General features: G+C 37.0%; 2 protein-coding genes and 1 long non-coding RNA gene across 7 annotated transcripts in view; 2 read left to right on the forward strand and 1 right to left on the reverse strand.

Annotated features, from left to right (window-relative positions):
• Positions 1 to 2324: 2324 nt before the first annotated feature.
• cntn5 (contactin 5) lies at positions 2325 to 151033 on the forward strand. Of its 2 annotated transcripts, none has more exons than XM_027999310.1 (24): positions 2325 to 2695; positions 43397 to 43515; positions 58311 to 58520; positions 62360 to 62483; positions 62578 to 62753; positions 79846 to 79941; positions 83817 to 84020; positions 93932 to 94034; positions 106079 to 106260; positions 109554 to 109690; positions 109805 to 109934; positions 114669 to 114813; positions 123919 to 124046; positions 124414 to 124601; positions 128181 to 128301; positions 132349 to 132507; positions 136253 to 136402; positions 136948 to 137018; positions 145147 to 145381; positions 147726 to 147835; positions 147984 to 148170; positions 148310 to 148422; positions 149518 to 149686; positions 150121 to 151033. In XM_027999310.1, exons 2-24 carry the CDS (start codon positions 43461 to 43463, stop codon positions 150222 to 150224), a joined length of 3297 nt encoding a protein of 1098 aa, XP_027855111.1. In that variant the 5' UTR covers positions 2325 to 2695; positions 43397 to 43460; the 3' UTR covers positions 150225 to 151033. The 2 variants fall into 2 exon arrangements, with proteins under 2 accessions (XP_027855111.1, XP_027855112.1); XM_027999311.1 differs by lacking the exon at positions 2325 to 2695 and adding an exon at positions 24955 to 24967.
• Positions 9578 to 25910, reverse strand: LOC114133421 (uncharacterized). Its single transcript, XR_003593179.1, has 4 exons — positions 25240 to 25910; positions 23318 to 23321; positions 19560 to 19565; positions 9578 to 9589 (listed from the first exon to the last, which is right to left on the reverse strand). It is a non-coding gene; the product is annotated as an uncharacterized LOC114133421 (long non-coding RNA).
• Positions 151034 to 179341: 28308 nt separating the features above from the next.
• The window catches only part of arhgap42b (Rho GTPase activating protein 42b), a 109531-nt gene continuing 514 nt past the window's right edge, over positions 179342 to 288358 (forward strand). The window contains exons 1-25 of one of the 4 annotated variants that reach the window (XM_027999062.1): positions 179342 to 179680; positions 213830 to 213925; positions 219427 to 219488; positions 240705 to 240776; positions 254108 to 254209; positions 254453 to 254563; positions 255646 to 255750; positions 257744 to 257873; positions 258226 to 258326; positions 265040 to 265149; positions 265624 to 265680; positions 268802 to 268880; positions 269146 to 269185; positions 269512 to 269574; positions 271422 to 271496; positions 271938 to 272022; positions 272220 to 272278; positions 273308 to 273413; positions 273515 to 273674; positions 275539 to 275689; positions 275942 to 276346; positions 277598 to 277754; positions 280874 to 280936; positions 281015 to 281094; positions 285580 to 288358. The exon at positions 285580 to 288358 is cut by the window's right edge and continues 514 nt beyond it. In XM_027999062.1, coding sequence (XP_027854863.1) covers positions 179527 to 179680; positions 213830 to 213925; positions 219427 to 219488; positions 240705 to 240776; positions 254108 to 254209; positions 254453 to 254563; positions 255646 to 255750; positions 257744 to 257873; positions 258226 to 258326; positions 265040 to 265149; positions 265624 to 265680; positions 268802 to 268880; positions 269146 to 269185; positions 269512 to 269574; positions 271422 to 271496; positions 271938 to 272022; positions 272220 to 272278; positions 273308 to 273413; positions 273515 to 273674; positions 275539 to 275689; positions 275942 to 276346; positions 277598 to 277754; positions 280874 to 280936; positions 281015 to 281094; positions 285580 to 285668 — 2712 coding nt within the window. In that variant the 5' untranslated portion in view covers positions 179342 to 179526 and the 3' untranslated portion in view covers positions 285669 to 288358. The remainder of the gene's footprint in view (positions 179681 to 213829; positions 213926 to 219426; positions 219489 to 240704; positions 240777 to 254107; positions 254210 to 254452; positions 254564 to 255645; positions 255751 to 257743; positions 257874 to 258225; positions 258327 to 265039; positions 265150 to 265623; positions 265681 to 268801; positions 268881 to 269145; positions 269186 to 269511; positions 269575 to 271421; positions 271497 to 271937; positions 272023 to 272219; positions 272279 to 273307; positions 273414 to 273514; positions 273675 to 275538; positions 275690 to 275941; positions 276347 to 277597; positions 277755 to 280873; positions 280937 to 281014; positions 281095 to 285579) is intronic. The other 3 variants (XM_027999063.1, XM_027999064.1, XM_027999065.1) reach the window with 3 other exon arrangements.

Consider the following 288358-nt stretch of genomic DNA (forward strand, 5'->3'; position numbering starts at 1 on the left):
AGCCAATTTTGAGCTCATTAATCAAATAAATGTAGTAGAACCATAATTAAGCACCTTCATTTTTTTTCTTTTATGATGTTATCTGGTTTTGCCTGAGTGTGAAAAATAAATATTTTCTCTGTAGTAGAGGAGCCAGTTGAGGTGGCTGGGCCGTCTGGTTGGGATCCTGGATGTTGTCCTGGTGAGGCGATCCGGACACATCCCAGAGGAACACCCAAAGCAGATCTCCCAAATGGCTGGGGAGAGGAAACCAGAGATAACGGATGAATAGTATGCATGTTACTGTAACAATAATAGGTTTCTATATGAACATATCAGTGTCATTCATTCAATATTGTCTCCAGTAAATTTCTAATCTAAAAATGTTGGTATAATTTCAAAACAAGATGAAGAAAAACACTTTGAAATAAACCTGTACCTAAACCTTTTGAGTTGACCATTAAAAAACAAAAGTTGACAGCACTCTTTCCTACTTTGTAGACATAAGGTGTATATTATGCAGCAACTATGCTAGTTTGTTCATTTTTTTGTTTCTGATGCAAAAACCTATTGCCAGTCTTGCACAGTCTGTTTGTTTCAGTAATAGGATTTTCTCTGGAGAAACGAGCAATTAAAGACATAAACTAAAAAGATATTTTTCTTATTTAAAACATTTAACTTAGAAACAAGCTATTTTGTTTCTGACAAAAGCGTAGCAAACAATTAAATTGGTTTTCATCTTCTTTCCAGAATTAAAATAAAAAAACAGAGAAAACCTGGCCTGTTCTTACAGCATCTGGTCTCTAGGGGCTCTGTTTGTGAGCGCTCTTTGTCCTGTGTTGTTGCTGGTGTGTCTGACCTGAACAGGCCACAGCTGAAAGATGTTGCAGCTCATCAGTCTCTGCATTAAAATGCCCCCACCAAGCACCACACCCTTTTCCCAGCAGGTCTGGATCAGCACTGATGTTGTTAGTGATTCTGTGAGTTTACTTTCTTTAGTTCGCCTGTAGCATCAGATCAGAAAGGGTTTTCGTCTGAGATATTTAAGATCAAAATGTAAGCTTTATGGTTCCTCCTTTACTCCTGTTTTATGTGTAGCCAGGGAGCTTGCTCATGATCTTTTTTTGTCTTTTATTTCCAGTTAGATAGTGGTTGTTTCCTTTATTGTTTTGTACTCGGAGATCATGTTTGTCCTCATTTTCCCTTAGTTCAGTGGTTCCCAAAGATTTTCTTCTGGTCTCCCCTATGGATTGCAATAAAATCAACTGGGCACACACATCGTTCAACCAGACATAAACCTAAACACATATTTGGTTTTCAAACTCCACTGTAGTTTATTTCACACTTCAGGTTGCAACAAAACAAACTACAAACCATCTTTACAGCGAAACACTTTTGTGTAACTGTTTTTTTCCCCATCCATGTCGCTTCCTGAGCCGCCCCTGCAATGGCACTGCTACAATCCAAAAATAAAATTTCAAGAGAATCTGAAACAAAGTATTGCTCTTATCATGCAAGTATTGATCCAATACTAATAACCTACTTGGTATTGATATTTCAAATTGATCCACTCATTCCTACCAATTATCATTCACTGACTAGGATTAATTTAAACAGCTACCAAAATTCATTTTTGCAGTGTAGAAAATAGAGGTTGGTACAAATATTGGATCAATACTAGTGTGGTTAGATTGATACTTTTTATCTTGACATGTTCACATTCCCTCTTGAAATGTTATTTCATTTTTGTACGTTTCTCAGCTCTTCCTCAAAGACATTTTGTTTAATCTTTTCATGCATTTTTAGGAAACATTTACATGCAAGCCATGATATTATTAAAGTATTTTGTAGATGCCTGCAAGCTTTTAATTCTGTCAATGTTTGAACAAAATAATTCAAAGGGAAAAAAAACTCCTGATGGTCAGACGTTTGATGCATCAATCTTAAAAAGTATTGGAATTGGCGACACTATCCCTGTTTTATGGGACGATACACAAAATGCAGTATTGCACACCTCTAGTCAAATTTAAATTAATTAAAATTTAATTTCTCATAAAATAAGGAACAACTTGTGACAATACAACTGTGAAAGTGAGTATTTTTGGATTCCAGTCACCCCGCAGTGGTTCTCTTTAAGCATTAATAATCGCTTAAGTTTTTCCTACAACCTTGTTTAATATCAAGGTCGGTGAACTTTTGCAATTTTAAATTTTCTGGAAGCATTCACGCCGTTCTGAAAACCACCCACACCAGAAATGTGAATGGGAGCAAACCCGAGGCAATGCCACTCCTTACAACTAACTGAGGGGCCACCTTTCTTTTTTCTCTCTCTCTATCTCTCTCTCTCCTCGGCAGCACCAGCGAGCTGGGATGCTGCGCTGCAGAGAGAGCCTCAGCTGGCTGCAGCGGTGGAGGCAGTCTGTGCGGACACCAAAACGAACCTCCGTCCGACTCCGCGCTCCGTCAAGCCAAACTGCTCCCTGAAGCGGAGGAAGGAAAGACGGGCTCAGAAATAGAAATAAACGGCCCGGTTACTTCGGTTACTCGAAGAGATGCGCCGCCTGCGGTGGCGAGCCCGATAGAGGAGCACCCGGACTTCAGTGGATATCGGTACTACAGCTGCCATTCCGCCTCTTAGGGTCGGGAGAGATCATCTGTCATCTTTTAACAGAAAGGAAAACGCCCACCAAAGGAGGACTTTTTTTTTTGCATATTTGTGAGTACATGTCCTGCTTTACTTTGCTTCTATTTTTATTTGTTGTTTTTCCCCCCCTCCCCTCTCTCCAACAAACACTGTGTGAACTCACGTTGCTTAAATAAAGCAGACAAGTTCTGCTGACGATGATCTCGAAAACAGTCAAATATGAGGAGTTTTTCCACAGCTCTTCTTTCTGCCTAAAATCAAGCCGGGAGACATTGTGGCAACAATGAATTAAGTGTGAGTATTCGCCGCATGCTGTTTCAGTAACTTCCCTCTTTTCAGTGAGAGTGAAGGAAGAAACAAGCATGTGGGCGAGGGGGCTGCTGAGTGTGACAAGATGCACCCACTGCAAAGTGTCCAAATTAAACATCTCTGCTGTTCATCAAGCTTCCAGCGAGTTCATTACATCTTTTTTATTTTTATTTTTATCCAGTTTTAAGTCAAAGGTGTCCTACTCTATAAAACGTCCCAGGGATAAAAGAGGAGGGGGCTTTTGAAATCTACTTTGAACAGAAGTGTGTTTGAGGTCCAGCTGCTTTTGAAAACAGCTCAAAGGGATTTATGAAAATATTTTTTGGGAAAGCGAAGAAAGCTGGGCTCTGCTGTACGAGGGCAGATCCAGGTCCTTCTGGCGTCTTTTTGTCAGGCTGAGCAGGCGGCTTTTAACACACCACTTACCACACAAGTGGACCCACAGGAATCATCTAATCAGAGATATGCAAATTGAAGAAATCCAGATTTCTTATTTATTTTTTTGTTGGCTTTGTTGTGGTTGGATATGATATCATCTGATGGTGCCGGTATCTGCTGGGTTCTGCATTGTGGCTCAGAGGCTCGGTCTCCCTTTTGATCTTATTGATTAGGTTTCTTTTCTCTACGTTGCACAGAGACTGGGGTCTTATTTTGCCATTAGTTGATGACAATATTATTCTCTTTATTTTCCTGAGGTGTGAAATTTTTTTCCCCCTTTCTTTTTCTCTTCACAGCGATAGCAATTATTAAAGGGATGGCAGCCAGAATTAAGTTTGCAGGAGGAAAAGACAGCCTTTAAAAGATCTGTCTGCTGTCAGCAAATCCCTCTGCTGCCATGGGGACTCTTCATTTTTAATGTAGGTCCACTCAGAGGCATTAGGACAGAGTATCGGACTATTTTAAGCCATCCCTCTAAATTAAAGTAACTAAGGGTGTTACGCGGCTTGATATCCAGATGATCAACCTATGGGCCAGTTTTCTTTGCTTGCGCTCTGCATTTTCCAGAAACCTCATAAATTAAAATTTATGCAATTTTTCTGATTATGTCTTACTTTGAAGCCCCGCTGATATACACATTACCCATTCAAATATTGTCGGGGAAAAGGGAAGATAAAAATAAATGTGCTGTTAAATTCCAATACCCAGGAGATAAATTGAAGTTTTACAATGTAATACAGGATATTTCAAGAATAGGGACATACAAGTACAATTTTCTGGCTAAAGGAAATGGTTTTTGTTAGTCTAATAATTGCTTTGATCAAAACTGTTTCAACAGTTGGCTGGCTGTATTGGTCTATAGTGGCTGAATGATTTGAATGTGAATCTTTGATTTGCAAAGAGGAAATAAGTCTTTAGTGCTTTTTTTGTCTTTCATTTTCAGAGTATATATAATTTGATGTACTTATCCGACCCTCTGTTGCATTTCTGTGGAACAGATTGAAGTCGATACAGAGTTCTAATTACCTTTTTCAGGAAATATTTGCCAGCTAAGTGAAACCTTTAGATTTTTTTCTCTTCTTTCAAACATTGCTGTCTTTACTTTCATATTTTTACACCTAAATAATCTGTAACCTTGATAAAATTAGTGACATAATCAAAATATAGCCTGAAGTGTGCAGCAATAACTTTGTAATTGCTTGCTTTTGCAGCAAAACAACAAAGCAATGGTTATTCCTGCTGCTGCTAAAAACTAAGATACTGGAATTCAGATTGTTTAGTTACTGCTACCTTGATGCTGACAAAGTTTATGGAATAGTTCAAGGTTTTTGAAGTGAATCGCTGTCTGGTTATTTTACGAATGTTTAAAATATCTTCTGGTTTGCATTTGCAGTTATTTACGCAGAAAAAGAAAAGTTAGTTATTCAGGAAAGTTAGGTAGGAGGTAGGAGTCAGATTACACTATGAATGTAACAAGTACTTCCAGTCAAAGTAACAAGATGACATATATCAAAAGCAAATATATTACAGGGGTTTATTCAAATGCTTTGTGTTTCTTTGTCCGTATGGAGAAACAGGAAGATCTTTGGTTTTGCACAACCTTCTACCTCCATTTCCCCCTTTGAGTAGTCACCAGCTTTTCAGTAAATATCAATTCAGTGCAAAATGACACCTGTTTGGGGCTTCATTGATGACACTTTAACAAACTATTGTAATGTTCTTTGAGAGTCCAGTTAATTTAAGATGATAGAAGTTTGTTTTAACTCCCTCTCTCTTGGACTAGCTGTTAGTTTCAGCCTTCATAAATAATTATTCTGGATTTATACTCAATTTTTATTGAGACGTATTTATATAGGTAGGATTTTTGATAGTCATTGATTTTTGCCATAAAAACTAGAGAACAAAAAGCATCACTGGGCTGAAGCATCACTTATTTTAGCTACCCAAGAACAAACGAATATAAAACAAACTTTAATACACTTAATATAGACTTCAGTCTCTATTGTTTTACATTTTCATCATCAAAGGGATTCCACAAACTAACTTCTATAATTGTAAGAAATTTTCATAAAATTATCTTTACAACCTAAACATTTTTTGGTTTTATATACATACAACATTCTACTAATTTCATACTTTTCATAATCTAAAACAATCTTTGGACGGAATATGGAAATAAACAGTTTTCAGCCTTAAACATTATTTGAAAATCTACCAATCCAGCAAACCTAAATGCACTTATATTAATAAATAACGTGGTAATGGAAGCATGATTGTCAACTTTTCTTTTACTATTTCTTTTCATCCATTAAGCAGGTAATGAAAGCTTACCCTTTATGTTAGAACATCATTTAAAAATTCTGACTTTTCCTTTAACCACTTAGTAAACCCACTTAACTTAGAGTAGTTTTCAGCCATTTGAGCATGGAGTCATCCTTGCTCCCTAAATTAGCAAGGATTTAAACTGTAGATTTAAAAAAATGCTATAGCTGGCAACAGCTGCAAAACAGAAACAGCACAAAAAATTGATCATTCCTTGTTTTTGCAAGCTGAAACACAACCAACCAGACACATTTATCAGCCATATTTAACAGCCAACTCATTCGTGGCGTGTAGCAAGTGGGTGAGGGTCATCCTTCTACTACTTTTTGCTACACATAAAAAAATAAAAAATAAAACTCTGGCCACCATGTCAGATTTTAACTCATAAAAAGGTGTAACTTTTCATGCCTAGTTTGATCCCCAGCAGTGAAAAATTTACCCATATTTTCTGTCATTAGGTTGTAATACTTTCATTGTTCACTGTTAATGTTACACGTCAATCAACGCCTAACAATGGAAGTAAAGCTTTATTGTGAGCTTGTAATTTAAACAGCCAAATGATTTTCATGCCATTAATATATACAGCCGAGTTTCATTTCCTAAGGTAATCTGAGCGTAGCTTCTTTCACCCAGAGATATAAGGTTTAAGTCACCAGACGGAGCAATCCTAAGAAGATTCACCTGCGCATCAGGGGAGTCGCTGGAGGAAATGCACAGCTGCGCCAATTTCACTCCGCATGTATTTGCGTTTACCCCTGTCCTTTATTGGATGTTAATCAGTCATTTGCTTGCAGAAGACGCTCTAAAAAGGTTTGAAAGTCCATGAGAGGACAGGTGTGAGGTGATCTGCTCACCTTCATTTAAATGAAATAAATCGTATATTTACAGCTGCCTCATCCTCATAAATGAATTTTTTTATTGATATGAGCCCACAGACAGTCATTTAGAGTATGGCTAATTGAAAACGACATCTTTGATAGAGGAAACCCTTTGGGACACTTGGAGGAAAAAACAAGAAGAAAGTGAGACCAGCTCCAGATAGAAACAGATTCACAAAGATAATGGTTCCTGAGGGAATTCTATTTTACTGACAAATACCCAAGAGTTATAATAAAGTGAGAACAGACAAAAATGCCTCGCTGACATGTTTGTACTCAACTGGTCCCCAAAGATTGTTGAAAGGCGGGAAAATGATATCGCACCACGCAGCTGTACAGCATCCTGTTGGTATTTCTTTTATGGCGACTCGACTGACGGAAATAAATAAAAGGAAATTGCTGGGCACTGTGGAATATGTAAATAACATGTTTTGTGTGACCAGAGGATGCTGGGGTGTAATTCTGCTCTCGAAAACACAACAGTGACTAAGAGCGTTTCCCTTGGGAATCGTTTCCCACTAAGATGCGAGATGACATGCATTTGCTCAGATTAAAGAAATTTCCTATAAGCAGCGTTGGTGAGCTTGACAGAAGCGAAAACCCTTTTCTCTGCTTTCTCATCAAGCACTTAGTTTGTGAGGGAGGGAGGCCCACTGGTCTATCCGAGCCTGGAAGACAAACGTCCCTCACGACCCATCTGACAGCTTAATTTATATAATTGCCTTGAAACATCTGCCTAAGAAAGACCGACTTTCCGCACCCCCCGTCCCTCTGCTTGTCACTGTTATGAATGACTTCGGTTTGATGTCCAATGAGTCAAACGTGCGTGCTGACGTCCCGCCGCCGTGCCACTCTGAAAGCATGTGTAAACAGAATAAAAAGCGGTTAATTGGCCACCGGGTTTTGCATCCTTCTTCCACGGAACGTGTTCAGCGAGGCGTCTTCATTTAGCATCGTTTGTCAGGGTTCTGATCTCGTCCTTGTCGGATTGTTGGCCAGTTAATCCCCGCACCATGCCAAATGTGTGCATCTGTAAGGCAGAAATGCAATTAGCACAAGTGGTGTGGCGGAATCATCGTCTGGGCTTCCGCTCCTCCGTTTGCAGATTTTTACAGAATCGGCTCTAAATTGCTGAAATAATTTGGTGTGGTGAGCTAACACGTGCCTCCGCCTCGGGTTGGCTAATTATGCAGCCCCTCTAACTATTTGCCTTTGTGCTGTCCTCATTGTGTTAACTTTGAACAAGTCATCTGTAGCTAGCCGCGGGGCTCCCCTGGGTTGCTGTTTAAATGGCTGGTTTCAAAGTGTGAACGTGTTAGCTGAATGCATGAAATTGAGTAGAGAGATTTGAGAAGCGTTTTAGCAACAAAACCAATTCAATAAAACCATAATTTGCAATTCCTTACTTCATTGAAAAGTAGGCCATTGAAAGAGTATTCACTATATTTTTACATGGAAACCACAAACTTTGTTGTATTTTATTCCAATATTATGCAACAGACCAACACATAATATCACACTTTTTTTTTTTTTTACAAATAAAAATCTGAAGAGTGTGGCTTGCTTATGTATTCAGCCTTTTGAATCCAGTTTAATCACCTTCCTCCAGAAGTAATCTAATTAGTAATGGAAGTCCAGTATTTCCATGAAGGTCTCATAAAGAGAAGACCAGTAAATAATACAATAATGTTTTTTTTACACATTTGTTACTGTTGATATGAGATGTATATAGTCTGTGACAAAAAGAATCAAGCTTCTCTTAGTATTAATTTTAATTTTATTTTTAAGCAGTTATTTGGCATGGTGACAAAACCTGAAACTGACTCGGTTCGAGTTACTCAATAGGTTGTTGAGTGAATGAATTAGTGGATGTCACCAACCTTTCTTAGCTAGCCGTGAGAGGTTGATCCTTTCCCCTGCCTACATCCCCCAGAATCCTATGCAGTTCTGGATCAGAGTTCAGTTAAATGATTGGATATTCTATCTGATGTATTTTCTATTGATATTGGTGGTGTGTCTATCGCAATATTATATTGCTATTGATCGATTGCCCAGCGGTAATGATAGTAAACGTTCACACAGAGCATCATGAAGACCAAGAAACACAACTGATTGGTCCATATTAAAGCTGTGGAGAAGTTTTAAAAGCAAGACTAGGTTGTAAAACATCCCAAGCGATAAACATCTCGTGGACTCTTTCCCAATACATCATCCGAAAATGGAAAATGGCTCCTGCAAAACTTTGGGCAAGGACAGCATAAATTAGAGAACCTCACATCCACAACTCGTATGGGAGAACCTGATGACAGGACTGCCTATAAGTGAACAGCCAGAGAAATTGGCCTGACAAAGAGAAAGTTTTGTTTAAAGACAGGTGGAAGATTTCTTGTCTACAGTTTGCCACAAGTCACAAGTTAAGGGAGACGGCAAACATGTGGAGTAAGTTTCTGTGGTTGGATTAGACCACTACTGGATTTTCTGACCTACATGCACAATGCTTTGTGTGGTGGAAAGGTAAAAAATACCCACATTGAGAAAGCAGCATCATGCTGTGGGGATGCTTTCTTTGAGGGTCAAGGCTGTTCAGATTTGATGTGAAAAAGGAGCTAAATAAAGGAATCCATGAAGGCATGCAGCAGAAAAATGTGATCCATATCCAGCTTATTCACAGCATTTTGATCTTTTCACCGCCAAAAATTCGGACTTGTGCCTCTTCCATAAATGGTTTTAAATCTGATTTGTCTCTAATGGTTTTCAAAGCCTCTGTCGTCTCAATCTTGAAAATAATTTTCTCCGATTTTCATGTCACTGACTTAAGCCATCCGTCAAAATTCTGCACCTGAAGAAACCAGATGTGGTATGTCCAGATGTAAGCAATGGCCAAAAATCATAATTCTGAAATTTATGACAGAAGTCTGAGAGTGAAACGCATCACATCACAATCCCACCACTCCTGGTTCTGACTACGCAGTCAGACAGACAGTACTGCTCAAAATGCTATCACTATTAGTTTTGCTTTCTTTTGATCAGTTTTCTTCATTTTGTTATGATCTTGTGACAATGCTGTCGGCTCCATTGCTGAACTATATTATCCAAAAGGAGGTGCTGTGGTGTCGCAGGGGCGAAGCACAACCCACGTATTGAGGCCTTAATCCTCATGGCGGTGGTCGCAGGTTCGATTCCCGGCCTGGTGACATTTGCTCCATGTCTTCCCCCTCTCTCATTACCCTGTTTCCTGTCAAACTACTTTCAAATAAAGGCCACTAGAGCCAACAAAACCTTAAAAAAAAAATAGATCCAAAGATGGCGGCATCTGTTATCATTTCCATAAACAGTGTGATTCTGTGTGATGCCTACGTTCTTATTCTGCACATGCGGATTGCTTTGGGATCATAAAACGTTCACACAGAAGTCTGATTGCGATCGCATCAATCAGTAGTATGAACGACCATTCAAATAAATGAGCATTTTAGCTGTGTAAAGTAGTATTTGCTAAAGACGTGAGATAGGCCTGGAGATCCGTAATACAATACAACCATAAAAAACCAGCATCCTCATAGATTCTGATTTCTCTTGAGCTATTTTGTAAATAAATGGAGGCATAAATCTCTGCATCTAGAAACCTGAAAGAATAATATCCCAAAATACTTGGAGCTGACAGCAAAAAGTAGTTCCACAAAGTGTTGATTTGGGAATCTGAGGATGACAGACTTTAAACTTTTTAAAGTCTGATATGGTAAAAGTTTTAAATACTATTTCAGAATTGTTTGGGAGTTTATTGTAGTTGTATGTGAAAAAGGGTTCAGTTCTTGCAGAGATGTTGTGGAGGGAGTTGAGTTGATGGTGGGAGATTGCCTTAGGATGGAGTGTTTTTTTTTCCCCCCCAGAAGGAAGCTCCTGATTTTATGTGACAAGAAAGAGGCCTTATCTACCATGGGCATGATGAAGTAGAAGACTCTTTGATTTGTTATCTCTCAAAAGTAACAATCTCATGCCCAAGAAAGATTAGTGAGATGAAGGTGTAAAATCAGGCTACGCCATTTTAAGAGTCTCATATAAGATCCAAAGGCTATATCTGCATCACGCTGATAGTACAAATTTAAAGAGGAGCAGAATTTAGTGACATATATTTGACCTTCAGATTTAAAACATTCAGAAAGTAGGATTCATCCTAATACTATCTGACAACTCTTGAGATAGAAAAACAAAGTTGTAACTGGGCTTAGAAGAGGATGACTTGTAAGGTTTTTGTACAATTTCTAGCTGGATCGAGATGAGAATATCTTCTTATCTCTTCATTCAAATCCCTGTAACTGCATTTTGATCCCAGGTGTTGGTAAATAATTTTTATTTCACACCCTCTCAGATAATCCAAACCTTTGTTCACATTAGCATCCATTTACTTCTGTTTTTGTTGTGTTTGAATTTTTCAAACTCCTAAAAGGCAAAGCGAGAAACCGGCAGCAATGTTGGCGAAAAAAAAACCAAATTCCTCAAAAAATGTGAAGCTTTTTTTTTTATGCCAAATCAGATTTTTATACTTTTCATCTTTTATCTTACTGAAAAGGCCACAGAGGCCTGGTGTGTTTAGTCGTCAACATCTACCTTGCTTGTTGATGCGATGTGGCATTGTGGCCTGAAGTCACTAGAGTGACCCTAAAAAAGCAATATGTGAAAAACTATTGATGAAAACAGGTGAACTCTATATGCTGCTTGTGTCTAACTCATATTGCAGTCATGTATTGAAGGTGAACTATGCATGAATCAGTACAAGATTCTCACATTATAATAAATATTGAGTAAAATACATTTTTTTATTTACTTGCATAGCTTAAAACAAGGCAATTTTATCAGAAGCAATTGCCCCGAGTGAAACTAAAATAACAGATTTCCACATTTTATTACTTAATACTACACCTTTTTAACACACTGATTTTTATACAGTACAACAAATTAATGTTAGCTTGTCAGCCAGCATTTCACTGCTTAATACATGCTACTCATAGCTCAACAGATTTTAAAATGTTATTTAGATAAGAGTGAAGGTTGGCACTCCTGTCTGGAAATGGTCACATTTCATGAATATTTTGATCCTAAATGTCATGTTTTCATTATTTATAAGTGAAAGATCATAATTAACACAGGCAAAGCCTTAAAAACATTGATTTGTGTGTAGTTAATTAGTCAAATGAATTTCACTTGAGTTACTGAAATGAACAAACTTTCAAACATATTCTTTTTTGAATATGACAGTTTTTCATGAGAGAATAGTATCTTACTTCCAGCCAGCCAACCTACAGGATGCAGCAACAGATGAAGGGGAATGTTTTATGTTTCAATCAGATAGTTTTTTGTCTCTCTAGGACTTTAGATCTGTGACAGAAAATGTAAGCTTATGAAATTGCAGTATAACTTGTACTGGTAACCAGTCCATGTCTTGTGATAATGCTATTATTCTTCATGTATTTTAGGGTTAATTTACACCAGCCTTGTTTAGTCCGGTTTAATTGAATTCTGGTTTGTTTGTGTGAATGTGGAATCGTACGCTGATGCAGACCAACAAAGAAAACTCTGGTCTGTCTAAAAACTTAGTTCTCTGTTTGGTTGAAGTGAATCTGGTGAGGTTTGAATGTCTATGTAAACGCCTAGTGGACCAGAGACTGCCCTAAAAGCAGAAACCGAATGATAGGGCAGGGCATTCTGGGTAAATACAACCAAAACAAACGCCCGAGTCTGGCGCTAGAGTGAGAAATGGCTTGTAGTCTTTTGACAAACACAAAAGAGAAATCCTACAACTACTAAAATCTGACCGCACTCCATTTTTTATTTACATTGTGCGAAAAAGGAAGTTGTGTTCAACACATAAACCTTCTTCAGAGTTTGTCATTTCCTTCAGCAGTTCTTGGTGCAGCGCCACCACAGGTGAGGAAGGGAACAAATTTTTTAAAGAGTTTGGTTTGTTTGACACAGTCCAGTTTGAAGGTGAACCAAACCAGCTGAAAATGTAAAAAATGTTGCAATTCTGGTCCCCAATCAAACCGAGTCCACTGGACCTTCAGATGTGGAAACACCCTTAATTTCAGTCTATCATTCAAAAATGCTTCAGTAGTTCAGCTTAAGTTTTAAGAGTTTCTGATTAAAAATGCACTGATTAATTTTACTTACATAAAGTTAACAGGAAAGAACAAACTAATATTCATTTAGAGAACTTTTTTGGTAATTATTAAATATGTTTTTATTATTTGTTGTTCCTCAGACTGAAACAATATCCTGTTTATTGGGCGCTTATTGAACATTTTATTTCTCCACTGCTGCTGGCTAACCTACCTGCTTGGCTACCCACCGGTATGAAGTGCTTCCACTCTTTCTCCGCCATGGTTGTCAGGCAATCCTTCAGTCTGCTCTGGTTCTTGCCTTCTGCACTCAACCATTGCATTTAAACTTTGCAACGACTGCTCTGCCGCAGCACTATGGACCACTGATTGCGCACTATGCTTTTATGGACTCCACATGCTGTAAAGTTGCTAATGTATGGTCTCCCACTTCCTCTTTTTGCTGCTGCCTAGCAACCGGCATTGCTTTTCCTTGTCATTTAATTGCTTATTTGCTGCATTATCCAGTGATGCTATAAAATCTTTTGTGCCTGTTCCTTCCACTGTGAAAGTGTTGGATCATTTTTAGTTGACATTTACTAATCAAAAGGGAGATAACTTTAATTAATGTTAAAAATTGGACTAACTACTGTTAATTTCGTGGCGTTTTCAGTGTTTTAGACTGAACCCCTTCTCTGCTAAATCCTATTTTTAACTGGAAGTGTCAAATAAAGTTGGAAAGTCAAATATTTTTCATTTCTGACACTGTCACGGATATTAGCCAGTTAATCTTCTGTGGGGTTTTTCTGGCTCCCAACTACTGTTGCTGTTCAAGCCGTCTTCCATCATGTCAACCCACTTCATGCATTTAAAAAATGACTCATTCCAAAATGCAAACATTTTTTTGTTGCCCTGAAAGTAACCCTTCAGGCCAGTTCAGATGATTATTTTCTGTCAAGGACCTTCTGTTGTCGGGATCCATAAGTTATTTGGAACCCTTGCATACCATATTTACCAGCACCGAGTCTGGCAAAAAGAAAGGCACACAGAGTTTTAGGATCACCTTTTGCTAAGCATATCCAAGTCATGCATCCTGCCGGCTCCTGATGATTTTCTACCTTCTACTCTCACACCTGCTTCCCCCGAGAAATGAAAAGTGTATGAAGAAATCTATAAACCGAGAGGGTTGCTGTGCTTAGCTCTGTTTGCGTAGTCCCTCTTTATTTGCTCTTGCGTGACAAACCTTAGATTCATTCAGCACAGGGGAGGCAGTTGAATATGCTTTAAGTTTTTTTTATACCATGAAGTGATGGAAAAATAACCACATTAGTTGAAAAATAATTGAAGAGTCTCAGTTCAAACGCTAATTGATACATATCTGATAGAGTTAAATGACCTGATCTGAAATCAGTGCTACAACAAATATTTGACCCAGTATCAACAACTTGTCCCCCAGTTATTTGGACAGAAGTGAGGCTTCATTAGGCTCTGGGATAATGCTGTAGCGATGATGCATCGCTCTGGAAGTAAAAGCCAGAAAGCTGTTCTTTGAAGCTTTCACTCAGTGCTGCTGTTGCGTGGTGAATGCTGAAGTGTGGAGGTTTACACCGTTTCATGATGTCAGCTGTCAGCTTGCTGTGGGTTGCATTGTGGCTACAGCGATGGTCCAGAAATAACCAAACAAAAGACGAATTGTACTCCAAATAACGCAGTAAAGACACTTTCTTTGTTATGGTTGTTGTTTTTGGTCAAAATTTACTCTTCCTTTTAACTGACGTTTGAGCCCCTCATAAAGGTGTGGAATAAACCTCACCTGACTGAGAAAAAGCTGCTGAATTGTCTCATTTCCCAGCAGTCCAGTTGATCAATAGATGTGATATTTATGGGACATTAATAAGAAGGGGTGACAGCAAGGGTTGACAGAGCGTAATAATTTGCAAATACATAAATTAAACTGTAGTGGAGGCTACTGGAATCGGAGAAACCAACAGGAGCCGCGGTTTGTTTTGAAAAAGTTCCAAATAATCACTTAACAATACAGCTGTAAAACCACTGAGCTGAATTCTCATCTGACCAGTTGATAAGCACTTTCAAATTGCCCAGCAACTGGAGGTTTGTAATTAATCAGCTACGTAAAACATCTGCTGCACTGGAGAGCCGGGCGTTCAGCAGTCTGATTACATATACTGTACATTCATCTAGGTAATTTAATTAGTCCAGCTTCAAAGGGAGAGCATTTATGGAAAAGCTTGAAACGATTTAGAAGATGTATTTTTTTCTTTGCGCTTTCCGCTAACTACAAACTGTCCATCATTTATCAGCCATCTCAAATCAAATCCATATGTTGGTTCGCGTATATGCTAAATATTGACATATAAGCTCTTCTTTTATTAATAAGGGAACCAACCTGTATGACTAAGAGTAGATACTATCCTAACTTAAGAGTTGTAGGAGGTGTTCATGCACAATACTATATCTAATGCAAAATGTCCAAAAGTTTGAACTGAATTATTTCTTGAACTGCAGCAAACAGATGACATTCTAATTCTGTAACAGAAAATAGCTTAATGTCTAGTATATTACTGTCTGGCTCAATTTGAGCAACATCACAGCTGAAGCGGTTCGTTCTTTAAATTTATTTTGGAATCTGAAAAAGAGAGATAAGGAGAAATGGAAAACGGCTGAATATCTGAGCCAATAAAATTAGAATAGTAATGCAAGTGGTTTGTTTTTAATCAATCCCAGTTCCACGCTTGCAGACCTAAATGTTGTTTTGCAAATAAAGTATACAGTGTGTTTACTCTTGGTGTAAGGATTATCTATATCCTGTCTGAATAATGGTAGAAAATGTCATATTCCTGCAGAGCTATGGTTTTATTTGCACTTATACTTTGTTATTGATGTTGACAGCAAGTTTATAAATGAACATAAAATGGTTATATAGCAGGTCAATTATGGTAAGTATGTTTATAGCTGTAAAGCACAGAAAGCTTTAGAACTTATATCAGTTTTAGCGTTTAATATTTCCCAATTAAAATGGTTTTTGAGACAGAAAAGTTCAAGATGATCAATTTTACCTTTTTAATTAAGCACCTCTACAATCTTTGTGCATCATATATCAATAGTACCATGCAGAATACTATTTTGTCTACATATTTTTTTATTTTCAAATTCAACTGGTATTCAAAAATATTTTATTGATCTAAAAGTTTGACACAAATTTCAAAGAATGCTACTTAGATTTTGTGGCACAACTGAAATGAAAGGTGCTTTATTGTTCAAATTCAAACACTAAAGCACTAAAATGTAGTTTATCCCCATTTTTCAGATCCCTGTAAATTAAATCATGTTTATTAAATGGATTTCCATCAATATAAAGTTTAAAAGACTATCGTTTTATAAAATTTTATCCCAAACTTTGAACCTCTTGCAGGAAAACGTCTTTAGGTATCTGAAAACAGAGTAGAGCACAAGGCAAACCGACCAATATGTCCATTCACCTAAATCGGGGGTCTGCAATGTTTTGGTTTTTCAAATTAGTTTAAAAAGTTTTCTACATGCAGGAACACACCAGATTACGTTGTGCCGTTGAGAGAAACAAAAGAACTGAGAGAAAACATAAAGTTTACAGTTGGAATAACAGCAAACTGGAAAGGAATAAAAGAAGAAGGTGAGGAAACGTGGTCAGTTTGTCACTAGGAATCCCCCTAACAACCTATTAAATATTGTGAAAAAGTACAAGTGTTGTGAATATTTTAGGAAAGCGGTGTATGCCATCCATCTTTTTATGCACTTGTCAAGAACAAATGGCTTTGGGGGTTGCTGATGTTTTCAACCACGTCAAGTCAAATGATGAACTAAAATTTGAATCCGTATTGATCATTTATTTTAATAATGTTGCGCTGTTGTCATAATTACATTTGGATTTGCTGTCATTTGCAATTAATCCAGGTTAATTTCTTTGGATTAATGGTTATAGATTCAACAAATGACAGCAAATTATAATCCCTGTTTTAATTGGCAATAAATAAGTAGCAAGCAGCATCTACATTGCAGAAACCGAAGCATTTTATCACCTCAGACGGCAGACTCGGGGGGTGTTTCTCCGAAATGAACTGGTGATTAATCAGATGCGTGCATCATTGCGACAAACATGTCGCGGGACGGTACAAACTTCCACTGGGGAGGTTTTCCTTTCAGCACAGTGGATCTCATGCTCCACTTTCCAGCTGTGAAATCTTCTGCTAACTGTTTACTGATAACCGTCATTGCTGCTTGCTGCAAACACATCGCAGGTTTCCTCAAATGCACCTTTTTTTTTTAATGGCATTTTCCATTCTATACGCCACAGTATGGTTACCATAGCAACATATGCCACATAATTTCAGCAGGGGAATCAGGTCACAATTTTGCTATGTTGGATATGACCTTTAGTTCACTTTCCAGCTGTAATAGTTGGTTTCCTCTTTCCACCATAATGTGTGTGTTTTCGTGGCCTTGCCTCGGCCCGGTGTGTCTGCGTACGTCTGCAGCTCCGTTCAAGCAGTGTGAACAGGGCAGATGTTCGCCCAGCCTCAGCCTGGTTCTGCTGGAGGTTTCCACCTGTTTAAAAAGGGAGTTTTTCTTTTCCTTTGTTAGCCACTGCCCACATATCTTCTCAGAATGGGGAACTCTATTGGAGTAGATATTCTATGAAATTTTCCAATACCAGCCACTTTTCCCCTTTTGTATGTCTTAGATGTTCCGTTAGATTGTTCCTGCTTCTTTTCTGCACTGATTTTCTAGTGTTTAAGGCATTCAGTTAGTAGTTCATAGCTTGAGGCCATCTTCCTGATGTACTTCTGGATTTTGTTTCTTTCCTGGATAGTGGCTCTGAAGTATACCAGCTCACGTCCGTCATTCCTTCAATTCTGTATTCTTTGTAATTAAATATAAGATTTTTCAAATGCAGTGCTTAGTAGGGCTATGGGACATGGACTTAAAGTTTTATCACGATATGTTGTGGTACCATTGTGATTACAATAAGAGTGATAAGTGACTATATGGCTGTAACTGTGTGTCACAGCATTTAAAAACTTCTCATCTTTAATGCACGTCTTTAGGACACCAGTCACATGAAGAAGTGTGGTTTGTGTCACTGAGCTGCACACGGTTACCGTATTTTCAAATGTATTGCTATTTATTGAAGCTTTTGGTAAAACTATCAAACCCAATAATTAAGACAGTTTTAAGCATATTTAATTGGAATTGATTGTGATAACAATAAGTCTAACTTATTATCATTACAAGAGAGTTGTCACCAAAAACGATGCAATAATTAAGCTGCTTAGTTCTGGAAAATGTTGCTTTATTCTTCTATTGTCAACAAGATGCAATTTATGTCTTTAGCTCGTATTTTCCTAAACTTGTTGCTGAGACCTGATTGCGCATAATTTCTGTTATCTCCACTCCTTTAAAAAATTACCATCGGTTCCCTGGACTGAACCTCGTTGCCAGTATTTCTGCTTTCTACTGAATTTGTGGCTAAAATTGTTCAAATTCTGTTTGACGTTTTATTAGTGGTTGTTGTACAGGCATTGACTGTTAAAATGAGCAACTAACAAAGCGCAGCCTATCTTGGTATTCTGTTTAAATGTTCATCAATGTAGCGGTGGTAGCCACTATTGATGTTGCTGAAGAAGTTAATTTCTGGGTCAATGTCCTGCTCCATGTCTTTGTGTTCAGGGTATTGAGTGGATTAAAGCTGTAGATTCTCGTGCTCAGCAGTTTTTTGTTGTTCCAGTTTGCTGCCTGTGCCTGAAGTTGTTTTCTCTAACTTTTCTTGTTGTGTAGTTTGGCTTCTTTTTGCTTCTCCAGCTCCTTAATTTCTCTTCTTTTCTTATTTCTTCTTTTGAAGTTTGATGAAATTTTTGCGGTTTGCAGTTTTCCCTTTGGCTTTTCTTGAATTGTTTTTCTTTGTTATTTTAGCTAAGTCTGCATTCTGTTTTGTGATGCGAGTTCAGATAAGGTAAGTGTCTGAACCTTTTATTTTTATTTTTCTGTATAAGTTTTCAGTTTTTTTCTTAGTTGAAAATGCTCTCAGAATAGTTTGTAAATCCCCTTTTCCATAGCAGAGTTCAGCTTCAATGCTTTTTCTGTTCACTTTAAATCTCCCACATATTGGAAAAAAAACAATGACAGGTTACTCCATGTAGTTTTTGTTTAACTTGCTGGGTTTCACCCTTTTTATTTGGCACAGCTGGAGCGTATGACCAACGCATCATTTTCAAATGAGTAACAATATCATTTGCTCTAGTTTGCTGCTCCACCAGGTTTTCCTGGAACACAATCCTCTTATGTTTTTGGCATTTTGTAGCCGCACGGCTTTAGCTTCCCTCAGTAGGTATCGGATCGATTCCTATTTTACTTTTGCCTCAGACATGTACCAGAAAGTTGCACAACTTTTTCATTTAGCTTGTATCATTAGTATTTGGATTTTGCTTCTATCCTATCAATATTTTGCTCAATTTATGCTGCGACTCAGATCAGATTCAGTCTAGTTGTTTTGTGATGAGCTGAATCTCTTAAGCAGCATCAAAGTTTTCAAAGTTTAGTTAAGACATCTGTTGTTGTTGGAGATTAAATCACCTTGGTTGCCACACTTTCAACCCACTGTGGGGCAATAAAGCCTATTTCTGCTCTACTTTTTGATATTCTACTTGTCTTTTTAACATCTTAGTATCTAATATTTAAGTATATATTGTTATGGTTGACACAGATTCTTTATTTTCCTACCTTTGATATACCACTGCTTGTGGCCCAGTTGTTTGAGAAACTAATTCCTTTTGTAAAAGCCACTTTATCATTTATGAAGCAGATGGATGTTATTTGTGTTGACCAGAGCAGTAGAGATCCAACAGTGAGCTGAGAGAAAGTCCCCAGATCACACACTCATTAAATTTCAATTTGTAGCACAGCTCATTTGAAGCATAAATGTGGGACACATTGAAAATGGTGATCTGCCCGGAAAGCGTAAGGTATTTAAATTTAATATGTGGACGAGAACTTCCACAAATACCTTTGTGAAGACCAGATTAAGGTTGAGAGCAACAATGTCCAAACCTTTGGTCACATGGACCAAAATCGTCAAGTCAAAATTACTTGACAGCCAAAAACATTGCAACACTTGACTTAAACATATAAAATATTTATATTTGTTGTTAAAATGGGATGTGTGAATTATTATAGATGTAAAACTTAAAAAGGGTTTTGCAGAAATCAGAATAAGAAATTTAGCAAATTTTCTAGGTATCAATTGGGAAAAACAAACAAAAGTTTTAAGTCAATACGGAGTAATAAAATCAGGATTTGGGTCACTCTGTCTTAGAAAATGCTTTGGCCATGTTTGATAGGTTAATTAAAAGCAGATTTGGATGCAGCAAAGTTGGCCAACATTTTCTATTGTAAGAAGATTTTACTTAATAATTTTGCACTAATTAAAAATAGAAAATCTTCTTTTTTTAGACTTGGATGTTGTTGTGCACATATGTGTAATTATGATTCTTCACTGATATATTAAAGTTTTACTAAATATAGTGTTTCTCTTAACTAGCTAGATGTCAGAGTAATGTGGGTTATGACTTATTCAGTGTAAATCAGCAGATGCCTTTTATGGAGTATTGTGTTGTCATTGTTTTTTATACCAAATGAAGCGTTTAAAATGCTATTTCTGTATATTATCTAGAAAAAATGAGCATGATAAATTTATGTAGTTAGAAGGTTTTCAGAATTGTGCTCTTTGTCAAACTGAGACATTGGACTTCATGTTTAATTTATGATGAGAGAAAAAAATTTAATTATGGTACAACAATTAAGCAAAAAATTAATGTGATTTATTAAAAGCTTATCCAGCATATTCTACAAAACCTGCTTAAATCCACTGTTGCTACATGTTGCCTTCTCATAGTTGGAGCAAAGCTGTTTAATTCAGTAAAAATCAAACAAAATATGACACGTTTCTCAGATATATCAAGAAGGTCTGGGGAAAGTTTTTAAATATGTAGTGCAATCTTGTTTAAGAGTTTAACACAAATGTCTGTTGTGACCTTTTGAAACATGTTGTTCAAAACAGTTCGTTGTGTTTTGTTTGGCCCTCAATTTTGTTAGTGTATAAAGTTTTTTGGGGACAAAGTTGTGTATGTTGTCTTATCCAAGGATTCTTTAATATATGTTTATGACGGAACGGCTGAGCTTCTGCTTTGAAAATGGCCTCCATTTCTCAATTTTTTGACTACAGTAGATTATTTTTGTGTTTCTTTAAGGATTGTAGGGTTTGGGCATATTGCAAAATCACCATTTTATTTGAACCATAATTCATTAATTTAATAAGTACCTATTTTAGACTTAAAATCTAATATCTGGGTACATAATAGTATGAACATTTTTAATTATGATCATTGTGAGCAATTTAATCACATTTCCCAGTTTGACTTGAACATAAGTGCTATTATTAAAACTATTATTGTTATTATGACTATTATCTTTAGTCATGGTAGTAAGGTGCACCTAGCTATGTAGCTAGTATTAGATATAGCTTTAGCTAATATTATTTGAAGTTCAGGTCACAGACTGCTGAAGACTTTTATTGTGAGTGAATTTCCTGTGTTGATGCTATGGAGTCTGTCTTCTTCAAAAATAAGAAAAAAGAGGTCTCGTGTTATTGTAGTCTTTGGCTGCCCAGGCAAGCAATAAACAGCCTCAGCCAGTGTGTTGGTAGTTTCAGGTTGTTGGGGAGTTTAGCAGACACACCAGACCCACACTGAAGATCGCAATCATCTGGATTAAGGTTAACTAACTGGAGACACACTATACCATTTCTTTTTGCCAGGTTTTATCTCTGATTTCCAGTACCGAGTCTGCATCAGTCTGCTGCAGCTCAGGTCAGCTGGCAGGACGAGTCGGCACAAAAATCTTGGTAGAGGGTGAAGAGACTGGAAACTGTGAGGGGAGAGGAGCGGTCAAATGTTTGAATTTCTTTAGCCACAAGATCAGCTGCAGTGGATTATTTTTTTTCTTCAAGACTTTCCTTGTAACAATAAATCAGTTATAATGGCAGTTATAACTTGTTTTTCATTTTCAGAAGCTTTTCTGTTACCTCCACCTACTGGTGTTTTGCCGGTTAAATTTTCGCTGTTTTTAGTGTTTCTATGAAAGTTTGATGTGTTCAGTTGACTTGAGCTGGTTTGAGAAAGCCTGTAGTGTGTCATCCCTTCACAAATTCAGTTGTTGAATCTGTAGTCTTAAAAATCCATAAAGTCAATGAAAGCCATGTAGACTGTCTTCAGCTTTTCTGAGCATTAATTGCTCGGCCAGAGGACTAAAAGAAAATGGGAAATCCTTTCTTGTAGAGTCATAAAGCTGAAAATATAAATATTACATTTGTTTACTTTAATTAAGAAAATGAAATGGCATGTCTAATGGCACACTACATGTTTCCTACTAAATGAAGAAAATTCTCTTTTTTTGTTTACTGTCTTTGTTGCACTCAACAATATGATGCAACGGTTCCAGGTTGTGTTGAAATTCTGAGAAAACTTGAATCCCTTTCAGAGTTTAATGTCCTCTCAAAACTTAGTTAAATATTAAGTTTGCACTGAGACATTTTCAATATAATATACTTTTATTGGTAAACCAAAAACAACCTCTTATAACGTCTCTTCATGAATAATTCATCTATACTTGTAAATATGGTGGCCAATAATTCTCCATTTAACATTTCGAGAAGAGGGAAAATATATCCATAAAAGAGCAAACATTGGTGACTGCAGTCTTACTCCTGGAGAACATAATTAGTTCTACATGACTAATCGGTGAATGCAGACGGGCATTATGGATCTTTTAGAAAACTGAAAACAAATGCAGATCAATATCAATATGACCTGTTTTTATGTTTTTCAATTAAACTATGGTTGGTTTACAATACTGATTTGAAATGCTTATTCACACCAAGCTCTGTCTTAGGCTCAAACTGATTCGTAATGCTGGATGTTGTCTTAGCATGATAATACTAATGTAATATAGAAAAACAAAATTTTGTTTACAACTAAGCATTTAAAATCAATAAGTTTCAAAGCTGACTGGCAGTAACCTTCAGAGGGCAATCAAGTGAAAAAAACAAAATTTTTAAAAAGGCATTTATTATAAACTACATGAGCAGTTTTGAAGATAAAGAATGTCTGATCATCATATAATAAACTGTATTTAATTCAAGGACATTTCATGGAATAGTTTATAGTCTAGTCAAAAAAAATCATTTAGGAACCTTAAGTGGGCTTAAGAATTATAAATAATTATCTGCATAAGTGTCATATTTGCTGTTGATAGTTTAGAAAAAAACAGAAGAATGTTATTTACACAAAAAGCCTATAAATAAGCCCCACAGTGTTGCCTTGTAGTGAATCTGAATCCCGAGCTGAGGTCCGTCTTCACAGTTTCAATGTTCTCCCTCTGAATGTGTGGTTCTTACCAGGTACTCCAGCTTCCTCCCACAATCCATAAACATGACTGTTAGCTTAACTGAGCTCTCTAAATTGTCCTTGGGTGTGAGTGTGTGCGTGCAAGGGTGTTTGTCTTGTGTGTCTCTGCGTCCTTCGATGGACTGGTGACCCATCTAGGACGTACCTCATCCCAGATCTGGTGAATGTAAAGGCCACTGCACTACAGTGCATGGTAATGTTAGGGAAACTAGCTGGAGAGCATTTGAGCTTTGTGACATGGTGCATTAAAAGTAGGCATTGACAGATGGCGGTCATACGGGATGGACTTGGTCATCAAAGATGCTCAGGTCACAACTGTCACCACCTGCCTAAATCATTGACACAAGCCAGGATGGATCCATGCTTTAATGTTTAGGTCAGATTCAAACTTCCCATCTAAATGCTGCAGCTGAAATCTACTCATCTGGCCAGGAAACTTTTTTTTTATCTGTTATTGTCCAAGTTTGAGGATTCCATTTGTAGTTTTGCACCAGTTAACTGTTAGCTGACAGGAGTGGTACAGTAGCACGTCTGCTAAAGATTTCATTGTTTTGGGCATTCATAGATGGTATCCATGGCTGAAGCATTGCATTAGCCATATCTACAATTTGAGTAATTTGTTGCTTCAACAGACACTTGCGTGATTTTAATTGCATTTTTGACATTAGCAAAATATTGAAAAAGTTCCATGCAAAAATGCTTTTTTTTTAATCAAAGGTGAGTAGTTAATTCAGAGGACTGTTCCTTTACTTGTAATCTTTCCACTGAAGATAATACCTGCATGGGGTTCAATCAATTCAAGCCGTCCATCATAAAAGTGAAATAAATCTGATGCGTCCCAAATGTGAAAATGTTAAAGGCTTAAGGTATGCTATTTAAAACAGGCATCAGATCAGCATAATATGGGACTTCCTTTGAATTGTAATTTAATGTTTGGATAATTAGATGTCAACATAGCCATCTGCGACTCTGCAAATGTAGCCTGTAGCACGGTGTGGCAAAATAAAACACCGAGAGGTGTGAATGCCGTGCGTTGACCCTCAAGCAGCAGCCTTAAAACTCACACCTGAGCTTAGTCAAGCAGACAACTTTAGTCTGCTTCGCTGGATCAAACGAGCATCTGGTGATTTGTTGGGATTGCTTTTTCTTTTATGTGTTCAAATCTCATTCCAGTGATTCTATTGTTTCCCATGACTCCCTTTTGCACCTCTATTAGCTGTCAAACATTCCTCTGCCCTTCCTTCCTCTTCACAGAGGGCCCTCTCTGAACGGTGCATCCTTCATCTCATATACTGGATTATTTTTGCAGCGGATGGTGCACGTTCATTGGTTTCCATGATGGTCATGAGGGGATAGTGAGCAGAGCTGTGTTAATGCAAGCATCCCTTCAGATGGAACTTGCTCTGTTTACTAGGGCCTCAGTTTTCATCCTCAGCTCAGTGGATGCAGCTGTCATGGCTGGTGGCAGGGTATCATGTTCTCTAACGCTGCTCAGCATCGGGGCCAACTCAGCATGTCCATGGTGTTCAGCGGCGCTCGCATTCTGTGACAGGATTTGGATTTGTACTGACTTTTTGGATAGGTTTCAGCAGGAAATGGAAGAAACGTTCATAAATATAAATGAAACAAAAAATACAAATATTCAATTAAATAGTCTATTTCTTGCTATTGTATTGTGAAATGCATTAGCTAGGAGGATCTCATTTACATGTTTAGAAGCTTTTGATAAACAACGGTTTCAATTAAGGTCAACATTGAATTACAAGCTTCTATTTTGGTTTTTGTATATTTGTAGATCCGACTTTAGAGGAGTCAAAGCTTCACAAGCCATAAACCTAACTGCATGTCACTGGTATACAGTTGCATGTGATTTAAAGTGGATGTAAAAAATAAATTTTATCTGGAGTTTATGTGTGTGTGGGGAGGGATACAACAAGTACATAAAAAGTCAACCAAAAAAGACATTATCAGCAACATTTAGGCAATGGCTAAAATTGATCAAATCACATCACAACATAGAGGTGATTGCTACGTTTCAGGATCTCTCTTGAATGTATTAATACAGTTAGGGCCAGAAATATTTGGACAGTGACACAAGTTTTGTTATTTTAGCTGTTTACAAAAACATGTTCAGAAATACAATTATATATATAATATGGGCTGAAAGTGCACACTCCCAGCTGCAATATGAGAGTTTCCACATCCAAATCGGAGAAAGGGTTTAGGAATCATAGCTCTGTAATGCATAGCCTCCTCTTTTTCAAGGGACCAAAAGTAATTGGACAATGGACTCTAAGGGCTGCAATTAACTCAGAAGGCGTCTCCCTCGTTAACCTGTAATCAATTAAGTAGTTAAAAGGTCTGGGGTTGATTCGAGGTGTGTGGTTTTGCATTTGGAAGCTGTTGCTGTGACCAGACAACATGCGGTCAAAGGAACTCTCAATTGAGGTGAAGCAGAACATCCTGAGGCTGAAAAGAAAGAAAAAATCCATCAGAGAGATAGCAGACATGCTTGGAGTAGCAAAATCAACAGTCGGGTACATTCTGAGAAAAAAGGAATTCACTGGTGAGCTTGGGAACTCAAAAAGGCCTGGGCGTCCACGGAAGACAACGGTGGTGGATGATCGCCGCATACTTTCTTTGGTGAAGAAGAACCCGTTCACAACATCAACTGAAGTCCAGAACACTGTCAGGGAAGTAGGTGTATCTGTCTCTAAGTCAACAGTAAAGAGAAGACTCCATGATAGTAAATACAAAGGGTTCACATCTAGATGCAAACCATTCATCAATTCCAAAAATAGACAGGCCAGAGTTAAATTTGCCGAAAAACACCTCAAGAAGCCAGCCCAGTTCTGGAAAAGTATTCTATGGACAGATGAGACAAAGATCAACCTGTACCAGAATGATGGAAAGAAAAAAGTTTGGAGAAGAAAGGGAACGGCACATGATCCAAAGCACACCACATCCTCTGTAAAACATGGTGGAGGCAACGTGATGGCATGGGCATGCATGGCTTTCAATGGCACTGGGTCACTTGTGTTTATTGATGACATAACAGCAGACAAGAGTAGCCGGATGAATTCTGAAGTGTACCGGGATATACTTTCAGCCCAGATTCAGCCAAATGCTGCAAAGTTGATCGGACGGCGCTTCACAGTACAGATGGACAATGACCCCAAGCATACAGCCAAAGCTACCCAGGAGTTCATGAGTGCAAAAAAGTGGAACATTCTGCAATGGCCAAGTCAATCACCAGATCTTAACCCAATTGAGCATGCATTTCACTTGCTCAAATCCAGACTTCGGACGGAAAGACCCACAAACAAGCAAGACCTGAAGACTGCGGCTGTAAAGGCCTGGCAAAGCATTAAGAAGGAGGAAACCCAGCGTTTGGTGATGTCCATGGGTTCCAGACTTAAGGCAGTGATTGCCTCCAAAGGATTCGCAACAAAATATTGAAAAAAAACTATTTTGTTTGGGTTATGTTTATTTGTCCAATTACTTTTGAGCTCCTAAAATGTGGAGTGTTTGTAAAGAAATGTGTACAATTCCTACATTTTCTATCAGATATTTTTGTTCAACCCTTTAAATTAAACGTTACAATCTGCACTTGAATTCTGTTGTAGAGGTTTCATTTCAAATTCAATGCGGTGGCATGCAGAGCCCAACTCGCGAAAATTGTGTTACTGTCCAAATATTTCTGGCCCTAACTGTATGTTCAGAAATGCTCAGGAGACGAAGCAAAGCAACAAGCAGGTATCATTTCTGATATGGCATCTGAGGGAATATTATGTCAAAGCTTGTCATTTCTGCTGAAACTGCAAAAGCAGCACCGACCTGTTAGGTCACAACACCTCTGATGATGTCCTGTGATATGTGCAACCTGCCACAAGGACAAGGGGAAAACGAGGTGGAACATCTGTTCTTGTGGTGCAACAATGATTAGCAGAAATCAAAAACAAGTTCTCTGCTCGGTGGATTTGTCATTGATGCCATAAGAAAGACGGTGTACAATTATGTGTAAATAATACAATAATGCAGTCTAAAGAGAGACAAACTACCTGCATCCTTCAGTGTGTGTGACACAGCTCATCTGCCTTACCTCGCCCTGCATTTAAAGAGAAAATGTGAAAATTCAGCAATTTTCAACATTGTGACCATGACCTTGACCTATGACCATTTTTACAATGAAATCTAAATAACAGTGATATTAGGCTACCAACTGTCTTGATTTTTGACTGTTTCCAGGAATTGATGTGCTCATAGGTTGTTTTGATGTCCATCATGGCAGCGTGAGATGCTTTCTGGAAAACGTGACATCGCATGCAAAAGGTCAATAGACAAGATGGATGGATGGATATGTGTGTTACTGGGATCTATAGTTTAAAATATTAAGCTTTAAAAAGATTTAATAAAAGCAAATTATTTTTCTGTTAGACTGTTTCCAATTTTTCCCATCATATTTGATATAATATAGTTCTGCAATATGGATTTCTTTATTATTTCAGTAACAAAAGGCTTAATAAATGTTTATTTACATTTTTGTTTTGCAATAAATAAAATAAAATAGTGTTTGTTTAATAAAATCATTTTTAAATGAGAAAAGTTGCCAGTGACAGACCTAGTTTGCGCACTATATTTGCTTTCTTGATTTTCACTGTATTTTGGTTGGGTTGCTCATGTCCTCATAAATATACAAAATTACTCTCCGCCCTCCCCTTGATCCTCAGAAACTGCAGACATGATTTTCATTTTCATGGTTCAATAAATGACTGTCATTTCTCCACCCTCAATGATATACTGACTCTCAGGAGGGCTCCATAAGTTGAAGGTTTGATGACCCACAGCAAGGACAAAAGGAAGTTGGTTCAAATCTAAACTTTATCATGACAGAAAGACAATAACTCTAAATACATTTTAACATAGCGATAATGAGGAAACATCCAGAGAATCTGGCAGAGAGGGAAAAAAAGCATTTAATAATCAGGACTGGGAAGCTGGAATGAATGGCAGATGTTCAGAGTGCTAATGAACTACTGGTGTGGTAAGCTGGAAACTGGGACAAATGAATGAATCCCATAGGTGGGAATTACTAGACAAAAAAAGCAATAAATTCAAATAAAGAAGAAAATCACCAAATGACAGTGATTTCTTTTACATTGTAAGACAGTCCATTAAGCAGAGTTCGACATTACTATAATTATTACACAGCAACATTTTTGGAAGTTCAGTCCATATGTTCATATCTGGCTATGAGTTTCTCCACATAGCTTCATAAATGAGCGACACCTTTAAAGTATCGTCTTCTTAAATTTAGCGGAGACACTGAAGGATTTCAGGGACACTCTTAAAGCTCACTTTGTCATCATGAGAGCCTGGCAGCACATGTAATTTTACCACTGTGGAAGGCGGTAGCGCTATTCAGGTGTGCTCAGTCTCATAGTGGAGACAATAACTGCCTGTGCTGTTCTTTCCTTTGGTAATTGTCTGTTGATTGAGGTCATTGGGACAATTAAAACCATTGAGGGATGAAAAGTGGTAGTGGGAGACTTTAGACAGCTATGCCAGGTGGTGCTGGAGATGAACAAAGCACACGCAGGAGATAATTGGGTGTGGGAAAAGCCGATGAAGTAGAGAGAGGACAATGTACAGAAAGTTGTGTACTGTTGTATGGCAGTTTATTAAATGTGTGAATTTTTTTTTTCCTTTTTTAAGGGTGCATTCACACCAGCCCCTGTTTGGTCCGCTTTGAGTGAGCTATGCTTCATTTGTCTTGAAAGATTGGTTTATTTGGGGAGGTTTGAATGCAGAGTTGAAATCTGATGCAGACCAGAAAAAGCTAACTTTGATCCACCTAAAAACTTAGGACTCAGGTTCGGTTGAAGTGAACTGTGGCACAGTTTGAAAGCATATGTGAATAGCAAGTGGACCATAGACCACTCCCAGAATAGAAACCAAACTTTAGTGCAGAAGATTCTGGGTAAATACCACCAGAACAAACATGTGAGTTTAGTTCTAGCTGGAAAAATATCTTGTGGCCTTTTGCCAATGACAAAAATAAATCCTACAACTACTAAAATCTGATGCTACTCCATATTTGTTCACATTTCGTGATGAAGGACGTTGTTGTTTGTCTCTTCATTAGAAATTTTTGCGTCATTTACTTCAGCAGTTCTTTGTGCAGGTGAAGGAAGGGGTAAAGACGTTCTTCAAAGGGTTTGGTTGGTTTGTCACAGTGCAGCTGAAAATTCAATAAATGTTGCAATTTTGGCTCCAGAGTATCTGGCATGAAAAACACCCTTAAAGTGTTTAAGTTAGCCAGAGAGTGTAATTGGTGATTATGAGGTTCTCTGTGTTTTGGAAGATTTAGATTAAAATCATAATCCTTTCTTCTAGGTTTCATATCTAGCTGCTGTGTTGTGGTTTTATATCCATGTAACAAATGCTAAGTAGTAAAACATCTTCAAATTAAAAAAATGTCTCACAATGATAAAGGTAAGGTTCAACTTTACATAGGAGGGAAAAACATGAGGCCTAAAGGGCAGTATGTGGTTTCATTTAGTTTTTTAGGTTCAGATGAAAACAGATCCTGCCCCTATCAGGAGATTCCTGCTCATAGCACAGCAGACAGCCATGATTACAAATAGTGTAGCTGAATCCATAATATACTTGGAAACACTAGCTATTATAGTCCAAGTGTCAGAAGTTGAATTGCATTATTCATAATGTCAGAAACATGTTAAAAAAAAAAATATGACCTGTCAACAGTTCAGAGCCGAGGTTTTGCTTGTTGCATGATGACTCACTGTAAATCTGAAATAGTTGTTGATGAAAACAAAATGCATCACTCAGCCAAGCCGTGTCAAAAGCAGGTCAGTGGTTTTCCAGGCTGTCGTTTGTGACAACAAAAACTTGATCAACTATTCAAAGTGGGGAAAGGAAATGGTTTCTGGGCATGTAAACGTTGTTTGCCTCAGCTGTGATAGTCGTCTGAATGACGGTTATGAGGCCAGAGTTATAAAATAAATATTCATCTCTCAATATTCTCTGTTATTTATCTACTCTGGCTATTTTATTTTATATTCTTTTTAATGTTCAGGATGTGTTGAAAGTTCTAAACTGTCCTGTCTGTCTTTGCAGATGATGTGGAATTGAAATCTGTTTCAATCTTTGTCTTTTGTGCATGTCTGAGGGAGATTTAAACCAGAAAAGTGGCTGTGATTACATTTAGATTTGTGTCAAAGATTTGTTGTGTACATCAATTGCTTGCAGCTGCTAGCAGCTCACTAAGGCTTTATGGGGTTGACACATATCCTGATTTATTAATGGACCAGCAGCTCCCCCAAAAATGTCAAATTTTAAAGTTGGAGGTAAGGAATAAACAGTCATTTTGTTTTTTTGACTTTCTGTTTTGACCCAGACCTGCTAAATGGTACAAGGAGCACTCATGGCTCTGGCAAACTGGACACACAGTGTGTCTGTAAAAAAACAAACAAAATACATTGGAGAGTCAGTGTCCATGTTTTAAATTGTGTTACGTTGCCTCACTTGCTTTTTCAAAGTTCCAGTGATGTGCAGTGAAAAGTGGAGAGCCTTGCATTCACTGAGGGGAGCAAGTGTTGTGTTGGTAGAAATTAGTACAGCCTCTGAATATAAAGTACTTTAAGACAAGTCAATAGTTGCCTTCTGTTGAAACACTTAGCATTACATGACCTGGATTATTGATCTGCACCAGCATATGGTCTGTAAGTTCTCGGTGGAATTATTTTGTTTTCAGAAACACATTTGTAAAGAGTTCAGGATTGCGCCATATTATTTTCTTTTATTTTACACTTCGACCAGGCACAGCAAGAATTAACGAAGCCCCACCGTCACAAGATGGAAAACAGTTCTTCTTTTTTCCTCTGTTGGGACTGATCTTACTGGTCTGCTTATGCCGTGTTTAATGTCAGTGGAGACATGGGCCGATTTTAAATTCTCATTATGATATCCTTGAGAAAATATTTTTTTTGGGGGGATTGTAGTCTGCCTATGGTTGTAGTTTGGCATTGGCAGCGGAGGAAGTGAATAAAGCCATTCACCTCTGTTGGCCACGCTTCCAAATATTGAGCAATTAGAGTGGATAAAAATGTAGAAGTAAATGTTTTAGACATGTTGTTGCTGGCGAAGATGTCGTTCAGCTCGGCACTTCTCTCTCTGCAGTGGGCGATGGTTGCTCATCAGGCTATAGCAGTAGTCGTTTCAACTTTTAATTCAGTTTGTTTACATTGTGCCAATTCCCAGCATGGCTTAGTTATGATTTTAACTATGACATTTACTTATTAGTTAAGTTTTAAAACTTACAGTAATTTTATCAGAGTCCATTTTTTTGGCGTTCTCTTTATAAAATAAAAACATTGACAGCATTGTTGGCAGCTCTTAGCTTGTTAATTAGTCTCCAGCTTCTCACCTTAAGATGTTTCAGTAAGTGTATTTTATCTGAATGACACCAATTTACAGCAAATATAATCTCAAAGCACTTTACAAAAACAACAGAACTAAAGATTGTGATTTAATTTTGACACAAAGATCTCATTTGAAATGTTCCTACTTGAAAACTATGGTAGCCCACTTAGACAAATCAAACTGAAATGTTTTACTCTTATTACAAATTCTTTCAATCACAGATTTTTGAAACCTTTGTGTTTTGAAATCAGACAACAAAAAACAACATAAAAGCTAGTTCTTAGTTTTCTTAAAATCTTGTCACTCTTAACTTCTTGAACCCTGTATCCTCTCTCATCCTGTGAGATCAATGTGTCATTACTCCCATGCTAACCCTGATTTTTAAATAAATAATTTAATTATTGGGTGAACTAATTATCTTCGAGTTGCACAAAATATGGATTGCATTGCATTGATGAAAAAGAATTGAATTTTATAATTGATCTGTTTATTTTTCATGGTCTTCTCTTCCTAAGCATCAAAAACAAACACGTAAGATTAGCAAAACCCATTTTGGTTTGTTAGATTTAAGGATGCTGATTTTCCATTAGTTTTAAGCAACAAATAGTCAACAAGGGGTATAAAAATAAGCAGACATTTCTTACCATTCAGAAAAACAAATAAAGTGAATGATGAGAATTACCCTCTTAGCAAAGGCAGTGTTACATCAGATTATTTTGAACAACAAATTGGATATCAGCACACTAACACTTTGCCTCCCGACGGTGTGAAGCTGAGCATCAGGACTTAAATCACGATGTTATCTGGTGACCTTTTTGGAGCTGATCCAGCGAGACTGAAATAATGAGTTATGCTCTGGGCTCAGATGATTTCACTTTCAGACATTCAATAAATGTCCCCCTGTCTTTGTCAAATCACCATGGGTGCTGCTGCTCTCAGGAGTTGTCTTTCCAGTGCCTGGTATCAGACTGACTTTCTACTCCTCAGTAAGGAAGAGAACAGGAAAATATGCGTTTACTCGATAACATGAAAATATGATCCAATTAAACTGTTAGACAAATGACCAGTTAGTTTGTTTTCTTTTGCAATACCCCTATTTATGGTCTGACGTCTCATCAGATAATTATAGTGTTGCTGTTTTCAGTTATTTTTACTTAATTCACAATACAAGCGGAATCTTTATGTGACTCTTTATGGGGTCAGAAGTCAGTTTATACTGTAGCACATGTCTCATAAGTGTCAGCTTGTTTATGGTTTTGCTTTTGTCTCTTGCATTATGTGCAGTTTTTTTATTAGACAATATAAAATTTTACTGTCTGTATGCACAGCTGTGCAGGAGTCCTCCTTAGAGTCACGGCAGGCGGGTTGGAATAAAAATGATTAAAAATGCAGAGGGCTGCACCTCTTTCATGTAATTAACAGTGGAAAATCACTGACAGGGAATACAGTTTCTGTTTTTTGTCGCTGCTGTTATTTTTAATTTTCTTGTCATGGTGACTGTCAGCATTAGGCCCTCGGAACAAAATCCATATTCACAATCTCAGATGTCTGGCATGTTTTTGTGGCGTAGGGATGTGAAGATTAACACATTTGTTTTGATTCACAGACATTTGCACACAGGGTGTAAGTACAGCAGGACAATAACGACTGCAAAATCATACCGGTGATTACACTGCTGCTAAATCTAATCAGTTTTTGTTAAAATAAACAACTAAAAATTAAATACCTAAAAATAAATACATTATAGAAATAATGTATCACATTTTGTTAAATTTTCAACAAACCTGGTGTCAAACCGCCTGGGGAAAATCCCTGGGTCTTTACTGTCTGTCACGGCTCAGAATGATTGACAAGCGTCTAGTCACGCCCCCTCGGTTTGCGGGTCATTGAGGCTAATTTTGGTCAAAAGTAATAATAAGTAAAATGCAAAAGTAATGAGCGTTGTTGACATTGAGATTGTGTTATAATTATTTGATAGGTGGGACACCATGCATTGGCCCTCAGCAGAGTCTTGACAGAAAACTGAAAAACAGTGATATAAAATAATAACAGTCTTTATTTATGTACCGCTTACTTTCATGAAGTGCTTTACAAAGGCAGCAAAGAAAACATTTGGTCTTCTGATTTTGAGAGGTGGACAGCTGAAAACAGTGGATAAATGAATATCAGGCTGAACTGAAACTTGAGTAGGAGATTGTTGATAAAAGTGTATCTATATAAGGCATTTAAATGAGGTCACTGATCTAGTTGACCTCCTTTCCGGAGGCATGGTATTCTAGCGCCTCAGGGCTCTGATTTCAAATGATCTGTCCTCTTTGAAAAAGACCAAAGGACCCTAACTGAGAACGTCAAAGCACTGTAAGGTCAGAAATTTGTATAGCAGCTGGGAGAAAGTCCTTGTGAGTAAAAGCTGTCATTTTTTGATACACAGTCAGCACAGAATCCGTCTACAATAATTTAATGAACAATTCTAAAAGGCACACAATGGCATATTGTGTGTAAATGTGCCACAGTTTGGCGCTACTATAAATCAGAAGTGACATTGCTTAGATGTTGATAGCAATGCGTGCATCCACCAGTTGGTTCACTTACTTCAGTGGCTTTGTAGGTTTCCCTCGGCTCCAGCCTGAGGCTAACGCCATTTCTGAGCGAAAGTATCCTGGTGGAAGTGGGAACTTAACAGTGGAGGTGAGAAGTTTACTAGCTGAGGTGTTGGAAAGTTTTCTGCGACCTTTCTTAAAGCAAAACAAGTAGTTTTCAAATTCAACTCATTATTTTGTAAAAACAAGTACCTGCTCTGTTTTTTTTATTTCAGCCAAATTATAGTCCCCTAGTTTAAGGCTTACCTGCTGGTTGGTATATGTAGTTTCACTGAAAATTTGGAGCAAGAAGAAGGCAAGCTTAGAGTTAAAAGCTAAACAGAAGAAGAGGTCTCAGCTGCATGGTAGCTTGATCATGCAAGTGACAAAATGAGCTCATGTCTTTAACATTCACCATTAAATCCTTTTTATCATGTTTTTTGTGACTTGATGGTATAACAGGCTTAAAGTTGACTTAATGGTGGACTAATCTGAAAAAAAAACAATAACAATGTGACTTTACCAAACATCTCTCCTTTTTTAAATGAGTGAATTTGTATGTGGATTAATCATGCTATTAACAAGTTTTAAGTTCAGCCTTAGTAGTCTAATTGAATCCTCTAGTGTATGAAAACACTTATTTAGAGCTTATTGGCAGCAGGCGTGGCTGGGATGTAAACACATCTCAAGGCAGTGCTTTTGTCTTCTTTTAAATCCACTTTTAAAACTTGACAGCAGATTCATGCAGTTTTTTAAGGAATATTTGCAGCCAGTATTTACATAACATAATACACAATTTCATAATCTGTTTTCCTTAGTTTGGAAACCGTATCTGTTGATATATAACTGGTATTTTATTTCTGAAATATATTTTCTCCTAAATATTAAAACACAGAAGAAAATGTATCCAACCTTTTTTTTTTTGCAGAGGTTGGATGTCTTTTTCTGTTTAAAACAATCTAACAGAATTTTGTCTTCTTTTTTTTTTTTTTTTTACAAAAGGACATTTAACATTAGTGGCTGTAAAAATGGCTCGTTTGATCATGGTTTTTGGAGACCCTTTCCTTTCTCCATTCCATATCCTATTTTTTCTGTGCTTGAGTTTTTTTTTTTCTTCATTTTTCTGTGATGCCTCTCATCAGTGACTGTCTGCTCATTGACCCTTGTCTCTTCAACACAGGGTGTTGTCACATGCCGGCTGATGTTTTTATTTGGCAAATTAATCAACATAAATTAGAGACAAATCAAGAATTACTTCCTTTAATGCTTCAAAATAAGAGTCTTAAATGAAGAAAGTAGTTTTAACAAGCATCCGTCCTTTTTAAATTGTATTTATTTAAAAGGGCTCACAAACATAGCTGAAATTACATCAGAGTCATCAAATAAATGCCACTGTTCAAAAGATTTCATTTTGATAAGAAACATTATACTTTTCAAACAGTGAATCTGTCCTTAATTTCTGTTTTCAACAGCTGAGCAAAAATATAAATATAAAAACTTAAACTTACTGGAGGTAAAACGTATTCCATCTACACATAAAAAGGACTGTCGTAAATATGTGGAAGCAGCACTAACAACTTTGACATAACTCAAACTGAATATATGTGAGTTTGTGCTTTTTATTACAAATGTTTTTACTTCTTTGGTCACAGGCCGCATATTTACAGTTTGTGATTATGTGTCGTGTTTGTTGCAGGACAAGAATAATTGCTAATTTATCTTATTGTTTGCCTGATGAAGCAATTGTTGTGATATGGAGAATATATGCCCATGGTTTCCAATGTCACAATGTGCACAAATCACTGAACAAGCATGACGGGGGATTAGCATCACATCACACCGTAGTGGCCTTCAGTTGCTGTGGCTTACACATATATTTAGCATAATTATTATGAAATGCTTACTAATGAGCAGAGGTGTAAGTGCTGCTGCAGTATTTACTGATTTTAATGTTTTTATCACTGAAAATACAACCAGCAGAGCCATTACTGGAATTCAGACGTTCATTATCATTCCTGTTTATCATCAGCTCTTCCTATACAGAGTTTAAATTTTAATTACCCAGACAACAGTTTTTACGTTGTCCTCATGTCAATATTTTATTTAAATCTTGTGCTTTATGACTCTTTCTGATTATTGTGATGTTTCAACAAGAAGGCACCGAAGCTGCTGAATAAAAAAATAACACCTCATAAATTTTCCAGAGTGATGCACAGAATGTCAGAGCTGACAAACCTGTACAATGCTGAACATGAAAATACAAGAAGTGTCTCTCTGCCATGTAGATCCAAATATCATTCATACAGCTTGTGGAACACCAACAGAACCACATTATGACAGCCTGTAATGATATCGCCCTAAAATACACAATATCTCACAGCAAGTGGCTAATGAGAACATAGCTGCTGTGGGCGATGTGTTCAGGAGATATTTATGGCCTGGTGATTTATGTCTACTTTGCTTCATGTGGAACACTTCACGTGAAAATACAGCAAAGAGAAACGTTGGAAGCATCACATTATGAACTGTGTGGACCTTGTCGTTCTCTTTGCTCTGCCTCACTAATAATGGTGTGGCTGAGCTGGGATGAGAGAAGTTGTGTAACTCGGCCCTACAGCCTCCTAAGGTACATACTTGGAGATATAACGGAGAGCTGCACAGTTATAAACTTTGTTCTCTTGTTTTTGCTAATATCAAGTTAAAAGTACACATAGTTTGTAAATCATAATCTCCAGAATTCCCTTTGCTGTTTCCAAATGATGTTTGTGTCCAATCAGAAAATCAAGCTGCTTTCAAAAAAGAAGAGGAGAAAAAAATACCAATGCCAATTAGGCATGGACTGGTTGCCATCGAAAATACGCTTTCAGTACTGCTAAAATTTTCTACTATACAATTCCTGCATGCAACTATTTCACATTGTGTTTGAAGATGTAATCAAAAATCCTGAGTTCCAGTTTTCTCCACTAGTATAGAGCATGGAGTAGTACTGCATTGCAACAAAATGGAGACAAATATTGACTATAAATATTGGTCAATATTTTTAATTGTTTTATTTATCGGACTGGTACCAAATCATTAAAACATGACTAATCGGCTAATACCGATAATAGTTCTGCATTCCTACCTGCGAATATTAATAACCTACCGTTCACAAGTATACTGGCTACAGGAGCAGACATCTTGACTAATTACCCAGCTTTTATCAGCTGGTTGTTCTTCTAGTGCTACTCTGTTAAGGAGCAGACTGTCAAACAAATTATGTGGTAGAAGCACTTAAAATGCTTCAAAGTGTTTGTTGGTGAGTTTATTCTGTCTTTGTTTGAGTCTTATAGTGTTATTCACAAGATTTTACTGTAATTATCAGCATGTTAGCAGCAGTAACTGTAAGTGCTGGTTTTCTAGATTGTATTACACAATTTTGTTTAAAAACAAACATTTGTTATACTGTGAGAATATCACACTTCCATATGTCTATTGCCAAATATTGTTTGCCTATTTGTCATTTGTACATTTTCAGAATTGTAAAGATTATAAAAACAAATCAATATCACTTTCTGGAAACAAGATTGCAAACTGTAATCATTTCAAAACGTGTTTAAAATAAAAAAGTGTAAGCTTCTCCTGGCTGTGCCAGGAGAGCCAGGAGAAGGCTCTTCTAGCAGAAGCCTCTGCTACTTTGCATATTGTTTCTTTGTTTTAAAGAAAAAAAAATGCTTTCTTTAAAACAAAGAGCACAGCAGCTGGAGATCAAACAATATTGCAGACCAAGAACAAAGAAATCTGAAGTGTTGTGTTAAATTTTAAGTTCATCCCTGGTATATTTCTTTTTTTTCCATTTCATTTCCCCACCTCTTGTCAGCTGGTGTCTAAGGATTATTGCTACCAACTCATCAGCATGACTGAAGCTGCCTTAGTAAAGGTGCATGAGATTTTGAAAAATATATCACCTCAAGATTTCATTGAAGTTATGCCAAACTTGCAACACAAAGCACATTCATCTTGTGGAGTTGTAAAATAATGCATTAACGTCTACGTCTTGATGCGCTGTCAGTGTGTGACCCCAACTTGTTAAGTAAGTTTGAGCGACAGACGGGAAACAAATGATTTCTAAGGACTGTAAGAATACCTTAACTGGCTGCTAACAAAGCTAATGTTAGCATTTACTGCAAAGTTTGTACATCTATTATCCTTACATACACTATTTTCCTCTTATATCAGCTGTCATACTTTTATCAAATTCTTAACTTTGCAGCAATCCCTGATACCCAGCGTGCATGTGACAGTGGAAAGGTGGACATCTTCATCTTAACAGGAGTGGAACATAGTTGTGTGCAGATGGCCACATATTGCAGAGTGGCCATCTGCAAGAGCAGAAACTATCTGGGAGAGAAACACAGCAAAAAACATGAACTGATATTAGTATAGTCCATGAAATAAAAAAAATATAATTGAATTTAGCAACAACAATCGCTTATTCATTTTTTTTGTGTAGGATAGAGAAACAGAAAGACGGAGTCAAGTTATCATCCACAGAACGAACATGAGGTTATGAGAAGGAACAGCTCAGCTTTCTGAAAGGACAACGAAACATCTGACAATGAAATAGTCAGATGTTGTTTCTACAAGAGAAAACCTACAAACAGAACATAAAATAGGAAGAGCTGCAGATGATTTCCTATTGGTCCTAAACTAATAGGCTTTTTTTCTACATTTTAAATAAAAGTCTGGTTTGATAATGTCTTGTTCAAAATCCAAAACATTTAAACGGATGATAATTGATCTGGATGGTTCTACACAAAACAGAGATCCTTTAAAACACAATTTGAGATATATGAAATTTTATTCTGCTCATGAAAACACAAAAGGAATATTTTTGATACATCTTGGCAATAAGACCATCTACAAATTAGGCAACCATCTCCCTAAAAACATGATATTTTAAAACAGACGGCAATTTGTCAAACCTTTGCTCTAAGAAAGCAAATGAAAGAGGTTGATCTAAAATTGTTGTGAAACTATTTTGAAGTGTTGTGTATCATCTTCTCCCGGGACTGGATGTATTCCTATACCTCTATTATTAGTACTTCTAGTAAAACAACAGAAAACTTTAAAGAAAAAACAACTTTCTTTGTTGTGCTGAGAACATCAACTGGGAGCTGATGTTGCTGATATTGAAACCTCCGCGTTTCCTGAAGTCTGTGTGCAATCCAGGGACGTAACCACCAATTCAGTTAAATTAGTCATACTTTGGGTTAGCTGCAAATTTCTTCATTGATTTTTTGTTTCTTTTTGGCTCTGTGTTGTGATGCTCAAGACACATTGTTCACACCTCCTTTGTCCCTGGAGAAAACATTTCAAAACCAATGCACCCTAGAAAAAAAAGCAGTGGCTGCAATTTTCCAGGAAGGAACCATGGCCACACAGAGAAAAAGGGAGGCATCTATCTATTCCACTCAGTTTTATAAAGAATAAATATTAGAATATTTTCATCAAATCTATCTTTAGTTCATATTGATTCTACATTTTGCTTTTCTAAGTATTCTGTAATTTAGTAGCATGCCCAGATGTTTTACTCGTTACAAGATAAATTATTTGTTTGACTAAAAAGGCTTCAATTATCACACAAAAATGAATAATTCTTGTCATCCATTCAATTTAATCAGTGTGTTTAGACTAAATATAGTCTAAAAAATAGACTATTTTTTAATCTAAATCCCTGTGCTTTCCAAAGAGCCTGCAGTGGATAGACATGCAGGCAGACCATGATGGTGCATTTAGGACTTTTCCTTAACTGCATTCCTCATGCTAATTTGTCTTAAAAAACATTAATCCCTAGTGGTCATCAGAAAACATCATTAGAGTTTTGCCCAACAACTCTTAAGCACACATGGGTTTGTTTCATAATTTTGTGAACTCATAGAGAAAATGAGCCAATTAAAGACCACTAGTGGCTTCTTACACACATCTAAACAATATTTCAAAGCTGTTTGCAACATTGTTGTTGGCTGTTGAATGAAATGCATTGACTTTTACTGTTGTTAAAGGAGCAGTATTATGTAAAATCCATATTTTTTAAGCTTTCTATCATGTTATGATTTTTTTCTCATAAAAAATATACCTGGAGTTTTGCGTTGATTCGTTCATGCATGTTTCAGAAATCCTTGAAGAAGTGTTTGGTCTTACAAAGCTCTGCCTATTTCTGCAAAGCTCCTCCTTCTATCTGCAGTCTCCAACTCAGCTTCTGCATTTATTGAACTACAGAAAACAGATAGTTACTTAATTTTGCTATAAAATGGGAGTATGTGCCTGGAAAATACATAATACCCCCTCTTTAAAGGTTTCTGTTTCAAAATGGATCAAGGATAAAGCCAGACTGTATTTTTAAAAATGTATAGTAATCAATCAGATTTATTTGGATAGCAGAGTTTAGCAACATGCCAGTTCAAAGTACTTTACATCATTAAAACATAGAAAAAAAAACTTTATAAACACACATAGTCAACAACTGTTGACTAGTCTTAGTAGACTAGTTGTCATACAACTGACAGGAAACTGGTCATTTCAGTCATTAAGGACTTAGAGTAAAATGACCTGTGAAGTTCTCTGTTTCTTTTCTAGAAAAAAAAAAAATTATGGTTTTTTGTAAGATGAGAAATTATGTCTGATAAAAAAAAACACATGAAATAACAGAGTGAATACATATAATGCAGAATAACTACTACAGCCCAGCTGACCCTTATTCTCTCAAAGAGAAGTTATAAAGAATGCCTGTCATGCTCCTGCCCCTGCTCTGCCTCTGAATATGCATGTCTTTTTTTTCACACGCCTGTTTGCTAGTGAGATGATAAAGAAGTCACGGTGGAGCGAAAGTGTGAGCACCTTTTCCAAAAAGGAGACCGCTGTCAGACAGCGGTCTAGACAGATGACCTTCAGCTGTTTAATTGTTTACATCAGTGAGCAAAGAGAATAAAAACCGAGATCGTGTAAAAAATACAACGCTGCCCATAATTTTTTCTCTTTAATTGAAAATGATTACATTTACAGAGAAGTTAATTAACTGTGGCAAACAGAAATGGAACAAGCGAGTAATCATCTATTTGCTTTATGTCTTGCTGTATATGTGTTATTTCTATATACGTTATGTGTTGATTTCATCAAGATTTAATACTACTGTGTTTTGTAATGCAAAACACATATGATTGTTTAGTCACTTTTTGGACATGGACATTCTTCTGTCCAACATTACAGCTTTTGGTGCCACTTTATGTAGGACCTAAATAGTGCTTTGAAACAATTACAGCTGCTATTTCTATTATTAAAAAGAAAAGGGAGCAAATTGAAGGTTCTAATGAAAGTTTTTTTTGTTTTTTTCAGATGAATGGGAAAACAGTTTTTTCTATGGAAACAAAATTAGAGCGTCTGCAGAATACGCAATAATGTTGAAATAATGTCTTTTAACACTTCACATTTGAATTGCTTTGCAGCACTCATTTTTGGGGTTTTTTGGCAATCAATTCAACCAAACACTGGGAAGTTATTCCAAAACTTTTTAAATTGGCTGCGACAAGCCATTTAAAAGTAAGAAATGTCAAATGCCACAGATTATTGTGCAAAGGGCAGACTGTTAATACTCTTAGCAGATGATTAGATGGAGCATCTGTCAATCCCGCTCTGTCGTGAGCCAAATTCAGCCGTCAGATCAACAAGACATTTCCCGCGGATCTTGTCAGTGAATAGGAGTTAGCCCTAATTCCCTCCCCTTTCCTACATGCAAGCACAAGACACAGAAACAAAAACTTTTTTGTGTTTGAAACTTGTGTTTTTCTAAATCTGAGCAAAGTCCGGAAACGAATAAATGAAACCGACAAGCAGAAGAACGTCTTGGTTTGGAAAATGATAAACAACTGTGGAGAGTCTTGTCATTTGAAAATCAGTGTTGTCAGTGGAAAAAACTCACAACAGTTTTAAATTCACTGAAAAATAGAACGTTTTAAATTCACTGAAAAATAGAAGGCCTTAGAAAAAGGTGTTCTTAGCCGATGAACTATTTGACATTTTGTCTCTTTCTAACTATATGATTTTATGTATTTTATAACAATTTTATATGGGTTGTATTAAACAGTTGACAAAATCCCCATTTACTTTGATACCGTAAATAGAATCCAGTACAACCAGTTCCCATCAGATAGGATTTTATTAGTAAGACGTCCTTTGTGTAATGTTCTTAAGAACGTTATTGAAGAAATTGCTTAATGAAGGCTAAAGATGAAGTTTTTGGAAAGTAACAAATAAGTAAAGTGGGCTTAGGCTATTAAACAATAACCCAAGCTTTAGATCTAATGGATCACTTTTAAATCCAGAATTGGAAAGAGAACATGGCACAATGTACATAGTATTTTGTGTTGCTCTATCACACATGATTTAAAGGAAATACATCCAGGTTTTTGGTTGCAACAAAACAATAGATGTTTCCACATCTGACAGTCTGGTAGACTTGGTCCGATTTGGGACCAAAACTGCAACATTTGCTACATTTTCAGCTGCTGTGGTTCCTTTTCACACTGCACTGTGTAAAACGAACCAAACCCTCAGAAAAAACTGTCAACACTGTCGCCTGTGGTGGCGCTGCACCAAGAAGCACTGAAGAAAATGACACAAAAATCTCTAAATAGGTCACTGAGCGTAACGTCCTCCATCACAAAATGTTAGCAGAATTGGAGTAGCGTGAGATTTTAGCGGTTGGAGGATTTCTCTTTTGTCATTTTTAAGAGACCACAAGCCATTTCTCCCATGATTCTACCAAGTCATAGTCACCATCATTATCATATGTAAAAGAGCATGTACTTATTCAGTGAGTCCATCATAATATTCCTCATTCTGCCATACAAAATATTTTCCTGTCACAAGCTATTCATGCTGTGTACTTGGCACATACATGCTTCTATCCCATAGTCGTGTTAATATGACTATAGAATGAGTGCCAATCGCAGTCTGACAAAACTCAAAACATTTGATTTTCCTCAGCACAGAACTTGCTAAAAGAGGCAAAGTGATGAGACTGAATATAAAAAGGAAACACTTCAGGGATGTAAAACCTTGTTGTTTAAAATAAAACTGGAAAGTGGGAGCTGTCCTTCTATGCATAAGTGATTTACGTCCTCTCACCTACAGTTTTTTCCTTCTCACTCTTTTACAGGCGTGGCTTTCATGAAGAAGCTGACCTGCTAACATTCTAGCAGAAGGGACCCTCATCCACAAGTATGGGGTCACCATGGAAACCATTTCTCATCCTGTCTGTCATCAGTGGCCTTTCAGGTAAGGAATTCAAAAGATAGCGTCAGAGATAATAGGAAATAAATGTAGTGAATAATCTCTTTAAGCACTGGCATTACAGCTGTGTAGTATTCATTGAACTGTTCAGATGATGACAGGGGAGTTGCACTCAGTGAAGGTGACTCAGTTGAGAGAATTGTCCTTGTGGATGAATGGATGAAGGAGGAAACTTTTAATTCTTGGACAGAAGGAATCTACATCATTTCAATCATGAGTTTAGCTTATCTGGGAGGAAATTGAGATAGTTTAACATTCCAACTGCGTTTTTTTCTTTTGGTCTCTGACAATTTGACAACTCCTGACTAAAAATTCCTTCCTTCTCTGTTCAAAAAAATGGAAAATGTCATTCAGTTTCATTGACAAACTACCTTCCCGGCCTTTGGGTGCCGGTAGCAATTAAAACTGCAACATGACAGTGCTAATGTTCCATCTTTAATGCTTTGCCTTCTCATTTTCTCAGCGTGATTCAGAGTGAGTGCAGAATTTAAAGCTCAATTGCCTTTTCTCGGTCAGTTCAGAGGCATGTGTTTGCCACTCTAATGGATTTTGCCCTTTAAATGGTTCTTTTAGGCCACCAGAGGAGGGTTATGCACTCCGTGGCTCTCTCCGAGCTTCGTTTATGGGACTCATACAAACAGCTCTGACCTCTCTTTTCCCCTTGTTAAACCATACTATTAAATGGCAACAACAGTTTCTTAACTTTTGAGCCTTGTCCTTCGAGACTGTTGCATTCTGAGTAAATAGTTTTTGTTTTTAGAAGAGAGAGAACAGATTGTTTCTTGTTTGTGTTTTTCAAATGCCAATTGCCAGTTATGATGTTGGCCTACTAACCGGTGGCAATTGGAACACTTCCTGGTAATTTCTAGTTAACCAATTTGTGCAGCTCAGATTATTACATGTAATGAGCCACCTGCACAAACGGCAAAAACTACTGTCCCTTTTTGTTTTCTGTTCTTTTTTTTTTCAGTCAAGATGGTAACAAGCTCGTTGTCTTTTGCTGCTGTTTTATAATTAGTTGCTGATTATTCTGAGAATTGTTCAGCTGGATGAGGTCATTGTTTGATTGAGTGATATTACAATCAATTTGACAAGAGAAAATTAATAAGCCTGTCTTCATGTAGCGCATAGTCGTGCTCTCAGCAATCCAAAAATAGAAAAGAAAACTTATCACCCTCTAATACTGCTGTATAGTTGAATGAGCAAAAATGTCTTTCTTTGAGCAAATATTAAGTGTAATAGGATCAGACTGAAGAGATTTTGTAAAATTCAACTGCTGTGCTCTAAAGACTACTGATTTAAAATCAACTCTGTTTATTTTTTGCCAACTCAGTCCTGGTACAGAAATGGACAGATTTAGGCTCTGGTAGATTTGACACAGAAGTGTTTGGAAGTGGTTTTGTTTTGCTTTTCAGCCAAATATCAGAATCAGCGTCAGCTTTGTTTCATTCAAGATTGTGTGCATAAATGAGGAGTGAGGAGTATAGAGTATGAATAGAAAAACTTCAGAGGAAATAAAATAAGTACAAAGAAACTAGTTATCCATGTATTTACTGCCATGTTTTTAATAAGAAAGGAAACCCAAAGTTTGATGTGTGCAAAAATGCTTATTTGGTTTCATAGTGGAGTAGCTGACTACTGTGGCTGTAAGGTGTTCATTGTGTAATAAGAGAGAAATAAACTGTCTCTGTGGCACAAAACTGCCTACTTTGGAAGCTCAAACACACTAAATATACACCAATATGTACAGCGGAAACTGTCTGGGCAATACCACGCTAACTACAGTTTCCCATATCTCCGGTCTTGGGGCTACAGCCAAAGAAAATGAATGTTCCTCCTGGCTTGGTCGCTTTGCAAACACCAGTCATAAGCGTATCGAGTAACATTGTGTCTAGGTATTTCAGCTGCATCGTCTTTTGAATATTTTAGATATGCTCTTTGGAAAACAACAAATAGGCAAATTTTATGTGAATAATTGAGTTATGTTCCACAGAAAAATATGCAAAGAGGTGAATCTGTGAATAGGCTGTAGCTCAAAATGGAAATGTGTGAAGAATGATTAAGCTCTTTCTAGTTTCCTTACAAACCCAACAAATTGTGACACCTTTGATTAATATTGGGTTAAAATTAAAACTACCCAGCTTCTGTCTGAAGAACTCAACCCAGTTTTATGTATGAAAAACACTGAATGAAACGTTGCCTGTCTAGGTTGACTTTATGACCACATATTTGGTCAAAGCTTGAATTCTGAACATAACATGTGATAGCTAGCTTCCGCCAGCAAATGCAAGATTAAGATTGGCTCAAATGAAGAAGCTCATGTGCTGTGAACTAGGGGCATAAAGTAACCCCCTGGTATTATTATCACACAACATAATTTACTATCTTGCTATTTCTTTTTGAATCTTGTTGAAGAGGTTTAGTAAAGTCTGAACAAATTGTGTTATTCAAAATGGCGGTCACGTTTTGGCCCAATGCTTCATTAAAAATACCCAACTTTTATCCCAGAAGCAGAAGCACAGTATTTGTCTTTGATGAATCACCAATTAGGTTATCTGGGTGTAAGATCATATCTGTTATTTTTAATTCAAGATTAATCAATAACTCAGCCTTAGGACATTAAATTGTAAGCAACAACAGACAAACTTGTTACACCTAGAGATGTAAGAGGTATAAATTTGCATAGTCAGTGTTGGGTACATACCAAATCAGCTTGACACCATTAGGGTACCTTTTAAGTCTGTATTAGGTTTTTTTCCTCAATTCTCATGAAAAAGAGAAGAATAATTCACAACAATAACAAATAGATGGATTTAAACTACCTGTAAGTCCATCTAACCATAGATGGATTTTTATCTGGGTCAACCTTTCCTGTACAGCTAGCACTCAGATTTACATAGATAGGAGAGAAAGCAAAATGACTTAAATAGAGTAAAGCCCACAGAGTCCCACAGTGCTTTAAGGCCACCACCATTAGCCCCGCTCCAAAAAAGGGACACAGCTTCAGAGCTCATTGACTGCTTACCCCAACTATATGAAGTGCTTTTAGTGGCTTGTTCTGAACCAGCTCCCTCTTACAGTGGACCCGCTGCAGTTTGCATACCACACAAATTGGTCAACAGTTGAAGGGATCTCACTCCCTGTCACAACTGGAGCACCTCAACTCCCATGTGAGAATATTGTTTTATAGACTTCAGCTCAGCATTCGATACCATAATTCCCTTGCAGCTCAAGTTACATCTGCCTGGACTGAACACCTCCTCCTGAAACTTTTTCCTGGACTTCCTTTCTGGACGATTTCAAAGTCCAGATTGGCTGCACAAGCTCCAACACATTGAGCACAGGAGCCCCCCATAGTTCCAAACTACCAGGATAAGATCACTCAACATTAAGAAATAATTTAACGTATTTTCATATATTTGTTTCAAGATCATCAACATTGTATGTCTCAGGAAATCACATCTTTATCTTAACATAATGTCGAGATAAGGACCCATTTATTCTCAGTCAAAAGTGTGATGTGTGTGCATACATTTGCTTTTGTGTATGGATTTGTACACAAAAAGTTTGATGTCTGAGGGTTGATATCACTGCAGCTATTAAATGCCGTATTTCAGTAAGGGAGCCGCACTCCAAACTGGTTTCAAATATTATCAGCAACTGAAGCTATGAGTAGCTATCCCCACTGATATGATGGTGTCTTTGTCCATTAAAATACTTTGACACGATGGTTTGTGTAATGGATTATTGACCTACTGTTCACTCTGAATACTCTGAAAACGCTTGCTTTGAAGACAGTAGATTCTGTGTTCAATTTTTTTCCACTTGTACTGTCTCCCCTGTCAAGTTCTTTTCATTCCGCAGATATTTAAATCATGCGGAGGCAGAGAGGGCAGCACAATTAGATTTCTCTTATGTATAAAAGTGGGTTGGGCTGGCATGATGTCTGAGGCCATTTTTTTTCTCCCCCATAGTCAGCCACTGATTGAAATAAAATGTTGCTCCGAGTGTTAAGTGCGGAATGGTAATTCACCTTTTCCTCTGCTAACTCCGAGCTATCTAAATATTAAAAGTGGGTTGCAGGAAATATAGAAGTATAGTGCCATATAAGTAATGCATGAAGTCATTTTCGCGAAGGGCAAAAGAGTCACACACCAGGGTTATGATTGTGTGGGGAAACAAATGAATATTTACATTTGCTACACAGAGACTCTGTTATTAATATATTGCAGTGATTGGAAACCACAGAAAATGTGTGTTAAAAAATGGTGGTAAGCAATGTAGATAATTCCAATCACCAGTTATTTTAGTAACTTTGAGAACAAGGTTGGTACTAGCAATGGGACAGTACTGTATAACAACAACTCTTATGACTTGTACTTAGTTCAGACAAACTGAGATATGCAAAATCTATTTCCAGTCCTACCATCTGAGACTAGTGGATCTTCTCCAGCTGGCAGGAGAGTCTGACTTGTGACTGCTTTCTTATATGAGCAACTGGAGTCTGGGAAAGAGAGGAAAAAAATATATTTTTGATTGAACATTACAATTAGAGCTCTGGCATTCAATCAGCAGGCAAAGGATATAAATTCGGCATTTCAGAGTGCATAAATTTGTGTTCTTATACCAATAATTTTTAAACTGCTGTGTTGGGTTGAACAATGATAGCTTCCTTTTTTTATTTCTGGTGGATTTCAATAGTTTTTGTACTTGGTTATGAAAAATGGAAATGCACTATGTATAAAAGTTTCTGAAATCTGAATTTATTCAACATAAACTAAGGTTAAAACTAAAGTTTCTAATATAAAGTGTGAAAGGCAGTGAAATCAGAGGTGTCTGGTGTGATTGAGTGGGGAATGTGTGTGGAAGTGCTGTAATGTGCAATCAAAATAATCTACAAATCAAAAGGAGGAAGCATGTCTGCCTGTGGAGGAGAGACATTAGCTGCTAGTCAGGCTTTAAATCATACGGCCTCTTCACTTCCTCAGATATTCCAAATCAGTAATCAGTGTTGAGAAGAAAAGGCAAATGCTCGACCTAACCACAAGGTCTGTAACATCACCATTTACATTTTTTCCATTACCAACTTCAGTGCATTTTTGTGAATTTTATAAGAGAAAAGCAGACTTTAACTTCAGCCCTCGAGGTCCGGTGTCCTGTAACTTTAAGATTCACACCTGAGTTAAATAATCAGGCCATTAGCAAGACTCTGGAGACTTTGACTTGCATACAGAGGATTACAACCATTTGAATTAGAATGGCTTTGATTCAGCCATTTGACATTTTATATTAGTTGATGACAATTGTTACTGAAACATCCAAAATTCTCTCAAACTGATAGAATGACTTTTTCTCTTTTTTCCAACTTTCCTTTTGAACTGTTGTACAATTTTTTTCCCCCTTCCAGTCCAGCCTATATTTTTAAGTGTATGTTGGGCGCATATTGTGTCTATTCTTTCAATTATGTGTACCCTGTATACGTTGTCCATGGGCGATTGAGATTCATTGTTCAGTGCACTGATTGACTACATTTCCCTTTATAACACTCTCAACATTATGAATGGTGTCACATAGAAAACAATTTGATGTGACCACTGTTTCCTGATCAGCAGTTTTCTGTGCGAGTCAGTTCATCACAAAGTTCGCGTAACTGCTCGTAAAAATTGTCCTTTGGGCGTACGGATCCGGTGGATGTACGCTTTGAATCTGTATGGAGTCTGCCATGAGCACGAACCTCCAAGGAATGAAATGTGTCCTAGAAAGCAATATGAAACTGCTGCTGCAGAAGTTGTTAGCTTAAGAAAGTGAGTTAGTTGATGCCATCAACCTTGCTCAGCTGCCCTTAAGAAGATTCAACAGCTAAAACCTTTTCTCTGGCTACATCCCAGAGAATGCCATGTGGGTCTGGGTTGAACTTTGGTGAAATTAATACTCTCTTCTGAAGATATTGATCATGTGTCTATTGTGATACAAATCAGTATTATTTTATACTAGTGATTCTGGAAGAAAACCTCCTGTAAAAGAAAATCTCCAAGAGCTATAATTTAGAGATGCACCGATATGAAAATTTGGGCTCATATTGATATCCGATATTAATGTTGCTGTTATGGCCGATAACCAATATTTAATATTAAATACATTTCTCTAATGTTTTGACACCTTTTGGGAAAAAATACCAGAAACAGACAGCAACAAGATGGGAATAAATATTGGTTGTTAATATCAGCCCAGTTTTGATGGTTGGGCCAAAACCAATATGTTAAAAAATGACTTTCGGCCAATGATGGTGCCGATATACCATGCATTCCTTGCATGAATACTTTAAGTAAAATAAGATGCTGCAAAACCTGTCTATAGCCTCAAAGTTTTCATGTGTTATAGAAACCCACAACAAAAACGTGCATCGATAAAGCAGAGTATGGAGAAGATGTTCATATTTTCCATTAAAGCCTGCATTATACAGCGTCAGTGCCGGTTCATACCCCAGCAAGGTTGATTCAGCTCATTTGATCCCCTTAGTACACCAAGAGTAATGAAAAAAAGAATAGGGCTTAGTGAGTAGTATATTGTGATAGGAGGTAAGGCGAGGTTGCATATGATGTATGGATTGTTCCATCTGTAATGATATTCAGCTGAATAAATGGTCTCAAGCATAATCAGCTTGAGTCAATATAATCTCCCTCTGAAGGTCTTCGTTAATCTTACAGGCGATAGCCAATCATGTCCATCTACTTGAGTCCCCACGAATGCCTCGCCTTCTTACTGTACATTATTCGACAGATTTTTGCAGGAGACAGACAAATTCTCACAAGGCTCACATATTCTCCCATGTGTCAATGCTTTGACATCATATAAGTTTACAGGTTTTCTATTCTACTAGCTTTGTGTTTCCTCTGTTTTCCAGACCATTGTTACCTTTAAGTTCACTCGCTCCCTCTGTTCATGATTTGCTTGCATATTAATCCTTTTGTCTTAGAGGTGAATAACTGTCCCAAGTAGGTGTCACTTCCCCAGTAATGTAACCTTCATTAAAACAAAGGCTCTAATAGCTGAACACTCATATGATAATAAGGACAAGTAACAGCAGTGTTTGGCTTTTTGTTCCCTGTTCAGGTATCAGATGGCATTTGCCACCTTTGGAGATGTTATCATAATGCTGGTGTTACGACCTCAAACAATAACTGATGGCATTGGGCTGGAGCTCTCGGAAATGGAGCACACAGTATTTTCAACAAGGAGTGTTTCTGGTTTTGTGCCCTCTGAAAGATAGGGATCAGTGGGATCTGCAAGGGTCATTGCTTTTATCAGATGAAGGTGAAAGCTGACAGGAGAAAGTGCCGGGTGGCTTCAGTAGTCAAACAAACAAAAGGGATGTTTTTTCTTTGTACTGAGTGTTTAGGATTTTGCTTCAGTATGAAATTTTGACAAAATATTCCAGCAATGTTGCTGTGATACATAGTAGATGTGATGTTGTATGTTTATGTGGGAAACACATCAGTAACACTCTGCTGTAATACTCTTTCATGTTTTTAACAACTCAAATAGAATTCAATGTACTTTTAAGTATTATTTGTTGAACATTTGCAGAGATTTGTCAGTCTTTTCAGTTTTTCAGCAAGAAATGTTATGCATCTTTCCACTCTGCTGAGTCTTTGGTCACTTTATTTATGTATTGTAAGTTGCTTTGAAACAGCATGTGTTGTGAATTGGTGCCACATAAATATTGTATAATTGTGTATTGTATAATGACTTGCAAAAGCATTCATTTCCCTCATACCTTTCATATCTTTTCCAAATGATCATAGTGCATTTACAACCATTAATGTATTTTATTGAGATTTTGTAACAGAAAAACACAAAATAGTTGTATTTGTAACTTAAGTTGTAGTTGTAATAGTTGTAGTTTGGTTGCATGTAAAAGATCTGGGGACTAAAGGATTTGGCTTGTGTGCTCAGGATCGTGCCTTGAGTGCGGGGCAGCTATAATATGGAAGTAGACCAAAATGTACATTTTTGGTCTACATGCAAGAAATTTCTCCAGAAATAACTGACACATCATTCTTCATAATAAAGCATGGTGGTGGCAGTATCATGCTTTGTTCAAAGATGAATGGAGCAATTTATGAGGCAGTTGTAGAAGAAAACCAATTGGAGAAAAGATTTTTGTTTCCAGCAAAAGAGTCCAACCTACAATGGAAAGGTTTAGGTCAAACCATTTTCATGTGTTAGAATGACCAAGTCAAAGTCCAGACAACTAATTTGCCTGAAAATCTGTAGTAAGATTCAAAGAATGTTGTCCACATGCAGTTTGTTCCATCTGTAGCTTTTGCTATTTTCCAGAAGAAAAAACAACAGTCTGTGTATGTGTGAAACTTGTAGAAACAAACCAAAGAAGAATTAAGGCTGTCACTGCAGTAGCATTTTATTCTACAAAGTATTGGTTCAGAGGGACTCAGTACAAATTCTTGTCTTTCGTTTTGAGTTTTTATTTTGAAGAAAAAGTATTTTTCTTTCCACATCACAATTATACACTGTTTTTGTTGGTCCAAAAAAGAGGCTCTTACTAAAATAAATATATAGAAGTTTGTGGTTATTGTGTGCCAGAAATCCCCAAAGAGCTGCCGCTTGAGAAACCACAGGTTCAGATCAAACCCAATTGATATGCGTTACCCAGCAAAAGTGTCCAAACATGGTTATTTGTGAATCTAGCAGGTAGAGGCTCTGAGAATTCACAGCAAGTGACCGTGCATGAGAATAGTGTTTGCTTCTGCATGTTTTTGCCAAATGGGTCTGTATATTATTCTTTGAGCAAATATCTGATGGGATGTGATGGCCTCTGTGGTCGACAAATCCCTTCCTCAAAGACTCTGCTCTACAATCCACAGGACCCAACAGATCCATGGGTAACATCCTGGTTTATTATGCAACCAAAAATCTTCTTCAATATCTTTTAGTTGAGATTTTTAAAATAGTTGATTTCACATAAATATCAGCTTAATAGAGAGAAATACATATTCAGTCTTACCGAATATAACACTCACATTCGCACAGCTCTTATTTTTCTGTCAAGAAAATATTGCATCATGTTTCAGCATTTCAAAAGTTTGACTGCTCGACTGGAGGAATATGTTATAAAATATAACGAATGATATGCATTCGTCTTGTGTAATTTATACTTTAAAATTATTAGTCTGTGACTTTTTGACTCTGTTGCACCAATATCCCCAACTGTGTTTGATCAAGGGATGATACGGATATAAGCATATATTTGTTCTTCCTAATTGCGCGGAACATCACAGCTGTCCTGTAGCTGAATGAACACATCATCAGTCGCTCACCGATAGCTCTGTGGCAGAAAGCAGATAGATTGCAAGTAAAGTAAATAAATGCAATCTATGTAAGTGTCAGCTTACAGGTCTGGGGGATATTTAATTTTAAATCCTTTATCAACTACAATGAATAATATACCTGACTCTGTGAATGCTAAATTTTCAACAGCTGAAAGGGAATGACACTCTGAGCTGAAGCTCTTTTGTGATATTCCTCATGGCTTTGGCAGAAGAATCAGGAGATGAACAGTTTTATTTCTTTTAATGGAATATTCAAATACAAAAAGCAAAACTTAAACAGCATTTCTAAATTATTATGGCAACATTAAGAATAGTGCCTTGCAAAAGTATCAGTGTGTTGATATTTTGCTTGTTTAAGATTTAGTGACATAATTTTAAAATGATTGTAATGATTTTACAAGTTATTGACTGGAGGATTAAATACAAATTAATGCTGTAGTTTTTGGATTTTTAATTAATTGCACAAAAAAGTTGTGTTTGTCTGCTTGCTTCACAATTATGTTTTATTTTGTGTTAGTGTGCTACGTCTCAAAGATGTGGCTGTTTGAGGTTGTGCATGACAAGATTATAAAAAAGTTCTAAGTTCAGTTAGAATATGTTTGCAAAGTACCGTACATGTCAGTGTAATAACACAACAAGCTGTCATGTATTTTTAATGCATATATTCCTTCTGTGTGAGTAAAAAAGTAGTTGAGAATCTTTAAACTTTGGTTGAATGAAGACAGTGCAGCTGTCTTCTTTAAACTGTGTCAAGCTACTGTATAATAAGCTGTTTCTTTGTCATCACCCAGCTTCGATCAAACACACTGCAACTGTCACATCACAGCTGTCATTCATACATATATGGATGCAACAAATAGGAGCTATTTCTATACAGAAATGCAATTTGAGCAAAAACTGTCTGGGTTGAATTAATTTATTTAAATGAAAAAAAAAAGAGTACAACAGGATTCAGAGGCAGGAAACCTTTATGGTGTAAAGAATAGAGAGAAAAAAGTTTATTTTAAACCTGCACTACATAAATGTTTTGTTTTACAAAAAGGTCCATGTAAAAGCACAAAAAAGGACAGGAATACATTCATGTATGTTACTATTAAAGAAATAATGCAACTGTGATTCAAATACTGGAGCAATGACCCAATAATACCTATTATCGAATTACACCATGGCACTCACTCTGGCAATCTGGATCCTTTAAATTGAAAGTGAAATTGACAACACCACATCAGATATGCTTTGTATTTGTTTAAGTACTTACAATATATACAAAAAAAGTTATATCTGGATGGCCATTTGAAAAAATAAAAATGGGTGAATCAAACTAGATTCTGACATAACCAAAACTTTACATTACTGGTCAATAACAGTGCAACTCTGTAAATTCCACAACACTGATCCCAGTATACATGCACAATTTAAAGTGAAATGAAAACATGTCATAGATGACAAAATAATCAGAGGCGTGACTGTGTCTTTCACAAAACCCACTTCATTTCAGCTGCCTTTATGAACCTCTTCTCATCCTTATATGACAGCCACTTGGACCCCAAAGACAAGCACATTCATACAAAAGACAGAGTTCTACATACAACATAAATATATTTGCTCATCCCAAAATAAGAGAATTGTCAACTCATGACTTCTAGGATGTCACTTTAGCATTCATAACATTGATGGCTCTGCCACTCTGCATCCCCAGATTCAAACATTTGTGTTTTGGTTATGCAACTCAGTGAAAAGGTTTTACAGCAATTAAACTTTTTTAAAACTTATCACTTTGTAAGCACAAATTTCAGTGGATTGTGTTGAGAGTTTTTGTGACAGACCAAGCCACAACCAGAATAGAGAATAGTCTACAGTTAGTCACACAAAAAATGTAAATTCATTCTTCTGCATGAAGGTTTTATTTTCTTTTCACTCATTTTTCTAAGCCATGAATGCTTTTCTTATCCATTAAAAATTCAACAAGAACACACATTTATACTTTTTAGAGTTTGGGTGCACAATAACTAAGTGTGGTAGTTATATATTCTGTAAAAAAATCTATCTTTCTTATAGCTGTTAAAGCAAACTTTTCTGCAGTAATGATAGGTTCATTGTTTTATGTGCAGCAGGGAGCCTGTGTACACCTCAGCTGAACTGATTCATGACATGATAAACCGACTGCCAAGATGACATCCAACTACCAATTGCTTTGCTTTGCAATATTCAAACTCACAATGCTTTTAATTTCAGTGTTCCATATCTTGCTGTACCCAAGAATATGTTATACAGTAATTGCCTGCTCTCCATTTTTAGATAGTAGTGTTTTTGTGCTGACAAGTCCCTAAGGATACATAATTATTTCTCTGTTTTATTCAGTTCTTCCATAGCACTTTATCATGTAGCGCAAAACACCCCCACCCTCTTTTGTAGAACTCTGATTAGACTCTTGCTGTGCTTTAAGGTTCTTGTCTTTTGCATTTTAGTAGGAGCACTGCGTCTGCTATCTGGCTTGCTATGTTTTATTTGCTGTCTATACCTACAGCAGTTTTGTACAGTTACTCCCAAAGTTATATATTCACCAATCTGTGGGGAAAGCATTTAGTTTTGATATTTTTAGCTTAATAAAAGCACAGCACAATGTCTCATTAGCCTACATGGAAAAAAAGCAGACTATTGAATTCTTCAAAAGTAAAGGAAATATTACAACTCTTTGAAAGCAACGAAGAATAACCATATCATAATACCCCTTTTTGGGGGGTTTCTTATTCACTTTGTAATGTTACGGATAAGGAACAGAATATAATAAAATAATCCTTAATGAAAGACGATGGAGTGTATTAATTTTTCTTTTTAGAAAATTCATGTCTTTACCAGCAAGGCATGAAAAGTGAATTTGGAGGATGTATGAGATGACACCTAGACAGAAATTGCATACGTAACATTGTCAGGCTGTATTAGAACTAAATGAGAAGTTTTTCCTTTTTTCTGTCATCTGTAATAACATTTGTATGAAGACTGGAAACCCCCAGACATTTCTAAAACTTGTGAGGGAAACACCGTCAGGGAACACCTTCGGTGAAGGTGGCGACGGTGGTAGGGGCTCGTTTTGTAGAGTAAACACTTTGTGGTCCTCGGGATTTGATAAAGCATTATACAGTACAGGCCATTTATCAAATACCTCCCATTGCGCTATTGTCTATCTGTCATGTTTGCAAATGAGCTTTTGGCTAGAAAACCATTGTCCGAAACAACTGTTGCTTTGTTATCATGGCTCGTGTGACGCCCTTGATAAAATAGAATAAAACATGAGAACAGTTCATACTGCTCTTATTTGCATTTCAACAGCATATGAAAGTATGTGGCTTTAAGTACTATAACTAATGTCCCTGCAGTCCCTTTCCACAAGTTGATCTCCAGTCAGACTGCCAGATATTTTTGGATGAAGTTACAAAGCATGAGTTTTCAAATACACACAGTTTTACATACATTCATAAAAAGACATGCATTTTTTTTGCACTGTTTGATGTAAAATCAGAATGAACTTCTTCTGTTTTAGGTGAGTTAGGATTATCAGTGATTTTTTTTCCATTTGCTAAATGCCAGAATAATTGGAGAACTTTTTTAATTTACACTTTGCAAATGCTATTTTTGCACATTTGAAAGTGTTACAGTGGTTCAGATCTACTCTGCATCCCCAGAATGATAACCAAACACAGAATCATCATTCAGCTCTTATGCTCCACTAATCTGGAACAAACTTCCAGAAAACTGCAAAGATGCTGAAACACTGAGTCCTTTTAAACCGCATTCCTCAAGGGCAGGTGTCCTGCATCTTTTAGATGCCTCTCTGCTTCAGCACACCTGGCTCCAGTATTCGCTCATTAGCAGAGCTATGTGGAGCTTGACTGCATGCAGGCAGTTTAACCATTTAATTCAAGTGTGTAGGACAAGGTACACATCTAAAAGTTGCAAGACTCTGACTCTGTTTGTAACTGCTATTTTAAAGCAAGACAACTTGTTTAGAATTGCTTTTGATTAATAACAACAGACTCATTGACTAAAACATTACATGAATATTTAATGATAATTATTCTCAATGAATTTAATGTTGTCGTTTGGTGAAATGTGCTTGTTTATACTTTTCAATGTAATTGGTTATTGTGTTTTTAACATGTAAAATACTTTAAGCTGCTTTGTTGCTAAAATGTCCTATACAAATAAACTTGACTTGATTTGACGGATTATAATTTTTGACCATTTCTTAGCACGCAAAGTTTATAAGGCATCAAACTTTAATCCCAAGAAGGGTCATTGAGTATGGACTAAGAAAATAAGCTGGGGAGGTTGAAGCAAGAAGCTACCTAAAGTAGCACGCTGTAACTTTTATGCCTGCCATCCCACTACATCTGCACTATAAAACAAATGACAGAGGCGCATCATAAACCACACCGTTTATAGGTGTGAGATGATTTGATGTTTCACAAAATGTGCCCAGTTTCAACACATTTACTCACTTAAAATACAGTTTTAGATACGATGCCAAACTGGGCAATATGAGAACAAAATGCAACATCAGCTCAAATTGCACTTGGTTGCTCTTTGAAATATTAAGTTGACTTTTACCATTATAGCCTCATGCTATAGTCTGACTGTTCTGTATTTTAAAATTGTAATATTTTATCAGATTATTTCATTACTTTGATACACTGTTTTCATTAACATATTACATTAATTTTTTCTACACTAAAGGAATAGATTATACACGTTAAACAATAAAAAAATCCACACTGTGCTGACAACTATCACAGTTGATACACCACATATTTTCAATAAAACACATATTATTAAGACTGTAGTAAAGACATTTTGTAAAAATAGTTGAATTTTAATTTTTTTATTGTAACCAGTTCAAAATATGAAAACTGTAATCTTCCACAACAGGCCAGAAGACAAGTATAGGATTTGATTGAGCACCAGAAAGTACCAACTTTAATAAAGAGCTAGAGGTTTCAGAATCATACTTCTCAACAATATGCTTTGCATACCTGTCAGAAAAGTGTTTTTAAGTCTTCCTCTAGGCTTCAAATATAATCTTGTGTTTTATTTCAGGAATTTCCCTTGCAGTTCCTTCACTGTAGGACATTTTTCCATTTATTTAATTTACAGCTCTATCTGAAGAGGGGTACATTTTATTAAGCTTTCTGTTTTTTTCAGTTCTTGCATTTTAAAATGTATTTTATTGCACAGTGGTTAGATGGTTTCATAGCAAAAAAAGGTTGCGAATCAAAATGGTTACATTGCACTACTAGTAGTCTTGCATTGCTACTCATTCTTAAACTACCTAATATATCCATTTCTTTTCTTCTTAATCCCACTGAAACGTACCAAGAAATATAACTCTGGACTGTTCATGTTCTATCGCTTCTTTTTTTTTTCTTCCCCCAGAGTTTGCGAGAGCTGTTGCGGCGCGGCCGATGTCATACGCAGCAGTGTTACGAATGAGACAAGACAGCCCTTCGTCAGTGCTCAACTCGCGCAGCAGACCTCGACAGCAGCACAGTGGTGGGCTGGTGACTCCTGACTGGCCTGTTTTCTCCAGTCACCCTCTGTCAGCCCTCAGCCTGCTTGGCTCTCAGGAGGACCTCAGCAGTGAAGGTGAAATTAATGTTGCAGTGAAGCTCATGCTTTATTTGGCTTCATCTGTAACTAAATGTACAAGTTCTGTTTTCTATTTGTGTAAAATTCTTCTTTATCGCAAAAAAATAAAAATAAAAAATTGCGGAATTATAAATGCACTAAAACAGTTTTTTTTTTTTTTAAGTTTCCTTATGCAGTTTTTTCCGTAACTTTCACAAAAGATGATGAATTGGAAAACACACACTGTGATGTTTTCTAGTTGAGATAATTATAGCTAGAAGAGAAGTCAGACAGAATACACAAATTTTGCCATATATTCAAAAAAAGCTCACTTGCCTATTTACAGTAGCTCTTAAAACTAACCCTTTGACCTCAAGAATGTTATTTACTACCTTTTGTCCAGGATTAGATTTTCAGGTCTTACAAAATGTCAGTCAAGATTCTGAATTTTTTCATTATTTCAATTGTCTTAGGTCCTGCAGCAAACAAAAACCAGATATGTAGTCCAGGAGTTTGACTGAACTCCTAGAAACTTGATTGCTGTGAATAGACTCTTTCTCAGCACTCTGCCAACTCTCTGCCCTCAGGTTTCACGCATGTCTTGTCTGTCTGGATTTGATCTTGAAATGTATCTTGCCCATCTATTATCACAGTGCATCGCCTGCGCTGACTAGGTCGTGGCCTTTGTGAAATTGAAGTAGGCTCATGCCTGTATTCAACTCCTTTTGTGTTCTTGTCAAGATAGAAATGATATCTTTGCCCAAGAGAAAGTTGTGGTTTCCCCTCACACAGCAGATAACCTCGACATAGGAGTGTTATATAATTTAAATGAATTTCTTTGTGCTCTGATTTTCAGTGCCATGTAAAAGTTCCCCCCCCTTTTTTTTGTATTTTCTTACAAACTTCAATGTTTCCTATTGAGATTTTCTGAGCTACACCGAAACAAACAAGTGTTCAATTCAGAAGTTTTGGGATAATGACACACAGTTTTTTAAAATACAGAAAACACATCTGAAATTGCGGCAGGCATTTGAATTTAACCCCCCTCTGTCAATGTTTTGTACAATTATGAGCAGCAAATTTCAAGTATTGACCCTTCAACTCTGGGCTGTAACACATGAACATGCTTTAATCTAAATATGTCCCTTGTTGCTCTTGCTGCAAAGCTCTGTATTAACTCTGAAATTTGTTCTTAATTGGTTGACAGCACTGAATGAATGTATTAAAGTAAGGTTTATTACAAAATACCTTTCGGACCTCAACAACCACAACCAACTAACTAACCAATCACCTGAAAGTCAGAAAAATAGAGGATAAATATGAAATTCGTATGTGATTTTCTCAGTATTACTCACCTAATTTTTGTATTTATTTGCTGCAATGCACTTGGAACTAATTCAAGTTATCCTTGTCTCTTAATGTTAAGACTGCACAGCGCAGTCACCAGTTTCAAATGATTAGCAACATAACGAAGAAATGCTCTATACATTTGTTGAATTGTGGCCCTTTTTGTTGTATGTAGGACCAGAATCTCTTAGTAGCTACATCTGTATTTGAATGTCTCATGTTTCCTTGGACTCGTATATTGACCAAGCATCGATAGAGTTGTTGTCAGTATATTATTCTTTATTCTTTTTGTGGGGCAGCACTTAACAGTGGAGACACGCAGCATAACTCACGAGCAATTATTCTGTTTTAAGTGTATTATAACTGTTTAATCCATATGATTTTGTTTGTAATAACACTTATTGTCAAGCTGCACAAGCCACTCAGAGCTAAGTTGGATAGATGCAACAAATCAATACTGTTGAGTCTGTTTTACTTAGAAGACAGTTAAGCTCGGTGGAAATGGTGTGAAAGCAGAGAAGTCAGCTTTTTCATTTCTTTTTAACACCACCAGTGCGTCAGTCTGTGGGTTGTAACACAGCATGCTTTGCAACTTAATACTGATGAATTTTCCTCCAATGATTGGGATATTACTTGAAAAGCTTTTCATTTCCCTGCAGAGCAATGAAATGGTGACAAATGCCTGGTGCAATTGTATACACAGTGAGAGGAAAACCTTGACTCTAATCCTGACATCAGATCCTTTCTAAATGGTAGCAGAAGGCAAGATTGAGTGGCTTTGATGTTTACGTTGAGAGTCCTCCAGATCAACCTCAAAGGCAGACAATGTTATGTTTCAACAGAAAGGGACGTGTATTACTCAGATAAATCTTCACACAGAGACAGTTTGTCTGCTGGACTTAATGTCTTTATAAATTCTTTACTTTGCAGGAAAAAGATTCTTCTGAAAAATGCAAGATTCATCGGCCTTTTGTACATTTTAAAATTCGGAGAAGCAAAACACAGAACAACATACTGTATGTGAAAAGCTGTGTAGTCTATGATTCAGTCGAAGCTGAAGGCTCAACAGAGCAGAATAAACTGGAGAAGTAGTAGTGATTACTAACAGGATCTGTCAGACACTCCAACTAGACCTACATAAATATGCTGGAGATTATATAATTTGAACAGTATATTCTTGCTTTAGATGCCTTTTGAGTATTCAATTATTTGATTAACATTTTTATCAACTGCAATACAGATTTTAATGGATGACAAAAACAGAAAACTGCCAAATTAATAATTAAATTTTTGTATTTGATCTATATTAAAACTGATAAAAAATGTTATTAAACAAATGGAATAACTTCTTTTTTTCCAATCTTTTCAAAGAAAATGTGTTCACTCATGAGAGCCACAAAACTAATACTGAAATATTTAACTAGAGCACATAGCATGATATTCACAACAGAAAAACAGTATTTCTTTTTATGGTTACTAAAATAATGCACTAAATACTGTATACTATTGTTATATATTACATTATATGTTTAACTTGGGGAGGAGAAACGGCCAGGACTTCAACTTGTTAATTTTGATTAATGAATTACATAGATTTTAACATTTTATTATACATTATAACATTAATAGCTCTTATTTTTGGACATACATTTCTTAGCCAGATCCCTTGACTTTTGTTTCTGGTACGCCCGTAAATCCGGGGGACGGTATCACACTTCTCTATGCTTCATACAGCCAAACTGATGTCATAACATTTTGACTCTTTCTTCTAGCATTTGCAAACGAAGTGATTTCGCACTTTGAAAGGGTTACGATGAAAAATGTTCACAGCACTGAGACCGGGACCTTTTAAAATCCTGTAATACTTGGAAACTCATAACAACATGGAAGACGAGTTTCGGGAAGAAATGATACATGGCAGTCTCATTTCTACATGGCACTTCTTTACTTTTTAAATATTTTCTCCATCAATGTTGGAACATAAAATTAAAAAGTCCAGCCAAGGTGGGAATGAAGCCAGGGAGATGACTGATGTTCATTTTGTATTCTGCTCTCCCGATCTATTTCTACGAAGCTCAATCCTCACTTATCTCACTTAGGCTTTTAGGCAAACTGCACTGGGGCTAAAGGTGTAAATGTAATTTGGCAGTAGCTTACATGAACCAGAAAAAAAGTGGTATTATAGTTCTCATTTTCAGTTAATCATACAGCATTAACAGGAAGGTTTCAGATGCTCACTTCACACATATATGTAGTTTGTTATCTCTCATTTGGGCTTTTTTCAGGCTTGTTTCCTTGTGTCTTTCTAATAGTCTGAAAAACATATGCTGCCTGCATCCTGATGCCATTTAGCTGTTTCCAATTCAGTCACAGCATGGTGTTGTACATCTTTCCTTTCTGTTCGTAATTGTGAGGTAATTGGACTGTAAAACTGATTGGCACTCCTGGTGTGAACCGCGCAATTATCGTCATCTCTTTCTGTTTTCCTCTTTTTTTATTCATCTTCACAGAAAGTGAAGAGTTTGGGCCTGTGTTCATCCAGGAGCCAGATGATGTTATTTTTCCATTGGATTCTGATGAAAAGAAAGTGATGATGCACTGTGAGGCGCGGGGGAATCCACTGCCCACATACAGGTGTGTGCTTCTTTTTTGTCTCTGCTTCTGATTTCACACCTCATTAGTATGCATTTCATTGCAAACATATTAACGTTCCCTGTTTGTTTTTCAGTTGGTACATTAATGGGACAGAAGTAGATTCAAAGACAGACTTCCGCTACAGCTTCATTGATGGAGATCTTATTATAACGAATGCAAGCGAGATCACTGACTATGGGAAGTATCAGTGTCTAGTTGAGAACAGCTATGGAATCATCCTCAGTCGAGAGGCTCTACTACAGTTTGCATGTGAGTATTTTTTTAAAATCCCTCCAGCAGGTGTAACAATGTAAAATGTTGTCTATAAAAGTGGGGTATTATGTTTTTTTTTCAGAGTGCCATTTTACTGCACTATCAAGTAAAGATGTTTCCTTCAGTTCATATGAAAATGCTTTAGGTTAGGTGCTCAGCAGACATGCAGTTCCACCAGGTGTTTACTAATTGCTACTGCTGCTAGTCTGGAGGAGCTGAGTGGGGGAAACACAGGAAAAGGGTATTTTGTGAGGCGGGAACTCGGCTGGGGACTGAAGCTTTAAGGCGGAGCTTTGAGTAAATAGCCGGAGTTTTGTATAAGCAGGTGTCAAGAAACCCGCGAATGGCTGCTCTGTTCAACGTTTTTTCAGAAATTTATTGCATTTACCTATATTATAACAGCTTTCTAGTTTAAAATGTGTTGAAAATCTTAAAATATTTTAATCAAAATCAAGCTTCAAGTCTGCAATGATTGAAAATATCCTTTTGTTATCATCTGCATGGGATCTAATCTGCTGCAGGTCATGAGTTTAAATCTGTATCCTTAAACCTAATTTTAGTTATCAGCATTCAACATCTTCATCATTATCTTGATTAAGACTTGATTTAACCTGTAAAAACTGCTAATAAAATATGCATAAAATATACATATACATAATAATTCATGGTTATGCTTTTACATGAAAACATACAAAGTAGTACAAATGGCAAACATCTTAATGAATCAAACTGAAATGGCTTTTACTTTGAAGACTCAGTAGTGTCCTTTCATTGACATAATTAACACCTGTTTAAGCCCCATGCTCACATTGTCCTCTCCTTTATTACAAAGCACAATATCTAGGATTTAAAAGGCTTTTCTTCTGCTTAACTCGAGTCAGGAGATTTGCAAGGTCATTAGGAAACCACCTTCTATATCTGCTTTTCAGATCTTTGCAAAAATAAATAGAGAAACAATATGTAGTGAGTGCATGAATATGAAAAATATTCCAAATCAATTTAAACGGATTTTGTTTATTTGAAGAACCATAAATATCTTGATTCTAGCTTACAGTGAGCGAATAAGATGTTATGAATTATTAATACCCAACGGTCCTCTGGTTAATAAATCAAATGCACGTTAAATTGTTCCTTGATGGCAAAGTTGAGTAAAAAAAAAAAAACAATAGAACTTTAAAGCTGCCCTTCATTCAGTATGAAACATTACCATAAAAAAACACTCACTTATATGGTGGCTCAGGTGGGACAACAATAATTTTATACGGTAAAAGTATTTTTTTAAATCTTTTAATTATCAACAATTTATTTTTTCTTTTTTTAAGTTGGTGTTTGTTATTCATGTGAAATAACCATAAGACTACAAAAAGAGATATGAGCAAAAGATTTTGTTTTCATTATTGGAAATATTTACAAGGAGTAAAACAGCTGTGGTCTTTAGATGTGTAGTTTTATTTGCCGTTTGTTTAAGTGGTGCATCAGCCAGACAATACTACTGTATAGCCATCTGGGTGCAATTTAGCTTTCTTTGCAGTAGCCGGTAGCTAGCTGGAGGCAGAGGACTACTCCTGTTTTTTTTTTCTTTCTCCAGCTTATAATGAAGACAAAAATATCCTGAAAAAATCTTGCTGGCTTAGTTATTAAGTCCAAAAGTCCAGATGAATTTGACATTTATTAATGTTGTGATACTCTGTGATTTTTGCTTCTGTATACAGTGAAGCATCTGACATGCTACATTTACGAGATCATCAAAATACAGAGTCAAGAAACTGTTCTCATGTGCAGTTTTAGTGGTATTTTTTTAATTTTAAATCAATGATTAAAATCAGAAGTTTTATGAAAGTAATAGTTTGAAACTGTGTGCATTTGTTTTAGAATTTTATTATGTTTTTTCTGCCTCAAATGTAAAATTCAATCAATAGTCTGATACACAGAAATAAAGTTCTACTTTTTCAGGCTTACATCGTCAAACTGACTTTGTTTTGATGAAGCACTTAGTATGCTCCCAGTATTCTCCCCTATCGAAGTGAAATTGCACCATCTTGGCTCCAGAGGTGAATAAACACAAAAAGGTATGCAGTACGATTTAGATTGTGGATGCAGTTCCCACAGGCTCTGTCTGATGCTGTATAGTTACGCTGCTAACTGGGTGCATGCCCTTAAATGTGGTGTCTCGGTGGTAAATGAGAGCCAAAAGTACATTTTTTCCATCCAGTAAACCCCCTTGGCCCACCTCCAAAGCATCATCATGCGCTAAGGCAGCACATAACAAAAGAGCAGGGCTACTGAGCCCAGAGGAAAAGCCGTTGCTGGTGCACTCAGTGTTTTCCTTGGAGCAGTGACCGTAACAGCCTTATTGGTAACTTACTGGAAACGCACTACTTTCAGCCACTGACCTGTAAGTTAAAAGAAAAGTACATGGTTTTCTTTGTTTTTCTAGGCTCTAATATCTGCTACGCTTAGAAGGGATCTTATAAAATTTCCTTTTTCTATTTTCAAACTTGCACCCTTATGTTTTAACCATGCTTATTGCTACTTGGTGAATAAGAGTGGAAATATAAAGAAAAGTAAAGGACTATTGTAAGAAGATGTCAAATAGTGAGGTGAAAATGACTGGATTAAGTGATGTTAGAAAAGAAAAGACCTTCAACAAGCCTTGGAAAATGTGTTAGACTGTTTCAAAAATTACATAATAAGGGTTAGGGTTGGAAGGACAACATGAATTGATAAAGCTTTCAAAACTTCACAGTTCTATGTACTGAGACAAAAGTGATTTTAGTGAAACACAAACAAGAAAATGACAAAATTACAGGTCTTAATATAGCAAAGTTTTTCCAAACCATGACATATTAATCTCTGTTCAGTATGGTGGTATAAGATATTTTTCCTGAAGCGCAATGATTTAATTTGATGATCCAAAGTATGTTATCTGGTGTCCAAATAAATTAGCTTTAGACTCATCAGTCCAAACATTAATCCAGAAGTCCTGGGTCGTTAGCTGCATTTTCATTACAAATGTGCACAAAACCTTTTAGGTATTAAAATAGAAACAAGTAGGGAACCAAGAACACCACAAGAGTAATCTAGAACTAGAACAGCGGTCTTCAAATTCAGACCTAGCTGGTCGCTATCCTGCAACTTTTAGATGTGTCCACAGTGCAACACACCTAAATAAAGTGGCTAAATCACCTCCAGAGTACACAGTCAAGTTCTCCAGAGTCCTGAGAATGATTTCATTATTTCTCTCAGGTGTGACATAACAGAGATGCATCTAAAAGTTGCAGGACACCAAACCTCGAAGACTGGATCTGAGGACCCCTGCTCTAGAACTTCTGTAGTTGACTGATTGACAAATACTAATATTTCTTCAGTAGCATTGACATTAAAGTCTCTGGATGTTTTTGTGTTGTTAGAAGAACTGTAGTAACAAGTAAGCAATTTTTTTAGTGCCAATGTATGTATTCCATTTTTCCTCACCATCTAAAAATATATCATTTTGGTTACTGTGTTAATTCTTGACTCCAAATGTACATACACTATGTGAGTGTATAAAGTAGGTTTGTGAGGTGAATGTATGAATGAACTGATCTCACTTTAAATATAAGACAGACTGTATTGGCAGACGGAAATGCCCAGATGGTAAAGCGCAGACACAAGTTTGGTTTTTTGTTTTTTTCCCCTTTTTTTTTAAAGAGTGCTGCTACGTTAGGAGCAACACATGCTGCATTTCAACCAATACCAGAGCCTTCATCTGTCTAGATCTTTTCCTCCTCCTCACTTTGGTCAAGGGTCATATTTATGTGTTGAAGGCTGTGCTTGAGAAATGCAACTTGCCTGAAAATGAGCTGTGTAACATTTAGATGCTCATTTATTTGCCTCGTGTTGAGACAGGGACAGCTGTTTACACTTTTTCATAAATGCTATTCGCCGGCTTGGATTATCCATCAAAATCATTATTAAGGTATTATTTTACCCTTTTTTGCTTACATTCTGATTTTTTTTTTTTTTGCATGGCAGTAGATCTTTCCAGCCACCCTTGAGTTTTAAAAAAAAATTTTATCCAGAATTTCAAAGAAAGAGTTTAAGCTTTTACCATCCAAATTTTCATCTTTCAGACTAAAATGATTGTGGCTGTGATGATTAAAGCTCAAACCTAATTTGACTGCCACAGCATAGAAGGGTTTTATGATCTGTGTCAGTAATTGCTTGCTTTTATAACAGCCAGCAAGATGGGCTAGTTTATGAAACCCCAGTGCAATTGCTCCGAGTACTTTGAATATATTGAGGTAAATAAGCTGTTCTTCAAATTCAAGTCATGCACTTTTTCATTTAATCCAGTGATTCCTAAAGATTTGATTGCTTATTAAGACCCCCATTGAAAAACTTTTCCTAATTGAACTGGCTCATTGTAGTTAGTAAATTCATGCATAATATCATAGGTCTCCTATAATACAACATACCAGTGAAATTTTTGAAGCTCAGCCTCTAGTTTGTATTTTTCACCCCTGAACTTTAGGGGCTATAAGTCTCTAGCAGACATTTAATATTAAATTCTCTGAGCAGATAAGGCAGATCGATTTATTTCTCCCCCGAGGCTTAACAAAAATAAAAGTTCATTCACTTTTTTATTTTTCCAAAACCTCCTGCTCCCCCAGCCACACAGCAGTTTTTCTATGATGGCTTTTCCAACTGACCTCTGAGTGAAAGTGCTGAGTTGTCCACTAAAATCAATAACTTTAGCTTACAGTGCTCGCATTTGTGGCAGAACTGAACTGAATTGTAGTTGCCATGCAACTAGTAGCTTTCTTCAGGATGTCATTTCTAATCTGACATACAAATGTTACATGGGAGCAGTCTGAGACAGCAGACAAGCAGCATCAAACTTTAAGTATGTCTTCACAGCAACATTTTGTTTTCTGTCCACTGGACTGTCACTCCTGGATGTTGTTCAATTCCCAATGTAAGCTGTGCATCTTCAGAGATGCACAAAAATGTTTGCGTTTTTCATTAAATTTATCATCATATATTTTTTTCTACTTCTGTCCAAATTCGGCATGTCTTTATAGAGCTGCATTATGAAGTGCTAGGTTAACTCAAGCGTTCTCACTCTGTTTTGGGTTAGCCTACAGATAGCTGAAACCCATTCTAAAACTGCCTATTTTAATAGTTCAAACTTGAAACATATCATAATTTGCACTGATATGCCCAGCAGAAATTGTCTTGGCGCTACAATACAAGCTAACACTAACAGTCTTCCTCCTCTTCATTTTTGAGTTTCTAGTCAACTAGCACCAGGGAAAATGAATCATTTCGGTCCTTGATTGTCTCCTTTGCAAACGTCAGCCAATAATGTGCCAAGTAACATCACACCCAGGTGTTTCAGCTTCAGTTTCTTTCAAATTTATGATATGCTTTGTGAGAAAGTTTGTGAATAGGTGATTTCTTCATATGAAAAATTTGGAATTACTTTCTCAGAAAAAATTGCAAAAAAAAAACTGTCATCTGCCAACCAAAATGCTCATTGATTATTTGGTTTCCAACATGTTTCAATGTTTCCAGTGAGCCTTGTCCAGACAAGAGAACAAAAGTTTTTTCTCCTGCTTCATGAACATTGACTAATGTTGATTATGTTTGAGATGCTCTCCGTACAAATTTCCCAGACAGCTGAGAACTGGCAGTGCAGGGTACGTGACATAAGAAGGCTTACACAGTCTCTATATGTGAATCTAATAAGGCCAAAAAAAACCCAAATACTTGTTTTTGATTGATAGGTTAAAATCCAGACCTTTTTTGAACAACAGAGTTTATGAGCACCTATAAAGCACTTGTGCTGGAAATGCTCATGATGAAAGGTTCTGACTGTTAAAAGCTGGTTGTACAAATCAGCCTACACAGTTCATTTAGGAGTGAGACAGATGTAATCACAGATGGTGGATTAACAATAGATATTGGGAGGGAAGTCTCCTGCTACTGATCATTTAAAAATAACCATTTCCTTATCATCCTGGTACTTTGGATAGAACAAGATTGGGACAATACTAGAGTTAATGCCTTATTGTAACATTATTGCAGCATTATATACGGTAAACTTAGATAAAGGCAAAATCCTGGGTTTTTACAGAGTCTGCACCCTAGTTCACTGAATAGTTCCAGAGATCAACACATGCTTTGAGGGAACATTAATAATCATACCCGAGTTTCTACCTGTAGTTTAAAATATTCCATCCATGTAGCAACTGCAACCCCCGAAGCAACTTTAGAGACAGCAATGGATATTAGATTAGATCATGTTAGATGACTTAAACTACCGCAAAATCAAGAAGAGCAGTCATTCCGACAGAATACACTGCAAGAACTGTACAGATATTTCTACAAATGTAATGATGCTCTGAGAAAGTCAACAGAGATGTTTTCCAAAGTAGTATTTTGATCAATGCACAAAGCATAACAGCTTCTCGTAAAAGGTTTTTTATCAAAATATTCTCGTCATTTCCACTGAAATATGCACCCAGGATAAAATGTCAAGTTGACTTGAGAACAGATTATATATACAGTATATATTCATTCAAGTTCCTGCTGGATGTTGTCACTTTTTATCCTGGATGTTGCTCCTTGGTGGGAGTCTGAAATTAATTCTTCAAACATATTCTGAGATTATATGCTTTGGGTCACGCATGGTTGACTGGCAGGAGTGTCAGCTGATATGATGACTGCTTGTCACACATCAGCTTCACCTAAACCACCTCTACAAAATGTTGGATTTTCTAGCAGACAGGTCATTTTCTGGCAGACAGATGAGTCAGTATCCTGTTGTTAGAGGCTTGACAGGGAGTAATCTGAAGAGATGGAGTAATGACAGACTGTGCCAGGTTTAAAAGTGCTGCTGCAAAAGATTTGCCTACATTTGCCTTAAAGTTCCACGGCAAAATTCATGTGTTTTTCTACAATGTCACTGTTTACTTATGCTGTACGGTGAGCTCTTCAACCTTGAAGAGTTGCTCACTGAATAAACATGTGACTCAGCTGCACAGTTGAGTCAGCAACAAATCCCACAGCTCACCTGTTACAAACTGTGGTTTTGGTGCCAACTGCCAAACCAACAAGGTTTTATGTTTTGATTCTGAGTGCGTTAGTACCAAAACAATTAACAGTACTTTTAAATTAACATATTACATTTCCATTCCAATGTCTTCTGCTGGGATAGTATGTGATCGGCCAACACAAACTGGTGCATCCTTGGGAAGTGGAAAGGAAACGATGAACGGTTTTCAAAGGTTCTGAAAAATAAAAACAAGAAATGTCATTGTGTATTTTTATGTGCATATTTCTATGATACACTGCATTACAGTAACCGTTTAGGTGTTTTGGATGCCACAATTTGTGTCACACTTAGAGACCTTAGTAAAATAGCTTTTACAAAGGTCTTGTAAAATAATAGATACAATATTATTGTAATACAATAAAATTGTACAATAATTGTATTATTGTAATACAATAGATACAATAGATTGGATGGAAAGTGTTGAACTTCTTTTTAAGTCTTACTACTGATACTAAATTGTCTGGACTTTGAGCCTTTCTAACATGGTTGATTTTCCAGCCAGAGAAACCAGCTTTCCAACGATTCAAATGGATAGTTTGAAGGAATAATTGTAAGAGACTGTGAGGAAGTACGAACTGTTGGACCTAAACACTGACCTGTCCCTGCTCAGTTCTGCTCTGATGCAGCAGACAAAAGTCCCACTAACCTTCCTTCTGTTATTTTTTTTATTTTGGCATGGAAAATAAAATAAAAATAAAATTATTTTCTGCTCTTCCAAAGTTTTGAACTTGTAATAGTCGTTTCTCTCTGCCATGATCACTGTGTTTTCTAAGCTGTAATAAGCCGCCACACATGACATGCAGTGCAGATTGACTTCTGTCTGACCATGTTAGACTCTTAACATCTTAACAGTCCTGTCAACTGATACATGCTTCAGAAATGTGGATCTGTGCTGGCCTTTATCTTGCTGAATGTCTTGAATTGTCCGGTATCAGAATAGAGGGGAAGAAAAATTGCACAACATACGTTTTAGATTTGGATCTTAAAAAAACAAAAACTAAATGCACATCATAAATTGTTTTCTGTTCTGCTACCAGGATAAGCAAGTATGGATAAAGAATGGACAGATTTTCACTTGACTTTACTAATAGTCAAACAACACAAACTCTGTGTTTGTATTATGTGTGTGCTGTGTGTGTCTTTCATTGATGAATATATGCAGAAAACAGTAGAGAACACGGCACTCTTGATTTTGTTAAATAAATATTAGTCTCCAAAATCCTTGAACTGCACAGTCTAAACAATTTTTGCATAAAAGTAACTAAAACAGCTCTGTTCCTGCTGTTCATCCTTGTTACTCTCCTATTACTGCTGAAATAGAAAGAAACCTAACTCTGCAGGTACGGTTCATGCATGGAATACATAAAGTTCATTCAGCTCAGCCATGTCATTGCTGTTTCTTGTAGCTTATTCATATTTATGTATAAAACCTTGTGGTTGTGAATACTAAGGGGGGAAATGGGTTGAGTGCACAAGGAGCATCTTCTTTCTGCAGGTTTATATTCTGCATTTTCAGAGGTTGTTTGATAAATTGCAGCTGCTGTCTTTTTTCTGTTGGCTGTTTTTATTTTTTTTTATTTTTTTTTACTCGGTGATAACGAGCAATCTCTGCTTCAGCACAAATGATACACCCTTGAGAAACAGCCTTGAGTCCATTTTGCTTCCTCTTTTGAGTGTCCTGCTCTCCGGTATTGAGGAACTTCACCCTTGTGAGTCGACAACGACTGAGAGTGCAAAGGAGGCCGAGAGATAAAAGAATCAAAGCTCTACACAGATTTTAGATGCAGAAATTCAAACTGTTTTCTTCTTTATTACAAGATATAATTACAGACTATAATCCAATTATTGGAAAAGCAGCATTATTCAATGTTCTTGTTTATCTGCCAGTAATACATCATGTCGTGATAAGCAGAGTAAAAATGATTGAATACAATTATATTTTCCGTAAACGGATAAAATCTTAATGTGGTGAGATAATTATGAGTACGGAAATATGTTATTGGGTGCTTTGTATAAAATCACAGGAAATTAGTCTGACTGAAAAACACGTAATAGACATTTTAGGGTTTTTTTTATATAAAAAAAAAATGTGTGATTAGAAGTGCTAAACTGAATTGTTTTACTGAAATACTCATTTAGTTAATCATTTTTTAATCTCATCAAAAATCCAATTGTCTAATGGATGAGCTTTTAAATTAACTTTAAGCTAATTCCATCACATATTTGAAGGATTAAAGAGATTTTGGTGCTTTATTTGTGTTTGTTTGGAGAGTTTGGTTGAGGAAAGAAAGGGAGAAAGTCAAAGAGCTGGATCACCTGGCCATGTTTGTTACCATCTTATGAATTATATCAAAGTAGACATCAATGCATGCTGCTTACAGATATTTTATGTCAACCATTTTCTTGATAAAGTTTTCCTTTAAAGAAAAGGTGCATGTCCAATAAAGCAGGTCACCAAGGTATGTAAGCCTCTTCAGTGCTAAAATAAATGAGTAGTTGCTTTTTGTCTTTCCAGCGCCGGCCTCTGAGACAAGAAAGTAGCCACCACTGGGTACGCAGTAGTCTTAATTTTGGCCTTAACACCACACCATAATCAAAATTATTTTTAGGGAATTTTGTAGAAAATATCAGATCTGGTGTTGAAACATGTTTAAATCTATGATCAGAGTTAATTCCTCTTTTAGTTTAATAATGACCTGTACCCAAAGTTTTTTATTTATGTTTCATCGGCTTCCAAATATAGACTATATTTCTTTGAAATAGGATTTGTCTGAATGTTCTGCAGGAAGTAATAAAGGTGCTCTGCTGCCCATATTTGAATGCAAAACCTTCCCTCGCTCTTTCCACATATCAAACCGTGTGTATTTATCTCTCTGCGTGAAGCCTTACTTCTTCCCTTTTTTATGGTCACTCTGCTCATTTTCATGCAGCGGTTCAGTTGATTGCTTTACCTGCTTCAGGATTTTTTTTTCTCCTGATAATGTAAAGCAGTAATGGTCTAGATTGCTTAGACATGGAATAACTCATTCATCATTTGACTTGTGCTGTGCAGTTTACTGGCATATTAAAATGTTGAACTTCAGCTTTTTATGATGAAAAGAACCATAGAAACACCAACCGAATGGGATGAAATAATTTCACTCTGGTTGGTTTGAGAGAATTTGTTGATTCAGAAATCAGCTGAAAATAATTGTGCAACCCTCTGCTACAGCATCTCATCCAGAGGGTTTGCAGTTTCGATGAAGATTGTAAAGAGAAAAGTCTGGTCAAGCCTCTTTATATTACATCCTCTGGTCATGCACTCCATTGCCTACATGGTCTAGTAGGATTCTTATTTATTGCTATTTTTGTTTTGAAATTCTGAGCCACCGAACTCGCTCTTGAGCTGCTTTTTAGCCACAACTTTGAAGGCAGCCGGCAGGTTGGAGGGCCTCTGATCTTTTTCCCCAAAGACGACTTCTCTCTCCTTCTGCAGACGCGAGGCTCAGGTATCGAGCCTCTCAAAGCAGAGCTGTGGTAATGACATTAAAGTGTTGCTCCGAGTCGAGCATTGAAAGATCGACACAAACACGGGACTCAGACTTATTCTGCAATACCATTTGTTCATGTCCATGGATTGATTTCCCGCTGACCTTCAAACGTGTGATTTACATTGAGCACGTTTTTAGAATGCTTGCTGCAAATTTCATCAGTAGTAGAAACATTCACGCAGGTACATGCTTTCAAAAAAGCCCTAATGATTATGCTTCTTTACATTATTATAAATGCATTCATAATGTATCAGTTGCTTTCCTTTAATTTGCAAAAGGAAACCTTTGGCAAGCCAGGAATTGTATTTAAACTTTTAATCTCCTCTTGTGATAGAACAACATCATCTTTGATTAATCTTTGTTCTTTCTGAATTTTAACCTGCATCACAAATTCATTTCTCTTAAACATTTGACATGCTAAGCGACCACAGTGTCTAGATTCGGCTTCTCAAATGTCAGTGTGATATTAGTGTAGGTTTATGTTGGTGTCACTGATTTCCCACTGATAACCAAACTATTTCCTGCTTCAGTTGTTAAATGTCTTATTTTCCAGTTGCCTGAAAACATTTCCCAAAGAAAACAGCAATTACTGAGTGTTATAATGAGAGGCTTAAACTGGATATGCTCAAGTCTGAATTTCTGTGCCGTTACAACAGGTGTATCTGACTAGAAATACAATAAGAATATCTTTTGTTTTCATCAATTGAGGTAATTTGTCTTGGATTTTTTTTTTTTTTTGATGTGCAGAATATATAAATAAGGAGCATATCTAAAGTATTAGATATGCACAAGTACAAGTATAAATCATTTTGTGTTTGCCTTGATTAAAATGTACCAAATGATAACTTTAAAACCAAGGATGTACCAAATCTTGATTTTAGTACCATTACAGCCCTTCCATATTTTGCTTCTTGTAGCTGCAGCGCTGCTAAGTCAGAACTAAAAATGTTGAGAGGGAGGGATTGGCAGCCAAAAGGACTTCAGACGCCACATTAGTTTTAAAAAATACATCGCTGATGACTCAAAAGTGTTTTTTAGAAAGGTGTGAGAAGCTGCTATGTTTGCAACAAAATTACTCACTGAAGGTGTGTAATTTACTGAGCATTTCTGCCTTGAATGGTTGTTAATTATTAATCAAAATGATGATGATGCTCTTGTGTGTATATGACAAATTGAGAGAACACACACAAACCTCTCAGTGTAGTAGAAGTTTGACAGTAACTAAGCCAAAATATATAATAGTGTTGTTAAATTGCCTCTAACTTTAATCATTAGCTTAATTGGGGTCTTTCTTTCTATCCTTTAGGTTATAAATTACTACCTTGTATCAACGTTTTTCAATAAGCTAATTACATCATTAGATAATTAATGCTCCATGGCTCAGAAGAGTAAAATAAGTACTCTGGACTTAGGGAGTCCAAATAGCCTGGAGTCCCTGCATTCCAGTCTGTCTTCCTGCTGCTACTGAAGGACCTTGTGAATTGACAGTCAAGCCCAGGAGTTACCTTCTGTATTATTACTTAACATTTCTTCCATCTCTCTAAATATGTGGAGAGAACACATACTGGACATCTTTCCTGCATTATTCTTCTTTCTCTCCAGTGATGCTGAGCATTATAAAGCTCACTTTGCCAACAGAAAGTCCACTGGCAGTGGACTTTTGCAACAAGCTCTACTCATATGGTTAAACTTTAGGTAACATGGTAATAAAAAAAAACCCTGACAACTGTAAATTTGTGTTTTTTTGACAGTAAGCTTTAACTCAAAGTAAAATCAGCCAAAATATGACATTCATTGGCAGCGGACCATGACATATGAACCAGGAAATGAATCAGGGGTCTCTCTCCAATCATTTATCCAAGGACGACAGAATATCATGTTTGGTTTCTATTTTGGTTTAGAATGGAAAACAGCATGTCACAAATTACTTCCATCCTTCTTAAAAACTAATGGAAGAATCTTTATTGGTTTTTGATCAAACCCATTTTATAGATGCTGACTAACTTGTTTTGCTTGTTTCTACTGGCCTTTTTATAATATGTCTTGAGGTTCATGTTTTTGAGGTTGGAAAACTTCCTGTAGTTCCCTCCATAGATTTATAATTTTTTTTATGTTAAATTTATTTTAGCAGTATGTTGATTGAAAACAAATTCTTGTGTTCAACAACAACCTGTTCAAAGTTCAAAATTTATTCAGATTCAAGTCTGGGCTTTGAATCAAGAACATGTTGGTGAAACTCCAGGTTACTTTAAACCTAAATGTGCCATTGGTATGAATTATTTTGGGCGTAACTGTAATACAATATGTTTGTCTTATTGCCATCTCTCATTGCTTTTTTTGCAAACATTCATTTCAGAACAGTGCTTCTGTAAAATGAGGATGAGTTGCACTCCCCTGGCAGACAGGCCATGACAGTCTTTGCATTTTGCTACCAGCAAAATCTCCAAATACCTCCCTCTCTTTCCAAGGGGAAAAGTTCATGAGGTTTCCCCTTCTTTCACCATCAGACTCAAAAGGGTGAATGAGAGCATTACTCAGCACTCCACATCACCGGAGAAAACTGCATGGTCTGTAGTATTTCATTAAAAAGAATTTAAACAGCAGGGACTGAAAAAAATGGTTTTGACGCAGGGATTTTGAAATCGCTATACCTTAAAACTGGAAACTAATTTTGTGCCATCTGCTGATTTAACAGCTTCATTTTTGTACATCTGAAATGGCCTTAAAACATTTCACAAGTTTTAAGCCATTAATGGCAATGACTGATGTGTTAGAATTTAAAAGTTTAGAAATAAAGCAGTAGAAAGTTGCACTGAGTTGTTTGCTGTCAAATCAATATTGAACAAAGTAAACAATCATTTGCTTTTCATCCATGCATTAGCAGTACGTTTGTCAACAAGAAAGATTCGTTGAATTCCAAATGATCTGTGATGACGGGTCTTTCTGTTGGGTGGCAATCTGAAAAACTGCAGAACAAAACCGCTTAAGGCAGCCATCACAGAAACATGGACCCGCAACGTGGCTCTACTTCAAACTGAACACCTGTGCTTGAATTGGCTGTCATCTAAGGGGATTCCAGGCTCAGTTATTATTGGACTTAACAGCTGACTTTGATAATGTGGATCATAAGATCCCACTCTCTCGGCTGGAATAGTAGACTGCTATCACGACCTCAGCTGGTTTAGGTCCTGCCTTTCAGATAGAAGTTGTTGTGTCAACACCAATTATGCTATCTCGGCAACAGCTGATTGGCTTCTTTTCTCTTTGGCGTACCTGCTGCCATTTTTGTGCTATTTTTAATAATTATTTATAGCTATACTTTATTTTATACAGATGACTGACCAATTTATTTTCTCCTAACTCATATTATGCTCTGTCTCGCTTGCTGTCGACTGTCGTAACTGAGTGTTCTTAATTGTAATTTGCAACAAATCTCGAATTATGTTGCTTCGACCCAAGTGCACCAGTATGATCCATGGTGTTTCTTTCCTTCCTGCCCCATTAAGATAACACTTTATTGCAATCTACAAAACAGTGGAAGTGTTTCGATTGTATTATTGTTTTTATAGTGCTGTGATGTATCCAGGTCTGTCTTGTAAATGAGAGTCTCAAGAGATTTTTCCTGTATAAATAAAGTATTATATAGTACAATTATCAAATTTTTAAGTGTAATTTGAAGTGTTTAAAATGGATCATAGGCATAAACATGTTTTGCTTAATTTTTATATATTTGCGCCTGTAGTCTTTCTCTCTTTCCTTCTCTTTCTCTCTCTTTCTCATGAAATTTAATCATTTTTTAGTTCTTTTAATAAAGGTAAAACTAAGGTACATGGTTCTAGTAAAGAGGAGGCTTCATAATTTCCTTTGGCGAGAGTAAAATAATGACCCAGGGACTTACATCCAAGTCACTAAATTTAATCTAGCCGGTTCCAAGAGCAAGTTATATTTTAGAAAGCGAGCTACCGTTAACAGGAGTGGTTATTGGAATTACGCAGCTGTGAGGGCTACTCAGCTGACTGTTTCTTAACTGAAAAGGGTCGTAACTTCTGGATTGGAGGTAGTTAGAGCTAGACGAATCGCTTTCGACACCAGTTTAAATAGATTATCTCTTATAGATCTCTTTTAAGGTAATACCCAGGTCTTAGAGATTTTCCGGACCTGTTAGACAGAGAACTGGTCAGTAGTCAGCCCCGGAGGGTTGTGATGAAGTGGGCGGGGCTAGCTATTGCAGGATAACGGACACGGTATACAAGCTACTCTAACTTTTTGCCATGCAGATTCAGCGGGGAGAGCTTCTAATAATGCATAATATTTACTCTTTGGCCTCCTTGTTTTATTTGTTTTTATGCTCCCTTATTAAGTTTAAAGCATGTGTGTATACATTTATTCTTGAATGAATGCACTGAATCCATCCACTAGCTGCTAGATGCTCTGTGTGGGTTGTTTTTAGCACACAAAGTCAAGGGCATGGCAGAGTGTCTTCTGGTAATTTTAATATTTAAAGTTATAAAATATAATATGATATAGGAGTAATAGTAACACCAATTTTTTGATATGGTAATGTCCAATCAGAAGTACGACCATGGAATGTAAAATGTGAGATCTGAATAGTTGCTCTGAGCTGCTTGTGTGTGAAATATTGCATCAATACTGTTTTAAAGGAGCCCCCAGGTCTAAAGTTATCAGACTGTTTTTTATTGACTTTAGACCAAATGAAACATAATGGAGCAACACCAGCAGCTGTGAATGTTCCACAAACCATCTATGGCTGTGATATCATATAAGACATGTAAACTGTGAAATAAATCAACTTTCTCTGCCTTTTTCTTGTGGTTCTACAGCCACCTGCAGAAATAAACCACTCCCTGTCAGAAACAACCAATCAGAACCGGAAGGAAGAGCTTAGCAGTGTCAAGCACACTGGTATACATGCTGCTCACACCCTCCCTGTTGCTCTCTGCTCCACTGCAGCTCCTTACCCATAGCAGATCCTGTGCAGGCTTGTTAGCATGGCCACCGATGGTGACGGATAACCAGTTTTCTTCTCATGTTAGGTCATGAGTGTGACTGACAGTGCTAAGACCTTCCTTATGGCTCTGATTGGTTGTTTCTTACCAGATGGAGTATTTCTCCTAGTGGCAATAGGACTACAGGAAAAAGGCAGAGTAGCTATTTTTTACAGATTTTCAGTGTTATATTGTACTGTCTGGCCATTGTAATGATTTTAACAAATATGTAAAAAACATAATGTTGTACAAGTTACTTACTGCAGCTGTAAGGCTGCTGGCATCAAATGTTGGTAGTGCAGCTCATTTTGACTGCCATTATACTTTATACTGATATGAATACAACACCCTGAACAGCTAACTTCTTTAACAATGGCCTTTTGTGGTTTATAATTGTGTAAGCTAATATGTGGCCATGCATATTGCATAAACGTTTCTGCTTTCTAAAGAAGTTTTATTGGTCTTATTTAAACATTCCCCAGAAATTACGGTTTCATTAGTGAAAGTAAAATATAGAAAAGTGTGTAATAAATCAGTGTGAGTTTAAATTTTTGCTTTAGATTCTTGAAATGAATGTATTTTTCAATATCATTTATTGACATGCACCTGCCTAAACCCTTTTATTTTATTGTTTCTCATGGCTAATCTTGCTTTCATGACACTACTATACATTTTTGCAGTCAACATTAACGCTGTTTTTCTGTTTGCATCTTCTTGCTTTATTCTTTGCATCCACTCTGTGGGATGACATTCATTGTGAGCACAGGTTGAGCTGAAGCATTAAAAAAAAGCTACTTGTGAGACGAGAACATCAAATTACACTCTGTGCATTGCTGTGTGGCACACTTTAAAATGAAGTCAATGAACCATTATTACTAAATCTGCAGGAAATGCAGCTTTCACAAGTCATTGAGGAATAATTGCCCAACAGCTCAGCAGTAATGTGCAAAGTTATGGAACAGAAGTGGTTTGGACATAAAGACCAAACATGGATCATGAGCTTATTCATTTATTTCTATCACTCTGCGATCATCTGAAATTGTTCTGACATCAATTGTTTGTCTACCTGCAGTATGATGCTGAAATCAGGTGCATGTGGTGGGGAGGTATGCTGTAGAACGTCCATGAAGCTGCTAAAGTTGGACGCTGAAGGGGAATTAACAAACTGACTGTAGCTGCTGAAAGAATTTAACATGATCAGAGTTTTTACCACCTTTTACCTCAGTGCCTGCATTTGCTGAAGCCCTGTTTAAGCAGTTCTTGTTGAGATTCATCACTGAGTTGAATCCAACCAGAAAAAAAACAGGGATTTGAAACAAGCTTTACTAATCCCTTGTATTAACTCATTTGGCTTCTTGAGGAGATAAGAAATATTTTGCTTTTGCTTGCAATCACATGAAAACATATCAAAGTTTGGTTTTGCTAATGATGCTTTTCGTTTTGTATCATTTTAGACCTTGGTGCTTTCAGTACGAGGACCCGGGGCGGCGTGTCGGTGCGTGAAGGCCAAGGCGTGGTGCTCATGTGTACTCCTCCTCCTCATTCGCCAGGTAACCGGAGCTTTTCTTTCACTAAGCTCCAACATAAATCAATGTCTCTATTTTATAAGAAGTCTCATCATCATGTCTTTCAGATGATGAGCAGTCAGCACAAAACTGGGACACACATTCTCAGAGTTTATGTTTTTTTGGATCATGAGAAATTGAGTGAGATGTCAGTAGCCAATTATTTACGATAGACAAATCGCACAAGATCTCTGCCCACAGCTGTCATCTGTTTTAAATTATGCAAACCCAGACACTTACAGGTTTCCTGTTCATCAGCATGTCAAGCTTTCCTAGTGATGGGAAGGTTTGCTGAGGGTTTCTGCCATTTGCAAAAGAAAAAAAAATCTAAAATTTGCAGCTCATTCTAATTGGAATCTGGGTAAGGAATTTTGTCTCTCACATCTTGCATTTTGTGCTTTTAATTTGAAAAATAATTATCATATACATGTGCGTATTTTTCTGTCCACAGTTATAACTGTGATTGACATTTAATAAAAATCAAACATGGTGCACAGTGTTATGAGGGGATAGGAGGATGATGGAAATATAGATTTTCTGCCGTCTTTAGTTTGTTGCAGCCTTGCTCCTGTAAACTGTAATTGATCCAGGTATCAGTCACAGTGACATAGTTTAAAACATTCATGCTGTGCTGCATTAAGTTGACCCATGGAGCAAAACACTCATCCAGGAACTTGCACCTTGAAGCAGTATTTTCAGAGATGCAAACAAACTCAGCAGGGCACAGTGGCAGATCTGTCATGTCCTTTCTTTCAGCTCAAAAAGCTAAAAACTCTTCTTAATATCAGAGAATTACCCATCCTGCCCTCCAGCTGACACTGCTATGCAAAAGGTTTTGCACGCAAAAGCTGTTATTTTATATTTCCCAATAGCATGTGGCATAATTGTCATGCATACACAAATTAAAATTGATCAGTGTGAGATTAGTTTTTTAATACGTTTTCACATATTGCCACAACAAACTTTAAGATCTTAATTCATTTTTTTACTGGAAGACCAAGTCTGTAAGAAGATAGAAAAATACTTAAAACTTTAGAAAGAGATAAAGGGGTTACTTGACAGCAGGTCAGTGATCTCAAACGTACAACTAGAGCTTTGGTGAAATTGTTTAGTTTAGAGCATACCCATGTTAGAATGACCTTCAGCTAAATATAATCTGTGGCAGAACTTCAAAATTTCACAGGCAACCAATTTGACTGAGATTAAACTATTTTGTAAGGAAAGAATTGTAGATGTGAAACATCAGACTACATTTTTTATGGACTTGGAGAAGGCACTCGACCGTGTCCGGTAGGGGGAACTCGGGTAGGATGGGGTAGCAGGCTTTGACATGGGTTGTTGGGCCGCTGTACAGCTGGTGTTGGAGCTGGCTCTGCATTGCTGGCAGTAAGTCGGATTTGTTTCCGGTGAGATCATTGTACTCCACCAATGTTCCCCTTTGTCATTGATTCTGTTCAGAACATTTGTGTACAGAATTTTTCGGTGCAGCCAAGGTGTTGAGGGTATTTGTTCTGGTGGGGTTAGGATTGCCTCTCTGCTTTTTGCAGATGATGTGGTTCTGTTGGCTTCATCACATGTATAGCTTTTGCTGAAGCAGTTCACAACTGAGCCGAAAAAGAGTAGAGTCCCTTCTCCGGATTGGGGAAGAGATCCTGCCCCAAGTGGAAAAGTCAAAGTATCTCTGTCTTCACGAATGAGGGAACAATGGAGCAGGAGATTGAGATTACAGATGCAACTGGCGAAAATGAGTTTGCTCCACATTGAGAGGAGCCGGTTGGGGTGGCTCAGGCATCTGGTTAGGATACCCTCAGGGAGCCTTTCTAGTGAGATGCTCTGGACACGTCCCACTGGGAGGAGACCCTGACGAAGACCCAGGACACCCTAGAGGGGCTGTGTTTCTTGCCTGGACTGGGAACGCTTTGGGATACCCCCAGAGCAGCTGGTTCAAGTGGCTGGGGAGAGAGAAGTCTGGGCTTCCCTAGTTAGGCTGCTGACCCCACAACCCAACCCAGGATGAGCGGAAGACAGTAGATGGATGAGATGTGCAAAGCTGGTAGACACATATCCCAGAAGACTGGATACAAATGCACAGGATTAATATTTAAACTAATTACTCTTGTTTGAGGAAAATAGATTTTATTACTTGGATACTCATCCATGATTAGGTTTTATGTAAATAATTCACACAAAATGTTTCTCTTCTAGAAATCTTTGTCTTAATTTGTTGAAAAAAAGACAAATCTGCCACTCTGAGCAGTTGATGTTTTATATTAATATCATCTGTTTATAGATTTCATTTCTAGTGAGAATTACATTAACAAAATAAAGAATATTCAAACAAAAAAGCTATATTTTGATTGGACAGAAGCATTGAATGTGCCACTTTGATGAATGTTCTTGTGAGTCGGAGTGTGCCACAAGTGAAATTCGTAATAGACTTTAAACCGTGTTTGGGTTAAATTGGTTGTGGGAGGATTTAAAGACATTCAAATCCACTCAAATTTAAATAGGTCTCCATTGGCAATCATTGAGCTGTGAAAAGTTTATTTCCCTTTTCTTGGCTCAGAACAGTTTCGATGTTTCTCTTTGGCAAATATTGCTCCATGTTGATAGAGAGGAAACATGACACTTTAAAGACAAATTACCAGAGCTGCGATCTTTGTTTTTCTGGCAAAGATTATGTTGTAATTAAAAGTAGTCTTAGTAAAGGTGGTAAATGATTAGAACTCTCCTCCTTACTGCATTTTCTGACTTCTTCATCTTTGATTGTTGAGCTGAGTCTGAGAATGTGCAGAAGGATCAGCATATATTTGATAAGAGATTAACATAAAGTCATTTATCCCCTGTAAAATTCACATTAACACATTAATAACAGCTAAACTTTAACAGAATAGATTTAAATAATATTAATAGAAACTGTTGATTATACAGAAAATATAGAAAGCATACAAACTACTGGACTTGAATACTAGGAAATCCTGATCAAACCCTTTAGAGGCAGTAGAGGATTTGAGTAGAGCTTCTCCTTCCATCTGGGCCCTAAACCTACAGACAGAGATGAAATGGTTTAGATCAATTCATGTGTTGGAATGGCCCAGTCAAAATCCAGACCTAAATCCAATAGAAAATCTGTAGGAATACCTGAAAATTACTGTTTAGATGCTCTTCATTCAATCTGAGTTTGAACGAATCTGCAAAAATGGGGAAATAAATTGAGTTTTTGGTGGTGCAAGGCTTGTAGGCATATCCCAAAGAACTTGCATCTGTTATTGCAGCGAAATGCGATTCCACAAATTGATTCGGGACCTTTGAGAACCCTTTATGCTTTCCTTTTCCTTTCACTTCACAAATGTACTCAACTGTGTGTGGTTCTGTCACACGAAATCTACATATATAAAAAATAACATTGCTATTTTTGGTTTTATTGCAACAATATGTGAAGTTCAAATAGGTCTACAAGACTCTGCATGTACTCAGGAATGATTAGGTCTTATAATCCTTTGCTTGATCTCTTCCTGTTTATTTTGCTGTAACTGCACCTGTTTGTGAGCCTAAACAATGATGACACACATGCTTTTTGGAATCAGTCCATCAAACTGAATCCCAGTTCCAGATATCGTCCGAGGATTCAAATGAGCTCCATATGAACAATAAACCCCCCAAAATATCTTTGGCTGTATTCTATAAAGAGAATCCTGGATATTTTTTTTAAAAGATACAGTATATTATGCCGTAGATTTTCAGTTTCACACCATTATTCTTCTATGTAGCAAAGGGTTGAACTTTCTCATGCATACTGAGTAGGTCAGCCTTGGAAACGAATGTAAGACATAAATGGACTCTCTTTTTTTCTTCCACAGCGATAATCTACAGCTGGGTGTTTAATGAGTTCCCCTCATTTGTCGCCGAGGACAGTCGCCGCTTCATCTCCCAGGTCACAGGGAACCTGTACATCTCTAAAGTTCAGCCCTCAGATGTCGGAAGCTACATCTGTCTGGTGAAGAACGCGGAGACGAGCACCAGGGTTCTGAGCCCGCCGACTCCCCTGACACTGAAAACGGACGGTGAGGATTTTTAGCTCTTAAATGATATGCAGACTGTTGTTGAGTCTTCTCTTTGCTCGGCTGATCAGATTGCAGCGCTGGCTTTTCTGAAATCTATCTATTGGCTTCTGCCGCTGGATTGCTTTTGCTCCGATAAAAATCTGGGATGGATTTTACATCAAGATATTGCACTATATCATACCGTAATGTGTTTGGAGGAAGTTTTACACCGGAAGCCTCAAGGTGTTTTGAACAGGATCCACAATTTATGGAGATAGTGAGCAGTGCTCGAACGTTAGTGTTGGGGGGAGCCCGCTTTGCTCACAATGTGCTTTCGTGAAAATGGCCATTGGGGAAATCATTTCCCTGCATAAAATTATCTAAATCAATGGCCCTTGCCATGGATGGCGCTTTTGTCTTTTATTTTTGCTGCTCAGGAGCCAGGCTCCCGAACTGTTTGTTGGATTCTGGTGAGAATACCACCTGGAGGCATGTCACCTCTGACTTGACGCAAAGCAAAATGTCCGTTACATCAATCAGGTGCCTTTTGTTGTCAAAGTTTATACAAACCAGTGTGATTACACACCCAGTGAAGCTGTGAAATACCATTTGTATTCTGAATTCTTTCCCTAATGTTGCAGGAGGATTACATTCCTCCCAGCAAGTTTGTTGCTCTTAAATTGCATAAGTGTTTGAAGTTGCCCTGTGAGACATGCATAATGCCTTGCACACAACCATGCTAAATTAGTTTGTGTCTCTTGCTAAACGAAAAGCAAAATGCAGTCAGAGGGGCACGCGGTCAGCCTTCTATCAGCTCTTTATTGTAGAGGAATAAAAGATCTGTCTTTTTTTTCCATCAATGAGTGATGGGAAGGGAAATTAATTTGGCAGCATCAGTCACATACATTTGTGCAAAACGCCTATCACTTCATTTTTAATGGATCATTCATATGTAATGGATCATTTTTCTTTTTTTTATACGTTTGAAAAAACATTTGATCCCTTTGCAAACAGTATCCTGCACTACAGCTAGACACTCAAAGAAGTTGCATATAAATTTGACATTTTGCAAGCACTTGTATTTTTAATTAGATAACAGATTAATCTGTCTTAGTGAAAATAATGAACTTTTATTGAATATAAAAGCATTAAGCTTGCTTGCAGTTATGTTACGTAAAGTCTTCTTTAGGAATGAAACAGATTAAATCTGCCATTTTCTAACAATTAATGTTTATTACATGATTTTGTTGCTTTTGTGTATGTAGTGGTTGCAAATCCATGTAAAAAATATATTTCTATAATGCTTCATGTTTATGTATGTTTTATAAAAAAAATCACAATGTAACTTTTTTTATTCAGGAACTGCTATTTCTGTAAATTCATTCTTAGACTAGATGTTTATGCCCAGACGTCATAGTTTCCCAAAAGATCTAAAATAATCTATTCAGCTCATCAAATTCAGATAATAAAGTTCCGACCTGCTGATACTGAATTTAACCAGTGGTCATTTATCTTAAAGAAGTATAAATTACTATAATATTGTTTATGTTTATTCAGCATAGAAGGGCACTGTACTTCAATGCAGAAAATTATTTCTGCTAGACTTTTTCAAAATAAGCTGTTGTTTTATTTAAATCAGAAGCAAGGGGAGGATGACACTGTGTGTGAGAAAGTACAGTCAGTGTTACACAGCTCTGTTAAATGTGATTTCACAACTAAATTTTAAAAGAGGAAAATCAAAGTTTTAATTTTTAAACTTTACTGGCACTTTATATTAGAGATTAGCATGGTTAGAGGATCACCACAGTTAACATTACTACCACCAGCAGCATTTACTGCATACATCTGCCTATTTCTAATTAGCAAATGCTTGAGACTCTGCCTAACAAATCTTAGAGCAGCATATTTTAAAAGTTCAAACACCTAATATATCATGATATTCATTAAAATATACCGTCTATGTGCTGCTAAGCTAACATCTATGGTCTTTCTTATCTCCACTTTCGGGGGTACAGCACATCAGCTCAAAAAAGAAAGGGGAAAAAAAGAATAGCACACCTGAATTGGTCTGCTTGAAAATGGCAGTCAATGACATGTCAGGTAGCATTGCATGTCAACACTTTCTTACATTGTTTGCAAAGTGATCTTGTCTTTCCCTTATCACCTTTTCTCTTTTTTCTGCCAGAAAAGCACAAGTCATTTGAAAGTAATGGAGACGTCTTCTGTGCTTCTGAAGCCATCCATTCTTAAAAAAACACAAACATTTATGACCAAAAAAATATCAACAAAGAAGTATAAAGGTTCCAATTATAAGGTTTGAGGTTGTCTCAGTGGGTTACTCCCATGGATTCAGCCTTGAACTCTGTGCAGTTTCTACAACTCCTTAATGGCGATATTATTCCACCTACTGTATATGCCAATTACATTTTTACCCAAAGCCTGAGCTTTTAATGTAATAATGATCTCAAGAACTCTAGCAGACCTGGCAACAAAAGGCTAAAGATGCAGAATGGCTGTCATAGGGTGAAGTTAAAGCTTTCGTTTGAATTACTGTACATAGAAACTTGTGTGTGTATATGAAACAAACAGCAAAGGGGAGAGCTCCATCTTGAAACTAAAGAAATAATGCATGGAAGAGTACTCAGAAACATCACCATGATCTTGTCAGAGGCCACTAGAAAACTATTCAAAGGAACCAAAGGAAGAATTTATGCTTATGGAACCTTCTGAAGCAGTTTGCTGTAGTAGCTCTGATGGGCACACATCATTGAATAGATTATGAATTTATGGCTGTGCTGTTTACTGTAGCAGCTCTGACACTGTAATATCTACAAGTGCAAAACTCATTCAGATATTGAGAAGCTCAACTCAAACATGTACAGCCTGAGCTATTTTTGTGCTCGCTTTGAGAACTGCTTTCAAAACGATCACTCATTGAGGTTCTTATAAAATACAACAAAACACAGTAGAAAAGCACAACTGGATCTATGTTTTTCATAGTTTTGAAAGTTAAACTAACACCAATTCTGAAAAAGACCAAATAGACTAGACACAGTGTTAATTTACTGTATCTCTGCCAGATTTGGGTACAAAACTACAGTAACAGTTGTCTTGCTGGCAGGTTCTGTAAATTTATAAAGAGAACCATTTTATACTCAGACTGAAACGTTGCTTCATATCTGAAAATCTTAAAGCTTTCCAGAACTTTATCCCTGACCTGTCTGGTGTGTTTCTTAGTCTTCATGAATCTGTTACGGTGTTCTCAACGAAATCTCAGGAGCCTTTACAGACCAGCTGTATTTGTACTGAGATGAAATTAAGCCCAGTTAGACACGATTCTCAAAATAAATGACTTTTGGAAGCAGCTGGTTGCACTGGATTTTAATTACGAAGGTCAGGCTAAAGGGACGTGAATAAAAACAGCTTGACTTTTCAGATTTTTATTTGCATTTTAAAAAATCTTTTTCTTCCACTTCACAATACTACTTTGTATGGCTTAATTACATAAAATCTCCCTGAAAACCTTTTGAAGTTCAAGGTCATCTTAAAATGTGAAAAACTTCCATGTTTTTTCAAGGCACTGTAAAACAAGTAATCTGAAAGAAAGAAACAATCACGATACACCATGTTATGGGGTTCACTGCGGATTAAAGGATGAATGTAAGAATAAAATATAGTCTTATTGTGAGTCAGGCTCTGAATGAATCTCCCACCAATATGACCTAAGAGCATTTAAACAGCTCACATTCTTTTGTTGTGTTGAAAGCACTCCTGTAGATTAAAAAATATATACTATACTTCTAAATATACAGTTGCAATCGCCTCAAAGTAAAACGTGCGTTTTTATTTTTTTCTTTGGAAAAATAAAAGCACCTAAATAGTCTCTAGTCTTTTCACTGTTCAAAGTTAGAGTAGGTGACTTTTATTTTAAAAAATCAATATAAAATGATATATATAATGTATATATATTATTATATATATATATATTTTTTTATTTTTGTTAAAACTGTCCTGACAGTATGTAATATGAGACAGATAATCTGTGAAAAAATTAAGTTCCTCAGAATTTCTACCGCCATCTTGAGAAATACACAGCTCAGTCAGAGAGACCAATAAGAGCCAGGAGGAGGTTCTTAGTGCTGTCAATCAAGTTTGGGTACTCTCTGCTCACACCCTACCCTGTACTCTCTGATAGGCTACAGCTAGTTCCACCCAATGGTGCCTACAAAGAATGCGCTGGCTAGTTAGCATAGATCACTGTCAATGAACAAATTTTCTGTAATGGTATGTTGCTTCCCTGCCAGTTGCACATTTGCAGCATATACATGAGTTGATTGACAGTGCTGAGACCTTCCTTCTGATTGACCAAGAGTGGTGTGTTTCTGCAAATGGCAGTAAGATCGTAGGGAAGAATCAGAGGAGCTCAATTGTTTTCACTGATGATCTGTATCATGTTGTACGACAATCAATGTATAAAAGTTACCTAATGAAAATGTAATATTCCTAAATAGACTTGTTTGATATCTAGCATCTTCTTGTTGCTTTTGCCTGTTAGAAAATGTTGCATTTAAGTTCCTTTTATACCCCCAAGACTTTGCATTCTCAAATTAACGCAATCAAATCTCTGCACTTTTACCTCTGCTGTGCTGCAGGAATGTCTGACACTTTCGCTGTTTATGTCTTGTGATTCTTGGCAGTCTTCTGAATTGTGAATTTGAATGTAAAATCCAGCACACTGCACTGGCACATCATCCCAAATGTTATCAGGTTGTTTGCTACCCCCCTTCAGTCATTGGACTCTGACCAATTAGACTGTGCAATCTGTGCCTCAGTAAAAGTTGGTGATCAACACACGGCAGACACTTTACGCTGGATCTGTGTGTGATTCGCGTATTTTCAGCTCCAGCCCTGAGTGTCTTAATCAAAGCAAGCATCTGGGCACCGTTATCCACTACTAGAGGCCATTAATAGTGCTGCTGCCACCCGCCTCTGCCCATGGAAAAGGGGCTAAAGATGAACTTTTATTATACTTCACTGCTGAAATATCTTGTATAAATATCATATTTCAATGTAGTTTTAAAAAAAAAAACTACAAAAATATTCTTACATCTTTTGTCCTTAGAACATCTATCTTCCACCATTCTGATGACAGGCTTTTGTTGAAATCAACACAGATTTAGAGCTGTACTTATGTGATTCACCATGCAAAAGTGTTGGCATATGCTTTGTTTATTCTAAGATATTGCTTGCTTTTGTGTTATCTGTCTTTGAAATGGGGCATTGCATCTGTTCTTGCAGATATGTTCATCTGCTCTAAAGAGGCATTTTCTTTAAAAATGGTTTTCTTTTTTTGCGTGTTGAATTTTTATTGAAACAATGGACAGCAGCAACCAGAGATTATGGAAATTGATCCTGAATATTTACCGCACACGTACTAGAATGGACCCTGAATTAATGTTATGTTTTGCTTCCAGATAAATAGTACAGCTATTGGTTTGGCACTACGGTTGTTGCTACAAGACATTTTTTCTCTCTGTGCTGGCTGTAATATCAGAGAAACTTAATGTTTTCAGGATGGTGTCATCTCCATACAGGCACATTTTCTGTGTTCTGTGCAATCATTCATTATTGAAGTCTCCGAGGCATTGAAAATGATGTTGAAGAGTTTTTACGTTTTATGTCATAAATATGCAGCTATTCATAGCTAGCGCATCAATGGCAAAAGAATCTTGCTTTGTGTGTATCCTTAATGGTGTTTTAAAGTTTCTTTCCTGGAAATCTATTTAGAAAGATTGATGACTTACTGGGGCACTTAGAGATGCATATTCATTTGATTCCAATGGGACCATCTTGTGAATTTTACGTTTGGACAAAGAGTTAGCCAGTTACAGCAGACTAGGCTTTGCAAGAGATGGCAAACTCTCTCCAGCTTTTATTTTTCAAAAGACAATTCTAAATATGTCAAGGGATATTGCATTCCACCTGCCTGGAGCTCTGAAGAGACGGTGTAAAGTTTTCTTTTTGCCCCCACACTTGTGGTACACAACATAAAATTTGTAAAAGCTAATCTATAAAATATGTGAATTTTAGTTTTTTTTTTTTTTTCTGTAAATAGACCTTCAAAGAAGTACACAGAAACTACCTGAAAATACTACATGACAAGATGGATTGTGTGAAGGGACCTTCCCCAGCCTAATTATGATTTAATATTTGCAGAGTAGTCTGTTTGGAGATGTTTTTATGAATTTGTGACTCCAAAAGAGTCTGAAAGAAAATGCAGCCTGGGAAGCTGAAATATCTGGGTGCAATGCTATTGGCTGGCATTTGTAAACCAGATAATTCATTTATTTTTCTTGGCTTTGATTGGCTGTACCCCCATGAGCAAGGATAAGGAACAGTGGAAATGTTAGCTTCTGCGGAAGTGCTAAGACAGTTTCTACTCTGTGCATTAATGCACACTGAGATATATTTGGCTTTTGAACTATTTAATCAAGCATTTATTAGTTTTTATGGAACGACTCAAGTATTTACAGATTTGAGCTATTTAGGGCTGGATGTGGTCCTGATGTATACAGTTGACGCCAGTTAACTGTGTATATAATTTATGGATCACCCACAATATTCCTCAAAATACATAGATACGTTCGAAGTTTTTTGCAAAACAAATTATGTTTCTGGATTTATGCCATGAATAAAGACAATCCACAGACAATCTAATATCTAATACATACATTGTGCCAGTCAGAAGTTGGTTAGCAGTCATCATGAGGCTTTTAATGACCCATTTGAACAAGTCTTTTTACTGGGTCAAAATACAACACCAAACTTTAATATTTTGGAACAGTAACCATTTAATTAAATTCTACATGAGATTTGATCATTATTTATAACTATACTTCTGATTCACAGATTTACTTAAATGCAAAAACAGCACCCACATACAGTTTAAGTACATTGACACCAAAGCATGAAGGGTAATTTATCCTTCTCCTGTTTAAAGAACATTCTCAGATGTGCACAGCTTATGTCTGTCAGCCATCAAAATGAGTCACAAGACAAGTCGACACTTTCTCTGGTTGTACTTTAAGCTCAGTTTCACTATTTACTTATTTGAAACTTTGCTTTGGTTTTTATCGGTTTCAATATATTAAAAAAGCTATTAGAAAAGCACTAATTTGCAATAATCTAGCTTAATTTACTTTTGCGTTACTGTTTATTAAATAGCAACATGACAGCTACATTTCATTTGTTTGATGTTTGTCAAAAAAAATATTCCTTTTCGTGAGATCAGTTTGTGGCTCTTTTTCTATATCCAAAATGGAACTATAATATTAAAGAAAATAGTTAAAGTAATTCAGTTAAAGCAAATTTGCCAAGCTCTTGTTTCTACCACAGCTATGAAACTGATGCAGGTCCAGTTTTGAACCGTCTATGATTGTTTTGAATTAAATACTATACAGGGCAGTCTGGCTGTAAAAGATTTTGACATTAAATCAAATTAATTACTCAAATTAGTGTATTGTAAATGCATAATGTCTTTATCTTTAGTGTTTTTTATTCTTATCTATATCTCAAACTTCTACTTTAGGGTCGTCTAACCACAGAAGAACCTTTTTTCATTGTTATTATCTTGAGGGCTCAGTCTTATTACTTTTAAATTGGTTTGAAGGAAACTATAGCGTAACAGAAAAAATATAATTTTCCTATGATTAATAAATGAAACAGAAACCAAATTTATGGCCATGCTGCAAGAGGCGGGCCAAGAATGTTTTAGGGCACCCACTTTAAACTTTGTTTTTTACAGTTCTATCAAGGCCAACCACAGAGACTGAATATGATATTGAATATACTATAACCAGAGCTGGTGAAATATTGCAAATTCATTATATGTGAAGGGCTGCTTTGGAGCCATAAATGTTGGGAATGAGATTGAAATTGAAAAGTTCTTTGAGACAAATATCATAAAACTCTTTTTTTCCATACATATCGAGCCACAATTCAATAACGCTGTTCCTCTGCTGAATTCATTTTATTACATAAAAAATGTCACCTGCACGTAAAAATTGTAATTATGGTTTCTGAAATGTCATGTCAGTCATTTGTCTTACTGATCATATACTCCTTAATGCATGTGAAGCAGCACTCCCTGCAGTGTCATGATATGTTTTGAAACGTATTCCTGCAGGAAGTGGAGTCGCCAGTGGTTCACACTTGGACTGTTTTTGTTGAGATTCACACTTTTTGGGCAAAGAAAAGAGAAATGCTCATGTAATATTCATATTATAAACTCCCATTTAGCAAAAATGATAATAGTAATTAGATCCCAGATGACAGTGTTTGCCTTTGTTACTCTGCATTTGCTCAATGCCATCTGACACATCATCCCGGTAAATGGAAATAGATGGTCGGCTTAACATACAGATGAACAAACAAGTGTGTCCTCTAGCTATGACTTAGAGTGAAGGTGTTAGGCATTGCGGCACTTAGCAGGACTGATAACACACTATCACTTTTGTCCTTCACAATGTGTTTGCGAATTGTGGAGTGGATTACTAATTCTGGAGGACAATGGATCACTGTTCTGTTCCCTGTTGTCACTGGAGAATATTTGCTGGTACATCATCCTTCTTTGTCTTTTTTTGGGGCTTTTTGTTAGATTTTTTTTTTTTCTTTCTTTGTCCTGACAGATTTTGGGTTTCTCTGCCATTCCATTTTCAGCACATTCTGCAATATGCGGCCTGGCACCTGCTCTCTTTCTCAATGATTCCAACATTTTTAAATAATTAAAATTGTCACCACCTGCTGGTTTAGCAAGAAGGATTTCAGCAACCTCAGCAGCTCAATATTATCACATCCTATATTATATAGATTATTTTAGAGATATTATCCACAATGACATTTTAAAGATTTAGATTTTGATGATTGTGGCTCAGAGCTAATTGAAACCCAAATTTAAACTTCTTAGATAATTGGAGTATTGCAGTAGATCAATTAAAGTATTTATTTTAATAATAAATACTTTTCAGTATGGTGCCCATAACCTTAACTGTGGGAGCTTTTTTGAAAAGCCACAGAAGGAGAGTTGCTAAATAAGTGTGCCATTCACAGAGAGCTCTGTGGAAAATTCTGTGGATGGAAAAACTGTGGTAGAAAAAAAAAACTTCTTAAACAATATGGATGATTGCAACCTTCAGAGCAGAAGTGTCAAATTTATTTTCACATCAATATCATGATCAATATTGTCCTCAAAGAATCAGTTTTAGTAGAATGTATTGATAAAACTATCCATTAGCAAACTGTTAAATTATTAACAAATAGTTGTCTCTGTACTTCTTGAAATTAAATTGTATTTAAACATTTTTCACATTGATGTAATTTAGTAGCATAAGAACAAAAACTGCTTAAATAAATGTAATTAATCTATGAGTTTCAATTATTGCATTGAGTAAAATAACTTCACTTTTAATTTATATTTTAACCTGACATAGCTGTAAAACTAAGATTAAAATTGACTAAATGACATTAAATTGGCACTTCTTTATGCTGCTGGGTTGAAGTTTGGTTATTTTACATAAATTGTACCTGTTTGTTTTGCCAACAGGTACATAAAGATGACATAATTTACTATAAACGTGTAATTATGCTTACTCTTGAACATTTTGTAACTAAAAGTTGTATTCTTACATTCATTAGTAAGATGTTTTCAGATAGATTTGAGTTCCAGCTGCCTTTAAGTATGTTTGTTTCACAACTACTCCTTAAATAAGTTATGATTGGAATCCACTGTCACTGCTAAACAATGCTTGTACATTTCTTTATAGCAAACAGTGAAGAATGGAAGAGAATAACTGAAAGTGGAAGAAAAGATGATGCCTGTAGCTGTATCTGCTGGGTTCTAATGTCTCCAATTCTTCTTTCTTAACCTTTTCTAGGTGTCATGGGTGAATACGAGCCCAAAATTGAAGTGCACTTCCCCACATCTGTACTGGCTGCCAAAGGAGTGACTGTCAGGCTGGAGTGCTTTGCTCTGGGGAAGTAAGTAAGCACAGACAAAGTGCACAAAAATAGATAATTGTTTATTAATCACCAAGATGAGTGAACTGCAGCCTCTCATCACTAGAGCTGGGAGATCCTTTAGATAGCGCTGCCCTGTGCTCTTCTCTCCTCTTTTGTTAAATTTCATTATTCCATTATCTGGAAGGGAACGGAGGCATATCTTGACTGCAGGCGATATGTTAAGTGAGTGTTGAGAAGTGCAGCATCATGGCTCTGCTGTTAGATGGCATGTTAGTGCAGTAGCAGGGTGGCGGGGGGCCTGAATGGGGAATTTAGCCCTGGGGATCCGTGTGCTCTTATAATTGAGAGCCCTAATGTATCCATTTTTCCTGGTTGCTTTCGGGGTCTTTTGTAAAGAAAGCCAAGGTTATGTGGGTTTTGGGAAAAAAAAAAAAAAGAAATTGATAAAAGGCTTCTGTCAGAGAAGAGAAGACTCTTTTTATCCTTAGAGAATAAATCCACTCACACTAGGGGGGAGTTGCTGAGTGATTTACTATTTATTGCCTTTTTATATCAAAACATTATTAATTTGTCACTATTGTCTTAAAAAAACTGTCGTGATGTATAGAATACACACATGATGTGGTAACATTTTCAAATCAATTCCCATTACAACCACAAACATTTGATCTATAACAACGTTTTATTGGGATAAAAATAACACAACACAACATGGTTACACTTCTTTCTCAGTCAATATAGAAAGGACTTTTTATACAGCCTAATGTAACACTTGCGGTGCATTCACATCAGCCCTGACAGCTTTAATCGAACTCTAATTTTTCTATCTAGAAAGTCCGGTATGTTTAGGAAATTGTGAATATGCAATCAAACTCTGATGCAGATCAGAGTTCGAAGCGAACTCTGGTCCTCTTAAAAGCCTCTCAGTTCAGTTGTAGTGAATTCTGGTGCGGTTCAAATGCGTATATAAAAGCACTACAGCGCTGGGCATTCTGGGTAAATACAACCAAAACAAATGTGCAAGTTTAGCGCTAGCGGGAGAAATGGTTCATGGTCTTTTACCAAAGACAAAAGAGAAATCCTACAAATGCTAAAATCTGACCCCACTCCATTTTTGTTTACGTTTTGTGAAGAAGGAAGTTGTGCTCAGTATCTTCTTTATACATTTTTGTGTTGTTTCATGGTGTAGCACCACCAGAGGCGAGGGAGCGATCAGGTTTTTCACACATTTGACACAAACTGCACCAACAGACAAGTGTGGCCATTTTGGTTCCCATTTAAACCAACTCCACTATCAGGTGTGAAAACTCCTTCAGTATTTGGTTTAAAACAGACTTACAGACATCAGACTATTAGAGACGTACTAATGAAAAAGGATCACACTTTTGTCTAGTTGTCTTCGCAAAATAGCTCAAACTTTACCAGATTATATATAGAACTCAATAAGCTTCAAATAATGATAATTAACTGTTAGGGTAGAAAAAATGTCATAAAATGGCGTGAATTGTATCTGGGTTCTGTTTTAAGAGGTCATGGTAAGCATCCTGCTTATCAGAGACACACACATCTTATATGGGTCAAACACACTCACTTAAAGTGTAGGGAGCCCTAATCTCGGTGCATTTCTCAGAAAGTGTCCGCCTCACATGTCAGTAATTATCTGAAGTGATAACATAATTGTGTCAGTGGTTATCTGACAGGGGTAGAGACAGGGTTCCATATGTTCCAACCAATTGTCGTAATTTTTTTCACACATCACTGTATTGTATAAAACCGTGGGCTTGTGTAACCAAGAAAACTATTCCAGGATCAGAAAAAATGCTTAAATAAATTAGGAACAGGGAGAAACATTTTTGTTGTCCTCTTTCTTACAAAGTTTTTACATCTTTGCATAACTGTGGATGTTGACTGAAGCAGTCTAATACATGAATACATGTTGATGTAAACTACTCCAATGCAGCGCTGAGTGTATGTTTGTTGTTCTGCCGAGATGGAAACCCATCCCAGTCTAAAGTGTTTTGCATGGTGTAATCAGGGTTTTCTGCCACATGGTACGTTTTGCATTTGGCCCAAAAAATTATATTTGGTTTCACGTGACCCGAGCTCCTTCTTCCACATCTTTGCTGGGTAACTTTGACAAACCTTAAACTTATTAAGGGTTCCATAAAGGATTAATAGTTGTTATGTTGACCGTTCTGAATTCTAGTATGTCCTCCAGACTTACCACGGATCTCTTCAATGCTGCTCTGGTTAATCATCTTCTGGATTGTCTGTTGGGAAGGATAGTCATGTTTTGGTGGATTTGCATTTGCATCACAAATTTTCCATTTTTGAACAAACTAAATAAAATATGCTTTTCCACAACATACTCCTTACATCCCTTAGTGTGAATGAAGCCGTTTGTTCACTAATGCTCGTTAATGAACCCCTGTAGCTTTCACAGAACAGCTGTGTTGAAAATAAGATTAAATTGCACACATATAAACTCTTATTTTGTTTAAACATCTGAGTAAAGAGAACAGCGTATAAATGTATGCTACACTTTGATGACCATGTAAATGGACTCAATTTGACCATATATGAATAAGCAAGTGAATACATTTTTGTACTTTGAAAGCAAGAAATAAATGTATTCAGAGATTTGTGTTTATTTGGACAGATCAGACACACAAACCTTTTATCAAAGCAACTGAATTAAGTTTTCTTTGATACAGTTTGTATATCTTAAGTATAAAAAGCCTATAAATCACAGATGACCAAAAATCACATACTACGTAAATTTATTTAAATAAAAACCCTGAGTAAATATAAATTAATTATCAGTTTATTTTGTAAATAAACAGACTGAATTATAATCTCCCATCGCTTAGTGTTACTTATTAAGCTAAGCAGTGGTTTCTGACTTCCTGCTGAACAGCCAAACAGCTTCTGCTCCTGCCTGGTGCTTCCCTTATTGTAGTAATTTGTGTGCAATGGCTTTCAGTCTGACAGTGATCTAACGGAGTCCCCCTTGTACGCAGAGATGAATGATTCATCAATTCACCAAATTAAGACATGCCAGTCTTTATATAGTGCTGAAAATGAAGTTAAAATTGGTTTTGTACCACTGTTGATCAATATGTATGATGGCACTACTACCCTGCTAGGGCATGAAAGGCTCTTTGTTTATTACTGCCAAAGCTCCTTAATGATATTGCCTATTTGATATTTACCAGTGGCTGCGCCTTGGGAGGCCACTTTCAAGGGCAAAGAGAATGGGAGGAGGATTGAAGTAAAACAGCAGAGCAAAAACGATTCTTTTTTAACCTGAGAGTTTAGTGAACTCATGGCGTCAAAAGCTGCTTTTCTTTCAAAGTTGCTGGTATCATGAAGAAACTCTGGAGAACTGGGATAATTTGGGATTTTTTTCCTGATGGGAATGTGGCTACAGTATTAAATTCAAAATGGAAAAGCCTGAAAATTTCATCTTGAAATAGTTGGATAAAAACTAAGCAAAACTGAGTGTGGGAGCAGAATTTATCATGGCAAAAAGTCGAACATATAAATATTCAACTTTGCATTGATTTTTTAAAAGTTTTTAATTCACAACTATGTCTGCTTTTATTCTACCTGTGAGGTGCTACCATATCAAAATAATGTATTTTAAACTTTTTAACCGATCTTTAACGAGGATGTCAAGACTTGGTAAAGGGAGCCGTAGAATTGTGCATATAAAATTGCAGGTTACTCTTTGTATTCTTTGTCCAGACAATTCTCTACTACCAGAAACATCAAGTTATTTGTTTCTCTACCATCTCCACCTCTTCTCTTGTAATGGAAATAAAGTTTGACCTAACCGTGGCTCTCTTGAAATCTATAATCATATCTTTGGTTTTGTCTTAATTCAAGATTTATTTTCAAACTTTAACACATCATGCGTCATGTAAAGTATCGGTTAGCTGCTCATCTCTGTGTAAGAAACACAATTTCATTTCAAGAGAAATTTGTAACTTTTGTGTTACATGAACTGCTGATTTTCTTATGTCTAAATGTAATTAAACTATTGACACATCCATAATACACCTTAAGTTTACAGTGTGCATTATTTGTCCTCCACGATAAATAATGCAGGTAAACAGGTTTGACAAAAAAACTGGAAGTAAATTCAGGCTGAACATCAGGAACAATGCTACTTCCTTGACAATCAGACTATGCTCAGTTTCTGGTTTATACAGAAGCAACATGGTGACTTTATAGGATACACACTCAAAAAAGGACTGGCCTTATTGGCTTTACTGATAAATATTAGGCTTTTGTGGCTTTATGACTATAAAGCCACAAAAGAGAAGGCTGAAATAAAAATGTTGTTAAACTACATGGCTGACATGGCCTTGATAGCTTTCCATAGGAGGACTATGTAACTTTGGAGTGGTTATTCAGCCTGATAAATCGTAGTTAGTAAATGTAAATGTCATTTTTATATCCATAAATTAGATTTTGAAACAGACTAACCACCCTTATTCACAGAAAGATTATGTCTCCATGGTCTTCTAAAAGGAGTTTAAAAGTGAAATATTGTTGGCCGCCTTCGTTGTTAACACATACTGAAGTGTGAAGTTCATTGTGGTTCAAAAAGCCTTGTATATGTGAGGAGTTACACATTCAACCCACTCATATCCTCTTAAAGGATGATACATGGGATGTACTGGGTGCTTTTATCCAAATAGCCGTGGAGTAGTTGTTATACTTTTAGTTTCAGTGACCCCAGTGGGAATCAAGCTCTTAAATTCCTCCAGTTGCTGTCCTCTGTTGGGCGATACAGCACCACATTATCAGCAGCATCAGAGAGTGGCTCTTAACGCAACCCATTTTATACACTTTGTGCTGTGGTTAATGTTAATAACTTGATGTTTCTGGTAGTTGTTTGGGTTGATATCGCACAGGTAAAATGTGTATTTGTTTAATCACTTTACTCATTTCAGGATGGCTTAAACTTCCCCAAAGGGACCTGGATATTTGGAGCTTAGAAAATGAGCTAAATTGTAGGGTATTGTCTAGATTTTAATGGTGCGAAAGAATCTAATTCTCAATTATATTTTCGTCTTAGACTCCATTTTTAACCTTTTATTATGAAAGAAGTCCAGATGAGGGCAAAGCAATTGTGTGAAACGCTAATTAAGATGCAATCTACACAGCCCGCCTATAGGCACAGACCTAAATTGAAAACTCCAACACCTTACATACTCTCCGGTGTGTAACCCTTTCCCAGTGTCATGTATGCGAAGCTTGAACAGTTTGAATGAGCAGAAGGACCAGAGTTTTGGATTTTCTGCCAACAGCTTTAGTGGGTACTGACATGAAGGGTTTCTTGCTTTTAAAATGAGTGGGCCCATTTTCTCTCTGCGCCGCTCCCAGGGGCCGTGAGCTTGTACAGTCCCGGCACTCATTACTCAGCCTCCAAAGAGAAATCCTGCCTCGGACTCTCAAAGATTCACCGTTATGTTCCAACCCCTCAAGGTCTCTATAGATTTCCTCTGTTCTCGCGCTTGTTGAGAGTTTAGTCAGAGCAAAAGTCTCCAGGGTTGTCCATTAGGAAGTATAATTTGCGTCACTACTCAATCCTCAATTCCTGTATAGTGCTTAAATCTTCATTACACCAGACAGCTTTTGTTTAGTCAGACATACAGAACTCTAGTTTTACAACAGTCCAGTCCAAAATGAAAGTGAACTGTTGCTGTTACATAAAACTTTGTCTGAATTCTAATTCAAGGCCATGCCAGACAAGGGCAATTCACCGTCCTTGCAAAAAAGGTAAAAAACGTTTCCATCAAGACTAAATGATTGATGGATTCGGCGAAGGTTTTCCGTGTGGTGTCATGTTTCCATCTTTCAGGGACCTGTCAAATCCACTTGTCATACCTAAAATGACTGATACTGCACACATTATAGGGCTTTCTTCCTCCACATGTGGAAGTAATCTGTCATGTCAATCTACATGGACATTCTTGACCAAAAAAGAAAAGATGTATGTGGATTGTTTCAACACTAAACTTGTCACATTTGTATGGTATGTGCCCTTCAGTTAACTTTAAAAGATGTTAGGTTTGGGGTCAAATAATCAATGCTTGACATTGACAGTGCCTGAAAATGTATTTACCTCCTAGTTTGTTCACTTATATTTCCAGATCCTTGCACAATTGTTTATTTTTAAAAAATTCTAAAGGAAAAAGTTATTTAAATTAAACTTCCTGCGTTTCCCATGTTAACCACATTTTATTGGTTCAGTTTCAACAGGTCTTGTTACCTGTAGAATGAAGAAATCGCCTCAATAAATCGTGTCTGACAACATGAAGTATTCGAACAGATTTTACAAAGCAACATAGCCTGCCCCAATCTGAAGAACTTTAAGAATAAAAGACATAGTCACAAACATCCATCAGTTTGGAAAAGGTTACAAGGCATTGGAACTCCAGCAAACCTCTGTAAGAGCTATCAAGTAGAGAAAGGTGAATTCTCCCAGGAGTGGCCAGCCTACCAAATTTACTCGCACTTCAACAACTCCCAGACGGGGAAAGAACAAAGCAATATCTAAAACACTCAATGCCTTACTTGCCTCAGTAATGGTAGGTTTTTAAGATTTAATAATACTGGACACAAATACCCCCACAGGTGAAAGCAACTGCTGACCAAAGAGGTCATCTTACATTGGCAAAAAACAAAAATTAAATTCCGATGTTCCTACTGACAAAACAGTACGACTTTTTGCAAGGTGTGTTTCCTGTTAGGTTCGATGTAAAAATAACAGCATTTCATAAAAAGAACATCAACTGTGGCAGTGGTAGTTTTTTAGTTTAGTCTGAGGCTGTTAAACGACCACCATTTTCCTCTCTGACTAAAAATCCTGAAGGATAATCTTTTGGCAAACGTTTGTAAGCTTAACCTCACCTGTGAAGCAAAACCAGTGATCCAGAGTCCACCAAAATCAAAGTGCTGAAGCAGATCTTAAAAAGCATCCAATGGTGCTTGATTGCATTTCTGCACTGGAGAGAGGATGAAACTATACTGTCACTGCACTGCATAGCATTTATATTGTAACTCTGCTATAAAAAATGGCAGACTTCGGATTGATATTGCCCTAGCAGGAAATTTTACTGTGTTGAATTTAAGTCACAACAGAGCTGGGTTTGACAATATACAATATACCGTAGTTTTTCGCAGGAGTTACGTACCAAAAAGAACCCGTGATAGGCAAAATCCGTAAAGTAGTAACCTTAGTTTTTTTTACAATTATTATACAATGAAATACTCCATAATACATTGAAACCAAAGAACAAAACCTTTTAACAGGCCCAAGCATTTGTTTAACAAATAAAAGTACTGTATAAACTTTTTTTTTTTTACAAATAACTACTGTACTGTAAAATAATAATTTTAATCATCAATATGAACTGAAGGCTTCAAATTGCGGAGATCAGCACCGCCCCACCGCAACCCGAGTCATTGATAATGAACGGGAGAAAATGAAAAATGATTATGAAAAAAAATTCAAAGTACAGCAGGACAAATAGTGACTCACATGTATTTCACTGCTCTTCTGACTGAGCGGCTGCATCCTGGCTCTGCCCTGTAGCGATTTTTTCTTCTAAAGCCCGCGGTGCAGGTGTGTTTGTTCGAGAGAAGAACATAGTTATCAGTAGTTGTTGTTGCTCTTTTTAGCATCTTCCTCTGCCTTTTGGGCCCGACTGCAAGTGCCTTTGTTGGTGCAGAACGTTTTGTCAACATTATGGGTTTTAGAGAAACTTGAAATTGCAAGAGAATTTGCAAACTTAAATTTGGCAAGCTGTTTTACGTACGTGTACATATTAAGCTGCAACGTTATTGACACACAGGTAGAGAAGAAGCGGAGAGACTGTTTAGACAATCAGAATGCAGAACACAATGTACGATGCAAATCCGTGAAGCAGCGAGACCATGAAAGGTGAACCGCGTTATAGCGAGGGTTCACTGTAACGTTGTAGTTTAGAAGTCAGAATTTCAACATGGCAACGCCCATAAACATGTTTACAAACATAATTTTAAGCTTTACTTTCTATAAGCAAACACCACTTTTAATTTGCTCAGTTTAGATCTGAGAAGCTACATGTAACATAGATTTTTAGATACACACTTACATGTGTGTCTTGTAAAATAAACAGGTTTCCAGCACATCAAACTCCTGCTGAGGGGAGGAGCGGCCATATTGAAAGGCGACGTCAGCCTTACAAGTCATAACGGGGTAGTCGGAGCTGCTTCCAGTTTCCCAGTGGGAAATCCGTCTTCGAAGGGTGGTCCAGTTTAGGGCTGTTGTAAACGACTATTTTAGTAATTGAGTAATCTATCGATTATTCTTACGATTAATCGAGTAATCGGATAAAAAAAAATTTATAAAATAAACTATTGGCAAATCTGCAATAACACCAGTTAGTCCAGATCAGTCCAATATCTCCTTTTTGAGCATCCCTAACAGTTAAATGTTTGTAGTTTAGAAAGTTTACTTGTAACAGTAGTTTGCTTTAACCTGAAGAAAAGTTATACTAAGATATTAAATTATATTCAAATAATAAAGTGGCAGGCTCACAAATATGCTTATAAAAATGTCTATACTCCAGCTTTTAGTTTATGTATTTATCTTCAGTGAGTAATACACATACACGTAAAAGAACTAAGTAAACAACTCATTTAACTCTAACATTTTATTGATAATAACGCAATAACATTAAACCTCCAGTAAAGTTTCAAATCAGTAGTACAGCAAATCTCTTGCTTTTTTGTTCTAAAGTTCAAACAGAAAAGATAAATAAAGAAAATACTTGATTTAAAAATAAAACAAGTTTAGACAAAATAGTAAATACTGCATTTTATACAATATATTTTAAGTCTAAGGTGCAACAAATTCCTTGCTTTTTTCAGTGCTAACACAAAAGAGTAAAAAAATATTCATTAGCTTTAAATAGAAAAGTTAAGGCAAACCAGAGAATACAGCGGTCGCATGTCTGTGATGATCATATTTAAAATGCTGTTTGTGAACTCAGCTGCTTGAACAACCGAACATCCTGGAACCCTTTGAACAAAGCTGTCCAACGTATGACTCTTCGGTTCACTGAAAAGAAGCACAATGTAATGATTATTTGTTTATTCCTTGTTATGAATTAAATATATTTCAAGTGCACTAATTTGGATATTATAACATTTCATATTAAGTTGGAATCTGCACTGACAGCTCATCTGCCATGATAGCAGCTTTAGTTTCAGTTTTATTTTATTTATGGATTTAAGGCTTTCATTTATGTGTGAGTTTTGAGGATGCTTTAATTAAAAGCATTATTTTTAACCATCACAGAAAAATCTAAATGCAGTGAAATGTTTTTTTATGTATTGGAAAACAGAATGTAATCTATATGTTAGGAAAAAAATAAACTTACTCAAAATGTAAAGGTTTGAGTTTGTACAGAGTTCTGCAGCCTTAACTAGTCATGATAAAATGCAAAAATGTTGCTATTTTTATTAAAACGATGCTATTATTTATTCTTGATTGCTTAGGTATAAACAAATATAGAATTACTACAAAAAATATTAACCAAAAATTTCTAATTCATACATAACAGTAGCGAGAAGAAAAGACTGTAACTTTTCAGGATGGAAAGACACCAATAAATAAATGCTTTTCAGCTTATGCCTGTAATCTGTTGCTGCGTATATTTATTAACAAACGTACATTAAGTCCTGCATAATTTCTCTCAGTTCCACCCTCACATACAATTTACACTACACCCGGTTAAGTAACCGCTATGTTTAGATGTAACGTTAGCAAAATAATGTGCCTCAATTTACATCTATAACAGATTATCACACAACGTAGTTAGCAAAGAGAACATAAACGTTACCAGTTGGCAACCGTGTACGAGTTGGATGCATGTAGCGGGTGTTTTCTCTTCAGATGCTGCAACATTGATGTCGTGCTGTTGTGGTACGCCAATTCTGCTTTGCAGTGGATGCATTGCGCTGTGTTGTCCTTTCTGTTTAGCCTAAAATGTTCCCAAACTTTTGACATTTTTTGTCGCTTTCGGGGTTCTCCTTCTGAGCATTCTCCGGTTCCCTCCATAGCTACAAACGTAGCACATGTGCTCCAGGCGCTAACGGAAGTGGTAGCGTTGTGCAACACAAAAACCCTCCGACTAGACCAGTGTGCTGCGTATTTAACAGCATTGCTTATTACAATACAATAAATTTAGCGAAGCTTCGAGGCAGATAAATTTCCTCGAGGATTTTTTGTAATCGAGTTACTCGAGTTACTCGATGAATCGTTTCAGCCCTAGTCCAGTTGATTTTTCTGTTTCGAGTACAACATCATTCTTCTGTGACTCAAGTCAAAGACAAAAATGCTGATTAGGAAATTCCTAGTTTATCCTTCATAAAAAATGTTCACAGATATGCAAAGAATGTTCTTTGTCAAGTCATTTTAAAAAGTGAGAAAAATAATTTAGAATTCACTGCTCTTTGGATTTGTTCGCCTGGCCTGCTGCACCCCCTCAGTATTGAGTAACCACACTGACTCTTGAATACAGTGTGTGCTTTCAATTTCTGGTGTTTATTGTGTATAAGAGCAGGAAGTGATAAAGAGCACAGCCCAGGGATAAATGCTTCTCCTCACTGTGCGTGCTGGATTTTATTGTCCTGCACAATTTCCCAGATGGAAGCATTTCAGTTGGTGGGTTTGCCGGGTGCGTGAAAAGCTATTTGCATCTGCCACTCTGTCTGAAGTCTCTGTCTGCCCATATAATCTCAGAGTGCTGGAGTATGGAAGATACTTCTGCAGTCCCTCCCTGATGAAACACATTATGCTGCAATCCTGATATTCCTGCTGAGTCCATGTCAGCACTCCTTTCTCATCTATTTTGTTTGCTGGCCTTGTCACATTCACCCATGAAGGAAAGAAATGTTTTAAACTCCCTTCTTAAAGGATTCTGCTTTGCTAGGATCTCTACATCTTCTACAGAAGTGTGTGGATTAAGCTAGTTTTTATTTCAGACACTAACTTCGCTTTGCAGCAGCAGCTCAGTTAGCGACTCAATCAGCTGCTTCTTCATATAACTAACATATTGTGACTTATTATAACCAAAAAATGGTTTAAGTACCAACAGATATCATTCAGGCATCTAAATTAGCATGGGAAAACTCTCCAAAAACAACTGATAAAAAAAAATCTGGTTTTAATTAGTGATAGCTCAAAACCAAACTGCATTCAACTAGAAAACTTAATGTACAGTCTGCTTACACCCCCCACCATTAATATTTGCTAAATTTCACAATGACAGAGAGAATAGGAGAGAGATTTATTCATTAATGTCTTTCAAATCATAAGTTTACATATAGAATGGTTACTGTCTCTTTAAAACAATGAGGGAAAGCCAAGAGGATGATGTTATGTCTTTGGAAAACTCTTATAGGTTAACTGACACAAACTAACCTGACCCAGTAAAACCGGTTCTGTGAGGAGGAATGGGTCAGAACTCCAATAAAATTGCAGAGAAACTTACGGAAGGAAAGCCAAAACATTTGACCTAAGTCATACAATTTAAAAGACAATTAGCCCTGATACTAAGCAGATTATCCTTGATACTGACCAAATGTGAATTTGAAGATCGTTTCAAATAAATCTCTACTGAATGTTCTTGTTAAGCTTTCTAGCCTTTAGCAAATAGAAATATTTTTGGTCAATCTAACAGACCTTAAACAAGAGAAGTTTGGTCTGATTTGACTTCAGACAGAGAGAGAGAAAAAATGTGTCTCTTTATTTGCTGTATTAAAATATATTGATTCGATTCTTTGCGCAGTCACTTAGTATGAAATTCCAAAACACCCACATTTTTAAAGTGTGTTTGATAGATGGTGAAATTCAATGTAATATTTCTAACGAAACCTGACGGTTTGTAATAGAAAGTTGCATCATTCCCATTCGAACCTTTTATTGACCTTAGATAAAGCTAATGCTGCTTTTACAATGTATTGTATTACATACTGTAAAAGTTATTGTCTTTCCACAGTCCGGTGCCAACAATCACATGGAGGAAGATAAATGGCATCTTCCCCAAAAAGGCAAGACTCCGAAAGTCCCAGGCTGTACTAGAGATTCCCAATATTCAGCTGGAAGACTCTGGAACTTATGAATGCAAGGCTGAGAATACAAGAGGAGGAACCGCTTTCAAAGGGCATCTGCTGGTCTATAGTAAGTCTGAGTGCACCACTTTTACATATTTTTTTGCACTTTATTGCTGGTAAAAATTCTAACTTTTTAACGTGAGAATGTGGTATGCATGCAGTCTTACTGTTTGGTTATTCAGGCATCCATGCTGCTATCCCCTGTTGGTCTGTTTAGATCATTTTTGCTTCTGCTCAGCCATCATGCATTATCCAAGAGCAAGCATACATTATCACAATTGTTGATATATGTATTCCCGGAATAGCATGACTACACTATTGCTCTACTTTTAGCTTCCAAGCAATTTTTAAATTGTTGCTTGTCTTTTTCAAATTCAAGGCAAGAAACTGTAGAGAAAGGGTTTTGTTCTGCATATATCCTAGAAAATCTGAGACATTACTGACATGCTTGGTTTGCTGTTTTGTTCAGGCCGGGAAAGAAGTGGGACGTTCCGACAAGAATTTAAGAAACAATTGTTTTTTTTCTCCTTCTCAACATAATCTGATGGTTTTCTGTGTGGCTTGAAACGACTTCAAAAATATTGTTTTTGATGTTTTTAAAGAGCATATGTTATGATTTTTACTGATTTCATTTTTCAGTTTTAACTTGCAGCTCATTAAAATGTTTGAAATATTTGTGCAGATGTGTCACAAAATGCTTTTTGTTATCTAAAAGACAATGGAAAGACTTATTTATGCTTCATACATTTAATGTGTGCAGTTTTATGGCTCCAAAATATATTTGCTTGTTAAAGGAACACAAAATTCTTCAAATAACAAATTATTTGTAGCCAGAGATTTTGTTGTCAATATTTGCATGCTCTGGTATTGAATTATGAAGCTTCAAATGTGAATCCGTTTTTTTTGGAATGCAGTAAAGTACTGCTTTTAGCTTCCCGACAATAAGAGGCACAAATAATGGAGCAGAGTTGCTGGCTGTACTTGTGATCATAAACTTATCTAAGCTGGTACATGTCTCCCATTTCTCTTTGTCTGTGCCTTGTGCACAGGACCAAGATAATGGACTACCTCAACCTTGGTAGAACACATTTCCAAGTCCCCACAGTTCTTGGCAACTTCCATTCTGTTGACATCACAAGGAGAATAGGGAGCTAATTTGTAGCAGCCCTGCACTAAATGTAATTTACACAGGTCACCTGGCAGCTTGAACTTTCATTGTGCGGGAGACCTTGCTGACCATAATCATTCAATCAAAGCACACCAAACGCATTCTGCTGAAGGTGGCATATGCATGGAAAAGAAAAGAGTCTGCTGGCCGTGGAAGAAACAACTCAATACTCAGGGTGTCTACACACTGAGGAGGTGAAGAGGAAATACGCAAAGAATGTTGCTTGATTCCGTGCTCTGTCTGAATCTACACTTTTCAATTTTCCTGTGCAATAGAAATTGAAATAAATCAAGCAAAACATGTGTATGTACATTTCAAAGCTCATTAATAAGGGTTGTAAAATGTATGTCTTTTAAGTGCTCTACCAATTAAAAGGGTTTGGAGGGAAAAATTATTATTTAAAATCTTTTTTTTATATATATATATTTTTATTTCATACTATGCTGTTATTCCCTCATTAAAATATACCTGCAGTGTAGAAGTGGACATTTATCATTTGTCATTTATTGCAATACATTTCTTATATATTCCAGTTAACTTTTAAAATCCTCCAAAACTCTGTGTTGTTGAGATAGTAGTTTTACTTTTTTCTCCACTTTGTTGAACGAGAATTGTACTTCTTTACCCGTATGTTTCTTAATTGTCGAAGTACAATTTTTAGTGAAAAAACTAAAGAACTAATTATTATAATGTCATTGCAAAAAAAGACGATGTTCTTTTACAATTATATGTTGTATAATTTTGCTACTGTACAACATATAAGGGTGAGCAAAAGAAAGAGTCTTCTAGATTAAGAAAAAAAACAGAGCTTTCATTGTTTTTAGAACACAAGCTAAGGGACTTTAATGCAGGATGTTGTGTCGAGCAGGAATATGAAGCCTTAAAAACAGAAAAGGTTGGAAAAAAGAATTCCCAAGGAAAGACAGTTGACTTGTTTGCAGAGCTTATAGAGCTTTTTTGGAGTAGGAAGAAAAAAAATCATTCTCATAAAGAAGAGACAAAAACTATTTGTGTGGATTTGGTTGAGAATTTTGTGTTAATTTTCTCCAGTTCTAATTGCCTCCTGGCATTTTCAGCATGCAAATTACACAATGGTACACACATTAATTTAAGAGTTGTGCAGTTAGACGTTAAAAGAGGCTTCCCTCTTTTTAATGCAGCTCGTGGTCCCAGAAACGCCTCGCTCTTGTTTTTTGCCCGAGTTGCTTCTTTATTAACAACTAGTTCAGATTTATGGGCTCAGTTTATTCTGCAAGGCAGACACGGTTGCCTAGCATTGGAATGTTTACTGGTTTAACATGCATCAATCTAAATGTTTATTTAATGTACTCTATACACTAATTAGATGATTTCTGGAACCAATTTGTTACTATAGAGTTTCTATTGAGAACATCAGGGTAAAGATTTGTATTTGTAATAATTGTGATGACCTACTCTTTGTTGATCTAGCTGACATTATCACAATGAAATTCATGAAGATTTGTGACCTCAGTGAGGCCTAGATTTACCTGATTTAAACTGATGTTGATGAACTTTCTCTATTCAATCGGACCAAAAATCGTACCAGTGTTGGCTGGCGTTGCAGCTGCCATTAAAGGTGGAGTAAAGTAGAATTGCGGCTGCATATATCAGGTTCCCAAGCTGCATTTTAAAAAAATATATATTTTAGATTTTCCACAAAAAACATGTGCAAACAGGTGCTTAAATTCCACAGTTAAAGAATCCGCAAATCTGTGAATACTGAAGCGTAAATAGACTGTAGTCCACTGTATTTTAGTTTGCTGATGTTTCAAGCTGAGAGTCATACCCCGAAAAGACCTGCAGCGGTAATTGCTGTGATAGATGGTTTCTCAAAGTATTTATCTTAAGGGACCTAATATGCTTTTCCATTTTTTTTAAATATCTGAAAATCTTTCATTATTTTCAGGGCCTATTTTGCAAAGCTGTAAATGCGTCATATACTGATCTGGAGAGTTGTTAGGTTTTATGCCTTAATAATGCCAAGACCTTTTTGGAACACAAAATGTGTGGTTTGGACTTTTGCCTAATATTCTAAAAGTTTGCAACACATTTCTTTGGATGTCTTTTTCCTTGATGCCTGTTTATAATTACAGAAAAACATACTTGTGGCTTCTGTATATTTTAAGGATTTATTACTCATTTTTATGTCTCTTTTTTTCTCTATTTTTCAGCTCTCCCTCAATGGATCAGAATGATTAACGACACTCAGATGGATAGTGGAGAGGAGCTCCAGTGGGAGTGCAAGGCCATCGGGAGGCCCCGGCCCACCTATCGCTGGATTCGTAACGGTTTGCCCTTGACATCCCAGGTACTGTAAATACACACAGAACCCCTCCTCTTCGTTAATTGCACACTTCATCCAGAGGTAAAAAATGTCCACATTCAAGGCCTCATTTTCCTCTGTGCTTTTGCCTCGTTTCAGGGTCGAGTTGAAATAGCGAATGGGGAACTGACCATTAACAAAGTGCAACAGACGGACTCAGGAATGTACCAGTGTGTGGCTGAGAATAAATACGGAGCCATCTTCTCCAATGCAGAGCTGAAGATTTTAGGTATTTTATCACCTGGTTTATTAATGTAGACCAAACGGCTACTTTTTAGACAAATGTCACTTTCCTTTAGAATACATTTCTTAATCTAATACCAGCTGAACCATTGGTGTCTGATTAAGGTACTGGCTGATAGGCGGAGAGACTGAAATGCAAGAGGAGAACGCTGAACTGTGAGATATGGTGATTGCCAATCAATGGCCCCTGATTTAACCCAGACTCTGGACAGATGAACAAACTAATGACTCTCCTGGTTGTATTCACTGAGGAGTGTGTGCACATCAAGTTGATGAGGGTCCAGAACATTTTGGCACTACTCTGAGGAGGATGTAAACCAGTAGCTTGTAGGTATGGATTTCAGCTAATGGAACCAAACGCTGGCAGTGGTGTGTTTGGTGGATTTTAATGACTTCATTAGGCTCTCATCAGAGCTCTGTTTGCTATCACAAGAAAATCCCCGCTTCCAAGAAAAACAAACTTTCACTTCTTAACTTTCATCACTTCTTTTTCAGTGGAATCTGTGTTTTTCAAGCCAGACCTCATTAAATACTCCTGAAACAAGATGTTTAAATACACTGAAAGTAAACGCACTTAACCTTAGTTTTAGTTTGCTCTCACTAATTTCTCCGTGTTTAGCTCAGTTTAGATTACTAAAATTGTTTGTTTGCTAAATACCAGAAAATTGAGAAATTTGTTAAAATAATTATTTTATTCAAAATTAGAACTTTAAGAAACATAGATGATTCCATGGGTGTGTGGGTTTCTAATATGTCAATTCTCAATATCTGAGTTATTTGGAGGCACATCTAGGATTATCTGAAACACAACTTTCTTCTAAAAACTGAGCCATGACATGAAACTGGCAGATTACAGTTTGCTAAAGAATTCAGATGCAAAGATCTTACTTTGTGGGACTATATCACGTGTGGTTCATGAAATAGATGGCATTGCACCAGGTTTTATATTAAGACATTATTTTTTTCTTTTAACAGATAACAGCAAAATTATGTAAGTGGATCTCAATGTATCAGAATATTATTAAAAAGTTTCTTCACTTCAGTAATTCAGTTCCCTATGTAAAACACATATCAGTTACATACAGACTGTTTTCAAGCCTTTATTTCTGTTATTTATGATAATAATCCACATAAAACTAATACAAATATGGCATATATATTTTTTAGATTAGAGTACTTTAATATATTCTGTGTTAGAATGTATTCATATTTATCAAAATGTAAAAAATACAGAAATTTTAGCTTAGTGAAACATTTCATTTCAGGTTCTTAATTTTTTAAAAGATAAATTAAAATGCGGCAAATGAGTCTCATTAGAGCACATAGTCTATTTTACTGAGATGTATTTGTACAAGTAACAGCAGTGTTATCTTATAAGAGTGATAGATGAAGTTCTGTTATTTCCATAGCATGACTTTGCAAACAGCCAACGTTGTCTTTTTTTCTTTAAACTAACTTGATTCTGCCAGACAGTCAGTGCCTTGTCAGGGATTGCCATAATTGTCTAATCACCTGCAATTGTTGACAATTGCCTACTTACGAATAACTTTGTGTCATTATTGTTTTCTCTTTCTGCCAAACCAGCATTGTGTGCACTTGGAAATCTTTTTAGACATTAAAAGGCAAAGAAAAAGTGCTTCTATGCCTTAAGGCTGCAGGCTAAAACATAAGAGTCGTGCTGAAATAGCTGTCCACTGTTCTGTGCTGATGCACTATTTTCTCCTTGTCATCTTCGATACTGGGACACATCTGGTGATACCCATTCCCCTTTCATTTTTCCCTCAGGGATGACTTGATTTACTGTCTTTTATGGCTTGCCCTTTTCTGAAGGGGAATCTGTGGCATTTTGAAAATCTTACTGCAAATGGATAAAGTGTTTTGTGTACGTTCTGGGATGTCTGTGTAGAACAACACTGCTTGGTGAGCTTTATATTCAAGATTCAAGGTGTTTGTCTGCAAGATTTAAAAGTTGTAGGGCTTTTAAAAGGCTTTATCCAAGCCGACGACCAGATACTCGTGGCTTCCTCGGAGTCACAGTCACGTTGGATGAGATTTGGAAGCCGTTGATGAATGTTTTCATAACTTTACCCTACGGGCACGTCTTCCCAGTGACCTGCGCTCTGTCTCAATGTCCAGAAGCGAACACTATCAGGACAGATTACATGACTAATAACAGCCTGCAGATGAGCGATCACCAGAGGCTGCACGGGGTCAACAGCTGCCCTCACGTCTGCGATCTTGTCCCAGATCCAGCTCTTCTGGGAGTGTGGTAGCATGGAGGCATGTGAGCAGTGGTGCCACCAGCTTTGATTAAAGCAAATACACACAGCAACTGCTTCGGTTTCTGCTCCTTTTTGTGTCTACAGGGACCTCTGCCACTCAGACAACTACTCAGGCTCAAAGACACAAGTGTTACAGGGAGAAGGGTTGGCCTGTAGCTACAGATGAGATTGAATTGTCATTGTGTATAACGTCACCTATGAGGCATCATTCAAGATTTGAATAACCACTGTTGACAAAGCCCTAGAGCCTGTGAATGGCCAGTGCATGTTTCTCTCAACAGATACATGATTGTTTACTATTTGTATCGTATGTACTTATTACTCTCTCGGGCAGTCTGGTTAAATTAATGCCAATAACAAAATAAATGATAATGAAAAAAAAAACAAAGCATCCAACTATGTCATCTTCAAGTTGGCACTTTGTCTCACCAAACAATATCTAGTTACATAACACACTCAAATAATTCAGTTAAATGGCACTTTGGAACATTTTACAATGTTTTGTATTGTCTTTTGGCAAATATCAGCTTTATTATGCTGCTAATGAGAGACGTTTGTATTCGGGTCCTGGAAGTTCACATAAATAATCTACACTGTCACTAACAGGCTTGAGGCTACAATTCCCCATATCTTCACTTGTATTTATAGTTACAAGATTGATGCTTGATTATGATCATCAGAGTCAAGTCAAGTTTATTTTTATAGCATATTTCAGGAACAAGGCATTTCAAAGTGCTTTACATGATAAAAACATAACACAATAACTAATTATGTTGAGAACAGCAAACAAGCAACAAACGTCACATTTTCTCAAATGCTATCATCAGAGTCATCGAGAATAATTATCATCAAACACTGGGATGAAAACTAGAACTAATCAATGTTCCAGTTATTATTAATCAAAACCAACTCTAAACAAGTGAAATGGGAATTTAGCTTTAAAGGAAGTCAGTGTTTTTGCTGTTTTGCAGTTTTTTTAGAGGCTTGTTCCAGATTAGTGGAGCATAATAACTGAATGCTGATTTTCCATGTTTGGATGTGGAGATTCAAAGCATATTTGAATCAAGAAACCTGAGTGGTCTGTGAGGTTGATATAAGATAAGATTTATTTGTCATTGTCATCAACAGATTACAACGAGATTGAGATTTGCTCGACTCGAGTTAAGATGCAGGTTATGTGTATATACGTAATATACCAAGATAAAGAAATGAATAGTACAAAATGAGAAATAAACTTAGACATCAGAAGATGGTTGCAGCGCCTGGAGGTGTCGCAACAGAATTTAACAACAACATGTCTTTAATGGTGCTAAGCCATTAAGGAATTAACTGACGAAAGTATTTTTAACATAATGTGTAATGGTCAGTGGTTCAGTGATAGACCAAATACACCATACAAAGTTTACCGTCCCAGGTTTGATTCCCGATTCTGGGTCATTCATTGCATGTCCTCCCCTTCTTTTTCTGCTCTTCTTCCTGTGAATCTATTAATGAATGAAGGGCACTAATGCCAATAAAAACCTCCAAAAAAGATTTGGTGGCCCAAAGATGCAAATATTTAAGCAGATGTTTATGAGGAAAATTTTTCTGCCATAATCCAAGAGCACACATTTTCAGTCTGAAAGCAGGATTTCATGACTTTATTCTCAAAAGTTTTAATACTTTTGTTTACATTTTTATTTTGAAAGCAGGAGCAAAAGTATTAAAGGTTTTGAGAACAAAAGACGTGAAATCCTGCTTTCAGACTCTTGGATTATTACAGAAAAATTCCAACAAGTGAGCAGAGAATTAGCAAGTGAAGATTTGCACCGAGCAGAGACGAAGTGTGAGCGTGAGGAGAGGTTTTGAGTACAATCATTGCAAATTTTGAGAAGAAAGATATGAAGTCCTGCTTTCAAAATAAAAATGTAAGCAAAATGTTTTAAAACTTTGAGAACAAAAGACATGAAATCGTGCTTTCAGACTGAAAATGTGTGCTCTTGGATTATGGCAGAAAAATTCCCCCATAGATGTTCACTTCTCATCCTGCTGATTGTGCAGGGTGGCATGATAAATATGGAACCTTGTGTAGCTCACTGACCAGTGGCTAATTTAAATGAACCTCTGTGTCATGTCATATTTATACTCCAGGAAAACATGAAGTCATACATTAGTAATTAGAAATTCCCTGGAAGTATGCAGCCCAGTAACTGTGGCACTGATTTAGTAAAAAAAAAAAAAGATTTTGTTTTTTAATACTATCTAAAATATTTAATTGAATAAATTAAATATTTTAATTGAAAATTAAATCAATTCTGATTGATTTAATTTTAATAAATTAAAATTAAACATTTTAATTTATTCAATGATCATGTTGATTTATGAAGTGAGCCATGCCATTATAAACATATTTTTAAATCCACAGTTAAAAAAAAACGTTGATTGTCTGTCCCACACAGCGTCTCCACCTGTCTTCGTCCCCAATCCGATACGGGTCATAGCCACACTCGGAAAAGACGTGTCCCTGGAATGCAAGCCGAAAGCATCGCCCAAACCCCGCATAACATGGAAAAGAGGAGACAGGAGGATACAGCCAAACAAAAGGTAAAACACTCTATTGATTTATTTAAATAACACAAACACTCTCACGCTGAAGCAGAACAAGACCTGAAATAGGTGAGATGTTTGCTTTCACAAAAGCCTGGCTCTAGTTTGAACATGCAATAACTGTGAGCTGCCTGATGCATGTTGTGGTTTCAGTTTCTATGTTATAAAAAGAATGTTAAAGACAAAAATTGGACAGGTTACTCAAAAAACCTGTCTGCTAAATCTTTATTATATATATATATATATATATATATATATATATATATATATATATATATATACAGTGTATATACAGTACTGTATATATAATGTCATATATAGTTCAATTCACAGAAAATTTTAATAAACTAGTTAATATTCTGCTATAATCCCCTTATTGCACACTAAAAGTAATAGGCTAGATGGTTTAAAGACGAATTTATTTCAATTTCATTAAAAAAAAAAAAAAAATAGTATTAAATTTTTATTGTCCTTTATCCTGGAATATTTAAAGATTTTATAGCCCTTTACAATTAGATTGGCTTATAAAAGTTTTTTTTTTTTTTGCTCCCGTATATTTATTTCTTATAGTATTGTAACAAAAATCCAACTGTTATCATTCTGGCCCAGGCCTCTGAGGGTTGGTAGGCACGTCTTGTTCCAACACGTCCAATTTTTATTACAGTTTCTGAAATTAAGTGTCACTGTTGGAATAAAACACTATAGGTACCGGCAGAGCTTTGGGGGCTCATACTTAACCCCCTCCACTCCTCTAAAATGCTGACAATTTAGTCCCTATATTTTCATTTTTAATTCACAGGCAGTTTGCTGCTTCATCTTTTATGAAAAGCATCTCCTGCGTGCACCCAGTGGGGGCCACATAAGCGTAAGAACCCATCAATCAAAGTGAGCGCCGCAGCTGAAATTATCACTTACCACTGAGAATCCAAAGTTCTGACTGAGGGAAGGGAACGTTTGTTTATCAGCCAAGATTTAGTAGTCTGTTCAACAGCCTCATGGCAAGGGCAGAGGGTTGATAATCAGATCCTCAGTGTGTGTGGCTCCTTCAAACAGACAGCTACAAATCTTTACAACTCCAACAGGTGAACTGAAGAGGATTTTGGTATGAGTTTGATGCTGTTCTGTGACTGGAGGGTGAAATTTGGCCTTTGTTTTGAACTACACTGGTACATTTTTGGATTACCTTGTTTTTGTTTATTACCTTGTTTAAAATTCTGTTCTGAAAAAGATTGCCTTTGTGAATTAGGAATGTCATTAAATAAATTGTTAAATTACAACAGGAATGTCTGTTTTATTGAAATGTTGGGTGATTGATCACAAAGTAACATAATTGTGAAAAGGAAGGAAGGGTTAAAAAAGATCTCTTGTTGTATGAATTTTTATTCATTTTCCCTGGTTTGTAGAACTATCTTTGGCTGCTGGTCCAGCTGCAGATCTTTTGGGGTGTGTTTCCATTAGTTTTGCACATTTGGACTCTGAATTGTTGCCAGTTTTTCTTTGCAAATTAGCTCAAAGTTTTACAGCAAAGTTCCAATTAGAATTAGGTGTGACTGGGCTACTAATGAATAGGAATACGCTTTATTTACTCTTAGTCTCATTATCCTGCTGGGCCTCTGCCCAAGCCGTAAGTCTTTTGAAGCATCTAATTTGTTTCTATGACCTTTATTTAATTACATCCATCTCCCCATCAATACTGACCACCTACCATGTTGCTGTTGAAAAATGTATCAGGTTTTCAGGCTCAGTGCTTGGTTCCCACATACAGTGGTTTGCCAAAAAGTTCACTTTTAGTGTTATCCAACCTTCTTGTTTGTTGTGCTTGTAGCGAACTACAAGTGTAACTTAATATGGCTTTCTTTAAGTAATTACTTTCTTCCTGGCTCTCTTCCAAACAAGCCATATCGGTGGGTTAGATTGTAGTTGATAATGGATTGCATGGAGCTCTGAGTTGTTCAAAGCTAGAAATAGTGCTTCATTGTCCAACCTTTTGTTAAATTTCTCCACAATTTGCTCTTGGGCTTGATGGCCATAGCTGTTTGTTCACTAATGTACTCAACAGAAGTTGTAGTTAGTGTCACTCTTTTGTAGTACTCTACAGAACAGAAGGGAATTACAGAACTCTTGAAGTTATAAAGCAGCTAAAGTTGTATTAAGATTAAATTGGTGGAATCCACTTACTAATTAGGTGACTTAGGTGAGGGGTATGAATACATTTTCAAGGCTGTGTTATCTTTTATCTTAGTGGGGTGCAAACTTTCTCTTGGGTGCTAACAGCAGAGCAAATTTTTCACTTGGCGCTTTTGCTAACTTTGACAATGTTTAGGACACTTAGCTCCTCCAATTTTGTTTTTTCCTGACAAACTACAAAGCGCTAATTTACTGGGGTGTTTTGTAAATTTTCAGTTGAATAAACTTCTTCATTGAAGTTTTGGTTATCTTCTGTTAATTTTTCAGTTAGTTAGGCATTTTAAACATGCTCTTATTCTGAAGGGTGTGAACATACAGCAATTCCAATTCTTGTCACATTATCAATCTTTTTTTTTTTTTTTTACCTCAATAACTATATTTAGAACAAGAAACATGCAGGAACAAAATAAAAAAATGGACACTACAGAAAAATATATGAACACAGGCAATATCTGTCAAAATAAAATTGATATTGGGGTTTGTAGTCTTTCAATTTGAATTGAAGTTAGCACTTCGGCATTAGCTTCTGCTACATACCATGTTGGTGAAGCGCTTTAGGATTGGCAGAACAAATGTTTATGATTAGAGCTGCAGAGTTGACGCAACTAACATTTTATTTAACAGTGCCCACCACTGGCTTTCACTATTGAAATTTGATATTACAGATGAGTATGGTTCATCTTCCTATAATCTCTCTTTCAGTAAAGCTAGGATGCAACAGAAAGTGGCTTTATTTTCTGAGACCGGAACCTCGTTGCAGTTTGACTCCCTTAATAGCATGTCTTTTGCAACTTAAATGTCCCAAAGTGAGTTAATGAAGTGGATGACACCGTGTTTAGGAGAGTCACTGTTTAAATCACGATCAACCTTGTGAAGGGCTGATTGCAATCTCAAACGGCTAAAACAAAGCGGGAGAAGCCGTGCATTGTAAGGTCTGGGTCAGGGTGACTCCTGCAAGGATTTTCTGACACCATCTATAGTAAAGAGTGTATGGATGGAGAGACGCTGCGTTCTTGAAGGAAGCGGGGAAGAATCGAAGCCGCCTCACGTTTATCTGGCATTGACAGCTGTGTTGACTTAATGAAGGTTTGTAATTAACATAGATTTCCGGTAATGTTCAGGGCTTTTGTGTCTTAAACAGAAGGTATTAATCCCATTAGCTTGAAAACACGTGGCAGATTCATTTGAAATACACAGACTTACTGTCAGACTGTAAGTGAGTAATTTGGGAATTTCTATTCTCATTGCCAAACTTTTTAAAGAATCTGCTTGAATTTAATGATTTAGCATTTAAGCAATGATCTGTTTGTATTCTACCACCCTTTAAATCAACAGATTTGCTACAAAATGTTAAAGGTTTTCTGTGATATTTTGCTGTTTCCTCTAGGTTCTTTTTAAGGTTGGCTTCATTTGCATATTCTGTATACCCAGTAGTCTATATCTTGTCCTTTCTGCCTCAGTGTCCTTGTCGGATGTGAATATCCTCCCTAATTTGAAAAATGTCTCCTGGCTGTGGTTGGTTGCCTAACTGTCTATGTGTAGGTAGATTTTGTTTCACCCCCCATGAGTCTTTCGTTGCCATTTATAATCACCTTGGTGGTGTTAAAAGTGCTCTGTGTTGCAAGGATAAATGCCAAACAGTAGAGAAATTATCCTGAAAACTTTCAATGCCTTTTGCTTGATGTTGAATAAAACCATTTTTTTTAACTCGCCAAACTCCATTCTAGTGCATCGGGTATCTTAATACTGAAGTCTGTTTATTTTACAATCAGATTGTGTACATGCTTGGATAAATGTATTGGCATTCTTTTTAAACCTGGAAAGAATATTAAAATTAAAGGGCCAAATTCCCACATGCATTTTTTTGACAACAAAGACCAGAATTCAGTGATTGTGAAATTGGACAGGCTAGCTTTAGATTTATTGACCTTGGCCTGTCGCCAGGCAACCATGACCACATACGCTGGTAAAAATAACTTTTAATTTTTTTTTTCTTTTTTTAATCAAAATATATTTTAAAATATATTGCCTGTGTAAATAACAAAAGCCACAAAACACAACTACTTTTACGTTTTAATTTTTTATATCTCCAGATTTTAATGTATATAAAACTGAACTCCTCTCCTACTTCATCCGGCATTGATAAAAAAAAAAATCTCCTGTTTAGCCCACAACATTGGGATAGGGTGGACTACACTTAACGACAGATTTTAATGTATATTAAAATTGTGGCATTGTGTGCCAAATTGTGGCACATGATGCCACAATTTGCTGCTTTAGAGATTTTTTTTACTACCTTACCAACCAAATCCCTAGATAAAAAGACAAAAATTACATTTTCATTCGGGGTCGTGGCCAGTGGTGACCATTGTAATCTCCTATTCTCCTGTTCCTAGACACTAATCATCCTATAAAGTGTAAAATAATGATAATACGAAAACTGGTATATTTATTTTAATGAGTTCTTGGGGGTATTTGTGCTACAGGATGTTGTTCAGAATAATTATTTCTCAGCGTGGGATTTTTTCTGTTGATTTAATAAGTTTAAAGTTTAAGGTTGGGTTTATTAAAATATTTCAATGTGAGCAATATGTTCCCTCTAAAAAAACAAAAACACCAAAAATATACCAGCGACTTCATTAACTTTCTTTCTTAAAATCAAATCCGAAATAAATCTTATGTAATTCAAATAAATATTTTTATTTGATTCTTTGGGGATAAAAACCAACAACATGATAACAAAACAAGATCCTGACATGATTTCTGCCCTTCAGCCAAATCCACACGTAGCTGCAAGCAGCCTCGTTGGATATAAGTCCTATACGATCTTATGTCAAGCATTTAATTCCCCAGCTGTTACAAGTCAAATCAAAATGTTTGCACCGACTTGTTTGTGTCCTTCAGCTGAATGAGGGCCTACTTATGAATGCAGGAGTGATGTTTGCAGGTTTGTTTTCCTCTATGTTACACTTGGGCTTTCTTTGAGAACCGCCTGGTGATATACACATCAGAGTTTGACAGTTTTTTTCTCAATTCACTTAATGCAGTAACATTTAGGTTGCATCACATGGAGCCCCAATCCTACACAAGATGAAAGCACTACTTATTTAGATTTATGGAAATAGTGATGCAGGGGAACAAAGAACCCTAGATGTACATTATTTCCCATTGTGTAACATTCTCTGCAAACATTGTACTAGAAATTTTCCTTTGATGAGTTTTAAATTATACTGTAATTATTCAAATGGCAGCCTACTGTGATCCCTGAAAGCCACAAGATCTGATATAAAGCTGCTTTGTACTTTGTACACACAAAAAACATAGAAATTAATGTTTGTGTGGCATCAAAACATTGGTGAGACATTTCTTTACCCACTGAATCGGTCCTCATTACATTAGTGTTTCCTTTAATGCATACCATGTTTATCCCTGCTGGATATGGAGCTTTTTCTTGGTCACAAGTGTATACATTGTTGGAGTTGCTTTGATGCCATTGCCTATTGTTTTTGTATTTTTCTGCAATTGGTTGAAAGTTTAATCTTTATACACAGGCTATGGCTGCCTCAATTAGTCCAAAAATATTTAGTTAAATTGGTCAAAAAAAGGGAGGACTACACAGCAGTTGGATACATTTCAAGCTTCCAGCATGTTGAGGTGAGTCAGTTTTCATCAGGGCACAGAACGTCTCCTTAGCATAGCATGGCATGAAGAAATGTTATAATTGTGCTGACATTTCTAGCATCTCTAACCTGCTATGCATTGAGCATTTTTTATTTGAAAATATCTATGAACAATGTCTAAATTGTCCATAAAATTAATGGATGGCAATGGCTCAGGTGATAGAGTAGACCTAGAGATTCCTATTTTAAGTCCTGCTCCCTCACTTTCCAGGGATAATCGCAGTTGTAAAATATCTGCCAAGTACGTGAGCATGCAGCTGTGGGATACAGGAGGGTGCTGTGCTGTGGCAAACTTGGTGGGTGGTCTCCAAAAGGGAAACATTTTTGACAAAAAAGTAAACATTTTTAACCACTGCATTTGTTGGGATTTTTTTAGACAACAAATTGGCACTTTTTTATTTCTTTGTACACAAAAAAACCTACCGGTGGTGATAAAAAAAAAAAGGGCCAATTTCATTTCATAAACAAAAAATGATGTATAAATTGGGCACAATTTCAGATCCTCTTTTTTTCACCAACGCAACAACTGATTTGCAAATAATTAATGCTGGAAGTCCTAAGGCAGAAGCTTTATATTTCATGTTTCTGGTTTGCATGTAAATCTGACGTCCAGAAGCTACAGTGACGGACAACAGAACTGTTTCTTTTGGCTCACTGGGTATTAATTTTTTCTTCAAAAATATGATTTGATGGGATGCTGAAAAAGACTAGTGTTTTGTGTAAGTCATGCAAAAAGGAGTTGGCCCATTACTGAAGCAGTTCAAGCCTAAAATGCCATCTCAATGGTGTAGCAAGCACAGACGCCCCCAGCGATTATGTCAGCATAATGTCAGTTCACATTTCTAAATAAAAAGTTTCTTTCAAAGAAGTTAGATAAATGATCACAGGTTCCTGAAAAACCTAAAAGCTGAATGCCATAATTGCATCTTTGCACCAATCTGATGGTTGAATATCGTAAATAATAGATTTGTTCTTGAGCTCATATGTCTTTTGTTTTGGAGTTTAATTTAATTTAAATTGCTAGTACTTACTATTAATTAATTGCAGAATTTGCAATTCACTCAAATATAAATTAAAATTGAGTGCAATCACTACAAATCTTGTATAACTGCAGGACATTTTATTTATGCCAGTTATGGTTTTATTGATTTTGCTAGAAATTAACTGTGATAAACTTATAGATTTTATTTTTACAAGTACAAATAAAACCTCAGCAGCAACACAGTGAAGAGGCTGGTGCTGATGTATCGGGTAACGTTTCTAGTTGGAAATTACAGTTTGTGCCAAACAGTTCTGTTTTTTTTTTTTTTGTTTATGGGAAAAAAAACAACAAAACTGAACATCAGCTCTGGTAATATGAGCCACTTCAGCTCGAATGTTTACCAACACCATAGATTGTTTCCATCATCCAATTCAATCCAAGTTTGTAAATGTGACATCATATTTACTTATCTTTATCACATTTTCTACAGGTGAAGACATACAAGAAGGGCCATGCACAGAAAGCTATACGCACTTGTGTATAAATGCATTTCTCCTGCTGAAAATAGAAAATTTTCTCTTTGTTTCCATGTGAAGTCATGTGCAGTGAACAGAAACAAAAATTGCACAGCATGACATCTTTGAAATGAAAGAGAAGAAAAATGCTACAATGACAACAAACCTGTTTTAGTTCAGGGGGAAAGAAATATCTCTGCACAGCATGTAACAGCTCTTATCTGCTTGTTGGACTTCCTGTTGCTCTTGTTCCCTTGACCAGAGATTATCATCAACATCAGAATGATGCTTGACTTTAGAACACCTCATGGAAAACCAAATACACATTTTTAGCTGCTGCAAAAAGCCTAAAATAATTTCCTGTAATCTTCTGAAAAGCAGCGTCCTGGATGCATGTCACAGATGTTTGTTTTTGAAGCTGATGGCCATATGTTTTCACCTCCAAACAGAATACACCATGTTGGTGAAGGGCACTCTGCTGATACCATTTTGTGCACAAAATCATTTCTTAACAGTATTGGCTTGTTGGAATCTGACACCATCCCCCAAAACAATGGTTTGGCAAATTGGGTGTCTGTAAAGTGTATTTAGGAGAGCTGGGAGATGTTGGGAGTTATAGAATCCAATTTGTGCAATATTTGTGCCCATACAGTAATCAAAAATGACACCTCAGACTGTAATATCGTCACCCTCTTCTGTCTTGTGTACCAGCTGTGGCTCTTTTTAGCGTGTCATCTCCCTCATTTGTTCCAGTTAAACCCAATTCAAAAGTCACCTGAGAGGGATTTGCCAAATCAGTAGGCGTCATTAACTCTCCAGTTTGAAGATATTTATGGACCCGACATAAATGTCGGAAACAGTTTGATATGAAGCGGATCCTTTTTCATGTGAACGGGAATGAGCTGAAAGGATATGTAAAGAGGAAGACGCTTTCACTGGGAATCAGCAAATCAATTTTGATCAGGAAGGCATATGGAAGTGATTATTATGCAAATTATGAGTATTTGCAGTTAGCAATCTCCAAACATGTTCCCAACATTCCTTTATTTAGCTCCAGTGAATGGGAAAATCTCATCTGTTCTGAGCAACATCACCAGACATAAACCTACTGAATAATTCTCAGATGATAAAACAATAAATACTATACCTGACTTTAATTGAAAAGGTTTTACAGCAGTGATCTTGAATGACATCACTTAATTCAGTTCAAGTGGTATATTTCAGATGTTTATTTCTGTCGATTCTGAAGAAAAGTAGGGCAAGTTTACTTTTAAAAAGACCAATAAAGTTATTTAAATGTCAGCCTTCTGAAAACATATTTATGCACATATTTATTACCGTGTCCAGGGTTCACGTTCTGGTCTTCAGCCTTTTGTTGCACACCTTCTCCTTTTCTCTCAACCCTATTTCCTGTCTAAGTACAATTAAGTAAAGGCCATGAGTACCTAAATATAACTTCATATGTTTTTCTTTTTGAATTGAACTGCTGAAACAAATTAACCTTTCAATGACACTGAAGTTTACTGGGATTCTCTTGTATTTTGCTCTTCTCCTTTTTAAATTATTCATTTTTAAGTTATCTTTCAAATGCTTATTTTAATTCTAAGTACTCCAGCTGGATTTTTCTACCAAAATACCCCAGCAGGGTGAACATTTCTATACTTTTAACTCTGTACAGCTAACAGATGACTTCATATGTTATATGTTCAGCTGGTGATTTCAGCCTCCTTTTTGATAGGATTATGGTGTTGCGGAACAACACTTTGAAAATTGTTAACTCCAGCCGAGCGGATGAAGGGAACTATGTATGCCGGGCAGAGAATCAGCTGGGCTCTGCAGAGATGACTGCCATACTGTGGGTAAAAGGTAAGTGATGCCCCAGAGGCCTTTATTTTCTGCCAAATTAGCACAAGTCAGCCTTCAGTAAACAGTCCCCAATGTCATTTTGCTCCCCACCATTGCAGGGGTGCCAGGAAATTTATTGTGCTTGATCAGCCATGAAGAAGGGCTTTAACATTCAAGAATCATATTACAGAAGCAGGTTTTAACAGCGTAACCGTCTCTCTTATAGATGCACTAGTCTAGATGAGTCAAGTAGGATATTTTATCCCTCCAGAAGTTACTTTTAGGGGTTCTGAACTTTTTTTTTTTGGCACTGATGTGAAAAAAAAAAATGCAACGGTTTGACTTTGGGTTAGCCTGCGGTGACAGTGCAGCAGTTTTCTGCTTCCAGAGGCCATGCGTGTGGTGCTGAGCCCGAGCAGAGTGGAGGTGACCGTAGGGGAGAGCGTCGTACTGAGCTGCAAAGCAACACACGACACGTCATTAGATGTGGCTTTTCAGTGGTTCTTCAACCAGAACCCGATCGACTTTCAGCAAGATGGCAGCCACTTTGAGTACATCCAGACAGTAAGAGCAAAAGTAAGAAGAGAAGTTAAGTCTAAGCCTAATTTTATCGTATTGAATATCCTTCTGTTTTCCTGTTATCTTATTTTCTCACTTATCCTTTCTAGATTGTTGATATTCTATAATTTTAGGTTTACTACTTTTAGGGTTTTTTGCACTATTTTATAAAATTATTAATTTTGTTGTTTTTATTCAAATTGTTTTTCAACCTCTTAATGTAATTTTGTGGTAAATTGTCAGTGATATAATTCAAAGGCAATCTTAAAATTTATAATTATTTCAACAAGTTAATATAGAAAGTGATACCTACTGTATGTATCATGTTATGTTACTTGTTTATTTCTGTTTTTTAAGATTATGACCTTAAGCTAATAAAAACCAACATTTGCTGTTTATCCCAAAAATGTAATACTACATACATTCTTAAAAATTATATTTTTAATACAGAAGTTATATCCAATAGCCTACACAATCATGGAGAAGACTGTTCACTGTTGCAGAGTAAATTACAGAAAGAAGTTAACAAAGACGCGTCTTCACACAGTGCTATTTAATAGCATAATAGAAAATTGAGTGGAAAGGAAAAGGGTGGTAGAAAATTGCACAACTAAATTTTTTTTTGCCGTCAATAATATACACTGCTCAAAAAAATAAAGGGAACAGTTGCAATAACACATCCTAGATCTGAATGAAAGAAATATTCTCATTGAATACTTTGTTCTGTACAAAATTCCATTTGCAAAACAGCAGGTGAAATTGATTGTCAATCAGTGTTGCTTCCTAAGTGGACAGTTTGATTTCACAGAAGTTTGATGTACTTGGAGTTATATTGTGTTCTTTAAGTGTTCCCTTTAAGTGGAACACTTTAAGTGTTTTTTTGAGCAGTATAATAAATCTAAAAAAAATAGTTATTAAAAAAACATTTTGCTGCTTTTATCCTTAAATTTGACACCTGTTTTTTTTCAGTGAATGAATACACCCTCTTGTGATTAATGATTTAATTTAACAGAGTCAAAGCAAGGCAAGTTTATTCGTATAGCTTATTTAGGAAACCTAGGATGAAGGAAAAAATAAAGTTCTTTTAAAGTAAGTATAGTTCAGTATACCTTATTTGTTATCTATAAAGTATTTCAAAAACAGGGTTATGCTTTTACGTTGCACGTCCATAAACAGCTTTATTTATTTTTATTTTTTTGCTCTGTGTGGGAAAATAACAAATATCAGAACAAATGAAAATCAGAGGAAACATAAGAGGAACAGCTGTAATCAAAACGCAAATATCAAGCCATAATACTGCTAATCAGTACTGCTTTAGCAATCTAGGTATCAAAACACATCAGTGAATGCTTCACTTTGGCATGTGGGTTATTAGAAATCAAGGTTTCTGCAAAGTTCTGACACTGCTAAATGCCAACATGTATAAAAAACAACGTAAAGAAAATGACTCATAGTTTTAGGCCAGTTAACAAACAAAATGTTAATGCAAATTAATCAAAATGAATATTGAGAATAAGAGTATCCTTTCCAGACACTGAATCAGGTTGAAGGAGTGTGACAAAGTGGTGAAAGAATTGCTGAGGTGATGTCATTCACAACAACATGGCAGCTGCTGGAATAATCAGAATACTCATTAAAATATTCACAGTTGCTGGTACAGTGGTTAGAGGGCTGTTTTAATGATACTCGACATACGGCGAGAATAAGGCTGGAGTCTTAAAAAAGCATCTAAAGAAAGCTGCTACTTGTAAAACTGCAGTGTCATCTTCACTTAGTTGTGTGATATTTTATCTTTCCAAATGTGAATCTCTTATTCTTCAGATATAAAAAGATAGTGTTTCCTCAACTTAAAATATAAACATATTGGGTGTTAAACATTCTTAAATCTTGGTAGTGAAGCACAAATTGACATATAGTTGTGCATATGTTCCAGTAGTTCATATGGTAATATACAAACCTTGATTAACATTGTCTTTAGATTGCGCATTTCATGGCTACAGTGTAATGCAAAAGTATTCCTACCTCTTCAGTTTTTACACATTTTGTCCCTGTTACAGCCTCAAACTTAAAATATCTTACTGTGATTTTATCCGATAGCCCAACATCCATTCTCCTTAATGATGAAGTGGAAGGAAAAGGATACACAGCTTAAAAAAAAATCATAAATAAAATCTGAATAGCATGGCTTTAGGTTATATTCTGTCTTGTAATTTCAACTCATTGTTCTTTGCAGAATACCCCAAAGTGTGTCAGATCAGATTAAGCAAGCATCTGTAACTTTTTGTGTCAAACTAGCAGTATTTAAGTAGATTAAAGGTTGGAATTTGACTTGGTCATTCTAACACATGTATATGGCTTGATTTAATCCATTACAACGTACGTATGTTAGAAAGGGTAGCGCTGAAGTATTGCGGTTTTATTAAGCTTCATACCTGACCTCACAATGTGAAGCTGTCACTGCTTTTATTCATGGAGGCAATGGTGTGTTCAGGGTAAAAGGCAGAGTTGGTGGTTCATCACACATAAGGTTTTGTAATTAGGCCAAACGTTCAAATTTAGTCTTAGACCGCAACATCTCCCTCCACATGTTTGCCGTGTGACCTGGCCTGTGGCAAACTGCTTAAAAGAACTTCCTGAGATTTTCCTTCCACAATAGCTTCCTTCTAACCTCTCTGCCATAAACGCAACTTATGAAGAGTTTCACTTAGGAGTCACAAAAACGGAGGATAAATCAAATAAAATACTAGCATCTTTTAAAGAACCACGCATAGTTCTTCATTTCCTTTGCGTTTACATGCTGATGATTGTTAGTTTATGACTGTGACAAAACGGTTTCAAAGTTTTGTAACTTCTGCAAAAGAATTTTTACAAGCTGAAGTTTCTTTAGAAAGGTCGATCTGAGTATGAGAAATGCAAAGATGATCAAATCAAAATACTGACTCAAAAACATGTTTCATGTATAAATATGTATAAACTTTTGCTTCCTTTATATAATTTTTGAGCTTTTCATTCTCCAATGATTCTCAGCATTTCAATAGTTAGAATACAGGTTAGTGTTGGCTAATATTTTAAAAGTCATTCCACTTTTCTTCTTTTTTCTACTTTTTTTCCAAACATAGTGAAATGTAATTACCAAGAAATTAACTAATAAAACAAAGCACAAAAGCAAATTGCCATGGTTACGTCACTGTTTCTTTATCAACAGTGAGCACAAAAAAAATGACCTATATCTTGCGGTGCTCTCGGCCACAACTGTGCTCAAGAGAGAAAGTATTTGCAGTGACAGTCCTTCACAAGGCACAACAGAGGCTGTGCTGGAGCATGGTTTGTAATTTTAATCAGGTTTCGTGCTAAACAGCTGCCTGTAGACCTTGGATTATTCCCAGTCTTGCCTCAGGCTTTTCTCATTTCAGTAGCAAGAAAATACTAGTAGCTGAAGAATGTAGCGCCAAGCAAGCAGCTGAATTAAACAGGAATCTCTCAAGCCACATGAGCCTCTACAAGATGTAATGAAATCACACGTCTTGTGTCACACACATTTAGGGTTGCCTCATGCCTGAATTTTTTTTTTTTATGCTTTCCTTTTCCCAATTGCAGCAGACTTCAACGGTGGATCTGATGATTAGGAGCATTTTGCTGAAGCATGCTGGGAAGTATGGATGCAGAGCCCAGACCAGTGCCGACACAGTATTTGCAGAGGCAGAACTTCTGGTGCGAGGTAAGCTTGTTTTATTTTGATGGAGCAGTGAACTATGATGCTATTCCCTGGAAAGCTAATGATATAATAGAAATCCCTTTATTGTCCCAACAGGGACATTATGTAATGTATTGTCCCCATGATGCAATGTGTTTTTATGACGTAAAGCACTTCGAACTGCCTTATTGCTGAAATGTGTTGCACAAATAAACTTGATTGATTGATTTCTGAAAAGATACAGAAATACACATTTTCACTATGAAACTCCATCGCTATAAATATGAATATAGAATATAAAATATATGAAGGTAGACATGTGGAGTGTCTGTCACTTGGCAACCGTGACAGCAGAATTGTTCCAGAGCGGATCAGAAGGTCCTTCGCAAGTTCTGCCACAACAATTTTGCCAGCCTTAGCATTACTTGTAATTTATTGTGTTCATTATTTTTACATTTAGAAACAATGTGTGGATGACAGATGTGTGTAATGGACATATATAAAAATACAGAACAAATTGTGTGCCTTTTTGAACTGATACAGGACACAACCAAATACATTTTACAGGACGAGTGGCAACTCTACCCACCATAAATTCATTAGAGGCACTAATAGACTTCATTCATTCTGGGTTTTTATTGTTTAAAGATTTAGAAAACTATTAATCATTTCAATCCACTTCACAGTGATACATTTGTATGTGTTAAAACATGGACATTGTAATGTAAGAAAATGTGAAAAAGTTGTATGTATATACTAAATCAAATCATTGTACATGTGTCTTAGAAATCTTGTAAACTGTGCTACATAGTACTTCTATCCAGTGAAGCTCATTAATGCAGGTGCAGAACATGTAGAGGGTTGGTTAATTTTATTGAACATTTGAGATTTCACTCCTTATGGGGACGATTGCACATTAACACATTTAGGGCACCAATTTTGCCTGCCTAGGTTAATTTAATATTATTAATTTGAGAGTGCCTAACAGATTGCCTGACTGCTTGAACAAGTTTAATATGCTGTGGTAAATATTTAGCTTTTATTGTCTGGTAATAAAACTTGTTTTTGGAAAATGTTGTGGAAAAGCATTCAGTTATTTTACATGCAGGGATTTTTTACCATCTTGTTGTGAGACAATTATGAGTTTTCAGGTTAATTACCTCTAAGTGAGCAATGGAGGACCTATGTCTCATAACTTTAAGATTGCCTCGCATGAAATATCAAAAACTGTTCACCCAGAATTCTTGGTTGTCATTTAAAGTTCTCCTCAGAAGTTTACATAAGCTCAAGATCAGAATGGATGCAAGATTAATTTTCTGATTATAATCGTTTTCTGAACTGCTGTATGAACTCTGACCTGTCAAATAAATGTTAAAAAGCAACATTTAGTATTTATCTCTCAGGTTTTGGTTTCTTTGATCTAAAAGTAGGAATATGTTCAAATATGTACATACGTCCTTACTAATATTTGAATTTGTAGAGCATATTTATATTATGTTATTTTTTATTTTTTTCCTGGCACAGATTGTACTTTTGAGCCCAGTCCATAAATCAAAAATCTTGATTCTGGCTTATTTATTATCCTTTTCAAACAAACAAACAAAGACAGTTTTGATATGATTGAGATCACTGTCAATAAACAGTGCTTTCCAGAACTCAGCCATCAAGCTGGAAGCTAAAGAATTTGAAAGTAGTCTTCTTCCTTCATTGTTTCACAGTAAACCAGTATCTTCAACATCATGCTGCCTCTGCCATGTTTGTCAGTTGCAACAATATTAGTTGGTTTGAAAGCCTCACATTAACTTTGAGAATGTGTTTTTGAAACATATTCTTCTTAAGGAGTTGTCAATTATTCAGCCTGCAGACGGTTAAGATTTCATAGTTGAGCGAACAGATTGCATACTTCTCGTGATAAATTACTTCATTTCCTACAATCAGAATAGATACTAGCAAGTTTGATGGCCGCTCAGCCCCATTTCTTCTCTACCAGAGAAGCCACCGCTCACCTGTTAGTGTGGTACAAAGTGGCAGTCTAGCAGCTACACATCCATGCAACTGTTTATGCTAACTCCCAACCTAATATGCGTTGCAAACAACAGTTTGAGTTTGCATGGGTGTCGGAAGAGTGAAGTATGCCAGCGTATGTGGGGCCATTAAAACTTTCCCCAGAAGTTTATCCGTTTTGACATCAACAAATTTCAGTTGAGCTTGAGGATAACAAACATAGGGCAGATGCTTCTTTCTTGGTCAAGACCTTTTCAGTCCTTGGAAATGCAAAATGAATGCCTGGTGTTCCTCTATGATAGAGTATGGTAGACATTGGCCTTGGTGGCTTCTTGGTCATCCTTAAACATGCTAATTTCCTTTGCTCAGAGGGTGAGAGATTGGGTCAACTGGTGAAAACTCAGATGTAACTGGATCTTCAAACAGGACAAATGTCCTAAATACAAACCAGAGATAAGTGAAATGATAGAACAGACTTTTATTAACCTGCTGTTTAAAGATTTCTGCACTATTCTTAAAAAAAAAGAACAGCTCTGAGTCTGGAACCCACCCAATTAAATCGAGCTCAACCATACACTGCAAAGATAAGTTGTCAATTATTCAGCCAGAAACATGCCCAAGGCTATCTACAAAAGGGCATTTGGTCATGGTACAAATTGCTAAGGGACTCATTGTCAGACATTAGTGTCGATATGTGTACAGTGTACCTTCAAGGTTGTATGTATAGTTTTTATACTGTCACAGATGAAGTTCCACTTTCTTGTTCTTGTTTTAAGTTGTTTGTTGCATATAGATAAGGCCACAAAAAAGGAACATAAGGTAAAAGTCAAAATATTGCGACATTCATATCCACTGGGAGTGTATGTAAACTTCAGATTGTAGCTGTGTTTATGATCCAGAGTGGCACCAGTGTATTTATATCCTTTGGCCTTTAAAAACAGAGAAAACATAACAAGACAGGATATGAAAGAAGAGAGACTGTCATTCATTCAGAGTTCTGGCAGCCAGGATCCGAACAAAAAACCCTGATGATTACAACAATCGTACAGTGCATGCACTGAAACTACCCAGCTGTCAGGTCACATATTGATGTTTTGTGTATCCATTCAGAGGCCTTGATCCACTTTAGAGGGAAGAGTCAGTATGAAGACTTGTTTTAGACAGCAGTTGAAATCAGGGAGAAAGTCAGAGAGGAGCCGTTTGAGTGGAAACAAGCTCAGACCAGCAGAACATATCTGATTTGTAAAAATCAATACTAAGGCTTGACTGGTCTAAATCCATTTCTTGGTATTATAATGGTAAGCAAGGTCCTTCAGTTTTACCACATCAGGTCTGTTAATCTCCAATGGATTTTTTTCCTACAAGTTTCTCATAGTTTTCATAATTTTTTATTTTATGTTTTGCTGTGTCTGAATTTAATAAAAAGCTAAAAACTAAACAATAAATGAGATATCTGGAAAATGATACATAGCATGTCCGTCACATGAAGTAAACTTTAGACATAAGTATTTTTTCAAATGTTAAAACCAACAAGTTGTTTTACCAATGTCGGCTCAAAACAAGTTATACAATCCCAAAGCATTTACAATATATTGTAACCTGCTTTCTTAAATGTTTGTTTCTGCAGCCAAGAGACAGTCATACTACTCCTACATCAGCAGTTGTGTTTAACTCTTACGACCAAATTGCAAGTACATCTTTTATTGCAGCCCTCTTACAGGAACTGGTAAAGTGCACATTACACTGATTTTTACTGAGGATGTCACCTGCCAGCTTGTCTTTTACATCTGTTCACCCTGAAGTCCTTAGATGTTCAGAGCACTTACAGATTGCGTTTACCTCAGAGGGCTCAAAGGAACATATGTTCAGCTGAATTGAAATGCAGAGTTTCCTATCGCTGTCTTATTCAGCGCAATGCCGTCAGGTCCCCTTAAACACTTTTCGAACAGCGGCTGATTGATTTTTTTGTTCTTTGTCCTTATGTCCTGACATTTTGGAGATGTTTGTTTAGAGGCTGAGATGTTTACAGCTATAATTTAATCTGGTTCCTAATTATTCCCCTACCAGGTCCTCCTGGACCCCCTGGAGTGGTGATAGTGGAGGAGATCACAGATACGACAGCCACCTTGTCCTGGACTCGTGGCCTCGACAACCACAGCCCTATCAGCACCTATAATTTACAAGCCCGGAGCCCCTTTTCGTTGGGGTGGCAAACTGTCAAAACAGGTAATCGATAAGGAGCAAATAGCTGCCTCTAGATTTTAAAACTGAATGTGGTGCAATAAACTTAGATCTTAATCCTGACCCAAGTCATAAACAGAGATGGGGAAAAGGCTTAACTAAAGCAAATGTAGTTTTAATACCCTCATTATTATAGCATTGTGTATTTTAATTTAGTTTTAGATTAATCCATTCTTTAATTAAGTAATAACTTTGAAAGAAAATGTATTTACTACATTATTTTTGCACAGCATTGTTTGTGTTACAGCATTCCTACAACAAAATAAACTGATAATCACATATAGGAGCATCTCAATGAATTTGAACATAATCAAAAACGTTGATGTATTTCAGTAATTCAATATAAAAAGTTATATTCACATTGAATTCATCAAACATAGAGTGGTTACATAGAAATATAAAAAATGGTCATGTCATCTTTGGATCCCCCAAAATAGCCTCGGTCCCCTGACAAATAAAGTCTAGCTCCGCCATTGTGTTGATGACATTCAGACGTGTCACCCTGCTGAAAAGCATACCCATGTACTATACAGCACAAGCACTTAATACTTCAGAGCTCTTTTTCCAAGAATTACAGCCTCAACTGGGGATGACATGTTTCCTATGTCTGTTTCTACCAGGCTTTTTCTTTCCACTCAATTTTTCATTAATACGCTCATGAGCCTGAATGCACCCTTTGAATCTCTGTTGCTCCTAAAAACACCAACCACTTAATGAGAACACCGAACTGTCTTCTGGCAATAAGATAATGTTTTTTTGGTGTCTGGAAAACAAGCCATTTCACAAACCTCCCCATTATTAAGTCACAATCGGCGGGCACTACTCCTTTACCTAGCATCCTTAGCTGAGCCCAGTTACTCATCTAACAACTCGAACTGAGCTTCAGCCAGGCTCCAGCCATTTTACAGTGGCTTTTACTGCTGTACAATGGCTGCTGGAAAAGACAGGTGTTTTATTGTTGACTTACTATTAGAAACTGCTGCTTCGTCCTTTATTATTTCCCAGGAGACTCAATGGCTCATCATCAAATATGTATTTTTGTATTTTGATGTATTCTACTAATTTTTCACAGCTATTTTCACATTTATAAGGAGTAATCGTTAACTTGGGTGTTGTGGCCAGCATCAGCTTATGTGGGTTTAAAGTGACAAGAGGCCCTTAAACAGCTCATTCTGAAAGATGCTCAAAATAGGCAGAACTGAGCAGGTGAAATCTCATTGAGAATGATTTTGGGCCAAAAATGTAATGAACATGTTTTATGTAGCCCGTAGTCCAAACATTTTCAAGGAAACATAATTGGTTCACTTTAAGTTCCTGTTCAGATTAAATCGTTTCAGAAAGGCATATGAGATCTGGATCATTTCACCAAGACTTTTATTCTGTATCTTTCAGGGGAATTGTGTAAAAAGTAAAGAATCTTGTTGAAATGTCAGTGGTGGGTGGAAATTGTACTGTGTATCAGATCAGCACTTATGGGAAAATTAACCTTTTGGACTTGAATTACCAGACTTCTCCATTCATCTAGTGTAGCACTTTCAGATCTTTGAAACAAATTAAATTCCCTTTTCTGTAACTTTCCAGGATAACCATGAGTTATTATTGTTTGACATAATAGATGAAAGCTCGCTAAGCGTTGTGTGTAATCTGTCATAATATACCGTGTGATAATAGTGGAGACCAAGGTGTGATAATGATATGTCCCTGAAGATATATTAGTCATACTTTGTATACACTCCTCTCACGTTATAGCTATTCAACTATATTTAATTCAATGAAGCACAATTAGGAGGCAGTGATATATTTTCAGTGTTTAACTTGTTCAGATTAGCGTAACAGGGATTGCATTTTAGCCCTCACTCCTTGCACATAAAGCTATCAGCTTATGTTTGAGGAGCAGCGTGCTTGACAGAGGGGTCTCATTGTCGGCTGCTTTGGGCGATAAGAACATAAGCTGCACTGCTTCAGAGACCTTTAGTTCATTTGTGACATGGATAAGCTTTTTGGTAATGTTTGTTACTGCAAGATCAGTGTTGACATAGCTTTATCATAGAATTTTGGAGGGGAAAAAAACTTGATTGGTGGTTAATTTTCTTTTCAGTTTATTCATTCTTTTCAGTAACAGATTGCGATTTATTATGTAGTTTAGTTTTGCAGGAAGTCTGAGAATTGGTTGAATGCATAATGCCTTCTACTTCTTTATGTGCTCTGATGCTGCAATTAAGCAGTTGTTCATGCATCAAAATGTCAAATTCCAAGTGCTAAGTAAATTCTGTATCAACACCACCTGGTGTGAAAATATGGCAAGTCACAGTGAATCTGCAGAGGCAATGAAAAACTGTGCAGCGAGTTAGAACAAAGACAATAAATGTGATTTTAGCTCTGGACTCCTATCCAGACTTCAAATGACATAATGCCTATGAGGTTAAGGAATTATGCTGTCGTTAAAAACATATGATGTATTAGACCCAGAAATTGTAAACCTGTTTTTACATACAATTTCAGGACTTTTAGAGAAGAAATAGGGCATCATTATTATTGTCATAAAAAACTTAATAAGATTTTTGGCTTATTTCAGCATTTTCTGGAATGCATTTGAGCATAAAAGTTCAATTCAATTTAGTTTATTTATGTAGTACCATACCATCTCAAGCCACTTCACAAAATAAAGTTTATTCCATGCCATCATACATCCAATCCAGTTGATTCTAGTTAGTTAGCACACTTCTACTGATCTGCTAGTTTGTTAAAACTGGAGCAAATTTTTTGTTAGCTCTTCTGCTGACTTTGAAAATATTTGGCGCACTTAGATCCCCCTAAATTAATATTTTCGGATACATTTTAAATCCCTAAATTACTTGGCTGTTTTGTAAACTTTGAGTTGTTGTCAAGGAATCTTGAAATAGATGGATGTTTATGTTCAGGCTCTTATTTTGAAATGTGTGAAGACTGCTTAAGCAGCAGTTCTGTTTCCTCTCATGATGTTGTCCACCTGTGATGTGGTGAAGCAAATGAAGTTTATTCTGTACCCAGAATGCAGTTCTATAGTAAGCTGATATCCTATGTCTGAAGCTACCGTGGTCTATTAGGCAAAATTAGAAACATAGTCAACAACTAACTACAAATTGAACCATAAATGAAATGTCTGTTCCTAAGCGCACACATATAATACTTGTTGCTTCATTGACACATGGTGAACATGGTTGAATTTAGCTCTTTTGCACTTTAGGAGTATCTTCTACTGATTAATATAATTTTATAGAACATTAGTGTTTATCGAAGTAATATTTATTTTTGTTTTTTAGGGCACTGTCAGGTTGTTTCATTTTATCTTCCAACTGGGTTTAAACAACATTCTTTTCTTTTAAAATGGCAGGACGCAGCCATTGTTTTTTCTCTTGAGGGCATGGATGTCAGCTAAATAAAATGATTTTCTATTTTGGATACAAAATTTAATCAGTGCTTTTACGCAATGAGAGTCATAAGTTAATGAAAAATATTTTTAGAGCAAAAACGTACAACTTTTTCTTCAAGTCTCAAATCACTACTTAATCATTTTAGGGCAATAAAGGGAACAGATAGAAATTATAGCTAAGTTGGGGATAGAAACTTTCGAACTGTAACACTAGATACGGTTTGTCCACATTTGACCTCATGTTAGACATCCTCTTGTATAATCTATAAACTTCTATTTTTCTTAACTGAACAAACTCGTTTCCTACTTTATTTGCAGACCCAGACCCAGTGACGGGGGACATGGAGTCATCCATGGCTGTGGAGCTCAGCCCCTGGGTGGAATATGAGTTCAGAGTGGTGGCCAGCAATGCCATTGGGACAGGTGATCCCAGCACACCCTCTAGAAAAGTTAGGACTAAAGAAGCAGGTAAGGTCTCTGCCTTACCACTACCCATATTTTGACAGACATAAGCACGAAGGGTCAAGTAAATACAAAGTTGACTTTTTCTGCTAAAGCAGAGAGTCATTTCATGCCTTCAGGCAACAATGACCATATAGCATTTATAGTGTGCATAAATTCATTGTGCCGCTTCAATGGCTGGTCATTTGTTCTCTATAAAATGTAATAATTACAAAGGTCAGTGGTTATTTCAGAGAAGTTTTCAGTCCCATCTTTTCAGAGTAATTAACAAACTAATAACAGTATTTCCATACAATTAATCCATCTATAATGCTGCAGCATGTGAGCCAAATGTCAACAGTAAGGTTTAATATTACTACATTCAGTTTTTTTCCAGTGGTTGTTTAGCAGTAATGCAATAGTCCAAGTTCTAGTAAATATAAATGATCATATGTTACCATATTACATGTGAAGTGATAAAATTTATTACCTTCAGTTTTTCGAAGAAAGTTGAACTTTTTACAGTTTCTTTGGTGCATGTTAAGTGATGCAGTGTTAACCTTTCCACACAGTTCCAGCCGTGGCACCATCGAACGTCAGCGGAGGGAACGGCCGTAGGCACGAACTGGTCATCTCGTGGGAGGTAGGTCCTCTGCCAAACTCCCTCTGTTGAACAAGTGTGACAGCATTTGCAAAAAAAAAAAAAGAGGAGAAAAAACAAATGTCACATTGGTGTGTCTGTTTCATTTGGGAAAACTCACATTTTGGAGAAAAATAACTCTTTAACAGACCTCATTTAAATAGACTTCTTCTACAATATGTCTATATATATATATATATATAAGTAGAATCTGCTGCCCTCAGTTAAAATAATCACCTTTTCAAATAAGTTTTAAGTTATCAGCATTGATTTTACAAACCTTTATAGAACTTTCAGTGTTCCCGATTGCCTGTTTCAGAATTTAATGATCACTAAATAATAAATTTTGAATGTAAATGTGACTTAATAGTGATGTAGGGATTGCTGCTACATGTGCTTTTCATCAAAAACTTTCATTTTTGTTGTCTGGGAATACTTGTCATGCATTATTAAGTGGAATAGAGCACGGTTGATGAATGACGCCGATCCTCGTGGTTCTGCTTGAAAGAAGCGGATTGATGATTTTCCATTGCACAGATGATTGCATTAGTTTTACAGTGAGTTTTATTCACTCTAGGTAAAATACAGTAAGATGAAAAGCTGCACTTCATCTTCATGTGTGCTGGGGACCTGTCGTCCTATTCCCTGAGCCATCAAAGTTGGATCCAATTAAAATGTAGCAAGAAGTCTCAAAGCAGATTTTGAAGAGTCCAGACGTGCTTTTAAATTGGAATACAGTATAGGAGTGAATGTGTTGAGGGATTTGTGAGAGTATTTAAAATGTAGACTTGAGCATAGGTGGCTGGGAAAATTTGAAATTATACAATCTCCTCTTTGACAATAAAATATTTTATAAATCCCAATGACACTGACAGGATTTCTCTCAGGGTCATTCAGTGGACAGATTTCCATTATTACCACTGTTCTCACATTTATTTAAGAAACTATGATACAGAAAGTTATTTTGTATGCAGTCTGGCAAGCAAAGACATCAACTAACTCCTGAATACAGTTTAGCAACAAAGGTTAGCAATAATAAATTTTGAAACATCAAACTTACAAAGTAGTTCCCTTTATCTCCCGATCAAGTTAGATAAATGTAGATCTAGGATGTTTCAAAGCTGCAGTCCCTGTGTCCCTTGTACTGTAGTTGAAATTAGTTTCTTTTTTGGCTCCCCTCTAAGTCCTGAGGATCTGTTTTACTCCAAGCAAAGGGTGTACAATCTATTTGGATAATAGTAAACTGCTCTTTTTACCCCAGCAAAGTTTAGTTATCAGGTGTGTAAGACCTTTGGCATCATGCCAAGCATCCTAGCTGGAGAAGAGTTGCAGTCACGTTGCAATGGAAATGCTAGGCATCAGTATTAAAATGTTTCATATTTTGTTGTATTAAACCTTTTTGGCAAACACACGTCAAGTCTTTTGGGGTTAAATATGACAGCCCAAGATATTGTAGTCCATAGTTGTAAAAAGGAAAAAGAAATCATACATGTTTTTATTCTGCCAAATAAAAATCTGAAAAGTTTGTGTATCTTTGCTTTGATATAAAGAAAATCCAACACAACAAAGTAGGAACTCAACTAATTATTAAAAGGGTCAGAATATGTATAGTTTAACCTCTTTATAAATCCAGATGTGTTGTGTAGCATATCTGTGTAACTAGTATACTATATTTTTAGATAATTAAAAATAGATCATGACCAACAAAGTCAATGGGCTAGTTCTCAGAAGTCTAGATACGGCTCAGGAAAGAGTAGACAGACTAGAAGTTGCAGATATGAGTGCCTTGTATTCACAGTGATTAATTATTTACATTACAATAGGAAAGGGAAAAAAAACATTTAAATGGCCATATTAAAATAAAAAGAAATAATACACAAAGAAAACAAATTAAATTAACAAAGGAAAACAAATCAGTTCCACAGTTCCAGTAACAAGCCACACCATTCAGTTCATAAAACTCCTGAAAACTGAACTGAGGCGGTTCAACAGGGTCAGGTGAATTTAGAGTGCCTGTTACAGTTCATATGCTGACAAAAGTCAGAGTGGAAACAATTTTGTTCATGGGCTGCAGGAAGCCTCCCACCAGCCTGGTGGGGAAACCAAATCTTAACACCACAGGTGAAATCCTTTAGGCTCTTGGACCTGATTCTTCAGGTCGCCATCGAACCTGGCCTGTACAATAAAGCAGGACCAGTCTCAAATATATATATATAATAAACATTCCAGTGTGCACACAAAAAATATAATCGGCACTCATTGCACTATGAATAATCCTAATCAATGCATTTCCAAGTACAAATTTTCTAGATAAACCTTATTCATAAAAAGTCAATAAATATGCTCCATACAAACAACAAACAATGCAAAAATCATCTAGATAAGCAAATACTTTTAATATTTAAGGCATCTCATTGTTCTTCAATTTGTTTGTTCAGAGTCACAATAAAGCATCCGAATTGATATCAATTAACGCCAAGTCTTCATGAAATGACTCACCAATTCCGCAGTTCATAAGGCATACAAGCGGTTTTGTGTTTCCCTTATCCCTCAGCTTACGACCGGAGACTCCTAAAGTTAGTACAATTTTATCAGCATCATACAAGATTAAAGAAAAACAGAATGTTGTGCTTAACCGACCTGCAGCTCTGCTTTCCCAAACTTGTTCTAATCCTCCATGCTTTTTGCTCCAGCTAATATACCCAACAAATGAGCTGACGGTGGTACATGTGACTCAGACGCACAACAATGATTGGCTGTTTAGTAAATCTCGCGAGAATTGCAACTACCGCGAGATTTTGGAGGGCAATAGTAGTGAACCAAAAAATGGAACTCAACATTTCACTTGGGTTACAGTTGTAAACACCTCAGAGGTCTGTTAGAGAATATTGACAAACATCATGAAGATAGTCAGAAATGCAGATCAGAATGCAGGTCAGAAATTAAGTTGGGGAAAATTTTAAGGCAAGGTTAGCTTGTTTTATAATTCACATTATCGAACAAAATGTAAACTTTTGAACATTTCACGATGCAGCCCTCTAGCTGTCATCTGAAAACAGAAAGACATGACTAGCCACCTAATCTGCCTGTTCAGTCATGGAGAGTATTTATCAGAGAAGCAGCCAGGAGGCTGCTCAAGATTTCTTATTAAGCTGAACATTTTAGCCACATGGAAAATGCCTCATGTTTTGGAAAACTAACACTGCTTTTCACCCTGAAAAAAAAAGACCATCCCCATGGTTATTAACGTTTTCTCCTGCATTATGCTATTATGCTCAGTGAGTCTTTTTTAGCAAACCCAGGGAAGCTGCTGGGAGTGGATGGATGGAGCTAAATACATGACATGATGGCAAACCTGGGGAGGAGATTCGCTTTCCAGCAGGATAACAACCCTTAACGCACAGCCGAAGCTCCCAGAGCTGTGTTGTTTTCCTTCCATTTGCAGTCATGTTTGATTTTGAGTTGCACATTCACAGAAAGCCGCAATAAAATTCAATGAAGACCTTTAATGCGACAAAAACTCTGTGTTAACTTTCACAGAACTGTGTAGCCTGATAAATGGATGAGTGATTCATCATATGTTTTGTGTTTAAATCTCTGTCCTTCCAAACTCTAATGAAATATTTATATGCGATGACACACAGACCACGATGTGACGTGACAGAGAATCTGCTTACATAAATAAACAAATCTCATCAGATGACATTGTCAGTTTGTCACACTCTGTTCAGCTGGGAGTTATATTTTCCAGCTCAGAAACACAAAGGCACTGTTGTGGTATTTTTAAAGTATTCTATTCTCAAAGTTTTTACAAACTTTGATTTTATTTAAAAATTCTTTTTAATTCTTTATTGCTGCAGCTTTATAATGACTAGTCTCCATTGTATTGTACAGGAAATCCCACAGAAGTACAGATTACTTAGTAATGCAAAACTCCCAGGAATCCTTAACCTTTTTTAAAGAAAAAATAAAAGTGAGATGCACATCATAACCAGAAAGATTTCACAAAAGGTTGGGGTTCTCTTGTGAGGCTCTAGTAAGCATTATCATAGGGCAAAGTGACCTTTTCATATTTCAGACCCATCTCCTGTATTGTGAATCATATTTCCGACTTACTTTTATTGAATTTGTTCTCCAACTGCTATTCCACAAAATAATAAACATTGCAGCCTTGGAATAAAAAGCTTTTCCACAAGAGAAGAGGTGAATGAAGTTATCGTGCAAGAGAAACCATAGGATATAAACAGATATGATGTAATATGGAATAAAATTGTGTTGTCTTCTAAAGACAACCTTATGAAAACAGTGAGTATTTTTAAATAAAACATGTTACTCTGACTAACGTTTTGTTCACAGTATTTTTGTGCAGCATGAAAAAGTTTGTTCTCATTAGTTACAGGTCTGGATAAATTAGGGAACAGAAAGTATGGAAAATATTTGTATTTCCGATTTTCAAAATTTTCCTTCTTTCATTCTTTCCTTCCTTACCATGTGTTTTTTCTGTATTTCCTTTCTTCCTTTTCCCCATCTTGTCTTCTTTCATATTAACCCTCCTTTTGTCTGTGTACTTCCCCTTGACGTTCCTTCCTTCTGTCCTTCCATCCTACCTCTGTCGTATCCTTTATTTATTCCTTCTTTTCTTCTGTTCTATGCTGGTGTTCTACCTTTCTTTTTTCTTTTCTGCCTTTCTTCCTTCCATTTTTCCTTCTCATAATCCTACGTCTCTTTCTTCCTTTAGTGCACCCTTCGCTACTGTATTCTGCCCTTCCTTCCTTGGCTGTCTTCTTTCATCCCTTTGTTGCTTGTTTCTCTTCTTCCTTTGTGTTCATTCTTCATAAAAACAGATATAATAGGTTTCACATTTAAACCCAGAATGACAGGAATCATAAAGGTTAGTATTTCACATTTTAAAATAACACAAATAACCAAGAAATCCACAAGATTTAACCTGGAAGGTCTTGCATTCTTGCCTAAAAAATATGTAGAAACCGTGTTTCTGTCCAAAACAACCATGTTTGCATTATTTTTCAAAAATATTAGATTTATTGTTTGTTTATGTATACTTTCCTGTTGTTAAAATTGCTGTTATTGGCACCGTGCTGAGAGATTAAAGGAGCATTTTTTCGGTAATGCAAACGGCGGAGCTGTTTCCAGCAGAGTAAAACTCCTGCTTTATTAATAACTGTGCATCAGTAGCTCAGGATCATAGCTCATTGCATTTTAAACACAGCTCCTAATTTATTCTGTTGAAATGTGTTTAACTTTCCAAGATTTTAAAGACTAAGGGTGAGGGTATGAGGGGGGCAACTTGGTCGCAATTGCAAAAACCTGCTGATGAAGCTAGAAGAGGGCCAGCTGGGCTGAGGGCTACACAGAGCTGCATCAGCGGCACAAGTGATTAAGATGTAGAGAATTTCAAATTTGGTCCCACCAGAGAGGCCCAGCGATGATTAACCTTGACTCTTCCAGTCGTTCCCACTAAATCCAGGGTTGTTTATGAATATTCGCTTGTAATCTCTCGCTATAGTGTTTGTGGAAAATGTAATAAACCTCACACCAAGTTATGAGGATATTAATGTGGACCAGATCAGGGTGGACAGCTTGGCTCGGAGCCAGAGTCAGGGCGGTGCATATGCAGAATTGTTATGAGAATTGACGATCATTTGCAATTGAGATTGGTGGAAAGATATATTAGCAGGGGAGCAGTGAACAGATGTGGAGAGTTATTGTTGTAGTTTTTGAGCATAGAACCCGATAGGCATTACGAAGGTAACCTTCACATCACGAGACGTGTCCCTCAGTGCGACATTATTGGAGATGATGCCCATTCCAGATGGAACAGTGGTTGCTGGTTTATCATGCCCTGTTTATATCTCATAAGCATGATTACCTTGCTGGTGTAACTCATTTACAGCCTCCATATAAAAACTTGGGCCACCAGATGAAAGAAAATGATGATCGTATACCAAAAATAGCCCTATCTAAACAAGGATTGGTCCCTTGTCCTTCCAGTCTTTGGACTGATTTGAGTTAATTAGTAAAGTAATTAATAGTAAGACAATTTCTGCATATACTTTCTGTGGTTCAACACAATAAAGGTTGTTTTTAAAGGGGTATTATGTATTTTTCAGGCACAGAGTACAATTTTATAGCAAAATCAAGTTGCTATGCTATCTCCAGTTGTTATAAAATGCTGCGTATATCAAACATAACTTAAAAGAAATTTGACTTCATAGTTTGAAATTGGCCTCTGTGTCTTTAAGAAACTCCTACTCTTTCTGACACTTTTCCTACAGTACATTATCATAACAGTGTTTCTCAATTATGCCGTTGTTCTTAGAACTGTTGGACTGAGAAGTATGACCAACTAAGCAAACTCACAGTTCCACTAGATGTTTGCAAAATGCCGCTAGTCTGGAGGAGCCAAACTCCTCCAGACTAGCAGGACTCCTCCCCAGCACCTTCTCATCTCCTCCGCTGGTTTTTTGTGTTAATTATTGCACTTACAGTTTCATGAGATTACTGGGATTTCTTTCTGTTTTGGCGTTTGCTGTTGTGCGAGAACTTTCCTCCCTCTTCAGTATTGTGTGCTACTTCTGTCAGATAAAATCTCTTTAAAATAAATCAATGTTTGTGGCTGTAATGGAACAAAATGTTTGAAATAGCATACAGTAAAGTTGCTTTTTGTGATATAACTTTTCACTCCTTCTTGGTGTTTTTTTCTTTGTTGGGGTCCAAGAACTTGTTTAAAGGGAACTCTGCCACTAAGGTGCAGTCACCTTATGTTGGCTAGTAGCATTTTAATTGCTTCTGCCTTGCGCTGTTATTCTTGTTTTTGCTGAACACTTTCTGAAATAAATCAGGACTCTGTCAGTGACCAATGAAGATGGATATGAAAGCAGGCGGTGCAGGAGAGTTTGCCCTTTTTGGCAGTCGAGGGATGTGAGCACGCTTCAGTCCTGCCTTTGCACTCATCTGCGGAGAGTTATCAGCGCCTCGACAGCCATGGTGGGCAAGGTTATTAAGCAGGATGAATGACTAAACAGTCTCCCCAGCTTCATTGAGCCATCTCATTAGAGTAGACTGTTTGACTGCTTTTTCTCAAGGAGCCATAGGGAGGACTATTAGTGATGCCCCCGTAGTTACCATCGACGAGCCCAGCAGGTCCAATGATTTCATCCAGAAGACTTACCTTGCAGTGCTCCCACACTGTTTCTGCACATATCTCTGAATATCTTTCCTCCCCAAACCCAAAAGTGTTTCTAAGCTCAGCTTGCTCATTTTTTCATGCTGCTTTCAAACCACCCTTACTCCTCCCTATCTCCTCAAAAGCAATGCCAGATCTGAGAATATCTTTGAAAGCTAATTTATTTCCACTCATCATCCTTGTAATTAGCCAGTCATGGTGACTGGTCTTTGTTGAATGAAATGTGAACAAGATCTCCATCCACCCGCTATTCCCTCTGTAGACTCGATGTCTAATGTGGTTGATGCCTTCGGGGGGCAGTGTAACTCTGTAGCTTATGCAAATCAACACATTACAGAGTTAGGTGCGAAGCCTTTGCCAGAAACAGGTGTACAGGTGTTTGTCATTTATTACATGTAGCCAAAGATTTAATCCCTGCAGCTCGTATTTTAATTAGATTTTAGCTCACTTAATAAATTGGCATTTGATTTGATTAAGTTCAGAGCAGCTGTGGAAGAAAGCTCCCAGTTTCACCACTTCAGGAAAAAACACGGATAATCACCGAAGCCGGCACACAAAACCTGGTGTCGCAAGAATCCTCCTGTCAGACACAGAAAGATAAATAGCTACATAATGCATACAGCTGAGCCAAATATGATTTGTTTCCATTACTCAAGGCTGACTGCATCTTTATTAACAGTGGCAGGCAGTTACAGTAAATGGTTAGAAAAGTGAAAGCTGGCTATATGGTGTCATCACTGAAAAAAGAAAAGCCTTTTCTTTGTTTCAGTTTATGTTTAGTAAGTTGCTTGCTTTCTCTGCAGTGACTGTCCAGGCATAAAATGTGGAAATGATTTACGTTTCAGTCTCCAACCTTAAGTCCCGGGAAACACGTGTGCCATCAAACTAATAAAACAACTAAATGTTTATTTGTTCTTCCTTCAGCCTGTGTCTGAGGAGTTCCAAAATGGCGAGGGCTTTGGATATATTGTTGCATTTCGTGCCAACGGCACTAGAGGCTGGAAGGAGAAGATGGTGACCTCTGCGGATGCTACGATGTACAAATACAGGGATGAGACGTTTCCTCCTCTCACTCCATTTGAAGTGAAAGTCGGTGTTTACAACAATAAGGGAGACGGGCCTTTCAGCAAAGTTGTCATCATCCATTCTGCAGAGGGAGGTATGCTAATATCAATTTGCATAAATCTGGCACTGGCATGAACTTCATAATAATATTAGGCTTTTAATGTTTTGATTAAACTGTTAAATAAATGCAATTTTAATTATTTTTTTAAAACCAAAAGTGGATAAAACTCTTATAAATACAAGGTCAAATGTATACATACACCCCTGCTAATGTTTGTAGAAATGTTCCATTGCAATTTGCCGATAAACTACACACTGTAAAACCTTCAATATGGTACCGACACCACTACTATCAGATATTTGATTACTTTCTTTCCACTTTCTGCACAGTGGAGCAGTTGATAGAACTGTTGCCTTGCAGCAAGAAGGTCCTGGGTTCGATTCCCGGCCTGGGGTCTTTCTGCACTGAGTTTGCATGTTCTCCCTGTGCATACGTGGGTTCTCTCCTGATACTCCAGCTTCCTCCCACAGTCCAAAAACATGACTGTTAGGTTAACTGGGCTCTCTAAATTCTCCCTAATTACTCACATTAGGTGTGAGTTTGTCCTGTCTGTCTCTGTGTTGCCCCGCGACAGACTGGCGGCCTGTCCAGGGTGTACCCTGCCTCTCACCCGGAACGTTAGCTGGAAATAGGCACCCTCACCTCCCGACCCCACTAGGGACAAGGGTGTACAGAAAATGGGTGGATTTCTTTTCAGAAACAGTAGAGCTCATTTAAATTCTTGGTAAGTGTCAGACCTGTATTTTATTAAGCACAGACAGCAAAAATTTACTCGTCTTAAAAACAATCAGGAGAATAACTTATTTGGAGAAACCATTGGGAAAAAGTATATGCTAAAAACAGGAAATTTACTCTTTTTCTCAAGAAAACTATCGGGAAATGAATTTATCTCCAGAAAATTATCTGGAAGAAAGGTATGGAGAAAATGTCCTCCATAGGGCCTGGACTAAGGGAAGGTTTTTTCCGGATGCTTAACATTGGCGGATTTAATACTTTCTAAACCAATTTTGATATTCTCCAAAATCATTCTTGTTATTCTGTAAACGTTTTTCAAAAACATTTGATTTGTGACACTGTTCACAATGAAGCACGTTTTGCAGAAAAAAAGGAAGAAAAAGCACTTCAAGCCCAATTGCCACAAAGACAAACCAAATGTTTTTGAAAAAAGTTTACAGAATAACAAGATTTTGGAGAATATCAAAATTGATTTGCACCTTAATGGTTCATTGGCTATTCTTAAACATCCTAACCTAATTTTCTTTTTATTTAAAAGAGAAATATTTGGATCAAATATTTGGCACTTGACACACCTGACAATGGTTTTGGGATGGAATGAGTAGTGACATTAAGCTTTTAATTTAATTACTTTAGTTTATTTATATAGTGCCAATTCACAACAAATATCGTCTCAAAGAACTTTTAAAAAAAAGACATTTCAATTCAATTACACATGCTTTTCAACTATTTCTAGTTATATGGCAGTGCATTGAGCTCAGTTATACAGATATAATGAATGTTGCGAAAGTGGAGAGGAAAAACTCTATTTTAACAGGAAGAAACCTCCAGCAGAACCAGGACCTGGCTCAGTTTGAGCTGCCATCTGCCACAACCGGCAGGGGGTTTGAGAAGACAGAGCAAAAAAACGAGGAACTGATCCAGGAGTACTTTCTATGTTAATGAAAAGTAAAAAGTTATAAGTAGCAGAGGGACACATTTAATTGCTGGCAGCATTATTTTTGCTGATATCCTCCTCCAGGAAGACATGAGAGCCAAACAGAACGCCACATCAGATGCAGCTTCTATGGAGAGAAAAAGTTGCTTTATTCCATCTCCAATAAGGTTTTACTCCGATATGATCATAGTTATCTGTACATGATCTCCACTGTGTATAGTAAAAGTGATCTTTTCTCTCATATTTCAAAGACTTTTTGGATTAGTAAATGAATGGTGTTACTTTTCTAACCAAATAATAGAGATGGAGTAAACAGGGACCTCAAAAATATTTGAATTTAATTGTTTTTGTGATTTTATTTCACTGATATTTTAGTAAATGTGTTTCTAAAAGTTGTGTTACTAATACAGTACAATTGTTAATTACTCTTAAAATAAGTTACTACTGCATCAACAACAAGAGGAACAGTTTAATATTCAACCAGACTTACTACAAATACAATTATTACCTGGGTTGTATGTTTATATTTGAGCACTATTGTATTTTTTTTTGTGTGTGTATTAGAAAAAATACTGAAATTCAAATTTTTATATATGTGTATATGTGAAAAACAGTTTAAAAGACCCAATTTAGTAGCTTAGAAGCATGTAAAATTCTGACCAGGACTGTACCCACAGTATGTTCACCATGTGCTTTGCTACACAGAGCCAAGGGAAGCACCATCTGATGTAAAAGCATACAGTATTTCTTCCTCGGAAATTAAGGTGACCTGGAAACCACCCAATCCTGGCCCAGGAAAACCAAGAGGATATGAGGTTATTTTATAGATTTGCTGTGCCACTTTCTGTGTACAGTCACACATATAGATTATACCTCTCTGGCATTTTGCTGGAGCTTTAGTTCCTTTGTGCATTAGCTGGAGCTTATGACTGTAATTTTTCAGTCTTTACTTGCTGTTCACAGGTCAGCTACTGGAAAGAAGCAGAGGAGGAGGAGTCCGGAGAGAAACGACGCACGGTTAAAAATGAAACATCTATGGTGCTGACAGGCCTGGAAGGGAACAGTGTCTACCTTATCACAGTGAAAGGCTTCAACAGCATTGGCCAGGGTCCTGCCAGTGCTGCTGTCACAGCCAAGACCAGGAAGTCCCGTGAGTTCAATGCTGATGCTAATCATGAAACACTGCTTACAGAACACATACTGCCTGCAAGGTTTGCTTGAAATTGACCTAGTTGGATGAAACTATCCATTAGCACTTTGGAACATGAGCTATTGTGTTCCTTACACAGCTCCTGCTCAGCCACCGTCCAACCTCATGTGGATTCAAGAAGGCAATAACATCTCATTAAGCTGGGATCCAGTTAAGGCAAAAGACAATGAGTCTGACGTCATTGGATACATGGTAAGGACTTTATATAATGAAATTGAAAGCAATTTTCTAATATATGTTTGGTAGTACCCATACTTGATTTCCCTCAACATACAGCAGCTCAATTAGTTTGGTTTAATTGGTTTATTTATCTGGGAATAATGCTCAGTGATTTCATCTGACAAGACAAAGACAATAAATGAAATGTTCACGGCAGGGTAAACTTAAAACCTGGGGGAATTGTGCCAGGTAAAAATATTCAGACCCCTTGAACTTTTCTACTGTATTTGTCTTTTTAACACAAACTTCAAAATATTTTGCAGGCCAATTCTAACACATAAAGATGCTGAGATCTAAACGAATCTGGGGTAGCACTGGTTGGATTTTTAGGGTTGTTTCAGTTAGGTTTTCACTATGTTATGTTTAATCTATCTATTTTTCCTGCTTAGTCCATGCTATGTACAGAAATATTCATACAGCAAGATACTAGCAGCCCGATATTCAAAATGTTATATTCAAGATGATGTTTAGGGTATAGGCTCTCCCATACATGCAGAGTTACAACTGGCCTCTTCAGTTTTGGTGGCCAGACAGTCTTAAGAGATTCACAGTTGTGAGAAACTCTTTGCCTTTTCAGGTGATGAATTTGAATCATTTTCATGTTCATGGGATTTTCAATGCTGGGATATTTTTATACCCTAAACTGGATTTAATCTCTTCCACGACTTTGTCCTTATTCTGTCTGGTTTATCTTTTTGTCTTTCTAATGATGCTTCCTAATATTCCCTGCTGAACCCGAAAGGATTTATGTTAAAGCTAGTTTTATGTGATTACAGTATAATTTTTTCAATAGGGGTGAATACAGACACTCTTTTCAGATTTTAAATTATAAAGAAAGAATTCTGTCCACATCACAGGTTTGTACCACATTGATAGTACATTGAATTTGTTGTAATTTGAGAAAAAGTGAAAAAGTTCCAAGGACATGAATGCTTTTGCCAGGTGCCATATTGCACAGCAGGTCTCTTTTTACAACTGACGGCTCTGCTTTTCGTCACAGTCTATCATAATGTTGTGAAACGTACATACGGTGTAGACCTGAAGTGACTATATGCACATCCCCTGCAGGTGTTACTCAAACAGGAGGGCCGAGGCCACATCCAGGTGACAAGAACCATTAACCCTTCTACTATGCTCTCACTGCCAGAGGGGGGCACTTACAGCATTGAGGTGCATGCACTCAGTGAAGGCGGAGAGGGAGCCTTCAGCTCCCAAGTTCGAGTTGTGACCTCCTCTGGTAAGCTCAAAGCTCGTTAGCGCTCTTGCCACTCACTCACACACAAACGTGAATGACCTCCGAAATTACATCTCCGCACAAGCTGTTTCTGTTTTGTGCCTACCTTATGTCTTGACTTTAATCCTGTCAACAAGTTTATTTTAGTGAGCTGAGTTGCCTTTGTTTAATTCTGTTTTAATTAAATTGCCCACATGAACCTTCCTACTCATGCGCAGCCAATTAAATCCCAAGCAGCAGGATCCTGTTCTGTAAATGATAAAGAATCTTTTTAGGACATGTGGTTTCTGTTTTCCATTCTTTTATGTCTTTAAGAAAAATGAATATCATACCAATGCCAGACACCATTGGATCAATGGTCTTACTTAGCATCCAAAACGAATGCTTCTTTGTGCTGCTGTGTATTGACGTACCTTGCCTGCTTTCCTCTTTCTTAGGCGTTCGAGCAAAAAGCAGCCAGTGCTCGGTGCATCGCCCAACAAGGTGCCTAACATGGACAGTGCTGATTCTGGTTCTCCTGGTGCCTTCGGCTTCTTGGTGAGGAAACCCTGACGTCCTCACGTTTCTGAAGGGGGCTACCAGTCATCTGCTCCCTAACTCTTCTGACTGCCTGATTGCTTTGGCCTTAGCCATCTTAAAGGGCCCGAGGCATGCCGACGGGGGTTGAGTGAGCCGGTTTCCACGCAACGCCACCCAGCTCATACTTTTTCAGTTTCATCTGAGGCCCTGGCTGTTTGATTTGCACAATTCTTTCCGAACATCACAGTAACGTGGTGCTGTAATGTAACTTTGTGTAGAAAGATTTGTTACATGGTTTATTTTAGCGTTCTGCGTCCTTCTCAGTGGCCGGCGCCTAACCAGTTCCAGCTGGCTCCCACAGCTCCAGGGATCCACGGAGCATGAACTATTTCTTGAAAGCTGCTGTGGTAGTACTACAGGGATCAGCCAACGTGTATCTTTTCATTACTTATCTGCATCAATTTACCCCTTGGCTGCCTAACAGCAATGCAGCAGAAGCTCTGTAGAGATAAGTGCATTGTTTTCTTATTCACACACCAAGAAGGGATAAAAAAAAAAAAACTTTTATATGAAACCAAGAATCTTACTATTTCCAGATTTGCTTTTTGTACATTGTGTTACCTTTAGGAAAAATAACAGTGGTGTGTGTCAGCTCTGTCCAACTGTTTTTTAGTAGCGACTCAGCAATGCTTGTTGATACAGTTTGTTCACTGTTGGATGTCTGGAAGTAGGAAACAGGTACCTTTAGTGCCCAAACTCATGATTAGACAAAGACAACTCTGTACGGACTTCTGGTGTCGGTACAAATAAATGTGATGTATATTTTTTAAACTCTTGTTGTCTGCAATTTATAATGTTGAACACACACGTCTGCAGTAGCCTTTTGCTCCAGGGCAAGTACATTGATTTTGGGCTTCATGTGCTTCATTGCAGAGGGGTTTGTTCAGTTTTCAATGGAGATAAGGACAACGTTCAATTATTTACAGAAAATAATGGATGGTTTGTCATGAAGGAGGATTAGACAGAAGTAGGCATGCTAGAAGACGGACAGCCAGCAACAGATCCAAGTAGGGCACAGCTAGAGCTGACCTGCTATGAACAACTACCTCTGACATCTCTCAGTAACGAGAAATTGACAGGAGGGATTATTTACACTTGCAAGTACATCAATAAGAAACAGCTGTTAAAACCAAAGCGGTAATGAAAGCGCTGAAGATGACTACCTACCACCGACCAGCAGAAGAGTTGGTTACAATGGTAACTGAATGCATGCTAGAGAAGAGACAATGCTGATCAAGAAATTATGCTAATATTTTAAGACATTTCATCTGCTGGTTGTGTGTAAAAAAAAATCTTGTTTCCCTCTGAAGTGCAAATTTGGCTCCTTCATTATAAGGAAGACAGTTCATAGACATCCTCCAGACAAGAGAAATGATCATGTCCAGCTTTCCAGTCTCACCTGCTACCCACCTTTGTGTGAAAACTGACACCAGTGTTCCTGCCCCCCACCAGGAAGGTGCCCCAGTTTCTCAATAAAAGGTTTACCTATGACTAAGGTCTGCCATTCATCAACATTGTTGAGGAATGGCTTCCTATGCCTCCTTCACATAAACCTCCATTTGGAGGTTTTAAGTCTGTTCCACCAGGAAACCCTGAGGTTGACCCAGGGCCTGCTAAAGATAATTTACACTCTCAGGGCTGGAGAGAGGAATATCTGTATTTTTCTATGGTAACAAGTTTACAATCTAATCTGGATACCTGGAAAAAAGTAAACAAATGATGAGTTTGCCATTATGCATGAATATGTGAAGTCCATTGAATTACTTGCTATTAGATAGCTAGTAGTTTAAAATGGGTTTATTTGGAAAAATATCAACTTCTCCCTCTGTTAGACTTTTTTCCAGCAAAGATGTTCTACACATGTCTGCAGGTCAGTTATTCCAACTGAAACTTTTATCACCTGACGCCATAAGCTGGATTTGTTAGATGTCATTGGAATTGACATTACGTTGGCCAGTTTCCAGCAGCCTGCACAAGTGATTCACTTTGTGTTTTATTTTTGTAGCAGGTGGTGTGGTGAGCTGTTGTGGGTAACAAGGAAAACCCATAGTGGAGTTTTTGCATTGAGCGTTTTCTCCTACCTATCAAGTGGAATGGATTCTTTCTTGAAGCAATAGAAACAACTTGAGGAAGTAAAGTTTTATTGCAAATACATTTTTTCATATGAGGGGGAAGTGCCCCTTTCACAGGTAATTATTTTGATGGTCATGCCTTTAGATATGAGTGAGTGTCCATGATTCCTTTAGGATAAATGGGATTAGACAATGGATGCATGTATTAAAAATGTTTATGGTGATCTAAATTGATTATAAAATAATAAATTCTACTGCAGTGCAGAAGAAACCAGAAAACTTTTAAACCTTAAGAATGTCATTAACATTAGCTGTACATTTCAAATACTTTTAAAACATGCCTAAAAGTGTCCTTGAAATATTTTCCCTTTAGCTATAGTAAGTAATATAGTAAAGACATATTTGTGAGTTTGTATAAAAATGAAGAAATAATGTGGTTATGGGCTAACAGCTAGTCAGACGGACAATTTACAGCCTCTTGACCTGGTAATGTTTAAATCTGTGGGGTACAACCCTCCACAAGCTAATAACTATTGTATATTGTTGCACATGATCATCTGATCAGCTCAGTAATTTCCAAACTAATACAAAATTGCATCATACAAATATGAACATTTACATGTTTTAAGACTCTTAGTTGCTCTTAGTCTTCCACCTCTATGAGGATTTTATTTACTTTTCTACAAGCCACACTCTCTTAACTGTTTCTTACAGGTAAGAACTACTATTAGTAGTAGTTCCCCTACTGCTACTAATAACTCTAAAGAAACTCTCCCCACTGAAGATCTGGACCATCCCTTTAAAAAAAAAACAATCCCAAGAAGTTCCCAAAAGAAGCAAATGAGGTCACACAACTTTTTTATGATAAAATAACTTCTACAGAGTCAAGAAAGGGCGGAATCAAGAGCATCTCTCCTTCCGTCCGAGCTCCTCTCGTCCTATCAGCAGCACAAGCTTATCTCTCACTGGGTGGAATTTGAAATGAATTTGCCTGAAGTGTAATTAATGTTAGTATGGAAATCTGCAGACCGAAAGCCTTCTTACTTCTGCAGACCTTTCGCTCGCTCTGCCTGCAGCTTTAAAGGCTCCATTACAGAGTCAGAGTAACCCATCTACCTTGCGATAGGTTCAAAGAAGGGGACCAGCTAACCCTGGAGAGATAAGAGCAGACAGCAGAAGATGGGGACAAACAGTGCTCGAAGCAATGTCTATCCCACCGTTTCTTCCTTTCAGACCTTTCTGTTTTGGTAACACTTTGAGGAAGTGCGCAGACGGTCAGGGGGAGTCTCCTTTTCCCCAACTTGGAGATTGTTTCTGTGTTCGGAGCAGAACATCGAGCTGTTTAATGCGGAGGGAGAGATTCTGCGGTGCTTTTAGTCTGTTCAGTGACGTTGGCTCAAACACACGCGTTCACACAAGTGCTAATGTACCGACCTTTAATTATTCATGCAGCACCTGTCTGTGTTGGCGCATCTGATTTATGATAATGGATTATGTATCCAGCAAGGAAACCTATTTGGTTCAGAGAACCCAGAGCTATGGTGTCAGCAATTAAAGCATGAACTATCCCCCAGGTTAATGTCAGTGTGTGTCTCTGCATGTTCATCTTTGTCACAGTGTACTTTACTTTTCTCTTTATACACTGTTCTTGATCATTTATGTACTATAACTGGTTTTGTTGGCACTTAAAATTAGCTTAGCTTAATTATTCTCAGCATAATTCTAATAAATGTTAAATGTTTGTTTGTTTTACCAAGTTTGGAATTCAATCTGGTCCTTGGTAACTGAACGCATTTTTTTCTGGCATTTCAGCAGCTTACTCTAATTATGTAAATTATATTTCTTGAAAAGTTCATGTTAAAGTGTTTTACCTTAAAACCGTTTATGTGTCTCCATGTTTATAATCATTTTCACTTAAAAACTGTGTGTCAATCTTGATGCGTCTTTACCAATCTGTAGCATTAATATTTTATTCCTGTCATTCTGGTATAAGAAAAGTTGAGAACATTGTACCACAACAACTCTAAAATATTCTTTAGATATTTGTTTGGGTCATACTTTTTCTTTGTTCTTATAGTTATAGTATATAGCTCTCTCATCATAAATCTCCTAAATGGTTTTTCTGTTTCAAGCCCTTTCAGTTTCCCTTTTAAAGTCTGTGTTGCTTTATAGAAGAGTTGCAGAACCACGTGTTTACCCCCTAGCAAGTGTTCTTCAGATGTGGTGCAGTGGTTTATCTTTCTGCTGAATAGGATGCTGAAAAGAATCTGCTGGTCTTTTATTTGGACATCACAGCCTGTTCATGTTGCCAAAGCTCAATACTTTTTCTTTTTTCATTTTTTTTTTGCAGTCTGTTTGCCATTGTAGATTAAAATTCTTTGTCTACTAATTTGATGAAGGTATTTGCATAATTATTACAGAAAAGTCTGTCAATGGAAATGTTGTTGAACTATGTTTCCTGAATGGTAGTCATACATGGGAAATTTGTCTCATTATGCTGTGTAGGACATTATTTTGTAATGTAAAAACATTTATAAATATTAAAAATGTTCATAATATTTAAAAAAAAGTGACTTTACATATGAAAACTGGGCCACAAAATTATAGTTGGCTGGTACTACAGATGCTTCCATAACCTGTAACGTCACTGACAGGTTATTTATCTTAGCTATTTCCAAAAGTGATATATTACAACATTTTTATTTGGTCAGATTTGATTAATAAAGATTTCAGTAAATGAAAACCTAAAATTTAGCTTTTGAGCAATTTTAAAATATAAAACCTGCAAAAAGAGTTTGGGGCTTTTTTGTTCCAAATGTTATGTTATGGTCTACACAATCATTAGGGAAACTGCTGAGTTGTCCTCCAGTTTACGACTGAGGCCCTCCACAAGATGGTATTCCTAGATAATCATTTTATTTTCAGAGCATTTCTAAACATGCAAATCAAAAGTTGAATGCAACAAAAACATGTGGTTGCAAAAGGTTCTCAAGCAACAGTGATCCCTGCAGCCTTTAGGAGATTAAGGAGTAAAGCCAATTCAGAAGCTTAGAGATTTGATAAGGCATTAACATGTGGCTGGAGTCAGAGACGTATTCCGCACATGTTCTGTTACATTGTTGTACGTGGATCGTCACTTGGTGTTCCAGAGAAAAAATGTTTTGTTTTTCTGTATGTAAATTTTGCATTTCAATTGCAACAGATCAACACAGTGTCTGTACTGTGAAGCATGGTGGTGGCAGCATCATGTTGATTGGATGCTTCTCATCAGCAAACCTGGATGGCTTGTAAAGGTTAAAGGTAAAATGAATGCATCAAAATTAAGAGAAATCCAACTTGTTTTCATCTGGACGAACTGGAGCTTCAATAGATAATTATTTATTAATTTATTTTCCATCAAGTCAACAATTTTGTAACACATTTATTACATTAAATAAATGTAATTTATTTACATTCAATAATTTGTTGAATTGTTGAAATAAATAACTTTCTTCATAAGATTGTAAATTACTTAGACACACCTGGGTATTGTGCAGTATCTTTTTATGCTTTTTTAAGTTTTTGATTTGACAATTGCTTTGAGCCCCAAACAAGCAAGGTCATAATTGGACGTAATCAGATATGATTTATGAATTCCAAAATTTGTCATTTTAAACTTTCGAAAAAAAAAAAAAAAAGAAGCTCTGATTTCAAACTACAGTAATATGCTGTATCTTTTAAAGCCTACATACAGACACTGAGGGCGGTTTTCTCTCACTGCAATATTCCAGCAAATAGCAGTTGATGCTGCTTCTGTCTTCATCCATTCTCAGGAATCCTTTAGCCTTCTAAAACGTACAAAGTCAAGTATTAAATTGTCTCTGCAGGGATTCACGCTGTGATTTAGAGCTGAGCTGTGAGTTAGCTTCTCATGCGGGTCACAGTTTAACACTCACCCTGGAGTTGCAAGGAAAGTACGGCCCTCCAACAGATGCTGCCTTTACACTAAGAGCCAAACTGCAATATCAAACAGTCAGACATTTTTTTATGCTTCATGCAATTTTCAGTCCTACATTTAGTTTAGTTTTCCCCCTCAGAAACTAAGCTAAATTTCATAAAAAGTGCTTATTTAAGGGTGCATGATTTTTGATCATTTAGGGAGTGCCCTTTTCAGCTCCGCAGATATAAGCCTTGTAATTAAAAAGAATCTGGGGAGGTTTTAATTAAATGTCGGACTGTGTTCCATTTTGTTCCTACCAGTGTGGTTTGACTGATTCTATATCAGCGCACATTTAAGGGCTTGTGGAAATTACACATTCTTGTGATAAAAATTATTCCGAAGCGGCTGAGTCTCTGCTGCTGTGTGTGGCATTCACTCTGTTCTGGTATCTAAATGAAAAAGTAATAACGTTGGGAATTCTGATACAGCGAGCTAATTTGTGCCTGCTGTTTGGACCATTCGTTTCCAACATATCAGTAGCTATGAGATCACACAGTGAGGATTAGGGAGGAGTGCCACATTTTGTCAAACAATGAGAACCACGATTGAAAGGAACAGCTTTGTAAAGCATCCGTACGTAGCACTGCAGACTTCAGTTTAGCAATTAGTGAAGATAAGAAGCTTTTTTTTACATTCTAAAAGGGTTAGAAAGCAAAGAAGTAGATGCATAGTGTTATCCTTTTCATAAAACTGATCATTTGAGCAATATATCTTACTCAAATATTTTAACACAAACCAAAAGTACCACCTTTATCTTAGATTAGACATGCTAACCTCATGCTACACAACTGTAGAAATGGTCAATTACCTGTGGCTCAAGACATGGGAGCACACAAGCACAGGTTTTGGGAAAACTTGCAGCACTTTTTACATTACCAATTAATGGCACAAGGGTTTATTCTCTAAAAATAGTGGTCAGTTCAAAGTTGAAACCCTTTGAAAATTTGTTTCTCCCCGTCTCTTGTGGTGGCGCTGCATCAAGAACCTCTGAAGGAAGCAACACCGAAACCTCTGAAGAAGATATTGGGCACACAATCCTTCTTCACCAAATGCAAATAAAAAAGGAGCACCTTCAGAGTTTAGGGGTTTTAGGATTTCTCTTTTCTTTGGCAAAAGACCATGAGCCATTTCTCCCCCTGGTGCTAGACTCACATTTGTTTTGGTTTTATTTACCCAGAATGCCCTGGGTATTTTCCCGTTTCCTGCTTTTAGAGCAGTCTCTGGTCCACTTGCCATTCATATACACATTCAAACCGCACATAAGTTCACTTCAACCGAACCGGGACATAGGTTTGTCGGCGGACCAGCGTTTGCTTCTTTGGTCTGCATCAGAGTTTGATTGCTTGTCTTGTTCACACTTCCCCAAACAAACCAGACTTTCTAGAAAAACTAGAAAGTGGACTAAACAGGGCTGGTATGAATGCCCTTAAGTTTTGGAAATAGAAACAATGCCAAGCATCAGGAGCAGAGAAAACAACATCCATCCATCGTCTATATCTGCTTATCAAAGCTGGGTTGTGGGGCGTTAGTGCCTAACTCCGACAGTCACTGGACAAGAGGCAGGTATATCCGAAATGTTGCCAGTCCATCACAGGGCAACACAGGAAAAACAACCACATTCAGCTCTAAGGGCAATTTGGAGAACAGTCATGCTTGTGGGAGGAAGCTGAAAAACTCAGAAAGAACACTTAAGGTCTTCTGTACAGGAAGACCCCAAGCTTGGACTTGAACCCAGGACCTATTTATTGCTAAGCAACAGTGCTACCAACTACCCCACTGAGAAAACATGTTTGTTTTTATCTTTAATTTTCCTGCAATAAACATGTTTGTTAATGAGTTTGGCTTTCCCGTCTTATATGAGTGAAAAGTTTGTTTTGAAAGTTTTACCTCATTTATAGAATCATTTTCCACACTGAGATCTCTTTGAAGTGCTGAAGCAAACTTTATTAAATGGCAAAACTCCCCTTTCATCAATGCAAGACCATGAGGAAAAAATACAGAGAAATGGGATGATTCTGAGCAGGATGGAAAATTCTTGTTCTCCTCATTCTTCCTCTGCTGCTGTTTCTGCTCCATGGGGGGAGGGGCGACTCAAGCAGCAACTAACCCACCTGATACTCATTAAGCTCATCAGCCTGACTGCTCAACACAACCTGCAGGCAAAACCTCAGCAACTATTATGTATTCATGATAGCGCAGACTTACATGACCTTCCCAATTTCAAACATGATGCCACACCTTACTGCCTTGTCTGCAGTGCTTAAAACAGTTTTTCGATTGTTTTCAGTGAAAACCATGCAAATGTAATCAAAGTAATCGTAAAGTTTTTATCTACAGTTTCTTGTTTTGAAATATAAGGACTCGAAAGTTGTATCTCCCTGCCAATCTTCAACCTAAATATGTTTGAGATTCAGGCCTGAAAATGGCAGAAAAACTGTAGAGCTGTCCAACATATGTCCTTCATCAAACAGACAGAAGACTCAAGTTGGAGAGAGAGGGGAAGATTGTGGAATAATGTACAAATATTGCATGAACATGACTGTTCTTTCATCACACTCTGTCAGTGAATGCACTGGAAACTCCATGCGGAAAGGCCAAGGACACTCCAAGGCTTCCTGTTAGATTGGCACGCTCTTCTAACACTAACAGGTAAAATATCCTATTGTGACTGAATTATTGTTTTGCAAGTAAAAGGTGTTATTGATCTTTTCTACACACTGTGGTTTTATGTTTTCATGTTTTGGTCTTTTATTGTAGTGCTGTGGGCTGTTTTGTTTTTCACGGGTTTTTTGTGCAACTTGACATGAAATGTCCAAACTTGTTTTTTTTTGTTGTTGTCATAGAAAAGGGAAACAAATTGGTGAAAATCATGGCTGAAGGAGTTTGATTTTGAAACATTCTCACAATTAAGCTTTTTTTATTTTATCTGGCTGAACTTGATATGTAAAGCAACACATTTTTAATTTGCTATCTTTTTTTGTTCCACATATGTTTGCCTGTGGCGGATTGTGTGTTATGAGAAGGAAAATTCTTTTAAAAAACAGTTTAATTTGATACACTGTGAATCCTCATTTGTGATAAATTACAGCAAAACTATCCTACTGTGAAGCCTCATCATGTGTTTTTAAAAAAGTTGTGAGGAAGAAACTAAATACAGCCTGTGAAACTTTCTACCCATTACAATTATTTGACAAGTATAGCAATACAATAAAATGTTGATTTGTATGTGTATTTACACAAAATGTTATATCTGGAATATAATCAAACACAGTGCCTTGTAAAAGTAATAAAAGCCATCAAACTTCATTAGATTTTTTTCAGATTTTCTCTGTGTTAGATAACATAGAGAAGTGCATGATTGAAAAGGAAGAACTAAACTGTTCCACTGGCTACAAAAGCTAAACTTTTCTCTGATCTAAGCAGAGCAGTCGTGTCTTTGTAGGTTTTCAGTTGTGCCATGTGAGACTTTAAAAGCTGAAAATATTTTGAAAGCCATTCCTGCCTTAAACTTCTCAACTCTATTGCTGACCTGCCTGCTGTATTCCTTTGTCTTTATGTTGGCGTTTTTTCACTAATGTTCTCTAACAGACCACTGAGACCTTCAACGAACAGCTGGATTTCTACTGCGATTAAGTTACACCCATATGGACTCTATTAATTAGATGACTTCTGATGGTAACTGGTTGGAACGGGTTTTTTTTGGGGTTAAAAATGCCCTTTGGGCCTGAACATACATGCATCATAAAGTACATTTAATTTTCTGTTTCTAAAGTGATAAAATTAGTCACTCACTTTGTGAGTCCCAATAGTCAAATAATTCCAAACACTTGACTGAACGACAAGCTTCTCCATGTATTTTTCTGTGCATCGGTTTATAACCTTCTAAATGTTTTGCCCTTGCCGGAAATCACGTCCACCTAGGAATAACTTTGAAATGATGCTATATGTCATGGAGCACAGATGAACATTTAATTCCTGTCAAAAAGGAAAAGTCACAAACATCGGTTTGTTTATACAGATCTTGGAATGCTGCCAAATCCCCGCTGATCGGAAGGAAGTGGTGATTCAATTCAAAGACCCAAGCTTCTTTTCTCAAGACGCTTTGTGTGGGGAAATATAATGAGATGGATGTAGAAATCTGAGGGATAAAGAGGAACAGGAGGGGGCTGCTGCAGAGGGAGATTTAAAGTTCACGCAAGGAAACAGTCAGCTCAACGCAGACCTCTTCCAGGACCTTATAATCTCCCTGGTTAGGTGATATTGTCACAGACTGTCATATTGCTCTTTTCAGATAACTGAATTTTTGATCGTGGTCAACATTTTACTCGGTGGTGCAACGCAGGCTTGAGGCACCTTTTGATGTTGTCAGAAAATATATAGAATAAATATTTTTTAAGTGTAAGTTATGTAGTTGGACACAGTATTTCTTGAAGTAATCACAAAGCAGTTTGCAGTATAAATAACCTTATTGCATCTCTTTAAAGGAATTATAAATCTCAGGCCTTGGGATCAGAATGCAAATATGTCAGTACTTCACTATGCAAGTCAATCACTGTTCAATTTCAGTTGCTGTCTTGTTAGGTTTTACATTAATCACATATTTAGCTTTAGGTATACGTAAATAGATGTACAACTATGAGAACCAATTTTGGCTTCCTCTACAATATGTCCCGCCACAGAGTCCATCATATTTTTTACAGGCACAAAATACTCCACTGAAATACTGCACCACTTTCATGTTTGTTAGTGTTCACAAAAACTGCACACATTTTGTCCTCCTGCACAAAATACATGGTTTTAGGAGGCTTTAGGAGGCTACTAACACTATCACTTTTCACGTTTATTGAGCTGTTCACATTAGTCTCGATGTTTGAAGTTTTCTGGAGCGAAACGCGAAGCTTGAAGTCATTCACAGCAAATACATTAACTTGACATGAAAACACAACAGGACGGATCATCCGGGAAATGATGGACCTGGAAGGCCTGACTAAAAAAACTGCATTATTATGTCAATCATCAATGCATGCAATTTGCATTTACCTGGGTTATCGCTGTTTGAAACTGGAATTTGTTTTTTACATACAAGTGAGAAAAGAGGCCAAATAACTCAAAATCTAAGAGAGGTCAAATTCTGTTTCACAACGTTATATTTAGTATACAGCTATTTTATGAAGATGTATTTTAAAGTAATATACAATGTTTTATTCACTACTTTTTAACATTAAGGTTAATCAAAGTCACCTGTCTCTTTATGCGTTGCTTTCTTTAGAGACTGAATTGTCGTGACCTGTCACTAAGATGTCTTTGCTGTGACCATTTTACATTTTTTGGTGGTCGAAGGACAGAAAGATAAATGCTGAATTTATCCTTGGGTTTTAAGCTTAGCTGCTCAAGAGAGCAGCCAGTTCATTTATTGCCCTTTTACAGCATCATTGCCTACTTTATAGTAAAGCCAGGTGAAGCAAACCTCTGGCAGAGCTGACATATTGCCTGATTTAAAGATTACCTTGGCAGCAGGGCTCAGTGAAACTTGGATCAATTGGAACAATCTGAGTGTTCCCTTAAAATGAAATTATGTAATAAAAAAGTACAGAGGAGACATTTATGTTATTACCCGTGTTCCTTCTTGTGTCTGTTTAAGTTTTAAACTGACTATCATTGGAGACCTACATATTTGCTAATCTAAGCTCAACAAAAGAGTTGAGAATTTGGGGGATTTAAAGTTGAAATCTTCTCAGAGGACATAAGCTGTGCTTTCTGTTCAGAATGCCACTTTTTTTTCCAACTTCTGAGGTACTTTACAATGTACAAAGTAAAAAGAGGCTTGGATTAATACTTCATGAAGCAGGTCCAGACTACCCATCTACATCACCTTTCAACCTGTGCCTGGTCCATTTTTGTCTTTTGTATTTTTTAATGCAACCTTTTATATATACAGTTACATATACATAGAAATTAACTTTATTGTTTTTAAGTCTGGCCTGTTTTAAACATTGTAAGATTTACATTTTAAAACGGACAATAGTTCAATGGGTACAATTCTTTTTATTAATCATTTGCTATTTGTTGACCACCACATTGTTTTTGAACATGTTGGAAAAATTTCATTGGACTTCTCAATTTCCTGTTCCTTCATCTCTGCATGGTAGATACTACAAACTGAAGTGAAACTGACGGCATGACTCACTTTCTTCATTATTCTGTTAATACTTGGGATCAATATTTGTTTTACTTGTTTCTGCTAATTTTTACATTTTGAGTTCGGGGTAATCAATTAATTAAAGTCGGTGGAGTAAAGTACCCAGAACAGATTCAGGACACTAAATACTGAATTTTCACACCCCTGATCCCAGTCCACATGCACTATTTACAATGTGAGCACAAAACAATTTCACATATTTAGACTTAGAAAACGCATGCTTTTTAGCACTCCAGCATACATGTCAAGATAGAAAAGATAGAAAACCATTTTAGCAGCTTCAGAAAGGAAGCAGAGTTTAGAATTTGGTTGTAAGTAGCTGTTTTTAGAGTAGAATTGTCATCACCACAATGTGCTTTTTGTTGCATGTAAGCGTCATAGTTCAAAGCACAGAGTTGAAACAGCAAGACGGTAACAGAACTAAATTCATGCATATATGTGTTAACAATGCTGCTGTGACCTATAGCTTGTTTAGTGTAAGCATGCATTTTATTTGCTAATGTATGAGTTAACTTATGGTTAATCCAGAAGACAGAAAATCAAAGATACCCAGTTGATTTCAATGTCTCACAGAGCTGTGACCAGGGTTGTCTGTTAACCAAACTAATGAAAAGGTCTACTTTGCAGAATGCAACTCAAATCCCCTGCAGACTGACTATCTGAAGTACAGATACAGTGATACGTGTCAAATCAATGGCTTTATCAATACCGTATAGACAAACAAAATGCTTACGGCTTAAATCATTCACTTCTTGTGATGTTTTACACAGTTGATTGTCTCACTTGTTTGGTTTCTCACCATCAGGTCCAGAAAGCAACCTGGAGACCAAATTGTCCTTCCAGACTCTTGAGTGATAGGAGACCTAAGCATCAGCCAACAAATCGATGCCTTTGGAGACTCCAGCTGTAAGTAAGACCATGATGAATGAGACAGAGAAGGAGGTGATTGAGCATGTCTGCCCTGATGGTGGTGCATTTAAATTGGTCTGTGCATGTAAATGTTTTCCTTTAATTGGAAGCCAGAACAGGTTTATTACCCAAGGTGAATGCAGATCTGCGACACAGGCAACCATAAGGAACATTCAATTCGGTTTTAATGAGCTGTAGAGTTGAAATGTAAGCTTACACACGTAGGTCGAGCAGCTAGCCAATTCTTTTTCCTGCTCAAAAGTAGAGATTTTTTTCTCTTTTCACTCCGGTGATTAATGTCCTACGCTTGACCCTATTGACCCCAAGCTCAAATAAGGAAACTGCTCTCAAGAGAGACGCACTTTACCCTTCATTCTGACCAGGAACACTTGAGAATTGTGTTTCTCAGGAGCGTAGATTAGGCAGAATGATTTTTAAAAAGCAGAAAATGTATCAGAAGGATGCAAACAGTTTGACTATCCCTGTCTGTTCAGGTAGACTGGACATCAAGGTCTTTAGTGTTGAAAAGGGTGCTTGATTAACATGTTTTCACACACCATTCAGCACGTTAGACAGATCCTTGATGATTTTGACAAAGCCTGGGCAGGAATACTCGACAGTAAAGAGCCGCAGGGAGGTGGAAATAAAAGAGTAGAAAACAAAGCAGTTGCCCACAGTGTGGGAATTACACAAATCATCAAACAATGGCGAAAGCTGTCTGAGCCGTCGTCTTCACACATCACAGCATGCAAACTCCTCATAACACACAAATACAATTCTGCTCATTTCAGTGTTGGCTTGCTTGACAATACAAATACAAAAATAAACAGATTTTTCAGAGGCCATTTGTCCATTTTGACAGATGAAGATTCTTTACACAGAAACAAACTTGAATTTCTACAAGGAAAATGATTAATGGATGGTAATGTCAAAATAATCTGATCTTGTGGTGAAACTAAAATGATTGTTAAGGCACTGCATGGAAGAGCTAAAGACAGCCTCATCCACTGATGAATGGCTGTAATAAAGTGCAGCTATAATGTATTTTTCAAAATATATTACAGATTCTGAAGATTGTTATCAAGGCTAGTTTTTATATCAACATATTAGAAAGTTGGAAAGCCATTTATCCTGACAAAGCATAACCTCTGAAATCGATGGCACCATTAGGTTCACACTTCTTTACACTGGCACATAATCAATGTCACATGGGCTTCATAATATCCTGCTGGATGTTTTTACTTGTGGAATTGGTGGATAAACTTCAAATATTTCCTTTGGATTTCATTGTGAGCAGCTGGACATTTTGTGTTCAGCAGTTCAGTTATTAGTTTTTTTTTCTGTGCCATCAGAGCAACTGAGAGATTTCTGCGCTCTCCTCTTAGGCTTCATGCAGCCTGCTTGCCAGCTGGAGTTAATCTCAGTTTAGCATTTTCAACACTAAAGCTGTCTTTGTGGTTACTTGAACAAAGTCGGACCACTAGAAGCCTGGAGTAAGGCCGTTTCTTCACAAACATTGACATGTCGTCCTCAGTTGGAATCTTTGTGAAACTGGAGATTGCTCATGTAAGCTGCAGCTCAAGTGCTTTCCCTCTGGTCTTGATTTAGCCTAGACAACTAATGACTACTTTATAAACATTTCTGCCAAAATGTGATATGTATTGGAAAGAGACACACAAGCCGGAAGCCTCATTAAAGAAATATTGTGATTAATTTGTTGTAATGCTTTGATGAATATTAAGTCTTTTGGCCCTGGAATGTGGTGATCTGTGGATTTTGGGAATATAGAAAATATAGGCACAGTCTAACTGATTTTGTTCTCTTCTTTGAACAAGGTATGCAAAGAAAGTTTGGTTTTATATATATATATATATATATATATATATATATATATATATATAAACTTACTTTTTACTGGAACCTGAATATGAATTCCTTTGAAAAAACCTTTCAAAAGCTGAGAATAGAAGACAGAAGAGAACCATAGTGATGAAAGCAAACACAAAACAAAGGTTAGATGGGATTGTTGAGAAGTCTTTATACTTTTGTTGACTCCTGGCTTAGATGTGTAAGCATAAAAGCTATCAATGTCAGGAGTGAAGGCTAGTTAGACCTAGGTTCAAAAAGCTAGTCGTCCTCTGAGTTTATCAGCCAGAGGAGAAGTACAACCAACACCACATAAAGAGATTAAACATGTGGAAAAACATACAAGAAATAATTTCCAAATAATTGCTCTGAAACGTGTTTTTAATTCCACAAATTTTATATTGGGTTGAGATTGGGGTTTTGTGATGGCCACTCCAAAGTATCAACTTTGTTCTCCCTATTTGTAACTAATTTGACCCAGAATTCAGTCTGGTCTTGTTTCGACTGGAGAACAAAAATGGAAAAATTGTTGCATTTTCAGTTGGTTCTGTTCGGTTTCACACTACACTGTACTGACAAACCAAACCCCCTCATCTGGAGGGTGAGGGGGTTGTTGTGGTTGTTGCTGCACCAACAACCACTGGAAAAAATACACAAAAACTTTTGAACAAGACACTGAAGCTCATGTTGTTCATAAAATATAAACAAAAATGGAGTGGTGTTAGATTTTAGCGGTTGTAGGATTTCTCTTTTGTTGTTGGTTAAAGACTATGAGCCATTTCTCCCGCTTTTGCAAGACTCACAAGTTTGTATTAAAGGACTTACCTTTAATACACTATGGGCTGCGTCATAGTTTTAGAACGGTCTCTGCTCCATTTGGCCACTTCATCTAAACCAAAACCAAGGTTTTTAGGCAGACCAGGGTTCACTTTTTTTGGTCTGCATCAGAGTTCGACTGTGCATTCACACCCCTACAAGAAGTAACTACCACCTTGCTCTCAAACATGTTTGTAGTTCTGTCCACAAATTTTAAATGGATTTGAAATTAGGGCTTTGTGCTGGCCACGCCAAAGTATCAACTTTGCTGTCTCTAATCCGTAACTAAATTGACCCAGAACACTCTGGAAGAACTGAACAGCTCTACAATATGACCTTGAATAAGCAAAAGGAAAGAGAGACTCAAGTTCTTTATACCCATACTTGGTTTCACATGTTTACTTCCCAGAGGGAGTAAACAATCATTTTAAATCAAATTTGATTGCTCTGTGTCATTCTGCTCCGTCACCCACATTTCTATTCTGAGCAGCCTGTTTACAATCTGTAGCTGTATGCTGACAATTTCACTGAGGAATTTGTCACACCTGGGCATCCAAATATCGGCTGTTCTTTGTCCTCTGTTTTCAACAATGCCTTGCATTTGAAAGCAGGAGATGCTTGGAAAAGAGACACGTCAAAGTGTCTTGACACATGAAAGCTGAGGGAATAATCTTCTTTTCAGAAAATGATAAATCCAGGATCCCGACGAGGTAAAAGTGAGGTAATAACAGTGCAGTTACCCTGATGCCTGGACTGTGAACAGTTTATGTAAACAGATGTCCAATAGTTGAAGAAAAAAAAAAAGCCAACCTGAAAGTAATAAAAGGTAAATCTAGTTTTTTGTTTTTTTTTTTTTGTGGAGTTGTGCACATCCTTTGTCCCAACAGGCTCACAGAGCATGGCACCGAATAAACAAGTGAGCTCATGCATTAGCATAAATCTTTAAATTATAATGTCACTCATTCAGTAAGACTGGCGTTTGTGGCGATATGAAGCAAAAAAAAAAAAAAAGTAGCTAGCTAAGCCTTTTTGTCTGTGTCTGTTAAGTGGCTTGACCTTGAAATATCGAGCTTCTGTCAGTTGTAGTCATCACTCTGTTGCTTTTTTACTAGCACTGTGCTTGGAGAAGGATAATCTTGAGAGGGTATAGATGGCGGTTTCAAGGCTGCCTTAACAGACACTTATGATAGTCATTAGTACTAACCTCACCTGACTCTCCAACATGTAATCTGGGAAGCTTATGTTGCAATGGGAAACATTATGTTTGTGAGAGTGGAAATAATGATGTAAGTTTTTCCAAGGAGTGCCTGTTAGAAATGAGTTGTGAGAAATGTGGTATTGGGTTGGTATCATAAGACATTGTCATTTCTTATAACTTATGGTCAATGTTTTTGTAAATTTGAGAGGCCCGATACAGAGGAGGCTCAAATTATATCAAAATGTTTAAAAACTGAGAAAATTCACTCATGAGACCAAAAATACTAACTATCTTTCAAAAGAGATGGTTCAGTTTCAGGGGATAATTTCTGGAATTCCTTTGAATTAAAAATGTGTAAATTATACAGTGGTTTAAATTTCTTGCTTCTGATTTTTCTCTTGCTTCTTTTTTATTTATTTTATTTATTATTTCTTTTTTATTATGAAATGTTAAGAGATTTATTAGCAACCTGTTCTGAGTTTTACAAACTTTGACATTCATTAATTCATTCTTGCATCCTATTTTACATAAATCTCGTTTTGCAGCTTTTAAGTCCATCACCCTCTCCTGGCCCCACCCATCATCACCAAAATATATGGCAGAATTATATTAGTAAATGGAGTATACACAAACTGACACTTTTATTTGCCCTTGTCCTGCCAACAGGACCTGCCAACAGGTAGGTGAAATAAGGATTACTTCAATCTAGACATTTTCGGTCACTTTGGATTTGTGTGTCATCATTGGGTCGTTAATTTTCTTTATCTATAAAATAATAATGCAGGTCTAAATCAAAGGACAGGGTTATATTTTAATCTGAATCCCATTTGATTACCTTAAGATCTTATGCTGCTTATTTAGTAAACACATGTCCTCTCCATGCTCTGCTGCAGTAATAACGATGGACGGTTTCCTGATTGTTGTAAGCTACCCAGCCATCATGTGTACAGTGGGATCCTTATGGGTTTTACTCAGGATGAATGGTTGCAATGGGCTCGTTTTATGGAATCCAATTGGAAACCGGCTGTGATTACGATGGGCATAGAGATAGAGTTCAAACTGAACAGCAAATCTACTAATGGTATGGGTCCCACTCTTTACTAGGAGTTGTTCTGTGTTAATCCTGTGAAGGTAATTAACATAACACCATTCATGGTCAGATTCATTTTGTTATCGCCTCATTCTGTTACTAATATGAACCCAAGACGTGAATGTTGGCATGGTGTTGCTTATTAAAGTTCAAGCTTTTTCTACTTTAAATTACTACTTATAGTAATTTTTTGTGTGGAAAGCCTGACTATTTTCCATTAAACTCCTTGTTTTCTTTCTTTACAAGACGTTGAGACATTAATGGAAAGGCACTGCTGTGATTCAGCTTGGCACATCTAACGTGCTCTGAGAGGCATTCGTCTTTTGAGCTTCTCTTAAATTATGCAACAGCTGATGGGGCCGGTACTGTTGTGGACATGTTGTCTCTAATCTGAGCCAGCGTTTACGATTTAGTGTTTGTTTTTTACCTTTGTGGTCTGCAGTTAAACCGTCAGGAGATATTCTATTCCCTGTGCCGATGAACTGTAAAACATCTTGAATTAATTGCGCTGCATTGTTTTTTTTAGTATGGGTGGAGGAGGACTTATTAATATCTCAGTTTAGGCAGAAAAATAGCAGTGACTAGTGATGCTTTCAGCCTGCTTTTAGTTGTGTGTTCCTTTTTTAGGTATACTCACAAAAGAAAGAATACTTCCTCGTCTCCTTTTCAATTACCTGGCACAAAGCTGTAAAGATCTCGGAGAGAGCAAACAAAGCTTCTATCAGTCAATCACCAGCAGTGGAGGCATGTACTTGTGGGCTTTTAAAATTGAAGGCTTCATAGTTATTAAGCCTTTCCTTCAAAGCACATCTCTCTCCACGAAAAATGATCTCTTCAAAGGGACCTTTTCTTAACTCTGATATTTTTTCAAACCTGAAATAGCCCTAAAAGCAGTTTTCTGCTTCACCTTTGATCTTTTTGTTGTTGCTCTTCTCTTATCACAAAAGGCATACCACAAACAAATATTGGTCATCTTGAACATTTTAAAGCGCTTTCTTTGATGGGAATGTTACTCATTTTAATCCCCCCCCAAAAAACTGCCACCAGTCAAAATGATCAACCGTGTGTGCTCACGCCTTTTGAGAATAATAAAACCTGCCTGTGGTTTTGTGCTAACGGTTTTGTTTGATTTCTCCTTCTAAATACACTTTGGATGTTAAATTCGCCCTCTTTCTGCCTACCAAAGGATAACAGTAGTGGATGGAGAAACTTCAGATGACATAAAATAATGGGTTTTAAATTTAACCATGAGGGGAAAAAAGGATGATTGGAAAAGTTTTTGAAGGATCTGAAATTACAAATCCAGCCTCCCTGAGGAGTAGTCTGAAGCGTCGAAGGACCTGTGTAATTCTCTCTCTGATGAAAACCCTTAATACTGATTTATCTGATCAAGAGCGTCTCAACAGCTTTCTCTGGTGTGCTCAAAGAATACTAATAAACCATTCAATGAAGGCTCATTTAGCAAAGAAATGAGTGTGGCTGTTGCTGTAAAACAACATAATTTCAGCATTGAACATCTGATCATCTACAGTATTCAACTGTGACCTCAAACCATTTCTGAGGCCTTATCAAAACTATTTATTTTATGCTACTTAAAGCCAATAGTTCCACAAGAGCTTTTGCTTATATTGCTCTCTGGAACAGGCTTAAAAAAAGAGTAACTTGGGTTATTGTGAAAATCCAGACCTGGATCAAATACCAACACAACAGAACTGGGTTTGGGTTTGATCTAGGATACTGGGCCAGGTGTTCTAACCTATAATTGAAAATAGGTTAAATTGGTCCATGTCTGTCTATTATTAGGGTCATCAAAGAAAGAGCAGGATAAAACAAATAAAACACAACCTGCAGTTTCATTACATTAGCATTTTACTTGGTAAGTAAAAAGCTAATGTAAGGTTTTAGCTTGCATTATTAGCATGTTAGCCAATGTCAGCACAATGTTGGCAATGTATGGTCAACGAGTAAAAGAATTGGCACAATCATACAATGTTAAACTTTTATGCAATGTTATATAATTACAATTAAACACTGGACTTTAATAGCAGCTTGTTTAATTGTCCATGAACATGTGGTGGTAAAACATCCCTGCCTGATAATTGAGTGTAGAGGGAATCTGATTAAATTTCTATACTGCCTCTTGCATGTCAACTTTTGTGTTTTGGCAAAAACTAGAAAATCAGAAGTACGTGACCGAAGTGAGTGCACAGAACCGAAAGTACAAATGAGCGATAATATCATTTAGCAAATCTTATATAAAACTTGGTTTGGTCAGCTAAACAACCTTTCCTCACTTTTAATAATACATATTTTTAGAAATTCTTTTTTATTTAAACATATGGATTTATTTGAGAGATATGCCTTAGTATCTTAGAATTTTTTGTTTCTAATGGTCTTTGAGGCAGAACCTTACTAAAAGGGTAAAAAGTCATGACAAAATATTACCCACTAGATGCTTCTCGTCATCCCACTAATCGTGATGGCCTTCACAATTAGTTATGTTAAACAGTTTTTACAATGAAAATCTAACCTGAAATCATGACTCAACCCAATGGCTGCTGGATGGCTCCCCATTTCACCCAGGGCTGGATTAGCAAAACAACCCAAACTAGAAAAACAAAAAACAATGTCATAAATTCCAAACATGCCAACATCTTGGCAAAATGTCTGCTTCAAATCAGAACCATGTGAAAAAAATCCACAGTGATCTAGTTTTACAATCTGTTGATTTCTGATAAACAAATGTATGAAAATGCTTCTTGTTACTTCTGAGCTTTATTTATCCACCAGAGTTCAACCTTATCAAGATATGCAAATGTTTTCTCTGTCATCTTTAAAGTAATATGCCTAGATTTAATGGACTTTACTGCAACAGAAACTTCTGATTGAGTACATACCATGACACCCTTTAAAGGAAAAAAGACGTTGGAGTATTCAGAAAAACTTTGAAGGTAAAAATGGATTTTCATTCAATTATGCTTGAAAGAATATTCTTTTAAAACAAATTATAGAATGTCTGGCCACAGAGCAATGTGGTGAGAATTTTCAAAGAAATGAGTCTTCGACGACTTAATGAGATAAATGTAAAATATATTTCTTTGTGTTAGGATGGAAGGAAAGAATTTTCTGTTTGAGAAGAAATCAAAAACAGCTGCCTGCTCTCAAAGCAGTAACCTGCATCTTACATCTGGTTCTGAGTGAGAACAAAAGATTTTCATCTTAAAAGCATTTTTTTCATGCCCAGTCTAGTGATTAGAGACGTACAAAAGCCTCCTCAAAACATGGGTCGAACAACTGAGGGAGTCGGTGCTTGTGTTTAGTTCGAGAGCAACGTGCTCTGGAGGGGGGGTCGTCTTTTTAAAAATCCTGCTGCTCCAAATTAAAGACTGTCCCTGCAATGCACAGAAGAGTTTGCTTACAAAGCTGGTGGAGCAGCTCTTGTAATTTATCACCCAGACTTAAATTTGTGCCGCCAGTACAGGTATCACCCTATGAAGGTCAATGAGGCAAAAAATAAAAGCCCCCTCCTCCTGAGGACAACCTTTTTTCGGAGAGCCAAGAGAAACCCAGACTCTAAAGCCAAAGATGCTGAAGCATGAACCTTTCATTTCTGTTGGATTGCATTTACAATGAAGTTGTACTATTTTGTACAGGATGTGTCCTTTACCTGACTCTAACTTGAACATATGTAGCTGCTCGAGCTAAAAAAGCTTACAGTGCCAATTTTTCACAGTGTGCCGTGAAGCAATACATGAAGTCCCTGCGGACAATGGAGATGCCCCATTTTGCAAAGAGGAGGTAATCACGTATAACTCCTCAAACATCAGCTGGACACCGGAGTCATAAATGAGAGCTCACCACTTGGCACTTCTGCAGATTGCACTGTCACGACGTAAACAAGGCAAAGAATGAGGAAGGGCTCATCTGATAGGAAATGTCAGAGCATGATTGGATTAAAAAAAAACGAACTAAATTGGGGTCATTAATCATCAGCTAGAAAAACAGTGACAGATCTGGTTCGCAAAAGCTCTCCTCTGGAACTAAGCTGAGTGCCACCCGGAAATTGTGCAATTACTTTAACACCTGATTTAAATGAAGGGTATGCATGGCAGTGTCAATTGTTAATTAGGGAAAAACAGCTCATATCATCTAGATATAATTTCCATCACAAGGAGTCGGGTTATCCTGCCTTTGCGAGAGCAACAACATGCAGTGCCTTGCAACACTACTTTAACTATTTCTAAACTTAATGAGATCCACTCATCTATCCAACCATGGTCTATTTCTGCTTATCCTTGCAGGGTCACAGAGGACTGATGACCCTGCAAGGATCACCAGGGGTCATTGGGCTATAGGCAGGTACAGGTCACCGACCCACTATCACAGAATAAACAGCCACACTTCCATCTGAGTGAATTTGGAGAACAGTCATAATTCTGGACTGTGGGAGGAAACCAGAGTACATGGAGAAAAACCCCACACATGCACAGGGAGAACATTCGATCTCATTTGACAACAGGGCCTTCTTGCTGCAACATAACCATGCTACTAACTGTTCCACTGCAGCCTCTTTTTTTTTTTTTTTTTTAGATTACAACTTTTCATTTAATCTGATAATAATTTTCATTTATTATCAGATATTTACATATTTGACCCAAGTATTTTAGTTTAATAGACAACCCTCCCTTTTATTTTGATTTGGAAGTTTGCTTTTAACTTAAATTCAGACAGTGAGAGAAAAATGTGTGTGTGTTTTCATTCCATAAATGTAAATATCTGGTTTCAGCAGAATGTAGGTCAAAAAACTTTTTGGTCTCATCTGAGCAGAGCACATGTTTGCTATGTGGAGATATGAACATTCATAAATCTGAGCTTTTGAGGTCAAATCACACTCTGACCTACACTAATGCAAAATTCCTTGATAATAATATTAGACTGAATGGAAATAATGTTTAATCTAGCAGATGATTTTGCCAAAGCTATGGAAACCAGTGTGTGTGACCCTGAACCTATTATGATTTAAAAAACAAAAACAATACTCTTTATTTAGACGCATGCCAATACAATCATAATTAATTTGCAAGTAGTTATTTCTTTAAAAGTGGTTATATAGTTAAAATGCATGCCTTGGACATTAAGCATTACAAAAAGCCACTTTAACCAGCTTTGTGTTTTCTATTGCTTTGAAACCATCTTTTTCAGGAGCCCAAACCATTCATTTGAAAAAGCCGTGGAATTAAATAGTATTAACAGCTTACTGATGCGACATAATGCTGATGGTGGGGTGAAAAGTCCCTGATGAGATCACAAGGGGCAACTTCCGTGAACGATCCAACGCTGACATGGGAAGGAGTGGGACTAACGGGACAAAGAAACAATTAGCAATTTCAAAGAAGTTCTGCCTCAGCCGAAATCTTTCTGGGCCTAAACAGCCTGCAGAGATGGTTCTGTGTGATCTTTGAAGTCATTCAAGCTTGATTTTGCTTTGCCTTCATCCACCTGCAGTAGAGACAAAATTCAGATCAGTCAGGAAGATTTGTTTTTATGCTCCTCACAATTAGACACATTTCCAGCTGAAACCCAAGTTGGTTCAGAGAAGCTAATCAGTTGTCTGAACCAAAGGTCCCTTGCCTGTCCTGTTCTAGAAAATTACACTCATCAATTCCTTAAGGCTTTCTCGCAATCATTCAGCAACTTCTTCCTAGTTGTCTTGTAGACAAATACTCCAGTCTGAACTGTGGATCTCTGCAGTTTCTCTGATTAAAGCTCTTGTCCGTTTAGGTGGACATTGCTATCTTAATAGGTTGGCACTTGCGCCATAAATTTTCAGATGACAGATTAAACAGAGCTTGTAGATACTTAAAGCTCTGGATTAGGGCTGTCATTGTTAATGCGTCAACTCATGCGATTAATCTAAAATGTTTAACGCATTAATATGACATAATGCAGATTAATCGTATTACCTATGTGACTTAAAAACCTCTCTCCCACTACTTAGTTCAAAGCAGTGCGTTAAACAGTCTTGTACTGTGTTCAAAAGAGTCGCAAACACAACTGAAAAAATGAGTGATTAGTGGCAGACCGATGTGCTCAATGCTTTAAAAATCACCGCAGTTAGAATGGGACCTCCGTACACATTGGCTATAGACCTCAATGCGGCCGTCCCAAGTTCAAATCCTGTTCTCAGATCTTTTCCTGCATGTCTCTCTCCTTCTCTCTGCCCCTTTCCTGTCAGATAACTGTCAAATAAAGGGCACTAGTTCCAAAACAAATTCTTGCACAAAAAACCCCCAAAAACACAGCAATGGTGTTTGGCTAAAACCAAGCTAGTATAGCCTAATTATTGCAGGGATGAATTATCCTTCCACGGAAGAACAACTAGTTTGTATTTAACATTTCTAAACTATGTTTGAAACAAAATGCTGACTTTTAAACCTTCTTGAAAACTCATAAAAGTGAGAAAAGCCTCTTAACAATGTCGAGTAGAAAATGTAAGACAAAACATTTTCTTAAATATTTTTTTAGAAAATTTGCATTTTTACATTTCAAGTTTACCAAATTAAGCTCAGTGATTAATTGTTATTGATTAAGGCACTGAGCGTGATTAATCAGACTAATATTTTTAATCGATTAACAGCACTACTTTGGACATTAAATTATAACCTAACTGCTTCAAACCTCACTCCTTCTTTCTCTCTATATATGAGGCTCCTGTAGATTCTCAGCTAGCGATTTTAAATAAGAGAACTATTAGTTGTCTTATTTAGACAACTTTCAGAGAGTTTTGCATTTAGAGGAAACTGCTTTATTATAATCTATCTAAGCCATTATCCTTCACCCAATAACCCAGTTTAGTGCTGCACAGCGCTTGCTGCAATTAACTCGAAGCAACAGGGTTTCCACTAATGTATCGCATTTCTCTACTCACTGTGTCAGTGAAACAAACTGCATCCCTGAGGGCTGCTTCTGCAAAATGATAGCGTGCTAGCTGGAGTTGAAGGGGGCATGTTAGGGACCGACGCCCCCACCACCCTTCAGTTCTGCCACCACAAGCAGAGCAGACATCTCAGCAAAAGGCTGATTGCCCCACTGTGACTAAATCTAATCAGAGGCTGCATGACTTGTGCATAACTCATTGTAGGCCAGTCAATGCTTATTTTGCATTTTTTTTTGCATGGATTATTGAGATCTTCTATAAAATCCAGGTTCTTTTCCCCTTTGAGTAGCTGACTCTCCACCAAGCAAGGCCAAAGTGGCTCTGTTTAATGCAGCGAGAACAGGAGTGGGAAGATGTACATCTCACATCTAATTTCTTTCCCCACTTGTACAGTATGCTAAAGAAGTCTCAGTCTCTGTGTGTGTGTTGAAGAGATTGTGTGAGTAACACAAGTGTGTGTTTTTTCAGTGTGTTTGTGTATGCTCCAAGGCAGTTGGTTTCTTTATCATCCTGGTTTGGTCTCCAATGATTCAGTCTCATAGATAGATTTGTGCTCTGCCTCTCTGATCACTGATGTTTGCATAACTAATATAAATGGGGGGATGTCTTGCTTTTTCATCTTAAAATTTTAGACTCCATGCACAGTTTATTTTTTTAGATTCAAATTAGCTGCACCTGTATGAGGTCAATTTAAAAAGTGAAAGTCATACGCAATACAGACTCATTTCAGATAGATGAATAGAATCCAAATATTTACGCCTGATGATTGCAGCTAATGAAAACCTCAAATTCATTTTCTTCGAAAATGTGAAGATTGTAAAATAGCAATAACATTGGATTTTTAACAGAAATGTGATGTTATGGCCATGTCAGACTTTCTTTTGCTTAGATGGTGAAAACTACTGCCCCAGTAGTCCTGTAGACACTCAGAAGCACCCTTCACAAATGAGCATCACACCTGCATAAAGAAGCTAGCTGTATCCAAGCTAGCTAGTGGAAAGTTTAGAGGAAGGAAATAGCAAGGGAGATTGAAAAGGTATTGATTGCAGCTGGATTCTTTGTTTTATGAGTCGTCATATGCAAACCTATCAAATGGATACTATCATTATGTGAGAAAATAAGTATAGTTTTTTTATTTACTGTGAGCCATTAACATCTAAATGAATTTGGGTTGCTGAATTGAGCTCTGGAAACATTTTTCTTTCTAAATAAACCTAAAGTTAACTTATATCATCTTATTTTTACAGTAGAGCTACTCTCCAAAAAGCCAAACAGAGATGGACATGTGCTACTGTTTAGCTTCATGTTTAGAAAGAATCACCTAATCACTCCACAATTTATTTCCCCACGATTGTATCCTGTCACGTGCATAATGTATGCAGTGGCAATATTACAAGTGCAATAATCACACATTCCCCAGGCAAACTGGGCACCCTGTTCTGTCCTATCGCATGCAAATTTAATACGGTTTTATTGGCGGACAAGATGAGTGTTATTCCTCCAAATGAATCAGACATGCAGGGTTTATGTTCAGTTTCATTACTAGACTTTCCTTCCTGTATGCGTGTAAGCACAGAGTTGTTGATTCCTCAGATGGTGTTAAGGGCTGGTGATGTTTGCTGCGTCACGTAGGCCATGACTGCAGGTTGACCAGGTTTGAGAAGCAGAAAGAAAAGCATTGAAATTGACAAATCAGTTAAAAAGTTCAGCCATTGTGAGCAGAAATGTCACATTTATTTTAAGCTTTCAAAGAGGCCTTTGATGACTTTAAATCAAATTTCAACCTACCTAATGACAGTGGGGTCAAAAGTGCACATACTAATCATTCCAATACTACTGACATTACTTTAAATTTATCCAGTTAAGTTGTTTTTTAATACAATTTCTGTCACCATCAACAGGTCAAACATCTGAGTGGATATCTGGCCCCTCTTCAGAGTTCATTGAAATTGGTTAGTTTGCTACCAATGATCTACCTTTTAAAGGGGAAGTATTAAGTATTGTCCATGCATATAGTGCCGATTTATACCACAGTCAAGTAACTGTTACCTTCAGTTATTATAAAAATGCAGTGTATACTAAATATGACTTAACAGAAATTTGAATTTGGGCCTCTGTGTGTTTAAGAAACTCCTGCTACAGTCTCTGAAAAGGAAGACTGGCCAATACTCAAGGAGAATTATGCTAGAAGATTGCTGATAAGTTTATCAAAGTGGGCAGTTTACATAGTTAGAGATTCATCTCAAAAAGTAAATTTCAGCCTCCTATCATAACTGCATGCTATGTGTAAAGTAACTGTTATTTCAAAATAAGTGAGCAGAACTACCATCCAAATGCAACAGAGGAAATGTTGTTTCTTGTGAGCCATCAAGTTGTTAATGTATTTTTATTTGCGTGTGCTAGTTCTAGTCAAAGCCACAATATCCATCTCTCTATTGAGATGGTTTTTTCTCTCTCTCATGATGACAAAGCCGCTTCCCCGTACCCTCATTGCTGTAAAGCACCATAAGTCGAGAAAGTCATCCAAAAGACTTAGTGCCATTGGTGACAAAGCCTCTTGTTCATTCTTACACAAATTCTCATTGTAGTGTGACATTATTTCTGGAGCCTGTTCCTGCTGCAACAGAAAGATGTGAAAAATCCAGACTGCAATTATATTCTAGCTTAATTACTTCCATTTACCGAGGTATTAATTCAGATCTCTCTCCTCAAGCCCCTGCTAATTCTAACCTGACAGATTGTTGCGCACAGTTTCTGTACATAAGCCTACCTGGATTATTAACTGTTCAGGTCTTAAACTGTGACAATAAGATGAAATGGAGTCAATGAATTAAATATAGACAAATAATTTTGTATGCTGAGTTTAAATTTGAGACTGACGAGAATACAAATTTTGTGCAAAAATTACAAAATTACAAAAAATTACAAAATACAAAAATTAACTGCTTATTTATTCATTTATGCTAGTTTCTTATCCAGCACAGATAGCTCAAATCCTTCAGCAACAAAATTAAAAACTCTCATGTATTTGTCTAAAATGCAGAGTTTCCCTAGGTGGACATAAGTTGGGTTTATTACCACATTGGGAACAACAAAAGCTGAATGTGCTACAACCTATCGTAAGTATTGGTTTTCAGAGATTTGTGGAAAACTGAGATAAGGAATGTGTCTTTTGCCGGAATTAATTTTGTTATGATGTGATGTGCTTATTTTTCATTTTATCAAAGTACCTGAACCTGCACAAAATTTTACATTTTGTTCGCGATGATTACATAATATTCTCAAATTAAATCAGATTAAAGTGTTCCATTCAAGTACGTTGTACTGAAGTAGACATTTTACTAGATAGTGTTTTTACTCTTACTTGAGGAATTGTTTTAATGACAACTTTTTACTTCTTAAGTAAAAGTATATTGAGGTATTGCTAAGCTTACTTGAGTACAATGTTTGGCTCCTCTACCCACCTCTCCTTGATGGCCTAAATGCTAAACACAGAATCATAACTTGCTGAACTGGGAGTGAGATTTATTCAGGACTTGTTCATATTTTATTAAGGACTGTGTTAGTAGATTAGAACTAACACATCAAATTGCATATTTATACAATGTGCGCATTATGATTTTTTATAGCTTTTGTAATGTGTTATATTCATACAAACCGATCCATTGTATTGTCATTCAAGAAATATTTTAATTAAACATTAAAAGTCCTTTCCCTTTCCAGGCCACAGTTACAAATAATTCACTTGTTCTTAAACAGTTTTTGCCCGGTTAAATAAAGGTCACATATAATTAGTTCTAATCTATTATGCATTTATTTATCCTGTAGGAACATTGAAGTTTATAAGATTAGAAGAGATGCAATTATTACCGCATCTTCATCTTAGAAGAAGCAACAATAACGTAGGCAAGCCCCTTCAAACTTTATTGCAGGAGGTGGGAGATCCAGCTGTTGCTAAATATCTAGAATTAACCAGCAGGAGTCATGCGACCACTATTTCTAAGAAAAGGTAGCAGTAAAAAAATGCTGAGAAAATCCAAAGCGGAAGTAAAGGAAGAAGTGGGGAAGGAAAACCGCTTTTTAGAGAACTCTGAGAAGTTTGCATCCACATCGGAGCTGCGTGATGTGAACGGGGGGGAAACTTTTATTCCTCGAGTTAGAAAGTTTGGAAAAGCCGGCGCCGTTACTGTGGGAAACGATGGGACTCCCGGCGCTGGAGTTCAGTGACTCTTTTCTGGACAGCCCGGACTTCAGGGAGCGCCTCAAATACCACGAAATAGAGCTGGAGCGGACCAATAAATTCATCAAGGAGCTCATCAAGGATGGAAATATGCTGATCACTGCTCTCAAGAGTAAGTTGTTCTACACGACATGATTTATTTGCCTTTTGTTTTCTTGAATCCAGAAATAAAGGTGTAACTACCTGAGCCACAGGCGCCTTGCAATTAGTGATGCATTAATTACAGCGAAGCATGAATGGTCGCTCTGAAAAAGCTGCGGTCTCCCATTGAAAACAGTAATATTACCACTAAAGCGCTAAAATCAACACAAAACCCGCAAATAATTAATTATGTCAAAGCTGTTTGATTCTGACTCTGTCTCCTTTGCATGTGTAAGCTGGATGTTTTTAGATCCTAAAATAAACACCAGATTCAGAACGGAGGTACTGGTGGGATGAATTCTTTTACTTTGCACGTATTTCCAAACAGAAGGCCATGGTCAGATATGGTTAGTACCGAGATAGACTTTTTTACATCAGTTTAATAACGACCTACTTCTCTTTTCAGTGGTCACCCATCAGACGTGGATAAATTGTAATTTTTAATCTGTGCATAAGTCGAAACTGTGAGGATGCTGTCGCTTTCTATCAGGGGTCATTGTCCTCTCTCTCTCTCTAAGCACAGTCCAGAATTCCATCCTACTAATGAGACTGGACTTCCTGTTCTGATGTTACACACGTGGGAATCGCTGTCTAGTCTCCTAAAGTCAGACATGGGTCTGTAAAAGGAGAAGGATTTGAAATGTAGACAGCCTTTAAATATGGACAACATCCACGTTGAGACTGAATATGTGGGGCACAGATTTGCATTCCCAAAACTTCTTTTGTTTTCTTTGCAACGTGTACTATCAATTTACTATCATATTTTACCTCAGAACAAAATGATATATGCACTTTTACACTGTTTTATGAAGTGTATGAAGTCCTCATGTAGCAAAATAGCCCCACAACATGATGCTGCCACTCCCATTCTTCGCAGTTAGGATGTGACCAGCATCCCTGTTTTTCTTCCAGATGCAACATTTGTGATTATAGCCAAACAGTTCCACTTTAGTTTCATCAGTATCTCCAAAACAAAGGTCTTTGCTGCTGCAATCTAGCCTTTTATCTTTCTTTTGAAGTAAAGTCTTCTTTCTTGCTGAGTGGCCTTTCAGTCCATGTTGGTACAGGTTGCATTTCACTGTGGGTAATAATGACTCTGTTTTATCTTCAGCCACAAATCCTTTGGTTTTTGTTCTGGCTTCAATCGGTTCATTTCATAACAAAATATGTTGGTCTCTGGGACATGAAACCCATATCCTTCCTGTATGATGATTGGATATTCCCATCATTTCTATACTTCCGTAAATTATTTGATCAGCTGATTGCAACACATTCTAGCATCTTGAAATTGTTCCCAAGGATGAACCAGACTTTTACAGCTCCATAATTCTCCTGATATCTTGATTGATTTCCTTTGACTTTTTCATTGTGTCAAACAACTGAAATATGTCTACACTTTCCCTAGATACAGGAATCATTCTGTAAGTAAATATCTGATTTTAAAGACAGTAAATAAATCTGACATCCATCTTTCTCATTTAGCAATTTTTGTCTATATGTATAATATGGTAAATTCTGACAAAATGAGAGAAATTCGGTCTGCTTTGATGTCGCAGTCAGAAATAAAGATGTACTTGACTTTTATTCAGTATGTATACAAAGTTGAAATCTGATTTCAACTTTAGTAACTTCTGAAAGGAGTTGGAAAAGTTAGATTTGAGCAAAAACAACTTTGCTGGGAGCCTTACATTCTTTTGAATACTTCAGTATGTTTTTATCATATGTAAATAGTTCAATGATTACACCTTTTGAAGTATATGTTATAACTGCTTTTACTCTACTGCTAGAGTTTTATGTAAATCTTCAAACACAATGTTGGTCAGACGGATCTTTTGATGGAATTCAAAACATTCAACATTTTCCAAAAGTATAATTTCAGTCTGTATAATCTGGTTGTGAGTTTGTTGTTCTCTAAGCATAATTTTGGTCCTTGGTGTTTTCAGTAAATATAGATTATTAGAACAGTCGAAGGGAGAAGATTACACCAATTTTTTTGGTGTCTTGATAATCAAGCCCAGACATTGCTTATATTTGCACGTAAACATGTGAAAAACAAAAATAAATCTGTTTCAACAGCTGTAAATACTCCAGAGTGGAACCTGCATGGGGAAAAAGTATGCTATGGAAATTGTAGTACTTAGTTTGCAGTATGTTGAGGATGGCAGATGAGGCTGTCAGCTTATTAATCACATTGTCTTTGCCTCATTGCTTCTTGTCTTTAAGGTATTACCAATATAAAAAGAAAGGGAAACATCTGTCATGAGTTTTTTAAATTGTGTTTTGGTTGAGTTTTGTTACATTTTTTGATTAGAACATTGTTTAGCTTATGGCTTAGTTTTAGGGCTGATATATCATTAATTTGACCTATTAGTCATTCGTTTGTCAATTCACCTCTTCTCCATTCCTTAGCCACTCTTCATATACTGTATGTATTGTTAGTTTTCTTCCATTCCTTGTTCAAGCCCTTTTTTTATTGATGTGCTACTTCCTTCATTCAGCTACCGTCATCTTTGCTATTATCGTCTGTTTGCTTGCTGGGTTGCTTCAGGGTTTCGGAGTATGAAATCGTTCTCGTCCATTGTCCATTATCCACTTACCCTTGAATACTCACAGTGGAGCTGTTTCCTATTTTCAGAGATCATTTGGAAAGATGTGCACCCTGGTCACCTACTCAGAAATTCTTTTCAGTTAATTATTAAACATTTAAGTTAGCATACATTCTGTCTACCTACTGTTATTGTGAAATACAAATTGGATAAATGTTCCGACTTTATCTTTCCAATGTCATGCCAGGGAACTGTTCAGTCAATTGTTGACAAAATTTTATAAAGAAGATTTTAGCACGTGTCAAAACAGCATCTCAGAAAAAATGTTGCCCAAAGCTGTCTCATAATGCAGCACCACATGAACAGAGCTTACCCAGCACTATCATTTTGGATCCATCAGCAAAGTTATTACCACCTTTAATTTTTTTAATGTTGGTCATTTGTCATTTGGGGTGGCTCATTTTTTCATCATCATTTGCATCTAGTGAACAGGAAATTAACACTTGTGCATTTAATCAGCAGAAAAGGTGAATTCACCTGCAGCCTCTTGAAAACTTGCGTGAAAATTCGGCTGAATGAAACTCTTTGAAAATGGCTAACCAGTGAGAGTGGGTGACAAGATGGTATTAGATTGGGGAGAATTAGAACATGAAGAACTGCCAAAGCAAAGAGATTGTGATATTGTCTATATAGAAGATTCAGTCTGTTGCCTTTTAATTCTCTTATGCTGATGCATCAGCTTTATTTTCCTCCCTATCCTTTAGCACCATAAGCTAAATCATACAGAGCAAGAGAGCACTTTGTATGCTGGTGGTGTATAACTTTTAAATTAAAGTTCAGTTTTTGAGTTTAGCTCTAGAAAATTTGCACATTTAGGTGAAAATCTATGTTCCTTGGTATAAAGACATCTTTAATAGGAACATTGTGATCAGTTGTGATTTACTTTTTTAAAAACATGAGATATTTCTGCCATAACTTTCACAATATCACATTTTAAGTTTTCACAAAAAAAGGTATTCTGATTGCTACGGGTGATTTACTTAAAGGACAGTCGGTAGTAAACTTCAGAAATAGCTTACAATGAAAATGAGCAATTAATACAAAATATTTGGGACTACAATACAAAGTCTACAAAGACATATATCAGTGTGTAAATAAAGCAAAAAAAACAGCTGTCCTTTGTTTATGACACCATGTCTATGATTGTATTAAACAAAAATGCTGATATATGTACCAGTAGGTGATAACATCAGCATTAACAGCATGCAAAAATTCAAATAAAGAGCAATGTGGTCATGGCTGTTTAAATAATTAATGTCTACTCAATCTCTGGAAACACTAGCAGATAACTTTTCAGTAATGTAAAAAAAAACAAACTGAAACTGCACCTATACAGTCCCCATTTCCAGATAATTAAAGATGCATGTTTATCCATTTTCTGTGTGTTTCTGCCTGAACCAAATGAAAAGATGTTGATTGTAATGAGGAAAATCAGGCTGTTTTTTTTTTTCAAACATCTCTTTGAAACCTGAAACATTTGTTTTCATCTCTATAGATTTTAGCAAGTTGATCATATTGCTCAGCAATCTTATTGGTTGTATTTATGGCAACAAATCCATTTGTTTTACTGTCTTAATCTTTCCTTTTTTTTCTATCTCTGTTCCATTTAGCTGTGTGCTTATGATTTGCATTTTCTGCGTGTCCTCTTCATGATTATTCCCAGATGTATATTGATATTTTCCTCACTGTCATATTGTATGACTGCAGTATTATAAGCTTGTCCCTAGTGTAAACATAGCAAATGTGTAGTTGCTTGGCAACTGCGCTGGTCTGCAATGACTGAAGTTATAACATTGTTGAAAATAAAAAGGAAAACCAACTGAAAGGATGGCAGGAGTTTGAAAAAGCCACCAGCGATTATCTAACCAGGTGTGATTTAAAATGAAGATGGGAAAAGTTGAAGAAAGACTATTTTTTAAAAATAGTCTTCAGAGAAGCATGTTTTGCTAAATAGAGAGGATAATACTAATACATCAGCCAAGCTCAATAGTGGAATGTTCCTCCGCCTCCTAAGGGCCACATCCTGAAAGACTTTGATCTTTTCTTATCAGTGAAGGAAGTAAAAGATGTTATGATGTGAGAGAATGAGAAACTAAATGCTGATTTGAACAGGAAGTCGGTGTACTTAGTGTAGTTAGATAACAGGAGTTATTGAATTATTCTTGTCTGAGACTAAAGGTTTCAGACAACTTTTAACAAATGTTCTCAGTAGCAATTCTGAGAACAGTTGCAGCAACTTAAAAGCTTCTTTGCCACTGTTTATCTAGAGAAAGATTGGTTCAGTAATGAGATGCTGCAGGGAGATAACTTTGGGAGGAAGTTTCAACGTGACTTAAGAGTGACTAAAAGTGTTCCCTAATCAGTCATTTTAAAAACATTGGGTTTTATTAGTATGATAAAGAGTACTGCCACAGTGTTTGCGAATGTTGTCATGCTAAAAACGTTTTAAAATCTTGAGCTCAAGCAGCCGAAAGTCCACAGGTTTCAGTTAAAAGTTCACATCTTCATATTTCATAAATGTACAAAACGTGTAAGTAAATGAGTAAAGCTACAAAGATACAATTTTCTATTGTGTAATTATCTAATATTGTGAACTCCCAATACTAAGTTTATTTTGATTGCCACACTACACAACATACAAAAGAAAAGAAAAATAAAAAGAAGCTGCAGTCTAGTTTACCTTCTGGAGCTTTTAACCATTTGGGTCATCATGTCTTACTTCTGTGTGAATGATTTTGTATTTCCCAGGGAAGTATAGGGCCAATGCTATTTTATATCTGTCTAGCAGAGAAGCTGTTCAGGCAGTGAGCATTGCAGCTCTGCTGGACACCAATATCCTCCGAAATGTTTTATTAATGGGTGTGAGGATGGCTAGTGTCAGGACATCAATATCCTGTGCAAAAGGTTTAATACCAAAGAGCACCTTAGCATTCAACTTTGCACTAAACGTTTTAACTTTTTCTTTTAACTTGTGTATTTTTATGCTTGCCAAACTTTGCATATTCGGAACGTCAATACTGATGTATTCATCATCAGTATTGACAAATTCTTCTTAAAAAAATATGGTAAATTAATTTGCTATTGTTGTAATAATGAAGGTCTTAATAGAGACATTGTGACCTTGCATGTTTCCCTGCATCAACAAAGAAAGGCCCCTTACTTTATTAAATTCTGAGTCATCCTTACAAAAGTTCCTGCAAGAGAACTGACTGGGGTGAAAATTCCTGCACCATGACAACAACGCCCAACATACAGGAACAGTGAGGATGAAATATCTTTAGCCAGGAGCTGAACAAGAGGCAGTGCAACAGATGGCCCGGCTCCCACAGAGTCCTGACCTTAACACCGTGCAGTCACTTTGAGATTAGATGAAGAGACAGTGGACACCTAGCAAGAAAAACTGAGAACTTGGAGTATGCTCTCTGTGAGTTACTTTAAAAGCTACACTAAGAAGCTGGATCAGTTTTAAAGCTACACATTGACTGTATGAATGTATAGCTATGCACATGTTGTAATGTCTCTTAAATAGTATTGAATAAAATTTCAAATCTATATTATTAATTATTATAATTATTACACATGCCAAATACAGTGCATTGAAATTGTTTGTTGCAGTTTGATCAGGTGCAAGTAAGATCTTGCAGCAGCTGCTGTCATTAGTGGAGCCATGTCTGTGGTTGGCAGCTACTGTTCACACCTGGTGTAGATAACAACTGCTGACTTTTATTAATCCCTCTTGCTTGACTGCTATAATTCAGTACAATAAAGACACTAATTATCCCTTTGTGAGCTGAATGTGAACAGCCACATAGACAAGGGAAATAATTAGTAGGTAGGCAAGTTTTCAGCTGAGCTCTATGGGCACAAAGCCACAAACCTAATTGTAACCATATGAAAAAAAAACATAAAATAAATGTGGAGACATTTATAGTCCCTGTATATGATGGGGAAACAAAGGAAATGTCCCCAGGATGCAGTTCTTGGTATATATAGATTGTTTGACATTGTTAGTTTGCTGGGACTTTGCTGATATACTGATGTATGTTGAACCTATAGATATTAGGTTTCAATAACAATTGGAGATGTACACTCTTCTGGAGAACTGCTTGGATCCAGTATTTGTTCAACTAAAATAAGTCAGTGGGAACCACTAACTAACAGTTAGTTGTGCTAACTCTAAAGCAGCAATCATAAACATTAGGTCTGTGCTAAAAAGCTACATCAACCTAGATGTTGCTTAGTGGAGAGCTAAAGTGCTAAATTCAATCAACTCTGTGGCTGATTTTGCCTATTTGACCTCAGTGGGGTTTCTATCAGAAAGCACCAGGACATAAGTAGATTGTAAACTGTTTTCTGTGGAACGTCGAGGTGTAGTTCTACAGTGATGCATTCTGAGAACAGAATAAATGTTTTGGCTGCACCACATCAGAATGTGGAGAACGTGGCGAGAGAAAGCAAACTGCTGCATAAGCATGTTCACCCACTTCAAAATGAGAGAATGAATATAAATATCTACATGAAGAATTCTTCAGTCAATAACCAAAACTTCAACGCAGACCTCGAACATCATTCGACTGAATGTTTGCAAAATGAGTAATTAAATTAGTCCTCTATAACTTATCTGGACAATTTTAGAGGAACTTAAGTGGGCTAAATGTGTTCAAGTTTAACAAATACTCTAAAGTGCTAAACAAAAAATTGTTTTGTTATTAGCACATTAGTGGAAGCGTGCCCACATAATAGGCATAATAGTTACCAAGTTCATACAACCCAGGGAAAGTGATGGAAACATTGTAAAAACTATGGGTTATAAAAACATTTTGGGTTTATTGTAACATAGTAATTGTAAGATTTGACAAGAATGTCACACTGTTAGGTTTTAGAAATGATCTAAGTCGGTGGTCTCTCTCAAACTGCAGTGTTGGAGTGCCGATGTCCTGCAGCTTTTGGAAGTCTCTCTTATGGATATAAAACAAAAATTGGGATTCGCTTAGATTTTAAGGTCACAGTTTGGTACATTTTCATATTTATCCCCCCATATGGGGGCAGGGGGATTTACACATGATTTTAAATCATGTGTAAATCATGTGTAAATACATGCAGATAATACAATATTTATATAGGAGAAACTTGAAAATATGTTCCATTGGTTTTACATAGATATTAGTATAAAAAATGAAAATTTGAACAACATTCTGGAAGGGCAGCAAATATTCAAAAGATTTTTGTAGACATTTTCCACCTGGTCCTCAGGTAAAATGTCTTGAGTTATAGTATGAGAAAAAGCAAACAAATTCTCTTTTTTGTTTTCTTTGTTCTTCAGATATATTTTTTGCAGGTTCTTGTCCAAAAGAACAAGCTGGATAAAAGCTGGTGCTACATTCATTATTCTGCTAACTCATTTCTTTTCCCATTCTTGCTATTTTTAGTGTGTTCAGATTCGGGGTTGATAGGTGGCTTAACAAATAAAACCATCAGACATCAGTTCGTTTTATCCACACGTTTCCAGGCAAAGACAAGAATTCCCCTCAGACACTGTATTTAAATCCCTTTAAACTATCAAACAGAGGAAATGTTTTTCCCATGAGTTAAGGTTGGCTAAATTAATCTCTGTTGTGTAAGATCAGCTTTAAATTAGCCCATTTTTCATACATTTATATAATCCAGAACAAAAACTCAAGAAAAGTCGTGTCTGCCTTTTTCATCAAATCTTTAGAAGAAAGAGAATAAACACGGCTCCTATGATAATATCCCATTTAATAGATTGACCTGTTGGGTGCAGTTGTGTTGCAGCACATTTCCTCATGTTATCAAACTGAGACCACAGTGGTAATCCTGTAGTAATCTTCTATGTAATTATTGTTGTAGGCCAATAATTCTTGGCCTTTAAAACACAGTTTGGCTTGCCTGCCTTCAGTCTAAATATTTTATTGCTGTTAAATGTGTAACTTTTTAAACAAAGCCTATTATTTTTGGCTTGTCATTTGGTCACCAAGGATATCAGGAATGTGTTCAGATTTCATATTTACTGTATCTGCATAAAGTTGAAAATATCTACCATGATTATGAGTACATATGGGGGGTGGGGGGCTAAAATCCTAATTGAACTGATAATTATAACAACTTTTGTAATATTTTTTGACACCCATATTCATTTAAACTTTACCTGAGTTCTTCTTTCCCTGGGATGTAAATATGTCAAGTAGAGGCCAATTTCTCCTGCCCACTCCAAAATGGGGAAGAAACGAGAGAGCTTTCTATTCATGCAAAGCAGATCTGTATGGATCATCTTAAATTTTCAAAGAAAGGGACGATGAAATGAAAATGGAATTTATGATTATTGTAGCATTTTGAGGAAAAAGAAACATCCAGAGTAAAGTTGGAGTCTAAGTCAGTGTGCATTTTGTTGAAAAAGTTTGACATATTTGCCAACATTTAACTATCAGTTCTGACAATAAGCGCATCAATAATGTTTTTATTTTTTACTTTTGCCATTATAACTGTCAGGACAACGATTGCTGATTTTGGACTTTTCTTATAGGTTCTTTTACAAAATCGAAATCTCTTGATATTTCTGTGATGTTGATTTGGCAGAGACCTAACGAGAAATTGTTATGTTATCTGACACTGTGTCTCTGCCACCATCTCGGTGCCCACGCCTGTTCACCCGCCACACATTGATGTTTCCTTCCTGGGACAGATGCAGTAATGAATGGCTGACACGCATGGGGTCGTTATTGGAAAAACAACAGCATTTAGCCAATCTGTAAACAGCGTTTTTCCTATTTGAAACGTGTTCTGATGTGGTCATATAGTTTTATCCAGCCGTAATTAGCTGCCTTTTAATTAAATAATCAGTTAAAGTGTAGATTTTCTATTTTTGTTTTTACAACCTTACAAAGTGTTGGGCTTTGGGGACTCTTGTATTTGTTTGTCTGTGGACAGATGATGCTCCCAAGGCACAGCCACAGGAAATGTCCTGTAAACATGCTTGTATAACCATCCCCCATCCTCCCTCAGATAGCATTTGGCCTGACATCATTCTCCTTCCCTGTGTGGGTGTGTGTATGTGTTTTTCTCAGTGTCTGCGCCTTTTGGTCTGTGACTAAGACTGAGTTTGTGTTGCAGGATTATAGCATTTATAATGTATTGCTGCAGCTTTGACTACTTATATGAATTTTAACTCATGTAGTGGAAATGAAATACGGGGTCACATTATGTGACTCGTTTAGCAATAAAGCTGAGTGAAGCAGTAAGCTCGGTGAGGAGCTCGGATATTTTTTGCGGCTAGATTTTGATAAAGGGATTAAAAGCTGCTTCCCCTCAGACTGGGCAGGAAAATGTGTTCGGATTCAGTCTGAGGTCTGTTTCGGAGAACTCTTTGTTTACTCTGTCAGTCAGAGTGATTGTCACACTGAGTGGCACACTAGGGAGGATGTACAAAGGCACAACAGTTTGCATTTTGGAGGCGTAGAGGAAAAATGAAACGTTACTTTCAGGCGAGAGATGGAAGTTTGTTTCATGCCGGAATGAAATTGTTGCACTTTAGTTTTACATTTGTAGCTTTCTGTCGCCGTTTACTAAGGGGAAGCGCTGTGTGTAAACAAAAACAGCTTTAGTCATCACAATTGTTTGGTTTGAAATCTAACGTTGGATATCACTGATCACATTTTATGTAACAAACAATTTTCATCATCAACAACTCATTTGTGTGAGACAGCAAATTTTAGATTTAATTTCAACTTTGGAAAAAGAATAAAATAAACTTTTCATTTTAATTGGAGTGGAATAATGTTAGTCAACATTTTGCTAAATGTTTTAATGGTAGTTTGCTGGTGACACTTTGTACAATACCTTTCTGCAGATAGGATGACAAAATTCTCGTAAAATTTCTGAAACTTTGAGTATACAGAGAATCCCTTGATCATTCCTCTTTGCACAGTTTCTTTATGTTGTCCTTAGTCATTTTCAGTACTCTCTCAGTTCATCCTACAGATATTCTACAGGATTAAAGCCTGAAGACTGAGGTAGTAGTTTGTGTTTATGAGCAAAACCCTAACCAGAAAGTAAGGACAAAAGCAAAGGTTACATTAATTTCAGTAGAAAAAAAAAACATTAAATTGGACAGAAGACAACCTCTTGGATGCCTTGTGTAAATGTGGCAAAAGAAAATATGTGAATAAAGTTAAGGACAATGTCCTTTGCTGGCTATTACTGCTAATGTACTGCTCCACTTAGTGTTTAAGTGTTTCTTTCCCCTAGCCATGAACGTCCCTGTCAGAAGTTTTGTTAAATGTGTTGTCTGTGCCTTTTAAACGGAAATCTCCTAACTCAGTCCAAAGGCGGCACCCCCGGTGATTTATGGTGGAGGCTGGCACATCTGGCTTTTTTCATTCCGGCAGACTTGCAGGGGTAATAACTCTGATCTTTTCTTTAGAGCTCTAAAATAGGCTGTGGCACTGTATCAGCCTCTTATCAAAGACCCTGTGTCAAGAACTTCCAAGTAAACAAGCTGAAAATAATCCACATGTTAAACTATTAACCACTGCATGCCGTTTTTTGGTAAATGGTAACTAGCTTTGGGCTGGCATGAGATTTTCAGGATACAATGTTATCACTGTATTTACACAAAAAATGAAAGCAAAAATGCACAACACAATTTAACTGCTTTAATTTGAAAAAAAGAACAGGAATTTTATTTCTTCTTGCCATACTTCTCATTAAAGAGTAACAGAAGGTGCATAAACAGCTGATATTCCCTGGATTATTAGTCAGACTGTGCAGTTGGCTGCATAATAGATGTCAGTCATAGCATGCCAACTATAGTTTAGGAAATTTGGAAATGGAACTTTCCTTCTAAGGATGAGAAAGCGTACATCTTGTAGCTAGCAAGCTGACGGGGCACAGCAACAGGTGCAGGAGGGGACATGCTCTATTAGTCTTATCACTCCATACAAGACATGGTAAATGTGGCATTTTTTTCTGGCATTTAATTTAAAAAGAATATACATGTCCTGACAATTTGATGCTGAATGTCATCATGCCAGGCCACTATATGCCTGGCATGATGATTTCAGCATATTCTCAAAATGTGCATGCTTTTGTGACCATTAGTTCGTCACATTATCTTAAAGGTTGGGTACAGCCACATTACAGAATAAACTTATTGGGGGCAGGTTGGTTTTGGGATGATGTTCTTTTGGTCATGATCGCTGTCTTTATGACCACAGATTAAGATCTGAACATTGACCAGAAAAACAGCAGCTTCACTTTTTGGCTCAGCTATTTCTGTAACAAGAGAGTCCACCAAGACAGCTCAGCTGCTTTGCTTGAGGCAGAGACTGACCTCGAGTCAGAGGAAGCAGTTAACCTTTTTCTGGTTGAGAACCACGGCCTTGTATATGATATTTGCAAAGTAAATTAAATATGTCTTTAATTAGAATTTAAAAACATAAGTAGTCTAAGGATTTTTTCTCCAGTAGCTGAAGTGCTTGTTCTTGCCTTAAGTGTTTGATAAACTATATAAAATGTGCTGAAAAATATTGTCCATGTAGGCTTTATCTTTGCCACCCCATATTTAAGCATTCCTTTAATTTTTGATCAATGCTTAATCTGGTGAAAAGGCTAACACAGCAAACAGTTTATAGACAAAACAGCAAATATAGAGATAGAAGGCTTTGCATTTAGCATTTGGAAACTTTCTGTATGCTTCGTGAGTGCAAGGTTCAGTCTGCAGGCTCCCCTCACACAGCAACACTTCCACCCCTGCTGGGCAGATGACAGGCAATTGTGATCGTACGCAGGTGAAAGAAGGCTTACCTGAAGGGCCGCTCCCCGGTTACAATCCTTCCAAATGGAATCAAAGTGGCACAATGCACCCTACTGTTGCATCAAAGAGATCCCCCCATCTCTCATTAAGCTGGGGGCATAGAAGCATTCCCCTTTGAAGACCTTCTCATCTGAAATCACCAGAGTCTCCCTGACAAGATAAAGTAGCTTTAGTGTTCCTTAACACAGTGTTGATGTACAGGCACGCGGTGAGCGGTCTTATCCAAAGAGCTGCACTTTATTTTTTAATTCCTCACTAAATAACAAAGGCAAATTCAAAGTACAGGGATACGGTAATGGTGACGGATTCTTTGTGAGTCATCTGAGCAGAGGCCTAACTGTGGTTCACTTTCAAGCTGAAGATGAATCGTCAGAATGTAACTTTTTAATGGAACACATTTATGCAGGTACACAAAGATGTTAAAATCTTTTATGCACCAATCTGAGAAGAGAGTTCATTAAAACCACTGAAAAATATGCAGAGGAGTAAAAGCACAACAAATGTGTTGCTTGGTAATTAGTCTGCTGCTGAATTTTGTTAAAAGCAGACAATGCAGTGTTTTAAGGGCAGCAGATTGATTATTAAGGGTTCCTTGTTAGATAGCGTTGTATGTCTTTTGTGCTTAATACTGGTGGGTGTTAAATTTTAGCAAAAAACATCAAACATCATTTATTTATTTGATAAAATTATATGCTTGTGTAGAAAAAGTACAATTGAACTGAGTGGTGTCAGTAAATGGAACAAATGTAGGTAGATTTGTAAAAATGTTTTATTATAGGTCAGAAAATTTCTTAAGGCCACAAACAGTGTCTTGTTGGAATAAGGGGTTGCATCAGATCCCTACATTTTTTTTCTTTTTTAATGTCAAATCTCTAAGGAATGTTATAAATGTTCCCCTGTAAGATGCATGCCATCTAGTGTGCCTACCGCATTGCATTACTATGAATTTTGATTTCAAATTAGACATTTTGTACTTGCTTTGTTTAATGCAAACATTAAGCTGTTCTCTTTCTTTCACACCATTTCATTCAGTATGTCAGTTGTGAGCTGCTTTTCAGCAGTGGAAGTTTAAGGCACATGACATTAAATGCAACAATATCTCTCTGTCACATAAAATGTCAAAGTGTGTTTTTATATTTATAGTGTGTTTTAGATTGAAACCAAAAATCTGGTATTTACATACACTGTGTAGAGAATTCATAAAACACAAATCTCAGTGTCTGACATTAAATCCGACTGCATATTTCTTGTTTTGGACTTGTTAGGGTTTCAAAAGTTATTTTTGTTTAGGAAATTTCAGAATACTTAGGAGAGAATAATTTCAACCTTGTTTTAATTCTTTCTTGAAAGCTTGAGTAGGTAACTTTTATATATAAAAAAAGTGACATTTGACTCTGAAGCTTAAACTAAAGTGGCAAAGTGTTATAATAGACAGAAAAGAATTCCTTCAATTGAGTACAGTTAATTTGTCAGCCGAAAGTCATGAGATCTTGATTTAATATATAAATGGTTTGGGAGGGCCTTGAATAAGGCAGTTCTAGTTTGGACACTAAAAAGCTGCCCAGAGATAAAGCTGTAGAGGGAGAGTGGACAAAAGCCGAAACATTTTGTTTTATTCTTTCAAGAATAAGGAGTATTCTTATGTTTTCCGTCTTTTCGTTCTCATTTTTAGTTAGTGTTTATTTAGAAATGTATAAAAATATATTACTCTGTAAATCAATTATTTCTTTAGTTTGCATTATGTTGTACTTTGTAAACTTTCCTTCTGTGACATGAACTTTAAAATAATTTCCTTTCATATGAACTCATGTTAAGAGGATTTAATAGAGCTAAGACTTATGTGCCTGCAATTTGGGTCCAAACATTTTACTTGCCTTGCAGGCATCTCTCCTGTTACACTGAAACTTGAAGCAATTAAATGTTACTAAGTATAATTCAACTTTGCATAAGCCACCTCTCCATTTGTAGTACACTTCTAGGATAATGAAACAATAATATTTGCTGTACCCGTGGGAACACTTTTTTCTAGCTTTGAATTGGATTTTAAAAAGAACAAGGTTACTTTAGGTCAATGAGAAATACCACATAAACAAAGTAACACAGAGCACAATGATTATGTTTTTGTCCATTTCATATTTTTGTGAACAGTGCCAGGTGAAAGCTTGGGTAATTTCTGTTGCTAAGAAATGTTGAACCAAGAAAATGGCAATCTATTTTTAGCTCCTAATTACCATGAAAAAAAGAAGAGAGAAGATATGGAAACTAGAATACAGCTCTCATTCATTGACATTTGTGTAGCTGATATATTTCAAACTCTTGTTTTATTAAACATATTTTTCATGGATTTGTTCTTACTTTTCTTTTAAAAGGAATGTCTAAAAATCAGTTTTTAAAGTAATTCTTTATTTTGTTAGGTACTCCTTGTACTTTCTAAATTCTTTTTGACATGGATTTAAAAAGGTATTGGAAACATTCTGCTCCATATTGATATAATGGCATCTCACAGCTTTATCAGCTGCACATCAATTGTTCAAATCTCCCGTTCCTCCACACACCTAAGGTTTCCTTCCAGTTTGAGATCTGGTGAATGTCATTGCCATGGGAGTACATCGAACTCATCGTCATGTTCAAGGCAGCAGCTTGAGATGATTTGAACTTTGGAACATGGTGCCTCATCCGAATGGTACTGGCCATCAGAAGGCAGGTACATTGTGGTCAACATTACTTAAGCATGCTGTGGTGTTAAAACATTTCCTTTAACTTGAATTGTACTACGAGACAGAAAGTGTGCCAAGAAAATATCCCATGGTTATTTAATGGTTATTTAACTGCTGCTGCCTTTCTTCCTTTTTTCATCTGGAATCAGTTTTCCCCCTTTTCATCCAACCCCCATTGTCAACAAGTCATCTATTAATGTCCAAACAGAAGGTGTATTTGCTTAAGAAGTCAATGTGACTGCTTGGCAAAGGTCGTCTCTCATCCTGCATTGTGTCTCTGTGGTAACCAACTCTTATCCGAGAAAATGTTCAGAGGTATCCTCTCTACTTTAACCGCTGCTTTGGGTTCCAACTCAGATGTGGACAACTTCATCATGATATATTTCTCTGCAGATCCACAACTTTGTCATATTGATCAGAGTCTATAGAGAACCTTGATTTGTGGTTCAGTATTTGTGGATTCACCTATTTATATATTTTCATATGGAATGTAACTCCAGATTATTTGTGGAAAATGTGCCTGCTTTATACGAATGACGTCATATCTAAAATATTTGATAGAAGATGCAGTTTGGGAAGCTGAAGAATCAACTAGAAAATTTCGGAAGAAATTTAGCCGGGGCCTGCCAAGGCGCGCCCGTCGGTTTGGGCCAGGCGTCGTCACGCTACAAATTGGCATCGACGCTAAAGAACCCTGCAACGTAATCAATGGCATGCGGAGAATCACAAGAACGTTAAGTAAGGCGGACGCGCACCATTCAGTATGATTTAAAATTATGTTAAGGCTTTTATTTTGAAATGTTTGTTAAACTTCATTTCAAAGGGCCAAACTAATCCCCTGCGTAATAGTCATTGGGTTAAAATAGTTATATAATGCGCAAAACGCAAGTAGTTGATGTAAAAATATTCAAGGCTTTTAATTTGAAATGTTTGTTAAACTTCATTTCAAAGGTCCAAACTAATCCCCTGCGTAACAGTCATTGGGTTAAATCAGTTATATAATGCTGAAAACGCAAGTAGTTGATGTAAAAATATTAAAGGCTTTTAATTTGAAATGTTTGTTAAACTTCATTTCAAAGGGCCAAACTAATCCCCTGCGTAATAGTCATTGGGTTAAAATAGTTATATAATGCGCAAAACACAAGTAGTTGATGTAAAAATATTGAAGGCTTTTATTTTGAAATGTTAAGCTTCATTTCAAAGGGCCAAACTAATCCCATGTATAACAGTCATTGGGTTAAATCAGTTATATAATGCTGAAAACGCAAGTAGTTGATGTAAAAATATTAAAGGCTTTTAATTTGAAATGTTTGTTAAACTTCATTTCAAAGGGCCAAACTAATCCCATGTATAACAAACATTGGGTTAAAATAGTTATATAATGCGCAAAACACAAGTAGTTGATGTAAAAATATTCAAGGCTTTTATTTTGAAATGTTAAGCTTCATTTCAAAGGGCCAAACTAATCCCATGTATAACAGTCATTGGGTTAAATCAGTTATATGATGCTGAAAACGCAAGTAGTTGATGTAAAAATATTCAAGGCTTTTATTTTGGAATTTTTGTTAAACTTCATTTCAAAGGGCCAAACTAATCCCATGTGTAATAGTCATTGGGTTAAATCAGTTATAGTTGATGTAAAAATATTCAAGGCTTTTATTTTGGAATTTTTGTTAAACTTCATTTCAAAGGGCCAAACTAATCCCATGTATAACAGTCATTGGGTTAAATCAGTTATTTAATGCTGAAAACGCAAGTAGTCGATGTAAAAATATTCAAGGCTTTTATTTTGGAATTTTTGTTAAACTTAATTTCAAAGGGCTAACCTAATCCCATGAATAACAGTCATTGGATAAAATCAGTTATATAATGCTGAAAACGCAAGTAGTCGATGTAAAAATATTCAAGGCTTTTATTTTGGAATTTTTGTTAAACTTAATTTCAAAGGGCTAACCTAATCCCATGAATAACAGTCATTGGATAAAATCAGTTATATAATGCTGAAAACGCAAGTAGTTGATGTAAAAATATTCAAGGCTTTTATTTTGGAATTTTTGTTAAACTTCATTTCAAAGGGCCAAACTAATCCCATGTATAACAGTCATTGGGTTAAATCAGTTATATAATGCTGAAAACACAAGTAGTCGATGTAAAAATATTCAAGGCTTTTATTTTGAAATGTTAAGCTTCATTTCAAAGGGCCAAACTAATCCCCTGCGTAATAGTCATTGGGTTAAAATAGTTATATAATGCGCAAAACACAAGTAGTTGATGTAAAAATATTCAAGGCTTTTATTTTGAAATGTTAAGCTTCATTTCAAAGGGCCAAACTAATCCCATGTATAACAGTCATTGGGTTAAAATAGTTATATAATGCGCAAAACACAAGTAGTTGATGTAAAAATATTCAAGGCTTTTATTTTGAAATGTTAAGCTTCATTTCAAAGGGCCAAACTAATCCCCTGCGTAATAGTCATTGGGTTAAAATAGTTATATAATGCGCAAAACACAAGTAGTAGATGTAAAAATATTGAAGGCTTTTATTTTGAAATGTTAAGCTTCATTTCAAAGGGCCAAACTAATCCCATGTATAACAGTCATTGGGTTAAATCAGTTATATAATGCTGAAAACGCAAGTAGTTGATGTAAAAATATTAAAGGCTTTTAATTTGAAATGTTTGTTAAACTTCATTTCAAAGGGCCAAACTAATCCCCTGCGTAATAGTCATTGGGTTAAATCAGTTATATAATGCTGAAAACGCAAGTAGTTGATGTAAAAATATTCAAGGCTTTTATTTTGAAATGTTAAGCTACATTTCAAAGGGCCAAACTAATCCCATGTGTAATAGTCATTGGGTTAAATCAGTTATAGTTGATGTAAAAATATTCAAGGCTTTTATTTTGGAATTTTTGTTAAACTTCATTTCAAAGGGCTAACCTAATCCCATGAATAACAGTCATTGGATAAAATCAGTTATATAATGCTCAAAACACAAGTAGTTGATGTAAAAATATTCAAGGCTTTTATTTTGGAATTTTTGTTAAACTTCATTTCAAAGGGCCAAACTAATCCCATGAATAACAGTCATTGGATAAAATCAGTTATATAATGCTCAAAACACAAGTAGTTGATGTAAAAATATTCAAGGCTTTTATTTTGGAATTTTTGTTAAACTTCATTTCAAAGGGCCAAACTAATCCCATGAATAACAGTCATTGGGTTAAATCAGTTATATAATGCTCAAAACACAAGTAGTTGATGTAAAAATATTCAAGGCTTTTATTTTGGAATTTTTGTTAAACTTCATTTCAAAGGGCCAAACTAATCCCATGTATAACAGTCATTGGGTTAAATCAGTTATAGAATGCTCAACAGAGCAAATATCTGATTTAAAAATATTCAAGGCTTTTATTTTGAAATTATTATTATGCTTCATTTTAAAGTTCCAAACTAATCCCATGTGTAACAGTTACTGAGTTAAATCAGTTATATACAGCCCATAGCAGCAAAAAGTTCTAAAGGCCAGTTCAGTCCTGATCTGTTTCAACTGAGGATAGATAGAACTACAGCGATGCTCATTTGTAGTCCTAAGCACCAGCCAATAGCCTCTTGAGTTCCGTTGCTATGGTAAATAATGGTCTCAGCAGGGTGTGAGCTGTGAGTCATACATGCTGCAGACACAATTGTGTGTTTGAGCCAACACGTTTTACTGAAAAAAAGCATTGGAAACAAATCCTTCCTGTTCGGGAACCGTAATACATATTCGAAAAGCGTTTGGAGCGTATGAGAGGCCTATGTGTCTTCTGCGATAGTCCCGAGATTCATATCTGTACCTCACTCAGAGCATTTACAGCGATGAGAGAAAGAAATGTTGTGCCCAGATCTGAAATTCTATTCAAATACATTGGAGAAAGCCTGAGACAGCCTCAGAAAATCCTGTCGCATGACTTTGCTCTGAAGCACCGTGACAGAAAACCGTACGATCTAGATAAATTTCGAAAACATTTTACCGGAGCAGACAGGCGTATCAATGTGAGGACCGATTTTGATACTAATCGTGCGATATTTGTGGGCGTGATGGCGATTTCAAAAATGATTTGGGTTGAAAAAGTTGTCTTGATTTCTCACTCTAATCAGCGAGAGACGCACTCTAATTTTAGGAAAAATGAGAAACTTTGGGTCGCTTAGAGGCAAATTGTGGACAAACCGTAACTGGTATCGACGAGCCGTCTTCACTTTCGAAGAGATCACAGACGTATCTACAAAATGAAATTTGAATGGCATTTCTAGGTGAATTTGTGACGACACAGAAAATCCTCAAAAATAGGGTATTTCCAGGATTTTTCCCATTGACTTATAATGGGGTTTTTTTCGTAGTTTTTTGCGAATTATGTCGCCACGTTAAGCCCAAATCCCACCAAAAGTAATAGCAACAATGGCGTGAATTTTCTGCACGTTTTGATACCTCATTTGTAGGTGTGCACCCAGCGGTATGAGCCGCATTAACGGTTACGGAAGAAAAATAAAGAATATTAAAGAGACACTTTGTTGGGAGAATAGTAATAGGTTCCTGCCATTGCTTTGCATGGCAGGCCCCAATAAAAAGACAGTTGAAAAGGAAGCTGAAAGATACTAGTTGGCATGCTATTGGCTGGCAAATCTAGGAGCAACATTTATTCTCATTGGTGCTGATTAGCTCCATCCCCAACAATGTTGACATTAGCATCTGCTTTAGTACTAAGACTGTGTGTATCAATTCATCTTAATGTACACTTTGTGTTTGAACTACTAAAATAGGTAATTACAAGGTGTTACGCCCCCAAGGTTTAGGGGTTCAGGGGCGGTAACATAAAGATGTGTCCAGAGACAACAAGAAGAATTTTAAATGATTTATTACAAAAGGGATGGTTTCATAAAACCAAAACACAATACAATTTAACAAATAAAGGTCTAACAAACAGAAGAATGTTAAGTGCAAATTAGATTACAAAATGTTCAAACAAGTCAGTCATATGTAAACTCAAAACAACGCAAAGAAAGGACACAAAGGGAGCACCAAACCTCCCAAACACGAGCTTCTAGCTTGTGAAATCAAACTACTCCAAAGTCAAACTGCTTAGCAGAACAAGCAAGAACAAAATGTCTCAAAACTGCCCAAAGCAGTTACAAGCACCAAAGGTGGGGGACAGCTTAACAAAACCTCTTCCTACTAGCCTTCTCAGCATTTGGCCATGGACCTACTCTGCCATAAGTAGCCACCTGTTATTTTTCATATATCGTCGAAGGTTATAAAAGTCTCAGTTAAAAGCAAACAATCCCATATCATAGCATATGGAGCATCAGTAGGAGCTGCTAAATGTGCTCCATGCTGATGTTGAATATCAGCATCGAATATTCGGTTCACAGTGTTAAGGCTGGTTATGAGGTAGAAACCATGAGTTCTTGAGTTGACATCCCATAAATGCATAAATAGTTTAACTTGTTTTGTTTAGAAACATAATTATACTATTTGCGTTTTAGACTGTGGATATCCTAATGCTTGAATAAATACTTGTTTTTTGCTTGCTTTTGGCTGTGACGTTACCCCAAAGCATCATCAATCCACCCCCATGCAGGTAAACAGTTGCGGAGGCGTTCCTGTCAAAAAAGTTTCATACCCTGTTTGTCTCATTGCTGCCAAAAAAGTTGAACCGATCAACCCACAATATTTCTTTGAAAAACATATCAGGGTTACGCGGATCTTAATTTGCAAACATTAGATTTTATAGTGAAAATAATATGAAAAATCTTTTTTTTTGTCGCTCATTTTTCAGTGCAATATTGTCACAAACAGAAGTAGAGAAATTCCCCATTGAAGTAGTGAAAAAATTGTCACCTTGAGAGCTGGTGCCCTCAGGACATGAGTGAATTAAGTTTCTGTTTGCATGCTCAGTTTGAAGCTTAAGCCTTCCCCCGCTGACAATTTCCCACACAGGGCACAGCAGAGAGGTCACTGATCCATCCAGGGCTAAAACAACATGACTGACAACTGTGTGCTCACACATGCTGCCAATTTAAAATCTGTAATTCACACGCTGGACTCTGGAAGTCAAACTGAAGGGAATACATGCACATTCTACACAGGAAGCCCCGCAGGAACCACGGATCTGCTCTAATGGTGCATTTTACCACGACTTCACTGTACTGCCTCAGGCAAAATTATGGATATTTTGCTAACTTTGCCTTTACAAACTGTGGAAATGTACTAATTTGATTGTGTTATGGTGAATAATGCATGCATCACGTGATATTATTCCAGTAAAACATTGCTATATGAGAGTGTTAACTACCACCCATGTTACTAAAACTTGAAAGTTGCTGCTGACAGTGAAAGAAAACAAAAAGCATTTTTAATGACCTGAAATTCACCTGGCAGAATGACAGCCAGCTGCTCTGTTTCCCCTCATGTCTCTCTCTATCCTGGAAAGAACACGTTAGCCTTTTATTTACTTTTTAATTTATTAGCCCATATAATTTTGAATGAATCCACACATATGCAATTATATATTCCACCCTGCCTCTTGTTCATGCCCTAATATATACTGGACTATGGATTCAACTTATCATCTTGCAAGAAACCTGCAGATTCATCTTCTGCCTTGCCTTGTGTTGTGTCTGGGGCTGTCAGCAGATGGGATTTGGTAGTATGTGGTTGCCTTGGAGATAAGATAAAGGTTGTACCCAGGGGAGTTTGCTGTGTGGTGACTGACAGGTATAGTCCTTTCTCATATCTCTCTTGCTGGGCACTAAGTGGGGTGGGCCCTCCAACCAGTCATGTGTTTCCTGGATGTTCAGAGCTCAACGCTGTAATGAAAACCTGCACAAAGGAATGGTGGAGCACACTATAGGTGGCTTAGATACCTGTAATAACAGCCATTACTATGGGGCAAACACAGTAAAATAGCATGCATGGTGAGGTGGAGAGTTTTGCTATTTCAGTAATTAATCTTTTTGATTAATTGCCAAAAGAATATACAATTATTATATATAATTCTAAAAGTAAAAATAATGGTTTTACCTTTGTTACTTATGCAGTACTTTGATCACTTTGCTCTCAGCTAAGCAACATCTGAAGAGTTAAAGCATCTCGAGCCTGAAGAGCGGCGCTCTTTTTCACACGTTTCACATATTGAAAGTGATAGGTGCCAAATTCCTTCCCCTGCTAGATCTGAAAAGGCAGGCAACCATGGAGACTCTCATCCCTAGTAAAGGCTCTTCTTTCTCTCTTTAGTTTTTACCTTATGTTTCTCATTTGTCTTGACTCAAAGCAAATTTTTCATTGCTCCAGCCTGTCTTTTTATGAATTGTTGTCAGTCACTTGGTCTAATGAATATAAAATGTAACAAAATGTAAAGAAAGTAGAAAGCACAATAATTAGTTTTTAAAGTCATTTATAGATCTGTTCTATTTACTACTTGTTTTAATTTGCAATCCAAAGTGAAACATCTTTACGTCTAAAACCAGAGCATTGGCTCTGCCCACACGCATGATGCACTGTACGTTGGGCACCATTAGGCCTGTCACGATAGCAAATTTTGCTGAGCGATTAATTGTCTCAAAAATTATTGCGATAAACGATAATATTGTTTGAAGATCTTTTTACACTGATTTAATGGAAATGATGTAATAATGCATGTGATTTCCTGCCAAAGATAGATACACTTTATTTTCAAAAGAACACTAAACACTGGAGCTGATAAACAAAATAAACAAAACAACCAAAAACAAAAATAAAATGGATTCTCAGTCTCCATTAACAAAAAACTCACTTTGAAAAAAAAACTAAACAACATAAAGCCAAAGTGGAAATAAATACTGCATTCAACCAAAAGAGTGCAGATTATGAAGTCTGTATATTATGTTGCCCTTCAGTAATAATTAGATTTAAATAGAGAAGATGGGCACATCGACTACCTGATGCAATAGTTCACACTACATGATTTTTTGCTCCTATTTTTCCCCTTACAACAATCCTAGATGTTGGTCTTTCTAAGATCGTGTGGTTTGTTACGGTAGATCGTCCTCCGATCTAAATCAGGGTTTTCCCCGACTGGGATCTTAACGCAGCATGTTGAATGTGACAAGTAGCCAATCAGAAAGCGCGGATTCTCCTGCGCTTTCTGAGGGGAAATTACGGAGGGGAATCCCAAACAGCTGACACGGCGCAACCCGAAGTCCAGCGGACATTGGAGATGATATGTAGAAACAACATTAATGTTTATTTAACATGCAAAGAATATAGAAATGACAAGAGGAGGAGTTGGAGCGAAATTGCTACCGCAGTTGATAAACCCGGTACTTTTCAGTTGTTCTTCGTTAACGTGACGTAAATAGGTTCTAATGATTTTCATTCAGTCAGGACTTTACGCTGACACCAGCCACATGCATTGCAGGTAGATTGTAGAAATGCATTGATTAATGTCTGGTTTTAAAATTAGTTCACTGGACTTGTAGCCATTATTTTGTGCCCATTGTTGGACACCACAGGGCAGGAACGAACCCGATCGAACCGTTATACCTAGGATTTCTGTCGGCTAATGTGTGATCTGTCAGGTTTTGAAAATGGACCGACCGACAACTCTAAGATCGTGAAGTGTGCGCTGGGCTTTACACTAAGGAAATGAGGAAGGGAGGATCAGTGGAGAGCACCGGAGTTGAGCCTTTTTTCATTCAGTCTCATTAGCTGAAAGAGAAAAAGGTCGGAAGAGACGATAGTGCCGATAATTAAAATGACGTCGATAGTTTTAATTTATCGTACGATTAATCGATTTATCGTTTATCGCGACAGGCCTAGGCACCATAGAAATGTTAATAAGATTTTTAAAATAAAAATATACAGAGCATCTTCATCAATTCAATACAACTTCTTGTGTTGAAGAAAAAGATGAATTTCTTGTGCAGCCCTATCTCTAGTCTCGTGGTGGTGGTTTCCCCCACCTCTTACTGATCTTCAATCTCACGTTTGGTCAGAACCTATAGCTTCTTGTTCTGAGCGCTGAGAGCAGGAGCGTTGTTTCTGCGCTCTCAGACGGCGCACAGAGCCAAGTAGGCATCTCAAGTTTGACAGGAGTCTGCCAGAGCAAGAGCGCGTGCCAGAACACTATTGAGCAAGCGTGTGTGAGATTTATTGTTCGTTCTGTTATGCGCTATATGCACTCTGATCAGTCTCACTGCATGCACAAATTGGTCACTGCGCACTCTAGTTGGTGGCAGAAATACTGCCACGCAGAGGGATACAAAGAGGAAGAACAAAGAGGAAGAAGCCTTGGAATTATCTTACGGTCAGTAGAAAAAAAAAAGTGAAGCAATATTAATATTTTATATTTACTGAAGCAACACAAAACTGCTTTGAACAAAAGAAAATCATGAAAAAATTTAATTACTAAAATGGTAAAGATACAACTTTGAACAGCTGTGTTAAAGTCTATTCTTCTAAAACAATGTGACTTAATGTAAATCAGTTGTGATGACTTTGACCTCTAAGTATTTGTGCACTGGGCAGTCAAATGGGCAGCAACATCAATGCTTTTAACAGCCACCAAAATTAAACAATAGAACGAAGAAGTCGAAGAATTGGCAAAAAATAAATCATTTTCTAAGAGGGATGTCACAGAAAGAGCTACAGCTACAATTGCAGCAAATGAAGTCCTTACATAGACTCAAAAGGGCTGAATTCAAATGTATGTAACATTTAGATATTTTATTTATAAAGACCTTTTACAATCATTTTCCTTCCCTTTCCTAATTACCCACTGTTATGTTGTTCTATCACAAGAAATATGAAAGAAAAACATTTACATTTCTGACAATATAAGAAAAAGCACAACATCTATTCATGTTTTTACGAGGCACTGCAGATTTTGTGACTGAGTTCTCAAAGTAAGTTTTTTTTTTTTTTTTTTTTTGGCCAACCATAAATTATATTACATTAACTTTAGATGAACAAGTCCTGTAACAGTATTTTTATTTTATAGATATTTAAATATTTATACTGAAATGTAATTGGGTATATGCCAAAGTGGCAAGGTTATGTTATAACTCAAGGTTGTACGTTCAGTCAGAAACCATCTAAAAACTGCAATGACGTATGATTTATAAGTTCATTTGAATTTATGCTTGACTAACTGCATCAATCGTTTTTTATTAAACAGAGGGAGGATAACAGGGCCAAATCGAAGAAATTTATTTAGCAAACTGAGAGCAGAAGCTAATCTGTGGAAATTATTCCACAGAATAGTTTAGGCAAAGCACATAACTATCTAAAAAATATAATTATGTGGTTTACCCTTCAAATGTTAAAGCACATTTGAAGATGGTTTATTTAACTATGAACTTGAAGGTTCACCTGCTGTCTTGAAAATGTAAGTAAAATCCGTTAGAAAATTGTTTTTGTTTTAACTCAGAAATTGAAGTTGATCAAATTCCCAACCGTAGGGAATTTGAATATACATGTTTATTTTTAGATATGTAATTGTTACAAGTTTCACTTTGTCTTGACAGTGTAATATGAGACATATAATCTGTAGAAAAATCAGGCTTCTCTGTCTTCTCACTGTGGTCATACTGCCATCTGCAGAAATACACTAGGCTCAGCAGAAATTGCCGATTGCAGCTGAAAGGAAAGTCTCAGCACCGTCAATCATATTCATGTATGAACTGCTCAAGATTGCTGGTTTGTAGCAGCTGTGTTAATTGTGGGGAAATAACTTACTAGAGAAAAACAGCTTGCAGAGCCTGTCCACCTAGACAGGCTTGCAGCGTCTGTCTAAGTGGAATTTCCATGTCTTCCCATTCTTGGGTTGGACTTCTCATGGGTCTGTACCCTCTTGCCATGAGGCCATTTGTGTTCACATTGCAGCATTTTAAAATTGCCGGTGGATTTTCAGAACCTGAGACCTCACACAGGATGGTAAAAAAAAAAAAAAATCATAGAAATAACAGGTTTGGTCCCACAGTGTGTGATTTACAACCACACAGCAAACAAGACACTCCACACATGAACAGATTCCACTCCTGAAAATTCAGATGTCAGACGGGAAATCTCACAAACCTCTTTGAGATCAAACATAAGTTCAGATAAAACGAACATGGCTGATGTGGAAGAAGCTTGTGGACTATTTTTAACAGAGAAAAAAAAAACAATACATATAAATGTCTCTGAAGTCCATTGAACTTTTTGATACTCCATGTCTCTTGTTTTGTCTGTAGGTTCCTCCTCCATATTTACCTCACCTCACTTTCTGGATGACTACATGTAGCATTTAACAGACTGTGTTCTTGTTTCTCAGCCCCGTATGCTGTGATATCAAGCTAATACAATCCAACGTTGAATTGGTACGTTGGTTTGATGTCGAAGCAGTCCCAACATCCTTCCAAGAAGACTAAATCACTCTTGTCACACAAGACATTAGGAATATCTCATAAAGTGATCTTTAGAGCCATCATGATAATCAGAATGTCCTTACAATTGTTGGATAGGAGAAAATTGGGTCAAAAATCAGAATAATCAATTTGCCTTGTGAACCAGGCATTTGTTAGGTAAATAGATTGACCTAATTGTGTGGTTGGTTGCTTGTGATAGATGACCTGAAGACGTATCAGTGTGTACTTCACCTTTTGTCCAGTGACTCCATCTAAAGGCTGCAGCACCTTCATGACCCTTGATAGGACAATACAAGGAGAGATATTGGACGCAATTGGCAAAAATGGGAAGATGACCCCGTTTTTTAAGCTGTAGCACCCAGTTCTTTCTTTTTTTTTCAAAATAAAAACAATGCCTTTATTTGACAGGGGCATGAGTTTCTATTGTGAGTGTGCAGCTTGTCAGTACGCCAGAGCTAAAAGATCATCCATTATTGATGGTCTTTGGAGAACAGCCAGACAACTGCATCTCTTTATTGATCTAAAATCTGCAGCTTATGATGGAAGAACATCACTGGCACAATACATCTTCTGGAACAGTTCCTCTCAGTGGCACTCAAAGCAGGCTCACTGTGCTACATTTTCTAGTAGCCAGACATAATCAAGAGAGTATGCTTGACAAGTACAGTGTAAGTCCCTGGATTTATATTCTAAGTATAAATTACAGTAAAATACCTTTCTAAAACACATTCCTAGTCTAAATCTGTTCATTTTAGTCAAGGCCTTTACATACTAAGCAAAGATAAATTTGTTAATTTTGGTATTGAGAAAAAAAACAATGTTTGTTCTGACCAGGACAGTTAAAACCCTACAAAAAATCAAGAGCAGGACGTCTGGGATGTCTTGATAGTTTCCTCCTAATGCAGCAGTCTAATAATTCTCACTTTAAATTTTTTGATCAAAAATATTGCTGTCAGATATCACACAAAAAAGGTTGCTTCCTGATGATATCAAGAACAACCTGTCTTTAACCCCAAATAATACCATAGCTAGAATCATCGAATACTTGAGACCCCCTCTAAATATACCTATATACCTTATTATGCATTAATACCCAAAGTGGAATCTATTGTGGCACTGTCCACTGTCTTCCTTATCTCCACTCTTGGCAGTACAGTCAATCAGCGCCAAGGAACATAAGTGACACTCCTGTACTGACTGTTTTGCAAGAACCACCCAACAGCATGACAAGTGGGTATTTCTGCTTTCTGAGCTGAATTTTGTTTCAAATATTTTAGATGTACTCTATGAGAAAATCTGCCAGTAGGCAACTTTTTTTCTGGAGAAATAATGTTTCAGAGAAAAATCTGTGAATAGGTGAATTTGTGAAATCTGAAATGTGGATAGACGGGATTCCAATGGCCTTTATTGTATCTCAATCCTCCTCATAATTAGCAGTGTTTTGTCATCTCTTCACTCAGATCCTTGTTGATGTGCCCTTTCACATTTAAGTTGGTGAGTCTCACCTGTTCCCACTCCATTAATCACTCCTCCCAGTACATATGCTCTTTCTACTGTATTAACTTATGCAAGTGATGTCTATTGGTTATGTTTCAGGCAGATGAGTGACTCAGTACACCAGGCTAACTCTAAAACTGCTTCTGTTATTTCTATGCATGAAACAGAAAGAAAAGACTGTAACACTTAAAGCCCTTACTTTAACATCAACGGCTAATAATTTTAGTTATTTCGCCAGAAAAAGTCACTCTGACATTGAGCATTACTTCATAAGAATTTACTGAGATGAGAAATCTTGTTTTAATATTGCAGTGTTTTTGTGCCATGTACTCATTATACCCCTATTTTTATTGTCAAAAGTAATTGCTTAAATCTTTCACTCCAGTTTGTTTGCCAACAGACATACCCATTTTAACACTAATATTATGCCATTCCATTGTGCTTCATTCTTTTTTTTTATTCTGGTAAAGACAGATAGTGTGAGGCCTTGAAAGAGAGCTCAAGCACAAATTCTTAAGCAGAAAGAAGTATGATGAAAAGCATATAATTACACACATCCACACAGCGCCAACATCTGTGAAACAACTTTTGCAGGTTTGATTCAGACTTGCAAATCACGAGTTAAAACAACCCCCGCCCCCGTTTTTCATAGATGGTAACTAATTAGTCTTCTGTCACATGAACAGTGACTACAGTTTACTCTGTATCACTGCATGCTTCTCCTACTGTGCAAGAAAGGGGTCTTTTAAGTTCTGCGATGTTTGAAGTGAAGATATGGCCGCTGATGAGAGGAGAAAGCAGACGAGAAGCAATTAGTGAGTCACTGTGCAAGTGACAAAATGTACGTTTAAACTGAGGTGGATGACAACTAAAATGTCAGAGTGTTTTTAGAGCCTCTATCTTGTTTTGCATTTAATTATAATTCTAAATGAATTATGAAATGTTAAAAGCACTTTGTGTGTTGTTCAGGGACATGAGCTCCTTCTACTCCAACAATCTAAACTGTACACTCACTTTATCTAACAGTGGCTTATAGCAATTCAAAATGAGATGTCTGGTGAAAAAAATTACAATTAAATGATTAAACTCTCTGCTAGCATGGTTAATTCTGGGACCTGCATTAAAAGAACTACTTTATTATTTTTCTCCTCAAATGTTAGATTTACAACCCATTATGTCTCTATGTGGAGGTGCTTCATCTGTTTTTTGTTTTTTTTGCAATGTGGAATACATTGGAATGTTGCAAATAATTTAAAATAGCACAAAACATCACACAATTCCTGAGGGACTGAAGTACATTGTTGGCTTAGTTATAAAAAGAATGGTAACTTTAAAAATCATGTAAAATTTAGTAGCTGAACCTGAAGCTTGTTTCAGTGCAAATATGGCATGTGTTTAGACAACACTTCTGTAGAGTTTTTGTTAAATTTGCGGAAAGAAAACAGATTTTTTTTCCTCGAGGGAAAAGTTTTGCCACTGGTTCGTCCGGTATCCTGAAAATTACCCAGTTTTGTTCACAACCTGAGAAACTTGTGTTGCTAGTTTCAATTACCCTTTGATTTTTGTTTTATTTCTGACTCCTACCACATCTGTGTGAATATTTTTCCAAATGCAGATTTTCTACAATATTTTCACCTCATGACAACATTTGACTTGAAATTTTTATGTGAAAGCTGTAAATATGTTTAAACAGATTTTTAGTGGGGGTTTAAAAATGACTGCGTGTGGTATGTACATGTCAACTAGACAACCTAAGGGTACCAGAAACAATGACAAAAGGCCAAGATAGGTGACACACATACTGTACATAGACATAACAGGCTTAATGTTCCACAAAATACACTTAATTTCCTCATGTTTTGATGCCTGTAGAATAAATGCTAACATACGTGTCAATATAAACAGCCATGTGACATCTTTAGTATTAAATGTATATTTAATATGTTGCAACATTAAATATCTCTATACTTTTATGACTTTTATGCAAATATGTACTGAGTTTTTAAAAGGCACAGTGAGGTGTTTTTCCGTGTCTGAATGAATGTTATTTTTAATGTCTTGTTTCTTTTCCCACCAGGACTAAAATAAAAACAAAGTGGGAGGTTGTATTTTAGGCAGGCTGTGTGCAGGAAATGATAACCTAGTCTTGTCTCTCCCCACAGAATATTAGACCGTTAAAGCTCCTCTAATTCTTGAGTGGTCATGTTGCACTCCTCCCTCTGCAAACAATGAAAAGTTGCTCTTGGCCACTGGTGAGTCAGTGCTGATAAGCTAAAGGTGTAAGACTGTGCTTAAAATATAGGTTTGTAAGATAATTCGATGGTTTTTCCTGAGGACTTTTGTGCTTAGCAGAAACATAACTCATATTGTGTGGTTTTAACAGCAGGCAGAGGGCAAAGGATGGTCTTACTTTTGGAAGTTCTTAAATGAATTCAAATAACATATTAAACAAGCTTATTTTTTGGTACTATCATTTGTTTGATTAAAATGTTTAAACTTTTTAATATTCTTTTAAAGAAATGCACGTTGTTCAGTCTGTAATTGGCCAGAGGCAAAATACCCAAAATACTGCTTTTCACCGTATGTTTTCCTCTGTAATGAGCAGTACTTTATTGATCTCTCATGATCAGCTACTTATTTCACTTCTTGAAGAAGAGAAGCTGCCAACACCTGTGAAAAGTGATTGAAATGGTTTGTTTTAATGGGCAGCATCTGAATTAAAGTACAGAGAAATTGGCAGGTGTATGGAATTGGTCAATTTTTATGACCAGCTTGTTACAGGCACTGAGAAAAATAAAATTCTCCCTTTTTTTTATCAGTGAACACACCACATAGTTCCGCCTCTTCAATACTTTTTGGTGCATAAGCTGTTGTTGAGGGAAGTAGACTCAAAACAAGATGTTTTAGGGAGTGCAATGTGCTTTAATATGAAGTCTCAGAAAGCATGCAAAAATTGCTAAAATCTATTTAAAAGGTAACAATATTATTTACAACATATCAAAACATGCTTGTATTTCATTCAGGCTGGGGAGAGAGTGAGACTTTGCTTAGATAACAGGAAGGCTGAGTGGAGTACTGCAATGTTGATATATTATCCCTTTGAACTTTCAATCTCAGTTTATCATGTCATTTGGGATTCTTCTGTAACATTCACTTTTAGGTTTAAGACTTTTATTTTAGTTTTATGAGTTTTCCATTGTTGGTAGATCCTAATATATTTTGGTTCAACTCCTCCTGTCTGTGTCTTCTCAGCCTTTTACCATCTCCTCTCCCCGCTCAGCTGCCATTAATTTTGTTTGTGTGTACGTGCCTGGTTTCCAAGTCACCATCACAATCCCATTGTATGTAAGCTCCCTGGTTTCTTTGCTCATTACTGGATTCTTGTGTTGCTCTCATCATTGTTCCGTGTTCTTATTTTTCTCATTTCAAGACTGTAAGTTTTTCATTTTATTTATTATACAATCTTCATCTTCCTGCTGATGTCCTGTCTGCATGTGGGTGCTCCTAATCCAAAACACTTAATAAGCCACCTTTTAGAAATAATGAACTCTGGTGAATGCACACTAATACACGCTGCATTTTTAGTACAATAATGAGTGGCATGCTTGGGTTCTCTCTGAGTACTCTCGCAATCCAAAGCTGCATATTAAGTCAATGTATCTCTCTAAAATTCTCATTCGTTGTTAAATTCTCACCCAATGAACGCTGAAGATACACACCAGCACTCTCACTACTTTGCATGGTTAAGCATGTGTGGACGATGAATAGATGTTCCCATATTTTCTCATAATGTAATGCTTATCATCATGTCAAAGGTTTACAAAACCCAGAGATGCACTGTGATTTGGACATCTGCTTTTTATTTCAAAACCTATCTTATTGCAGCTTTTTTATTTAAAAAGTGATCTAGCAACCAAAATATGTTGGAAGTTCTTTACACATGATTTATGTGCTATTTGGTCTTTTTGAAGGCTGTTGTTTATCCTTTAGTAATTTTCTTGTGTAAATACACAGCTAGCATGTATACAAACCGGCAGTAAACTCTAAGGAAATTACTAATTTCAAGAACCCCATAAATTACAGTAATTATGAATGAAATGTAGTTTCCCTCTTGAGTCAAGTAGCAAACATTATATGCCTAAATGGCAGATGATATTATTGATTCCACTGGAAAAGCAATCTAAAATCTGTACACACATGAATATATACTTCATACCTGCTCTGTTAATAGAGCACTAATGTGTTATATAATTGAGTTTTAAATAATATTGGAATGTTTTGTCTAAGCTCAATTTCCAATTGACATCCCTTGCTTAGATTAAAGACATTCATCTAATGAGTAATGTTTCCTGTATTTTCTCAAGATGTTTTGAAATATATATATAAATAAAATAGGACATTAAATCACAGTTAAACTCCTGGAATGAAATAAACATCCAAAGTTCTTTGCAAGGACAGCTTTCCAAGATTGATTTAAACGCTAGTGTTTATCAATTTTAGCACGAAGGTAGGAATTTTCCTTTAGGCCCAAATCTTACGGACAAAAGCAAGAATTCTAATCGATAAACTATCGTTAGTTATTATTCCAGTCACTTTCACAGTTGCTGATGTGTGAATGTCAGTGACCATGGAGTTTGACAGTCGGTCTTAAAAGGATATTATTTTACTCTGTTCCCAGACACTGTCAAGCACAATTTTTGCTTGAAACTTGTGAGTTTGTCCCCTGCCTGCATTAAAGACAAAGTCTGGAAGGAAGGTTTTCTTGGCACCAGTCACTGCATGGTCCCCTCCCCCCCCCAAAAAAATAAAATACAGTTCCTGGCACTTGAGGGAAGAACAGTGAGTGCTGAAAGAGCTGTCATCCATCACTGTGAATCATCCAGTGCTGCATTAACATATCCTGGGTCCTGAGACTTCTAACTTTTCACGTATTTGACATTAGTGAACCAATCAAAGGTTTACTAAAGCTGAATGGTTTCATTGTGTAGGTATGTGGTAGGATTTAACTAAGTATAGAAGTTATACATTCTCATGGAGTTAACACACAACTGAAGGGGCAGTACTATGTGTTTTCCAGGCAGATAGTGGCATTTTATACCACAATGAACTGACTGTTACTTCCAGCTTTTATAAATATACTGCATGTATAAAACACTACTTGAGATATTTAATGTTGACGCCTTAAAATTGGGCCTCTGTCTCATCCATGCATCCCCTACCCTCTGTTCGTCATTTCATATTGATTTCCAAAACACTGCATGATTAATATAATATAATGTAATATATAATTAATATAATAAATTTCATGGTGCTGGTAGATTTATTCATCTGCATCATTTTAATTGCAAATTAAGTGTTAGTTGTTGAGCTGCTATTGTCCGACAACTAAAAGGGGACAAAAGCCCTACGTAGCCCCTCTAAAAGTGAAAAAAATAATTTTTTAACTAATGACACCACTTAAAGTTACCATTAAGTCTTTTACAAACTGCTGGAAGCTGCAGTCATTAAAGGTGTTTTGTGATTATAGGGAGGTCTTTGTGTCTGCTTGTCTTTGGCACACACATTTTGCACACTTTGTCAGGATTACAGAGCTTGGTAGTTGTTGACTCAGTCTCCTTGCGAAGCAACTCTGTTTACCATATGACTTTTAGTTCATAGAGAAGGGGCTTTGAGGCTTCCCATATTTGGCCTGAGTCAGACACTGAGAGCAGGTGTTGGCGGTCCGCTGGAGGATTTTTGTTTGATTTAGTCTGTGAATATAATTTGGCATCATTTTTATTTCCAAGCTTTGAGCCAGTGGCGTTCTCATGTCCCTGTGGCTTGTGCTCCGGTTCCAGAAAACGACACCAGTCGTTTCATAAATAAACAGAAAACAATTAGACCACAGTATTTTTTTTAACACAGTAGCAAAATAGAGAACATTTTGTCTTAATTACTCAATTATATTTCTGGAGCACAAGTTACTATAACCGGTTTAATATAAAAACAAATATATTGGTTGTTTTTATTTAGTGACAGATTTATCTTCTGCTCTGTTTTTTTTTTCCAGGTCTTTCTGCTGCTGTCCAGAAGTTCTCCCAGTCGTTGCAGGAGTTCCAGTTTGAGTGCATTGGTGATGCTGAGACAGATGACGAGGTCAACATTGGTAAGAGTCATTTATCATGGCACAACTCTGTCATTTGTTTCAAATTCATTATAGAAGCTTTTGTAAAGTCACTAGAGGGAAAACTGTTGCTTTATTGCAATTTGCAATACAAAATACACAAGTTTTGTAAATTATTTAAAAAAAAAAAAAAAAAGCTAAGAGATTCATTCATGAAATTCAAATGCATGAGAGGAGGACCAAGGAACAAACTCTCATGACCTGATATGTTTTTTAAATATTTGGTTTGTGATGCTCATTCTTTGCTTAGTTCAAAAAGACAATGGCATTCCTGTCTTCCTTGAACTTCAAGATCATCCCATATAGACTATAATTCCACTTTTCATTATGATATTATGCATTTCCTGTAATAATCATGTTTTAATTGGCATTTCTTCACTCTTAAAGTTCTCAAATCAGGCTAACTCTTAGACCAACATCCTAAAAGCTTTAAACAATAGTTAACAGTTTATTTCCTCCTGCGATTTATGCATCAGGCTCAATTCTCTTTCAGTGCCTTGCACTGTAGTCTTGTGACTTCATATCATTTTTAATGGTGTGAAACTACTACAGTATTCCATTTGATGCACTTTAAAATATCTTCAGTGAAACAATTATCTTGTCATTCTGAAGAAATTGATAAAAACCAGCCCCCTTTCCACTCATGGAAACCTCAATTTATTGCAGTTATGTGCTGCAGCGTTTTCTGGTCTGGTTTTATGTTAGTGCTTTTTCACAAATGTTCTAAGTGTTTGCAGCTATTTAGTATTTATGGCTATTATGTGCAAATAACCTTTTGCCTATAATTGCAAGTTTCTTTTGACCCTTCTGTTTTGGAAAGCTCTTTACCTTGTTTTTCCTCTTTGACCCATTTGCTCAAACATTCACACACCAGTCCAGCAGAGCTGCCATGCAGAGGGGCCTGTCTGCCACCACAAGCCAACTGTAGATCAGCATATTGCCTGAGGGTACAATAGCTTAAGGTGGGGGCAGGGATACAAATGCCAGCTGTGCTTTTTCAGTGCAATTATGCTTGTCTGCGAAAGGGAGAACACACAACCTTGGCCTTTCTCCAAAAAATGCAACATGCATGCTAATTGGCTGTTGCATTTTACTAAACAGATTAGCACATTTTGCCACATTGTCATGCATGTACACACAGTCCAAAAAAAACGGAGTAGATGGATGGGAGCCATTGGCCAGGTACAGATTTTATTCATCTACTCAGTATCTCATAAATGTATTTTTCACATTTGCATTGTGTTATAACTACAAAATCCTGCATTTTTTGTGGTTTTATTTTAAGCAAAACTGTGAAAAAACTGTGGTTTAATTTTTTTTTTACAATAGTAACTTAAAATGTCTGAGAACCAGTTTTCTAATTGAAAAATAGTATTCGGAATGCTAAATCGTAACTCTGGCTGGGCCAAGGCTCTGAAACGTGTAGCTCTGGCTATGTGGGCCCCCTAAAGAGACTCCTGATAACCTTGAGCAGTAATATTATAAAACTAAGCAGTGTTCTGATATTTAAAGGGAATAGGAAAGACATTCATGTAAAATCTGCAGTAATATGAACAGAAGGACAATGATTTTTGTGCACGTCAGTCTAAAAATCAATAAGCTTCTTAACTATTTCATTATTATTTTTCTTTAAGTATGGGATCATTCTATTATTTTAAATCTTTTGTTGTGTGTTTTTTTTTAAATCAGAAAATGTAATAAATTATTTCAAATGCCAACATTTTTAGATTTTATGTAGTAAAAAGCCCAATTCATCCTGAAATATCAATATGACAAAAAACTGCTTTTGTATTAAATAAAACAATTATTAAAAAAACAATTGAATCCACCCAGTGAGATATTTATTGATAAACTTAAGACCTAGTCTTTCATTACTAGTATAGAAAAGGTAGATAGATACAACTTGTCCAAAACAACAACAAAAACAGATTAATGAGATGAACATTATCTACTAAATTTATTTTCCAATAACTGGATTGTCTGTCTGGGTTTTATGTTTGCATGAGTCCACAGCAGAAAAATACAGTATTAACACTGCTTAGTTAAGTATTTGTTCACATATTATCATGATTTTCACCTGAATTTAACGCCTCTGGCAAGTTTTCAAAATATGCAGCAGCCCCAATTAGCTAGTACTTTAAAAATATAAGCTAATGTTTGTTTAGTTTTTTCTTTTTGTGAGAGGTTGTGTAGATTTTGCGGTTCCAGGCAAAATTGTTTTTAAAAATCTGAGAGAAAAATGGCTTTATGGATTGTAAAGTTTGCAGACGCCCAGGCCAGGGATTTAGGTTTATGTATAGCCTATATTGCCTCTTTTATTTTCACACGGATTCTTGTGCAGCCTCTTGTCAAGCCTCCAGGACATCTGAAGGACTAATTGTGATCAGTGTCAGAGATTAATGGAGGTGGAAATCGTCCAGCCTCCAACAGGTATCTGAAAGCAGATGTGCAGGGGGATGCACCGACTCTAATGGGCAGGACTGTCAGTCTGGCCTCTTCCTTCGCCTCTTGTTTTGTATCCCACTCATTATCCCCAGCTTACGTCCCCCACTCCGTGCCATGGTCTGCTGAATTACTGACCATCTGTGAGGGCTGAACAGGATATCGACCTTCTCATCTTGAGACTTTAATGTTCATCAGAATGCTAAATGACCAGTACCGTACAAAGCTGCAGTAACTGTATGGGGCGCACTCGCTAATTATGTTAAATGGAAAAATCCACACCCAAAGTGAAGTCTCATTAGAATAAAGCACACTTTAATTTGAGGCAGTGCTCACATTCCCAGCCCTGCAATAAAGGATCTGTTGATCACAGATGGAACAATAGCAATCTTAATCTCTCACCTATAAATTGATTTTGGTCTTTATTAAACAATCAGCACACAAAAGTGAACTGACAATATGTCAGGAACAAATTTAAAATGTACAAATATAATAAAAACTTGCCTCTGTTTTAATTTCGAATTCAGTGCCTGGCCAGTTTCCCATTTACATCTTAGCCACACTGCTGTATTCACTCAGTGTCTCAGAGAGAAAAGGCCATAATAACTATTTGAGGGGAAAAATGAAACAGCCTGTTGAAATCAATCTTGTCATCAATGAAACCAAGTTTCTGACTGACATAGCCAGACCCTTGAGTGATTGCCACCAAGGATCTTGATGCAGTATTGGTACAGTCCACTTTGATGCTCCGAGCCTCCCCACGAAACATTGGGATGTTGTGTGTGCTGTCAGACGGGTTCACCTGACCTTTTATTGATTTCCCTCGATGACTTCCTGCGGTGACATTCACATGCCAGTCAGTTATCTAGGAATCAATGGAGCCAAGGGATTGATGTGGCCATAGAAATGTAAATTTTTTTTTAAAAGTTGAAGGACCTTTCCTCAGAAGGTCAGTCATTGAGACCTTAAGAGCTGTAAAAATCCTTTTTGGGGTGAAGAGAAATCTGATGTGAACAAGCCAAAATGAACAATTAAATCTAGTATGAAAGGTCCACCTAATCCACAAAAAAAAAAAATAGTTGGTTTCCTGGCAGAAGTTATTAAAAGGGGGTTAAGATGTATTTTCCAGGCACGTAGTGTTATTTTTATAGCACAGTCAAGTAACTGTTGCCTTCAGTTGTTTTGAAAATGCTGGATATTTCAAAAATAACTTCAAATAAATTTGACTTTGCATCATAGCCATATCTGATGCCTTCAAATTGGCTTTTGTCTCTTTAAGAGGCTCCTTCCCCTTCCAACACTAGAGGGTGGTCCTGTAACCAGTGAGTTATAGGTTCAAATCCCTTCTCTGTCTCTGTTTTTGTGTTCTTGGCACTTCACCCACCTTACCTGCTGGTGAACCAACAAAAACCCCTCAGAATGATCCTGCCGTCACCGTGCTTGATGGTTGTTTTCCTAACTTAAAAAAATTTTACCTTGGTTTTTTTTAACATACAACTTTTTCTTGACTAACAATGTTATTGTCCTGATTTAAAATAAAAATTTTATGGTAGACTTGAGGCTTCTTGGACACCCGACTGCTCTTTAACATCGTCAGCTATGTAGTCCCTTTTAAATGGGGTTGATAGTTTGGGTTAAAAACAAACTATCAGACTTATTAAGATAAGTGGGGGGCTACACCCAACAACCATGTCTTTGTCAAGAAACCAACCAATTTAAATTAATTCTGAAATTTCTGATAAACAGCCTTTGCCAAAAACGTTTTCATGAAAACAACAAAAAAAGTTATTTTTATGCTGAGGGATGTTTTGTGTAAATTTGAACCTATACATATTTCTGTGCAGATGTGCGTTTCAGAAACTAAATAAATTCAGATTTGTGCACCCAGTTATGTTTTTTGGCTTATTTTTGTAATATGTTTCCAGCTTTAAATAAGAAACTGGAAAACACAGATTAGTGCCGACTGCAAATTCATGTCAACTATTCACCATTGGTGTACAGCATTAATAATATTATTGAATAGCTCACACAATAAATTTTTTAGAAACAGATCTCTTTTATCCTCCAAGTGATTCTTCACATTTACTGCCTTTCCTCCATTTACAAGTGAATTATATGCAAGCTGTAACCCCACTTTGATTCCCATTTCCTTCCTAATCTTGTCCCATCAGTGGCTCCCGCTGTGGCCTTTACCCCCTGGTAGCCTTGCTCTGTTGATAAAGGAGCTGGTAGCATTCAAAGAAGGCCAGCTGCCTGCAAGATTGTTGGCACAAAATCATTGCTCCCTGGTTTTTGAAAGCTTTAGTGTGCAAATAGACCCGAGTGTCCACAATGATGCATGGGTCCCCTTGCCAGGCTGTCAGGGCCGATAATGATATTACTGTGTTGGCAAGCAGCACAGCTCGACCACTGCTAAATGCCTGGACATGCAGTGACAGAGGGGCTCTCCAGCAGAGGCCAAATTGTATCAGGCCTTCTACTTAATGAAGCCGTGAAGCTATCAAGGCACAATCCTCCAGCAGATAAGGTGGAATACATTGTATTCTGAAATCATCTGGCCATGCAGGATGTAATCTAGGCTGCAGAAGTATATCCCAGATGGTGTGAACACATCTTCACCTCATCACTCTCTTTTACATTGGGGCAGTATATTGTGAAGCCTTGCAGGGGATGAAAGCAAAGAGAAGCGATCAGTGGAATCCATTGAATTGAGGTATTGTTTCTTACTGCTGGGTAAGGCTTGGGTTTAAATTGGACAGCTGTATGCTTTTATTACATTCTGAAATGCACTGCTCTGAAGGGTTTGAAGCTGGAAAGCAAATAAACATTTTGCACAATTCTGTCCTGTGGGAGGTGCCTGAAACATCACATCTTTAACAACTGCAGCACCATGTTTTTTCTTCATGCTTTTGCCTCATCTTTCTGGTGCAAAGCTGCTGTCTGTTCAAGATATCTTTCATATCAAGACTTAAAACTATTAGTTTTTCCCTATTTGTTGTTTCTCAAGTTGTTTTTTCTTTTTGTTTGTTTGTTTTTTGTAGCCCAGTCTTTCAAAGAGTTCTCCCAGCTGCTGAACACTGTTGAAGAGGAAAGAAGGCGCTTGGTAAGAACACATTAGAAACATGACAGCACTACAACAAAACACTGCTACCCGTTTTATTGTGTCAGTTGATTGACTGTGCTATTTATAACTTGATTTACAGAAAAAATAAAAAAACACAAAACCCCGCTTACAAAAACTACATTACCAGTAAAAAGCTATCTTTTAACTGTGTTTTATTTTCTGCGCTATGAACAAGAATACTACTATGTTTGATAGGTGCTAAGGTTTAACCATTTTAGTTATTGAATGGAGGTGGAAATAAAGATTTTGTTGACTACTATGCAACTTTTGAGTAAGAAAATATTGCCCAAACTATTAAACAAAACCCAATTTTATTTAATAAAAATTGAGGACTAAAATTGATACCTACTATACAATTTTAGGACATATTAGGGAGAAAAAAATATTTTTGACATGGCAGAGCACTTGATGTGTGATTTGTTTTAACTCATAAATGTATTTATCTCAATGAGAAATTAAATGTGCATGAAAACTTTCATTTCCTTATGCTAAGACACATAAATTTTTGCTTAAGTGGTACTGATTATTTGCAATTCACGCAGGAAAAACAAATTGCTTTCTTCAGAGGATTAAGAACTGATACAACAAAGAACATCTATTATGTACTTCGATAAAAAATTGAGGTGTAGCTAGTCAAAATATAATAAACAATTCTCAATTAGAAGAAACATAGTACTGGATCCTTAAAAACCCAAATAAAATAGCAATTATGTCTGAGTCTGAGTTATTTAAGAAAATTCTTGTTTTGGGCTTTTTTGGAGGAGAAATGGGTGGTTCTGGGGGTGGGAGGAATGGCTGGTTCTGGTTCTGGATGGCTGGTCTAAAGGTCAGAAAACAAGCCTCCAACATGGCTGGATGTCTAAAGACAAACCAGGCATGACGTAAAGGCCAAGGGCAAAGGAGGTGGAGGAGATTTGTCAGTGGGTGTCTTAGTTATGCACAACTACCCCCGGCCCCCACATCAGTCTCCACACAACCCCTGACAATAACAAAATATGCAGACTAAACATGAATTTAGAACACTTATTGTCCTGGGCTTCATAAATGGGTAGCTTAATGAAAATGTTTAACGTTTGCAATAACTTTAAATGTATAGTTTTTGCAACATTTTGGTATATGCTCTAACAATAAGGTTTGCAAGGTTCATTCACACACATGGTCTGATTTAAACAGACCATAGTTCTGTTTGAGCAAGACCCCACTTTTGAGGTGGTCTCGTTCCACTTCCAAACAGATTGCTTCTGGTGTGAATACAGACTGGTCTTGATCTGAACCAACTGCAGGAAAGGTACGTCTTTTTGGACTTCATGAGCCACTATTGCAGGGCATCATGGTAAAAATGAGCCCTTCAGTGGTACTGTACTGTATGTTCTGAAATTGAAATGTGATCCGTCATTTTTTGCTTAGCAATCCTGTCAGCTTGTTGTGGGTCAGTTGCACAGAGCATCTCATCTCATTCACTTTGTAGCAAAATGTATGCACATATAAAGGGAACACTGTCTTTGTATGTTACATTGATGACTATTTCTCATTATTGTAACTATATTTGTAAATTCATAACTTTTTCAGAAGACAGTTGGTTGTAAAAGCAGTTTGCTCAACCTTTGCCTTTTTAAGTGTAGATGACAAAGAAAAGCTGTGAATCTGATGGACCACATTTTATATTGATAAACTGAAATAGTTTTTAGCAATGATAACATAATTTTAGCAGTACTAAAACTCCTAAATTTGATGGACTGTATAGACTGGTTCTGACTGGACTGGAGTTGTTGACATCTCAGGGCGAGCTTTTATCTGTCAACATTCAATATTTTATGATAGAAAGACCTACCCTGTGAAAGTGAGGGCCACCTCAGTAAATACAGTGTAGCTCTTTGCTGTGTTGTACAAATGTTGCAAGCAAAAATACTAAAATTTGTATAATCCATTAATCAATATTGTTAGTTTTTGTTTCACTAAAAGCTTTGAGGCCATTTTTACAAGCCACGCTTCACTGCCAGAAACTGAGTACTTCTGTCAATAGAGCATGGCCTTTGACGCTTGTCTGAATCCACTGTATTGTAACCATAATTCAGAGCATGATTATATTTAAATGGAAGATTACCAAACCACCATGTTACTTAGTTAATAACTGCATTTTTGTATGTATCTAACCCTTACATTGCATCAGAACAATTATACAACATTTTACAGTGACTTTACATGCATTATAACTACCATTTGCTCTTAGTTAGATTTAATATTGCTTGTCAAACTGTTGAAAGATCACACTTCTGTGCCTTTAGGTTGGCTACATGGTGGTGCAGATGGTAGTGTTGTTGCCTTACAGCAAGAAGGTCCTGGGTTTGAATCCTGGCCTAGGATCTTTTTGCATGGAGTTTCCCATTCAAAAAGATCCTCCATTAGGGGATAAATCGTCTCTAACTTCCTTTAGATTTTGGCGACCAATCAATAATGACCGGTTGGCACATACAGATGTAACTTTCTGCCCTCAGACCTATACTAACCCATAATAGGTCCCTGGTATTTGCCATCCTCACCCTGAAATTTGTGAATACTTGAGATTGTCTCTGAAAATAGTGACAACTGCTTATTTTAATAGTACAAACAAACACATCCTAAACTGAGCCTGCATTAATATGCATGATGGGAACTGTCTTGGCATTACAGCAGAAGCTAATATCATCGGTCCTCCTTATTGTCACTCTTGGGGCAACAGTCAGTTAGCACAAAGGAAAATGAATGGCATTTATGATTTGCTGATTTGCTAATGCCAGTAAATCATGTCAAAAAGCACTTTACCTAAATATTTTAACTTCACAAGCTGCATATTCTTTTGAATATCTTAAATGGGCTCAACGAAAAATTCACAAATGTTTTGCTAGTAATTTGAAGTTACGTTCCACAGAAAGATCTTTGAATAGTTGAATCTGCCAATATTAAACTGTGATTAGGTGTCACTGTATTTCTAAGACTGTTCCATTTTTTCCAAGACATTTGAGCTTTTTGCATGTTTCCTTTTGAAGATGCTTAGAATAACTTGGAATTTTATGTAATATTTCTAATATTTGGATAACAAAATGTTTGCCTGCTAATTGGCAGTATTGTATTTAAAGCCAGAGTCAAAATGTGCCTCTTAGAATTCATTATCAGTGCTTCATCTTAGTGGGATATTGAATCAGGTATATAGAGTCAGAGAAAAAGCTTTTTGTTAAAGCTCTTAAGAGCTTTTAGTAGATAAAAAATGTTCTGGATGCACTCCATTATTGCAAACAAAGTTGTTTTTGTTGCACTGCCTGCTCAGTTTGCAGAGACTTTGTTTTGCGGTGCCTATAAAAAGCTTTCGTTTTGCTTTTTGTGTGTCTAATATACGATCTGTTAAAGAAACAAAGAAGTTGCAAACCATTTGTTTAAATGTTTGCTGTTGTCTGTGCCTCATTTGATGCCTGTCACAAATAATCAGAGGAGATTTTTTTTTTTGGCACTCCTAGTTTTACTTGTTGTTGTTTTCATTGCAAGCGCATGTCACAAAGGAGAATTACAAAGCTAAGGCAGAAGTGCGGATGGCAGCAAGAGGCGACAGAGGTTTACAGGTTCATGCGTCTGCAGCTTATGTGTGCACAAGTCGTGGAAACAAAGCAAGAAGAAAGATGCACATTAATGCATTTTTGTGGGTTTTGTTTTTGTTTTAAATCCTCTCATTTCAAAGAGCGCCAGAAAACAAAAAGAAGTCGGTCTGATGTGGGGAGAGAGGCTAAACTGAAGAGGATAAATTAAATGAAGCCACACTCGAGAGGGAAGGAGACTGTGTGACAACAAGAAGACTGCATGATTGCAAAGTAATTGGAAAAAAAAACTTAATACATCAAAGCATCTACAGCTACTCTCAGAAGCTTATATGATGCAGTACTTTATCTGTAATAGATTTAAAAGTGTAAAATTCTATTCATAGCTCTCACTCTCCCCCTCATCTCTTCTGTTTCTTTCTTTAAAAGAATCCTCTTTGCATCATCCCTCTCTCTCTTCACCTTGCAGTCTGCATCTCATCAGATGTCTGGAATATATGCAAGACGCGCGCGCCTCTGATCTCTGCTCTGTGATCGTAATGTTGGTGACGCTGGGAGAGTTTTTCTTTTCTCCGCTCGCACGCATTTTAAAACTCTGGGGATGTAAGTGCCAGCAATTTGTCATATGTAAACTTAGTATCTTTTAAATCTCTGTGATATGAAAACATTCATATAGTTCTCAGAGATGGTTATAATGGGAGGCTGCTTTACTTTGAACTGAAAGCAGCCCTATTCTCATCACTGCCCCTATGCACACTGTGAGAGAATCACATGTCTTCAGGGTGTTAAACTGTCAGTGATGTTGCTTGATAAGCTGCAGCAGGTCCTGCCCTCATTTTGAAGCTCATTTATAGAGATACAAGCCAATGCTACCATCTCATTTATTGTTTGGAACGTTACCGGGACCATGAGTAGCAACAAACATCTTTACTGGCTTCTCTTGTCACAGCAAATCCTTTTCTTCACAGTTTTTACAGCAGTGTCACTTTATCTTTATCTGAAGATCTATTATAAATTATTCAAAATATTTACTTATGTATCCACAGCAAACATGCTATGGATTGAGGACTGCCTTTGGGGGTTGCCATAGCCATGAATTGAGGCATCTTTTCTTCTACACTTAAAACTAAACTGGATTATTTATGTATCTTTCTTCCATCTCCTTGAATGCAGTAAAAGGTGAGCAAATCATCAAAACATAGAATTAGTAGCATTTGCAGCGTCGTCATAGCTGCACGTGAAAATGCCATTTCACTTTGTAGAAAAATGTGTGCATCTGTTCAGGAGTGAATACTTAAAATTAAGGCGGGTTATTATTTTTGAGAAAATGATTAAGACTAGAAATAATTTAATTGGTTTTAACATGATGTTCAGCAGTGATTTATCTGTATCAGGTTTATTTGACTTTAAAATAAAAAGCATTCATTTACATATTTTAATATATTCATGTTCATATTCATTCTTTTCCTGCTTACTAGAAATATCCAAGATAATCACATGGTGCCAGGAGTCAGCATCAGTGACCTAAACACAATTTCCACACTTTATTATTTTTGTGTCAATCAAATCTTGTTTGGAAAGGCAGAGTCAGTGTTGCAGAAATCTGCACAAGGTTTTGTAATCTGTCCATGACTCCCAACCTTAAAATAGATCCAGTGTTCCTTCAAAATTTAATATCATGGTTGTCTTCTAAAGACTAAAGATTAAAGTAGTAAAAAATTAAAGGTGTTTACAAACCGAAAACCCCTGTGACATTCTTAAGAAACGTATTTCAGCACAGTAAAATGAGCTAAATGTTTTCTCTCCAGAAAGAGACATTTGAACCGTTGCTAAACCGACCAGAAATTCAACCTCTTTTCTGAAGCTCACAGGCATGGATAATGGCCCATTTGAGGCTGCAAATGATATTTTTTCAGCTGATAAATAATTCATTGTTTTTTATATATAAAAAGACACAGTGGTAGTAACAGTTCAATCATTTTAGTGCATGAGAAATAAAAAAATAGCATTAATTGGATTACTTTTCACTAACAGTTGAATGGTTCTCCAAAACATTGTTATAATATCTGTGTATTTCAAAATTTTATGAAAAAAACACTCTTATAAGGTTTAACCAGCAATGTATAGACAGAAAGAAGGACAGGAATTTGAGTTTTAGGCAGTTTGAAAGCAAAGAGTGAAGTTCAAACAGGCTTTGAATGCTGGTTTCTGACAGTTGTATCACTGCAGTACATTATGACACTTCCAACTATCACGCATGGATTGTGTTGAGCTAAATATGCAAAATCATGGATGGCAGCTTAAAAACTACAATCCACGGATGAGCACAGCACATATTTCACTTTCTCAAGATGTTGCACATGCATAATGATCCCTCTCAAATTAATCTGATTAATACAGATTAATGCAAAAATGTCACCACACCTGTTCTCAGTAGACTTTCTCTGCAATGTGGAACTCTAAATTGACAAAAATGGTTTCCAAATCCAAATTATTACAATGTGCGCTGTTTAACCAGGAAAATGAATTAATTTTATAGCATTTCCTCTTGGTCTGGTTTGTAATTTGACAGCAGGGTTGCAGAACTCAATTAGCACAGCTCCAATCAACACATGTTTACCTAATCTAGGAAATCTCTCCTAACAGGGGAAGTTTACATGTCCAGAACATGAAATATTGTGAGGAAAAACTAGTTGAGACTTGACTTTCTGATATAATTAAGTCATGTTTTGCTGCCAGATGGTGTTCTTTTATTCAGAAAGATTTTTAATCCTAATTTATTACAGTAGATAAATGCGCTAGCTGCGACCACTCTGATAAAAGAAAATGTTCAGTCACAGTGGGTGTAGACGTTCAGAAGCAGATGCTCAAATAAAAATGCAGATTCTTGCAGTTTACCGTTTCTGGTCTGAATCTATTAAGACATTTCGAGGGAAACGCAAAACAGCTGAAAATTACAACACTCCTATGCCTTACAGGAATGTTAATTATCATTTCCGCAGTACAATATGAGAACATAGTGTGCTGTGCTTTACGAAGGCGTTCATACTCCCCAAATGTTTTCATATTTTGTCAAATTGCAAGCACAAAATGGAATGTATTCTGATTGGACTTTATACAACAAAAACTCATTACTGTGAAACGTCTGATTATACATATTTAATTTTAGAAATATAGAAATCTGAAAGGTATGATAGGAGAATCGTACCTTTCAGGTACACCTCAACAACATGCAGTGCCACCATTTTGCCGGTAGGCCCTGGAAGGTATATGACAAATGTGAAATATAGTTTGAGGTCAGATGTGACCAAAATACAACTTTTTGATCTACATTCTAGGTAGGGAGGAAAACTAACAATGTACATCAACCTGGATACAGCATCCCCACCTTAAGCACCATGTTGACAGCATCATGATGGGATTTTTTCTCAGCTGGAACAGAGAAGCTAGTTGAAGTTGAAGGGAAGATGGATGGAGATAAATACATGGCAATCCTGGAGGAAACCTTTTTAGAGAATGCAAAAGACTTGGAAAAAAGATGAAGATGCTCCTTCCAGCAGAAGAATGCCCATGAACACAGAGTCAGAACTGAAATGTACTGTAGATCAAAGCATATTTATGTGTTGCAGTGGCCCAGTCAAAGTCTTGACCGAAACTGAATTGAGAAAGACTCATATACTGCTGCTCACAGATGCTTCATCCAATCAAACCAGGCCAGATTCCAGAAGTGCAGATAATTTATGTCAAAGGTTGTGGTTATAACAAGATAAATCTGCAAAATTCAATACTTCTCCAAGGTACCGGAGGAGAAAATTTTACTTTCAGCCAAATTCCTGCAGGCTTCTTATGCATGAAGTGTTTTGTTGTCTGCCAGCTTGGTGAGTAGCCAGACCTTAAATCTATCCGCAATCTCTTTTTGCTCTCCGGGATTGGCTTGCCAACTACCCAGGTGTGGTATTTCATCTGAAAATTTACAGAAGTTCTATCTTTTTAGAAAATGCTCACAATTCCCACGTTGATCACCCCTTCAGCATCATAAAGAGAGTGAAACAGGTTCAAGTTCTGCATGGTTTGAGAAGGTTCAGCACCGCTGAATGTGGATGGCATTTAGGAATAGAAGGGCAGTGCCCTGATTCTGTGGCTTTTGGAGTGATGATTGTATCCCCCAGAGAGAGAAAAAAAGAGAGGGCCTTTTTATGGCTGCGCTGAAAGCCAATTTGTGTTTTCCTGTTTTTGTTTCAAAAAGTAAACAAAAAGCCTGATGGCTCTTTGTATATTCTCTCTTTCAAATAGAAAGCATATAGGTTGGAAATTATTGCAATAAATAACATTGCTTGTTACTGATTATATTTCAAGGGCGACTGATGTACTCAACAACCAAAGGAGGTGGCACATGGCTATAGAAATAAAAATGAAAATATAAGCAAATTGACTTTTACAGATGCATCATTCAGTACAAATCATCCATTATTTAAGCTGTTTGTTTCACTTTGCTTCTCTCTGTTATAAATGTGAACTAAAAGGATCCTACTTATATTTTTATTCCTTAATGTTTTGTTGTGCTCTAAGTGCGATTTAGCGTAATTTTGGGTATTTGGTTCAGCAGATTAACAAAACTGCACATACAAGCAAATCCCTGGAAATTGATCCATGATAAATCCAACAAAGCAGGTCCAGTTAAATGTCCCCCCACCCCCCTTTTCTTTGGGTTGTATTCCATGTTAAACACATTGTGTTTTCCACATAGCTGAGACCAAAAGAGTCTGTGGTGCTTCTGTTTTCTCAGGATTTAATGGTACAGTAACTCCTGCTCTGTCTGTACCTTGTGTGGTGCCCTGTGAACTGTGGAATGTCTCGTTGACCCTGAAACAGTTCAGTGAAATAAAGGCCCTCGTTGTTCTCTACCACATTCCCGGTGGCTCGTTTAATGAAAGTCTGAGGAGTGTTTGGACGAACATGATCGGACTTTACCCAAAGCTAAATTAAACCTCAGTTTTCACCAGCCAAAATGTACCAGAGTCTATCATTACTGGTCAATCATTGATACAAGTATGTGGTGTTTAAAGATATATAATTAGTCCTCAAACTACTCTTGTTAGCTGATGAGCCAACTTCAATATTTTTTTCATAAATCCAATGAGTCCTGCATTGTTTTAACCAAAAGTAGTTCTAGACCTAAATAATTTAAGAGGTTTATTACAGCTGTGCTTTGTTTTTCTTTTGTCACAGTTGCGTGCTTCAGATCATTAATTAAATTTTAATGTCAAACAAGGATAACTACAGAAAAAACATCAGTACAATTATTCTTTGTTAAAAATTAATCATTTTGTTCAATCGCTAACTGTGCTTAACCATTTCACTGGCTACACCTCAGCCCACTGCATGATTTGTAGAACTAAAAATGCCCTCAGCAAACGTCAGGAACCACACGAGATAGCTATAAGGAGCTCAAAATTCCACACCATGCCATCCATTTCAAGAAATGTAAATATAATTCAAACGTACCAGCCTTTATCCACAAATGAGAACAAAAAATAAACAAAATGAAAAGAAAACATAGCACAATTGGAAACCTTTCGTATGAGCGACTGGCCACTCAAAATTAAACCGAGCTCTCCTAGCAACTCTTCCAAGAAGTTAGAAAAGAATCAGGAACATTTAAACTGCTAACATCATTTGCCTCAGTATAATTCAACTCTAAAAAGAAAAAAAGTGGCACCATCCAAAAATGGCATCGGTGAGCCTGTTCCAAGGCTTAAACTACTGCTGAACAGAAAGAACACAAAGAGCTGTGTCACATTTACAAAAAAATTATCCTAATATTCCCATGAACGTTTTGGAACATATATGCAGTGGACTGACGAGAATAAAGTGAAATGTTTTGGAAGGTGTGCAAGCTCTTACATCTGACAAAAACCTAGCACAGCATTTCAGAAAAAGAACATTATATTACCAAGCATGGTGGTGTTAGAATGATGGTTGTAGGCTGCTTTGCTTCTTCAGAACCCAAATAACCATAACCTGAAGACTGAAAACTAAATGAAGGTTTTGGAGTTGACAAGTCAAAGTCTTTAATCCTGCTGCTGTGAAATGACCTAAAACAGGCTTATTTATGCTGAAAGGCCCTCTAATGTGACTGAATTAAAACACTTCTGCAAATATAATGGGCCAAATTTCTTTCACAGTGATGGGAAAGACTTATTGACAGCTAGCAATAAGTCTTTCCCTGCCAAATGTAGAAGCAACTACTTCTACATTTTGGCAGTAGTTGCTTCTGCCAAATGATGGCAAATCCAGTTGTTTTTGGCTACGTTGGTTTGGAAAGCTGTTTGGTTTGTTTTTGATGATGTGAAACAAAAACAAATGTGACAAAAAGAACAGTACTGTATGTACAAAAGAAACCTTTTCATACTAAGAAAAAAAATTGTTATATTTAATTACATTCTTGATTTTTGTTTTTAAGAGCTAATAGGAGGCCATTTTATTTTTTCGATTCTAACTGAACATTGATGGAGTTAGTTATACTTTTACTTTTTAATTGGCCCTCCCAAGGTCATCTTAGAAACAAAAAAGATCTACAAAATTTCCTCCAAGTTCAGGCAGTTTTCACTTCCACTTAATTATGTTCACTTTGCCACCAGTTCTTACTGTAATACACCGCTTTGCAAACTGCTTCCTTCTTCTGAGGAAAAAGGAACTGAGCATTTGTACAAACACTGCATTGATTGACTAAGTCCAGTTTGGAAATATCTGCTGTGAAACACAACGCAGGCATTGATTTTCCTTCCAAGAGCAAAGTTTATACATTGGATTTCGGATCTAACGGGTTCTTTTGCAAACTTCATAAGAAAGTGATGAGGAGTTTGGGCAAAACTCAAAAACATTTTGTGATTCACAGATTTACTGCCAGAAATGTTCCAGATGCCTGGTCAGATTACATAGAGGCAAACCTAAAAACATAACTTTTATGGAGCTCATATAAAAATCCAAAGTAATTCCTTTCATTGGAGCTGATCTTGATGTCTTAAGACTTTTGTCTTGTAATGTGTGCCTTTGGGCATAAGACAGGCCTCTTCACTTCTGTTTTTAAGTCCCTTCTTAAGACCCATCTTTTTTCTTTGGCTTTTGGCACAATCTGAGAGGCTTCACTTTGTTTTATTGTGTCTGTATATTAATATGTATTTTATATTTGAGCTTTTCTATTTTATAATTGCACTGTATTTTATGATTATGTATAGCACTTTGGTCCTGTCAGTGTATAAAGTGCTTCATAAATAAAGTTGGTATGGTATGGTAATGTGTCACTTCAGTTAGTAGAGGTCTCATGTTTAATGGAAAGCTCTCACATAGTCTGAAGACAGGTTTGAAACCTGTTTGTTGACGACGAAGGTAGGATTAAAATGTAGTTATATTTATAGTTTGAATTTAATCCCAATAAACATGCTCCACAGCATGCCATTTATTCTCACTTAAAAAAAACCATTAGCTCGTTCAGAATTAGCTAAATATCACTACCTACAGCCATAGCTTTGTTTTCAATGTAAAAACTACCTAATGGATGTGGGAAAAGTGCGTAAATTCTTTTCCCACAGATTCAATCTTCCGGGATTAAATTGTCACAAAGACACAAAGTTGTCAGTTTCTTGTAGTTATTTTTTTCACAGCACTCTCATTATTTGCACAAGTGGCAAAAATGTGCACAAAACCCATCAAATAGAAACTTTATGTGATTATCTAATTTCTTGTAGTCATTTGCTGTTAGATCAACACAAATGACCTGAATGAAAGGCTCCCTTGTCTTTCCCGTTTTAATGAATGGCTAGAAGAAACAGTCCTCTTGTCACACCTTATTTGTATCCCAGAGAAAAAGGAAGTCATTTAATCTCTTCCAAAAATGTCTCATTTAAATGCAGTTTGCTCTTGTCTATCTCATATTGAAGACAGTTTTGTTACATGAATAGCATGTTTTCTTGTCTTTCTCATTTTGAAGAGCAGCTTAGAGAAATGGTTCTCTGTCTCATACTCAAGAAAACATGAATTCATAGAAGACATATTTAGTTAAATTTTTTTTAAATAAAATTGAGATTTTCTTAATTCCTTTTAATATGAGATTATTGTACTAACATAGCCTTGCTACATATCTTCATAAGAGGTGCTACTACTTGGGAAGGGTGCTTTCAGTCTGTTTTTAAATTATGCACTTTGCTACTAATTTTGCTTCAGAATAATAGCAGGCACCACTTCCACACTAAAATGTTAAAACAGATGGCTTTATTGCATTGGCTTGCAAAGCATTATAAAGGATTGCAGTCAATATGTTGGCAAGTTGTTTTTACGGGGGCTGGGTATTATGTCGCCCTTCCGTTAAAGACTCAAATATAAATAAGGCTTATTGTTTCACCAAGTGTACACTTATTTTTGGTAACTCTAACTCTTGGTGTGAAAACGGCAAGACTTTTTGCACCTCATTACATTTTATCACAGGCAATGTAACTGTACGTACAACAAACAGAGAAAGTCCCCCTGGGATCCATAAACTAACTACCATCTCTGGATCACCAGCTTCTTCACAACTTTACTCAACACCTTACAGTTTGATAAAACATGAAGGGCAATTATGTCACATCTGCCACCACGTTGTTGTACAATTTCCCCTGCAGAAGGTTAGTTTACATTTCATAGAATGACAACTTCTCAGCTTGTTGCAGGTGACAGTTGTGCAGCAGAAACGACTTAGTCTGGGGAATGGGTCATTACTTTTTGCTATACACGCACACACACACGTATATACTGTGGGAGAAATAATTATTGAACACATCAGCATCTTTTTTCATTAAATAGCTTATTAATTTGATTATTAACAGCGTATTCACATAAGATGTCAGTAACAACCTAAGTAATGTACACATGTAAAAACTTGCAGGAAAGTACTTAAAATAAAAAGATCATAACTTAGGGTATGTGTAATAAATATGAATAAAATTAGGAATTAACGTTAAACACATGACAGAGATGATGGGCGAAACAAAAAAAAAAAAGCTTATTATTGGGATTTGTTAATTTAATGGAAATCACTCCTGATTTTTATCAGTGTAAATGAATGTTAACTGGCTAGGATTTAACTAGTCAACTAGGTTTACGAAAGTGTTTATAACGAAAGGGTTTGTCACTACTATAGTAAGAGCCAAATGTTCCCTCAAGATCTTTGGAACCCTATTCCTGCAACAAAAAAAAAGGCATTGGTTACAGACATATTTCAAAGCATTTGAATGTTCCAGTGAGCACCATTAGGGCCACATAAATTCCCCATAAATCAGACGTGACTCTCCTCGCAACATTCCTGATGGAGTAATAATAAAGAACAATCAGAATAGTTGCTTGAAAACCCGCTAAGGGTGTGCTTTTGAAAACCCTGGAAAAGAAGAAAATAAGTAGGAGAAGGAAAGACTGCCAACAGTGAAGTTTGTATCACGGTTTTTCAGCATTCACTACTGGTGGACTTTATTTAACTGAAAGGAATACTGGATGGTGAAATTTACTTGGACACTCTTGATAAGATATCTCAGCTGGACAATAATCCCAAAAGCAGAGTTAGGGAATCTCTTGGTTTTAGAGAGAGAGAGAAAAGCTCCTTAGATGGTGCAACTGAAAATCAATGGAATAAACTTATTGGATCACATAGAGGAGGCAACCAGGACTTTTGAGGTTCAAAGACTATTTGAGTTGAAAAATGCTTCAGAATCACACATTGGATCACACTTTAGCAGTGCATGAAATAGTTTCCAAAATAGACATTTTGATTATATCATTGCCAGTAAAGGCAAAGTTTTAACACAATTTAATAAGTGTATTTAATATTTACTACCAGGTCAATTTTACTTTGTTTTACAAAAATTGTAGTAAATTATATTAATTTGTGTTGCATTCTTAGCATGTGCTGAATACCAACACAGGCATGTTTAACACGTATTGTCCCTGCTTTACACACACCATAAATTACAAGCCAAGGTGGCAGAATTTTTTCATTCTATCATGAAGCTCAAGAAAAGATTTTGTTTTTTTGCTTAACTGCCTTAGGTCTTGTGGTCTTGCTACCTTCTTTAATAAGTTGGGCTAATTCATTTAGTTTGTTCTGGCCGTTAACTGTGGTTATAACTTTGGCTGTTGCTGGTATTTTCATGTGTTGCTCCTGGCTTTTACCAGCTGTTTTACAGCACTAACATAGAAGCTCTGACACCTTGCTCCCACAGCCTTTTTCATGTGAAAAAATGATTTCAATATGTTCTCATTTTCACCCAGAAGGCGTTCCAGCAGCACCTATTAACATTTTTTTAGCAACACTTGAAGAAAAACAGCTTGTGAATTTCACACTTAATAAATTGAAAGAACTGCAAATTTAATTCAGTTTCATTTCAGCCGCGGAGGTTCTGCCTGATCATTCAGACATGACAGTTAAACCAGGAAGAGGATTTAATGTAGCAAAAAATAATCACTTCTAACAATGGGTGAAACATTAAATTGATATTTATCAACGAGGGACCTCATTAAGCTACGAAACTGAAGCTACATCTTTCATAAGACTATTCAAAACAGCTAGAAAAAAGTACATGATAGAGGCTGATTTTCACTCCCCAGTTTGCTAAACATGTGACGCATACTGTTTAGAAGTTTTAGAAGCATCTATTGTACACAGTTGGAGTTTTGTCACTTCGAAGCTCTTCATCCCTTTATTCTCATCTGCCCTCCTTCTGCTAGACCACCAGACTGAGCAGCAAATCAATACTTGGCCAAAAGCCTATGTATCTTACACATGTTTTCACTGAGCTGACTGCATCTTGCAAACGAGGCAATATATTTGAAACTGAGTCTCTCCTATAAATCACTTTTAAAGTGCTTTTACATTTTTCTTAAGGCGTTACAGTTCTGTCAGTTTCGTTGTCAGATACAATTACTAAATCTTCCTGCTTTGCAGATTTGAACTTGCAAGAGCAGAACAAATAAACTTTTGTTATTGTTGTTTTTAAATGGTAGGGCGGCCGAGCTGGCTTATAGTGCTGTCTTTCTATAAAGCAAAGCTTTGGTAAAACTGTTTACAGAGACAGAAAAACTTATTGGAAACCTTGGCAAAGATGTGAAAAGATCTTTTAAAATTAATCCAACATTTTTTGCAGCATCTTAACACTACATAATTTTAGAAATATCAATTCTTTAATATCAATGTATTGATTTAGTAGATAAATATGTCAAGTAATGGTTGCTTTTAAGAAAATAGCTACTGGCACATTTGTGGGTTCCATCCTATAAAATAATAATAATAAAAAAGTGATATACTATTTAATGTCATGCCTGGGAGTTTTTGATTAGTAATTAACATTTTCTGTTACTCAGGGTGCTGTACATCTGGCACATTTGCACAGAAAAATGCACATTACCCAAAAGGTGATTGACATTAATCACAGAATTGAAGCCAGTGAGAAAAACAGTATTGCTGATTTTATTTTATTTTTTTCTGTACTTATGGCTCAAATCCAACTGCATTTGACATAATCACCTCAAGGCCACCACTGTCCTTTTATGACTGCTCCAAATCAGACCAGTAGCATTCCTAAAATAGTTTTCTAAATTCTGGCTCTTGTTAAGCGTTTCAATGTGGTGCGGCCTTGGTGGCATTCTAATCTTCCTCTGCTAAATTAACCTCAGAGTTACACTTTTGATATTTAGGCCTTGGACAAACAGAAGCGGCGAAAACGTGGCACATTGACATCTCTCCCCACCTCCCTCTATCTAGTAATGAAATTGCTTAGTGCTACTGCATCCTTTCAAGCATCACACGGAGCTGGCTCATATGGATTTAATCCTGTTGTGAGGGGTTGTTGCTGAGGGCAGTGGGCTCCGTTCCAGCCTGAAAGTAATCCATTGAGTCTTGAATAAGTCGGCTGCTTTCATGTATAAATATGTATGTCAAAGTATAGCGATTACTATCTCAAATTCAAATCTTTCCATACCAATTACTGTTGAACCCACATTATATTATGCGCTGGTTTCTAATAATTATTTTTGAAATGAGATATTCATGTCAAAGAAATTCCAAGACAAAATATATTTAGAAACCAATCCCATTAGAAGATATTTTTATAAACTTTATTGAATGTTAGATTAGAATGCTTTGTGTATAACACTTTCAGTGTTTTAATATTAGAAATCTACATGTGAAGCAGGATAATGCACTGTTCAATTAAACTAAAAGCATTAGAGATAAGACAAAGGAAATAATATAATGGCAGGGTAATATTAAGCATTGCTGTTGACATACCAAATAACAAAATTTCTACACGATTGGAGGATTAATATATCTAGATTAGATGACCATCTGATCTCCTCTACATTTGCACTGTTGCAGAGAGTCACTTTGCCTTGATTTTACCTTACATAAGTACCGCCTCATTTACTAATGGCTCACACGGGATGGGAGTGGCTGCACGGAAACATCTACTCAAATTTCTAAAAAGCAGCTGATTATAAATATAGGAGAAAAATGAATGAATAAATTTAAAGAGAAAATCTTATCATGGGTATTTTACTTGTACATTATAAACCCTCACTAGTTAAACCAAATGTGTGATCTTGTAGTGATTAAATTGTGGGTCTTATCTAAAAATGTAATCTTGAATAGTGGAAGCTGAGAGTGGAGTGTCAATCTAAGTGTGAAATCTCGTGGTTTATAGACTTGTTTTGCCGTTATCTCTCTTTCTGTGGCATTGAAAAATGTTGTGAATCTTTTCTGAGTAATTCTCCCCATTAGAAACATTTTATCTTGATTATTATTTGATATATATATGTAAGAAATAAAAACTAAATTCACTAGTGCTGTTGCTAAAATCTTTTCATGTGATGTTTACAATGCATATTCTTCTGGCGTGAATTCTATTTTGTTTATGTGAAACATATATCAATATTTATTACGTCTTGCGCTGATTTCTGTCCTCTACGCATGGTTAATGATTTACCTCTCATATAAAACCATTTGATTGTATAATGTAGACATAAGAAGCCCTTGATTTTACTCTTTGAAACTGTTGGGGTTAAAACAACCAGTTCCTGGGTCAGATATGGGCCGTTCCAGTCCTGAGATAACTTAAAGGGGAGGAGTATTATGCAAAGTCAAATTTATTGAGCTTTATATCATGTGGGAGTGTTGCTTTGATTCTTTCATGCATATCTCCCATGTGAGCCATTCGGGGATGCTTTAGCACTTGCTCATAAATTGTGGCGCCTATTTACATCGCATTGAAGCTTCAGTCCCCAACTGAGTTTTGCCCCACAGAGCAACCCTTTGCACATGCCTCCTTCACTCAGCTCCACCTGTCTAGCAGCAGCAGCAATTAGCAAACACGTGGTGGAACTGTGTGTCTGGTTGTAAAGTGTATCAATGGACTCCATGGAGAATCATTGTGATTATGTGCTGGAGGGAGGGGGTGTCAGAAAGGGTGAGACGAGCCCATTTCAAGGCAACAAATACGGCTATGATGCAAAGTCAAATTTCTTTTAAAATATTTTCATACACACAGTACTTTCATAACAACTGAAGGAAACAGTTTCTTGATGGTGATATAAAATGGTACTATATGCCTGGGTAATATGTAATACCCTTTCTTTAACACAACAGAATTGCATTAGAGGTTTGAACAAGCAAACAGGGTTAGGTTTACGACCTAGAAATTGGGCTAAATGACAAGATGTCAGATGTAATGTTCATTTTTGGGTTAAGATCAATTATTTATATCCAGCCATCCATTTTTTAGACATGGTTCATTTTTGTAACAACCATGCAACCCTAAATGATTAAAGTAAAATCAATACTTCAATAAAATCAATAAACAAAACAGGAAAACAATCTGATGTCTAATAACACAGTATAAAACGGCCAATCTATATAGAGTTTGTGATGAATTTCTTGTCAAAGTATGAATGCTGAACATAGCTAGTTCTGGTTTATATTGTCTTGAGTGAAGAAATATTTTTTCTAGTCTCAATAAAGTCGTTAATTCTAAAAACGGACATAAACGTTATTTACACAGGATAATTTCACTGTCCTACCATCACTATCCCATCTTGTTGAAGAGTTTCAGTGAAGTCTGGCAAACAGGGTCTTATTTTTTTATTCTGTTTGATTATAACACAACATATTTTTCATGTTTATGATGTTATGAAGAATTTGAGAGAAACACTAAGTCCACTTAGTCGCAAACTGCTGAAACTTGAATTGTTTTAGGCAACATTACATCAGCAAATCTTAATCCACGTTACTTTATATAATAGTGTAAATTACTTTCTACCTTCCAGTAGAAAATGTCCGATCTCAAGATACTTGACAGGGTTAAACTTTAAAATAGTTCCTCTGGATCACCATGATCCCAGACAGAGCTGCACATATCCATCTTCATCAACAAAATTATCAAGTTCCAGCTTGCTAAACAACATCAGGAGAGCTGTGGTGAGCCTTCCACACACAGACTTGTTACAGCACATCCCCCATCCGCCTGCTGGCAGTTCATAGTTTGTCCTTGACATTTCTGAGATGCTCCCAGTGGTCTGGCAGTTACAGTTTGACCAGCCTGCCCACCTTTACAACATCCACACAAATCAAATGTTCACCGCTTGTCTGACATGTCAGAACAGAATCGGTAAGAAGGTGATCCGCGTTTGACTTGTGAAACAGAGCAACTTACATAATCTGAGAAAAAAATCATGAATAAAGTGCAAAATATGGAACACTCAATCTGCGGTGTTACAGCAAAGCTAGACATTTACAAGCATAGTGGGATCTTACAGCAGTCCATAAAATTGTATATGCTGTTGCAAAAGTATTCTCACCTTATGAATGTTTTGCTGTTACAACTATAACTTCAATGTGTTTGATTAACATTTTTGCAAAAGACAAACACAATGGAGCTAAAATTCAACTTAAGCAAAACTAAGTCAAGATACCTTTGCAAAAAATTAGTCTAATTGTCAAAGAGAGTCCACCTGTTAGTAGATCATATAATGCGAAGAAACTGAGAAACATGAGTAAGTTTATTCAACTAGCCAAACGTACTCCAATTAGGCAACCATGACCTATCAAGGGGTCAGAAAAGAACTCACACCTGAAGCATTGAAGACCTCACTTGTCTCAGTTAAGTTTAAGCATGCTTGGACTTTTTAGTGGCATAGTAAAAGTCTAGATCTAATTATTAATTAAGATGCTGCAGCATGACATTAACGAGGTAGTAATAGAAGTGGGTCTTGAATAATAATTTTTGTCAAATTAACCACATCTTCAATCCAAAAAACCTTTTTGGTGCTAAATTTTTGAATAAATACACGTCAGCTCAACAAAGACATTTATGGTTTTTAATCTGCTATGTATTCAACCATCAGACTCGTGCAAAGTTCTATCAAGCCCATTCAGCTTTAAAGTGTTTCTGGAACCCCTGGTTATTCATGGAACTTCTTTGAACCTTCTTAGAAACGTGGCCCGTTGATGCTGAAATTAACTTTGGGGACGTCTGTGCGTGCTGCGACATGTTTTGCACTGACATTCCATTTTAGGCTTGAATAGCTTCAGTTATAGGCTAACTCCTGTTTGCATAACTTGCACACAACAATAATATTTTCCAGCGTCCTATCTGAATTATTTTCGAAGCAAAATTAATCCCCACTGGGCCAAGAATAGCAGTTTTCACGTTCGTCTCTGCTGCAAATGTCGCTTATGCGTCATATTGTAGATGGAGTACAAACATGTAGATATAAAGGTTCCAGCTAGAAGACTTGTATGTAAAAACAAAATGTGTAATTGTGTTCAAATTGTTAGCACAATAAAATCGTTAGGTAAACTTTAAATATGTAGCACTTTCACAGGTCAGAAACAATGAAGTGCTTTGCGATAGAAACTAGCGTAATAAACACAAGGAGATAAAAACATTAAATATAAAACATAAAACTTGTCTAAAAAAATGAGTATTCAGCTGCCTCTTAAAGTAAATGAACATAATCAAGACGCTAAAAATGCTGTTAAAATATCAAGACGAGATGAAATAAGAGCATGTACAATCATGTTTATTTCAGCTTTTCACACCAGAGTTCATAAGCTTAGAAATATTTAAAACATGTTTTGGGTTAAGCCATGAGAATGGCACATTAATAATGTGAGAATCAAAATTAATACCAAGGTTTCTGAGGTTTGGTTGAGCAGAAGAGACCAATACTTGGTAAACAGTCTAATTCAACCACCTTTAAATGTGGCTAAATTAAAACAATTCAAAACTCCTCCACAGATTTGTAAAAGACTCATTGCCAGTTATCACAAATGCTTGGTTCAGTTGTTACCACCAAGTGTTGCACAACTAGTTGCTACATTTATTTAAACTGTTAATATATGATATTTTTGTCTGATACTAGATATGGTTCATTACCCGAAACATTGAAGTATGACAAAAAAGCTACAACAGAAGACACATGAAAGGGAAGAATTTTATTTTACATTGTTATTTGTGGTTGCAACTTGACAAATGTGACCAAATTCAGAGTTTTATTCAAAGCACTGTAAAAGGAGCAGCAAATTAATTTTGTTTGAGAGATTTTGATCCCATTCTTGAAGCCGTTGACTGTACGTGCAAGGTCTGTGCATTTAGATTAATGGCTCAAAACAAAAACTCTATCTACACAACGGTTGTGTCTGGTAGTTTACGGCTCAGAAGCTGAAAGCCCATCTGAACTGACAGCACTAAATTAGTGCTGGTATCATGGATGTATTAGACCTGAGACCATAGTTTATCACACATACTCACCACACAGAACCACACCTTAAATCACCTTAAGAACCACGTTATTTGTGACAGACTCTGCCGTTGAGCGGCTCCACAAGTCTGATGTCATCCAATCCTGGCGGATGAAAACCCATCCGTAGGAAATTCAGAAGCACCTTAATGGCACCTTTTTGAACCGCTCACCCGCGAGGATTGAGCGTGAACTGTAATTGGCACAATATATCTCGCCGTATCGCTTTCTGTCTGGGATAAAAAGGGAGAGGGCCACAGGAGAGACCTTTCTCTCTAGTCGTGACACTCCAGAGGTCACCAACATGTGGAGGCGAGCACTGCCTCAAAAATTAAAATGCATCACAGGCTGCGCTTGTAAAGCTGCCTCATCTGCACAACTGTGTCATATTTCAGTGAGGTTTGACAATCCTGGTGCTTCAGAGCTCATATAAAGATTGTACTTTTTTCATACTTACTAAGGCCATTGTTGAGTGCTTTTTTTTCCCTCTTATCTCTACTGTACTCATTTTGGTCCCTCACAGTAATACATTGTGTATTGTCGCTGGCTAAAGAGATACTAATGGATCTGATTGCTTGCCCTTCGTATGTATTTGAACCTAATGCATTATCTCAGCGCTTTTGATTTGAGATGGAGGATTCTCATTCGTAATTTCCTCTGTGACAAAACTGAATGACTTCTAAATTGGGTTTTGTGGTATATTTTTCCTAATGTTGTCTTTTGAATCAGTCACAAGGTTGCAATGACTCAGATCCCATCTTTCAGTCAGGATGACACTCTCTCAGTGTTTTCTTTGATTTTTCTGTTTCAGGTTCAGAATGCAGATGATGTCTTGATTACTCCCTTGGAAAAATTTCGGAAGGAGCAAATTGGAGCAGCGAAGGTAAGAGACCCCCTACGTGCGCAATTAGCGACGAAGCAGCGCCAGAGATTTCATGCGGCCTGGCACCCTCGCCCTTTCCCTTCACCCCCCTTCGTCTCTCCCGCCGTTTGTAAATCATTAATTAAAACCAAAGCGTGACACTGCCAAGAAAAGTGGCCTTTTCCTAATTAATCTGACTAGTACGGGTTACAGACAAAGACGTCAGTTTGTTATTTTGACATTAGAAGGCATTAACACCTGCTAGTTTTTGAAAGCTAGCTTTTTAATGTTTATTAAATTAATAGTGGCATATTGACCCAAGCAATTTGTTTTTTTTTTGGCTGATAAAGTCTCTGAGCTGCAGTTCTCTTTGCCAAATGTTTATTTTTTTTGTATATATACAGTGTATATATGCGTGTGTGTATATAGTAATCTGTTTTATATTTTCATTCTTTTAGCTGTCTTTCTTGCCATCTACTTGAGCTTTAACATTTTCGGACAGGTCACTAGGTAAAGATGATTCAACATTTTAGCATGAAAGAGTGATAAGTGGAATTCTGTGCCCATTTGTTAAGGGAGAATAACCCAAACACGTGCAGTAATGTCGCACTTATTTTTAATAGAGATGTACATTTTACGGTGTATTTACTGAGAGGAGATCTTGACGCAGCGCCACAAATACTTCTGCAGGGACTTAATGTACCTTCTGGCCTTGGAACACCTTGGGATCCTCTAGGAGGAGCTATGAAATATCCTAAAGGAATTTTCAGTTTCACTGCAGCCCATTCTGTAGTTGGATGGATAATACCTGTAGTTGAAGGATAGATAACCTTCTTACTAATTGGGGTTAGCAGTTGAAACTTTATGGCAGAGGTTAGAATTTACATATACTGTAACAGGATTCTACACAACTTTAGCTAGTTTTACAAATTTAACATCTTACACAACTTTTGTGTGTGTCCTCACAAATTCAACACTCAAAATATTGATGGATGGTCTGAAAGCTTACTTGGCATCTGTTCTTTTATTTCTGGAATTTTTAAACGCAGAATTAGTCAGAAAAATATACATAACTCCAGGTTATCAGGGTAATTCTATACAGCATTTTGCAGCATCATGTACAGTATGTCTTGTAAGATTCTACATGAATAAAGTTGTATATTTTATTTGGCTAATTTAGTCCATTCATGTCATGTAGGTGCCATACAATTCAAAGCAACACAACTAATGTTTCACAGATTGTGGCATCAGTAATTTTTTTTATTGATAAAATAAATAAATACACTTCCCATGTCTCATTTTCTTAAAATAAAACTGGGTCATGTGAAGACCTTCAAATGTCATCTCTGGAGTATTTTCTTCCTCCTTCAATACACCTGCAGGAAGGATGCATTTAATGCATGTATCCCCTTTTTAATCGGATTGCTGTAATCTTGTTACATGTAGTGCAGTCTTCTCTAACGTATTGGATCTGGATGATTGATATCAGTTGGACTTGTGCACAGTGTTGCTTGAAGGCATCTTGAACTCACAGTGGACTTGTTGCTAAGGATGGCGTTGACTCTAAAGAACAGTGTGGGTTTCTTGCTACAAGCCACGCTTTCATTTCTGGCCAACTCAAAGGCATGATATGAAAGCACAGTGGCTTGTCTGTGGTCAGTCCCTCAGTGAGTTCACACATGAGCACAATGGAAGTACTCGAGCTTTCATGCTGCTCTCCAACTACTCCACCACTAACTCAATACTGTACTATGAATCATTTGCACATCTTAACATAGCTTTTATCTTTTTGAGGGACTTCTCAGGCTCAAAGTCAGGCCGTCTCCCTCTCCCTTTCTCAGTGTCTCTCATTTTGATTTATTTTACATGCCTCGACAGCCACTGGTCTGCAGATATAGTCATCCTGCTGTACTTCATTGGTCTCTTCACAGGCCAACCTGCAGCATAATGACACCATTCCTCTTCCCTGTACCGAGGTGTGAGCATCATCGCTCTCTCTGCCCGGTCAGACTGAATAACGAATGCCGCTTCATGCCTCTACCAAAATGAAACTGCACATTTTGCTGCCATTTGTGTCTCTTACTCTCTTACATCAACATGCTCAGTGTTATTGCTCTCACTGTCTGTGTTTATAAAATGGTTTCTTAAAAGCCACAACCCCCATCATTACTCCCACTACCTCTTATTTCCTCCGACCACTTCCTCCTAATGGCTCTGTCCTCCTGCAGTCTTTCCTCCGCTAAACATTAGCCCAACTAGAGTGAGATGAAATGCACACATCACGGGCTGCTGAGTAACTTTCCACAGTTCCGAGAATCTGGAGAGATCCTCGGGCCATCTGACCCTTCCAGTTATTGCACTTGATGAAGTCTGAGAACATCAGTTGGACAGTCTGGGAGCATTTGCCATATTTGGGCATCCTGTGTGTAATCCTTTTGAGGTTGTACACCAGCGTATTAACTTCCTAGGCACAAGCACAACACCTCCACAGCTGTGATGTACCAGCAGATTGACTGCAGCTCTGTGAGACATATTAGGGACAGCCTGCTGCACACAAGGCAGTACCAAATGTTTTGGACTTAAGCCCCTCAAACTTAGCAGTCTGTGGCCAACAAACACAGAGAGAAGATATCTGAGAAGGCAAAAATGTGTTGGCATATGTGCTGGTAGCCAAAGTGAGATGTAGGTCTGAAATGAATGTAACACTTCTTTTTTTCAGTTTCAGATATGTTTTTCTGTGATCTGAAATGTGTTCTCCAGCTTACTACAAAAGTGTCAGAGTTACAACACGGAATGAAAGGTTGTTCCTGTTTTTAGTTTACAAGTCCTCCATGCTAAAGCGAGAAAATGTAAAAGCCTCACCTCACTCTGAAAAATGTAAAAAATAATATACAACTTTTAATTTGAGTTTATACAGGGAAAATTATACAAAAAATATGAATATGAAATACATTTTTGACACGTAATTATTTCAAAATATGTACATCTAAATTAATTAAGCTGTTCAGTTTCTATTTCACACGATGCAAAGTCCATTTGTCTTGGCTACTTTTCAAAATGGAAAAGACAAGAAAACATGCTAAAATAACACAGAAGTGTGTTGAGATTCTTTGGTAGGAAATGGCCAAGAGCAAAACAATAGCTACTTATTTAATCTCCATATTATCACCATACAGTCAAAGCAGTAATTGAAGAGTTTGAAACTTAAACTGTGACTTAAAAGGCCAAATGCATTTTGCATTTTAGACGCACAGAGACAATTTTTCTAGATTTTTTAGTCCTGACGTGCGGATATTAATGCTGAACGATTACAATTTCTCTCTTAAAGTATTGCATTGAGAGGTAAGAACTACATTCTAAATATTTTTTTCAACTTTCTTTTCTAAGTAGGCTTTTTTTTTTTTTACACACATTCATATCAGGAGGAGAAACTATTTCATGAGTGAAAGAAAACCTCATATAACAGGTTTCATTGTAATTTTTTATAAAGAGGTCACATCTTTAGAAAGACATTTTCAACTCTTAACTGTATTCTCCATGTGTAGTTATGGAACATGAATAACTTGCCTTTACTCTAGGATTTCCAAGATGTCATAATATTTGCAAATCCATGAAAGACACCGTTTTAAAGCTCAAAAGAAAAAAACACAATGATTTTGCTGTATTCTGATTAACCTTCCTCCTCTCTGTTCAAATTTTCTGTCTCGCTTGTCCTTACCTCTATTGCAACTGGAGATGGATCTTGAAACCCCAAAGAAATTACAGTTTTGCTTCTTTTTTTGACATAATGTCAAACATCCATTTGGTGCAAAAAATGTATAACTTAGAACGTCTGTGGGCACAGTTTTGTTAACAGCCTAGTAGTAGAGCTATTTTTCTGTTTAGAGCGCTGGTATTTTTGTTAACTTTGAAACTGTTTATGCACTTAGCTTTCCCTTTTCTGGAAAAGGCTAAAAAATAAAAGAAACAACTTCTTGAAACCCTGTAAACTATTCTAATAAATTTTTTGCCTTCCACACTTGGTGGATGTCAACATTTCAGCTCTTGGCACACAAGATTGCAAAGTCAAATTTATTTTATTATTAAAATAAGGTTTAGAAATCAAAATTTTAATTTAACAACTTTAATAATTCTTAATTACTAGGATAATCATAACTATTTATTATTGAATCTAAAATATGACACATAGTAAAACTAAATTATACATAAGTACAGCTAATTAGAGTATTCTCATATTGAATCATATTTCAAAGCTCCATACCAAGCAAAAGTTAAACACAATTAAAATTGTTTGTAACCACACTTTACAAGATGATTATTGTAGGACGTGTCTGGTTGTCAGGCAATGTGGTTCCAATTGGCATTACATAAAATAATAGCAACCATAAATGAATTCAATATAAAACTGAATGTTTGTTGAGTCAAGATACATTATACATTATTTTCCAACATACACTATGGAAAAATATATTTTGAGTATGTTTGGAATAGAAAATGTGTATTATATTGCCATAATTCAGATGTGTTGACATAAATAAACTTCTCTTTATTATGTTCTCTCATGACTTTCTAGAAATGTCCAACATAGGTTTAGTCTAGTTTATATACATACCAGGAAAGATATATGATAGCAATATTCTCAGTAGAGAAAACACGAATTGTCCCAGATTTAGCTTCTAACTAATTTCCGTCTTCATTCCCCCTGATACAGGGGTATAATATACATATATTTTTTAAGTTTTCTTGGATTTCTGTTTACCAAACTGAAAATATTATCTGCACAATGACTTCTCAGCATAACTTTGACTTGTAATATTTCCTTCCAGTGTTTTCATTCCACCTTTGACCTGGAAGTGGCTCTTGATAAAGAACAGAGTGCTGTTGTTTCCTCTTAGTTCCTCTTGGTTATGAAGTTTTCCTCAAAGCCTCTGGATTTTAATAAAGCCAAATTGCTGTGAAAACAATCCTAATAACAGAAAAACAAACTCATGGCTCGACAGCAGGCAAAGTTCACCTTATTGTGTTGTCTTTAACTTTCAGAGTTGGACTGAGCCACCACAATTCAACTTTAGGACACTGAAATGAAAAGAGACCATTTTTAATATCCTATAGAAAAATTGTATGACTATTGGATGAATTACCTTGTGTTAGATTTGAAGGCAAGCTCGTTGCTCAGTTCAGTTTTTCTGATTCTGGGTCTTTGTATTTTTTCCTACATGTTATCTCAAGGTTATGTAGCAAGAGGAATTTACAGCCTGATCCTGTCAGGGGAAAGTTAAAGATTCCCTACAGGAGAAAGTGTAGGCCTACAGACTAGGAGAGCTTGTCAAACGGCTTTTTCAGATGCTGTAAGACTAAAAAAGGCTTATGAAGATTGATTTATGTAGTTGCAAACAGGCAAATACAATAAGGAACAAATTGTATGTTCTGTTTTGCATTTGAGTGTTATTAAAGTTTGACTTGTTGCAAAAGCTTTTAGTGACAACTGATAAATGTTAAATTTTACCCAGAAGGTTTGCAGCTTGCCTCCTTCTAAATGTGGCCTATTTAGAAGCCTGGATGTTTGTTTTTGAACTCTTCCAAAGCAGATGTTGGTAATTATTTCTTGCTAATTGCCCAGCCTCTTCCTGCCTGTTACATCTCTTCAGGAATTAGTCTTTTTTTTTTTTTTTTATAGTAAAAAGGAATGTTTTTTTCTTAGCTTTGGCGCAAGGAGGCAGAATTCAACTGAAGGTTTGTGTTCTGTCTGTCTCCCTTGTTCATCTAAGACCAGCTCATGTGTGCAGCCATTGCGGTTTAATCGCCACTTCTGGACCCATGCTCCAATTAGCCGCCTCTAATGAGCTCATAGAGATAGGTTATGCTTCTCTCTTTCATGTCACTGCTCAGAGAATTCATTCAGAATGAAAATGTGGTGAAATTTGCTCCAAATGATGCCTGACTGCTCATTGGTGTTTGCATTAGATGTTGACAAACAAATTAGAAATTATTGTATGAAAATGTGAACTCCAGTGCCTTTCAAAGGTATTCATACCTCTTGAACTTTTACATGTTTTATGTTACATCCTGAAACTTCAACGTAGTTTATAGACACAAAGTAATGCAGAATTGTGAAGTAGCAAAAATAGTAGCATGCATATTGATGCAGTTCCCTTTACTCCAATATCCTTAAAAATCTCATTCTGCTGTTCTCTAAAGTCCTGAGAGGTTCATTAGTTCACATCAGTGAACTAACAGTGCAATAACTAAAGTCAGATTTAAATGATGAGCATCAGTACACATACATTTTCTAAGCTTGGTGCAGATACTCAATTGGAACTTAGTCTGGAATTTTGCTGGGTTGTGCTAACACATGGTATGCTTGCATTAAAGCCACTCCACTTATTAAACAACTCTCTACAATTTCCTTCTTTTACCTGAGTAATATTGACAAAATTAGAAATATCCTTATGCTGAAAAACTGGTCCATGCATTTGTTACATCAACTATTTTAATGCAGGAAGTCCAGAAAGTACTGCTAAAAGACTTCACTGCCGCAGAAGTTCTGATGGAAATTAAAAGTGAGATCATGTTTCTCCTATTTTATCTTCCCCTCATTGGCTGCCTGTTAAATCCACGATAGAATTTGAAATTCTCCTTCTTGCATATGAAGCCCTTAATAATCAAGTTCCATTATACATCAGAAATCTGATTGTTCCATTTGTTCCTAACGCAGCACTTCACTCTCAGACTGCAGCTTTACTGGTGGTTCCTAAAACCTGCCTCTGTCTCAAGTCTTTTGCAGCCTCTAAAGGTTTTATTCCAAGATTACCCTGTATTTATCTCATCCGTCTTCCCATCTAATGAGCTTCCTTATCTAAATAGAGTCCACCTATAGGGACAGTATCAATCCATCTCTTCTGTTAAGGCCTTAGAGGTTTGCTAGAGAACAGCAGAAAAAACAAACTGTAGAAAGATTAGGGATAACGTTGTGGAGAAGTTTAAAGTAGTTACTTTACAAAACAATATTACATTGTTTGAACATCTATCAGGCCACTGCTCAGTTTATCTGAAAATGGAAAGAGTGCAATTTTACCAAGACATGACAGTCAATCTAACCAGACAGTTAATTTTGAAAATGAGACATAAACTGTAATTTGTTTCACATGTCGCAGCAAACATTAGGAAGGAGGTACTCTGGTCAGATGAGATCAAAGTCGAACTTTTTGACATTTAAGCAAACATTGTGTGTGTGAAAGTTAACACCATCAAGCTGAAAAAAACCCTCCTTACAATAAAGCATGGTTTTGACAGTACAATTATTAAAATATAGATTAATCGTAGGTAAGACCTGGAAGAAAACTTGATGGAAAATACAAAAGACTAGATACTAGAGCAAGATTCGACTTCCAGCAAGAGAACACGTCAAACTGACAGCCAGATCTGTCATAGAGTGGTTTAAATTCATCATGTGTTAGAATGTCCTAGTCAAAGACCATGCCAAAATCTATCAGAAACGAATTTTATACTGTTTCATCCAGTTTAATTCGATTTGAGGTATTTTGTAGAAGCAGGGGAAATGTTTGTTGTCTGGATGTTCAAAGCTCGACGTTACCTCTAAAATCTAAGTACTGACTTAGCTGTGCTAAATGCTAATGCACATCACACTTCAAATTTGATATATTCTTCATCCATCCATCCGTTTTCTGGACACCCTTGTCCCTAGTGGGGTTAGGAGGGGTACTGGTGCCTATCTCCAGCGAACGTTTCAGGCGAGAGGCGGGGTACACCCTGGACCGGTCGCCAGTCTGTCGCAGAGCAATCTTTATCTGTTTCTTTTTTTTCTTGCAGCATAATCCTTCTACTTCGTATTGTGTTGCTCTGTCTTTTAAAATTCCAAGATAATTTGAAAGAGATTGTTTAAACGTGATAAACTCTGACAAGGTGAACACGTTTAAAACCTTTTGTAAGGTATCTGGTATTATTTTCTCTGTGCACTTATACAGACACATTCAGTCTCCTTTGTAGCTAACATCTGTTGCCATGGTGAAAGGATAGCCCTGAAGCTTGTTAGGTCACTGTCAAAACCTGCAAAGAACAACCGGTGTCCAAACACGCTCCCTCGGGTCTTTCTATCATCTCCTAGTTTCTTGACTTGAAAGAAACTGACAAATAATGACAAGAAGAAATTTTCTCTGCATTTCATATTTTTCTCTCTAATGGTCCTGATTTTAGAAATTAGCAGACTTACTCATGCCGTTGCTGTCAGATCACCCCTGGCAGCAACACGAGGCCTCACCGGTTAGAAATCCCACTACAAAGCCATCTGCATCTGAACATTTTCCTGTTGCATGTGATTTATTCATGAGTGAGTACAAAGCAATCAGATGAGAAAATCTCCCGAGTGATAGGTTCATGTGCATTTTGTGCACCGGCAGAGTGTTGCCAAGTGCTTTGACGTTGTTTATTCCATTCAGCTAAATGAGCACTCTCAAACACTGGCATTAGTTTGTGTCAAAAACCACTTCCTAATGTTGGCTTCAAGGCCTGTATCTCTTCACAGAGAAGCCCGCTGTCCCTCCATATTTAGCGTCAGACTTTCCTTTGAGCTGCTCCTCCTTTCGCAACGTTCTCTCAGTCTTGTTTGCGTATATTCTGTGCTGTCTGCTCAAACATACAGTAAATGGAGATGGGAAGATACCATCAACACATGGACAAGCAACCAAACAGCCCCCGTGTTCTCCGAGGCTATCATTACAGGCACACGGGTTTCTACATGTCCTGCTAGGATCAAAACAAAACATTTTAACACTTCAGATGATTCAACCAGGCTGAATCTACCTCACGTTTGCTGCATCTCTGGCTCGCTGCCTGCTGTCTGCATGTGTGAAGGAGTTGCTCCAAACATAGTGTTTTCTGGGTATGCTCACACTACTCATCAGTTCTAGGACATTCCTCCTATGACTGTGGGACTCAGCTAAAGCTCTTAATTTATTGTGGTCCCTGGTGTGTGCGCCTGTGTGTGTTTATGTTGAGCTATCCAAATTACCTCTTCTCACCAAGAGTCACAATGCCAGAGAAGACTGTAAACGTCCCTGTTCCCAAACAAAAGAGTCCTGGTCAGAAGTTTCCATCCGCTCGCTAAGGGCATAAATGTCACGTTTATTTTGGGCTTTTAATGATGCATTTGAACCATTCTGGATCCTAGTTGATATTTCTATGCAACATCCCACTGAAAAGATCTTCCAAGGCGAGAAATTGGTGCACCAGTTTGTATTAATTTTTGAGTTTCTTTGGCTATGTTCATACAGCAGATTAATTCTTCCCAAATATGCTTTTTTTTCATATCTGACTTTTTTTTTGGCAGTAAATCACATCACAGTCCCTTCACTCCTGGTTCTTACTACACATCCGAAGAGACTCCTCTACAGAAGTTGCAGTCAATGCTCCACACAAGGCCATTGCTATTAGCAATTTATTAACTTCCTTCGTCCTATGACTTTTGTGACAATACTGTTGGCTCCCTTTGCTCAACAACTTTAAAATTGAGCCATAGACACTGGTGTCCATTATGACTTCCATATGCTGTGTGACATCCACATAATTCTTCTTCTACGCATGCGGGTTGTTTTGGGGTCATAAACCACTCACACATGGGAGCGACAGACAGGTGATATTTCCAAACCATTGTTGGTAGGAGTGGTACAGCTTAATCAAAGTAATGGTTTTAACCCAAGCACCTAGCATTCAAACAAAATCCACAGATTTTTACTGTCATTGAGGTTAGGATTGTTGGATGGACATTCAGGAAACTTAATACAAGTCCTTCAAAAAATGTTTTGATGAGGGGACTGAAACCATTCTGTTAGTAAATTAGTAAACTGTATTTGATTTTTCTCAGATAAAAATCAAAACATACTTCACAGGCACAGCAGTGTTTTCAGAGCACCCAACTGTGTCCGTATTTCAGCCACCTGTCACCACTGGATGAAAGAAAGATTTTGTAGAATCTTCAGGAAACACCCAGAAATGACAAAGACTTTTGCATTATGCTGGAAGAAACTGGAATATCGATGTCATTGATGAAGATTCATCTTTTTGATAACTGTTGCAAGGAAGACTCAGTGACCTTAGAACATTGTACCAACTGTCAAGTATGGTGGCGGTATCTGGATCTGGACCTGTTTGGATGTCTGAGATATTGGTTCATGTAAAAAGTGTTTGGGATTTGAAGAACTAGATAAAATTTTATAAACCCCACCTTATCTTTAGCAGCCTGATGGTTGAAACTTTGAATTAGGTTCCTGTTGGACAAACATTCCAGACATGCATCAAATATGGGTTTAAAAAGGATAAAATTAATATTCTGAAATAGCTTAATCCATTTGAAAATTGCTGGGCTATCCTTAAGGTTTTTGTCTGTTTCATAAAGTGATTAAATAAAAAAATCCACATTGATGGCTAATGGCATTATCAAGTGCATTTTTTTAATCATAACAGTTTATTACAGCATTAATGTCAATTCCTAGTGCATGTTCACTGTTGACCAAAACTGTTCACACACTTTTAAGCATCTATTTATTTTTGCTCTTTACCTAAATCATTTTCTTTGCTTCAGAAATAAAGGCACACTTTGAATTGATTTTCTCCACATTGTTGGAAAAATCATTTCTTGGTCCGACATGCAAGACAGATGGAAATAAGATGCTGCTACATGAAATTATTTATTGATTCCCCCCCCTTTTTTTGCTGCACTACAGATACTCGTATAGGGACATTGCTGTGTCCTGTGGGTGAATTCCTTCGCTTAACTGCTTCCAGAGTTGTTGAGACAAAACTCTCTTCTAGGTCAAATCAGTAGCTGGCAGATTAGACTTGCTAAATCTCAGGGCCATGGGAATAAAAACAAACAAGGAGGATCTGGTTGCAGTGGCCATTTCCTCACACTTTCTCCATCCTCCCTCTGGAGTGTATATCTGTCCCCTGCATCTGCATGTAGATGTAAGGGGCATTAAATAGGCATAGCTCGGTTTGGAGGTCGCAGTTGCAGATGAGACACTTGAATGCCTCTCTGCTTGGGCAGAATTTCATTAAGGCTTGCAAGTTTAGTCTGTTTTCCTTTTTTTAAGACTGAGAAGAGGAAAAGTTTCAACCTCCCTCACTATGAGTGCTGAAACATCAAACATAATGAATAAATCATTGAATATTATTTACACATGAGATGATTGGCATAGAATTGAAAGTAGATATATCTAGTTTTTCCATATTTAAATGTGGCTGTAATTTGTTAAATACATGGTTATATAACTAAGTCTTTAAATTTTAAGATCATATGTAATTATATCAAGATTTATTCAGTTATTTCAAGCTTTCTTTTCCACAGCGCACAATGTAATAATAAATTAACAAATTTAAACTGTCACCATGGATCACCAAAAAAAAGATTGATTCACCTCAGAAATATTCTAAACATCTTGGCTAAAGCATTGCTAGCCACATCCATTGACTGTTTAGAAAAACTCACAGATAAAATAACTGTCCTATGTCTTGCACTAAAAATTAATGAAAAGATCAATACATTTTGTGAATCCAGCCAAAAAGAATAATCAGAAATATATTTTTGATGATGTTATTGGTATTAAGTTTACAACAGATTTAAATCCACCACTTAAAAAAACAACACAATTTATTCCATAAAGTAAGAGAATTTCAAAGAAGTGAAATACTACAGGGAATGTTTATTTAAACACATTCAATATTTTGCACAAAAGCATATTTTGGTAATGGCGACTTTGAAATGTGCCTGTATGCAGAAACTAGTCTAATGCATTGCTCACGTGTCATTTTGACAAATTATTCCATAAAACCTGTCTTAAAATCTTGAGGGACTCTTTTCTATGCACTCTGGTTATCTGTTCTGTCCATAGATTTTCAGTCGGATAAAGGCTGATTGATTGCAGGGGACATTCGATCAGCTTCATTTCCTTAGAAACAGATTTAGAATTTTCTTTGCTGGATTTTAGTGATCATTGTCTTGCTGAAACACCCTCCCACCCCCCTTGTTTCATTCTTATATTCTTAAGAAAATAATTTCATCTTTCCTTTAATCAATCTGAAGGCTGTTGAAAGCCTCCCCAACATCTCAGTGTTCCTGCTACTACTCATCACTTGACATGTTTTGGGGGTTACATTCAATGCAGTACCTCCTCCAAACATGACATAAGCAGTGAGCTGTGAAAAGTTGCATTTTGTTCTTATCCAGCCAAACAATATTCTTTGTGTTTTATTGGATTGCCTAAATGTGCTGCAACATCTTTTTTTTCCATCAGACTGTTTTTTTCTTCGCCGGTGGAGTCATGTGTTGTGAACTTGGATAAATCCCTTTTTTATTTACTCAAAACTAACTGCTTGTCAATGAAATCCCTACCCCTCTTGAGCAGTCTTTGGCTCACAGACATCTCATCTATTTATTATTTTTGACTCATCTGTCATAACTTTGGCAAGTACTAAATTAATGCTGGTTTATAATTAGATGTTCTTTTTGCTGCTGAAACTGAAACATTCAGAGGTTTGCAGGAACAAGGTTCTAGAAAACCTTGAGAGAACTCTGTCCTATCATGAGAAACTTCTGTTTCTGTTCTTCTTCTTGACTGTTTTGTTTAGATTTTTAAAAAATGTGTAGATTGTTTAATTTGTTGTGGACATCTAGAGTGAATTTCTTGTTGATATACATCAGCTGCAACATAAGTGCTATAAAATAAATAGACTCATGACACATTTTATTTAGTAGGTATTTTATACATTATTCATTTATTTGTTTCATATTTAAGTGAAATTTAGGTTTTTTTTTTTCCTTTTTTTGGCACGTTTGGATCTCTGTAGCAGAGATGAGCAACTAGCATAAAAAGCCTATTTCTTGAACATTTTCCTCAGCACTGTCTGCATCAGGAGACTTGTAGCTGTTGAGTTTGACATATCCCTGCAGGCTGGTGGATGGGAAGGAAAACGCAAACAGCTTTCAGCCACTCCTGCCTCTGACTATGCCAGATGCATAATGCTATTTGTGATTTACAGTGCTATGTGTTTTGGTTTGAACCCCTGTCCCAAGCTGGGGGACTGTATTGATCAAACACAGACATGCTGACATTGTCGACTTGTCATTACATGCGTTTTATGCCACTTTTATGACCTACAATAATCCATTGACGGAATTTTAAATGGCAATTGACGTATAGCTTGTGAAACTGCACTGTAGTTAGACCTCCACCTAGTGGTGATTTTGACTCACAGCTCAGATAAAAGATAATGAAAGTATTTGTTTATTTATTTATTTTTCTATTCCAAGTTGTATGTAAGCCTTTCATGTGTCTTAGGAGGTAAAGAAGAAATTTGATAAGGAGACGGAAAAATACTACTCCACACTTGAGAGACATCTCAACCTGTCATCTAAAAAGAAAGAGGCCTATCTACAGGAGGTAAAACCAAAGCAAATTTCCTCTTCCTGTAGATGTATTTGAAATAATTCCCTTTTTTTTTACGGTCAGCTCGGTGTCCTTTGAAAATCAAAGTTTCAGGTTTGTGTGGATATATGCATGACTGTTTTGTTGTTTAATTCTCTCTGTGCAAACCGATTCTGTGGAGTAATGAAGCGTTCTCTATGTCCTGGCTGAATCGTTTCTGTCTCATGGCTCAAACCTGCTTTGTTTGTTCATTCTCAGGCTGACACGCAGATTGATAAGGAGAGACAGCTCTTTTATGACACATCCCTTGAGTATGTTTTCAAAATTCAGGAAGTGCAAGAAAAGAAAAAATTTGAGTTTGTTGAGCCGGTAAGTGAAGTATTTTACTTTTTTTTTTTTTTTGTAGTTTTGTTGCTGTCACTTTAGTTAAAGCAGAAAACAGCCTTTTTAAATTATTGTTCTTCTTTCTGTAATGAAGGCAGTTTTACTGCACAAATTTGACTTCCTTATCTCACTTTTTCCTGTGCACTCAAGGAGGCAGAAGCAGGTAAAATTAAATCAAATTTCAGCTGTTAAATAAGAGAAGTGCTTATCAAACTCATTTCACTACAGATGCGGGGAGTGAACTTTGAAAAGATTAAATTCTCTGCATGTAAATCCCTGAAAAAGTGAGTCAGGAGCAAACTTTTTTAAAAAAGCTTCTTTTCCATTTATTTACATCCTCTGGCATCAGCCCATATCCCATGCCAGAAATGCAAATCTGCAGGTAGTTGGTGAGAGGGGGAAAAAATGACAGGGCTCCACCTCAGCTGTGATGAATCCAGGCGCAGATAAGGCACTTCATCCTTGTTCATTTGATATACCAAACCTCAGCCTAGAAATCAAATCAGCGGTTGTGTCTGAGGATTTGACTGAGTGCAGCTCCATGTTTGTGGGATCCTCTGTGCTCAAGATGAGATCAGTTTTTTTTTTTTCACTCCTGCTACACTACTCTAGTATTTTATTTTCCTACAGTGGTCAAGGATGGTTGTGTGTTATACAGAAACCAAGATTAACATCTCTCTGCTATAAAAAGCAAAAACTATCAGAAACATTTTTTCTCTGCTGTCATCTTACGTGGAGTGTTAGCAACACTAGAATATTCAAATTCATCGAGTGTGATGGATAAGATATTTCTTAGCATATTCTTTTAATAACTGACACTGTTTTAAGGTCACAATCTTATTAAAAGAAAAAAAACATTGAACAATACCTGTGGGAAACGTCTTTTAACTACTTTAAAATTAAGTGTTATAAATACACAACTTTATGTAATATAATCATTTAGTAGCAGCAGTCCAATTTTTGTCCAGTACTTTAATGTTGTCAGCTTTATATTTAACTGTTCCCTGACACATAATGAAGCTCTATAATGTTTACTACTAAGAATAAACCATGTTTCCTTTTTCCAGCTGTTGGCCTTTCTTCAGGGTTTGTTTACATTTTACCATGAAGGATATGAGTTGGCTCATGAATTTGAGCCATACAAACAGCAGCTCCAGTTCAACCTACAGAACGTAAGTCTCTGCACCTCAAAGGGTTAAACACAAAAGCAACTAGCCACATAATCAGATTCTGCAGCTTATCTTACCTAGATATAACAAGCAGAGCGCTTTTTCTTTTCCCACTGTGTGATGACATGGAGGACAGATATTTTCAGGGCAGCGTTGCAGGCAGTTACAGCGGACCATTTAATGGTGCTGTGTCAAAAAACACTTAGGAGTTGAAAATAAAACTGCAGACCCTGCCACCGTTCCTTCTTCCATCACTGCGACCTCGATGCTTTCAGCCCGAGGGTCCAAATTTTATTTCTGACCCAAAATGTCAGAGGCATTGCTCTGACAATTTTCACTGTATAACCCTCTCTCCATGTCTTCAGATGCAGAGAGCACTAATAGGAACTGACAAAGGTGAGGCTGTCGCAGCATTCTGCTCTGAGATGTGAAACAGCTTCACCCTCACCTTTTTAACTCCAAAAAAAAAAGAAAAGAAAGCAGAATCTTTTTCCTAAGTTCAAATCAATTCAAGCATACTTTTGAATATATTAATAAAATATATTTCACCATGGTGTTAATTATTCTTCTCATTGGTGGGATTGGAGACATTTGTCACACTGCTTTAGTTTAGGCACAGTGAGGGAATTCTTCATGCCAATAAAGTGCCTTGCAACAATCTTCAAACCCCTTGATCTTTTTATTTTTACTTTTGTCACATTATGGCCACAGCCTTAAATGTATTTTTTTTTTTTATGAAAGACATGGACACTGTAGTAAATCAGTGTAAAGTGGATGGAAAATAGGAAATGGTTTTTGGAACATTTTACAAATAAAAATCTGAAGATATTTGCTGTGCACTTGTTGTCATACAGCAGAGAGATCAGGGATGAAGTTGTGGAGACGTTTAAATCAGGATTAGGTAATAAAGCAATTTCACAAGCTTTGAAAATCTCAAAGACTTGTCATCATAAAGTGGAATAAAGGAAGGAACAGCAATAAACCTACTAAGGTTTTCCTCTTTAACTGAGAGGCCAGGAAACTGAAGAACTGCCGTAACTCTGGAGGAGCTGCTGAGATCCACAGCTCAGAATGGACAATCTGAGTGTCAAAAATCAGCTACACATTTCCCTGAACACACCATCCCTACAATGAAGCATGGTGATGACATCATTCTGTTGGAAAGAGAAAAACAGTCCCTCCAAGATGCCACAATGTCCTTTTGTGATTGTTGCGGCCTAAAGTTACAGATGTTGTGGCACATTTTTTAAAATGTTGTGGTTGAATTTGCACGATTTATAAATTATTATCTTTGCCATAACATGGTTTTACAAAAAAGTTGAAATTGCTGAACATAACTTTCCCAACAAAAAAAGTATTTTAACATAATAATGTTTAAAAAGCCAATAATATTTTCAAGTAAATTCTTGAAATAGAACCCTTAATACAAATACAATCATGTGCTGAAGAGTTGTCAAAGTGCAAAAGAAGATTGAAATATTTCCATGCTGGTCATCCAAGTTAACATGAACTGTATACGCAGAATAAGTACATGGTTTTTGAAGGGTAAACATTAGTGTTTAGCATCACACATGCTTTCAAGAGATATTGTGAAACAGAAAGTTAACAAGAGGCCTAAGAGTATTGGTCAGAAAAGAGAGAAATACAGAAAACTTTAAGGTGATTGGTCAGATTTGCAGAAAAGTTGTGATGACTGGTGAAAATTGCAAGTCTATCCAAAGTTTGAACTCAGCACAGTCAAAGTCCAAGACTTAAAGTTGGTAGACATTCACCAAACCACTTGCAGATGCATTTGCTGCTTAAGTTGGTTCTTCAGTTCAGTGTACTGGCAAGTTTATGTTTTTATTTAAAAATATGAAAACAATGTATAATTTTTATTACATTTTACAATTATGCAACAATGTGTGTTTGTTTATCCAACAAAATGCAAATAATGGAGTGTTTGTGCAAGTGCTGTGTGTTGCAACTTTGCATAATCTTGTATTTTTCCACATAGACAAGAAACAACTTTGTGAGCACCAAGCAGGAAGTGGAGAAGCTGATGAACAGGATAAGGTCTGCAGATCAGGACTACCAACCCCCCGGCCAGTGGACGATGGAAGGCTTCCTGTACGTCCAGGAGAAGCGTGAGTCCTCCCATCACTCCACTTGGACTCTCTCACTCCTGCTTCAGATAGAAGTGCGTCGTTTTAAATCCATCACCATAAATATGTCTCCAGCTTTCCCAGGTCGCCGCAGAAGTGATCGTTTCACACGGAGCTCTATAATTCATCCTGTTTACGGATTCACTTTGATGCACTCTCGAAAGTGGATGTGTGTTGGGGGTGTTACCACAAATAATAGATTTTTATCAGCAGCAATAAACAAATTTGGATTCATCACAACTTAATTGAATTTCTTTTTTCAGAAGTCCTTTCAAGAAGCCTGTGTTTGAGAGCAAAACTGTTTGCTATTTTGTTTCTCATCTCTCCGTCTCAGGTCCTCTGGGAAGCACGTGGACGCGTCACTACTGCATGTATGACAAAGGAAGCAAGACCTTCACCATGAGCAACACAGAAAACAAGTCAGCCGGGAAACAGGTAGTTCAGCTTAGTTCAGTTTGCTTTCCTTGGGTTGTAGATGAACCTGATAAAAGCAGAGAAAAAGGGGAAAAAAAACAGAGCAAGTGTAATCTGTGTGGGTGAAACAAAGAGCCTGCTTGTTTCTCCCCCAAGGGAGGACAAGAGGAAGCTGTCAGAGTTACTCAATTAACTTGGAAAACAAAAGACTTGTTAACTGTAGGAGGGCCTGAAAAAATGTAGACAGATACAATGGAATACAATGGATACAATGGAATACAATGCAATGGAAATTTCGTTGAATTCTGTTCAATGACAATAAATGCTGTCTATCTATCTATCTATACCAAAACCTTTTAATAAAAAGAAAAGGAAACTCGAGAAGCAAAAAATAATCTTTAAACAATAAAATTTTACTGTTTTTTTTATTATTTTTTTGTGTGTGTGTGTTCAGGATGTGCTAAAAATGTCTGATATAATAATTAACTGTTCTGCCATGTTTTGTTTAGACATTTTACTATTTCCATTATTTTAGTGATTTTGAAAGTAGCTTTTTTCACATATATTGTGACTTTTATCCTATACATTCAACTGAAAAAGAAATATGTTTAAAAAAACAAAAAAATTGAAAAAACTAGAGTAACCTGATTGTATCTGTCAAAACAAGTCCTTTGTTAAGGTTTCTGTGATTTATTTTCAGCATTAGTAGTAGTCTATCAGCTTTCCACATCATCCCTTGTCAATATTTTCCCACTTTGCCTTGCAGAAATTCTGCAAATGTATCAGAGTATGAGGAGTTCCCTCATCCAAAGGTTGTCCCAAAGATTTTCTGTCAGATTTAATTTTAGACTTTTGTTACAATGTTTTGAGACATTTCGAGACAAGGAGTCGATCACTATGGGGTGAGGCAGAGCCACTCCCCCAGCAGCTAGTAGTAAACAGCTTACAGCCATGGCTAACTCTGGGAGCCAAGGAAGAAAAGCCTTTTCCCTATAGTCCAAAATACGTTTTTTACTCCAAAACGCAGCCACATTATGTTCAAAAGAAAAACATAAGTGCAATCATTTGCATATTGAGAGTCTACAGAGGCTGATCATCTCCCCACTCAGCTCCTGGATCACAGTTGAAACTGACTTTTATGTCAAATCCACATTAATTTAATGACAGAAACTAATTTTCTAACTGCATCTTTGATTCATTTTGTCCAGCTATAGACTGTAAGACTCTGTCCAATCAGAGTCAGGTATTGTGTTACTTGGTGCTTTTAATCAGTTTTCAATTAATTAAATCCAAGTCTATGGAACACAAAATGTCACTAAAATCAATCTGTCCTTACAAAATCTTTCAGAAAATCGTAAAAGTTCATCGAATTGTATTGTTTGCAAAATATCGTGATACATACCGTGTCATGATCAAAATATCGTATATCGTACAGTGAGATTATTGTATCGCTACACCCTTACTAATTTATGAAAAGGGTTTTATGTTTTGATCAACCTTGATAGAAACTTTAATTTTATCTGTAAAAAATAGAGCTGCCACTACCATGTTTCCCTGAAGGCATGGGGTGTTTTCATGATTCAGTGTTGCTTTTGTGCAAAACCTACCATTTGAAATTCTTGATTCAAATCTTAATCTTACTTTCTTCAGACAATAACACATACATAGGTTTTAGGAGATCTTAGCCAAGACTTATAATTTTCTTTGGAAGAAATAACTTCTCCTTTCCAGTCCTACTCTTTAATCCAGGCATGAGAAGAATGCAGGAGATTGTTGTCACACGTAGAGCATAAATAGTTGTCGGAAATTCCTTCTCTGAATCTGCTTGGAACTTCTATTTAAACTAAACTTTTAAAAAAGGGCATCGTCTGGCTGATCGCCCTGACGTCGCCTCTTTCTTCCCTTCTTTTAAAGGACTAAGTTATCCTAAGCTCTCTCTGTAGTTAAGCTGCTACAGGTTTAGGCTGCTAGAGAACAAACTGACAACTTTTCCTCATTTTCTTCTTCTACTACTCTCCAATTTGCACCATAGTAGCTTCATGTCATGTCAGAAAACATCCATCCATCCATCCATCTTCTTCCGCTTATCCGAGGTCGGGTCGCGGGGGTAGCAGCTTCAGAAGGGAGGCCCAGACTTCCCTCTCCCCAGCCACTTCTTCCAGCTCCTCCGGGGGAATCCCGAGGCGTTCCCAGGCCAGCCGAGAGACATAGTCCCTCCAGCGTGTCCTGGGTCTTCCCCGGGGCCTCCTCCCGGTGGGACGTGCCCGGAACACCTCACCAGGGAGGCGTCCAGGAGGCATCCTGACCAGATGCCCAAGCCACCTCAACTGGCTCCTCTCGATGTGAAGGAGCAGCGGCTCTACTCTGAGTCCCTCCCGGATGACTGAGCTTCTCACCCTATCTCTAAGGGAGAGCCCAGCCACCCTACGGAGAAAACCCATTTCGGCCGCTTGTATCCGCGATCTCGTTCTTTCGGTCATGACCCAAAGCTCATGACCATAGATGAGGGTGGGAACGTAGATCGACCGGTAAATCGAGAGCTTCGCTTTTTGGCTCAGCTCTCTCTTCACCACGACGGACCGGTACAGCGCCCGCTTGACAGCAGACGCTGCGCCAATCCGCCTGTCGATCTCCCGCTCCCTTCTTCCCCCATTCGTGAACAAGATCCCGAGATACTTAAACTCCTCCACTTGGGGCAGGACACCCCCCCTGACCCGGAGAAGGCACTCTACCCTTTTCCGGCTCAAGACCATGGCCTCGGATTTGGAGGCACTGATCCCCATCCCGGCCGCTTCACACTCGGCTGCGAACCGATCCAGCGAGAGCTGCAGATCACGATCTGATGAAGCCAAAAGGACCACATCGTCTGCGAAAAGCAGAGATGAGATCCTGAGGCCACCAAATCGGATCCCCTCAACACCTTGGCTGCGCCTAGAAATTCTGTCCATGAAAGTGATGAACAGAATCGGTGACAAAGGGCAGCCCTGGCGGAGTCCAACTCTCACCGGAAACGAGCCCGACTTACTGCCGGCAATGCGGACCAGACTCTGACACCGGTCATACAGGGACCTGACAGCCCGTATCAAAGGGCCCGGTACCCCATACTCCCGGAGAACCCCCCACAGGGCTCCCCGAGGGACACGGTCGAACGCCTTCTCCAAGTCCACAAAACACATGTAGACTGGTTGGGCGAACTCCCATGCACCCTCCAGGACCCTGCTGAGGGTGTAGAGCTGGTCCAGTGTTCCACGACCAGGACGAAAACCACACTGCTCTTCCTGAATCCGAGGTTCGACTATCCGACGGACCCTCCTCTCCAGGACCCCTGAATAGACCTTGCCAGGGAGGCTTAAGAGTGTGACCCCTCTATAATTGGAGCACACCCTCCGGTCCCCCTTTTTGAACAGGGGGACCACCACCCCAGTCTGCCAATCCAGGGGAACTGCCCCCGATGTCCATGCGATATTGCAGAGTCGCGTCAACCAACACAACCCTACAACATCCAGAGCCTTAAGGAACTCCGGGCGGATCTCATCCACCCCCGGGGCCTTGCCACCGAGGAGCTTTTTAACCACCTCGGCGACCTCGCCCCCAGAGATTGGAGAGCCCAACCCAGAGTCCCCAGGCTCCGCTTCCTCAGTGGAAGGCATGTTGGTGGGATTGAGGAGGTCTTCGAAGTACTCTGCCCACCGGCCCACAATGTCCCGAGTAGAGGTCAGCAGCACACCATCCCCACTATAAACAGTGTTGGTGCTGCACCGCTTCCCCCCCCTGAGACGCCGGATGGTGGACCAGAATCGCCTCGAAGCCGTGCGGAAGTCTTTCTCCATGGCCTCTCCAAACTCCTCCCACACCCGAGTTTTTGCCTCAGCAACCGCCCGAGCCGCATGCCGCTTCGCCCGCCGGTACCCATCAGCTGCTTCCGGAGTCCCACAGGCCAAAAAGGCTCGATAGGACTCCTTCTTCAGCCTGACGGCATCCCTCACCGAAGGTGTCCACCAACGGGTTCGAGGGTTGCCGCCGCGACAGGCACCGACAACCTTGCGGCCACAGCTCCGATCGGCCGCCTCGACAATGGAGGCACGGAACACGGTCCACTCAGACTCCATGTCCCCCACCTCCCCCGGGACGTGTTCGAAGTTTTGCCGGAGATGGGAGTTAAAGCTCCGTCTCACAGGGGATTCCGCCAGACGTTCCCAGCAGACCCTCACAACACGTTTGGGCCTGCCAGGTCTGACCGGCTTTCGCCCCCGCCACCGGAGCCAACTCACCACCAGGTAGTGGTCAGTGGACAGCTCCGCACCTCTCTTCACCCGAGTGTCCAAGACATACGGCCGCAGATCCGATGAAACGATGACAAAGTCGATCATCGAACTGCGGCCTAGGGTGTCCTGGTGCCAAGTGCACATATGGACACCCTTATGCTTGAACATGGTGTTCGTTATGGACAATCCATGGCGAGCACAGAAGTCCAGCAACAGAACACCGCTCGAGTTCAGGTCGGGTGGGCCGTTCCTCCCAACCACGCCCCTCCAGGTCTCACTGTCGTTGCCCACGTGAGCGTTGAAGTCCCCCAGCAGAACAAGGGAGTCCCCAGGAGGAGCACTCTCCAGTACCCCCTCTAAGGACTCCAAAAAGGGTGGGTAATCTGAACTGTCGTTCGGCCCGTAAGCACAAACGACAGTCAGAACCCGTCCCCCCACCCGTAGGCGGAGGGATCCTACCCTCTCGTTCACCGGGGTAAACCCCAACGTACAGGCGCCGAGATGGGGAGCAACAAGTATGCCCACTCCTGCCCGACGTCTCTCTCCCTGGGCAACTCCAGAGTGGAAGTATGTCCAGCCCCTCTCAAGGAGACTGGTTCCAGAACCAGAGCCATGCGTCGAGGTGAGACCGACTATTTCTAGCCGGAACCTCTCGACCTCACGCACTAGCTCCGGCTCCTTCCCCACCAGAGAGGTGACATTCCACGTCCCAAGAGCCAGTTTCTGCAACCGAGGATCGGACCGCCAGGGTCCCCTCCCTTGGCCGCCACCCATCACACAGTGCACCCAACCCCTTTGGCCCCTCCCACGGGTGGTGGGCCCATGGGAGGGGGGGCCCATGTTTCCTCTTCGGGCTGAGCCCGGCCGGGCTCCATGGGTAAAAGCCCGGCCACCAGACGCTCGCCATCGTGCCCCCCCTCCAGGCCTGGCTCCAGAGTGGGGCCCCGGTGACCCGCGTCCGGGCGAGGGAACACCAAGTCCAAGGTTTTCCTTCATCATTGGGGTCTTCGGGCTGCACTTTGTCTGGTCCCTCACCTAGGACCTGTCTGCCTTGGGTGACCCTACCAGGGGCATGAAGCCCCAGACAGCATAGCTCCTAGGATCATTGGGGCACTCAAACCCCTCCACCACGATAAGGTGGCAGCCCATGTCAGAAAACATACACTCTTAAAAGGGCTTTACTGTTTTAAAATAATGAGAAAACTGCATTTTAAACTGCCTTTATTAGGTTATCTCTCTGCATTCCTTGGAGAATGTAGGCCCTATATTTAAAGAAAAGTTCAACATTCTTTGGGTGAGGTTCTGTGAAAAGGTTATAAGCAGTTAATATCTAACCTGCTGTAGATAACCTTGGTTTATTTTAAGACAGTCGAAGTGTGCTTTTGGTCTTTGCCTCTGTCAGACTAGTTGTCAGCTGCAGCCTCTGGGACCTGCTAATCAGTATTTACACAGAATGGAGACAACATGAAGGTAAGATATTAACTTTTTATAACCTTTCAGCTGGACCCAGCTTTAAAAATCCTGAGTTGTCCATTCCAATAAGATTTTCAAAACATCTCCCACCATTTCCAAATCCATCATGCTCTGTAACGGACTGAAGTTGAAAGCACAGAAGGAAGAAAACAGAGAAACTAAGGCATTCAGACTTCCTGTCATCTGCTGGAGTTGGCACTCAACTTTTTCTGTTTTGAAACAAGTAAACCTGCAAATGTACATATTGATGGAAAATATAATGAACACTCCACACCAACGTCTAGTTCTCTGCTGTTGTAGTTTTAATGAATTACAGTGTAGCCCCAAATTAGCAGAGTTATTGTAAGAATAGCTGCATAAGAATAGCTCCTCTAAAAAGTATATATTTTAATAGTTCACACACCAAATATACCTCATTGTGCATTAATATGCACAGTGTTTTAACTTGATGGTTTGCAAAGGCCAGGCAATATCCTGTCAAGAAGCTTTGTGCCTACACGTTTCAGCTTCCCAAATTGCATTTTCTTTTGAATACTTTAGATATGTTCTGTGAAGAAAGCCACAAATAGTCCAAATTCCGCAAATAATTTGGACTTACACAGCCCAGAAAGTCTCTGAATAGGTGAACACATGAAAACTGAACTGGAAATAGGCAGATAGAACAATCTCTGTTCAGCTCTTACTTCACTTACTAAACATCTCACTGATGCTGAAAAGTGTTAACTTTAAGTTGTCTTCTCTGTTATAACTCCCACACAGAAGAGTGTAGTTCTTAACATGACATAGCATTTAGGTATAGTACAGTCACTAATAGAGGAAACAAATCCATTATTCAATTTCCGACCAGTCAGGGGAACATCTATCTCGCTTGTGGTCATCAGTCAATTTGCTGTTGCATCTCTATTGTTTCCTATTTGTGGTAATGAAAGATCAATGAGTTTTGTTGTGTTGTTTTCCTTTCTCTTTGTGTGGATCTGTTTGTATCGTCCCTGTTAGAATGGCTTCGTCTTGAATCAGCCAGAGACTTTCAAGCTCAAGTCCTGCATTCGGAGGAAAACAGACTCCATCGACAAGCGCTTCTGCTTTGATATCGAAGTGGTGGAGAGGTCCGTGAGACATGAATTTTTGTTGCTTGCATAGTCTTGGGGGATAAACAAACTGTGATATTTAATGCTGTTTGCATCACTAAGTCTGTATGGTATTTGTTTTTAATATGTTGAACGAAATGTTGCCCAACATACTGAAATACCAGAGGATTTATGTAAGACACACCGGCAAAGCACCTTTTTTTTTCCCAGTTACACTTGAATTCCTAAGATCCTGAAGCTGCATGTGGAATGTTCTGTTCTCATTATGTGTTGTCTTGAATCTAATGTATGTTACATTTTGAATGTTCTGAGTCTTAACATCTTCAGAGAGTTCATTTTAACCATGTCAGAGATCATCAGCACTCTTATTGTCCTGCATGTTCTCCATGTCCTCCCCCTCCCCAGCTCCTGTTTGCTTGTATGTCTGCGACATCAGTAGTTGTAGTGTTTTTGAACCCGTTCCATCTTTTGTCTGTGTTCGTGTCACTGTAGAAATGACATCTGTCGAGGAACTCTTTTCAGACCACTTCAGTTTTTCTGTAAAGTCCGGTATGTGAACTGAACGGGAAAGATGCGTGAGCTGCATGTGTGCATGTTCATTTAAAACTAATTACCGCTGTTGATCACTTGCCATTAAAAACATTAGATATAATTATAAACTACATACTGCATAAAAATATAAATACCTTTTGTTCTTACTGTCTAACATTAAGTCAGACTAAACTTTACTTGTCAAGTACATTTACTATAACTACTTTTGTTTGCTAAAAGCCAGAATTGTGAGAGAGATGATTTAAGTGTCATTCAAATTCTTCCTTCATTTTCTTAAAATTTGTTTCCAAGTTATAACTTCCTTTCCACTGATATCTTGACATGTTGCTTCAGTATTTCTACCCAATATACTTTCCTGATGACACCATCTTTTTTGTGAAGTATGACCTCCTGAAGCATAATACTCCCTCAACATGATGCTACATTCATACTTCACAGTTGGGATGTTCTCAGGTTGCAGATTCCCCTCCCCCTTTTTAATCCAAATATTTAATCCAAAGCAATCCCAGCTGACCACAGGAAATGTCTTCAAAAATCAAGGTATTTGATTAACAAATATTACATTTGACAAGTGCCATCATCAAGATAATCCCAGTTTACTCCAAAAGGTGTTCATATCAGAGAAATTGAACTCGTCTCCTTCCTGAGTAAAACGATAGGACATTCCCATGATACTCATTTAAACAGGTGAATGTGAAAATTGCTACCAAGAATGAATCAGAGAGTTTAGATCCACAGTTAAGGTTCCTGATATTTTAAAATACTTAAAAATACATCTACTGGTGTGTCTCCATTTAATTTGTATATTATGGTTTAACCTATCAGAATCTTGCAATGACATCATCTTGTCTTCCCCAAAAGCATGTTTTGAATTTGAAGTGTATAATCAAAGATTCTCTATCAAATCTTTTCTCTCATTATTCTGGCGTTTAGCAATTATAAATTATTTTGTAATCCTAACTAATATGAAATAGAAACATATTTTGTGGAGAAAGGTTTGTGTTTCCATACATATATTCACCTACAAAGCATAATACAGTAATAATACAGCTTATGTAAAGAATTATATTTCCAATTATCACTGTTGCTCTTTTGCCACTTAAAACATAATTGAAACAAATGGAAAAGTTAATCGCTGATAAAAAAAAAAAGATATTTATGTTGCCCCTCTCGGAAGATTTGCCATTGATTCGTATTTATTAGGCTAATTGCTAATCCCATTTCTCATTAAAACCTACTGTAGAGGAGAATAAGCCTTACTGAGAAGCTTCTCTGCTTAAGAACACACCCCTAAATGACTAAGATGTCTGTTATGAAGGCTTGAAATGAACTAATCGTGGAGATCCACACTTGAGATAATAGAATTTGCTCATCTTTTCTCTGTGGGTAAATGTGCAGCAGCTGCTTGCCCAGCACTGCTCACCCTTGGTGAGTGTTGCTGAGCAGTTTATTTGCAGGACAACTCATTTATCTTACACTTCGATGCACCAAGGTGCCGGCCCCAGGCATAAGGACAATGCAGGCCAAGTTCCAGTCAGATTTTAGCTCATCCATTTATTCTCGTTATATCCCGAGCACTCTGTCACACCTATGGCCCGGCCATAATCAAGCCAGCCGTCTGATTCTGGAAGGGTTTATTTGTCCAAATTACCGGGGATTGATAGGGATTTTCACAGCAGGAAAATACTTTCCCAGATGTTCAGGAAGGAACAAAAATATATTATCTTCATGAAATCGTGTGCAATTAATAGCTAAAAGGATTACAAATACATTTATTTTGTAACACAAACATTTTCAGAAGCTCAGCCAGTTCTAACATACAAATCCCACAGCTTGTTTTTTTTATTGAAAAAATGTTTCAATAAAGTCACAAATATGAATATTTCCTTTCTTGCACCAATGCAAATCCAAATCTGTCTGCTTAGTAATGACCTCCTCACTGTAGTAAAAGTAGATTTGTCTCCATGCTAGTACTAACTGTCACTACTGGGTGGGTTTTTTCCAGCGTCATTTGATTATGCCACTGCTACAGTTCAAATTAAAAGCAAATAATGCTTGCATGAGTTTTAGACTGTCAGCAGCACATAATGTGGTTGTAGATTTTTATAGTATAGTACAAATTTATTGGCACCCCTGTTAAGATGTGTAAAACAGCCTTAAAACGAACTCGCCTTTTGTTGCCACAACATCATTTCTCACTTTTATTTGAGTGTATTTAATCTTTGGAAGAAAAGAAACATTCAGATCATCTAATATACTTTACAGCAGGCAGGTTTTTGTTTTTCATTATTTGCTTCCTGTTGAATCTACCCAAAGTAGTTTCGACAGGCTACAAAGGAAGTTCTTGGTAAATATCAGCAGTCGAAATGTTTACCTTCGTGACACTAGCAGAAAAAGAGATTCATTTTATTTTACAGTGGCATATACGATATGGCATGTGTGGCAACATGATGAGTCCAAGATGCCACTCTGTGCTGTAGTTCTATAACTTGTGGTCTTCATCCTCATTTTTTCACAGCTCCATGCAGTTGTTTGATACTTTTTATTTAAAGCCCTGTAGCGACGGGAAAGTTTAAAAAGGATTCGTAGTCATTGTAGTCATTTTCTCTTTTATAAAGACTCCAGCCTTACTTTGGCATTATGTACACCTGTCTTTCCCATGTGCAGTAGAAGACACATACACATATTCCAGGGAAAGATAAACTATTGAGTTACATATAAACTCCTATAAAGTATAACTCAAATAAATATTTAGTAAATTGCCAGAAAAATTTAAAAAAATTATTTTTTACTGACTGGATGTACGCAAGTATAGGTTGACTGGATATTTTCCCATTTTACGTATCTTTCCCAGGGGTGCCAACAGCTTTTTGCACACGCATGTTAGGTGCAAAATGTGCATCACTCTAACTTAAAGACAAGCGGCTTTTAGCTGGGATTGGATTGTGAAGCGCAGAGCCAAGTGAGGACACAGTTTGAAGTCAAGCATTCGCACACGAGCTATTTTAGTAGCAGTAGTCCTTTTATAGATGAATCAGCCAGTGTAAACACGGTCCGTCCAAGGGCCCCACAGCAATGAGATCATACTGAGACCAGCTTTTCTCCTAAAACCTTCCAGGCATGGCGTAATGACACTGCAGGCGCTGTCAGAGTCCAACAGAAGACTGTGGCTGGAGGCCATGGATGGCAAGGAGCCGGTGAGGATCTCTGTCAGTTCTTCTGTAAAATATTTATTCTGTTCATGCTATTTGTTTGGCTTCAGTGTTTAATTGTTTTGTCTGATCAGTCAGTTGTCTTACCGACAGATTTGTCTGCAGCGCCCTCTTCTGGTGGCTTGAAATGCAAAAGAATTTCACAGAGAGCTTATAAGCTTTGGGGCACTGGAACATATCTGGGTCATTTTTTATATTTTTTTACATGTTAAAGCAGTGAAGTAATGACTTTCTTCCAAACTTTCTGTAGATTTACAACCTGCCAGCCATACTAAGCAAAAAAGAGGAAAGTAAGTGTGGTTTTTTTCATCTTTCCAAACCCTTTTCATCATTAAACTACATATATTCATGCTTGATAATAACTTAATAGAGTCACCATGCATAAATAAACAAGTAGGTTTCTTTTTTACTTATAGCTATATCTGCTCATTAACACAGTTATTCGGTATTCGCCCACTCAGCTGACACAGCAGAGCCTTCCAGCACAGAAGCTGTATCTTATTAATCGTGTTAGTTTGAGCCAAGGCATAAGGGAAGGCTGATCATTCCTATGTGATATGTAGTTAACCCAGCCACTAATTGACATGTCAAACCCCTTTTTTGTGGTATGTTCCAGCGTATCTTAACGAGGCAGGTTTTAACTTCGTGAGGAAATGTGTTGACCTGGTCGAGACAAGAGGTGAGGCATTTAAATCCCCCCGGCTTTCATGTGACAAATTACTTGAACACTACTTGGTCCTGATTAATTGACTTTGTTCATTAATATTCATTCTAATATAGTGAAATGGCATGCCATCCACAATTACAATTAGCAATTTTTCAGATTTTGTAATGTTACAAACACAAAGAGTGTTTTGTTGCACCTTTATGCCAGAAGACAACACAAAGTAGTATATTTTCTCCATGTTATTCATTGATTTATAAATGTTCCCAACTAAATATTTAAGAATCAAGGTAGATATTTAATTTCCAAGCTAACTTTCTAGCTCCAAACTAAATATTTAATTAACAAGCTAAACATTTATTGCCAAGCTAAATGTTTAGTTAGCAAGCTAAATACTTATTTTGAACTAAATACTTAGACGTGAGCTAAATATTTCGCTAGGATGCTAAATGTTTAGTGAGAAGCTGAAGGTTTGTTTGCCAGTTAAATGTTTAGCATCAAAATAAATACTTATTTACCAAGCTAAACATTTAGTCTTATTTTAGTCTCCAACTAAACATTTGGTTACGAACTAAATATTTAGTTTGAAGCCAAATATTTAGCTGGCAAAATAAATATGTAGCCTCATACTGATTATTCAGCTCTGAGCCATTTATTTAGTTTGCTAGGTAGATATTTATTTTTAGAATCTATATTTAGCTTGCGAATTATTAAATATCAATGTTTTAAACTGTGACATTTATAAATGAATCAATAACTCAAATTTATACTGTTACTTTTTGACTTTACAAAAGACACCCCTTATTGGATTGAGCATCATACAGAACACTGTTTAATTTTTCATCCAAAAATAGAAATATTACAACCCAAATGCAGGCTTCAAAAGACATGGTTGTCCAGTCAAACTGTGAGAAGAGCATTAATGATAAAAACAACCACAACGTCTATGGTAACTCTGGACAAGCTGCAGAGATCCACAGCTGGTGGTGAGGGAACTCTTCTAACAGTATAACTGTTAGTTGTGCAATCCACAATCTGCTTTTATGGAAGACTGGCAAGGAGGAAACTATTGCTTAATGAAATCAATAAGATGTCTCATTTCCAGTTTGCCTCCAAAGACTTGGAGGACACATCAAAGAAGGCTTCCTATACATGTGTTATGGAGCAAGATTCCTTTGGGGAGACAGAGCAAAATGTAACATTTTGGCCAGATCTGGAGAAGAACTCTGACTTTACATCACCCCTGAACACACCTTCCCTACAGTTCCACATAGTGGTGGAAACATCAAGCTGTGGGGATTATTTTCTTCCACAGAGAAAGGGCAGATGGTCATAGTTGATGGTGGGGAAAATACAAGGCAGCACTGTTAGAGGCTACAAAAGCCTTGAGTTAGAAGCAGAGGTTCACTGTCCAGCAGAACAACACTAAATATAAAGCCATACATACAACAAGAATGGTTTAGAGCCAAGAATATTCATGTGAGAGAATGAACCATGTCCAGAAAAATTGTGAATAAGTCATGAAGTTTGAAACGTGATTTTCATAGATGCTCTCATCTGCATCCGATCTGAGTGTGCCTCAGCTAGTCTGCAAATAAGAATGAAAAAAAATGTACAAAGACACTTACTAGATGTGGTTTTACGGAAAATTGAACCAGTGGAGGTCAATGCAAATGCGCACCACACTTTTCAGATTTTTGGATTTTGGAATAGAATTTATTATTTTACATACACGTCACATAAACTTAATATTGGTTTATCCCAATTAAACAGATTTGACATTTAACCAAAGGAATACTTTTACAAAGCACAGTTTGTTTATTTCAATGAATTAATCATTTCTTTTTTCCATTTCCACCTAGGCATCCATACATTGGGGCTGTATAGAATTGGAGGGGTAAACTCCAAAGTACAGAGGCTGATGAGCACAGTTTTTTGTAAGTAGTTTAATCTTTTAGTTAAAATTGTAAATTAATCACTGTGAGTTTAGTGCCTTTGCAAACATGATGTAGTCTTTCAGAGTGAGGAAAGAGCTCCTCTCTGTGGTCAGACTGTGTAACCGCCATCTGGGCTCATTCTATTTTGCCCCTACCTCATTAAATTACCCGAGGTAATCCTGTTTACACACATTTTACATACTTGAACAGAAAATGTCACCAAAATCCCTCTATAGCTCGAGCTTTAGAGCAGGGCTGCACATGTGTGCTTTAGGTTTTCCTCTTGCATCTTTTTATCCAAGGAGACAGTCGCTATTTTTAATACCCTCTTAAACATCAGACTCAGATGTCAGATCTTCTTGGTTTCATGCTGGCAGATTGGAAAATAATCACTGTGTTGGAGCTAAAAAACAAAATAAAAATAAAGCTCATTTTTATCAGCTTCCAAAGCACCTGTGGATATGGAGCTGGATCCTGAGATGTGGGACAACAAAACCATCACCAGTGGTCTGAAGAATTACCTCAGGTCAGCTCGCCTCACCAGCTGCATGTCCTTAACTGTCAAGAGAAATCACTGCCTCCATTATGACTCTGAAAGCACCCTGCTGTTAGCCATGCATTCAGAGCTATCGCTGACTCACACAGGAAGGTGCTGCATTCAGAGGTCCTGTCTCACAAAATAACAGTAAATTATAACTGGACTTTGTTTTCCTCCCCCATCAGGTGCCTCTCTGAGCCTCTCATGACTTTCAAGCTGCACAAAGATTTCATCATGGCAGTCAGTAAGTTCCGAAAAGGTTGGGTTATGTACACCGCTAAAGGTTTCTACACCCTTAAGATCTTAAGATCATAAGAAATGATACTGTGTGCAAGGATACAGTAGCATACTCGCACACAGACAGATTTTAGGAAAATCCAGCTTAGTGTTTCTTAGTATCCATGTTTAAAGATCTGATGTCTGCTGTAGACATCAGATCTATGTCTACAGCAAAATAAGAGCCTTTTTAACAATGTGCTGCAGCAGCGTTTGATTGGCTCCAGTCGACCAATCAGAAGATTTCTCAAGGCAGAAAAAAAATAACATTCAGTCTGTTTGTGCAACAATAGTCTGTTTGTACATAATACATTTTTAGTATTAATTTTTCAAAGGTTTTGAAAAATTAATGAGAAGCAAATCCTTTTTTATCTAATTTGTTTGCAATTGACAAGCACCTTTGGCTATATTTTTTATTTAACAGTAAAGTAACATGAACTTTCTGAAATTTTGTCAACTCAATAATAATTTGACCCCTTACGAATAAAGGCCCTTCTTTACACTTTATTGTATTCCACAGCTTTTTTCATCCCATACTGTAGGCATTCTTCAATCACTTGCATGTTGTTTACAGAAATAAAAATGTTTAGGGAGGAATACAAGCTTGTAGCATTTATGACTATAAATATTCCATTTGAACTGATATTAATATTGCATATGTCATAAAAGACGGAGCAGAAAAAGTTCCCCTCTCAGGCATTACTTTAATATTCTGATTTTGGCAAGAACGAAGAAAAACTTAAACATTTAAACCTCCCCCCCCTTTTTAGCTCAGAGGCAGTTCCATGCTGTGATTTTGATCATTCTGCAAGTCTGAATTATCAAAAAAAGATATTTAAAGTATAGAAGAATCCTTAACTTGGTCAATGAGATTAAATACAGGAGTATTAAATAATAGCCAAAAATAAATAAGGGAAATACTGGATAACTGACAGACTTTTGGAAAGGTTTCTGATGTTATTGTGTGCTGATTCTACACATTTTTGTTATTTCTCAGAGTCTGATGATCAAAACTACAGAGTGTGTGCTGTTCATGCTTTGGTTCATAAGCTACCTGAGAGGAACAGGGAAATGCTGGAGTTACTAATAAAACACCTTGTCATGTAGGTGTTTCTGTAATGAAGCAATTACACAAAAATGTGACCTTTTGAGAGAAGAAATGAAAATATAAAACTAATTAAACTATCTTCACATCGTCATGCAGAGTTTCTGCACAAAACCAGTCCAACTTGATGACGGTGTCCAACCTGGGTGTTATCTTCGGGCCGACGCTGATGCGGTCGCAGGAGGAGACGGTGGCTGCTATGATGAACATAAAGTTTCAGAACATCGTGGTGGAAATATTGATCGAGAACTTCAAGAAGGTGAGAGTTGTTTTTTTTTTTTTTACTTCAAACAGAAATCCACCTAGTTAATACTTTAAAAGCAATGGTTAAGAAAAAAAAAATGTTTTCATATATGTGACTAAGACTTTTCTATTTACTATAAACCCTATACAGCACCCTTCCCAATCATTGAGACTCCCTGGTAAATAACAGTTGCTATGGTGACTCCAAGATGCCACTCTATGCTACAGTTTGGTGGCATCTTGGAATCATCATGTCTTACTCAGATATCTCCTGATTTACAGTATGGAGATCAACTTACTTGACAGGGATGTACTTTTGTCTTTGCATTTTGAACTCTGCTAAAAGTATTGAACCTTACTATTATATTTATACATCACGGAAACAGGAAGTTATTTCCTCACTAATGAAGATCAACACACATCTGAAAGCATGTTCTATTATCTTTCTTGTTTTGAACAGTGACTAAGAAAAATAGGCCATGTTATATTCACACCAAACTCATCTTTACTGTACTGAACTTTGGTGTTATGATGTATTTCCATTTCTGAAGAGTACAATGGACAAATGTAGCTAAACCCAAGGAAATCAGGAAATATGGATTACCAAATAAAACAGTAGCATACTCTCACACGAACCGAAGCATATTTTGAGATAATGTTTCAGTTGTATTTAGTTTACAGAAGTGCTTCTATCAGGAATCACAGCAACTGACTTAGTTAACAGCTGTTGTTTTCTTAACCCTCCTGTTATGTTGCGGGTCAAATTGACCCGTTTTAAAGTTAAAATTTTTTTTAAATAGTTGGAAGTTTGTTTTTTATGCATGAAACTTGTTCTATTTGTCTTAACGGGTGCACTCTACATATAAATTGAAAATTTATTCATTTTACACATTTGTAACCCCCCGTGTATCTACATATTACATAGATACTGTTCTGGTCAATTTGACCCATCAGTCAAGTTGAAGGGTAAAAAAGATTTTTAAAAATGTCCAATTCTATCCGTTTCCTTACAGTTATGAACCATATTTCACTCCTCACACACAAACACACACCCCTACATGCACACGCACACAAGCCCACTTTCTCACTATTCTCCATATTTCTCTAGGAAACTGCAAGAAAGCAGGTGTTCACGACACTTTTGACTGGAACCTTTTCTGTTCCGATGGCAAACTCCACCCACACTGAGTGGACACTCAGCAGAAGTGGAGGAAAACATAAATACTCTCTACATGACTCATTTGTCTTGATTTTAATCAGCGGGTCAATTTGACCCTGAACAGTATGTGTGTCTCAAGTTCAATTATAAAGCTCAACCATTGAAAAAAAATCTAAATGTAATATAAAAAAATGACAAAAGATCAATTTCAAGGAAATTATTGTTTTTTGTGTCTAGGGTTTTTTCAGTGGACATAAAAAAATGTAAATTCCATTTTTTAAATGAATAAGTTGTCACTATTGATCCTTAATTTGTGAGAAATAAAAAAACATCATTGCACAAATATTGATTGAAATGGTTAGTATTGGAGTTAATAATCAGATACAAAAATGTTTTGGAGGAATTTTTTGGATTCTGACACTATTGCATGATTAAACACTCCCCAGGTCAAATTGACCCACGAACATTATTGCTGTACTTCAGAAACGAAGTACAGCAATAATGTACTTCGTTTCTGAAGTAGGAGGGTTTCCTAACAAATAAAAAGTTTGATTTTACATTTTTAGTATGAAATTATGTTCCTCCAATAAAATATTAAACTATTTTTTTTCACCAGGGAGGCTAATAATGTCACATATTTGAAGTTAGCTTTTCACCTGTTAATCAATATAAATGTTGTATAGATTTTTTTAAGAGTCAGTGCTCTGTTCTGGATCTTCAGATCTTTCACCAGCCTCCGGATCCCAACGTGCCTCTGCCACAGCCGCAGAGCTGGACCGGTTCCCGCAGGAGCAGAGCCATCTGTCTGTCCAAGGGGCCCCGCAAGCCGCGCAGTCTTTACACCCCAACACTGTGCCTGGCAGACGCAGAAAGTGAGTACCAACAAGGTGATTACTTATCACTGCAGGTTCTCACACAGCACATAGGCCAAAACCTGTCAGTGGGCTTTAATTTCCCTCAAACATATGCACAGGTTTTGAATAATTACTTAAGGAATTAATTATGTGAAATTAAAGTATTCCTTATGGTAAAATATATCTGGCCGATCTTAAATCAAAAGTGGAGTATTAAATTGTAGTATCGCAGCAGGTTTTTTTATGAGGGCCCTGTTCGCCTGCTTTCTGGTCCCTGCATAGGCGACACCTTGAGCAGCAGTCCAAGCAGCACTCCTATGGGCAGCATGGAGTCTCTGTCATCCCACTCCTCAGAGCAAAACACCTCCTCCAAAACCGCTTCCTCTGGAGCAGGAAGATGCCTCGGCAGGTCGGACCTCCTCCGCCAGACCCCGTCGCAGCTCTCGTACGGCCCCGGGAACGCGGCGTGCGTCAGCAGCCCCGAGTCCAGCTCCAGGGAGGAGGGAGGTCGAACAGATGGGGAGTCTGAGGACACTTTCAGCCTGTCCTCAGTCAGCACAACACCTCGACTGTCTCCCGCACCCAAAAAAGCCCCCCACTGCCGCTCTGACCTCAAGCCGGCGCTGCCGAGTCGCTCCGTTTCTCCCTCACTGAAATCACTGCCAGGATCAGACGGTAGGATAATTATCGGACGTCAGGGTTAGTGTGACAGAGCGGATCAAAAAGATGTTTGCATCCACCTTACATAGCTTTCTTCTTATTGTTTGACATTCATTTTCTGAAAAAGCTAGAAAAAATAGTTTATTCTTATGGGATATTTTAATGCTTCTGTTAAACTCAGAAATGTAAAAGTATTGTTTTTTTAGACATAAACTTTGTTTTTCCACTGCACATTTAAAATGTATGTGTATGGTGGGAGTTATGGACATTTACAAATATTATTTTGTGGTATTGTTACAATAATGATAAAAGTGATGACTGCTATTCATTACTTTTTTTGGTAACTGGATAGTTGTGAATGCATGGCCCCACAAACACAGATCTTTAAAAATAAAAAACATCCCCATTTGTACTGTGCTTGTTTAGGACACCAATCACATAAGGAAATGTGATACTATATCACTAAGATGCACGCACAAACTGCATTTAATCAAATTTATTGATATTTATTGATACTTTCATTGAACAAACAGTGGAGACCCTAGTAAAACCAACAATCCCAACAACAGATAGTTTTTTGGGAGTTTTAAACATCATTAACTGGAAATGAGCATGACAAGAACTAATCAAAATTATCATAAGAAATTCATGGTGATAAATGATAAACAATGCAATTCACTTCTGGTTGTATGAGCCCAATAATAAAATCAGTAGATGTTGTTGCACACAGTGAAACAAGTTCTGTATCAACGTAGTCTGAAAAGTCAGTCATGTTGGAAGAAGCCATTATTCGAAAAGAAGCTTAGAAAAACATGGCTTACACTTTTTAAATGCATTCCTGAACAAATACCTTCATTTTTAGAGAGATATTCTGTTCTTTGATAATATTAGAATTTATGTGTTTGGCTATCATTTCAAGCCTACCAAGACATTTGCACTAAGAACTAGACCAAAAATATGTTTGTGTTTTTGTAGTGTAAATTAGGTCTGTCGGGAGGAATGCCCAAGGTTATGCAGTATAAAGGTATATTCTGCAGTATAAAGGTATATACTGATTCTGATTTGAATAGAGCTAAAAATAATCTCTTTTTTTCACAAATATGTAAACATTTGGTTTACCTACACCTCTTGACATAAACTTGGCAAATTAAATTGCAGAGTTAAAAGCGTCTCATTTCCTGAGTTATTGCTCCCGGCTGCTTTATCGTCACATTTTGTGTCTTTGAGTCAATTATAATCTGTTATTGTGTGTCTCTGACTCTCAAGGCCAGCGGAGTTGTTCTGGTTCTGTCCAAAGTTTATCAACACTGGAGACCAAAGAGAGCTTAAAGCCTGGTGATCACCCCAACCTTCCACCGAAGCAAATGATCCGCCGCAGGATAGACGCGTCGGTGAACAACGGCTACCAGAGGCCAGGCTCAGTGTAATGAGATTTTTATATATATATATATATATATGTATATATATATATATATATATATATTTCATTAACAGGTTCTGTCAAAAATAGCTTTACCCATGAAATTTTATCTGTCTTTTATCTATTCCTGTGCACTGAAATGATAAACTAGCTGGAACAGTTCAGTACTTTGATCTATTTAATTGTTTTGGTTGTATATCTAGTTTCTTGGTGTTCTTCTGAGTCGGCAAGTGATTTCAAACTTTTATCTGAGCTGCAAGAGATATTCAACGGACAAAATGGTTTATCAATTATCCAACAGAACACAAACAGTAATACCCTTATTTCTTAAATCAATATTATTATACTAGATGCTTATATTGTTTTGCAAAAGTCTTCATAACCCTTGAACTTTTTGGCATCTTATTACATTACAACTACAAGCTTAATTTTTATGCAGAAGGGAGTAAATGATGAAGGACTTTCAAAAGTTTTAGCAAAAAAATTCACACCAGATCAGTAAGTGTTAAAATCTTAAAAGTGCCCCCTTTACTCTGTTACCCCTAAAAAATCTGATACAATCTTTTGCCCCCAGAAGTCACTTACTTAATGAACAGTTCCTCTTTTTGATTTACTCTCAGCTGTTCTGTGAAGGTCTCGGTGGTTTTTTTAGAACATTAGTGAAGAAACAAGAAAATGAAGAAGAAGGAACACAGCAGATAAGTTGGAAATAAGTGGTGAAGAAGTTTAGATTAGGATTTATTTACAAAACAATATTCCAAGCTTCGAACATTTCCCAGAGGTCTGCTCAATCTGTTATTATGGCACAACTGAAAACTAGGACTTGAAGATATGAGCTTAATGTTTTATCATGATAGTTTGTGGTTTTCATTATGACGTCTGTAGACAGTCAGAGCCCCACAAACACAAATACTGCTCTGAAAAATAACACTCATCTGTTATCTAATAGGCTACTTCCGCACAGTTACATTAAGTAGTGCAACTGTACAGCTAAACAGCACGCAATAACTGCTGCTAATAATAGTTTTATAGATTTCCAAGAACCTGTGAAATCAACAGTGGATATAATAACCAGAACAGCAAAAGTAACAATCTTAAACATACTGTCAACTTTGAGGTTTGGGAAACATCATCAATAATTTATAATTATTATGGTAAATCACACATTAATACTCAGGATTAATCAGAGAAGCAATGAAAAGGCTCATGGGAATTTGACAGGAAGTGCACAGATCCACTATTCAGATGGGAGAATATTTTCAAAGGCTGTTGTCTTTTTGAAAGATGTTGTTGAGACGAGGTAACACAGCTGAGTTCAGTGGGCTAGGTCATAGGGAAGTAGAAACTGAACTGAGACAAAATAGGAACTGAAGCCAAAAGGATAAACATCCCTAAAAGTAAAAGAAGAGGGGCGTGCTGTGGTGGCGCAGGGGGTTAGCACGCCCCACGTTTGGAGGCCTTGGTCCTCGACGCTGCGGGTTCGACTCCCGGTCCAGACGACCTTTGCCGCATGTCTTCCTCTCCTCACCCTCCTTCCTGTCTGCCTACTGTAGAAAAATTACTAGCCACTAGCGCCGCAAAAAAAACTCTTCGGAGGAAAAAATAAAAAAATTGTAAAAAAAAAAAGTAAAAGAAGAAAACTAACACAAATACACAAGTGCAGCAAACATAAGGAAATATGTAACACCTACTAGACAGTAAACTGAACAGCAAATCTAAATAGTAGGAATGAACTAATGAGAATGGAAAAATCAAAACACCAGAGCAACATGAGAGTATTGTAAAAAAGAAAAAAATCAAAATGTTAGAAAAAACTATGAAACTAGACAAAAATCGACATGACTGAATCTGACTGGAAAGGAGTGAAAGGAACTGAACAGAATGTGCTAACACTTGCCCAAATAAAACAGAAAGGGAATAAACTAACCCACTTACAGGAATAATCAAGAGAAACTATTCAGAAAGGGGAACGCATGAGTAAACTATGAAAACAGACATACCAGGAAGAGCCAATATCACTAAAACTATTTTAACCCATAACAAAAATCACAAATCAAGAACCCAAAGAAGGAAGCCAGAAAGGGGCTGTAAAGGACTTGAGACTGGGATGAACTTTTTGGCAGGTCAACGATCATAAACATACATTGCAGTGGAATGCCTTACATTACAACAAACTGCAGACCTGAATCCAAACTGATACCCTGTGGCAAGAAAATTGACATTCATTCAGATTTGAATTAAGGTTAGCAATTTTGCCCCCCAAAAATATTTGGCAACAGTTTCAGTCACTAGATGCATCCCACACTATTCATATTTTTATAAAAGAAAAAATAAATCAAAATCGTATTTTTTAAATTTTCATAATTATGCACAATTTTGTGTAGCCCTGATTACAGTTAAAAAAACGTGTATTGAAGTTTAAGTTTGCTTTGTGACATAATGTAAAAATGTTCTAGAGCTGTCATTTCGGGGCTCTGAATATTTACAAGGCAAAACGGCACCACAAATCTGCAATAACCCGGTAAGACTGGAGCACAATAGCTTTGCAGCAATTCTTTCCGCCCTCTTTCCTTCCTCCCTCTGAGTTGTCTGTCTCCTCCCTCCTTGGTTTACGAGCATTGAGAGGTTTCTAAAATCAAATGAGTGCATGTTTGGAGATTTATGTCTTCTGTGCTCTGGTGGGAGGGCTGCCTTTAATTGCATTCTGCCTGCTCTAGGGTTGATGTGACCCAGCAGCAGTCTGTGCTCGTTCTCCTGGGACAAACAGATTGTTTGACTTGTCGTGTCTGAGGAACCAGTCACTCGGTCTTGAAAGTAGTCTTTCCCTGTTCAGCACCCACCCAGGCTGCCCCTTAAGCTCTGCACATGACCTTGACTCCTACGATTGGCGTGCTCTTGGTTCATGTGCGTCTGTGTTGCGTGCTTCACCTCGATTCTGCGCCATGACGAAGCTCAGTCTGCCTAGAGGAAGGAAGCCTCCCCTTATATGTAGTTTTTGCCTTTCGTGTCGCTCTAAACAATGCGAAATGCTGGTCAAACCAACTAAACAGATGTGATTTGGTCAAAAACAAAAATTGTCAATCTTTCTTTTATGGTTGTATCTTATTTCTATTCCTTTTTAGGGTTGCTGCCAGAGCGCTGTTTTTTGAAAATCCCTCTTCTTCACAATCTGTCCCTATAGGAAGGTAAAACATAACACAATCTACAACATGTTACTCGTTCAGATTCACTGCAACTTTATCTATTTTTTCTCAACTTTATAGAGACGCCAAGGCCATGTATTCCTGTGAGGCAGAGCACAGCAATGAGCTCAGCTTTCCTCAGGGGGCGCACTTCTCAAATGGTATGAAAACAGAAACTTTTTTTATGTCAAAAAGTGACACTCACACACAGATATATTTCAAGCATTTATTTCTGCTTATATTGATGGCTGTATGTCAGAAAATTCAAGCCAACTTTATTTAAAAGTACTTTTAAAACTACAAAACTGACCAAAGTGCTGAGCAGACATCACATCAAAAACATCAACATAATAAAGCAAGCAAACACATAAAAGATATTATAAAAATAAAAGTGGAATACTTCACCAAATCAAAGAAAAAAAATTCTTAATTTTTAATACAGAAATGTTGTGCTATGACCACATTTTGGCTTTAACAATCTGGAGAAAATTGCTGACTATACTGATCACCAGTAACCTGCAAAAGGACATTCCTAAAGTTGCTGGGAATTCACAGATTACCATTTGCAAGCACAGCCAATTAAAGTTAAGCAGAAGAAAAACACGATTTTAAAAAGTACACAGGCAATAAGCAGATTTAGGAAGCATGGACTGTGGATCCAGTGGATGGTTGCATTCCTTTTGTTAAGCCAGTCCTACACCAAATATGACTATAAGAGTTGCTAAAGAGAAAGACGATTGGACTGCACTGTAAAACTGCAAAATGTTACAAAGTATTTATTTTGTCTAGTTTCTGATGCAAATATCTTAGTACAGTTGAAACAAGACAAAACTAACTAATAAGTAACTTTTCAGCAAGATATAGGAGATTATTTTAGCTCAATAATTCCATAATATTGATTTTATTTTAAAGTCCTAGCTCCGCTGGCTGATTTTTTCACTTATAATAAGACATTTTCCCATATTATAAGTGAAAAGATCTGCTAGTGAAGCTAGGGCTGTTTTTAGTAAAAAATAGTAACTTGTAAGTCATTATTTTAAGTCAGGGGTCGGCAACCTTTTCTACTCAAAGAGCCATTTGGGACCGCCTCCCAATAAAAAGAAAGCACTTGGAGCCACAACCCATTTTGACGTCATATAGCCTATATATAACCTACATATAGTCTATGCTATGTACAAAAATCGACACTATGTTGCGATTATGAAATCAACGAACTGCTGCAGAGAACACAAAATTTTATTTCTGCATGTAACAAAATGCATTTTACACTTTGTTGATGCTCAATTTCAAACAAAATACCCTCTGTCTATTTGGGTCTTTGTATTTAAGAAATAAAAATTGAAACTTACCAACCCACACTGAAGGAAAAATAGAAATAGAATGCAGTCACCTGTCCTCCTCTTATTCAGGAGATAAAAATCAAAACTTATCCAAATATTATCCACCGGCACTGAACGAACCAAGCAAACCAAAAAATGCGCAGTCTGCTTCTGTGTCCCATAGTACGGTACGGAGCCCTATAGGGGACATGGGGAATTTTTTTCTTTTGCGTTACCTTGCAATACTGTACTGGTCAGTTATGCAGCATAATTGAATACTGCCAGCCTTTCTTAGGTGGGCGCCGTATTTTCTGCTTTAATGGTTATGTGAGGTTTTTCCATGAATGTTAGTATCTTTTTGTGAAATATCTGAAGTTTTATATCTTTCTTTAGGATAGAAATTGGCACCACAAACCTACGATATAAACAGAAACCTTCCGTAAGTAGGAAAGAAATAAGAATACATTATAATTTGGACTATTTATGAGTTATTATCGTGGGTAATAAATCATCTGACAGTTTTGATTGTGTCTCTGTTGTGTTCCTAGTCTGAATGGTTTAAAGAGCTGTTTCAGTTCCATCTTAGCCTTAACAGACATAAACACAGTAAAAAATAAATCGATTTTCAATCAGTGTTTTGCACCAAACAGTTTTTACTATTAACAAGTTATTATTTTTATTAAAAACACGACAAACTAATGATGGTAAAGGGCCGCACTGGGTTAACTCGGGGAAACTCATCTGTCCGTGTATCAATCAACTCCAAACTTCTTCTTTGTTCTGTCACAATTATCGATTTATTCCATTTTGATCATCATGCTCCAAACTTTGCAAGGACTGACCGCCCCGCTCACCACTTCCGAATCCTTCCTATTTATACCTGGTGACGTCACTCCCACGTCGACACACCTAAGTGTCAAAGCCTCCTGCTCCTGTCATATCAATAATTACTTATTTCATTCATATGGCTCTTACAGAGCCTCAGTGAAAACTTGTTTATTATTATTAACTGTTTGCTGCAAAACACTGATTGAAAATCGATTTATTTTTTACTGTATGTTTATGTCTGTTAAGGCGAAGATGGAGCGGCACTGAAAGCCCTTTAAACCATTCAGACTACGAACACAACAGAGACACAATCAAAACTGTCAGATGATTTATTTCCCGCGATAATAACTCAGAAATAGTCCAAATTATAATGTATTTTTATTTCTTTCCTACTTACGGAAGGTTTCTGTTTATATCGTAGGTTTGTGGCGCCTTTCTATCCTAAAGAAAGATATAAAACTTCAGATATTTCACAAAAAGATACTAACATTCATGGAAAAACCTCACATAACCATTAAAGCAGAAAATACGGCGCCCACCGTAAGAAAGGCTGGCAGTATTCAATTATGCTGCATAACTGACCAGTACAGTTTTGCGAGGTAACGCAAAAGAAAAAAATTCCCCATGTCCCCTAGGGGGCTCCGTACGCTTCAGCCTTTCGCATCAGCTCCGAAATGGCCTTTTTTCTCTCCTCTCCCTCGGGATATTTTTTAGCAAAGACAGAATGTTTGTTCTTGAAATGTCTTTCAACATTTGACTTCTTGTTGTTTGCCAGTCTTTCGCCACATATTAAGCAGACTGGTGAACCAGTTTCATCAGCGGTGAAAGCAAAATGATCTGTCCACGTAGCATTAAACGTTCTGCCATCTTCAGAATGTTTCCTTTTCTTGGATTTATTCATGATGTATCTTCCAGGCAAGGATCAAAAAGTCAATAAATCAGTGCACTAAAAAAATGCGGTGTGCCAGACATGTGGGGTTCGCCAGGAATGCCTGTAGCACATCAGCGGTCATGACGTATATTTTGGGTGCTAAAAATGTTCAAAACTTTTGTTTTAATGTTACAAGTTTACCATAATCTTCAGATTTAGAAATTTATTTTAAAATGATTTTAATTTATAATTTTTTAATGATTTAATTTTAATAAAATATTCTATTTCCCAAAGTCACTGGGAGCCACAACAGAAGGATGAAAGAGCCACACGTGGCTCCGAAGCCATTGGTTGCCGACCCCTGTTTTAAGTGTACTACAATATTTGTGCTAGAAACTTGACAAAAATACTTTGTAAGATTGTATAATTTTGCAGTGTATTGTTTGATGGTATAAAGTCTACCATAAAAAGTTTTGCATCTCATCCAAAAATAAAGCTCCCTGTCCATGAGAAGAGTGCACTGCAAAAACACAAAACAGCAATTTTTGTCTAGTTTTCAGTGCAAATATCTTTGCACATTTTAAATAACTAACTTTCAAGTAACTTTTCAGCATGACATGGGAGCTTATTTTAATTCAATACTTCTTGAATATCGGTTAAAAAGTTTTACTGGCATTTTTTCACTTATAACAACATGGGAAATTTCTTGTTATAATTGCAAAAATCTGCCACAATATTAAGGAATAACTTACTTAAAACAAGTTCTTATATATTGCTGCAAAGTTTCTTGTAAGAAAGTTTCAAGTGTTTGAAGATATTTGCATTAGGAACTAGTCAAAAAAAATACTTGGTAAGATTTTATGGTTTATTTGCTGTGTGGTATGGTTCATAATATGACATACTTGAGATCCAGTGTGAGATTTCCACAGTCGATGATAATTTGGCGAGACATGCTGTATGCCGTAATCATCTAAATAAATCAAAACTAAATGTTCACTTTTGGTGAACATTTAGTTCAAACGTGAACTAAATATGCCTCAGTATACAGATATACTGTACACTGAGATATACAGCAACCCTGTATATCTCAGTGTACAGGCATACTGAGATATGCCTGTATATTAGGTAGAGGTTTGAAGAAAGGTTTCATATAACAACAACCCCACAAACTATCCATGCTGAAAATCTTAACAACCATGTTATTTTTATTACTGCTTCATGTTTTTTTTCCAATAAAGAGATGGCTTGACCCATAAGCAGAGTAGTCAGGTCACTGTAACCTAGTGATTGGCTCTGGTGCCTGTTCCCTGTTAACACAGCCAGCAGAGTCTGCAGCCAAAGGCAAAAAACGTCAACAAATGCTCTCCATCATTTACGAGCGAGCTTAATTCTTTTTATTACTCTCCACAGTAATTATCTTCCTGATGCTGATGATTTGATGCTTTGAGTTTAAATTGTAAAATACAACCCAACAGCTGACTGAAAATAGCAGGCTGACCCTGCATCTTCACAGTGCTTTTCACTACATTTTGTTGTAGAACTAGTACAACTAAAATACAACAATCTGTTCTTTCGCTGAGACTTACAAGTGTTTTTTTTTCTCTCTCTCTCTCTCTGATGTCCTTTAGTCTACCCCTCCGTCGAACCAGGCTGGCTCCAAGCAACATATGAGGGCAAAACAGGTTTAATCCCAGAGAATTATGTTGTTTACCTGTAAAAGAGGCTAACCCTGCCATATTTTTATGATAGCAATGGAAAAAGAACTCTGTGCTCACTGTTAAGTTCCCAATATCTAGTTCCCCGACAGAGAATTATGTACACTCATCATTTGACATAAATCTCTTATTAATTTTGGATTTGGAGTGACATATTTGAATCGTTTTTGGGGGGATTTTCCAGAGTGAAATGGTAATGCAATATAGGGAGAATTACGAGGTGTTTGGACAGGTTAAGAAAAAAGACATTTTACCTTTGCCATTAAACTTATAAGGCAAAGTTTAGAGTGCCAAAGCACTACTTTGGAAGTATTTCCAAAATTGCTACCTGTAAAATTCAAGGCAACAGTAAAATACCTTTTTACTTAGATTGTCCCAGTTCCTCAATATGTCCCAATAAACCTAAAGCCATTTTACTTCTTTGATTAATTTTGAAAACAAGAGCTCAGTGCACAAGTTTGTCTTTATTGTGGATTTTCTTTAATCCATACAGTCAAAGTTGTACATATTGAATATAGTTACGGCCAAAGTCCAGGAACTGAATGTTAGCACTCTTCATTCATTCCCATTTAAGCATTTAAAGAGTGAAATTTGCAGATGCTTACATTGAAAAGCCAAATGCCTTCAGGAGAAATGTTTCATGATCAGATGCAGCAAAGACTGAGCTCCTTACCTGCAATGGCAGGAACAATTGGAGGAGTTAGAGCAAGACTGGATTTATGAAAGGTCTTTTAAAGCCAAGAAAAGTCTTACATGTAACCGTCTCAATTTAAGACCTTAAAAATCCTTAAATGTGCCCAGAATTTTAATGTGAGGTTCTAAATTATATTTAGTTTAAATTGTAGCTCTTTTTTATTATACTTCTCTTTTTTGAGACATATAAGGGAGGCATTAGGCAAACATTAAGCTGTTTTAGGAGTCTTCCCAAGAATTAAATCAACACAAAAAGTTTGTATCTTTCTGGAAAAAGTTTTTTTAAATTCACCTCCAATATTTAATTTTAACTATTTTATTGTTCTAATGATAATGTTTCAGACATGTTTTTTGTTCATGACATTGAACTGCTGTTTTTTTAAAGTTTCTTTCGGTTAAAAACTCAAAATTATTAAGACATTCATGCAGATGTGGCTAATCTTTTGACTATTGTTTGCCAACATTATTTGCATTTATAGCAGATATTATTGTCAAGGCTTTTGCAAACTAATGACAATACTATACCTCCCTTTATGAAATTTTGATGAATTTGTTTGCTCCACAGAGCAATTCAGCTTGGCATTAAAGTCTGATGTAAATCTAATACAAAATGACGGCACTGATCTCTAGTATTAGCCTACAGAATCACAGAACAATCCATTTCTCTTTTAGTTATTTTATTCTCAGAAATGTATCCTATATGAACCCATTTCACCACACTTCATCACAAATCTGTCACAAACATTTTGATTGATCAAGCTGTGATTTCAAATAAAATGATCTGTTAGAATATAGTAGAGAAAGCAACAATGGTTTTGCACCTTAATATCTCTGGACTATTGTTTACCCACTGAAACTGTTCCTGGCTGTTGCCTCGTCAGTTAAATGCTACTGTACAACACCTGCTCATGTTTTGTTTTTTTCTTTAAAATTATATTAATTATTTACTTCTTGTAACTGTCTGTTACAGAATATTGGCACATCAAATATACATTGTATGTAAAAGTTATTTCATCAAATGTATATTGTGTGGTCAGTGGTACACTGGTGTACAAGTAATGACAACTACACAAGTGTGACATTGTTATGTGTGAAAGAAGACATTTAATACATATTTACTCTTGTCAACATTCCCACACTAAAAATCAAAAATGGTCTACAAAGTTAAATTTAGTGATACAGTTTCAGAAAAAAAGATAGAAAAAACAAAGAAAAACAATCATTTTTGCTCTTTACGTATTACAAACTTAAAAAAAATTAAATAAAATAAACAAACAAACAAAAAAAAAAAGTTAAACTTTCTCTGGTTTCCCAAAATGTATTTGGGAGAATATTTGACATTTAGCTCCTGCCAGGATCAGGCTGTTCTTTTCCATTTACACTTCGAAGAATGCGAAGTGGCCTTGAACACTTAATGCTGGACTACTACTCCCTTACAGTAAATGAATTTGCCAGGGCATGTCACGGAAATGATACTCATTTCCTGAATATGTCAAAATTGGCACGCTTTTTCACACAGTTATTAGGATTTCTTGCAAACATTTAATTTATCCTAAAGAAATAGGTCAGCAAATACAGAGTGAATGACCAAACCATCTGTCCAGATACATGTGGTTTATATTTCACTGAAGGATAAACAAGTAGAGTATTGCAAGTATTTGCCCCTCACAAATTTCTTGTGTTTTTTGCATTTTTGTCACTCATAAAAATTTGACGTCAGATAAAGATAACGGTAAATAAAAAATAATTTTTTTAATTAAGAAAAAAAAAAACAACCTTGGGTGAAAATCAGTCCATTACCAACTGCAGGTTGTAAAAAGACTGCCATCAAGTATCAGGACATTCTTTTTTATTGCTTTGGAGCATTATGACTCCCTTCTTTGCAGAATTGACTTAGTTTGAATACATTCAGTGTTAGAGCAGATTATTTGTGATTTCCTTAATCAAGTTAAGCCACCAAGTCCTGAGGCAGAGAGTAGTGTGAAATTTTTATCTCCTG

The sequence above is a fragment of the Xiphophorus couchianus genome, chromosome 18, assembly GCF_001444195.1.
Source record: "Xiphophorus couchianus chromosome 18, X_couchianus-1.0, whole genome shotgun sequence".
NCBI lineage: Eukaryota > Metazoa > Chordata > Actinopteri > Cyprinodontiformes > Poeciliidae > Xiphophorus > Xiphophorus couchianus.

What these genes read in the sequence shown, in the direction of transcription:
- cntn5 (XM_027999310.1), top strand. Translation starts at nt 43,461, where the DNA reads ATGGGGTCACCATGGAAACCATTTCTCATCCTGTCTGTCATCAGTGGC. An exon ending in GGAGGACCTCAGCAGTGAAG is followed by an intron (nt 58,521 to 62,359) that starts GTGAAATTAATG and finishes TCATCTTCACAG; the next exon opens with AAAGTGAAGAGTTTGGGCCT. An exon ending in AGGATACAGCCAAACAAAAG is followed by an intron (nt 114,814 to 123,918) that starts GTAAAACACTCT and finishes CCTTTTTGATAG; the next exon opens with GATTATGGTGTTGCGGAACA.